Here is a 282121-nt window from a genome sequence, read left to right on the forward strand (position 1 = left end):
TCGCAAAAAAAGTAAGGTTAACCCCTTTGGATTTTTAGCGAAAATTTTGACGACTTCGAAAAGTGCTGCGATTAATCCTTTAGGGCACTATTCCGACGTAATTTTGCGAGAGAAATCGATTGAGCGCAGTCCCAATACGCTGCGAGCAACGGATCAAAAGTTACAGCCACAAAACTGCAGATTTTCATCGTCATTTCTCTGCTGTTGGTCCTACGCTTTTTTAAATGTGTTTTTTGAGTTCCTGGGGTTCCAATTACTCGAGAAACGGTCATGCGAATAGATTCGGAGACCAAAAATTTTCGACTCAAAAATCGCAAAAAAAGTAAGGTTAACCCCTTTGGATTTTTAGCGAAAATTTTGACGACTTTGAAAAGTGCTGCGATTAATTCTTTAGGGCACTATTCCGACGCAATTTTGCGAGAGAAATCGATTAAGCGCAGTCCCAATACGCTGCGAGCAACGGATCAAAAGTTACAGCCAAAAAACTGCAGATTTTCATCGTCATTTTTCTGCTGTTGGTCCTACGCTTTTCTAAATGTGTTTTTTGAGTTCCTGGGGTTCCAATTGGCCTAGGAACGGTCGTACAAATCAATTCGGAGACCAAAAATTTTCGACTCCAAAAATCGTAAAAAAAAGTAAGGTTAACCCCTTTGGATTTTTGGCGAAAATTTCGACGACTTTGAAAAATGCTGCAATTAATTCTTTAGGGTACTATTCCGACGTAATTTTGCGAGAGAAATCGATTGAGCGCAGTCCCAATACGCTGCGAGCAACGGATCAAAAGTTACAGCCAAAAAACTGCAGATTTTCATCGTCATTTCTCTGCTGTTGGTCCAACGCTTTTTTAAATGTGTTTTTTGAGTTCCTGGGGTTCCAATTACTCGAGAAACGGTCATGCGAATAGATTCGGAGACCAAAAATTTTCGACTCAAAAATCGCAAAAAAAGTAAGGTTAACCCCTTTGGATTTTTAGCGAAAATTTCGACGACTTTGAAAAGTGCTGCGATTAATTCTTTAGGGCACTATTCCGACGTAATTTTGCGAGAGAAATCGATTGAGCGCAGTCTCAATACGCTGCGAGCAACGGATCAAAAGTTACAGCCAAAAAACTGCAGATTTTCATCGTCATTTCTCTGCTGTTGGTCCTACGCTTTTCTAAATGTGTTTTTTGAGTTCCTGTGGTTCCAATTGGCCTAGGAACGGTCGTACAAATCAATTCGGAGACCAAAAATTTTCGACTCCAAAAATCGCAAAAAAAGTAAGGTTAACCCCTTTGGATTTTTAGCGAAAATTTCGACGACTTTGAAAAGTGCTGCGATTAATTCTTTAGGGCACTATTCCGACGTAATTTTGCGAGAGAAATCGATTGAGCGCAGTCTCAATACGCTGCGAGCAACGGATCAAAAGTTACAGCCAAAAAACTGCAGATTTTCATCGTCATTTCTCTGCTGTTGGTCCTACGCTTTTCTAAATGTGTTTTTTGAGTTCCTGTGGTTCCAATTGGCCTAGGAACGGTCGTACAAATCAATTCGGAGACCAAAAATTTTCGACTCCAAAAATCGTAAAAAAAAGTAAGGTTAACCCCTTTGGATTTCTGGCGAAAATTTCGACGACTTTAAAAAATGCTGCAATTAATTCTTTAGGGCACTATTCCGACGTAATTTTGCGAGAGAAATCGATTGAGCGCAGTTCCAATACGCTGCGAGCAACGGATCAAAAGTTACAGCCAAAAAACTGCAGATTTTCATCGTCATTTCTCTGCTGTTGGTCCTACGCTTTTTTAAATGTGTTTTTTGAGTTCCTGGGGTTCCAATTACTCGAGAAACGGTCATACAAATAGATTCGGAGACCGAAAATTTTCGACTCCAAAAATCGCAAAAAAAGTAAGGTTAACCCCTTTGGATTTTTAGCGAAAATTTCGACGACTTTGAAAAGTGCTGCGATTAATTCTTTAGGGCACTATTCCGACGTAATTTTGCGAGAGAAATCGATTGAGCGCAGTCCCAATACGCTGCGAGCAACGGATCAAAAGTTACAGCCAAAAAACTGCAGATTTTCATCGTCATTTCTCTGCTGTTGGTCCTACGCTTTTCTCAATGTGTTTTTTGAGTCCCTGGGGTTCCAATTGGCCTAGGAACGGTCGTACAAATCAATTCGGAGACCAAAAATTTTCAACTCCAAAAATCGTAAAAAAAAGTAAGGTTAACCCCTTTGGATTTTTGGCAAAAATTTCGACGACTTTGAAAAATGCTGCAATTGATTCTTTGGGGCACTATTCCGACGTAATTTTGCGAGAGAAATCGATTGAGCGCAGTCCCAATACGCTGCGAGCAACGGATCAAAAGTTACAGCCAAAAAACTGCAGATTTTCATCGTCATTTCTCTGCTGTTGGTCCTACGCTTTTTTAAATGTGTTTTTTGAGTTCCTGGGGTTCCAATTACTCGAGAAACGGTCATACAAATAGATTCGGAGACCGAAAATTTTCGACTCCAAAAATCGCAAAAAAAGTAAGGTTAACCGCTTTGGATTTTTAGCGAAAATTTCGACGACTTTGAAAAGTGCTGCGATTAATTCTTTAGGGCACTATTCCGACGTAATTTTGCGAGAGAAATCGATTGAGCGCAGTCCCAATACGCTGCGAGCAACGGATCAAAAGTTACAGCCAAAAAACTGCAGATTTTCATCGTCATTTCTCTGCTGTTGGTCCTACGCTTTTCTAAATGTGTTTTTTGAGTTCCTGTGGTTCCAATTGACCTAGGAACGGTCGTACAAATCAATTCGGAGACCAAAAATTTTTGACTCCAAAAATCGTAAAAAAAAGTAAGGTTAACCCCTTTGGATTTTTGGCGAAAATTTCGACGACTTTGAAAAATGCTGCAATTAATTCTTTAGGGCACTATTCCGACGTAATTTTGCGAGAGAAATCGATTGAGCGCAGTCCCAATACGCTGCGAGCAACGGATCAAAAGTTACAGCCAAAAAACTGCAGATTTTCATCGTCATTTCTCTGCTGTTGGTCCTACGCTTTTTTAAATGTGTTTTTTGAGTTCCTGGGGTTCCAATTACTCGAGAAACGGTCATACAAATAGATTCGGAGACCGAAAATTTTCGACTCCAAAAATCGCAAAAAAAGTAAGGTTAACCCCTTTGGATTTTTAGCGAAAATTTTGACGACTTTGAAAAGTGCTGCGATTAATTCTTTAGGGCACTATTTCGACGTAATTTTGCGAGAGAAATCGATTAAGCGCAGTCCCAATACGCTGCGAGCAACGGATCAAAAGTTACAGCCAAAAAACTGCAGATTTTCATCGTCATTTCTCTGCTGTTGGTCCAACGCTTTTTTAAATGTGTTTTTTGAGTTCCTGGGGTTCCAATTACTCGAGAAACGGTCATGCGAATAGATTCAGAGACCAAAAATTTTCGACTCAAAAATCGCAAAAAAAGTAAGGTTAACCCCTTTGGATTTTTAGCGAAAATTTTGACGACTTTGAAAAGTGCTGCGATTATTTCTTTAGGGCACTATTCCGACGTAATTTTGCGAGAGAAATCGATTAAGCGCAGTCCCAATACGCTGCGAACAACGGATCAAAAGTTACAGCCAAAAAACTGCAGATTTTCATCGTCATTTCTCTGCTGTTGGTCCTACGCTTTTCTAAATGTGTTTTTTGAGTTCCTGGGGTTCCAATTGGCCTAGGAACGGTCGTACAAATCAATTCGGAGACCAAAAATTTTCGACTCCAAAAATCGTAAAAAAAAGTAAGGTTAACCCCTTTGGATTTTTGGCGAAAATTTCGACGACTTTGAAAAATGCTGCAATTAATTCTTTAGAGCACTATTCCGACGTAATTTTGCGAGAGAAATCGATTGAGCGCAGTCCCAATACGCTGCGAGCAACGGATCAAAAGTTACAGCCAAAAAACTGCAGATTTTCATCGTCATTTCTCTGCTGTTGGTCCTACGCTTTTTTAAATGTGTTTTTTGAGTTCCTGGGGTTCCAATTACTCGAGAAACGGTCATACAAATAGATTCGGAGACCGAAAATTTTCGACTCCAAAAATCGCAAAAAAAGTAAGGTTAACCCCTTTGGATTTTTGGCGAAAATTTCGACGACTTTGAAAAGTGCTGCGATTAATTCTTTAGGGCACTATTCCGACGTAATTTTGCGAGAGAAATCGATTGAGCGCAGTCTCAATACGCTGCGAGCAACGGATCAAAAGTTACAGCCAAAAAACTGCAGATTTTCATCGTCATTTCTCTGCTGTTGGTCCTACGCTTTTCTAAATGTGTTTTTTGAGTTCCTGTGGTTCCAATTGGCCTAGGAACGGTCGTACAAATCAATTCGGAGACCAAAAATTTTTGACTCCAAAAATCGTAAAAAAAAGTAAGGTTAACCCCTTTGGATTTTTGGCGAAAATTTCGACGACTTTGAAAAATGCTGCAATTAATTCTTTAGGGTACTATTCCGACGTAATTTTGCGAGAGAAATCGATTGAGCGCAGTCCCAATACGCTGCGAGCAACGGATCAAAAGTTACAGCCAAAAAACTGCAGATTTTCATCGTCATTTCTCTGCTGTTGGTCCAACGCTTTTTTAAATGTGTTTTTTGAGTTCCTGGGGTTCCAATTACTCGAGAAACGGTCATACAAATAGATTCGGAGACCGAAAATTTTCGACTCCAAAAATCGCAAAAAAAGTAAGGTTAACCCCTTTGGATTTTTGGCGAAAATTTCGACGACTTTGAAAAGTGCTGCGATTAATTCTTTAGGGCACTATTCCGACGTAATTTTGCGAGAGAAATCGATTGAGCGCAGTCTCAATACGCTGCGAGCAACGGATCAAAAGTTACAGCCAAAAAACTGCAGATTTTCATCGTCATTTCTCTGCTGTTGGTCCTACGCTTTTCTAAATGTGTTTTTTGAGTTCCTGTGGTTCCAATTGGCCTAGGAACGGTCGTACAAATCAATTCGGAGACCAAAAATTTTTGACTCCAAAAATCGTAAAAAAAAGTAAGGTTAACCCCTTTGGATTTTTGGCGAAAATTTCGACGACTTTGAAAAATGCTGCAATTAATTCTTTAGGGTACTATTCCGACGTAATTTTGCGAGAGAAATCGATTGAGCGCAGTCCCAATACGCTGCGAGCAACGGATCAAAAGTTACAGCCAAAAAACTGCAGATTTTCATCGTCATTTCTCTGCTGTTGGTCCAACGCTTTTTTAAATGTGTTTTTTGAGTTCCTGGGGTTCCAATTACTCGAGAAACGGTCATGCGAATAGATTCAGAGACCAAAAATTTTCGACTCAAAAATCGCAAAAAAAGTAAGGTTAACCCCTTTGGATTTTTAGCGAAAATTTTGACGACTTTGAAAAGTGCTGCGATTAATTCTTTAGGGCACTATTCCGACGTAATTTTGCGAGAGAAATCGATTAAGCGCAGTCCCAATACGCTGCGAACAACGGATCAAAAGTTACAGCCAAAAAACTGCAGTTTTTCATCGTCATTTCTCTGCTGTTGGTCCTACGCTTTTCTAAATGTGTTTTTTGAGTTCCTGTGGTTCCAATTGGCCTAGGAACGGTCGTACAAATCAATTCGGAGACCAAAAATTTTTGACTCGAAAAATCGTAAAAAAAAGTAAGGTTAACCCCTTTGGATTTTTGGCGAAAATTTCGACGACTTTGAAAAATGCTGCAATTAATTCTTTAGGGCACTATTCCGACGTAATTTTGCGAGAGAAATCGATTGAGCGCAGTCCCAATACGCTGCGAGCAACGGATCAAAAGTTACAGCCAAAAAACTGCAGATTTTCATCGTCATTTCTCTGCTGTTGGTCCTACGCTTTTTTAAATGTGTTTTTTGAGTTCCTGGGGTTCCAATTACTCGAGAAACGGTCATACAAATAGATTCGGAGACCGAAAATTTTCGACTCCAAAAATCGCAAAAAAAGTAAGGTTAACCCCTTTGGATTTTTGGCGAAAATTTCGACGACTTTGAAAAGTGCTGCGATTAATTCTTTAGGGCACTATTCCGACGTAATTTTGCGAGAGAAATCGATTGAGCGCAGTCTCAATACGCTGCGAGCAACGGATCAAAAGTTACAGCCAAAAAACTGCAGATTTTCATCGTCATTTCTCTGCTGTTGGTCCTACGCTTTTCTAAATGTGTTTTTTGAGTTCCTGTGGTTCCAATTGGCCTAGGAACGGTCGTACAAATGAATTCGGAGACCAAAAATTTTTGACTCCAAAAATCGTAAAAAAAAGTAAGGTTAACCCCTTTGGATTTTTGGCGAAAATTTCGACGACTTTGAAAAATGCTGCAATTAATTCTTTAGGGTACTATTCCGACGTAATTTTGCGAGAGAAATCGATTGAGCGCAGTCCCAATACGCTGCGAGCAACGGATCAAAAGTTACAGCCAAAAAACTGCAGATTTTCATCGTCATTTCTCTGCTGTTGGTCCAACGCTTTTTTAAATGTGTTTTTTGAGTTCCTGGGGTTCCAATTACTCGAGAAACGGTCATGCGAATAGATTCGGAGACCAAAAATTTTCGACTCAAAAATCGCAAAAAAAGTAAGGTTAACCCCTTTGGATTTTTAGCGAAAATTTCGACGACTTTGAAAAGTGCTGCGATTAATTCTTTAGGGCACTATTCCGACGTAATTTTGCGAGAGAAATCGATTGAGCGCAGTCTCAATACGCTGCGAGCAACGGATCAAAAGTTACAGCCAAAAAACTGCAGATTTTCATCGTCATTTCTCTGCTGTTGGTCCTACGCTTTTCTAAATGTGTTTTTTGAGTTCCTGTGGTTCCAATTGGCCTAGGAACGGTCGTACAAATCAATTCGGAGACCAAAAATTTTCGACTCCAAAAATCGCAAAAAAAGTAAGGTTAACCCCTTTGGATTTTTAGCGAAAATTTCGACGACTTTGAAAAGTGCTGCGATTAATTCTTTAGGGCACTATTCCGACGTAATTTTGCGAGAGAAATCGATTGAGCGCAGTCTCAATACGCTGCGAGCAACGGATCAAAAGTTACAGCCAAAAAACTGCAGATTTTCATCGTCATTTCTCTGCTGTTGGTCCTACGCTTTTCTAAATGTGTTTTTTGAGTTCCTGTGGTTCCAATTGGCCTAGGAACGGTCGTACAAATCAATTCGGAGACCAAAAATTTTCGACTCCAAAAATCGTAAAAAAAAGTAAGGTTAACCCCTTTGGATTTCTGGCGAAAATTTCGACGACTTTAAAAAATGCTGCAATTAATTCTTTAGGGCACTATTCCGACGTAATTTTGCGAGAGAAATCGATTGAGCGCAGTTCCAATACGCTGCGAGCAACGGATCAAAAGTTACAGCCAAAAAACTGCAGATTTTCATCGTCATTTCTCTGCTGTTGGTCCTACGCTTTTTTAAATGTGTTTTTTGAGTTCCTGGGGTTCCAATTACTCGAGAAACGGTCATACAAATAGATTCGGAGACCGAAAATTTTCGACTCCAAAAATCGCAAAAAAAGTAAGGTTAACCCCTTTGGATTTTTAGCGAAAATTTCGACGACTTTGAAAAGTGCTGCGATTAATTCTTTAGGGCACTATTCCGACGTAATTTTGCGAGAGAAATCGATTGAGCGCAGTCCCAATACGCTGCGAGCAACGGATCAAAAGTTACAGCCAAAAAACTGCAGATTTTCATCGTCATTTCTCTGCTGTTGGTCCTACGCTTTTCTCAATGTGTTTTTTGAGTCCCTGGGGTTCCAATTGGCCTAGGAACGGTCGTACAAATCAATTCGGAGACCAAAAATTTTCAACTCCAAAAATCGTAAAAAAAAGTAAGGTTAACCCCTTTGGATTTTTGGCAAAAATTTCGACGACTTTGAAAAATGCTGCAATTGATTCTTTGGGGCACTATTCCGACGTAATTTTGCGAGAGAAATCGATTGAGCGCAGTCCCAATACGCTGCGAGCAACGGATCAAAAGTTACAGCCAAAAAACTGCAGATTTTCATCGTCATTTCTCTGCTGTTGGTCCTACGCTTTTTTAAATGTGTTTTTTGAGTTCCTGGGGTTCCAATTACTCGAGAAACGGTCATACAAATAGATTCGGAGACCGAAAATTTTCGACTCCAAAAATCGCAAAAAAAGTAAGGTTAACCGCTTTGGATTTTTAGCGAAAATTTCGACGACTTTGAAAAGTGCTGCGATTAATTCTTTAGGGCACTATTCCGACGTAATTTTGCGAGAGAAATCGATTGAGCGCAGTCCCAATACGCTGCGAGCAACGGATCAAAAGTTACAGCCAAAAAACTGCAGATTTTCATCGTCATTTCTCTGCTGTTGGTCCTACGCTTTTCTAAATGTGTTTTTTGAGTTCCTGTGGTTCCAATTGACCTAGGAACGGTCGTACAAATCAATTCGGAGACCAAAAATTTTTGACTCCAAAAATCGTAAAAAAAAGTAAGGTTAACCCCTTTGGATTTTTGGCGAAAATTTCGACGACTTTGAAAAATGCTGCAATTAATTCTTTAGGGCACTATTCCGACGTAATTTTGCGAGAGAAATCGATTGAGCGCAGTCCCAATACGCTGCGAGCAACGGATCAAAAGTTACAGCCAAAAAACTGCAGATTTTCATCGTCATTTCTCTGCTGTTGGTCCTACGCTTTTTTAAATGTGTTTTTTGAGTTCCTGGGGTTCCAATTACTCGAGAAACGGTCATACAAATAGATTCGGAGACCGAAAATTTTCGACTCCAAAAATCGCAAAAAAAGTAAGGTTAACCCCTTTGGATTTTTAGCGAAAATTTTGACGACTTTGAAAAGTGCTGCGATTAATTCTTTAGGGCACTATTTCGACGTAATTTTGCGAGAGAAATCGATTAAGCGCAGTCCCAATACGCTGCGAGCAACGGATCAAAAGTTACAGCCAAAAAACTGCAGATTTTCATCGTCATTTCTCTGCTGTTGGTCCAACGCTTTTTTAAATGTGTTTTTTGAGTTCCTGGGGTTCCAATTACTCGAGAAACGGTCATGCGAATAGATTCAGAGACCAAAAATTTTCGACTCAAAAATCGCAAAAAAAGTAAGGTTAACCCCTTTGGATTTTTAGCGAAAATTTTGACGACTTTGAAAAGTGCTGCGATTATTTCTTTAGGGCACTATTCCGACGTAATTTTGCGAGAGAAATCGATTAAGCGCAGTCCCAATACGCTGCGAACAACGGATCAAAAGTTACAGCCAAAAAACTGCAGATTTTCATCGTCATTTCTCTGCTGTTGGTCCTACGCTTTTCTAAATGTGTTTTTTGAGTTCCTGGGGTTCCAATTGGCCTAGGAACGGTCGTACAAATCAATTCGGAGACCAAAAATTTTCGACTCCAAAAATCGTAAAAAAAAGTAAGGTTAACCCCTTTGGATTTTTGGCGAAAATTTCGACGACTTTGAAAAATGCTGCAATTAATTCTTTAGAGCACTATTCCGACGTAATTTTGCGAGAGAAATCGATTGAGCGCAGTCCCAATACGCTGCGAGCAACGGATCAAAAGTTACAGCCAAAAAACTGCAGATTTTCATCGTCATTTCTCTGCTGTTGGTCCTACGCTTTTTTAAATGTGTTTTTTGAGTTCCTGGGGTTCCAATTACTCGAGAAACGGTCATACAAATAGATTCGGAGACCGAAAATTTTCGACTCCAAAAATCGCAAAAAAAGTAAGGTTAACCCCTTTGGATTTTTGGCGAAAATTTCGACGACTTTGAAAAGTGCTGCGATTAATTCTTTAGGGCACTATTCCGACGTAATTTTGCGAGAGAAATCGATTGAGCGCAGTCTCAATACGCTGCGAGCAACGGATCAAAAGTTACAGCCAAAAAACTGCAGATTTTCATCGTCATTTCTCTGCTGTTGGTCCTACGCTTTTCTAAATGTGTTTTTTGAGTTCCTGTGGTTCCAATTGGCCTAGGAACGGTCGTACAAATCAATTCGGAGACCAAAAATTTTTGACTCCAAAAATCGTAAAAAAAAGTAAGGTTAACCCCTTTGGATTTTTGGCGAAAATTTCGACGACTTTGAAAAATGCTGCAATTAATTCTTTAGGGTACTATTCCGACGTAATTTTGCGAGAGAAATCGATTGAGCGCAGTCCCAATACGCTGCGAGCAACGGATCAAAAGTTACAGCCAAAAAACTGCAGATTTTCATCGTCATTTCTCTGCTGTTGGTCCAACGCTTTTTTAAATGTGTTTTTTGAGTTCCTGGGGTTCCAATTACTCGAGAAACGGTCATGCGAATAGATTCGGAGACCAAAAATTTTCGACTCAAAAATCGCAAAAAAAGTAAGGTTAACCCCTTTGGATTTTTAGCGAAAATTTTGACGACTTTGAAAAGTGCTGCGATTAATTCTTTAGGGCACTATTCCGACGTAATTTTGCGAGAGAAATCGATTAAGCGCAGTCCCAATACGCTGCGAACAACGGATCAAAAGTTACAGCCAAAAAACTGCAGTTTTTCATCGTCATTTCTCTGCTGTTGGTCCTACGCTTTTCTAAATGTGTTTTTTGAGTTCCTGTGGTTCCAATTGGCCTAGGAACGGTCGTACAAATCAATTCGGAGACCAAAAATTTTTGACTCGAAAAATCGTAAAAAAAAGTAAGGTTAACCCCTTTGGATTTTTGGCGAAAATTTCGACGACTTTGAAAAATGCTGCAATTAATTCTTTAGGGCACTATTCCGACGTAATTTTGCGAGAGAAATCGATTGAGCGCAGTCCCAATACGCTGCGAGCAACGGATCAAAAGTTACAGCCAAAAAACTGCAGATTTTCATCGTCATTTCTCTGCTGTTGGTCCTACGCTTTTTTAAATGTGTTTTTTGAGTTCCTGGGGTTCCAATTACTCGAGAAACGGTCATACAAATAGATTCGGAGACCGAAAATTTTCGACTCCAAAAATCGCAAAAAAAGTAAGGTTAACCCCTTTGGATTTTTAGCGAAAATTTCGACGACTTTGAAAAGTGCTGCGATTAATTCTTTAGGGCACTATTCCGACGTAATTTTGCGAGAGAAATCGATTGAGCGCAGTCCCAATACGCTGCGAGCAACGGATCAAAAGTTACAGCCAAAAAACTGCAGATTTTCATCGTCATTTCTCTGCTGTTGGTCCTACGCTTTTCTCAATGTGTTTTTCGAGTTCCTGGGGTTCCAATTGGCCTAGGAACGGTCGTACAAATCAATTCGGAGACCAAAAATTTTCGACTCCAAAAATCGTAAAAAAAAGTAAGGTTAACCCCTTTGGATTTTTGGCGAAAATTTCGACGACTTTGAAAAATGCTGCAATTAATTCTTTAGGGCACTATTCCGACGTAATTTTGCGAGAGAAATCGATTGAGCGCAGTCCCAATACGCTGCGAGCAACGGATCAAAAGTTACAGCCAAAAAACTGCAGATTTTCATCGTTATTTCTCTGCTGTTGGTCCTACGCTTTTCTAAATGTGTTTTTTGAGTTCCTGGGGTTCCAATTACTCGAGAAACGGTCATACGAATAGATTCGGAGACCAAAAATTTTCGACTCAAAAATCGCAAAAAAAGTAAGGTTAACCCCTTTGGATTTTTAGCGAAAATTTTGACGACTTCGAAAAGTGCTGCGATTAATCCTTTAGGGCACTATTCCGACGTAATTTTGCGAGAGAAATCGATTGAGCGCAGTCCCAATACGCTGCGAGCAACGGATTAAAAGTTACAGCCACAAAACTGCAGATTATCATCGTCATTTCTCTGCTGTTGGTCCTACGCTTGTTTAAATGTGTTTTTTGAGTTCCTGGGGTTCCAATTACTCGAGAAACGGTCATGCGAATAGATTCGGAGACCAAAAATTTTCGACTCAAAAATCGCAAAAAAAGTAAGGTTAACCCCTTTGGATTTTTAGCGAAAATTTTGACGACTTTGAAAAGTGCTGCGATTAATTCTTTAGGGCACTATTCCGACGTAATTTTGCGAGAGAAATCGATTAAGCGCAGTCCCAATACGCTGCGAGCAACGGATCAAAAGTTACAGCCAAAAAACTGCAGATTTTCATCGTCATTTTTCTGCTGTTGGTCCTACGCTTTTCTAAATGTGTTTTTTGAGTTCCTGGGGTTCCAATTGGCCTAGGAACGGTCGTACAAATCAATTCGGAGACCAAAAATTTTCGACTCCAAAAATCGTAAAAAAAAGTAAGGTTAACCCCTTTGGATTTTTGGCGAAAATTTCGACGACTTTGAAAAATGCTGCAATTAATTCTTTAGGGCACTATTCCGACGTAATTTTGCGAGAGAAATCGATTGAGCGCAGTCCCAATACGCTGCGAGCAACGGATCAAAAGTTACAGCCAAAAAACTGCAGATTTTCATCGTTATTTCTCTGCTGTTGGTCCTACGCTTTTCTAAATGTGTTTTTTGAGTTCCTGGGGTTCCAATTACTCGAGAAACGGTCATACGAATAGATTCGGAGACCAAAAATTTTCGACTCAAAAATCGCAAAAAAAGTAAGGTTAACCCCTTTGGATTTTTAGCGAAAATTTTGACGACTTCGAAAAGTGCTGCGATTAATCCTTTAGGGCACTATTCCGACGTAATTTTGCGAGAGAAATCGATTGAGCGCAGTCCCAATACGCTGCGAGCAACGGATCAAAAGTTACAGCCACAAAACTGCAGATTTTCATCGTCATTTCTCTGCTGTTGGTCCTACGCTTTTTTAAATGTGTTTTTTGAGTTCCTGGGGTTCCAATTACTCGAGAAACGGTCATGCGAATAGATTCGGAGACCAAAAATTTTCGACTCAAAAATCGCAAAAAAAGTAAGGTTAACCCCTTTGGATTTTTAGCGAAAATTTTGACGACTTTGAAAAGTGCTGCGATTAATTCTTTAGGGCACTATTCCGACGTAATTTTGCGAGAGAAATCGATTAAGCGCAGTCCCAATACGCTGCGAGCAACGGATCAAAAGTTACAGCCAAAAAACTGCAGATTTTCATCGTCATTTTTCTGCTGTTGGTCCTACGCTTTTCTAAATGTGTTTTTTGAGTTCCTGGGGTTCCAATTGGCCTAGGAACGGTCGTACAAATCAATTCGGAGACCAAAAATTTTCGACTCCAAAAATCGTAAAAAAAAGTAAGGTTAACCCCTTTGGATTTTTGGCGAAAATTTCGACGACTTTGAAAAATGCTGCAATTAATTCTTTAGAGCACTATTCCGACGTAATTTTGCGAGAGAAATCGATTGAGCGCAGTCCCAATACGCTGCGAGCAACGGATCAAAAGTTACAGCCAAAAAACTGCAGATTTTCATCGTCATTTCTCTGCTGTTGGTCCTACGCTTTTTTAAATGTGTTTTTTGAGTTCCTGGGGTTCCAATTACTCGAGAAACGGTCATACAAATAGATTCGGAGACCGAAAATTTTCGACTCCAAAAATCGCAAAAAAAGTAAGGTTAACCCCTTTGGATTTTTAGCGAAAATTTCGACGACTTTGAAAAGTGCTGCGATTAATTCTTTAGGGCACTATTCCGACGTAATTTTGCGAGAGAAATCGATTGAGCGCAGTCTCAATACGCTGCGAGCAACGGATCAAAAGTTACAGCCAAAAAACTGCAGATTTTCATCGTCATTTCTCTGCTGTTGGTCCTACGCTTTTCTAAATGTGTTTTTTGAGTTCCTGTGGTTCCAATTGGCCTAGGAACGGTCGTACAAATCAATTCGGAGACCAAAAATTTTCGACTCCAAAAATCGCAAAAAAAGTAAGGTTAACCCCTTTGGATTTTTAGCGAAAATTTCGACGACTTTGAAAAGTGCTGCGATTAATTCTTTAGGGCACTATTCCGACGTAATTTTGCGAGAGAAATCGATTGAGCGCAGTCTCAATACGCTGCGAGCAACGGATCAAAAGTTACAGCCAAAAAACTGCAGATTTTCATCGTCATTTCTCTGCTGTTGGTCCTACGCTTTTCTAAATGTGTTTTTTGAGTTCCTGTGGTTCCAATTGGCCTAGGAACGGTCGTACAAATCAATTCGGAGACCAAAAATTTTCGACTCCAAAAATCGTAAAAAAAAGTAAGGTTAACCCCTTTGGATTTCTGGCGAAAATTTCGACGACTTTAAAAAATGCTGCAATTAATTCTTTAGGGCACTATTCCGACGTAATTTTGCGAGAGAAATCGATTGAGCGCAGTTCCAATACGCTGCGAGCAACGGATCAAAAGTTACAGCCAAAAAACTGCAGATTTTCATCGTCATTTCTCTGCTGTTGGTCCTACGCTTTTTTAAATGTGTTTTTTGAGTTCCTGGGGTTCCAATTACTCGAGAAACGGTCATACAAATAGATTCGGAGACCGAAAATTTTCGACTCCAAAAATCGCAAAAAAAGTAAGGTTAACCCCTTTGGATTTTTAGCGAAAATTTCGACGACTTTGAAAAGTGCTGCGATTAATTCTTTAGGGCACTATTCCGACGTAATTTTGCGAGAGAAATCGATTGAGCGCAGTCCCAATACGCTGCGAGCAACGGATCAAAAGTTACAGCCAAAAAACTGCAGATTTTCATCGTCATTTCTCTGCTGTTGGTCCTACGCTTTTCTCAATGTGTTTTTTGAGTTCCTGGGGTTCCAATTGGCCTAGGAACGGTCGTACAAATCAATTCGGAGACCAAAAATTTTCAACTCCAAAAATCGTAAAAAAAAGTAAGGTTAACCCCTTTGGATTTTTGGCAAAAATTTCGACGACTTTGAAAAATGCTGCAATTGATTCTTTGGGGCACTATTCCGACGTAATTTTGCGAGAGAAATCGATTGAGCGCAGTCCCAATACGCTGCGAGCAACGGATCAAAAGTTACAGCCAAAAAACTGCAGATTTTCATCGTCATTTCTCTGCTGTTGGTCCTACGCTTTTTTAAATGTGTTTTTTGAGTTCCTGGGGTTCCAATTACTCGAAAAACGGTCATACAAATAGATTCGGAGACCAAAAATTTTCGACTCAAAAATCGCAAAAAAGTAAGGTTAACCCCTTCCGATTTTTAGCGAAAATTTCGACGACTTTGAAAAGTGCTGCGATTAATTCTTTAGGGCACTATTCCGACGTAATTTTGCGAGAGAAATCGATTGAGCGCAGTCCCAATACGCTGCGAGCAACGGATCAAAAGTTACAGCCAAAAAACTGCAGATTTTCATCGTCATTTCTCTGCTGTTGGTCCTACGCTTTTCTAAATGTGTTTTTTGAGTTCCTGGGGTTCCAATTACTCGAGAAACGGTCATACAAATAGATTCGGAGACCAAAAGTTTTCGACCCCAAAAATCGCAAAAAAAGTAAGGTTTGGATTTTTGGCAAAAATTTCGATGACTTTGAAAAGTGTTGCAAATAATTCTTTAGGGCACTATTCCTACGTACTTTTGCGAGAGAAATCGCATGAGCGCAGTGCGAATGCGCTGCGAGTAACGGATCAAAAGTTACAGCCAAAAAGCGATGGAATTTTTTTATCATTTTCACAGCTGTTGGTCCCTTGCTGTTCCACATGTTAACTTTACACTTTCAAGGGTCGCAATACGAAAAAATTCTACCATGCCAACAATGGAACATAAGTTACGGCTGAATTGCATGAAATATGCAACGGATTTTGGAAAAAGTGGGGAAAAAAAATCAAAAATTCATACTTTAAAGTTTCTATTTATTCAAAGTGCCTTAATCATACTACAAGTGTTTGCGTGTCAGTGTGTAGTTATTCAATTAAACCGACAAATAGATCTAGAGTGCAAGACACAGGATCACAGAAATATAATTAAACATTTTATAAGAATTCTAATTATTATATGTGCAAATTGGTGCGGAGTGTACATTGTCTTAAGCAGAATATGAACAATACTATATTAGATAGTTATTATCATCGTCCTAAAAATAGCCCAAGTTCTGGCGTTTGTCTGCAGAATACGATATATGGTGTATGATATTGTATTGTCTTTATTTCATGTAACCTGTATTACAATAAATAAAAAACTCATTTTCACTGTATTTTCGTTTACGTATTTCCTGAACTGTCGTTCCTTTCAAGGGTCCAGTTTGTCTAGAAAGGATCATACAAATCGATTCTGCAACGAAAGATTTTTTGCTTAAAAAAGTAAGGCGATCCCCTTCGGTTTTTTGGTGAATATTTGAACGGTCATGGATAATACTGAAATCAATTCCCTGATGCACCATATCTACGTAATTTTGCGTTTCCTATAATTCCGACTACAAAATACGGTACAAATTCACAAGGTGTCCACAAATCACCAATCAGTACGGGGATTTTTGTTGCAAAAAGTTTCCTGACGATAATATAGTTTAGTGTTCCACAAGCAAATTTCAGGCATTGAAATTACTACACAATTTTATCCTCTGGGTAATGTTCTCATTAGGGATTACTGGAAAAGTGCTGATATTCCGGGTGAAAGAGTATCGAATTTGTCGGGAATACATATTCTCAAACTCAAACTAATAGTGCACACGGAGCCTGCCTCAGGTGTAGAATAAGGCGGACAAATATGAGTAATTCATTCTCAAAGCACTTTGAGTAGAAAAATCGGGGTCGGAGTACAAAAATAGCACCAAATTTTTTTTTTTTTTTCACTGTAATACCTGGATTCCTTCGCCGTAAAATTTTTGTGGTCGGTCCAGTTTTTTGTAATCCTAAGTTGACTATACATATTTTGAAAAGGTTTGGAGAACCAAAATCAGGGCTTAGGCACAAAATTAGCACCAAAATAACACTAGATGATAGTTGTGCTATTGTCAAAGAAAAAAGAAAAAATGCTATAGTTATTCTAAGTTTATAGACATATAGTTCTTTTCTACCGTATAGGATACAACTGGTTAAGTTTCTACGCAAGCGCGTACTTATCGGCCGGTGGAAATGCGAAGTGATTCCGAAATTATCTGCAGTGCTGCCAGCGAATATGAGAACGCAGCCCTGGGCTCTGGGTACGTTTAATTTTAGTCTCAGTGTTAGCACATGGTTAGCACTGAATATCGGAGCGCTGTTGAGAAGACCAATGACAACTTTTATATGACAAGAAAGTGCTCGGATAGTCGTTCGCTACTCAGTCACTAGGCTCAGTCACTGCTTCAGTCCTCAACGCAGCTTGACAGAGTCGGGAGAGTGTGAAAAACGTCGTCTGCTTTGGAATTGATAGCACTGTTAGAATTTAAAAAATTTATACTACTATACAATATGCCGAACATAATCAATGACATCAAACTGGACTTTAAGGATGTTTTGTTACGTCCAAAAAGAAGCACTCTCAAAAGCAGATCGGACGTAAGTCTTTTTTCGCTGGTATAACTTCACCTAGAATAGTTACCACTGAAATATGAGCTAATTTTGATACATCCAACTATACGACAATTACCTTGAAAAATTCTGCAGCGTCAACATTTTCGCACGGCTGATACTCGATAGAATATCGCAACCCAAGCGAATTACAACTCATAAAGAATTGAGAAATCTTCTAAATAAGTAATTCGGCAATAAGTTTTATTACATTTCTATTAGAAAAAATGTCCAACTTGTCAATTTCGTCAGTTTTTGTACTGCCTCTGTTTCATTAATGCCTGCAAACCAAAAATAATATCAAGTACAATGTCCGATATGGTACGGAATGTATGAAATAGAGTCAAGGGTAGTTAACTCGATTCTAAAGCAAGAATCGTGTCATGGAAATGCGTAGTGAAAATATTGAATAAACTTCAATAATGTTTATCAGTATTGAACAACAATAAAAAGTTAAAGAATGGCAACCTGAAACGATGTTAGGTAGTATTGATTAAACAAATAACCAAGCGCTTCAACCACGTTTGACATTGAAAAATGTCTATTCTCCTTGCAAAGTATGAGATCTATTGACTAATTTTATATTAATCAATTCAATACAGGTTGATCTGTACAGAGAGATGAAATTCCGCAATTCTAAACGCACGTATAAGGGTATTCCCGTGATGGCATCTAATATGGACACCATTGGCACTTTTGAGATGGCCAAAGCGCTGTCACAGGTTTGAAAGAAGAAAAATAAAATGAAAGACTTCGTTGCTAAACAGGACGAGTAAAAATATAGGGAAAATTGTTCATAAACTTGGCTTGCTGAACAGCTTCAATGCTCTAAAAATTGTCTCAGTCTTAAGAATAATTCGCCGAGTGTTTCGCGTAGTGCTTGGTGCAATTATTGGCAACCTTGTAATAGATAAACGCTAAATAGAACGCTGATTGTAGTTTAAAATGTAAAAACACTAGCGATAGTTTAGTCTACTTACAGCCGACAATTTAACTAGCAATTGCTAGTTGAAGCTGAAAATTAAATTGCATAAACATTCTATCGCTATCGCAACACTTGTAATGAAATGCTATTTGTCATTCGGTGTCTTTTTGCGGCCTTGATCAATCAATTTCGTTCATACGTCGTAACTCCGTTTGAAAACTCGGTTACATAGTTGAAGGTAAAATGTAAGCAAATTTTACTAATAACAAAGTTAAAAATTTATTCAATTTCATTTTCTAGCACGGAATATTTACAACAGTTCACAAATACTACACAGCTGAGGAATGGAAAGATTTTGCAGCTCGTAATCCAGGTTGTATCAGCAATATCGCCGTTAGTTCAGGAACAGGACAAGAAGATTTTGAGCGGCTCTCAAGTATCATAAATTCCGTCCCAGAACTTTCTTTCATTTGCTTAGATGTTGCTAATGGGTATTCTCAGCACTTTGTTGAGTTCGTGAGGAAAGTCCGATTCGCCTATCCGAATCACACAATAATTGTGAGTCGGTAATTTTCATAGATTGCATGGAATGTAACAACATTTATCAATAATTTGTTTCGTTTACTCGTCAAGATTTCTTTTTTTGTTGTTCTTACTATCAGTACTAACATCATAACAATCTTTTACCTCAATAACATTCAGTATTTCACAGTACTTCATTACTAGCTAGAGTTGCAAAAATTGCATGTATTGCTTAAAATCATTTATCATACGCGCTATGACTGGTTTCAAAAAACCTTCACGTCAGGAGAACAAGCAAATAATCGCAAGGAGTTGTACAGGATGATGCATACAACTGAAATGGTTTTTTGACAACTACCGCTATTATCATCGTCAGACATCAAATTGTATTATAAACTATTAAATTTAATGTCCAGAAGATTATTTTGGCCATTGTTCTTCTGAATTCATTCATTATCACTCCCAAGTATGTAGAAATACGGGTTACGAATATTCGAAAACATATGCTTTCACAAATTAGAATAATGTCAGAATGTGTATTTTTTAACTTAATATTCGCAAGTCAGATCGTTCTCAAGAGACAGTTCTCAATAGATAAGAAATGTCTCGTTCGCAGAAGTAGACAATAACATCTGACACATTAAAAAAAAAAATTAAGCACATTGTCTTAACTTGAATAGTTCGCACTCCATATCACGTATTAATAGAGACACGCATTCCTCGTTATTTGCTTTTTTATGAATTCTTATCTCTGAACCGGAATATATTTACATCGAGTTATCTGCCGATCAATACTACACGAGGATAAAAATTCAGAACCTCTTTGCGGTGAGAATAACTCGTAGGCAAATTGAACCAGAGCTGACAAACAAAATTGTTTTTATAATCCGTAATTAGCCCTGAACTGCACAGAATAAGGAAATTGAAAAATAATCATCATAAACAAAATGGCACTGTTCAGAAGGACTTAAATTTTTTGGTGAAATTTCACTGCTTTTTTACGAAAAAAAAAACATAGAAGCGGTACAATCGCCATGCTAGTTCATGCGAAGAAACACTAATGCTAAATATGTAAGATCAGTTTGAAATCATTCCAGTGATTGAGGGAGGTTTTTATATTGTTGAGCCAAAAAATGTTTGATTTTTTAATAATTTCTTATGCAAAAATATTTGATGTTGAATATTGATATTTGTTATGTTTACTTATCGGTCTTTATTGAAGATGATAATATTTTCCAAAGCTTGACAAAACATGGTCATGGTCACAAACGTCTTCGTAAGTTATACCAGAATAAAAAAGAAATACTGAAAAATAAAAAAAAAAGTAAGCAATGGAAGGGGAAGTTTGGTCTTTTGCCAAAAATGTTTGCAATTATTGGTTCATAAAATAAAAGCGTTTGAGTATGTTTGGTTAATTCTTGTTCAACTAATGACGTTTGTTGTACAAACACCTGCATGCCAAATTTCATAACGATTGATCATCTAGGGCGTGGAGGAGCACTTCCACAAGCGAAGAATATTATCGCCGGGGCATCAACATACGTGGCTCCTCCCACTTCCAGTACCATGTTTTGTCAAACTCATAAAAAATCGCACATTTTTCGTCCCAGAAAAATAAAAACCTCCCTTAATCATTGCGTTATCCACACTACCAGGTTAAAAAAAACTGTTTTGAGACGAACTGTTTGAAAGCATATGAACATCAGGTTTTACATAGATAACGAAATGAATTCGACATCCCTTTCATTTCTCGCAGTTGTTCAAAATTTCTAAACCTGGTAGGATTCTAAATGCAACATGTTTCAACAGGCTGGCAATGTTGTAACTGGAGAAATGGTGGAAGAGTTAATACTCTCGGGGGCTGACGTGATCAAAGTGGGAATTGGGCCAGGCTCTGTGTGCACAACACGTATGAAAACCGGAGTTGGTTATCCTCAATTAAGTGCGGTTATCGAGTGTGCAGATGCAGCCCATGGTTTGAACGGGCATATCATTTCCGTAAGTCCGAGTGTGTGTTTCCTTGGAAGATCAATCGGTCACACAGGTTGAATGAAACGAGTTAAGAGAAGGAAACAAAGTGTTCAAAGAACTCCATTACCGTAATATTATTTGCTCCAATGACAATGTAAATACGAATGAAAGATAGCTACTAAGTAATAGTAATGAATCAGAGTTAATTGGAAGGTCACAAGATAAGATAGCAACAATTTGAAGAAAGGTGTATTAGTTACAACGTTCAAAACGATTGTTCAGCATGTTTTCTCATTTTCTCAGATTCGTTTCAATTACAAAGTCGAGATGTTGAATTTATCCGTCTTCACTAATATTGGCACAAATAAAATTCTTGAAAGTTTTTCAAACAGGTTTGTCTTTATGCAGCCATAGCTTTAAAAATGCGACTACAACATTGCAATACGGTTTCAGGATGGCGGATGCACGTGTCCGGGAGATTTGGCCAAAGCATTCGGCGCTGGTGCTGATTTTGTAATGGCTGGGGGAATGTTCGCAGGACATGATCAATGCGGTGGAGAAACAATAGAGAAGGACGGGAAACGTTTCAAGCTCTTCTACGGCATGGCTTCCTCTACCGCGATGCAAAAACACGCCGGTGGAGTCGCGGAGTATAGGTAATACTGACATCATTGACCTTGTAAGTAGAAAAAAGCGTCAGAAATTTCGCAGAAATATATATATATATATATTTCTTGTATTGGCATTATTTTCATTATCCAATCAACTGGAATACTTTTTTCCAGTTTCCATGCCAAAACTGGTACAAGCAAATTATTCACCAAAATACATGACAATTTGTTTCTGGGGGTTTTTGATGTTGCTGATTCCATTCACGTACAGTCGACTCTGCGGCACTCTGCGACTTTGCCAGATCCCCATAGTTTTTAACAACGTTGTTTCGAGATACTTATAATAATTTTTTTTCTACAACGAATCCTAAAGTAGAAACAATCAAAACTAAAAAATGAAAGAAAAAAAAAAATGTAAAAAAAAGTTTTTACAAATAGAAAAATTTCTCGTGTTGCGCAAAATATTTTTTCGGTACCATTCGCAGAGTCTGTAAAAGTTGAAAAAAAAGATTAATGGAAGAATTATTTTCTCCAATTTCTTATAGAACTCTATTTCGTAGGCGAAAGTTATGAAATACCGAAAGTGGAATATACACGCCATAGCCTAAAAATTATTACAGTAGCTAAATCTACAGCTACGTGCAATTAATTTTTTAAACATTTTTTTTTTAAATGTCTAATCAACAACTTCCACTTAGTTTCAGAGAGGGATCTTATACGATTTTTTACTTATTGCTTTCTTCGTCAGGACTTTTTAGAACGTGACAAAAAAAAAAAAAAATACGACTATATTATTCATTTACTACATGACATAAATTCTACTTACTTTCTAGAGAAGAATCATTTTGCAGAATCCAAATCGGTCAACTTTTCACTATTATGTATATCCGCCTTTGAAATTGATGAATTTTTCGATGCGTAACAAACTGACGATGCAACACGCTCGACGCTCATGGATGAAATGTATTTCTAAGCCGAGTACCGACCTTTGGCCCATACATTTGTATGGTAAACTATGCCTCTGCGCTTTTTTAACGGTTGTAATCGGCCCAAATCCACGGTCCGTGGTCCAAATACATACTAGATGTACCACTGTAACTATTCCATCAGCTAAATGTCCCTAGAAGGTAACTTTTTTTCAACTTTTGGCCAGCTTCTAGGGAGTTGGGGCCACTATGCGACGGTCGATACAAGACTTGAAATCACGTGAGATTTAAAAATCGCGGTAACAAAGGGCCACAAAATAATCCATTCTGACGTATAAGGTATTTTAAAAAATTCCGAAATGTTTCCGAAAAGAACTCACATTCTTTGGGAACTTAATTTTACATATTAGTCTTTAAATTTCTGACAATTTCCGACTTCAGATTCAGAAACAGTTCAAAATCCAATTTGTCTGAAATGTTGGTAAAATCCAATTCTGGATATATCTGTAAAACGATATTTTCAATAAAACTTGAAGTATAAATAATTTTCCGAAATTTTCAAGAAATACCATGGATTTTCCATAAATATGCCACAAATAATTTTGTGCATGAAAATTGAAATATTCCCACAAAATTCTCACAGATTGTTAGAATTCAAATACAGAGTAAATTCGTTTAAATTTATGAAAGATTCTGAAAGTAATTGTCGTCAAGAATTCAAGTCGATAATCAACTTTCTTTCAACGCAGATCGTCGGAGGGTAAAACCGTCGAAATTCCGTACAGAGGAGACGTAGAAAAGACCGTCTTGGACATTTTGGGAGGACTACGTTCGGCATGCACTTACACCGGAGCAGCTCGTCTGCAAGAACTTCCCCGAAGAGCAACGTTCATACGTTGTACTCAGCAATTGAACACCGTTTACGGTCCACCGAATTGAATTATAGCAAAAATTAATACTAAATTGTGAAAAATACACACATACATATATATATATATGGCTGTGTGTACGTATATGTATGTATATACATATAATATATATGAATTAATTATTGTATAGCAACATTGTAGTCAAAAATTGAAACTATTTGCTGGCAAATGATATATTTGTAATATAAAGTTAATATATACCGCGGCCTACTCGTTTCATGCGTCCCTTGATGCAGAGAGAGACCGATTTTTATTTATTTACAATCGAATGCACAATAATAAGACTGCATAATTTTTAATTTCATTGCAATAATGCGAGTTTTCAAAAATTAAACGCAATCATTCGCATCCACGCATCGCACAGCAGTAATATATCGATTATCAATTAAAAGTACGTACTTTTACTTTCGCCAATATCGCTAATACATAGTTTATTTTTCTTTATTAAAATGTCTAAATGTCACTTGGCATCCAATGAGTGATATTTGCTATTCATCGTATCAAATGAGTACCATCTAATGTCTATAAAGCTACAATATTGTAAACAACATAATTCTCTTGATATGTTTGAATAAAATACGAATCACTGTAATTAATGATTATTTTAATTTTGTGCCACAATTATAGTCCAATCTTATTAACAAGCAAAGTCGATAAATTATACATACACATATGTATAATCTCTTAAATGTATAAAAATTAGATGTTACATCTTAAAACAATCGCTAGAAGCTAAGATATTATGGGAATATCGACACGTGTAAGTTTGCATTTCCAAACTACAATTAACAAACGCAAATTTATGTATGAGCAAGTAATTTATTTATTGAAAGACAAAATAAAAACAAGATTCTCAGCAACAGTTTCAGTCCATCCAGTAAAGTTATATAATTCTTAATTCAACATGCTTGCGTGATAACAGGGAAACTGCTCGGTTTTTGGAAATGGCTGTAAGTGTAGAATATGTCGCTAGGGACTAAAACCAGATAATGCAGAAACATAAAACAAAGTTGATAATAAAATATGGACAGTTTCAAATCACATGAATTAGAAACATGAATTTAATCTTGTTGATTGTCACAGCTGTGGCAGTCAGCAGGTTTAACGAAGGCACCCTGGACAATTCCTAATCATGAAAAACATGAAACCAGCAGTAATAAAACTCGAGATCATGCCCAATGCTCACTTTAAGCACAACAAACATCTTGGAGAATCCAATCTTAAAATCTACAAAAAAAAGAAACGCATACAAGTATTCATGAACATAAATACACATATGAAATCGACTAAACACAAAGTTTATACCCACATAAAATAATACTTCACAGTTACAATGGATCTGTAAACTTTTTAGCATTCAATTCAATGGTCACAATAATTTATGAGGTGAATATGCTATTATTTCTTACTTACCCTCGTTTGATCTCTCAGTAAAGATGACGCACAGAGAGCGATGATGCCAGCCTTCGCCAATCATGGACAGCTATGATTCACGATTATGAAGATGTAAAAATTTCATTTTACTTATAATGGAGTGAGATATAGATTTAGAAATAAAATGTGAACACCATACAACATGTTTTCTATTTAAACAATGATTAGAATGAATCTACAATATTCATATGCTGCGATTATTCAAATTCAAAGAATCCCAAATATTATTGTAATGATTACTAGGCACTTTTCACCAGGGAAGATTAGTATTTTTAGTTCATTTGTTAAAATTTTTTTAGTCAAATTGCGAATAGCTAAAAATGCAGATGCATGCCGGCTATATACAAAGCTAATTGATTAATGATACAAGTAGAATAAAAAAAAAAAATCAACCAAGGAATTACAAATTTCATAAAGGCCAGTTAATTCATCTTTATGAAATGTATCATTGAGTTCAACGCAGTAGTCGATGATGATTAATATCACATGGGACAATATTGAATCAGGTGGTAGTAGAAACGTTATTGAACGTAAAAGAGATAGTAAAACTAACATATTAATCTACATATTCACATCAATCGTAGCTTAATAATAGAGGTAAACATACACATATAAATCATTACATACAGAATGGAAATATTGTGGCCTTACAACTGTACCTTAAACTCCGAGATTCATTTCTTACTGGAAGAAAAACTGATCCAGCAGCAGGAATCGTTTAGTTTGAAACGTTCCTTTTAGCGAATGACGAGTAGGAACCAGACGCCTTGATTTAACTCAACTTTGTCACATTATTGAAATTGGGGTGTAGCCGATTGCATTTGTTACAAACACTCGATATTCAGATAATCAACATGTTGAATAATTGGTGAACCAATAAAAATAATTTGCCTGTCGAATGACTTTAATTTATGTAATAGTTTTGCATTCTATGGGTGAATAAGAATATTGTTCATCATGGGAATATTGGGTTCAGGTATAAGACCACAACAATATTATGATGCATAATATCAAGTATTCACATCGAAGAATACCTCACAAAATTCATAAAACCGTTTCATATGGACAATCATGGATAAAGGTATAACATTCCCAAATTAACATCTCCTCTCCCAAATTAAGCAATAAAACAAACAAGGTTTTCTGACGAAGGATCCAACTCTGTTTTGCGGACATGTGAACAGCTAAAGGATATCAATATTGAAGAATATTCAATACCTGTAAGGAGGCTGAAGTTACAAGGATTACAGTCAAATAACGATTATCGCAAATAAACATATGAAAATACATGTTCAACCGATTTCATTGAGTATAATAATACCTTGTCAAGAATAGATTTGAATATATCATATAAGACAACCAACAGGCAACAGTAATTATGTCAAAAACAGGTTCACGATCATGGCTAGAAAATCCAGTAGTGCGTGGCTCCTGGTTCCTATCAACGCATCATCATCATGCCAAGTAAAACATAATAGTGATTCGCTTCTTGTCATGGCGGTGTCACTCTTTATCTGCCTTTGGGGACCTAAAAATGGTACTGGTATCGTTGACAATTTAAAGCAAAAAAATAAGTCACAGTTGTATTTACTGATTATAATGATACCATAGTGTGCACTAAACAAGATAATGTAATTCATTTGCATATACATAGATATAAGTATCGATTAAACTATTATCGGCAATACAAGTAAATTGTCAAACATTTTACATCCCTAAATGATGAATGATCAAAACATGTCAACATGGGGTCTATAATGTCAATGTTTTTGTATACATATATATATACTCAACGAAACGAATGTTGTCATTTGTTACTTTTAGTAAAAATAATCCAGCAACGAGCATTTCTATCGGATTGATTTAGTTTCGTAACAACGCTTTTTTTATAGTGCAGTTATATAACTAACAATAAGAGTTACACAGTATAGGCATTCGAAATTAAAAATTCGACGATATTATAGAGTTTAGTTGAGCTCTGGTTCTTCCATTTTTTGTTCTTTCATCTGCTGCATCATCCCCTAGTGATTTCAATTCATTTTACAGTTATGTATTACATGGGGAAATAAATACATATCATAGAAAATGAAACACAGAAGGAGAGCACGTGGAAATTATAAATTTACCCTACTGACTTCGTTCAATAATGAATTTCAGATTGCCTTATTACCTATAATTAGAACGTAAATCGCGTATCCTAGAATAACAATATATGAAACGAAGAAGCATTTCGGACAATATTTGTAATATACTGTGTGTGTTTTTATATATTGTAATCCAATATATATATATATATATGTACGATATAAATAAGACATAGTCAGTGCTATTGGATCGCATGAGTTAAGGTGTAATTTTTCAATATAGCCAATTTTATATCAGTAATTATTGATTACGCGAGTGAAGAAGATATGGGCAGCGTTAACCATGTCCCAGTGGAAAGCTATCTGAAATCTATATCTGAAATGAACAAATCATTACAATACATGATACAATTGATGAAAGTCATTGCTACACAATTAATTTCAAAAGTGTGCACATTTTGTCATACGTAATTGTATCATTTTCTTTTCACGTATACAGACCCTTCATTCTTGAATATATCGAGTCTTCCTGAAGTTGTTCGCCATGTATTAATACTCTTTAATCCATTTCGCAGAATTTCCAGCACCAAAATTTGAATGACTTCATGTTTACGAGATTGAAATCGATTGTTACAATTTAATTTCATTCAATCATACACTCGGAAAAAAATATTACAAGGCGAAGCACAATTAGTATTGCCAGCAAACAACTTAGATTGGTTAAATAGATTCATTGCTGTTCACAAATTCGTGATGATGATCGAATAGTAATATTAGTAACGAAAATTTTAACTTTTTACGTAGTAAAGGAATTGTAGAATCTCGTCAAAAACGGAAGTCAGACGATGGAATGGATTGTTTTAAACATTGGCGGTGGGATGATGTAAACACGACCTTTCTCTGAACAATCTTAGGAAAATAATGGAGCTTTTGGTGCGATAGGAAATCGGGTGTCCGTAATACCAGCAACCAAGGGTATGAGTAATGTGTAATAATAATTACCATGAGTAGCGGTGAGCGATAACAGGAATTCTTCATGATGCAAGCTGTTAGATTTACCATTTTCAAAGAATTGTATCATGAATTAGTGTATTATGAGCGTAAGTAAGGAAGCTTTTATGCATTTACTTGATGGTACCAAGACTTTGTACACCTGACTTCTTGTCAAATATTTTGAAATGCAGATGAAGAGGCGCGTAGCTGCTCACTATACTGCCAATTAAGGGTTAATCGGCCGATATTACAAGTTAGGAAAAAAGAAAGACTGTTTAGAATATCTTCAGCAATGTTTTTGCACCGATGATAGTGGAAACGAATGAAGCAACATCCCGGCTATATAACAGAAATGAATTTCTACTAAGATATAACCAAATGGAGAAAAGATTGTACAATAATAACGTTGTAAATGATTAAACTCTCGTTTTCACGATTCAACTTGCATGTTTTTAAACATAATTGAATCACCCGAGATCTCAAGAGGACGTCTGAAATTTTTTTTGGTTTATAAATACTCATCTCCAAAGTAGATAAGAATAGATTCGTGCAAGGACTAAAAAAACAGATGTTCGTAAAATCTTTCAGATAATATATGGGGACCTGGTAAGCGACCAAAACATTAGATCCGAATCAAAAACACCAGCGTTTAATCATTTTGACCCTTGTAAGTATAAAACATTTCCTCAGATTATTGATATATTAGTTAATGTTATTTGGTTTTGCTCAGATTTATTTCTAGCATACAGTCAGAATGTTATTTTATTCGCGTTTATCATCATTGCGACAATGCACATTGCTGTACATTTTTTAAACAGTTTTTCCTCGTCTTCTACCTTCTGATTAATCTTTAATGGTAAAGCGAGCCTGTGCTTGAAATTTCAGACCTGATTAAGTTTTGGTCTCCGAACAAGAGTGTTATCTTTGGCAGCTTTGCTCGCTTTACCAGAGGACAAATGCTCAGAAAAGAACAAGTCCGATAACGTTGATTGATTAATAAAAAAAAAAAGGTCAAACTGCGTATACTATAGATAATTGTTTTTTTATTTGTTATTGGAAAGTTGACTATTCTATAATAGGTGCTGACTCGACTATATTATGCAGTAATTATCCCGGTATCAAGCTCTCGCCAATTACCACAGAACTTTACACGTGTAAAAAAGTGTAAACGTCGCAAATACGGATAAAGTAAACGAAAAAAAATTTAAACATCAGATATTTATGCAAATAACAGTAGAAAGTTTGAGCCAAATTAACTGGCTAGTTTTTTCACTTTGTTTTTAATCCAGTCGACAAACAGAAGAGATAAGACCTTGTTCGCGAACAACTTGAGTTTACTTGAGTTTACTTGAGTTGGCTGGACTTGCGAGGAAGAGGGAGTAATTACGTATAATTCGATCATAATATAGTCCATCATGCCCTATTATTCTTTTCTTTTAATTAATATTTCTTATATACTATTTACTATATTTAATGTATTTTGGGAAAATACATGATGTACAACTTCAGATTGACTCTGCATACTATCATAAACATTATTAGAGTAATAACGAGGAGTTTGCACGTTGTTTTTCTTGTTTTATTCCTGTCTATTTTTATGCGGCTTTAAACAAGCAAAACTGCATTTGTTTGCGTTTCTCTTACTTTTTATATCTGCTTTTAATCATTATTATCATCTACTTAAATATAATAAATGAGGAAAAACAAACGGGTACGAACTAAATGAACGCACCAAATTATGCCAATCTCATAATGATTCGTAATATGTATGATGTTGCTATTAAGGTATGGTAGGAGCTTACATAAATGATATCCAGAAAGTAGTTGCAAGTTATTTTTTTAAAATAAGAAAAAAGAAAATAACAAAATTAAACCATTGGTTGGAAGTCACATATTGGCAAATATGACTTGTGATTATGTTCATCTACTCCCTGGGAGTAGCCATCATCACTTTAATACCTTCCCTGACATTGAACTGGAGACAGATGTATTCTTGGTTCTATCGGCATGTCGTAGATCCGACTTTTTGCACTTTGCAGTTGTACGATGAACACAAATTTCATCAGTTCCTGCAAGCGATGTACACACGTTGGCGCTGTAATAGATAAACGAAGTACATACAAACAGTTAGAAACGCCTTACGTTTATAGCCATGAAATTAAGAGAGTGATGCGACGTGAAGTGACAACTGCAACAATAAAAATAAAAACAAACCGTGGGAGATCAGGGTAATATAATATAATAGTACACAAACGATTGACCAAAAAAGTGCGATAAATCATCTCGATAGAAAAAATATTTGCAATACATGTATAAATATGTAATATTACCACTGATAATATCTTTCAACCACAAATCATCATGTTTTCAATTTTATCAATAATAATATTATTAATAGCAACAGTATTAACAATAGTAATAAGAATAATAATAATGATAATAATAATAGTATGTTTTAAAAGTCCACAACAATGGTTTAACTTAGTAGGAAAAATAATTGCAGATACTTTCTGGGTAAACAGTGTATGTAAAATTGTATACATGAATGAACCATTAATGAATGAAAGAAATGAAAATTTCAATTTCACACTGATAATAAAACCCCTAAAAAGTTTTCTTTCAATTAAGCAGTTGCAAATGATACACACCTTTGTTTTTAACATTTGCGAAATAAACATACGATGAACCACACATCTGCAATATGAATTATACAAAGAAACAACATATTGAAACAAAACTATGCGAGCAAAAATTATTCAATATATGAGCACATAATCAACAATATTTTAAACGAGCATATATGTATATTCGATTTCACGTATATAATATACATTTATATACTTATGCAATATATGAAAAGAACGATATATGCAACAAGTTAGTCAATTCATACGTCATTGTGGTGAACATAATAAAAATGCGGACTTTCATGAAAAAATTAAAAAAAAAACCTACTCCTATTATACATATAATACCTATTGAGATAAATATGGAGAAAAATTAAGGAGACCAAAAGAGACATGCATCATTTTCTATGTTATATATACACATAATGAATATATGTACATATTAACGCAAATATCAACGTCAATGTATACGAATAGCCATTTCTACTTACGTATTGTTCATTGATTTCATTTTCCATCCGTCGCTTATTAATTATCAGAGCTCGGCTGGGAGTAGGGATAATTCTGATACCCAGCTGGGAAGGGGGGAGCCTGCTGGCCCGATTGCGGTTGGCTGGCGGAACCTGTGCTGCCAGCATAATATCCGGCCGGAGCAGATCCTGGTCCCATTCCTGGATAGCTTCCGTAACTTTGGGGAAAAGAGGTCGGTGTTCCAGTCGGCGGGCCGGCGGATTGCCCCTGTAAAGCTTGTTGCATTTGGGGTTGCGCTAATTGATTTCCCTGCAAACCCAGCTGAAATACACATCCAGACTTAAGTACCTCAACATGGTACCTTTCTAAACTTAGGTCAAATTGATTGGCACAATTTGCGCCAGAATATTTCGAATACCATACGTAAACAGTATTATACGGTAAAATTCTGCGACTCCTTATTGCATGTAATTATTCAGGGTGGCCATTCAACTTGGTTTTGAAAATGCCTGTTTTTTCCCGACTTTTTTGCCTCGACATATCAACTATCCCAACACTTTTTGTGCCTTGCAGGAAACGTTGGAATTGAATAGTTTATTAACAGAAAACAGAAGGTCGTAAAAAGTAGTATCCGAATGGAAAGTTATGAAAGAAAAATTTTCTAAAACACAAAATCTTCAGCAATAGTACATATTTATGCCAATGTCAGTGAACATGATTGAAAACACGTTGATACTATGTAACTGAAATGAATATCAACCAACGGACAAGAGTTTATACAAATAGAATCTTTAGAAGAATAGACTGAAGTGTTTATGCAACCGATTTTAAAGTTTTTAAGGTGCGTGATTTTGCGTGATGACTATTAAAACATGTTAATCGGATGAACAATGCCAGAGTTGAACGTTCCAATTACAAAACCTCCGCAGATTGTTGACGACTTAGCTTAGGTTCTATAAATTTGCTCAGATTAATTTCCGTTACATAGTAAAGAGGTTCTTTCATAAGTGTCTATCATCGGCGCAAATAACATTAATGAAGTTTTTACAAACGGTGTCGCTTCTTTTTTCAACTTTTGATTCAACCCACCCATTCATACTCAAGCGTGCATATTCATATCGTTATCCATACCATCATCATCATCTACATAAAAAAATTACTGATAACAAGCGAACGCAACCAACGAAAAATTCATAAACAGCAATGTTTAAATCATTAGGATCAGTTGAAAAATTTAAAGACCTCATTGAACACTATCTCACAAGTATTTGTTAAGATCTCCTGACATTTACCAGACCTTTCCATTCCAATCAAAATCCTCCGACTTTTCCCGATTTTCCAAATTTTCCAGACGAGTGGCCACCCTCGATAATTGATTACGATTTTACCTTGCCAGCTTTCATTTGTGCCTCTATTGCTTCAGCTTCCTTAATCTTCCCAATACTTCTGTAATATTCTGCCCACTGGGCACTGTAGTCCGCTTGACCTCCATTCTGCGCTGCAGTTTGTGGCTGTTGCTGTTGCTGCTGTGGAACAGCTCCAGCAGTTCCAGCTGGAGTTGGATTGGCTTGACTCGGAGTATTTCCTGCAAGAATTAACACAATCGTTGAGCCTAATTGGCAGTAACATCGACAATAAATCGTGCTCCAGAAGTCGCGGATAATCACCTGGCTGTGGTTGAGCCTGATCAGGTTTTCCTTGTTTCGCCTGTTGTTCGATCATGTCAGCTTCTCTGTGCATGCCGAGTGATCTATAATATTCTGCCCATTGTGCACTGTAATCTGGTTGTCCTGTTTGTGGGTTAACATGTACTCCACCAGGAGCTGCACCAGGGCCAGCTAAAATAATGAAACGCTCTATGAACTCACTATGGAGTGATAAATCATTTTAAAATATTTGTGTGAATTACCTGTGTCACTGGATTGAGCTTGGTTTGGCCAAGATTGATATCCTGATCCAGAATTCCAGTTTGGATTGTATCCAATAGCTCCCTGCCCTCCTGTAAAGGGGGCTCCGCCTGGACTCTGGAATTTTTTTTATCATGAAGAGTTACATTCATCGAAGGTTATTACAGAGGGAAAATAGCACATTTGATTTATTCAATCAGGAATCAACAGCTGTTAGGATCAGTTATCACGTGGATGTAGAGGTATGACATTAACACAATAGAATGAAAATCACACATCATTGAAAACGTATATGAAACTCCAGTTGTATAACGCATTTTATAAAATACCATAGAATTACCATACTAAAGTCGCGATTTCTTTTCCCATACCTTAAGACACCGTCTACAGATAGAGCTGACTCGAAACTCCATAGAAATTATATCGGAGAAGCAATGGTTGACAAATGGGAAACGGATTTTCAGTTGATTTGTTATGAAGAAAAAATCTACATACCAATCCAAGTTTTTCACTGAATATTCTTTTCGCATGTTCGACCTGTTCAGGATTTCCGCGTATTATGAAAATCTTTTCATTTTCGTTACTCTGATTCCGCCGATCGAGTTCACAGTGTGCTCCAGTTTGTTGATTGATTTGTTTGATAGTTTCTCCACCTGAAAAAAAAATACATTCGTAATAGTTGCGCAGTTTTGAATTGATTCAGGCAAAAACCATCATCCCGTAATGAAGGTGGCTTTTTACCTTTGCCAATGATGATTCCACATTTAGTCGATGGAACAGTGAATGTTGTTTCAACTTTATCTTGCATCGGACCACCTTGGCGTCTGTCCCACCCGCCGCCACCAAATTCGTTAGAATTACGACCACTACCAAAACCATTACCACGTGGTCCTCCTGCTCCTCTGCCTCCACCAGCCATGGGATTCCGCCCGTCATCTCGTCTCTAATAAACATAAAGATTGTTTAAAATTTTGTACAGGCTTATATCCTAATAACCAAGACTTAAATTATCTACATAAACGGTTCGTACAAGCTCTAAAACGCCATTGAGATTTAATCAATAATACCATGTATTTGAAACATTTAAAAACACTTACAATTTGCGAAATAAGTTTCCGCACGTTTTTCTGTATATTAAGGATGCAATAAGGAATTCAGCTCGGATCCCCCGTTAACTTACAAACTAGAATAAGGTTTTACCATTACACTGTCAATTAATTCTTGAATGCGTTGTCGTGCTTGTTCCACTGCTTGATGTTTACCGGAAAGCAAACACTTTCGGTCACCTGGACCATCTTCTCTACCTTGTTGGAATTGTACACGGGCCCCTGTCTCTGCTTGAATTTTCTTTATCATGTCACCACCTTTTCCAATGACAACACCAACTGCAGCTCGTGGTACAAGAACCTGAGGACAGTAATTCGTCCACATTATAGCATCCACTTCATCACTTTTCTCAGTGTTTTATTGTTGCCAAGCGAAAAACAGTAGCTTACCTCAACACCGTCGCCACTTTGAGAGCCATGGCTGAACCCATTGTCAGTATTATTGTAATTTGTTCCCCCTCTTTCAGAACCTCCTCTTTGTGATCCTCTATGGAACATTTGCATCTCTTTCTCAGCTATTAGCTCGTACACTAGCTGTTTAGCGTATTCAACTTTTTGTGGATCTCCCGTTATTCTAAAATATTTTCAATGAAAACTGAGTCATGTTAACACACCTTAAAACAATGTGGGAATCCACTGTCAGCTTAAAAAGTACATTAACTGCGTTTCAAAGATATCACGCTGAACGGTACAAGTTGCAAAATTATTGAATAATTTAACTGAGTGCATAAGACATTCTGTCTTTGATATCAATTTCACCTGAGTGGTTTTTCTTGTTCTTGAGAAGGGCCTTCTTGAATAACGACCATCTTAGCCCCGGACTTCTCTTGTAGTTGCTTAATCGTTTCTCCCCCTTTGCCAATGATCAAACCAACTTTAGGACCAGGTATCATTATTTCAACCAACCTGGGATGGCCAACAAGTGCGCTGTTACCGCTACCAATATTCATGTCACCAATGCCCTCCGTTCTGCTTCTTTGATTAACAATGGAGAGGACTAACTCTTTAGCACGACTGAAATGTTATTTCGGTGAGACGTGCGTCGTCGATTCTTTATTATTCAAATGTTAAATGAAAGAATATAGATGTACAAATACGCATGTTCCGGGATATTCATATTGCGTAAATATTATATATAATATAATTTAGAGTTTTTGCAAATTTCACATTGGATTGAAAAATATTGAACAGTGAAACTGTAACCAATAATTACGCTTAGATCAAAGCAAACATCATTGCGGAAATTTAAAGACTGTTTATTTCACTTGTCAATTGAGAGTAACAATCAAAAAATCTACCTAAGGCTAATCGCATGTGAACTTGAGATTGAAAGATTTGTGAGAATCAATACTTCAGTAATCTACTGAAAGATTACCTGATTACGATACAATTAGAAAAACTATCCATTTTCTGACTGTTATTCGGAACAGGTTAAACTTGACACCAACCTTCGTCATAACAATAGAGTACGGTATTATTAGAAGGCGAAAAGAATGAAAAAAATGACACTCAAATCACTTGTACAGACAAGCTTGGCAAACCGAATTTCTTCGACAAACGTCTCAATTATATTCTATACATAGGGATTGAATGTACATATATTTGTGTATATATAAGTATATGAGACATACAGTGCCAGCTTTACCAATTTCAAGTCCTTACTACTTCTGATTGAGTTTGTATTTTCTAACAGAACTGTTCAAGTTCTAAAACGCGTTTATTCAATATTTTTGATTTGGATAAGTTGTTTCTCTTAAATTCTATTACGAAAGCGTGAAACTAAAACCCTATTTTGCTCTTTGGAAAAAGAAGAAAGAATCTCAAAAGTACTGTGTCAGATAACGATATACGTATATATATGTATATACAAACACACAGAATATATATTTTAATAAGTGCACCTGACAGTGATAAAAAAAACAACAAAAAAAAACAAAAAGACTCCAAGTCATGGACAGTTGTTTTTTACCAACAAGATTTCACCCAAAGTTTCGAGACAATGTAAATTTAGTTTGAAACACTCTAAGTTTCCAAAGTATTTGCTACAATTATTTGAATAAAAATTATTGCTGCGATTTCTAGATGATAAAAATACAATATTCAATTTGGTAGTTTGACTTTGCAACGAATCGTAATTTTGGGTATCAAAAAATGCTGTCAATTTCGTTGGTGTTGATTTGAAAATTCGAAGCTGTAAAGGTTCGAAAATGAAAAAAAATCGACAATAACTGTTATATTGAGGGTATAAAGAAATAAAAAGTAAGTTACTTGACGGCTTCCCTGGACCCTGTGAGAGTACAAACACGTTCTGGCAATCCGCCACTCTCTGGTGCCATTTGTATCTTGCACCCAGTTTCACTTTGCAATCTAGTTATTTGTTCTCCGCCTCTGCCAATTACTGGAAAATAATAAACGAATATGACGGTCAATTTACAGATAGAAAAGTAATCAAAAGCTAGATAGATTAAAAAATTTTCAACGAATTTATGACACCAAATGCACAGTTATGGGAAAGGAAAAACACCAGGGGACGTTTGTATTTCGAATATTCAGTAGATATCATCAAAGTTCAACAGGACCAAGTTTTTGTACCAAACACAATGGTTTCTTCTTCGACCACCTAAAGCATCACTCGAAAATTGACAGTCTTTGAACTATGCCTTTCGGATCATTCGTTGGTTGCGTAAAGAGTCTGGCCACGATGTTTTATGGGGGAAGACGAATAGTTGTTTGACCATGGTCTTACTAGGAAAGAGAGGCGGATGACGTTTATACTTACTTAGTCCAACCATTTTGTCTGGGACTCTAATATCCTCATTACAGATACCTCCCATTCCAGCCATAACTGCGGGAGGTGAAGTCGACTGCACAGCTACTCTGGCAGCTACGGCCGCCTGAGCCGCAGCTTCACTGATAGAAGTACCAGTGGGTGGGCCCCCCCGTAGCCCAATCATGGGATCTGCTACTAAAGCCGCCACTTTTTTTGCTTCTGGCTCTGAAGAAGTTAAAGAGATCGTATTCGCATAAAACAATATTCAAAAACTTATGATTCGACAGTTAGTGAATAGTGTTAGCGTGCATTTTCAATAAATTGATTCCATAGCAGCAGCTCAGAACCTCAAGAAGGATAAGGGTTTAAAAATTACGATGATCGTACGATAGTAGGATCATAACATTGAATTTTCAAAAGGCCAGAAATCTAATATATAAAATTTTAGAATGTAGGCCGAACTGAAATGTAAATAGGTTGAAGTAAACGACGACTCTACACTTTACCTTTCTATAATTTGACTTTTGACATTCTAAAATTCAATGAATTAGATCATCGGTTCGTTAAAAATTCAATATTATGATACTTTCTTTGTGTAGTTATTCTATTCTTGGAACCTCACTCCTCAAGATGATTGTTAAGTGGTTCTGAAACCATCCACACCTGAGCTCAGTTTTAAACCATTCGAAAGTCTTACCATCTACTTAAGATCAAAGTACTGGATAATAAGATAAAACAGAGTCATCGAATCGTGTGACTTATGTTCGTAAAATACATATATGTAATTGTGTATGTAAATATTCTACGTAAATTTGATTGATTATAAGTAATCGGGTATTGTTGTATATTTTATCAACATACCAAATTTCAACCTTGTGAAAATTAGTGTATCTATCAGTTACAGGAAAGGAAACAGACAAAGATGAACTAAAAACAAAAACAAAGTATGTATGCTAGTACCTGAGGTGTGAAGAGATTGATTTGCCTCACCTGGACAATCTTCAAGAGGACGTTTTAACTTTGGTTCCGTATTACTTTGGGAACCGGCAGGATTTATTTTAGCTGCAATCTGTAAACAGAAATAATGACACTCTGATTACCAACATTACCATAAAAACTTACATCCTTCAAATTCAGATTTCACCATTGAACAGACGTACTCATTCCGATTAAATATCACTCACCTTGAAAGAAGACTTGAGGAGGAAAGTATTTTTCGTCTCACAAGTCTTCTTCGGCGTGATAAAAACAAAAAAAAAAAAAAAACACTGACAATGGATCGGATGGAAAGATATTTAATTTCAACACATATTCAAACTATTTCAACAAGTATGTGCTACATTGAATCAATAAGATGCGACTTTTTGTGACGAATGCGAAAAACCAATATTTGCCTTTGCCTTTGAGTGCACGATCACCCTTGAAAATTCGGGAAAACTGGCTCAATAATATATTATTTTACGCCGGCCTATTCGTTGCTAGGTGGGAAAAAAGGCACTTTGTGCCTACTTTGCATGCACAAAAAGGTGTACTTTCGGTGCAGGAGGGACAAAAATTAATTTTGAGTAGCAAAATCCCGAGTTTGTCCAAAAATGCATTGTTACAATTACATTACCAACTTCAACCTCATAGAAATTGGTAGCCGAAATTGTAGGAATGTAATGACCATTCCAAGTTTCCAAAACTGACCAGATTACTGTCTTTTGCCAATTGCAACAACGTTTCTATACTGAACTGTTTAATTCAGAATGACAAAGACTTCGTTAATGGTGTTTGGGTTTGGGAACGAAGACATCCACAAGGTAGAAGAGACAAACAAATTTATAAATGCAGGATGAATTTTGGCTGTTCATCTGAATAACGATATCTAGATTATTAAGGAGTCGAAAGAAATTATGGCTGCTCAAGTAATTGGTACTTTTCGAAATAAACAGCGTGAGTAATAAGAGTGAAGCTCTATTATTGAGAACACAACATAAGTAGTTCGGATTGTAAGCGTGAGTCTCGAATGAAACTATGGGTAACGAAACGATGGTCAACGGCGTGGGATTCTGTAGCACCAATTAAAATCAACATTTCACAATATAGTACTATACATACAATATATTAGCTAGTTAATAAACATGAAGTTTACTTTTTTATTCGACATGATTATTTCAGCAGACATATCGCAAAATCACATTTATCTGAACATTGATTGGGGAAAAACTGTGAAATGAGCAATTTCGGTAAGAACTCACGATGACGTGTGTACAGCTTAATCGGAAATGTTAAAGAATGATATAGCGGAATTACATTGATATCAAATGAGTAATTTTCTGGCAACAACATATGAATTTTAATGCTGAAGCGTAATTGAAAAGGGTAGCGAGTATATTCGAAGAGAATTAGATGGTTGCTAAAAAAAAAAAAATTGCGTCGAAGTAATGATCTTGCGTTATCTACAGAATAAACATGGATTCAGAGGCTCGTAAAATGCGTGTGAAGCATCTGCGAGGGAAAACGTGCGTGTAGTTGCAGTTATCCCAATTCCCAAGCGAGCAATTGCGGGCGAAGCCGAAATGGAGGTCGGACGCGAGTAAGAACAGTTATCGTGTAAAATGAATACTCGGTATTAATTTGACGTACTTACCTGTTTGGCACGTTGCAGGGCAGCTGCAAACGCGGAACTTTGACTGAAATTTTGTGGCGGAGCGACCGCTGAATAATCACTCATGATGAACCATGAAGGGGAAGGACGATGAAAGGCTCGTTATTTCTCCCTGGCCGTGTCTCGCGTAGGCAGAAGAACTTCAGTTACGGTAGTTTTTATTTAGTTGTAGGATGTAAACTCGATACGCGACTGCACGAAAACCGACGCTACTTTCGTGCTATTTTATTTCACACAGGAATAGATGGGGCAGCTAATGAAATCCACAATTAACACCACAGCGCGCAAGCGTCAGCAACGGATCATGACCCACCATTGATGAGAAACGCTAACAGACTACCCAGCCACCTAAGAAAACCGTACATCCGGTGTGTTTCTCATTCTTGCCGCCTGTGGCGGGATCAGCAGGCAATTCATTTCCATCCAGCTTAGGGTGCGTTCCGATATTAGCTCTCAGTGTTGTCAAAAATCTTTTATCTTTTTTGCGTTGCCGAGTTTGTGGGTATGTCTGTCTCTTAGAGCGCTGACAGCTAATTTTGGAACGCACCCTATACACATGGAGATGACCTGAGTTGCGTTCTGAAACTTTACTCGAGTTACTCAGGTATCATTGTTTCTCTGTTGATCTCATGCATTTGACACAGATACAATGACAACTGAGTCCACTCGAGTAGGATTTCAGAACGCGGCTATGGAGGTAGCATATGAGTAGCATCCCACGACCATTGATTAGAAAGTATATGAGGGGGCTTCCACGCCAACTCAGGGTGCGTTCCTAAATTAGCTGGCAGCGCTAAAAACTCCCTAGGACAGAGGCGAAGCTATTCACGAATTCGGGAGCGCCAGAGATAAAAGATTGTTGACAGCACCGGGGGCTAATATCGGTACGCACCCTCAGAAATGGTTGAGCGTAACATGTTTTTGTTACATCCAGGATTATTCCTATGTTAGTACAGCCCCTGAATATCTGGTTTCCCGAAAAATTACAACAAATTTTTAAGTCGTCGTTTACACCCATTAAATTTAAAAACCCATTTCAAAAACAGCCAAATGAATTTTTCTTTAAAACAAGAAACAATACTTTACTTTTCCCAAGTAAAACATTTTTCACACAGGATTCCGAGTGAAAGGACGTTTTTTTCCATTCTTCTTCTAATTGAAACAAGTCCTCAGTGTGTTTTAGGACTAGAGAAAGAATTTAAAAATTATTAATCAAAGCGGAGATGCGACATACGTCTTGCAGATACTGCTATCGCGCTTATAAAAGATTCAAAATATGCAGGTGAATATGCGATACACGGGATGTCGCGGCTTTTGAATTTCACAATGACGACGGTATGTTGCCGCCGTTATGCTCGCGATAGTTGTTGGTTTTTGAAGAAATTCTTTTAACGGCTTGGCCAATAACTTGGTAGATACATTGTTGATAATACGCGAAACGGGTATTACCCGTTAAAATAAAAAAATAAGGTGTGCCCCTCCGGCGGACACAATTTCGCCCTGTCCTGTGCCAACCGTATGGAAGCCATCTTGAAAATATACGACGCCTGCGTCATATCTTTGTTTACGTCAAATGCTTGCACAATTAAATTTCAACAATGCCGAATTGTTGTATTAAAACGTGTAAAAATTGGAGTGGAAATACGAAAAACAAACACATTTCGTTTCATGTATTTCCAAAAAAAAATGAATTACGAAAAAAGTGGATCGACACCTGTGGGTGCGAGAAGATCAACATTGCAAACGGTAATTGTTGAACAATTATTGCTGTTAACTCTGTGCTACTCAGAATTTCAATATATTTCTAATATTGTTTAAATTATATAGCTCGTGTTTGCTCAATTCATTTCGAGGAAAGTTGTTTCGACATAAGGTCGGAATTTTTACACGAAAATTATGCTTTATCAACTAGAAGGAGGTTACGTGGAGATGCATTCCCTACTAAATTTTTATCGGAATCGACTGAGATCAAGTAAGTTACACTGAATAGAAATCTAGAGTCATAAGATAAATGAGATTAATAACATATTCAATGAAACAGAACATATAGTTAACCATACCGTTATTATGTTTCCTTTTTCAACAAACATAGTAAACGTAGAACAGCTGATGTGCAGAATGTTTCCAGTGTCTGGAAGGATTCAGCAAAAAAAAGAAGAGTGTCCCTGGAATTTGTCACAATCAACAAAGAGAATTATGCCTCTACGTCAACATCTCATGCTAGCTCAACTGCCAATAACAACAAAAACAATAATAATAATAACAATAACAAAAATAATAGTACATTGGAAGAAACTTGTTCATCTCCAAGCACTTCGACAAGGAGTACAAATTTTTTGGAAAGTGATGAGACCCATGAAATTTCAGCTGAACCTACATATGTAACATCAGAATATGCACAACATGCATCACAGAAAGGTATCAGGTATGGAATCTGATAAATTTTCCTAATTTTTCCCAACATTTATATACGTATTCAAATCCAGAGGTTGAGATTATTAGGATCAGATGAGAAAATGATAAGTCTACAATTGTTTTCGTAAATGTGTAATGTTTTAGTGTTATACAACAAGAATGATACCACTTATTTGGTTTAGTTACTTTCTTATCTCAAGAAAAGAGTTATTTTACATGTATTTTGCATTGAGGATTTTAATTCCATGGTTGTCTAGAAGCTATGATTTTAAACACGAAGAGAAACGTGTCGATATTTACAAGCGTGTTTACTGATGGTGTATTAATTAAGACTATTTGCAAAACGCCCCATTTTCAATGTGAAATACCACAAACGCTTTTGTGTTGCAACATTAGTTTTGAATAATTTACTTCATTTCTTATAATTGAATTTGATATTTACAACTCTAAAAAACTTTAACTACTCTGATTAATATCGACATTATTTTCTTTATCAAATCTCAATAAAAATTTATCATATACCGGGTAATGAATATCGAAAAATGTAGTTGATATATTCAAATTTCTATTTCTCTAGATCTGTTGGAGTGCGAACTTCGGGCTGTAAAAACAGTAAATGTAAACATCTGAAAAGGTTAGTATCATATGTTCGTGAAGTGGTTCTTTATAAACCTTCATGATATTCAACTTCTTAATTTTACTTTTTTTCCAGCTATCAAAGTTGCATCGAAGAGAATATTAAGCTACAAGAAGAAATAAGAAAATTAAATCGCCAACTCTGTAACCAGTCAAAAGGTATTGAAGAACAAGTGAGAGAGAAAATTTATCAATTGCTCGATCCAATCTTCACTCCTGGGCAGATCAAAAGACTTTTGCGTCCAAATCAAACAAAAGTAATGTGGTCACTTGAAGATATAGCGTCGGCTATCGAATTTCGTTCCGTCAGTTCGAAAGCATACAAGTATTTGCTGAAGAAAAATTTTCCTCTACCTGGGTTGTCAACATTGAGGAAATGGGCAGCTAAAGGTGATCTGAATGAAGAAGTACTTAACGTTCATGAAGAAATAAGTACATGATCTTTCTAGTCAAGCAAAACTTTTTTTCACAGTGTTATTGTGTGACGTCTGTAATATAGACAAGTGTATATATGTGTGACAAAAGTGAAGAGCGAAGTATTGTAGAATGAACCATACCATCCGTTGATAGAATCAACCATCAGTTGATTCATCCACTCGTTCAGGACACCTGTACATGTACAATTCAGAAAATATATAATTATACCTATATCAGAATACCGCATATAATCACCCTGTATTCTTTATACATAATCCATCGCATATCTGTTCTCTAACTAATGTTAAAACATACAGCATATTGAAATAGATGGGAAGTTTGAAAAGAGCGTCGGTCTGCACAAAATGTAATGATAGATCAGGGAAAAAAGAAAATTTCATACCTACCTTTTCCTATATAAATGTAAAGTATTTATTAATCAATATAAATAATTATCTTCATTCTTATTAGCAAACGAGTTGTTTTTCAACGATAGAAATAATAACTATATACGGTTATCCTTCATCCACACATATTATATACTTATAGAAAATATAAAATTTTTTATATTCTTTAAATTTCAATGGATTCAATTCCGTGTTAATATTCTTAGAAATATATTATTAATACATATTTTCAATACTTGATGGTTATACTTTGTTGAATATTTTAATAAAAGTACCATGAGTAAACAGGGTGAAAACTATTTGTGAATAATTCGACATTTTAAAAATTGCATTAAATCATCAAGAATGCGATTGGTTGAAAATCCAAGATGGCCTTCATACGGTCGGGGCATGCGATTCATTCTTAGAAAGAGGTGCGCAGAGCATACCTTATTTTTTATTTTCTTACTATGTATATGGTCTAAACATCATGCTTTCCGTTGTCAGTGCGACCTGTGAGCACTGATCCGCCGCTTGTTTGAAAATTATTTATGGCTATAATAACGAACGAAATGCTGTGTTCTGAAATTCTTCAGAAACCACATTCGAAAGAATTTTTTCACAGGACCATGTCTTTAGTTTCCTAGATGACCATCAAATTTGAACATTCTTCATCGATTTTGCAAATTTGACTAACAAGGTGACGGCAAGGCTGAGGGGTACTCAAATTGGGATCGAATTTTGTGTGTAATTAATTCGCTATAGGAGTACCTATTTCTTAAAGCCGCAGAGCGCCGTGCTCCGCCATTGTCGAAAAAAAAATGTCCTCAAATTTAGGTCACTCTTTACTATAACTATTATCAATTTTTTTTACTACAATTTCGTAATAATTTATCATCTAATTTTTTACATTCCTAAATTTTTTTTCACTTTTAATCAAAGAAAACGAATTAGTTTTTACTTTTAAACAATTGAAACTTATTGATATAAATATAAGGTGTGATCTAAACTCGGAAATTTTTTGGAATGCGCGTTACAGTTTTCACAAATAAGTATTCCTTTCGAGTACTAATTACACGCAAAACCCTATCCCAATTTAAATACCATACAGTATTGCTGTCTCATTGTAATAAAAAAATGTTTCTCCGAGGAATTTTAGGGTAGCTAACATAGCATAAAAACATGACCAAACTCAGCAGTCAGGATTATGAATATTGCAGGACGCGTATAAAAAATCTGGGTCTTTACTCCCGTCCATTGCGACCTCGTTCTTGCATTATAAGAAGAAACAATTTCGACATTTCATTAGTTTTAGAGCATATCTTCTAGCCTTAGTACTTTAATAGATTGTTCTCTATTGGATTAGCTTGTTGTATAAATATTTAGTTTGTGATACGCATTATTTTTAGAGGACTTACCCAGCTAAACTGTAACAAAGTATTATGTTCCATGAATTTTTATGGCTTCATTTTATCCAAATCCTATTCTCCTTGTCTCCAACGAGATGAACCTGCACATACTAACCCTGATTTTCGGTTTCTACACCTTTTTTCCATTTCAGTTTAACGTCTTGAGATACAGTGCATATATGTAATGGGCATGTTTTGAATGTGAATCCTGTGGCACTGTAATAATTTCTGATGAAATTCTCCGGAAATTTTGAGCCTGTATATAAAATTAAAAAATATGTACAGTAAACTTTATTGGGAATAATTTCCGATGTATGATTCCGTAAACACCATTTAACTATCCTGGTTTCGAACCAGCTCACTTACAGCTTCCACTTAGACTCTATATGAGTGGCATTCATGCGGGGAGACAGATTAAATTACATAATTAATTGCGTATTTTGCTCAACAACACTGTCCTATGTCCTAATTTCTCTACTACGATTTTATCCTATAACTTTTGTTCTAAAGTGTAGTAATTGGCTGGAGTGCCTAATCAATGAGATACAAAGGGTTAAAGTTCACGCCAACTAACGGGCTCGCTTCGGTCACTGACATCGTTAGCTTCATTCACGGGGTGTTCCAAGTTCTAATGAAACAACATTCCTACCGTCTCAACAGATTCAACTCCAAAAGGCTCGGTAGATGAAAAAAGTGTTCTGCCATATGAATGTGTGAAACAACTTTTTAGGGATCAGTAAATATATCAGGCAAAGCCTCCTATAGTAAGAGATCTTGGCGAAAGCATTAAATTACCGATACTATGTCCGGAGGTCGTTAACATATGGATTGTAAGTGAGTTCTTAATCGAATCAATTAGCGGAGGATCAATCGCATGCGTTCGTCAATTAGCTTATTTGCTATACATTGATACAAAGTTTATCATTCTTTACTCCGCGGCTATATATTATATCTCATAACTTGATGCGTTCCCGGCTTGTATGACGAGATCAAACATTCTAGAGTTTTGTATGAAAATTTATAATTATTTGTACAAGTCCGGTCAACGTGATAACATACACTCTTCGATTCAATCGATAAATTCATTCATATTTTAGAATAAAATCGCCTTGCTTCACTGGGTATAACTGTCCGAAATGGTTGAATCTAAGCGAGAGATTCACAATTGTAGCTTCACAATATGAAGCTACTAAAAGCAATCTAAGTCATAAGTTGATTTATTTTGATAAAGCAGAGTCGTTGTTCTGTAACAGCTGGAATGGGTTTTCATCAAACAATCAATCTAAATGCGACTATGTGTAATCATTGCGTACCAGATTCAGGCTGCCAATCCTGGCGAACAAATTATATCTGACCATAAGAGAAACCATGAGTTCAGTGCGAAATTTTAGTTCCTTTACCAGTAGGACATTCATTTTAAAAAGAGACTAGTAAATTTACCAGGATTTGATATAAAATTTTCAAAGGCAACCCGAAACTGGAATGCTACGGGGAGTAAGAACTAATTCCAGGAATGTTGTTTCAACCCTGACCTGAATTTGAACTACAGTTTATTTCGAAAATCAGAAGGAAGCTTTCACAAATTTAAACTGGGATTAAGAACGAATGGAGTTCATATTACAAAACAGGAAAGATAAATGTGGACGATTTCATTAATGTTTGGTGAAAAATCTTGGTTGACATGAAGGTTTAAATATGCAATAGCTTCGCAAAGGAGACCTATGAAAAATAATAATAAAATCGTTGCTATTATACGTCCAGGTACGAAAATCTATGAGATGAACGTTTACAAATTCCGCAAAATATGATAAACTGTATGACAAAATATTGTGGCAGTTTGGTGACCACGAGGCATGGAATTGATCTATCGTTGTCGATAGATTGTATATGTAAGGAATAAAGTAATCTCACCCTATATATGATGAGAAATCCATCTGTTATCTGAATCAGTAGCAGTAGATGCGGAATTGTAATTAAAGCCACGTGTGGAATGCGTCTAGAATCACCCAGAATTCATTGCCTAGCCATCGTCACGTTAATGGCGAAGACGTCGAGGGTCTCAATATGATGGCGAGTGGGGGAAGACGCCGTCCGAGTAGTCATCGAGCTTTGAACAAAATCTAGGTCCTAGTTTCAGTAGAGGGTTTGTGACACGGAAATAAGCGTCGCGAACGTGCTCGGATTGCAGATTCGAAGACGGGCCGAATTTAAGTTCGAATCCGAGCGTTTGCAACGTAACGCAACGCCAGTTTTTCGCGCCAACCCGACACTCGTCGACGAGGAAGTCCTTTTTGGTGGTGCAGGACAATGATTTCAACATTGGTGAATTAGTTAGGAGCATGCGAGTCGACTACCTGTCGCAGCCATGGACGTTGCTGTTCTGCGTCCGGATAGCGATCTTTCTCTCCATCATGTGTCTCATCTCGAAACCGGCGGCAACCGTTATCACCCTTCAGGACATAGGTGAGTGCGTTCTTCCCCTATTTTCGGAACCACATTTTCATACTTGAATTCTTACAAATACAGTGACTATCATCCGGACATTTGAAGGAAATACGATTTACTATTGACCGTTACTAGCTAATACAACATTCCTTCTTTGATATAACTATGTAGAAAAAACACATATTTCACAATAGTTCAAGTGAGATAAGTGAGGCTGTAGTCGCACTTTTCACGCCTTGTATGTACAAAGTGACACTCGAATTCTATTCTTTATGACATTTGAAAGGGATTGGAACTCTAGACTTGATGGATGTCACCGGGATCCTGCAGGAACCTGCAGGAGTTAATGTATCCATAGGACGATGTGATTGGAGCAAGGGAGCATACGACATTTCAGCAGCGGAACTTCTAACAGTTAACACTGCAACGCTATTTCCAAATGAATTTCCTCAAGATTTTTCAATTCTCGTAGTAGCCAAGCAAAAACCAGGTGAATATAATAGAGGATATGCATTTGGAAATTTTGTAACCCTTTTTAACCGATTTCTCTTTAAATCGATAGGAAGCCCTACTTCCGCCATACTTACGATTTACAGTGAACTCGGCGACGAGCAACTCATGTTGTCTCTAGGAGACGACGTAACCCTTCGTTACGGTAATCTCGATGTCGAGACTGTTTCATTTGGCGTAAATGTTTCGAATGGAGAATGGCATCGTCTTGGATTCAGTATCAAAGGGGACGCCGTCACTTTGATTTTTGATTGTAGTCTTCAGATAACAAAAGAGTTACGTAGAAATCTTTCCATACCCATTAGTACATCTGGAATCATTATTGTTGGCCAACAATTGACAAACACAAATGTGTATACGGTAAGTACAAGCATTGCAGCCTCACGAGGGTGAAGCTTTTCACAAACGATGAGCGCATAGTAATTTTTCAGGGAGAGATTGAGCTTTTGAAGCTTGCTCCAAATCCAGATGCAGCCTACGAAATCTGTACAGTTTTTGCCCTGAATTGCGGATTCCAACATCGCCGTCAACCGGGTCGAACAATTTCGCACGACAGTCATATTCCCGATCGTATTTCTGGATTCTCCAGCTCTTCGGACTATCAGTCTAGATTTCACGGAAGTTCTCCTGTCGAAGAATTTCCGACTTCTAATCAGCAGTTCAGTCAATCTAGTGACACTGACGGTAGTAGCTTGGAGATATCTCCAAGTCAATTATACGGAGTCAACAGTGAACAGAACAATATGACGGAAAGGAGAGGATCGGCTATTTTACCAGCAGGAAGTTTCGGCCGACGAAATTCATCCGCATCTTATGATCGATCAATTAATCAAGAATACGAGGCGGAAACAGATGAAGACGATGACTACATTTATGCACCCACAGGGTCTAACACCGTAGGCGAGCCCCCAACTACAGTATCATCGCCAAATGATACGTTCGTGAGTTACATCAATGTTGCTAATACTTTCTCCACTCGATCTCCAAAAGGTATAACACTTCTTCTTTCAATCCAAGTAGACCGAAGTTGAGAAATCGACAACAGAAGAATACGATACCACCTATGGCGAGAGTAGAAATTCTGGTAGAACACCGCAATATTCACCGACCGAAAAATTCGACGTCTATGGTTACTACACCATTCCTGGACCACCAGGTCCTCGTGGTTATCCAGGGCCAGTTGGCGCACCTGGATTACCAGGGAAGAAGGGCGAACCTGGAAGAGACGGTCTTTTCGGGATGCAAGGTGCACCAGGACCTCCAGGACACGTTTTCATGATACCAATGAACCAACAAGGAAACGAAAAGGGGCCAGATTCGCAGCCCGAAGCCTTCCGGCAGATGTTGTCCCAGCACATGATGTCCATGCGTGGCACTGAAGGCCCGATGGGACTGACTGGTATCCCAGGGCCCGAGGGACCACCTGGTTCTCAGGGGCAAAAAGGTGAACCAGGATATATTGGAGAACCAGGGCTGCGAGGCGAAAGAGGCTTGCCTGGATCCCCCGGGAGGGAAGGACGACGCGGGCGTCCTGGACGGGACGGCGATAGAGGTCTTACTGGTCCCCCAGGAATGAGAGGAGAACAAGGTTTGCAAGGTCTACCTGGCCTTCCTGGAGATAAAGGTGAGAGAGGCTTCCAGGGTGGTAAGGGGGATCAAGGACTTCCAGGGCACGAAGGAATGCAGGGAGAGGATGGTACACCAGGCTTGCCAGGCTTACCTGGAGAATTGGTGAGTTATAGGTTATTATTTTACCAAGTTAAGTAATATAGTGACTTCCCTTAAACCGGGCAAAAGTCAATCCAGAATCGAAAGTCCGGTTTCTGAGATTCAACGACAATTTGTTTTCATGCTTGAAATCAAGGGTCCCAGAGGGTTTATCGGTCCGCGTGGATTTCCTGGACTGCCAGGGAACCCTGGGATTCCTGGTAGTGAAGGATCACCTGGGGCCAAAGGTAATACTGGCCCTGCTGGTCAGCCTGGACCACCAGGTCAGTCTGGACCGATGGGACCAGTAGGGGCTCCTGGTCCACAAGGAGTAATGGGGCCCACTGGACTAGTGGTAAGTGTACTAAAAACCATGACTCATGATGAAAAATAATGAGGTTCCTGTTTTGTATAGGGTCCTCATGGAAAATCCGGAATGCCTGGACTACCAGGAGCAGATGGTCCCCCTGGCCATCCTGGAAATCCAGGCATGCCAGGTCCCAAGGGCGAGCAAGGTCCTCAAGGTCCGCAAGGACCAGTAGGATTCCCGGGTAACCGAGGAGTAAAAGGTGACGAAGGCAAGAGAGGCGCAGTCGGCGATCGAGGGGACAAGGGAGAACGCGGTATGGAAGGTGAAAAGGGAGACTTAGGTACGAAAGGTGAGCCAGGACAATCTGGACCTCAAGGTATACCTGGCCTCGAGGGTCTCGAAGGTCCTAAAGGGTTTGAAGGACCACGAGGCGAAACAGGACAGCCTGGACCTCCCGGCGAAAAGGGTAAAATTGGAATACCCGGATTCGCTGGTTATCCTGGTAATGCTGGAGAGAAGGGGGACAAAGGGCAGGCGGGTAGGTCTGGACCAGCTGGAGATAAGGGTGAAAGGGTGAGTTTGTTAAAAGTTATAATATAAAATGTGTTTCCAGTTAATCAGAAATATCTCCAACGCTGCTAATTAATTTTCGTTACGAAGGTTGGCAATTTGATTTCACTGGTATAATGATTTCTTTTTGACACAGGGGAACACCGGAACGTCAGGCGAGCGGGGAGAAATGGGCCCCAGAGTAAGTTGATAAATGTTCAATACAGAATTTTATTGAGTTCAATTCCTGGGTTATTTGTGATACGACTGTCCCTATTTTCGCATAAGGGATTCCGTGGTGCTCGCGGTCGGCGGGGGTCTGAGGGATTACCTGGTCCCAAAGGGGATACCGGTCAACCAGGACCACCGGGAGTCCAGGGAGAATCTGGTCCTCCAGGTATGGAAGGACCCCGTGGATTCATTGGGCTTCCGGGTCAACAAGGTCTTAATGGCAAAGTTGGGATTCCTGGGGCACCTGGAGAACGTGGGTCTGCCGGAAAGTCCGGGCCACCGGGACCACCTGGTGCCCCCGGTGTTGTTGGGCCATCCGGCCCTTCTGGAGAACCTGGGCCGCCTGGAGAACCTGGAATTCCTGGAAGTCCAGGTTTACCAGGAGAGTCCGGAATGCCTGGCGAACAAGGCAAAGAAGGCCCACCTGGACCAATGGGGCCTACAGGGAAAGAAGGACCTCCAGGTCAAAGTGGACTACCTGGTTTTCCCGGGGAAAGGGGAATGAATGGCTTACCGGTGATTATATTTCAATAAATTCAATGGATACCATAGTTCAGAAGTAAATATCGATCCAATAATAATTTTCCTTCAAATCAATTAGAACTTTCTATTTTTTGTAATGAATCTCGATATCAATTTGTTAACAGGGTATACCAGGCTTGAAAGGAGAAATGGGACCTCTCGGACCACCTGGTACAACTGGTGATAAAGGTGCACAAGGTGAGCCTGGTAAAGATGGCCCACCTGGGTCAGAAGGACGGCAAGGTCCGAAAGGTCCACCTGGAGCAGTTGGCGTCAAAGGTGAAATGGTAGGTCTAGTGACTGTGAAGAGCATACAGTAGTTAAAAACAATAGATTTCATTATGACGATTTAATTGTTTAGGGCGAACCTGGTTTACCAGGACCAACTGGTCGAGATGGTTTACCAGGATTACGAGGTCTACCTGGCCCTCCCGGACCCGTTGGAGTTCCTGGTGAGGATGGAGATAAAGGAGATATTGGTCCTCCTGGTGAAAAAGGGTTCAAAGGTTCGCAAGGAGAAAGTGTGAGTTCACATATACATTTATTTTGGATTGCTAAACGTTTTAATGTGTTATAGTAAGCAATCGGACTCAGGGTCCGTCCATGGACGACTAACAACAAACAAAAAAAATGTCACCTAAATCTGCGTTGAAACATTGAGGATCATTCCTTGCAATTTTACGCTCAATTTGGATCAAATACAACTAAGCAACTAATTGTATTATATGTCCTTGAACTAGGGTCCAGCAGGTCCGCCTGGTATACAAGGAATGAGAGGGGAGCCTGGACCGGTGGGACCTTCCGGCGAAAAAGGACCTCCAGGAGAAATCGGAAGGCAAGGAAGTAAAGGCGAAGAAGGTCCTATGGGCGTTCCTGGCCCAGCAGGACCAATCGGATTGCAGGGTTTACCTGGACCAACAGGTATGAAAGGAGATATAGGAGACGATGGGCCCACAGGTCCAGTAGGGCCAGCTGGAACTCCTGGAGAACAAGGATCAAGAGGGCCGAAAGGAATTGAGGGTATTCAAGGACCTCCTGGTCTTGAGGGTCGCCAAGGCGACAAGGGAGAGTCGGGGACTCCTGGAGCTCCGGGCCCCCCCGGTATTGATGGAAAACCGGTAATATATTACACCAATATCACTAACCCTTGTTGCGAACATCCACCATTAAAAGTTCCAATCAAAAACGGAAACACTTGCATTCGAACGATAGAGCAAAAGTTATAAACTTATCTTAAAATATCTTAAAACTAAATATCTAACTTAAATTAATATCAAAAAACATTTCTTCCGGGTACGTTTATAGGGTGAACGAGGCGCGGTAGGGCCGAAGGGTGAAGAAGGCAAGGCTGGCCCAGCTGGACCACCAGGAGGACATGGAATCAATGGGCCTGAAGGCCCGAAAGGAAATGCAGGTGCACCAGGATTCCCAGGGCCACCAGGTGAGCCTGGCATAATGGGGCCAAAAGGAGAGCCTGGTAAAGACGGAGAGGAGGGTCGTCCTGGAGAAGCTGGAGCAACAGGTGAAATGGGATCACCCGGAAAAGAGGGAGAGCCAGGACCACCAGGCAAACCGGTAAGGTACAATTTTCGTCAATTGATTGGAAATGACAAGTCATGATCATGTTCGTCATTTGAAGGGTCCCGAAGGGCCAGCGGGAATGCAAGGCAACACAGGATTGCCGGGTGAAAAAGGAGATCTCGGACCACCAGGAGCCCCTGGTTTACAAGGACGGATTGGGCCACAAGGTGAGCCAGGGCCACAAGGGTCATCTGGACCTAGAGGACTGCCAGGTGCAGCCGGGGAGAATGGACCGCCAGGTTTGTCGGGAGCAGCCGGTCAGCCTGGTAAAATAGGAGCATCTGGTCCCAGGGGACCAAAAGGTGACCGCGGACGCCGAGGACCAAAAGGTCATCGTGGCGAACTCGGGCATATTGGAATTAAGGGGGACCAAGGTGAAAAGGGGGAAAGAGGTGCGAAAGGGCCGGTGGGACCGGAAGGTGCGAAGGGCGCTGTAGGTCCTCAAGGTTTGATGGGACCAAAAGGCAACGATGGTCCCCAAGGTTTGCCTGGCTTGGAAGGTCCTCCTGGATTAAAAGGCATGATGGGTGGGGATGGTATGAAAGGAGATGCAGGCCCACCAGGTCCCCCAGGACCGCCAGGACCCCCTGCAGAGCAACTAATGATTCCACCGGAGCTCTTTTTGCGAAGGGATGAATTGACGAGTCGAAAGCGACGAGACGTCGAACCAAAGTTAGTATCGACTCATTTTTTAAAACTATTTTTGGCAATCTAGCTTTGTTGTCACTGTGTGTTTTTCGGTAGGAATGACAAGGATGACGTCCAGGATAACATAAATAATCACAGCGAGGAAGAACTGGGGCCGAAATTTATCGATATGTACAGTTCGATATACACTATGCGGCAAGAATTAGATCGCATACGTAAACCAATGGGTACCAGAGAAAATCCAGTGAGGACATGCAAGGATCTGTTTTATGGACACCCTCAATTTTCAGATGGTATAGTTTGTATTAAAAAAAATAATTAGCATTCACCAGTAATGACATTATTGTTGAGACAAACCTTTTTTACAAATGTAAATAAGTTTGAAAACTCAAGAAAGCTAAGATAGCCGTTGTCACTCAAAAACACTCTTGATACTCAGGTTGGTATTGGATTGATCCAAATATCGGAATGCCGGATGATGCTGTATACGTTTACTGCAATATATCAGCTTCAGGCGAAACTTGTGTGTTTCCCGATATGCACAGCAGTCAAATGCCAAACATTCCATGGAGAAAGGAAAACGAACACGGCGACTGGTACTCAAATCTTCGCGGAGGTTTCAGAGTAAGATATAAATTAGTACTAACATTGTCAAAAACAGCATTGAATCAACAAATTATATCGAATACTCATCACTTTTCATCACCTTTCACAGATAACTTACGAGAGCATTGGCGTCGTCCAAATGAATTTTCTACGACTACTGAGCCAAGAAGCATATCAGAATTTCACCTACACATGCATAAACAGCGCTGGATGGTACAGTGTACCTGGATATAATCACGACTTAGCTCTGAAACTTCTTGGTGAAAATGAGGATAAGTTTTCCTACGGTGGAACACGTCCCAGCGTAATAGTTGACGGGTGTAAAACTCGCAAGAGTAAAAGTGAAACAGTGTTTGTAGTAGCAACTAAAAAACTAAAACAACTTCCGATAATTGATTTCTATCCAATTGATTACGGTTTACCTCATCAAGCCTTTGGTTTTTCAGTAGGCCCGGTATGTTTCAAATAACCACGAATATCGTCAAATGATACTAGGTATCACATGTTACTCACATATTACTAGAAAATTCCTAACTAGAGTAGCTGCATATCACAGATAAATGAATGGCTAACTAAACAGGATATGCCAATTAATATGTATTAGGTATGATGTGTATGCTTTTCTTCTGGTGTAAACTTTTAATACCAAATCAGTACTCAAAAACTCAGTGAATCGATCGGCATTAACTGATCTATATAAAATATAGGTTTACTTCGAAACCATTAGCATGAAGCTTGGCAGGAACATGAATGTGTAGATAAAACTATCATAATTGATTATTGAACACTTAAGGTCATAAAAATTCTTCCCGGATCCAACGATATACACCTTAACATTAATAGAATTATTGTGTTTTATGCAACTAGTACTTTCATCTGTAGATTAAATGTCGTGTAAGATATATCTGCTTGAGGTAAAGTCAAACTTATTTTCATTGAGACAATTCATACGACGTATGCTTCATCTTAAGCAATGATTTGGTAAATGTATTTTTCTGTCAGGCTAATCTCTAGCCAATTACATGGCAAAATCATCTTTATGGGTTGATGAAGATTCCTAAGATGCGCATAGTAATTGATTGACGTTCATTTTTACGAGTATGCTCGGCATCTTTAATCCTGAATCTCCTAAACATTAAACTCACCGAGAGAGAGAGAGAAAAATTTGAGATGTTGGGCTACCGTGTACTGAAGTGATGAGATTTTATGTACATAAGAGTGAATAACTGGTATTTAATAGTTTGTATGTACAGTGATTAAAATAGATATACTTAAGTTATAAGAGGTGCAAATTAATGTAAGAATTCTAAATGACAGTAATATTTTTTATTATACGCATGTAGTCTACCTTGTAGTTTGTCCGTGCTACTATATACACTCAGCTGTATCAGAAAATGCGATGTTTAGACATAATTGTACAGTACAGGTCTTATGAATATAATATAATTTATAGTGACGCATTCAGCAACTGAAGTAAATGTTATAACCTTCTTACCCGAAATTTTTTCCATGCTGTATTCAGCATATCAAATGCTTAGTTTTCATTAGCGTTTCGGTTTTCTATCGGTATTGGAAATTGACATGCTAACGAAACTACGAAAACATGGCTGAGTATTGTGCGCAACGAAAAGTTCATCAGTTTATCTACAATCAGTGCTCATTTGTTTGACTGCCATAATGTTTTTTTAAATTTTTACTTGCCACTTTATTTGAATGAATCTCAATAATGATATATTTAGGTGCTCACTAAAACTAGTTTCTTTTTTGACTACCAGATGTCGCGACCAAAGTGATCAGTTCCCAATTACAACGATTGAAAGCCTTTTATTGACATCATTGATTCCAATCAAAAAATTTCCGAGAAATTTGACAAGCGTTTTGGCATTATTTAAAAGGTTTAAGGAAATTCATGAAAATAGATTCATTTAACTACAAAAACTGAAAATTCGAATTTTTGAGAATTGACATTTTTCACATATTTTATCCAGAAAATTGTTTTAAATACACTTCGACAGAGCTTTCCATTGCGTTAGGCATAAAAATATGGTTAAAAACACAAAAAAAATTCTTTTGAAGAATTGGTTGAATCGGGGATCTTCAGCTTTTTTTGTATAAAAACGCTTTATGCAAATTGATTAGACGCGTACATCTGAGTACTAAATTTTCCAGCCACTATCACGGTGTAAAAAACTATTTTTAAAAGAGGACCCAAAAAGTCCAATCATTTACATCCTTTTCTTTATCAATTTTTCTAACCTTTTAATTCGTCCAGCCTCATGCTCTGGACTATCTTGAGTAACGTTCGTGGTATCTCCCAACAACAAGCTGCTTCCACTATGCCTAAATTGGTCCACTAATTGCATCTGTTCTGTTCTTCGTAGTCCCTGAGAAAGAAACGATTAGTTACTGTAATTTCTATAAATCGCCGACACCATTTCAAATTGCTGTGGGTCCCAGAAACTATTGAGCAAAAGTTAGTTAATACCTTCATATCGAGTATTTTCTGAAATTCTGCGGTTGGTAAATCAGGAAGCAGTTTCCTACACTGGTCCGCAAAGGCACTCGGAGATTCTGCAGGAGACATTACAACCTTCAATATCATCTCAGCTTTAGTCATACCCTTGACAACTACCTGTAATTAATAAAATTAAACATTTCAGCAAATGAGTAATTCTGTTTTCAAGATTGGTAAATTCGTTTTTATGAAATGGCTTCAGAAATAACTTTTTCTCGTCAAGTGAGGTGGATAAAGATTTTAAAAAAAAAATCACGAACCGCTGAAATATTCATGAAAAAATACCAAGGCTCGCAGAAAATTCAATGAGAACAATATCTCGAGCTCTAGTAATGATTTCGCATTCAGATGGTACACACCTTTGTGTATGTGGCAGGTGCTTTTCTTTGTATTTGATAACCAGTTGATGGTAAATCGAGTAGTGCTGTCTTGAGCATGTGAACATCTAGTAACAACTGTTCTGCCCCAACTGTGTTCAAAGGCTTACATTTATACAGCTGCTGCACTACTTTAGGAATGAATGAACTAGAAAGAAATAATCACATTGAATAATAGAACTTGAAGAGATAGAGAGAAAGAGGGATACAATGAGTAGTTCACCTCGCGAATTTAACACAAAGTTGTGTAAAATATTTTCTACAAGATGATAATCTTTCTCGAATAGAGGGAATATTCTGCCTAAGATGTGAAACGATAGTGCTGACGTAGGCACTTTGGTCTCCAACACTTTCAATGTGTATCCATTGTACCTGTAACAAAAATAATTATTCCATCTTATTGTATTAATAGCAGTATCTGAAATCTATTGCGATTGGGAACTATTCAAAACTGATATGAAACAACTTCTGATGAAATTACATCATTAAACGTAGCTTTGGAAATATTCACCTTGCTCATTGCAGTCAATGCGGATTCACAAGCAGACTCCAGATCTTGTACTAACAGCTGAATACAGTTGGATATAACACTTGAAAACAAAAGTACCAAGTTTTGTTTTATTGCAAATGGTAAAAAGTAATAGAACTGTTACGAATTTTTGCATTAAACGAAAATATACCTGTGAAATATATCTTGTTCCTGTGACAAATTAATCTTCTCCGAAAACTGTGCATCTGTCTTTTCTCTCAGCTTTTCTTCTAGTTGTTGGGTTGTCTCGAGACAATATTCCGCTGTTGTCAGAATACTGATGGGATAGATGTGCTATATTTATTTGAACAAGCACTTGTGCTTGAACTTACAAAAGCAACAAATATTCAGGTACTGTTAATTGATAATAAGGAATTCAACTTTACCAGCAAATCCGAGATTGTTCCTCCTTACTAAATCTAGTAGCTTCACCTTCTTTCAGAAAGCTTTGGAAATTTTGTATAAGACCGGCTGTTGACAGGTCTCGAAGATCGCGTGTTATGTTACTCATACTGGTCCCAATACTAGCACCACTGCCAATTCTACAAAAGAATACATGCCATTTCTCAGGAAAAAGAAAATATGCTTGAAAACAAATGTTTTATCATGGATTTTCAATTTAGGTAAGCTTTTAACAAATACCCATTCTTTTAAGTTGCCAAGTTTCTCAAAGATCATTTATGTCACTTACTTTGGTAAATTATTCTGCAACAGTTTCAATGCATATTCTCGAAGATACTTTTGGAAAATGGAAGTCAGATTAAGCATGATAAAGCCTGTACTAAGTTGTGTACATTGTATCATACACTTTTTGTAAAACACAAAAAGATCTGCACATGAAGATAACACACTACTCGGCCCCTCCACTCCATCGAGCTCTTTTGCTCCGGGAGGTTGCAATTTACAATCATTTAAAAATTTGTCCATCAAGTCTGCCAAATTTCTATCCAGACTTTCTATATAAATATTCAGGTATGGTTCAAAACACTTTCCAATTAAACGAGTGAACAAAGATGTGTTAGATTTTTCTGGCTCTCCTTGCTCGGTATACCCTTCCTCAAAGGGGTTTTTAGCCTCTTCATTTTCTTCGAAAGGATTTGTGGTTTTTTTTTCAGAGAGTGTGTCAGAATTTTCCAGCGTAAGTCCGGCAAACCTTTTAGCTAATAAATTTTCAAAACTTGTAGTCCTCTGTATTGCGTAAAGAAGAAGTTTGACATCAATTTCATGTCGCCTTCGCTCCATAAGTTTGCTCAAGTCTTCTCGCGTCATATGACAGAACTGCACAGCAATCCTTTCAGAGACTTCCCAGTTTTGAGGAAATATTGAACCAAACTTGCTCTCAAATTCTAATAAATGTTTTTTTATCCAAGCATATCGTCTGTCAATTTTATCCAACCAAGCTGAATCTTGATTCTCATCGAACAAGTGAGAGTACTCTTGTAATTGCATGGCAATAAACCAGCTCAGCAGATCTTTCCTTAACAAATCGAATATAATAAATATTAAACTCTTAATGGCTTAGAAAATAATCATTTCATTATCATGAAAGTGATGAAAATGACTGAATGATAATCAATAAAATTTAGCTTACTTCACTCTAGGATCTAAGACTGACATAACAAGACACCCTTCGCTTAGTTGAGCAAAGTGTTTGGGATTCTGACCAGAAAATGCTTCTCGAAAATCGGCAGTTATTTGTTCAGCCAACTCGACTTGAATCTGTTTCACCTACATTGGTAAATTAGTTTTGATCAATTAATTCTGGTCTAAATTATAACTAGAATATAATGTTTAATAATCAACTATGAATTAGTGAACTAAAAAAGATAAAACATTGGAGACGAAACATATAATTGAAGTTAAAATTAAGTCTTACCTGATCAGAAAGCTGTTTAATTTGAGGAATATCCATGTAATTACTAAAATGTTGCATAACTTCCATAATAGCTTGAAGAGGCATGACTATCTCCCCATATTGTTTTTTCTGCGTTAGAGCTCTGAAAATATCATACATCTTACTCCAATATAGTCTTAGGGCCTTGGGTAAATTATTTATACAAAACAGAAATTCTACGCACTTCAAACTATCTACACCTCCGACCAACATGTGTAAATGATTCAAAGCAGTGATAGATGATGTTAAATTCCTCTTAGCAAAGTCCAGTTGTTTTATATCTCGAGTAATTTCCTTAACAGTTTCTTCAGATTGCTCTGCCTTATCCTTTATGTCCTTAATATGGACGAATAACTGTCTGATCACTTTATGAGCATCTTCCAACGCAACACGGCCATCCTGCCCGACATTAGTTTGCCCCCTGACAACTGATCGAATTTCCTGATCAATGGAACAAATTTTGAATTCCATTTTACTTATCACATCATCTATGTTGGATAACGATTGCTCAGTGGGAAACAAGGAATTTATGTAATCCACAGCATTGAAGTTTGGCTGATCCAAGGGATCGGTACTCGGTAAAACCTGAAAGACAATTTACATGTGAAATAACCCCGCCTCACTTCGGCACATACTGTATTCATTTTCATGACATTGCTTGTTGATAGTTGCAATAGTTGAGTCGAAAAGAAAGAGAAATACCAATGTCAGAGAATAGGGCATATTATTCATGTTTTCGGCATCAGTGCTATTAGTCGTCATGAAAATTTAACCTAAAACCTAACCTGTTCGATAACGGTTTGAACATCAGAAGGATATATGTACGTTGTGGATTGTAATTCCTCAAATTCATCGTCTTGCCGGGATGCCATTTTTTTTTTTTTAATTGTCACACAGGACAAAAAATTTTCGCGGTTTCTATTGGAATGAATTACTAATTGGTAGCATCTGTCAAACCGCGATAAGTCACAGACTTCTGGAATTACAGGGCGCAGCCATGACTATACCTGACTAACGTCATTCAAGTATACTTGTTAAGGTCCCGTTAAGTTGCGATAGGTCTGGCACTTAGGACGGAACTTGGACGGAACGTTCGATTATGTCTGTTGAAACAGTTTTGAAAACAGCTTTTCGACCAATCACAATTGTTATTTGGCAGGAAAACGTTCTACAACCGTTAGCTAACTGTGGCCACGTTTAAGCGCGAAATTCATTCGATTCCATTAGCCATAAGCATAATGCGGAAGCATTCCGCATGCAGTATGCGAAAATTCGTATTTCCTATTCCTAGGTAATAGCTAAAAAATCTCTAGTACCGTATATATCAATCTCAATCAATATCAATCAGATATGTGTCATTTATTCAGAAAACAAGATATTTATTCATAAATTTACAAGCATATACCACATGTTCGTAGGATGTAGCATACTAAGCATTCTAAGACTGCATCTTGACAATAAAATACGCAGAATAGAATATCTTTCGACTTCATAGTAGAAAACTGTGTATAGTTTGCTAAAAATTTCGACTTTGATTATGAAAGCTATTCTGCGTCATTTTTTCCCGTGCTGTTCGGAATTTTTCGTCTCAACCTAGATCTTCTTGTCTTTAAACTGATTATCAAACTACCTGTGGTCCAAGATTACACTTGACGGATACTTGTTTTGCTTCAAACAATGCTCCACTGTTGCAAAGACGGCTAAGAGTCTTCTATCCATAGCATTCAAGTGAGCATCTGTGATCAGAGGAGAAACACCAGCTAATCTTGCTTCATGCTCCAAAAGTTGTCTTAAGGATTTGCTCAAAGCACCACTACTTAGTAGTTTTAGTCGATTCCACGTTGTATTATGAATGCTATAAAATGCCAATAATCAAATTTTTATTCTCAATATTGGTAAAACTTGATCAAAGGTATGGAATTATTACGCAGATGACTTACAGGCAGCACTGATACAGAGGTGCTAATATGTCAAAATGATCGACATCTGGATCCCCCAAACTTTTTCCATTATCAATAAGCAGAACCGCCGGATTATGAATGTTAGCTTCAATGAGCTCATAGTGATGACGATCCCCATTATCCATGAGAAAATCAAATATTGCTGTATCCACTAAATCTAGCAATCTGCTAGAAGATTTAACTGAATAGGTTTTTGTCCTCTTGACCTGAACATGGAAATTGAAAACATTTGTTGATAAACGACAATCTTTCATATATGCTTTTCAAAAGAATCAATGAAACACAAAGGAGACTCCCAGAGGAGGACTAGCCTTATCACAATAGTTGTCATCCATCTCCCATGCAGCAGCTTTGTTTCTTTTGTAAGTTCGTTGCCAAGGATGACGATGTTTGGAAAGTTGGAAGTCATTTGGCAACCATAGAATCAGTGCACCTTCTAACAAATCATCTGTGCCACAAATTGGATCTTCAGGTGAACAGTAATGACATACTCCATAGAAACAAATATTGTTCCCTTCCTGGTACATGGTATTGAGTAACTCGGTTGATGCCTGTTTTCTTATCTCCTCACCAAGTTTCACTGGATAAATAGAATAACAAAGATGCAACTGCGCCTTTCTGTCTTTTGAAAAGTGCTGGAAATAAAATTCACTTACATTTTCGTATGACACAAATAGGGACCCGTCTGAAAGACAATAGAGAAGACAAGTGGAAAGCAACAACTTCCGCATTGTGCCTGTCCTTTCCATGATATACTGGACCTTTTATTAGTGTATCTCTGGTATACCACATTGGCTTGAACAATGCTTTGATTCCATGATTTAGAGTAAGCATCAGTTTTAGTTGAGTTCCCATTAATGCATTTTCTGCCTTTGTGATTTTGGAAGTTCTTAGAGCATGTAAAATGGTCCCAAGTTCAGGAGCTATAGGTGGAATTATGTGATCGGCGTCTGGCCACTATAAAATTATAAATTTTGTGCAATGGTCAGCGAAAGAATATTTTATATACATCCTTAATCAGCGATTGCTTGCATCAAAAGATTTTATACACTGTGCATCAAAAGAGTTTCGTGGTATTCAAATGTAAGCCGTACAATCTGAATATTTAAATACACACATAGCAGCTCACAAGCAAAATACTAACATTACTTTGAGGTATAATCCAAATGTCCTCCTGTACATTTGGCATTATCTTCAGCTCTGCTAATAATCGATCCAAAAGTAAAATATGGTTGGCATTTGGCGTGAAGTACATGGACGACAGCGTTTTAATTTCTGCTTTAATTCTCTTTTCTGCATTAATTGACGAGTTACGGACATTGGAAACCTTTTTAATTTTCATCTTTGTAACAGTGGGTCCCTCTTCGTGTGATTTGTTAATATCAGAGTCTTCTGGATATTTAGTATTATGCTTATGAGGAGAGTCTTCAATTATCATTCGTACAAAATATACGTTTACTGTCAAAACAAGCAGCAAAAGCCCACCGAGAGCAATGAGAGCGCAGCGTCGACCAATCATCTGTAGGTGAAAAAGAAAATACTTCAAGGCTGTATGAATTTATTGTAGATCATAACCTCAAAATTCTCACAGCATTCTAAATCAAATTAAGACATTTCCATAGAACACGAAGTAAAAGTATTACCTTATAATAATTAATCACAACTTTATCGTTATCTATAAAAGCGTATTGGCTTCATCATTCAAGAATTCAACTTAACAAACTCATAATATCCACAAGATTTTTGGCGGCACTTGGGTGCCGCCATTTTTTTATTAGGGAAGTTTTAATTAATATATTGCAACCCATTTAAAAAGATTCAAATCCATATTGTTTCTATCCCATTTCCATCTTCTTCTTTCTTCGCTTTTTAATTTTTTACGATATTATCCAAATAACCCAAATAGCAGATAAGTCATACGCGCTTTGGCCTTCGGTTATGTACACAGTGTCATGTCTGTAATGTAGCATTTTACTCAAGTTCGCTGCGCGACCATACAATCCATAGTTAGAATTGTAGACCAACAGTTGGAACGGGTTCAGCCACTGATATATATATATACATATATCAGTGGGTTCAGCCCACTGAACAATATAGAGTTCAGTGGTTCAGCCGGCTACAATCTACATCTACGCTACCTACACTCTACTATGGGTGCGTTCCGAAATTAGCTGGCAGCGCTAAAAACTCCCTAGGATAGAGGTAGAGCTACTCACGAACTCGGAAGCGCAAAAGACATAAAAGATTATTGACAGCACCGAGAGCCAATATCGGAACGCACTCTATAACTACTACTAGATTGCATCCTCATTCATGGTATGATCCCGAAGCACACCTAGCCTCAAGAAGAGAGTCACCCCCACCACCGGAGTTTCCGGAAGGTCCGTAGTTAGACGAACGAGCAATGGAAGATCTGGCTATCTATCATGTAACTTTTCATATTTCAAATTTTCACATTTTCCACCATCTAAGCATTCTGATTGGTTGACTAAACTTTGCAAACTAATCAGAACGCTTGGCTGGTGGGAAATGTGAGAATGTGAAATGTGAAAAGTTACATGATAGATAGCCTGTACATGGAGGAATTTTCCGTCGGAATAAAAATGGCGGTCATGCAAAGACGTTCCTTTGTATGCTGTCTATCTGCGGACATTAATTGTGAATTAGTAATAATAATAGGTAACATGTAGTAATGGTAAAATGCATAACTACTGCCCCTACCACTGCACTACCACTGCACTATGTCGATTGTGAATGATATACTTAACGCTGGTTTTTCACGGGTAGCAAAATGCCGCGGTAGCGGGCAGCTGCCGCCACCAACACATTTTTACGAGCAGTTTTACCCACTGAATTCTATACATACAGAGTTCAGTGGTTTTACCACAGAGTTTTTCACTATCACTTCGCGCTGCCCGCTACCGCGGCATTTTGCTGCCCGTGAAAACTCAGCCTTAGCTGAGCCTTCCATTTTTATACAACACAACTACCTGAACGGCATCTGTTTTATCTATGATCGAAGGCGTTGACGTTCTCGTTTCCGCAAAAGCGTGATTAGAAAGAATGAGGTAAAATAGTTTGAGTTGCTATTCATAAACATTGTGGATATAATTTGTAAGCAGATTGTTTAAATTAGCGTCGGTAAAGTTCACGGTTGATTCTTCAAGCCGCAGGAATATTATTCTTTTATAAACTACAAACCTCCCGTGGAATCTGTAGAGTAGCATGCAAACTCAAGAAGCAGAGGGGAATGACGGTAAGTAATTTGGTTCCTTTCCTTTTGCTTACTACAGTATTACAAGAATTAGTTGATAAATCATGACCTACCTAAACATTCTCAGTTCAGATACTCCATGTACACAAGCTGTAATGATATGATTTGCTCCTTAACCTCTATCGAAGCTCATCTCCATATTAAACCTCCATTACTATACAATTTTCGAGTAAAAGTTGGAAATCCTAATCTTTCTGATCATTTTAGGATCTCCATGGAACAATTCGAGCGGATGTGAAGAAGATCGAAAAGGAAATCCAAAAGAGAAAAAGTCCAACGTTTTGCCACTATGGGGCAACGAAAGGTCTATGAACTTGAATCCCCTGATATTGACAAACATACAGTCGTCGCATTACTTCAAAGTAAACTTATACGAGTTGAAAACCTACCATGAAGTTATCGACGAAATTTATTACAAAGTAATGCATCTGGAACCATGGGAAAAAGGAAGTCGAAAGACGGCAGGCCAGACCGGCATGTGTGGAGGCGTGAGTATGTTTTTAGGGCCAATTGAAACGATGTTTGCATTTCGATTATTTTATTTTTGCACATCCAAATTTGATAAACTCACTTAAGGTTGTCCAAATTTAGCAGCTTATACAGGTCAAAGGCGTTGCAGCAGAAGGGACAGTATCGACGGCTTACTGTCTTCCATACAAACTATTCACTTACTTTAGATTAACTAAATGTTACAAACTGACTTAAGGGTGTGCAAATTTAGCGGTTTATGCAGGTCAGAGGCGTTGGAGCAGGAGGTATAGTATCGACGGCTTACTGTCTTCTGTACAAATTATTCACGCTACGATTAACGAGGAAACAATTGAACGGGCTCATCAATCATCCAGACTCCCCATATATTCGTGCCCTTGGTTTTATGTATATCAGGTATGAAAAAAAAAAACAATTAGTTTTGGAATATTTCGTTTTCACTGATAAAAAACTTCTGAGGTCACTTATCAATTTACTGGTAATAATATGTTCAGATACACCCAACCACCGGCTGATCTGTTTAGTTGGTACGACGAGTACTTGGAAGATGCCGAGGAAATTGACGTCAAAGCAGGAGGTGGTCAAGTTATGAAAATGGGTGATATATTGAAACAGTTTTTAACCAAGCTTGAATGGTTCTCAACACTTTTCCCACGGATACCTGTGCCAATTCAAAAAGACTTGGAACAAAAGCTTGGGGAGAGGTTTCCACAACAAACTGTGAACACACGTAACGCTAAGCCACCAATAACACTGAATAATCATGGAAAGTACAACAGTAATAATAGTAATAGGAAAGATAACAGCAGAGGTGGATGTACAACAGTACGAAATCAGCAACCTAGACACATACCAGATAATGAGGCACAGTGGGGAGAGGCTGAAAGAGCGAGCCACTGGCGAGCCAGGTGCGTCTACGTGGTATGACTACAATCACGTTATTAAGTATTATAATTACTTCGAATTCTTGTTGTAAAAAATAAGCATTTCTTTCATCGGCTATTACCCATGTTTTATTTTAGTTCTACTAAATGTGTCCTTTTGATGAAATTCAGTTGAATATTCCCTTCATATTTTACATTGCATTTGAGATTGGTGACCGCTATCTCTCCTTCCAAACAAGCACTCGTACAACTTTGTCATTTAGAATTTTTGGTCAGACTATAAAACATCTTTAGAGATTAAGCGATTACGATCAATTCTTAGGAAAAGAGAACAAAATTTCAACAGTTTTTTCTTTTTCCTAACTTTCGATTTACACCTAACTGTGAATTCATCGTTAAGATACTTTTTCTGACTCTGAATATGGAACTTACATCGCTCGAAAACTGTTCGCTTTGTTATTTTGCACACAAATTAACCTATGGCTACTTCCTTGATGGAATTACTGTTTCAGGTCTAATGAAGAACGCCGAGAGGACCGTAAAGATAGGTATCGTGATAAAGAAAGGGAAAGAGAGCGAGAGCGGGAGCGACCCAGAGAGCGAGAAAGAGATAGAGAACGCGAAAGACACAATAGGCGTTCTACCAGTAGGGACCGATCTTTCCGAAAAGAAAAGGACCAAAGGAGTCGCAGCAGGGATCGACATCACAAAGAAAGAAGTCGTGACCGTCACAGGCACAGGGATAGGTAATACCTGTACATTTTAATTCTGAGTCAAACCGTTCATGTTGAAAACTAAAGTGTTATTGAAATTCTATTGCACATGTGGCATATCTTTTAATCTTTTTCAAAAAGTCGATCTGAAATTTTAGGCGGAGTTCACCTTATGATTACGCCAGCGAGCTTGCTAGGGAAAAAGAAAGGCAACGAAGAGATTAATGTTACAAGCCCTTATTGGATTTAATATAAACTTGTTTGTACGAATTTAATGGTTATGAGAATTATAACCGAGCCACTTCTACAATAATCTTACTGTAGCCACTGAGTTCGGGAGTTATACTCTGTTTATTCAACTTTCTCCGCAGGATAATTGGCAAAAATAAATTGTATTATCGAACCGTGGAGAATATTTCAGTCTTGCATATTGTTATTCACATATGCAGATGATGTTCCAGCGAAACCTAACGGATTATTCTGTAACTGTGAAGTTTGGAGCTTTCAAAGTTACAGGTTGAATCCCGAATAAAAAATTACATATCTAACGAAGATGTGCTAGATAACTGCTAAAAATTTGAATATTTCCGCTTTAGAATCTACACCAGCCAACCAACCATCAAAAAACTGAATAAGTTATCTGATTATTGATCACTCTTGACCAAGTTTAGTACCTGAATTTTGTTGAAATTTTCGTATCTAAAAATTCGCTATCATTTTTGTTTCCATTAATTCATTAATTCGAAGCTAGAAACGCGTCTGAACTAAAAATATTTCCAAACACTGCAGTGTGTTCGGAGTGTAATTTCGAACCCAGCTCCTACTAACCACTGTACCAACAAAAATGGTATTAGCCTAAATTAGTTGTAATATATCCACAATGTAGTTCGACTTGTTTTGTATGAAATAAAATTGACGGAAGTAATGAATTTTAATATTCTGCCTGACCTCGTTTCTTTGAAATAAGAATGAAGTTGAATATTTAAACTGCGCATAAAGAACATTGCGCAGAAGGGTGTAACCGCCAAACCGATTACGGACATGCGCAAGCCAATGTTCGTACAGCAATTCCGTTAGATCTTCGTCGTAATTGGTTAAAAATCGTTCCGAGCCAGTTTTCGACCAATAGAGTAGCCGGTAAAATAGGGAATCTATGCACCGATCAGAACCAGCAGCTGAAAAATGCAATTACTGAAAAGCGGAGCCCATCTTGCCCTTGGATGCGCAAAGTATCAAAAAATGGTCCAAAACGAACAAGGCTAATTGTTTGAGGAAAATGGCGTGATAGCGGAGTAAACGTCACTATACGATGGTATATGGTGGTGAAATTATCAGGAAAAAGTAATAAAAACTAGTAGAACAAGTAAACGTCATTAAAATTTTTGTCAGAATGTTAACAACAATGACATTGAGGAAACAATGATGAGTCGTAAATGAGGCAATCGACCTGCAGTGACTGTGACAAGAAGTTACAATGGGGAATAACACTTCTGACGTGAAACTCTAAGGAGTGGTACATACATTACCTCTCGGTCAATTAGCAGGACTGCTAAGACAAAATGAATTCCAGTGACGGCGGTGCAGATCCAAGTAACGGATGGCACGAGTGTGCCAGTTGGCTGACGAGGTGCGGCGCACTGCGGAGCGACCACAAGGCCAACTGGCCCAGTGCAACAGCGTTCGACCTGGCTTACACTCTGAGGGACGGCGTGCTCCTGTGCAATTTGCTCAATGCAGTCGACCCGGGTTGCGTGGACATGAAAGATGTGAATCAGAAACCTCAACTGGCCCAATTCCTTTGCCTTCGTAACATCAAGATATTCTTATCAGCCTGTTCCTCGGTCTTTGGACTCTCCGAATCAGAATTGTTCGAACCTTCTATGCTGTTCGATTTGTCTAACTTTCATCGTGTCTTGTGTACTCTTTCCGCACTGTCCGTCTGCCCTCGATTACAACGTAAAGGGATCGAGTGAGTATTGAAATACTTTGCAGTTAAGCTAAGCTAATTCTTGCAATTTTTTATTACAGAGGTTTCTCTATTGGACGTGACAGATCTCAGGAAGATATTTACAAGGACTTGCAAAGTGCAGGTGTAGGGTGAGTAGAAGCTTGTTCATAATCTTAATCAATATCTAAACTAGACTAGAAGGGCTCATTTTGAATCCATTTCAAACCGTACGGATGTAACTTTAAGTCGTGTTCACTATTGAATAAAATTAGGTGACTGAGAGTAAACTGAGTGGATTATTTGTCACTTAAGTTCACCACTTTACCCCTGTCTGCATCAACCTGTGTGCATCATTTGAAATGGATCCAGTCGGGTATAAATGAAGTGGATGACAGAGCCGAAAAACATTGTGTGTCTAAGAATTTGTTTCAATGATATTGTACGACAGAACTTCATTCAAAGGCATTGTATTTCAGAATATGTTTCAACAACATCGTATCCCAAGTTGAAACTTCGTTTACATAATTTTCTTAGGCTGTACCACCGACAATTGCATGTGATTTTTGAAAAAAATATTAGTATGGTATGATTAATTTCAAATGTTGTTGTGATTTTGTTATATACCGAAAAATATTACCTACTTGTAACAAATTCCAATACTTTGAGCTTCAAAATTTTAAAGTTCACTTGAACATGATGTGTGTCAGGTAACTAAAATCCAGAGACAGCCAGTAACAATATCTTTTCAATTGTCATGCATCGCACAGTGATGTAGCTTCGATAATGTACGTGACATCTTAATTTGAGATGCAATGTTGAACCAAATTCTACGAATCAATGTTTTGGAATGAATTCTGTGTGTGATGTTGTTGAATCGAACTCTGAGTTACGATGTTATTCTGCTCATATATCTGAGAGAAAAAATAGCTTCTTGGTAATCATTGTTCATGGGTTTAGCCCCACAGCAGCGGTAGTGGCCTTTACCATAAAACCTAGAGGGGTGGACCTAGGTGAGTCCCAAGTTTATCAGGAACTTCTGTGCTTTTCAACCACCCCTCAGCACGACTGGCCTTCCACAGAGGAGGTATATGTCGTTTTACTCGTTTTAAAAGAGTGTTGCTATGAAAAAGAAAAATCTCCACAGCCAAATCTGCCTTAGAGATTTTATTTTCAACCCTTATTTTTTTATCAGACTGTAGTTCGTTCTACCATGCATTCTATCATCAATTCACATTCCGCGTTCAAATATTAGAATATAAACATATGTAGTTTAAACTTTGGTTTGAGTATTATGTAAAATAACGTCATTGCAATTAAGCCTAAATTTGAAAATTGGATTCCAATCCGTACTACATGTGAACTAAAGTATGCAAAATTTAAATTTCTGTTTTTTACATATTTTATACACTGCTACCCGACACTCTTCCTTTGATTGCATTTCTAAACATCCATTAGTCAGGTTTGTGTATCAGCAGAAATGAGTTGTTGCATTAAAAAAGTTTATTCGTCGAATAAATTTTTATTAATCTCATTGCGAGATAGTCGTACATCGGGTATTCATCACAGCCATTATCATATTCATAATCAAGGAAGATTTGTTCAAGAAAAGAAAAAGAAAGTGCTGGAATTATAAACAAATGTTGAGGTATCGATGCTTTATTTTAAATCACTTCAAAGTGATTAAGAATCTAGGAGATTCGTTTGATTTCTTTTTTCTTACAATGGTCTCTTTAATGGCGCTATTTGTTGATCGTAATCAATATTGGTGCAATGTAATAAAATTAAATGTTCAATAATGCCAACATGTTGAGAATAAAGTGTATCAGTGAACTTCTGTAAAATAGTTTTCTGAATAAAATGAACCATCGACGAGTCAAAGCAAACAGATCTACTAAATCTTCAACTATTCTAAAACGATTTTTAATCAAGCACCAATATCCAAACTTTTGTTTACAATTCCAATATTTTTTTCTAACAGTTTGACCAATACCCAATGTACAATTGTCTTGTAGTAAAATTAATAAAATAAAATATCGACGTTGGGTCATCCAAGCTCTTTGAATTTTTTGCTCTGATTGAATTCGTAGTATAGTGTTTAATTTAAATTTGCCAGAGGTTTTAGTTGCAATAGTTAGATGCATGGCTATTTGTGTTTTTGTACGCAAGGCGAGAGGACGAGGGTCGACGCCGAAGGTTTAGAAGGCGCGAGGGTAACGAGGCGGGTGTTGGGGGGGATAGCCGAGATCCTGTAGAGGAAGAAGATGGCTACGGTGTTTTCTGCAGCCATGCTCAAAGCGAAGAAATTTACCAGGACCTCTGTAGTTTACACATCCCTACCACTACCACACAGGTTTTTATTTGTTTCTTATTAGCCCAACCTTCGATTGAAAGTTTGTGCATTCCCATGACAGAATTCAAAACAGAGTCCAATTCCGAATTTACTCGAATCTGGAACTGTTCCAAGTATTGCAATCACCTGAAGTCATATAAATTTAGTTCCTGCTTGGAAAATTACTGCCCACCGTTTAACCAGGGTATTTAAATTCAAGTGCAGGATTAGTGGTTGGTAGGATATTTAAAGCCTTAAAAATACTGAATACAAATAGAGAATCTAGCACAATAGATGTAGTTTTTATTTATTCAGCTGCGAATAGCGACCTTTTTTTGCATGCTGAGAATATATCTTGATGTAAATTTATTTCTGTCATATCGAATTGCTATGAACCCCTCAACTTCTGCGCCTTTACCTTATGTGCTCTGATTAATACATTGATGTGAGTGTTTAGGGTGTGCCAGCATCTGGAGGTGAAAAGCGTGACTACGTTGTTCAAGAGCTGGTCGAAACTGAACGCAACTATTCTGAAGTATTGGCAAACTTGCTGAGACATTTCGCTCGCCCTTTGTCTCCACTTCTTCGCCCTGAAGATTCAGCTTGTATTTTCTTTGGGATAGAAGAACTATCAAAAATTCACACAGGTTTTCACAGCCAGTTACGCATTGCTCGAAACGGGGCAGACCTAGCAAGAATATTTTTAGATTGGCGGGAAAAGTTTCTACTTTATGGTGATTACTGTGCCAACCTCACCTTAGCCCAAATTACAGTGCGAGATGTTTGTCGCAATGAACTCATCAATGAAGTAGTAATCGTAAGTTACTACGTCTACCATGTAAAATCAGTGAACTTATTGTCTGGATGCTAAAGTTTGTGATAATTTTTTTTTTTTTTTGTACAGAGATGCCAGGAAGAAGCTAATAACGGAAGATTCAAACTCCTCGACATATTGTCCGTTCCGATGCAAAGGATATTGAAATACCACTTATTGTTACAAAAATTAGTAGAAGAAACTCCTCGTGAATGGATCGAAGACCGTCGACAACTAGAGAAAGCTAGAGAAGCTATGGTAGATGTAGCACAATACATAAACGAAGTAAAGCGTGATTCGGACACACTGGATCTCATTAGAGATATTCAAGCTTCAATCGTAGGTTGGGATGTTACAGAGGATACACAGCTCAAGAATTACGGGCGTTTGCTCAAAGATGGAGAGCTGAAGGTACGCTTTTTACGTTCGTTGAATTAACTATACAGATATAAAAAAATTCGCAAACCTCAGCGTTTAGTTCAATTGCATCACAAAAGGCAGGATTCGAGACGGATCAAACTATTCAAGTCAGGGTTTGAAATAACAAGACAGTCATTTCGCGGGTAATTTACAAAACTACAACTTGCTCAGATGTAAAAACCCTCGCGGAGTAGAAGTAAAAGCCCAAGCTAAATAATGATAGCAAATTTATAGGAATCGTGCGAAGGATACTTTTAATAGTAAAGGAAATAGCATTTCGATCAATGTGTATACACCCGCCTAAGCCTGCAACGCGGCCCGGACATTTTGGGGCGCCCATCACGATGCAGAGTGTTAACACGAAGTCGCAAAAGGGTGAACCCCAGAGGCGATCGTGAGATTGCCCTACCTAAGACAGCGTGTGTCTCACCCAGCTGATGCACCCTGACTAACTGAACCAGATAGCCGAATAATTTGGGACTGGCTCTAATATGATAGCCTGATACATGAGATGGCTGTAATAGAGAGCAGGCCAAATATAAGGAGACCCAATTGAGGGTAAAGTGACTTACGGAATACGCGCCAAGACACGCTCGTCCGCACTCGTTCACTGCCGAAACTGATCTGCTAAAATCCGCGCGCTCGCGATTATAACGGCGTAAAGTGGCGCCTACCTGCCCTCTGGTTTTAAATTTTAAAACTAGAAACAAATCAAGAGGCGCTAGACCTTAAGCCTCGCCTTAAGCTATACTGAGCATGCAAGGCGCAAACATTCACTTTGAGGATGAATTAGCCAAACTGTAACATCCTCAAACGTTACGAGAACGGAAAAAACTGTTCGACAAATCTCCAGCAATGCAATTCGCACTAATAATGGTGAACATAAAAATATTAAATTCAGGAAAACACCAGATTTGACTAATTTTTAATGTTCCAATTGTATAACTTTTTCTCAAATTGTTGATGTTGATCTGAGCTTGTCTCATGCGAATTTTATCAGATTCATTTCTCATACAAAGTCGGAATGTTGTTTAACTCGTATTCACTATCATTGGCGCAAATAACATTGCTGCAGATTTTTTAAACGTTTTTTCGCTCTTCTTTACTTTTATTCAAGTGGTAGAGCCATTGATCCTTAACGATATCCAATTGCTGTTCATAGGTAAAAGCTCACAACGACCAACGGGTGAAGGCACGATGGGCATTTGTTTTTGAGCAAGTGGTACTGATTTGCAAAGCAGAAAGAGGAGATCAATACTGCTACAAGGAAACATTGCGCTTGGATGACTACAGATTGGAAGATCATATGGAAAGACGGACTATGGGTCGTGATTCTCGATGGTCTTATCAATGGCTGCTGGTTCACAAACAAGCCTACACTGCCTATACCTTGTACGCTAGAACTGATGATCAAAAGAAAGCATGGATCAAAGCATTACGAGAAGCAATGGACAACATTAATCCAGCCGCATGCAAATCCACAGATCATAAATTCAAACTAACCACATTTGATACTGCACGATATTGTCAGCACTGTGGGAAGTTTCTGAAGGGCCGAATATTTCAGGTACTGAACGTTTGCTGAAATAAGTCTAATTTCTTTCGAGCTAAAACAAGGTAAAAAATTTTTGCCGATTAATTTTAAAATATGATGAGTCACACGATAAAACTGTTCACAGGGATACAGATGCACATCTTGCCGTTTCTCAGTGCATAAGCAATGTATTATGTATTCGGGTCGTTGCACGCCTGTGCCACCACCGCTACCATGTGAACTTGCCTTGTCTCCGAAACTGTGGTTTGTGGGTGAAATGGGCAGGGACACAGCAACTTTAAAGCTGGAACATCGTGAAGATGGTACCTACATGTTAAGAATACGACGTGCAGGCCAGCCTCGTCTTGGAAATGAAACTAGCTATGCGCTTAGCATTAAGTGAGTATTAATTACATATTAAACAGTGTACAGTAATAAATAAATACTAATCCTTCTATTTCAGGGCATATGGAAGGGTGAAGCATATAAGGGTGTTTAAACGTGAAGCAGATGGTGCTGTGCATTACTATCTAAGCGAATCGCGGTTTTTTAAAAGTGTTGTCGAACTAATAGAGTACTACGAGCGAGCTTCACTGGCAGAAAACTTTGAGGATTTGGATCAGCGGCTGCTCTGGCCATTTAGGCGAGTTTTAGCCAAGGCGCTGTTTGACTTTAGAGGAGAAGAACCAAATCAATTGAGTCTACGTCGAGGCTGCCGAGTAGTTGTGCTTAGTAAGGAAGGAGATGCCAGGGGTTGGTGGAAAGGTAAAATAGGCGATCAAGTTGGATTCTTCCCTAAAGAATACGTTGCCGAAGAATGAATTCCAGATGTTCAAATTAATTTCATAGATGATCGATGTCTGAATTCTCAGTGTAACAGTATAGCATGTAAAACATTCAGTTCAACGTTACCCAGATAACAATAAGTGGCTATCGGTTTACTGCTATGAAAAAAATTGTATTTGGATTAGATTCGTCCATCTACACACAGCGTTAAAAACGCACGAAAATACGGATTCGGTGATACCTGGATCACTTGTATAGTAGTTAGAATGAGACTTCTGATAGCACAGCTCAAATCACTTATTTAGTGAATCGTTCTTGAAAAAACAAGGATTCATCGGCATCCGCTATGATCATTATCAGTGCACATATCTGCTTACCATGATTTTAAATTATTTGTAGACAATGTGTTGTTACACTTAGAGTAGGACTGTACTGTTCAATGAATTCTCACAAAAAATTCAAATGTTATCTGGGTATATGCACAGACATATAGATATGATAAGACTGTTAAAAAATACTTTCCTCATAGGTGTTTAAATATTTTTTCAATCAGGACACACAACTAATTACTAATAAAGTTTCAGCAAAATTCCAGTCATCTTCTACAATTAAGCACTTATCTGTATCGGTGTAAGCTTTTTGCTAGTATATATCAAAATAGGGTAATAAAACAATAGGTGTAAATGAGATGCCATTTTACTAGAAATGCAAGTTATTTTAAGTTTACTATCACGTTAAACGTGTCCAAGATTCTGACTAACAACGAGAGAATTTTATTTAGAGAGTTACTGTTTATTAAGGATAACAGTTCTACCATTTTATCTATTTATGTATAATATTTATAATAATAATTGATTGACTAATTTATATGTCGATAGAACGTCTAATTTTATGCAATATGTGTATTCTATGAATTTTTTGCAAACAGTCACAACTGTGAATCAGATTCACATTGTTTAAAAAAGGGAAAAAACGTAATAGGAAATTGTAAATCATTAGCAATTTTAGTAAGAAAGTAAACCCCACTTTTTTTTATGCAACAAAATGTTCGATTTTATACTTATAAAGCATTGTCAAAGTTCTATTTTTGCATACGTAGAATAGCTTCTGTCTCTGCAGATGTTATTTCATTACACTGAGGTTTCGATATATTTTAATATTATAAAAAAAAAAAAATTTTAAATAGCTGTATATATATAGGTATATATGTATATGTATATATATATGTATACATGTATGTACAATTATCTGTATGTGTACCTACTATCATTATAACTACTATCGTGTATACATAAAATATTTTTATTGTCTGAGAAGTATTCTCAAAATGTGCCAATAAATACTAATAAACTTTCTGTTTACCAATGCGTTATTCAATATTCTGTATTTGTATAAGTACCTGTTACATGACAGTAACACAAACTGGTTTATATAGGATTCACATGTTGAGATGGGTTAAGGAATCACATTCGTAAACCAAGCTAAGTACAGCTTAATTTGTTGGTGGTTTGTTTATTATTAACACTTAACACCTTCGATATATTATTAAAATTGAGTTATTATTACGCTTCATTATTTTTCACTATAATAGTCTTACAAAATATAAAAATACCATACCGATAGCGTATCCTCAAACATTCGATGTATGACAGTGAAATCATATTTTGATTTCAAACATAGCTCTATTACTTGTATGGAAAAAAATATTAGTATCATACTATTCGAGAATTAACATTTTATCGAAATTATTTCACGAATAAGAAAGATTATTAATCTTCGACAGCATACACATATTTGTTGAGACAAAATATTTGCGAACTATCATAGTTTGAAATTTCTTCGCGAACGGAACTTTTGTTTTATAGTGGAAACTTTTTGATCAAGTCTTTTACAACCAGCGTTTGAATAAAGCTTATGCGGAGATGGTCCGAAGGTGACATGTGTCATAGCTTCTTTTATCATCTCAGGATCTGGGTCAACGTCTCTTTTAAGAAAGGCATCAATTATACAATTTTTTACATGAATTTCCTCAAGTGGTAAAAACGGAATATAATGATCAATGAGACTAGTTTCGATTGTATCGCTTTTGTGAAAACCGCCCTTTTCATTGAACGCACCAATAGCAAGTAACGATTCAAAGTCTTGTAAAGTGGTCTCGTCTCGTTTTTTTCCAGCTTGCCACAACTCTATCAGGTGCTGTGCCATTGCAGAACCTCCGGTGTTGGACAAAAATATGAATATAGCTTCGGTTGGGTCTACATTTTGGATCTTTGGATTATAGTCCAAAAATGGCACAAGTATGTTAAGCGTCTCTTCTGGTATTTTATCGACTTCGTCAAATATGAAGATTGAGCGTTTGCACACCTGAAGATGCTTCGTTATTTCCTCTCGAAGGGTCCGCTATGATAAATTACGTTTCAGGTATTATTGTTGAATATTAATTATATCTCCCTTGAAGACAGAATTCGGATCAAGTTTGTAATTTATTTGAATAATTTCTGTGACCAATGTAACTTGTATAACTGACTATCGAAGTACAATTACGAACCTGATATACAGTAACGTTTCCATCGGAAGGAAAATGAAGGCGTCCTTTATAAAAATGAACGTATTTACTGTCGGCACCATTTTTATACAGTGCGTCAACGATGAAATTTGCCATGTAGTTTTTACCACTTCCAGGTAAACCGTGAAAACTCATAGCCAATGCCTTCTTTGGATTTGTAACTTCGAAATGACCTTTCAATGCGTGCAGCACAGTTTCATGTGCCAAATGTTGCCCGTAGAGTTTATTCTTCAGTGTAGTATCAAGCACTGCAAAGGAAACAACGGAATTTTATCTTTTTCATTCGATTGGTCTTAAATTCTGGATCGTCGAGCAGTTAATTTTTATTACTCATGAGAATAGTTCTGTGTTGCAACAGAGAAGAAAGACCAGATGTGACTCAATGAATTTGATTGCTCGATTGCGGCACAAGGATATGAACAGTCCGATTCTTATCGAAGTCTGGTATATATAGTAACCATTTGCGCAACTTGAATTTATTTAGAAAAAAAAAAAAAAAAAGAAAAGAGACGCAAAGAAGGAAATCTGCCAAATGAACAAAAGATACTCACAAGTAAAATCAGCTGGAATGTACTCATCTGTGCAGCACTCCTTGAAACGGCACAATGACATATAACCTAAGCCTGCTATTCCACTGGCAATACCACCTACTGCGACAGGGATTAGTGGGAAAAAACACTCCCCGAAATGAAAGCATAATAAACAAATACTGATTTTCAAAAACGTTCTAATATTCATTGTCACTTTGATATTAGGTCCACATAATCCGTATACGTCGGTTATTTACATCAGATGAGTTATGGTAATTTTTTTTTAAATGAGGAAGTTCTATCCCCCCCATAAAAAAGTACACATGTGATGAGTAATGAAAATATTAAAAACGACTGTTTGTAGTGAGTAGAACAAATTTATCCTATTTACGACTGTTTAAAACAAGTTTGTCCTGTACATGTCTCCCAGAGACTCAAGCCGGCAAAATTGTTTTTAGAACCTATTTATATAGAGAATTGGCCTGTCATTTTTGCAGCAGTGCTGACAGCAGTTTTGTGTCTCTCATCCTCAACAGCGTTTTCGGTGAGCTCTATCTCACTACTAGGGATTTTTTTGCACTTGCAGCTGATCCTTTTGAAGTACACACCTGATTTGTACGAACAGGTTTGAAACTTCGTTTGGAGCAAAGATCTAATCCTCTTTGGATTAGAGCCTTAGGCAGAAAATCAAAGTACAAAGAGTCGAAAATTTTTATCATATTAAAATGGTTGAAATGCCATAATATTCGAAATAATATATCACTGAAACACATAGAGAGCCAGATGAAATAAATATTTAGTTGATAATTTGAATGATAATTCAGACTCAAAAACGAGATATTTTCATTATATTGTGTTTTCTACTACTTAATTCGCAATGGTTCGATCATACGAGTATAATTACTTCGGTCAACACTTCGCGAGAAAGTGAGATTTTTTTTACAACAAAAAAGGGGGTGATAAACGAATTTTTTTCAAACACCCAGTATACAGGAAGCATAATCAACAAAATTATGTAGCGAAAATATCAATGAAAATTTTTAATATGCTTCCCACATGCAAAACATAAAGCTAGAATGGAAAGCGGAAAGTCCTTGTCTGCCCGTTTCCGAATTGGCCTAAAACGCGCTAATTCATGCATGCTAGACATGAACAACGCGTTTTCAAAGGGGTCGAAAAAAATGTACTATTTCTTCACTCCAAGCATTCCAATTTCATTCAATTCCTCATTTCTGATCAAAGAGACTACAAATTAAGCTTCACAATAGTAAAAAATTACGTTTCTCACCTTTTGCGAAAATTTTTACATGCCTACAATTTCAAAGGGGAAAGATTAATATTGATTGGCAGCAATTCGTAAATATATATTTCACTTTATTCCTGCCAATTAAATATCAATATTAAGTCATCAACCATAACAAACACCAAGAGTGTACACATTAGAATGGTCCAAGAGAAAAAGAATTTTTTCTTTAGTTAGCGTAAAAATATCGTTCTAGATGATGAAAAGCAAATTCTGTGAAAGTTTGAGCTCTGAATATTAATATTAAGAGGTGCCTCATCGCAATGTCTGATTTCCCATTGAAATAACACGGGATTTTTTTTTGTTCATTTGGCAATTTTATTGCGTTCTAACGAATGAGCAAGTTGTAGAAATCAATACATATTCTTATAGGAAATTGAACTATCTACAAAAAAGGTCATATGTGATTTTTTGCCAAGTTGACTCGTTTAAAAGTTGTTCAAGGTTAAAGTTCAACTTCAAATGGTATACGATGACTTCCAGAATTTTTTTATATTTTATCACGAAATAATGGCTCAAAAACATAAAACATCATATTTTTACCCACCCTTATTTTTATAACATAAGCAACATAGCAAAATTTATCGTATTCATCGACTGTTCGTGAATACCAATGTAAATGCATGCGTAGGGAATTTCACCTGTCCAATCAACCTTTCCATGGCATTCACGATATTTTCATTTTTATTTTCTACTCGCAGTACGAACTCAGGTAACACTTTATGTTTTTCATAAGATTTTATGGAACATCCGTGTCCAATTACTGAATTATAGATGTTGAATATCCTCAACTTTCCTTTTTCAAACTTGCATTTTTTTGTGTCGACAACAGAAAGAACAAACAAAAAAGTCGTTTTTAATTGAATCCATGGATAGGTCACGTTGAACTAGGGTTCCTTGAAATAAATTCAGAAGTTTTTTTTTACAATAGGCAAAAAATAAAACTCTACTACTTAAACCTATACATCAGGGTGTATCACATTTTGAAAAAATTTGATTTTTCTACGGGTGCACGCAGAAACTGCTTGTATCTGACCTAAAAAGAAACCTCGAAAAGATTCAGCAATGAAACACCAGTTTTGGGGTGTGTGAAAACGATTTTTCGAGAAACATCTTTTTGAGGCTTCTGCTAGACCAGACGTAAGGATTTCTTGCATGTGCTCGTAGAAAAATCTGAAATTTTTGAAAAGCGAATCGACTTACAGTACACATATATATATAACGTATTCATATAACCGAGACACACGGATAAAATTCATTTTTCGCATGTCCCGTGGATAAGTATCATTTAATTTATAAAAATACAGATATATCATCAATTTTCGAAAAATATGCATTTGTATTTTAACAGCTAATTCCCTGTTTATTTTATAAACGTGAATGGATTTAATTTCTTGTGCGCAAATAACTATGTGGTACGTTACCAATTACCAACGGTAATAACAATAACAACAACAATAATAGTAATAACAGTGTTATCTACATTTTTAAGTGCAATGAAAACAATGAATGGCTCGTAATAAAGAGATTATTTAACTAAATAGCGTTATTCACAAATATTTCGAAGAACTACTTGAATGCGAATTTGATCATTCAATTGAATCTTATTCAAATCAGCTCCTTCTTTGTGCAAATGTGACTGAAACTGATATACACATATCACTGAGTTCAATGCAAAGTTTGACTGTTTCTATTCCTTTTCCGATTTGCGTTTTTTTTTTTTGTTCCGTGCGTTTATTAAAAACTGTTGCGTTCTAATAAGAGTTTAAACATTTTACAATATTTCATTGCACAAGGTAAGGGCTGTCAAGAGCTCCTGCACCTGCAACAATCCCTCCTTCATCTGCACTCGCTGGTTTTGTTCGCAGAACATGGCCGACTTGTTTGTTAATTTTTACTTCGTTTGAATCCCTGCAATTCAAATTCCTTATCAAAATTAAATCATTTATAGCCTCATAACAATTATTCTGCTCTAATTATTTTGCAAAAAGTTTTCTTCACTGCTTCATTTCTTTCCATTCATACACACCCAAGAATAACTCCGTAAATCCCAAGTTCAGACACAAGGTTTTGCATTTTAAGCTCATCTCTATTCCCTGGGCGAATTAAATAATTTTCCTGCATAGGTGGATGGATGCGATCCATAAGTATCCATGCTGTACGTTCTTTAGAATCTCTCATAGCTTTCAGTTGTGTGAGCACATCTTCCCCGTATATATTATTTCCTCCCCCCTCTCGTTGCGGCTTCAACACAAATCTTCCTGGTTCTTTCAGAGCCATTGCTACTGCCTTTTCTCCTTCCCCGTTTTCGTCCTATTGAATACAAATATTCATAGATTTCGTTGGATTCATTTTTCAGTGAAGTTTGAGCGAAAGATAGCGGCGTTACTTACGAAATCTAATGAATAAAGTCCAGTGAATATAGTTCTTATCTTTTCCACTATACTCCTATCTTCGAAATATCTTTCAATAGTACCTTTTACAGCTAATGCCTGTTGAACCTGTAAGTCAAAAACTCGAACAATCAAACGAAAGTTCAACTTGTATCTATAATATTGGCGAAAGAGCAGGTCAGAGTGGAGCACAATTGTATTACATTGAAAAAGAAATAGTAATTACGGAGCGAATGAGTTTGTCAAGCAAACCTACTTGTAAAACTGATATTCTAAATCATATACAATGTACCTTTTTTGTTCCAGCTAGATGATATTGGATTGAAGGACATTTAATGGCTGACGATCTTTCTATCATCAATCGAGTAGACCACTCATGTTCTGTAGGATATTGTGCTGGTTCATAACCGGAACGAAAATACACTACAGCTACTGTAAAATTTCCACTAGAAGAAAAGAACATCACATAGTAAAAAGAGAGTAGACTGAATCTAAGCAGCGATGAGTAATCAACTCAAATACTCTAGTGTCATGGATTTACGAAAATAATTACTTACATAATTAACTCTTGATTTTGATTAAGGTGTCCTTGAGCAGCTACTTGTCCTAAAGATTTTCGAATAACTTTGATAAACGGATTCTTCTCGCGAATTTCAAATTCATGAAACCTTTGGTCACATATATTAATCGTTATGTCTTCAACGATGAATAATATAACTGCTCTGTAAAGATTAAAAAGTCACATATGGAGATAATTTTTTGTAATCATTTTTAAAGTCTGGAATATTTCAACTGAAAATTTGGAACTCTGTTAAGTGATGCAATAATACTTTTGACAAATCTTGTCATACTTTTATCATCACAATTTATACCTACTGTTTATTATTGTATAATTTCCACGCCTCAATCAAACCTTCGCAAAGACCAGGAAGTGCATTGTTTTCAGGAATCTAAAAATAGTAAGAATTAGCTGTACCCTTAATTTCAGAATTTTTCAGTTGTTGTCTCATGATACGCCGAATGAATCGAACAACACTTACATTTTTCAATTTTTCTTCACATTCCAATTCTTTCAAAATATATCTGCAAAGTTTGTACAAAAATATTAGCTTCAATAATGTACAGATTCTTCAACGATTAAACAATATCTTATTTCCTCCCAAGTATCATACTTTCCCCTTCCCCTGTAAACATCAGGTATTCGGTGGACCATACCTGTGATAACGTGTGATAGTAGTTGCTATGCCAGCAAAGCTTGAAGCTATAGTATTCATTTCAACTTGCATTATATTGGTTTCATGTAGATTATGCAGCAAGTAATCTGAACGCAGTAATCCTAAACTGATACTCTGTAATAAGGTCAATAAATTGTTAATTCTTTTTTGTCCTACACGCTGCATATGCAAAATAAAAGGTGCTTGCCATTGTAACCGCTACTAAGATCTATAATACATTTAGGTGTGTCAAGCATATGATCTGTTATTACCTGCTTGAAGCCTTCGGCATGCACAATTTCATAGATACCAAACAATCGGGCTGTGAAATCGTCAACTTCAACTGTGCTGAAAAATAGTTACAAACAATAATGAAAGGTACCAAAATATACTCGACTATGTATTACTTATGCTATTTGAATTACACTGGATAACTGAAATCATATAAAAATTGCTGTTTATTTTCTATAAAATTTTACACAGTTTATCTAATTGTAAAAAGTATATACCTTACTAAAGTACAATGCATAAATTTGGCTGAATGCTTACCTTTTCAAGGTTTCTGTGATGAAGTTATGATCATGGGCGACCCGGTGCGTCAATTCATTAAGTATTGTTTGTACATTTTGGGCTTTTTCAAATTCCTTACGTGGAAAAGAGGATGGCAATAATATAAAGGGAGCAAAACACACCTCGTCCTTATTCAAATGCTCTCTGCATCTCATGCAAGCTCCTGAAATATATAATAATATTAGTGAAACACATGTAATGAAGATTGAAATGTTGAAGTATTCATGCAAAATACGAAGAAAGAATGTAATAAATTGACCGATAGTGTAATGAAAATAATTAAGTATAACTTGACATGTTTCACTGAAATCAGTAAAACCGGCTATATTACTTACCATGCATAAGCAACCAATCTTTGGCCTTATCGGTAACTTCATCTAGCTCTTTGATAGATAGAGGAAGTTTCGCACAAGTTTCTAATGGTAATAGATTCATAGTATCATTCATCCACACAAGTTACGGTGTGAAAAATATCAAATATTCAATAGAAGTCTAGGACTTGATAAGCGGCCGTATGTATAACGTGAGTATTTGCACAGCAGATATCTAACACTTGTCAGCAAAGTTCATAATCACTATTGTTGAGGTTATCTAACCGAAACCCAATTCCGGTAGATAACGATAGAGTAAAATTGTCGATTCCTTTGATGAAAATGAATCTTTTTGCAATTCGCAAGCAACACGAATTCTCCACAACTGTAATTACTTTTTTTTATTTTATCCCACTCGCAATTTCACTGACAACGTCAACGAAGAATTAGTATTTGATAAGGTATATTCGATTTATTCTACACTCTCCATCGGCCGGAATGTCGGATTCTCGAATTTTGACTATACACTTGTGTATGTCATTGGATCTGTTATCTGATTGGCCCCAAATAAGGATAAAGTAGGGAATTTCTTTCAAAAAGCACAATGTGATTGGCAGGCATGGCGATTGTCACACCGTCACAACTTCCATACATCGTATTGTGTGACGCCAACTGCCAAGGCGTTGAAAACAGTATTCGACCGAGTGTCAACGATAATAATAAATGAGGCGATGGACGAGTTCATAGTGACGCGAAGTGCGACTTTGAAAAGGAATGCCAACAAGGATTTTATTTCTGTGTCATACACGGCGCCAAAGAAGAATCGCAAGTCAAGTGAGGTTAAACCGAACACAGACAAACGTGCTAAGAATGATCTGAATGTAGTCGTTCCGACGAATAATGCGAAGGGGACCCGTCAAAGTGATGTCAAACGGCAACAAGACATACAGATGAAAAGGGCAAGGTTTGATGTAATCAAATTTGGAATGTCTGGTTTCGATGGAGCAAAGGGAGAAGAGGCAAAAATAGCTCTGGCGGTGAAACTGGGTGCTAAGCCACCAAAAAAGAAGGGAAAGAACTATAAGGAACTGAAGCTAGAGAGGCAAAAATTAAAGGAACGAGCACAGAAAGAGGAGCACATGTCAGGACTTGGGAAGAATGTGGCTAAACAACGTTTCGTTAAGAAATCTAGAAGACGGGATGGTCTTTTGAACAGTTACGGAGTAGTTACAAAGACTCGAGCCACCATCACAAATAACAAAAGACATTTTTAAGAAATCGGTTCATGTTATTGTTGTCTTGTTTTTTTTATTGTTTCATTACATCGTTCATTGCTATTTCTAACAAATATAGTATCACGTGTATACTATTTCAAGTACAACGAGTAATAAAATAATATTTTAATCTGGTTATATATATATACGTACGGATCCTTTCAGCGAAACCATTGCAAAAGATTCTTTCCAAGATTCCACTATTTATCTGTATAGCAGAATCTATATGTGTGTGTGTGTGTGTGTATATATTTTATGAAACCAGTTTTCAGTTCCACAACGGAATGATTCGGTACCTAGAAAACTGGTTCATTTAACTGCGTATCAATCAAAGGCAGCTGCAGTTGGTGCTACCTCGAGCAACATTTGTAGAAAAGCATTTACACCTTCTGCAAAAATTGAATTTTCGGTTACCATTATGTAGATGTGTACCGATAAAATCACGCAATTTCAAAATCATTGATTGCTCCAATTACTAATTGTAAGCTTACTAGATTATGTTATATGTGAGAGATTCTTACCCATAAATTTCGGAACGTAACCATACTTGACAAATGGTAGGTAAAATAGCATTCCAGCGGCTATAAAAGTAGCGGCGTACAAATATTCAATTTGCGGTTTATCAATGATTGGGGCGACTATCAGGTACGCAGAGATACCGAGTACCAGTATTGGTATCGGCAAGGGGCATTTGTATGGACGTGGATGATCAGGCCTGGTTTTCCGCATGACCAGTAATGCTACCATTGACCCGCCGTAGAATATCCAGGCAGTAAAGGAGAAAAAGTCAATCAGGGAGTCTATACTGCCAGACAAAACCATCGCACCTGTAAAGTTGCAAATAAGTCGTTTGAGATCCACTCGGAATATGTTTGAAACATATGCATTATGGTGGTTCGATCCAAAACGAAGTTGAAGTTAGGAACGTTAACGTAATGAAACAATAGGGAGAAAATCACTATTTTTCAGTTTTTGTAATGACTAAACGAGTTAAGTTTTCATACTTCGCTAAATTTGCGAAATGAGAACTCTACCCTAATATGTTTCGATAGAATAACGTTACTGACTTCAACCTCATGATCCAAAGTGTCTGACTTATGGCAAACGGTTTTTATGTATTGTCTTTATTCAAACGTACCTGCAACAAGAGAGTGAAAAATAAGACCTGGAGCCGGAGTAAAACGTCGGACATGAACATAGCTCAGGCAATCAAGTAGATGACCTTCTCTAGATGCGGCAAAGCAAAGTCGTCCTGCAGCAAATAAAGTCCCATTGGCTGACCCGAAAGTACTTACGGCGACAGATAACGGCATTAGCCACGCCATGACGCCCAAAATTCGATTACCAAACGTCTGTAACACCGTCAGGTATATTAGGACTTGTGCGAAATTAATTATCGCATAACTTATTGCAGGAAGTTAGATAAAAGTCAACATACCACAGCAACGGCTTCGCTCTCAATCATTTCAGACGGTGACATGACTGCTAAGTAAGAGATGTTGATGAGGGCGTAACAGAGTGTGACTAAAGGAATGCCGATCATGATCGATCGTGGCAAATTCCTCGAAGGGTCCTTAATCTCCTCCGTGACATAATTGAGATTGTTCCAACCATCGTACGCCCAGAGTCCAGTATAGAATGCAGTCGCAAGCCTTCCAAAGTTGACTGTTGTTTCGGCAGTATCGAAAGCCCCTCTAAGGTGCTGAGTATTGCCCTGTATCAGCTTGTACGATCCGCCAGCGATGACTACAAGAATGGCGATCAGTTTAGCAGCCGTAAAGGCGTTTTGAACACCGGTGGCAAGATTAACGCTGTAGCAATTAACGAGGAGAATGACAACGATGGCCAAGAGAGCAACTAGCTTGACGACTTCCTCCGGGGGATTACACTCGGCGACAAAAGCCTCCACCGCGTACTGGGCGAATGATAAACAAATAATTGCCATCTGAGAGGGTTTTAGAACAAGGGTCGATACCCATGAGAAGAGGAAAGCCGGGGGCGCCCCGAAGGCGTCCATGAAGTACGCGTACTCCGCCCCCGAGCTGGTATTCATCGTCCCCAGCTCGGCGTAAGCTAAAGCCCCACAGAGACTTAGAATACCGCATGCTGTCCACACCAGGAAGCTCACGCCGATGCTACCGGTCCTCACCAGGAGACCCGACGGCGAAACGAAAATCCCCGAACCAATCATAGTGCCGACGATTAGAGCCACCCCACTGACGAGTCCCACCCGTCTCTTGAGGTGAACAGCGTTGTTCTCCGCTGCGTCCGCCCCCTCCACCCCTCCGCCCCCTCCACCCCCGTCTTCGTCATCCCCCATACCACTCCCCGTGCCTTGTTGCTGTTGTTGCTGTTGTTGTTGGAGCTGCGGCCTCCCTTCCCACCCGTTGCCGATTCTTGACCCCCCCATTTCTGCTCCTCCTTCCGGCCATGATCTTCCGTTTCCCTGTTGCTGCAACTGTTGCTGTGTTGTATTGCCCGTCTGCGGATCATGCCCTGCTGCAGCTGCAATCATAGATATGACACCGCGTCAGATTAATGTGTGCTTAAGTAAATCGAAGCTGCCGATTTTTATACGGTGTTTATCGGTTTCTCGAATAATTCGTTCCTCACTGATGATTCGGGGAAGCCATTCAGTTGTGCATGGTTGCCGATATCAAGTATTTGTCATACCTCGCTGGCTTCTTCATATGTATTACGGCTTCATCGTATTAGAAATGAATAATTGAGAAACGATCGACCGATTTTAACATCGTTATAACTTTCAGAAAATGCGCTAAAGCGAATTCCTCACTTCAATGTGAGGTGATGATGTAGTCACGATTGATTCTCTATCGATAAGCCAAAGCTCTGCATAGCTCTACCAATTGTTCCAATTGTATCCGATTTAATTTTAATCGGTTTCTATCTCCTGTCGTGAATTTCACAATTTGAAATGTAAGTGTGTCATATTAATTTAAATGTTCTATACTATATACCTCGCACGTGTGCTGCGTATTGATCATATACTTATATTACCTCATGTGTGCCGTGTGCAATCGTATATGATCATTTTTATTCACTAAAATTACACTAATCGATATAACGTTGACACATTTAAACGTAAAATTTTAGTAGGAAATATCATTTTCATATTTGGAATTTGGGTATCGCACTGTCAGGATTGCAAATTAATGAATACCGAAAGCACGGGGGAAAAATCCGATCGAAATGAGATTTGATTTGATTGGAATTTGAAGTAGTTGGTAGGATTCCAAACTGTACTGTATATGTGTTCTCAAACAAGATGCTCCACCTCTCAGAAGCTGTTGCAAAATCGAATAATCCCCAATGTTTCAAGTTTCAGCACAATACTCGTTAACCACTGAAATACGTATAGGACATACAATATTCACATGCGTATTCATATCACCGTAATAAAAAAGTAGTAAATGTTATAGTACTCGAATATTGACGACGGCATGCAGTTAACACGTTGAACAGCTTGTTTCGCATCCCTTCGCAGTCTGAACTGATCACTGGACAACAATGAGACCGCGACGAACATGCATAAGAAGGTTGCCAGTTATATATATTATACATATTATTAAGTCGTTGAAGTGACGAAAATAGCTTGTGGACCCTGGCCAGGTTATACCTCGTGACCAGGCTCTCTCATTTCCATCCCTTCTCATTTTCTCGAAACGCCGGCGGAATCGAAACGTGAAACTCAAGGTCGAGTTCCACCCTAAGGTGACCTTTCGCTAACCGACCGATCGATTCCGTATAAGTCCGCGCGTCCATGCTGATTTGACCGAAGGGTTTCTCCAGACTGTTATCAGCACCAATTTCGACATCCATCGCAACTTTGTTAACGTTTTGTTCCCGCGTTAAAAAACCGCCGATTATTTACGACCTATGAAATCTCGAATGTCACATGTTGGCGGGCGTGCCAAATTTTAACGATGCAACTATTCATCGTTACGACTTTCTCAAGATGAACCATCAAGATCACGATGAAAAATACCTTTGACGTTTAACGGGTTCATATATTTTAACGTGTTAAAAGTTTCTCGTGTCAGACATATGGGATACAAATCAATATTTAAATACCGTCTCGACATAGAAGTATGTAGTCATGATTGAACATCTGCTCCTCATGCACTTAAATCAATGGAACTTACTTTAAATGTTGCACTCTAAATTTCTTGACCCGATTTCATTCAACAACTGCGTTATATAAAAATAACAATTTTGATACTCGGGCAAGTGTTATTATAGCTGCTCTTTTTTGTAAATACAATTTTTATCACCTAAAGCGGTTACTACCAACGCACGTCGTTGTCGTTATTAATTTGTTTCGAATGGATCCGATTGCGTAAATTTTATTCATTTCTCATTTGGTTCGAAACAGCAATACCGGGGTAAAAATTAATTGCGCGGAGAAATATGCTGCGCGAAAGAAATGCGGAATCGTCCGAAGCGTATTTTTGGATCGAGAAGTCACACATACCAAATTACGAGACTTTGTAAACTGGCATCTGTCCGAAAGCTCTTAATAGTGTCGCAAGTCACTACTGTTTTGTCTACGCGGGATCGTTTAAACGCACATCAAATTTTCTTTCCTGATTGAATCGATTGGTCTTTAAAGCATTACATCTCGATTACATCCACCGTTATACTGGTAAAAGGCAATTGTTAACGCTTTCCATGAGCTTCGAGCTATTAATGATAGAAAAGTCTTCGCTGGACGATTTACGTTCGAATTAACGCTATTATAAGTCTAATGGAGACTCATTCTATACTTTCACACTCGATGTCGTGCACCGGATATTTGGTCCTGAATCCCGATTACTTCTGGACTTATTTTTTGTCTAGACGATATGTAACTTATTGTATTACACGTAACTCCGTCATGCAATGTCCTCAAATGCCGCTGGGTCATATTACTCACTCGCGCAATTGGCAAGTGTGCTGTAGTACACGTGAACCTCCTCAAGAGCGGTGATACAGAGATTGTAACAGCACACTGGATAAAATACGATATCGAGCTACGCCGATTATTTTAGTATACGTACAACATGTGAATAAGTCAAGTTTAATGCGGATCCGAAATAGCCTGTGATCAACTAATTGTCAATCATAAACGTTACCATCAACTACTGTCTTTATTAACTCATTTACAATTTCGTGCTCTTGCATTTTTTCTAGGGGATATCCCATCGAAATAGTTGTATGTCGGTACCCTTATCCTTGACAGCGTGTGTTTATTGCCGGTAAAACAACCACCGTTGTGCATATTTAGGAAAAGGTACCACTTGAGTACTTTACATAACAAACGAGCCTAGCACTACGTTCATGTTGAAAGGATATAATAAGGAAACGATGGGCACGTGTTCGATTTGGGAACATGTAAAAGCTCAACTGATGATAACCGCCACGGTGAAACCAGAACAGACAACAGTACATAGTGGTAGTTGCGTGGAAGGGATGAAATAGCTGGAGTTAATAAAAATTTGTAAAAAAATTTTTTTACCTCGTTTAAAGGGCGCGACATACATGACTCCAGAAGGGACGATGAGGAAGGGCGGATCGTGAAACCGCCTCTCATGACACTTCGACGGCTTTTCAAAACTACCACTTCCTTCGCTTGCCTGCCTGTCTTACTGCCGAAACTTTCCTTTGAGCTTTCCCCGTCTTCTCGGCACGACGAAATGCGCAGCTGACGTGGGGCGCGATTCTTTGATTCACAGCACAAGTGTGATAAGCGGTAGTACGAACGTGCCTGAAGCCCGTCGAGTACTGTCAGTGGCCCGAGCAAGTCCAAGCAAGTCTGACTTGATGGACTGGGGTGGACTGGGGCGTGCGACCCGCGGCACGCCGGCGCTCGACGTCGCTCGATAGAATTTCCGTCACCAGAGTCGATCCGCCGCCAACCCCGCTGCTCCCGCCTAGCCATTCAAGTCGTCGCGATATCCTCGTGTGATGTACACAATACTGTACTCGCCAAACCGGCCATTCGTCGATTAATGCAATCAATTAGCGGCCTGCTGCATATACGTTTATAAACGCGTGAAGCCAATCCTCTACTTACGAAACCTTGTTAAATTCTATTTGCGAATCGTATATAAATTAACAATTGTGAGCACTGCTATTTTACAGTACCTATTGACTGAAAGGTTTTTTTTTTTTTTTGGTCAATAGTTTATACGTCTCGTCTTTTATCGGTACATCTATCGTGACGCAGTTTATTACTCCGATCATACTATAAATGTTATACGGATGTATGTTCGCCTTTCGTACGTTGTACATGATACGTACTTACACTTCACGGACACAAAATAATTTATTCCATATACGAGAAATCGCTTATGCAGGTCTTCCGAAGGACGGGGAGTATCAAAGTTCAGTTGTCAATTATGATTATTCAAGACAGTGTGCAATGACGTCCACTATAGTCAGTTTTGAGTTACTAATTTCCATATTGAAAGTTATTGAAAATTTTAACGATTTATACGTCAGGCATAAATTATACTCTATGAATTTGAAATTAACTGTTCCAAGCTGTACAGGTGCATTTGATTTTTCATTATTTTCTTACCAAGTTATACCTGCGAGAGTCACACTTATTTAGTTACATTGATTTTAGGAACAGGAAGATCGCCATGTCGTCAGATAGAGTATCACTATATAAAATAAGTTTATAGCCCATCATAAACGCAATACATGATACAAGGTTAATTTTATAAATTCAATTATAAACGATTCCACTGTAATAGTACATACAATAACATAAATTCAACTAGTCTGAAATAGACGTGATTATTTTGAATACATACGAGCACATCAGCCACTTACAATTTGTATATAATTATCAGATGCCAAAGAGTGTACTGCAGGCACCCAAGCCGATCTCTTGAATAACAATTCCTCCATTAACAACAGTTACTTAAAAAGTACCAAAGAGCACAGGAATGGTCCTTTTTAGTACGGATTGATGAAGTAGCGATACACAAGAGTTGCTAACACTCCAAGCGCTACAGGAATTAGCCACGAACGCCAGGAACCACTGTAATTTCAAATTCAATCCATTGAGTACAAGTCTTTGTGCGTATCGATAGAATTTTAAAAGATTGCTGTTTAAAGGTATCGAAATGAATCTGAGTTACCAGAAGTAACATCTACAATTTTGAATTTCCTTAAAATCATGAAATTTTTAGACATGTACCTAGATTCATCATCTTCACTCTTTCCATTCGACCAATCTGTGGTCTTCTTTTCCTCTGATTTTGTTCTGTCCTCCTGAAAGTTAATGGAAAATTATTGAGCCTGTTTAGTCTAACAGTGAGAAGCTCGGAGGAACACAATAATATGAGAAAAAATAAAATAGAATGGTCAGTGATGATAATTTGGGAAACACAAGCGATCTATCTAATTCAAGGGAATTGTTGCAGTGTACATACAAGTCGATTAACAAAAATCCTGACACTCACTTCGATAAGTTCTCCTATTTTGAATGGTTCCATCATTTGTCTAGCATCACTAGAATGCCCGACATCTTCAAAGGGTTCAGAACCATCAATTCCAGCTTGTTCTAAGAGCACCTCTTCGCCACCAGGGTGCTGAATTTTCCATAGAACATTATATGATTATTGTATTCATTCAATAATAGCAACAAGTAGTCTGCTGCATGCAGCGAACAGGTGACAGACAGTCACGATTGTTGATGCGGTATATTGAATGTAGTGTAAATTGGTACCTCGTTGAGAAAGGCGGTTACATCGTAAACTTTATTATGGATAATGATCCAAGTGTCTTCGCTGTGATTGTGCTTGGCAACTTCCGCCCTCGAGTAAAGCTTCATGGGAGTCGTCGTCGAACCTTCGGTCGCCATTTTACTTAGCACGCAAGTTCGGATGACTTTCTTTCCTTTGAAATTGAATTGGAACTAAGTCGGAAACGGTTTTCGCCTCGTTGACGATTTACTTGATTAGTTGCTGAAACTTTACCCCAAATTACCAATTAAAACACTTTTCAGAAGATCCTAATTTATGCACTGTCACTTGATCGACTTTCCGTCGCTTCATCGGCGTCCGCCAGCGACAATCAGTTTAACACCATAATCATGATGTAGGTTTTGTCGTCCTGTACTCCCACCACGCCGACAGACACCGGCAGTAATGTCCAGTGATTGCACACCACGTTACTCACACTACGCCGACTGGACTACGCGCTGCCCTGCTGGCAGTAACTGCAGGGTCAGGGAGTCAGCTCAAAGCTGCTGTAGCGTTGCTGTAGCTCAAGTTGTAGAAAATGTGAGTGATTCAGCTAGAACCGCTAGAACCTAGCGAGCGGATCTGCAGTCTTTACTCTACTACGCTCCGCCAGATGTCTCACAATTCAGAAATTGACCTTCTCTAGTTTTCTTTTTTAGATCTTCTCACATTCGATTTGGGCCACGGGCCTCAAGTTCCTTCGTTGGACCCACCGTGTGAAAATGACAGGCGTATAACTTGTCGTTCATGAGGATCAAGCTGAAACATTTGCCGCGTGACGTCACTGTTGCATTTCCCTAGTTTTCCAGGCTTTCCATTGGTTAAGAACTGGGGAAAACAGTGCACTATAGTCTTCCACATTCAAAGCATAGTTTATAAGTTATACAACAATAATGAATTCCGAAACTGTTAAATGAAATTCACAAAAAGTGTAGAATTGAGTTTTAAAATATTTACGGTAAATTAGTTTTAATTTTACATATAAGTATGTATGTGTATATATTTAACAAGAATTAGTCTAATAATAAAAAATACATAAAATGGGAAAGGACTGATCTTACAAAAAATAAGTTCTAGAGAGTAAATATTTTACAGGAAATATTACATGGTTTTGTTTTTACAGAAATATTGTTCTACAGAATCGAGTCTTACGGAATAAAATGGACGTCTCGACCGATTTGCAGAATTCAGTCCTACAGAAACGAATTCTGGCGGGAGAGGATCGTTTCTACAGAAAAAGTATTGAAATAAAAGTTCAGAATTATTCGTCCGAAAACTGCATTTGAGTAATTTCTGGCATTTTTTAAGGCGTCTGGCCGCCCTGGCCGCTCGGAAAAGGGGTTATTTTTGAAAAATTCATAAATTCGAAAGTATCAATAGAAATCTTTTTATTTTTTAACATAGTATTTTGTTTCATATTTTCGAGTCTATCAATTTTTCAAAAATATACCCCTTTTCCGAGCGGCCAGGGTGGCCAGAGGCCTCAAAAGGTACAATAAGCTAGAATAAATTAGCCTTCACTTTTTGTCGAAACGAACTCTGTAAAAGCGAGTGCTCAAAACTATCTTTATGTCGTATGTAAATTGAAGTATAGTTAAAAACCAAGTCGAAATCAAAATCGTCCCATTGTTCTGTCTCAGATGTAATTAATTGTTGATGTTCGTTTCTCAATTCTTATCGTAATTGGGTTGACTGGCTTCAGCATGACGTCTGCTTTCAGTTTGATATCCTGTATCGGTTGTACATTATCTTTTTTGATGATGTATCTGCGTAGAACCGTCGCGAGGAGTGTCTTCATTGCCATCATGGCATACTTAGTACCTGAAATCACGATCGAATCATCTATCATTCCCGACCATTATCGATGGCACTTTCGAATCCGTAATCTTAAAATATACCTAGACAATTTCGCGGCCCGGCACTGAATGGCAAGTAACAGTAAGGATGTCGTTTAGCAACTTCTTCGGGTAGAAACCTGTCAGGATCAAATTTCAGTGGATCAGGCCAAAACTCTTCGTTTCTGTGAGTATACAAGATTGCAAGAACAACTGAACTTCCTGCTGGTAGCGTGTGTTCACCTAAAACCAACAATGCAATTGCAGTCTGAACATTTGTAAAGTCAAGATAATTCAGAGTTAAACCACACCTATATCCAAATCTTCTGTTACTGCGCGAACAAGAACGGGCCCGATGGGGAATAGCCGCATAGTTTCTTTTATAACACGTTCCATGTACTCCATGCGTGGTAAATCTTCGTGTGTCACGGTTCGTTCGTCGTTATCATCATTTCCGAAAATCTCAGAGAGTTCTTCGTACACCTTGTTCTGCAAAAGACATCGATGATCGTTACATTGTCATGGAAAAGTTTCGGAAACTGTAAAAAATCTCAATACACACCTGTACGTTTGGATGAGAAGCCAGCATCAATATCACGAAACAATTTATTATCGCTGTTGTATCGTTTCCCTGGAAAACCAAAATTCGCACATTACATCGGTGAAAAATTGCTGAAATCGTAGAACGAATAACACAATCAAGCACACGCAGATGGTGTTGAACATAATGAAATACCCACAGCAATCATCATTGTATCAACTTCTTCACGAAGTTCGTCATCCGTAAATATCTCCTCATTATGAGTTAACTCCATGAGAAGGTCTAGGAAGGCTTTTCTACGATATTCCCCGTTGCCTGTAGACAAAAAATGGAATATGGATTACAAAATGACAAGACCATCATAGTTTGTGATGACGATAATGCAGCTGTCTGCAGTTGTTAAATGTTGTGACTTACGCGCCCCTTTTTCCGGCTTATCATTGACTTTGAAATATGCTTCCTTTTTTTTCTTTATCACCTGATAAACAAGACAAACAACAAATAAGTATACCGTAGTGTACAACAACTGAAGTATTCATAGACGCGCTTCATACCTCGTTGGTAAGACTGTGCAAATACTTGACGCATTCTTTCTGAGTTTTGCCAAGTTGTGTTCGCTCAAAGATGAAATCTGGATGCAGCCAGACGTGGAATATTCTTCTGAATATGCCCTTCGAGACACTGAAATAATTGAGCAGCACATACAATATAGTTGGGAAATTCCAGAGGAAGGTTGAAGGAGGGAATAATATAGAACTGATTATTCTTCACACCTTTTTACAGCTTCAACGTAGCGGCAACCGGACTCAGTTTGTGCTCTCACCGACACCCCCATGGCAGTTTCTGTAGTTAAACGCGCGATTCTTTAAATGTAAAGCTACATGCGAATGGATAATGAATCGGAAGTCGAGCAATTGCAACTTACCACAAATAATGTCCAACGTACAGAGTGACACGTAATCAAATACGTCGAACTCGTCCCCGTCCAGTTCGACCTCCATTCGCTGAACCAATATTTTCGACTGGATCGCGAAGACTTCGACGAACGATTCCAAGATTCGGGAGTTAAAGGTCGGCATTATGAGCTTCCGCTTGACCCGCCATTTCGACGCTGAATCCCAAAATTTGCAAATTATTATTGTTCTCGATTTCGAGTAAGAAAAATAACGAGACCGAATGATCAACGCTACTGCACGATTTGCCCTCCGCAAAATATCCTCATATTTATGTATTCCTGACGCGTACAAGAGACTCGATTGAGTCTATGGAGTAATTTGATAACTTGTACGTAAGGCACGTTGCGTCAAGCTATCAAGTATAATAACGTCAACTTACCGGGGGCGGTAAATAATCCCGTCCCTAACCATGGTCGGATAAATTTGTACAGGTCTTCTTTCTCGATAGTCTTTTGGCTAAGAAAGATTGTCTGGAAGAAATGATAAATCCGTTATCATAGTACGACGATATCGATTATCGAAGCCAATCACTTGTTATACCTTCATTTGCTCAGGATTAGTAACGCCTAAGAACAATCTGTGCCCAAACCAGACTCGAAATGGGGAAGGATACAAATCCCCGAGCTCCATAATCTTCCTCAAGATGTCTACAGTAGTTTGATTAAAATTCAAAATGTGAAAATTCAAATCGTTCGAAAGAGACGAATATAATCGAACACATTTTTATTACCTTCGTTACTTCCGACGAATATGAGGGTATTGCCGAAAATCGGCAGTACCGGAGGTCCGCTGAATTTTGAGGCCTGTTTGTACAATCTTAGTCTTCGCAGATGGTAGATTAAAATACTAATTATTCCGCAGAGTATTGCGGACGTTACGATAAGCCCGCTAATGCTAACAACTGCTGTCATTCTGAAATTTGACGGCGATTTTCAGGTTTGTCAGAGTTACACATGTAATACAATTAATTCATTCGGTTAGTATATACAGCAGGTCAAGGATGATATTTTGAAACTAAATTTATTCCATCAACTCTTGAGCTTATCAAAATTTCGCGCGTACAAATCTGGAACTAATGGCCCCGATCACCTTGGCTCAGAGTACGTATAAGAACTAGGTTTTGACGATATCGCGTTGACCCTGTGATGTTGGTTTCACCTTGGTGTCATACGTGCGCATAATTCTTAATAACTGCGTTTATGTTGTAACACAGATCTAATCCTAACTGCAACAAAGCGTATCACAAAAGTGTATTTTTTTTTTTTTTACCAATTGACTAGTTGATCTGATCGGAAGTCTGATCGGTTGCAGTAATCCATGCTTGCCAAAGAATTTTCAGCGTAAAAGTTTATCCCGAATTTCAATAAAACCTACAGTGAAATGATAATTCTATGTGTTTCAAAGTACAGACTTTTTGTAAATAATATGACCTGGAGATCATTTCAGTGATTCAGGGAAACCAGAAATAATTGTTTCAATTGATTAAGTTATATTAATTTGTGTAAGCTTAACAGTCTTATTCAAAAGACTAGTAACTAGTTCAAGAAGGTGAATGAGAAAAAAAAATATATGAATATGAGCACATGAATAAATATTGCATAGAAAAAATAAAAAAACGAAACAGAGATAGTAAAATACAAAAACAACCGAAAATCCCGAATTAGATACTTGGTGAATATCAATGGAAACATGTGAAATGTGTAACGAAGCGCACTTGAAGCAAGTGATCGCAAAGTGGAATTGAAGTATAATTTATCGGGTGCTTTACCTGTCAGAACGTGTAGGAATAAAAGTTCGAATTTTTTATTCCATCAAAATTTTTATGGGTGATTACAGCTAATAAGTTTAGCTTCCACAATTTTTTTCGATCTTTTCCGTCCATGTATCCTTGAGATATGAATTTTCAAATTTTTTTTCTTTCAAAAATTCATAACTTCTCGAAAAATTGACCAAATGAGGTATTTTTATGTTTTTATTTCTTTGAAAATTCATTTTTATAACTTCACTTTAAGAAAAAAACTTACAAAAAACGTGGTTATTATCAATTCGAATTGGAATAAGAAAAAAAAAAATTGAACGACACGTGACCCCATGATAAATTCTACGGTATAATTTATTAAAAAGAAAGCAATGTTATGTTTAAAAATAAACATGAAAAAAAAAAGTTTCCAACTTCTCGAATTCATGAAGTTTGAAGTTTAAATGAAAACATCAGACTACAATTGACATTAACTATGTTTTTGTATAAAAAATAAATAAATAAAAATCCACCTCGTTTGGTCAATTTTTCAAGAAGTTTTGAATGTTAAAAAAAAAAAAAAAACAGACTTTAAAAATTCATAACTCAAGAATATGTGAACAAAGAAAATTGTGAAAGATCGTTTTATTAGGTGTAAACACCCATAAAAATTTGAATAGAATCAAAAATTCGAATTTTTATTCCTGCACGGACTAACGGAGAAAGCCCTATAAGGATATATAAGAAAAAGAGAAAATCTGCGGTAATATTTTCGGACGTACCTTCTCCTCTTCTTTAAGCACTATAATTCTATAGAACAATACCGTATGGTGGTTCGTGATTGACTGACCATCCCGAAGTTAGTTAACAATAAGTGGGGTTCCTCCTCGTTGGATTCACAAACCCATATGACTTAAAATTCACCTTGAATATTGTCTATGTAAAAAAATTTTATCTTAATTTGTTTCAAAAAAGTTACCGTTCTGACCGTGATTGACTAATCATCCCGAAGTTAATTAACAATAATTGGGATTCCTCTTCGTTGGATTGACAAACGTATATGATTTTGAATTCACCTTGAATATTGTCCAGGTAAAAAAATTTTACCTTCATTTATTTCAAAGAAGTCACCGTTCTTCTACGAAATAATTCATTACTATTAACTTAATTTTTCTTATTTGCATATGAAACACTCAGGAGCTCGATTTTTCTTCAATTCATGTAAGGTGAACATTCTATACAAGGAAAGGTTCGATGCTTGAAATATTTTTTTTTCTGTAGAAGATTATTATTCATTGTATAACAGGAATCATAAAAATTTTATCAAAATACAATTTGAGCACAATATTTAACAAGTAATATAATATAATAAACAACAAACTGCTCATCACAGCAGATATATAATAAAATACTGTAATACGTACGACACAAACGCACATAGAACTTGCAATTAAACTGCAAAAATTAACATTCTCATTTCATTACTTTCGAATTAAAAATTATCGTATTAAACGTACATCCGGCAGATAATTTCCGTCTTCACTTCCGCTAGTGTAATCTTCTTTTTCATTCAACGATAACGTATTTTTTCCATTTATTTCTCCATTTAGATACTGAAAGAGAATTTTTAACATCTGGTTAACTTCGTGTTCCGTGAATATCGCATTTAATTAGTACCGAGAGTCAACTAGAAACTAGATGGCATTATTTTTAAATAGAGTGTTAAAATTTAATAGCAGATTTGAAATTCAAGCACAGTTCTTTTCGTCTTGGTATTATTAGCCCGTAATGACCACGTTAGTATTTTAGTCGCGTATTGAATCCAACTTGTAATTCTGCCCGACATAGGGCAGCTCGTTTATAAAGAAATCGTTTTCCAAATCGGAGGGATTCTGGAAATTTCATATGAATATAATAGTCGTTCGCACTTTACTTTCCGCATAATAATTTTAGGCTTGGAATATTATTTTACCATTGGTCAATTCTCAAAAATGACGTCCCGAGAGCCTTGAGCATGACTCATCTCCGCTTCGTTTGGAACCCTGCGCGCATTTATAAGCACCATATTATGAAGAGGTGAGTAGTCTATTCAACAATAGCTGTTACAAATGCAAAATAAGTATTTCGAGGAAGCTGAAGAACTATTCTACGCTGCTGGAATAGCTGACTAATCGGTAAGTCACAGAATCATGTGTTTTTTTTTTCATATCGAAACTTTAAACGCGATTATCTCAAATCTTCTGATCGATCTGTTTATCTTTAATGAGTTTAAAACCGGTCTATACGATTACTCAAAAACTATTTTACCGATCAAGCTGACATTTGGCACGCATTTTTACGATACTTACATCCAATTGAATAAACATGTTTTTAGCTTGGTCAAAGCTTGAACTCTTTCCGAAATAATCAACTTTTTTGTTTTCAACACCTTCCCATCAGACAATTACAATTATTTCCTTCAGATAATTATAATTACTTCGTGCAGACTGTTTCAGATAATCCTACGAGGTGCTGGAGTGATTTTTTTTCTAGCAGCTAAAATTGTCGCAAAAACTAGAATTATGTAATAAAGAGCACCTATGACCCTAAGAATATGCATACATTGATTACCCTCGAAAAAAAATCATGAAAATCGACTAAGATTTTGCGTTCTATAAGGATTGTCTCCCTCAAGCATCATGTGCCGTGCTTTTAATGCTCGAAAGTGTCTGATAATGTCCCCGATTGAACAGGCGTAATTGCTACTACTCACTTTAGAACGGATGTCGACGACTGGGTTGACGTATTCATGTTCCCCTGGCGCGACAGTGATTGCAGTTGGAGGAAGTGAGGATGCTGGCGCGCATCCAAATCCAGGATTTTGAAAGTGTACGCTGTAGATTACACAGGCATTAGATGCCGGTTTTAATCTAAGAAGCAAAATGCATTGTAGAGACAAATTCAACTCACCTTAAGTCGCATTTATCGGCTTCGTACTTCTTTCTTTGGTAGTAATAGTAGATGCCTAGTAAAGCCAGGCATACAAAGATCGTTGCCATGACTCCAGTGACGTAACCACCATCACCTTTTGAGTTGCTGGATCCGAATTCAGGCGAAGGTATTTTGATTGTACTGTTGCACTTTTTGTTCGGCAACACGACACTTCCATCTGGACACAAACATCCGATATCTTCATTGTTCGTGACACAGAGATAGCTGCATTTGTGTCCCTGGCAATTGTTCTTCACTGTGAATTAAACAATCATTTAGCAAAGATTCAAAATTTCCATCATAACTTTACACTGTACCTGATGGTTGACGCGATTCTTGCAGCATTGTGAACTGTTCCTCGGTGTGAGAGAAGCTGATCGGAATTTTCTTGCAAGTTTCGTTTCCGGCAAACAGAGAACAGCTCGTCATTTGACCGGTGCCTGGGGTCAGCCAGAAAAGTGAATCCTCGAATAAGTTTAAGCCGACAGGACGGTGAACCTGACAGAATAACGAGTACATGATACAAATCTTTTGAAATTTGAAACATTGATAGACCAGACAGTTCTATTTGCCCGATTTCTCACGTTAGTAGAAAACATGACGCGTCGGTCATTTCCATTCAGGTCCGAGCTTTCTATCAGTTGAAAGTGTTGATCAGCCCAGTACAAACGAGCCCTTGAATGGTCCACGGTGAGTCCGCTAACGATTCCCACGTTCTTCGAAACTACGGAAGTCGGATCTTCGCCAGTCATTTGCGACCGATATATTTCGCTGACTGGATTGTTGAAGGACCACGAATCCGTTTGGCCCCAAAAGATGAAGCTGTGGGCATGAAAAATTGAAGGATTATCACCTCACCAAGAGAACTAAATATGTGAAGAAGTTGAAGATTTGTTAACTGATTACCGTTGATCGAACGATATTGAAAAGGAATTAAAAAGAAAAGACATAGTAACAGCAAAAACGTTTACGTCTATTTACCAACTTACCCGTGTTTCGGATCTGTAACTATGGTGTTTACCGCAGTCGCAGATTTCACAGAGACAACATGCGCACATTTTCGCTCTCCCAAATGACAGACCTGAAATTTCGATGAATCGAAAGAAAAAAGAAGTAAATTGACCGAAGAAGAAATCACAAAGTGTGTATTATTGCATGTGAGTACCTTAATCGCATGGGGTTTCTCACTGTCGTAAAAATACACGTTATCAGTGGCCCAATCGACGGAAAGTGTTCGCGGTTTTCCAATCTTGGTCACGTTTTTGATCTCCATCGTTTCCAGGGACAATTGAAAAATCGTTCCAGTTATTTCTGGAATCATTTTTAATGAAGCTTTTAAACGGTTTCTTACGAAACTTTACAAGTTCTCAAGTTATCAATACGATATAGTGTCCACATCCTACCGGTGCTCCAATATACCGTCTTCTTGGCAATGTTCAAGTCGATGCCGTTTCTCCCAATGCCAATTCCAGGCTCGCTATAAATCACCTTGACCGAGTTAAGGGAATGCGAAACTTTCCTGATGTCGTCTTTTGTCGCTATTATCAGTTCCATCGGAGATCCTGTGAGAAATTCAATTTCCTTAATCGTTCATTGCTCCTTGCTTCTTCCGTCAACTTCTACAATTATTAAAGTGAAAAGTAAAACGGGTTTGCATTCAATTACCGGCTACTTTGCAAGTCCGACCATCGGAACGTAGCAAGAATCCAGAGAAACAGGAGCAGGCAAAAGAGCCAATTTCATTGCGGCAAGCCTGCGAGCACATGCCGAGTTTACACTCGTCGATATCTTCGCAAGAGAAACCATCGCTCTTCAGCTTGTATCCTTTAGCACAGCTACAAATCGGTCCAGCAGGTGTCTTGTTGCAAATTCCATCACAGCGATTACCGGAAGTGCATGCAGTCTCTGAGTAAATATGAAAACAAGAAGTTGTCGTGAAAATTTTTTATCTCTTCAAATTGAAAGAAACAAGATTGTTGGAAAAAATCGTCCTAGATCCCTATAAACTAACCACATTTTCCACTCTCGTCGCTCTGGTCGTAGCAATCGGCGACCCCGTTGCAAACGTTGGAATAAGGGATGCACGCCCCAGTCAGACACTTGTATTCTTCGCAGTGAGTTGGTTCCGTGATGGGTGCTACAGTGACGTCGCAGTATTGCTCGTCAGACTTGTCGCCGCAGTCATCTACGCGATCGCAAACCCAAGCACGAGGAATGCACTTGCCCTTTGCGCAGGTAAACTCGTCGTATTGACAATCGGTGCAGAGAAGTTCGTCGTCTTTCATTGGGCAGTCATCCACCTTGTCGCACCTGCGAAAAGTCAATTCCAGGTTCAGTTGCTTACTCGATTGCATCATGAACAGTTTGAAAAGTGGTTTTCTTTGTCTACAATGTTTAACTCTTTCTTTCTTTTTTGCATGTAATATTTAAAAAAAAAAAATGACAAAAACAAAAAGGCAAACAAGGATAAACTATAGTGGCTTCTGCGACTGAAAGGGTTAACGCTTGCCAATTCGAGATCATGCTCACTTAGCGTCCAATGGAATGCACTTATTCGTTCCATGACATTGGTATTCTTCTGCTGTGCAAGCGGCCTCCGACGTTTTTCCATCCACGGGGCATGTCCGTTCATCGGATCCGTCACCGCAATCGTCGACCAGGTTACAGACAAGCATAGTGTCGATGCATCGAGCATTATGGCAGGTGAACATGCTTGGACTGCAAGTAGCCGTTTTGCACTGGCCGTACTCGTCGGAACCGTCTTCACAGTCGACCTGTGACGAAATTGAAACACGTGGGAAGTTGAAGCAATTAATGAAGCGCGATATATGATATGTGAATTGGCAATAAAATCGTCTACCTGTCCATCACATTCCCAAGACTTCGGAATGCATCCACCACTCTTGCAAGTAAACGCGGTTTGGGGATCACAAGTGTGAGATCCGCAATTCTCTTCGTCAGATCCGTCACTGCAATCGTTTTTCCCGTCGCAAATAGAGTACCTCGAGATGCAGAAACCGCGTTGACACTGGAATTCGTCTGCGAAATTTTTGTATGGAGATTTAGAATTGGCAATTAAATCGTTAATGGCTACGATTTTGACTTTTCGTAAATAGTATTCAATATTTAGATCATCCCACCTTCTTCGCATGTCTTTGCGTCGCAGAATTCCTCATCAGAACGATCCAAGCAATCGTAATTTGAGTCGCAAAGTTTACTGTTGTGAATGCAATTTCCATTTGTGCATGCAAAATGATCGGGACCGCAAGTTGCAGGCTTGAGACATTCGACTTCATCTTCACCTCCTGGACAATCTCTCACTCCGTTGCACCTGAAATCATTTGGAATACCGAGAGTCATACTCTTCACTAATCACTGCAAATGATCTGGGATTTTTTACTCCGCAAACGTCGACCGATGTGTTGAAACTCGTGTTTTTCAACTCAAAAATACTCATCACAATCAATCAAGAATTACCTTTTTATCTTGTCAATGCAGCTTCCATCAGACGTACATTTCATTTCGTAGACTTTGCAGTGATTGCGAGAAATACTACAAGTAATATTATCACTCTTTAACGTCATTTCAGACGGGCAGCCACAAGTCTGTAACATAAAAAAAATCGCATGATTATACACCTCTAGATATCTACAAAACTTTTGATTACGTTTCACGAAGAAATCTTGGGATGAGTATGCAGAGAATTCTGATTACTCAATGAGTACTGGATTTAAATACCGGAATAATTAACTTCGTCTAGACTCTATGAGCACAGAAAAAAAAAACTGATAGGTTCCTCTTATCGCAGGTAATTTCCATATTTTACGTACGCGCTGTGAGTTGGAAGCAACAAGACAAAAGTGTGTGCATCCGCCATTTTCCTTGAGACATGGGTGCTGAGTTGATCCATGATTGCCGATCATCGCAACCAAGTACATTTTTTCCAAATTGTCAGGAACACCTGCGTTAAGAAAAAGTGTTCATTTTTTTTCTTCATATGTATTATACCTAATCAGAATATTAATAGCGCAATCTTACCGAGACTGATCTTTTTCTCTCCTTGAATGCTGTTCATTTTGTCTGCCCAGTACAATCGCTTTGATCCGTAAGAGGTCCAGAATATATCATTGCCCAGGATAGCTATACTCACTGGAGAGATCAGTTCCGACCTGAACCGATGTCTGTCCGTACCTTAAGTAGCAAATCAGTGCAATCATATGCAATGTAAAAATGTAATGAATCGTAGAAATATTATATCTCATGGGAAAAATTCTTCCACTGTGGATAAATTACCTTCGTAGGATGTACTTTCTATTATCCCTGTGCTCTGATCAGCCCAAAAAATTCGCTCTAGGTGTGCATCGTACACAATCGAAACGGACGGTCCGATTAATCCAGTTTCGATTACGTGCGTCGTGCTGCCACGGCCGTTCATCTGCATTTTGTCGATGTGAATGTCGTTGCCCGACTTCAAAACGACGTACATCAGGCTGCAACGTGAATGGTTTTAAAACAATACATGATCAAATGATACTGTCTAAAGCAGAAAGTCTCTAGTAGTATTGATTTACCCGCGTTCAGGAATGACAGCTAGATCCAAGGGAACGGCCTCCAGTCGTTCTGGGTTTAGAACCATCCTGTCGCCAGTGTGAGTGTTGTAGACTTCGATGTTCCTGAAGAGAGTATCACACCAGTAGAGGTTCCTTCCGAAATAATCGAAGTCCATACCACCAACTGCGCCTATCTTAGTGGTAACGAGATTTGAAATTTGACCGGTCTTCGTATCGTATCGAAATATTACGTTCTTCAGTTTATCGCTCGCCAGAATCGTACCTGTGCAATTTGAGGCCCAATTGAACGACGGTAAGAGTATGCAAATGTGAATAACGGAGAAGAGAATTGAGGATAAGGAAAGGCGAACGGCCAACAATAATATGAGAAAAGATTCTCACTGAAACATAGAAATATGGATCATTGATGCTCTGCAATGAGACTTTCATTGTATCTTCAATTCAACTTACCAGTTTCTGGATCATAAGTCAGGGCATTGATGTCTTGGCGTAAGATATCCGCCTGAAGTTTCGGTCTTCCCAATACTTGATGATGGACTTCTATGAAAAATTGTCCAGCTCCAACCATTATCTTCTTCTCTTTTTCAGTGACTGAAAATTCATGAATAGAGTATATGAAACACTAGAAAGTATTTTTTACAGACTTGATGATGCGAATTTAGAATATTTCTGTGAAAAATTGTTATGCTGAAAACTTGAAGAATTTAATTATTACTCTTCAAAATTGAAAGATGAATCTAAATGAATATTCAGCATTGAAAAACCATATCGTTGCCAAACCTCTGCAGCTATGTTTATCGATTCCTAATTCCTTGTCAGCCGGGCATGCACAAGAATAAGTAGAATTCGGCGCCAATAAGCATATGTGTGAACAGAACCCGTGAAAGCAGGGATTTTGAATCTGAAAAATAACAGTTTACGTAGTTTCGGGTTTTTCGTAAATTTGAGTCACTAGTCTCGTCGTGATTATGCAGAGTTATTTGTGCAATGCGTTCTACAGAAACTCCTAATTATAGGCAAATCGGGGTACAAGTCCAATCCTCCGGTGAAACTTGGAGCTGCTCAGAGTGGATATGTACCCTGATATGCCTATAATTAGGAGTACCTTATGGGGCGCATCGCGGAAATAACGCGGTATAATACGTACATCGGGCCTCAGAGTTGAGTGATAAATGTGTATTCCGTAGATCGGTTTCTTTTCTTTTGCAACAATAGTGTGTTCCTTTCCCGTGAATTTGTTGCAAGATTGAATGCTGTTAGTTTTCCAGTCGCTCCAGTACAATTTGTTCTCGAAAATCGCTACCGAGTAGGGATGCTTTGCCACCGCGTGCAGGACGATCTGTGGATTAAGCAAAGGATTTCTTATCGTTTCAATCACTACGTGCAAAAATGAAAAAAGCTCAACGAGGGAAAATCTTCTACTTACTCTGCGATCACTTCCGTCTAGTTTTACGGATTCGATGGTGCCTAATTTGGCGTCAACCCAATACAATCTGTGATTTAGATAATCGATTGTCAAGCCATTTGGCCAAGCAATATTGTTCGTTATAAATGGCATAACGTTTTTTCCATCCATCTGTGCTTTCGAGATCTGCGCTTTTGTGCCCCAGTCGCTCCAAAACATTAGTCTGTGAATTTGAATAAACTTATTTTATATCTATTCCTTCTATGTGCATCATGAGACCCCTAATTATTAGCAATTCAGGGCACAAGTCCACTCTGAGTCGACCCCACGGTGCGCATCCATGAAAGCGCGCGGTATTTAAAATCTTTGCAATCCAATTTCCGAAAATAAAAAAGCAGAGCAAAAAGTTTTCCAAGAAGTTGCAGATTTTTGTTTCAAATCTAACGAGATCAAAAGCTCTATCTTAAAGTCTCACCCTTGCGAAGGTAGCAGACCAATTCCTCTTGGTTTCTCCGCGTATTCACCAACGATAACTGTACACGTGGATCCGTCGTTGGTACAGACTGCGATATGTTTCATTTGACCGTCCGTAAAGTACAGGTTGCTAGTCACCCAATCGATCGCTATATCTTCCGGAGCACCCAGACCTGTAACATGGAGCGTTTTTTACTTTACTGAACAACCAATCAGCTCAGAAATTAATGATCAAATCGAAGAACTATAAACTTTTGGCATTTCACTGGTTCATCATTTCTTATCTTCAGTGTGCCTCTTCAAAGTCCCTTTGACGTTCATAACTAAGTTCACGTGTTCACCTGCAGTTATAATGACTTCTTTTTGCGATCCGTCCTCTTTGCTTCGAATAATTGCTTCGTCCCCGAGCTGAACGTCAGACCAGTAAATATAATCCGTGTCTAGTGACACGCCGACGACGTGCTGCAGCTTTCGGGCAACGTAGAACATCACCCTCGAGGTGAGATAGAGTCCACGGATGTCGGTCTTCGAGGAATAAACCATGAGAGCTTCTCCTCCTGTTGGGCAATTAGAAGTAGTCAGTAAATTTGTATCAGTGGCAAAATCAGGAATTTGGAAAGAGGTTCAGTGATCGTTCTCTGGAACAAAATTTCACCGGTTGCTTTGCAGCTTCGGTTGTCGTTCTGCAATGAATATCCTGATTCGCAGCTGCAGTTGTAGGAGCCCTCGAGATTCTGGCATCTTTGATCGCAAGATCCATGGATGCTGCATTCATCGATATCTGGAAGTGATTTTCATTCGTAAGAGCAGGAGTTCGCATGAGTAATGAAAAACTATCAGGATCATGCTCACCCATGCAAATTTTACCCCTGAGCAGTTCGTATCCGGGCTTACAAGAGCAAACGGCACCCTTTGGCGTCTGATGGCACACTTGGTTGCAAGTTCCATTAGCGCATTGTTGGTCGGCTGATCGTGAAATCAATGAACAATTTTATTTCCCTTTTTCAGTCTTTGAAGACGGAAAAGATACACGAACCAAAACTACAAGACACTTAAGGATTATCATAATAACATGAAGTTCTTCACGTCGTATGTTGAACGTAAAAATCACAGACGACTGATCATTCAAAAGTATAATTATGAATGTTTGAAAATTTCCGTATCTGTTTAGAATATAAATTTCTTTTCTTTATACCATTTTTGCATCCATTGACATCTTCGTCGGTGCCATCGGGACAATGCTGCTTACCGTCGCAAACGTTATTCAAACGAATGCAGGCGTTGTTACCACACAAAAAGTAGCCCTTCTCTGTTGTACACTCTTCGGGTGTCAGATCGTGGACTGTTAATTGGTGTGAGAAAAAGAACTGAATGATTGCGCAGCCCATTTTTGAGCACTTAACATCTTGCTGATTCTTGTACCGGTCCATGGAAATGCTTTGTTCTTCAGCCGTATGATAACGTATTATAAAGCAGATGACGTTACTCACCACATTCCGTTTCGTCGCTGTTATCAGAACAATCATTGATACCATCGCATTTCCATTCCTTCATTATGCAGAAACCATTTTTGCACTTGAATCCATCGCATGGTAGCTGAAAGCATGTGATGGTATTAAATTAATTAGCGAATGTAATGATGCAAGTTGGTACTGTTATCCCGAAAAGTGAAAGATTTTGCTTTTGTTGATCGAGTATCCCTACAAAAAAGCAACGTCATATCTAATTCCCTCACATCTTTAGTGCAGCCAAGTATCTCATCGCTCGAATCCAGGCAGTCTTGATGCCCATTGCACACGAATTCTTTCGGAATGCACATATTATCCAAGCAGCGAAATTCTTCCGGGCCGCATTTGACATCTGACTTAAACTGCAGAAACACAATTGTAAAATGCATTAATTAATCTAAAGTTAAAAAATAACCGCTTTGAGTGATTACGTATTTAAATTGTACAATAAGAGGATCGTAAAAATTTAACGTTGACTAAATTTTTTTTTATTCAAGTGTAACTTGTGTGATACGCACCACGAATCCAGTGCAGTTTTTTTCATCCGTGAAATCTCCACAGTCATCTTCACCGTCGCATACGAAAAAATGGCTAAGGCATCCACCATTGTCGCATCTCAGCCAATCGGGTGCCTCGCATTTTGTTTCTGAAAATGATTTATTTCACTAAAACTGTATTTTCCGCGAATGAAGTTATTTTTCTTCTTTGTGTATGAATTTTTTTTTTTTCATATTCACCGATTATACCCAAGAAAATTGCTTTTTCAAGAGTGAGTAGCAAATATCAGAAGATAAAATATGATTTCTACATTTGCACGCGTGTTTGAGCAAAACAAGTGCGTGAAAAGCTTGGTCAATCGAACTTTTGAACTTTTGAACAACTATTGCGCGGCAATGATTCAAGTGCAGGTGCAAAGATCAGTCTTTTTTTCTGGTCGAGGTATTTATACATACGATTTTTTAATCTTGTAGCTGGTTAATAAAGCGAATTTTTATCCGAACATCCTACGAATTGTTGTATTCCGTTTCTCTATTATAAACATGCTGATTTTAGAAAAATATATGCTTGTATTAAAATCAAAACAGCATGATATACCAACGAATGAAGTTTGAAATGTAGAAACAATATCATCTTCTGCCGTTATCCGTAAACAGAGGACGATGGCTGAACGATATTATTCCACGCGTATTAAGTATGTATATAAACATGCACAATTCATGCAGAAAATTATATGATATTTATACTATAATTAATTAATGTGTGTAGACAATAAGCAAAATTATGCTATTTATGAGTCTCTTGTTATATTTCTCCTTTAATTAATTTATCACTAAACCTAGAGTTTTTACAAAAATTGGAAAATTTCGTATTATTTCGTACAAAATTGTATATATATGTATCATGTGTTGCTAAAAATAATAAAAATTTATACATTTGGCCTTTTGCATTGTTTTGGAGAACAAGAAGATAGATATGAAACAAAAGTATAAAATTCTTGACGTGAATTTGTCCTTACAATTTGTAACTTCCTTACTTTAAGGTAGCAGTAGAAGATATAAAAACGAACTTACCGCTAATCCGGCTGCCATTGGTGAAGTGAAAAATCACAAGAGCAAGAACGATGTATCGCATCTGTAGATAGTACAACATGATTAATAAATAAAACTTTTCACTGTGATAAAGAGGTGAAGATAAACGAGGAAGGGAATTGGCAGAACGAACAAGCTTGACCTGTCTTTCCAGTACAACGATCAGGAGTGGAGGATAATTGACACTGAAATAGTGACTCAAGTTGCGATTATCGCGAGCGAGCAAGTGTATAAACGCTTTACGTTGAGACAGGAAATATTTCCTGTTAAACGATTAATCAGTTAAAGAGTCAGACATTCAACCAACACTCAAAACGTTACATGCGCCGTAGTCTCAAGCAGCGTGACTCCGGATTCAGATTCGGAATTATCGAGCAAAAATTAGCGCATAATCTGCTTAATAGTTCTTGCTAACAATGGCGGGAAATCGTGAGAAAATCTTCTCCATAGTCACGAGCATATAACGTATAAAAATATTTGAACGGTTATTCTTCGACTTATTATTCAAACCTGAGCATCTTTCCTAAAAGAAAACGTTTTCTCACAAAGAAGATCCTCGTTTAACCTCGAGCGAAACGGTTCAAGGCAGACAAACGATCATAAAAAGTAAGTTTTATCGACCGTGCAGATGAACTTGAACTTGAACTTTCTATTGGACGATGCATGTAATGCTTCATGCAATTTGGAGCTTGGAGTAACCAGTTTTGAGCATGAAGTAACGAACTTGGGTTGGACCTGCTCATTACTTACTGCGCCGATAGCATGAAGTTTTTCAAAAGCAAAAGTTTTGTTTCAGATGATACGTGTCTTCACGAATAGAAAAATTGTTTGAACTTAATGAGCGTCTACTTACCGCCTGTGAGTACTCAGTTGACGACGATGAAGCGAGGAGGAGAAGAAAAACTGGACAAACAAATAAAGAACTGTTGAAATATTGACTGGCTAGCGGCGTGCACGTTACTGTCCAATTCATAACTCGACGACTGGAAGAAGGGAGCGACGAAGCGGGGAAAAGGGAGGGATAATCAAACTTATGAAAACATTAAAGGTCGCATCGAACGATTCGATACTTGGTACTTACCAAACACGTGTCAGATTATATTTCTACACAACCAAATCACGTAAGTAAACACCTTTGTCATCATCTCTTTGTGCGCAACGTTTCGAATAGGATAAGTATGAGGATGGAAACAGTACATGTCAACTCAAATTCGAGCACACCTATATACGCGATGGAACGAATGTAGCGATGGTGGCTGTTCAATGCTCGACGATATTGTAAAGACGAGAGAAAATAATAATATGTAAAATTTTGTTGTAATGTAACTTTGTTTTTATTGTTCTTTGCTGCTAAACGGCTAAACAGTTCTTCACTCATATATGAAAATAAAATTATTTACCTACCTGCCTGCGGCAGCACAGTTGTCGAAAAAAAATGATCGCATGCTCACGTATTTTCGAATCTCTTAACGACTTCCGTTTGTTCACATGAATCAATAAAAGGATTTTGATTTAACCAAACGCTACAGTCACTGGTGGTGAAATGAATATTAAGTAAATATTAAAAAATCGTATTTACTTGAACTAAATAATAAGCAATTGACAAATTCAAGTTGAATAAATATTCAATCCACTTGAGTGTATTGTTTAGTTGATCAAAAAATCTTGGTCGACGGAATATTCAAATTGATTTAACTATTTGATGATTCAATTAATCCAACCAAGGCTTGTGCTCCAGGCAACATTGTATGTTTTTGTAGCAAGAAATATTTGGTTGAATTTGGTCCAACTATTGTTTTGAATGCATTGAGTAAAAAAATAATAAATAAATAGTTTAATAATCGAGTACTGACATTTTTTACACATGCACCACAAATTAAGATAAAATAAACTAACATAATGCAAACAACCTATAATTAACCTTATTATGTGACTTATTATGTTCTAGACGGTCAATACGCTTCAGATAAATCAGAGACAATAAAGTCAATAAAACTGCATGATACGCTCGACTTTTACGATTTGTACGGTAAAATAAATTCTCTACTCAATGTATGAGTACAATTGATGCACTTTTTACCATTTGAATTAACATTGAAATTAATATTTGAAATAAAGATATATTTGTGTCCTTAAAAATAACTCTGACATCATTATAATATGATAGGGAAGTCTGATGGTTTTTTGTATTCCTGATTTTATTAGTTTAAGGAAAATATAATTACCTACACGTTTTCTTTTTTCTATATTTGAAAGAAAGTTGAAGCTGCATGATTTAACTCAGCCACATGGCAGCTGATCAAAAATTACAAAAATACTAAAATAATTTTTTTATCGAATTCATTTATCATGCATTTTACGAGAAAAGAGGAAGTTGAGATGAACGTAAACATCTTACTGACGGAAAATTTTGTTGAAATTTCATAAATGTGCTGTAACGCTGTCTAAATTATTACACAAGTTTTAGATCAAGATTTGTAAAGCGTTTTATTCCATCTTTTAAAATCGTTCTTCTTGGGGATTTAAAACGCTTTAAATTATTATAATACTCCTAAGTGATTATTTACTTGTTGTTGAAAAATAAAAATTGATTAAACAACCGTTGCATTGATCTTAGTAAATTTAGTAATAAGATGTACTTCTTATTTGAATCAAACCAATCATTAATCGAACTAAACAAATCAGGGAAAACGAGTCAAGATTGCTGTTCGTGTAGCAATTAAGGCAATATGGTCTTCAGTGTAATCTGACTGATGAAGTGAAAAATTGCAAGATGAAAAACAATGTTCCGCGTATCTGTGACATAACATATAAAATGATTAAAAATAAACTGTTTGATTCCACAAAAGAGCAGATGAAAAAGGATTTATCGATACCTACTCCTATTTCTGTATGGTAAATCCCCCCGTAAAACCGAGTGAAATACCGTTCAAGGATTATCTGAAATAAACTGAATTGAATTCTGGTTTAGAAAAAAAATTTAAACGTGCAACTAAACTTGCACTATCTGTTCAGACATGTATGGATCGATTTGAAATTGGGGTAACTGCAGTACTGAGTATCATATAGTTTAGTCATAAATTTGCACTTGGTTTCTACCAGCTACGATACTTTAATCTACTCATTAATTATACGCTGACGGTGGCATAAAATCAACGCTATTATAAGTGTTTTTCGAATGCTGAAGGTGTGAATTTAGTTTATTTCTGGCAACGTATTCCGCATTACCGTATAAATATAAACATAGTTTAAATTTGACGGACGTTTACTTACCCCTCAAAGGTACTTAGTACATGACGGTGAAGTGAGGGAGAGAAAAAGTGGACAAACAAATCAGGAAATATTGACTGGCTCCGGCTCACCGGTTCGAAAAAGGCGGTGGAGAACCTAGAAAATGGGAAGCAGAAATAGCAAATTTATAAAAAGAACACGTTGCACTTTTTGGGGGTTGGGTTAGGCATCGAAAGGGTGCGCACAGTGGCTGGAATGCCAAATTCGCGGAAAAGTTGCAATAACTATTCAGATTTTTGTCTGAATGCAATAAAAATCAGCTCTCGAAAATTTTTCTTTCCGCAGTTTCCAAATATAAACTCAAAACTCCAAAATTACGTTACTCAAATCTTACAATTAATGCGATTTTCTTGAAAATGGGTAGATGAAGACTTTGAAGATTGACAGTTTCGAATCAGAAATTCGAATTTGCAAACTCAAAATGGCGAAGCCAACATGGCGCTGACTATACATTGGAAATTATCCAATCTGAATAAAAATCAGTATACATTCGGGATTTTCAAATTGCTGATTTCATATCGAAAATTAAAGTTTTCAAATCAAAAATGATAAATTCAAAATAGGGTCCACAGAGGGCCGAGCTTTAATAATAACTCGAATTTATTTGCGGCTGTTTTACGTATGTAGAATAAATGCAATGAAACTATAATAGCAACAGTGTGTATCTTCAACGCCTATCGATCTTGTATGAGATGAAAAGAAATAATAATACGTATTTTGTTAAGATATTGTTCATGTTATTTTTACTTTTTTGTTTATTTATTTTTTTTCTTTATTCTTTGCTTCTTTTGTCTTTTATTTATAGGTCTGTAATAAAGGATGAACGTATGGAATATTTATAACAAGTTTATAGCTTACTCGTGTAATAACATTCAATTTGATATAACGTTAGCTATTACTAAAACGATCAAGTCAGACTATTTTCTCTTCTCTGGGAAATTCGATACTTCCGACACGCTTCTGGGCAATGACGTTCTAAATATCGCCTTTGCGAGAATGCCTTGAAGCATACTCCACACCGCCATTGCCATTGATGGTGATTTCGGGTCCGTTGATGAGCCCTCAAGTTCGATCTGCGCAGAGAAATTCAGCACTGGATATTGTAAAATCTGTTCTACATAAATCGAAAGAAACACTTTTCGCAGTTCACTTTTCACGGAGTGAATATTGTGTTGAAGCAATACTTTAAAGCTCAATAATTGTAAATTTATACGATTTACCGATGTGATTGAATTTTGAATTTGTTACGCACCGATCGGCAAATGACTTTTGGCAAACCGGACACTCGAACGGCCTTTCACCGGTGTGAAGTCGAAGATGACCTTTCAGTACCCAAGGTCGATCAAAGCTCTTTCGGCAATACGGGCAGTAGTGTAAGGCTTTGATGCGTTTCCAAGTTTCCGTGTTTCCGACTTCCGAGTACGGCGCCCTCTCTTCTTCATAAAATTTTATCGCTTTGATCAAAGTGTTACTAGCCGGCAATCGCATTGTGGGAGATAAATCTGCCGACTCGGCGTCGACGGACTTTTCGTCCGACGGTTGGTTATCATTTTTACCGCATTTCCCGCCCTCAACGTTCATTCGTGCGTCGTTGATTTTTACATTTTCGCATCTTTCGATCAGCTCTTTGTCGGCGTCGAATAGATTCTTTCTTGCGTTTAAGTCACACGCGTAATTCGTTATCGTCGGTGCGCCTGCAACGGCTGCTGACGTTGAAAATACGTCGGCTGATTGGCAGGAATCTGTTAACTGCAGGCCTAGTTCTTCCGGAATTGATGTGTTCCACAACATGCTGTTGTCTTTTTTAAAGCTGTATCGAGTTACGATTGAAAGTTTCGGACAAGTCCACATATTGCTTACAGACTTTGTAGACACTTCTTTGCTCTGATTTTTTCGTCTGGTATCAGATACCGTCGGCAACCATGATACGGAAAGTTCATTCTCTACGAAAAATTGTAGAAAATAAGTATTATTGAAAACGCAATGAAAAGACAAACCAATCGGTGATGCTAAGCGTCGTTTGAATTGTTTTTTGCACAATATAATATAGAACATATAGCGAACGGTCGATTGCACAGTGACATTGTTGCTGAAAAAACTGTGGTGATATAACCTATAATCAAGAAAACGCAATCCGCCCCAAAAAAGGGTTGTAGGGTTGAGTTGGAAACTTATTTGCACATATCGCATAATTTCTTCCCTAGAAATTGATCTCCACTTAACCTGGAAAATGTCGCACCTACTCTCTAAAAATGGTTAGCGGAATTCCTAAGCTGTTCAAAAGATTTTTGTTACGTTGATCTTGTGCGTCACGATTTACGTTAGAGAAACGTTTCGATTACAATCCTCAAGTAGAACATGATCGGCGACCAAAATTTGCAACCGTGTGTACAATTTTTCAAAATGAAAGATGAAAATAATATTGAATGATACATACCGTCATGAAAATTACTTGTTTTCTGATATCTTGTCATCGATTTAATCAGGCAGTGTGGCATGTTGCTTATGTTTGTTTATTATTCGTTTACAATATCAAGAAACTTATTGAAAAATCGCAATTATGTTACGCACACTATTTTATATTGAATAGTAAACCTGAAAACGTATATGAACAAGTGATCCACTAGTGGCGTGTTTCAAAATATTCTTCTTCAAAGCCATAGATAAATTGATCCAAGACCACATTCAGAGGATTGCGAAAAAGAAACAAAAGACAATCTGTACCCGGGAGTGTAACGATGAGACATTGATTGACGTGTGCATTTGTTACTGTCAATCCCGTCAGGCTTAGTAAACTCAGAGTTTGAGACAATTAGTCTACAAAATGGCAACCTTTATAATAAGAGCCACGATACGTATGTTTTTAGTACGATGATGTGAATTCCGAATTACCTATAAGCGTGCATAAGCGCGTGATAGTTGCATCACAAGGAGTACAAGATACACTTTTCCGGGCTTGTTTGAAAATAGGTTGGTACTTGCCAACGATAAAAATCCCCTAGAAGTGAGACAGAGCAGCGGAGACTAAACTACTTTTACCGCCTAGTGAATACTGATCTACTTCGCCTGCTTCGGAGAAATTTGATTCATTTGACTCGATACAATAGATCAATCGATGTTTCTCGGATCTTGAAACTTTTAAATGAGCACATGATACACTTATTTACACCTTTCATATGTTAAGAATACTTTACTTTGCAAGCTAAAGTAACGGTTTGAGAAATGATTTTATAATTACAACGTTTAAAATGCTTGAATTCTGATGTTTTAATCCGATTCTAGTGTCACATTGAGCTCATACTCGTGGTCCCGATCCCTACAAACTGTCTGAAAAATATTCATGAATTCTTATACTACAGCAAAGTTATAATGTGGATACGTAATTGTTAACAGACATTCACTCACTGTAATCTATGTACTGTTAATTGTACCGTGCTAACATAAATCTATAATAAATCTGTAATCTTTGAAGATCTCTACGGTAAAAAAAATGATCTCAAAGAAATTATAGAATCGAATCAAAGACACACAAGTGTAAATGCTTACCAGTTGATATCTTAAAGCTTGTGCTGCTCGAATTTGTCGTGTTCACTGTCGGATTTGTAAACGGTTCTCCCTCTATTCTTACGTTTTGATTCAGACGGTCCACCGGCCGATTCATCCTTTAACCCTAGAATGGTACACTTATTGTTTTTACCGCCTAACTACAAACAAACGTACTCCAGTGTAACATTCTAGTGTTGAGATATTTGTTTACTTCTTCTTGAATTTTTGTTGAATTGGTAACTAACGCAGAACGATTATAATCACGTTCTTAAGCTGCAGTTTTTGCATCGAACGAAATAAGTTCATACATACCCATAAAACGTGTTCCCCAGGCTCGTGGTAGTCGCGAATCGCCGCGTAGAAAGACGAGGATTGGCTGTTTCTTGTGTAGCCCTTACGAAATTAGCGTGAGCGCGGCCATTGAGAGACGTTATGTGGTGTCGCGGGGTAGTCAGTCACTCTGTTGTTACTGGTTTCGTGGAACGCCACGCACCGAGCGCCACAAGGCAACCGCTTGTGTTCCGAAAGTGTTTTTATTCTTTTCACGGCACACATCGTGTTACATTCAAAGATAATAATTATTGGCCCGCAATTGACGCAGTGCGTTCATTGTTAAAGTTATTGTAAAAACAATATACCAGTAGCGTCGTGATACAATCCCGTGTAATATATATCCGAAAGTAGAAGGTTATTGTGCCACGGAAGGGAGCCAGGCCGCACAGCCGAGATTATAAAAAGTTGACATTGGAACGGCCATTTTGGCGTGTTGTTTCCGAATCGAGTGCTGTGTTTCAGCATCGATATCCATCAGTTTGAAGGTAAGATGCACCTTCTCTCATCTCATTTTATGCACCGTACTACAGAGTTTGAGCAACATTTCTGACTTAAGTTCGTGATACTACTTGATCGACCTCGTCTATTATTTATTTCGCTTTATAAATCAAAGTTCAAAGAACTCTGCACCAGTTACGGTACAATGGATCCAGCTTGGTACAAGATTTTCGCCCGCGATATTCTATTCCGTATTGTTTGTACTTGGGGAAATTTTTCTCACCCTTCTGATATGCATCTACGCGAATATTTCATCACGATAATACTTGTACACCTCTCATCTCGCTTGGTTGGATTAAATATTTGAAGAATTCTGAGTGAAAAGAGCGAAAGAAAAGAAACCTTCGGTTAGCATGGCATAAAGCCTCGTTTATGCACCCGTTTGGCACTGCGGTGTCCCAGTAAATTCACAATGGAGGATGTATGTGCCAGTTTTGTTGATACACCATACACATCGGTATACTCATCGGTTTTTGTTTGCTCAGATAGCTGGCCCGTAGCCATATGATTTTTTGATTTTTTTTCCTTTTTTTTTTTACCGAAAAAAGCACACTCGGTTTATTTTCAAACGTAGTAAAATAACGGCAATCGAATGAAGTAAGCAGAGTATATTAAAACAATCATGTACTTGTTATTTACAATCTAAAAAACAAATTCAAAATTTATATTAAAATTATGAAAATCATTCAATTGTATTTTACATTTTCAAGCATGTAAAATTCCAGTTACATTTCAAACCGACTCATCGATCTTTGTACTCAACGGAGCTTGACAATATAAACACATTTTTTCAGTAAGAACGTATGTATACCTTGAATTGAACACGTATTCACAGCTTGTGTATTTCTTGTTCAGTTTGGAAATTTTTTTTCCTACCTCGAAGTAGAGCTTAGCGTTATACACACCTCGGCGTTTCTTTTTTTTTTTTTTTGTTTTTTTTTGCTATACATTCAGACATTTATGATCACGTTCTTTTGTAATACAAGAATCTCACATGTTTGGAAATGTCTTTCTTTTCTTATCTCCTGCACATTCCCTTCCTTTTATCTTTGTCTTTCTTTATTTTTATTATGAGCTGCTTTATTTTTTTTGTTTTAGTTTCTTGTGTAATTATCTATTTGTTTTGGTAATAAGACTAAAATTTATTTTAACCTCGTATCGAATAGTTTCAGCTAGTTTACAGATATTTATAGAATTGAAGTTTACACTTGGTTTTATAATCAATTACTTGTACTCTATATTTTTCTCATTGATTGTGAATATTATTACTTTCAAGCCATCGGTAACTGCTCGTCCTTATGATAACGCCTTCTGCAGATAGCAGCAATGTTTTGATAAAATTAGTAGAATATACGGTTATTTCATGGTTCGCAAGGTTTATTGTCCTATCTATTGTCATTAATTTCCGACTTTCATATCGTTGAATTTCATTATAAAGTTAACAGTCCGTATTACAGGATAACTCCTAAATTTAAGTAACAGCGATGAAAATAGTAAGAAAACAAAGATGTGAAGTTCTAAAGCTTAGGGTCCAGTTTATGCAAACAAAGCATTTTATGATTACATTTTTTCAGGAAATTTGAGACACTCTAAAGCCTGCGATATGATGACCGAAACTCATATTAATTCTAATCACATGCTGAATTCCGGCTTGGGTCCGAAAGGTGATCTAGAGAAGATGGACGATATAGGTTGGAAAGCAAAACTGAAAATTCCGCCCAAAGACAAACGCATCAAAACAAGTGTAAGTTAAACACAACTAAATTTCAAGAACGTACCTTTTGTACAGACACTTAGATTGGTTCTAAGGAAAAATTTAATCCTAAACTAATGTGACCAGGCACAACTTGTAATGCAAACCAAAGTTATAAGACTTTTATTGTATATCATAGGATGTTACGGACACACGTGGCAACGAATTCGAAGAATTCTGCTTAAAGCGTGAATTGTTGATGGGAATTTTTGAGAAGGGGTGGGAAAAGCCGTCCCCAATACAAGAAGCAAGTATCCCCATAGCTCTTTCTGGCAAAGATGTACTTGCACGAGCTAAAAATGGCACAGGCAAGACTGGTGCATATTCAATCCCTGTATTAGAACAGGTAGGAAAAACTAAACAAAGAAACAGATGAAAAGTTGTTGAAAATTCTCTTTCTAAATTATTACATCTTGCAGGTGGATCCACGTAAAGATGTTATTCAAGCATTAGTGATAGTTCCTACTAGAGAATTGGCACTGCAGACATCACAGATATGCATTGAACTTGCAAAACACATGGACGTCAAGGTCATGGTTACCACTGGAGGAACTAATCTGCGCGACGACATTATGAGGATTTACCAAAAGGGTTAGAGTTTGTTGAATAGTTCATAATAGTTTGGAAATTTATTGAGGATCAAGGCTTGTTCATTTTTTCGATTAGAAGTTGAGACAGAATTTTTTCATAAGCAGTTATGTTTTGTACATTATTCAAACTCGATATATTGGATTTCCTTTGTTAACTCTAGATGAATTTCCTTCCTAAGCTTCCTAATTCATATGCACTTATCGAAATGTATTTTTTCAGTGCAAGTAATCATTGCGACACCGGGACGTATCCTCGATCTTATGGATAAAAATGTTGCAAATATGGATCACTGTAGAATCCTCGTATTGGATGAAGCTGACAAGCTTCTATCTCAAGACTTTAAAGGGATGCTGGATCATGTTATATCCAGGTATAAACTGTTGCAAATTCAGTTCAATCGCATTTTGGTTTTTCTGGATTTGAGTAGAAACGAAAAATCTACAAAATTCTTTATGTTTTTGTTCATAGATTACCACAAGAACGTCAGATTCTATTATACTCTGCTACATTTCCCCTGACAGTAAAGCAATTCATGGAAAAGCATCTAAGGGATCCATATGAAATTAATCTGATGGAAGAGTTGACATTGAAAGGAGTGACACAATATTATGCTTTTGTACAGGAACGTCAAAAAGTTCACTGCCTTAATACGCTATTTTCTAAGGTAAAACTCCTAAATATCAAAACTTATGTGGCAGAAAGTTATATTTGAAATTCGTATTCCTCCATTTTTTATGTAATTGTCTCTTTTCCGCACTTTCCAACTATGGCTGTTGGTAATATCCTCAATCCGAAATAGCTGTAAATTAGATGACTGAATTTTTATGAAGTTGACGTAATGTAACGCAACATTAATGAAGAAATTATTTTTTTGCAACGTTATAATGATTTTCAAAGGGTAAAATTTTCAAAGTATGAGCACGATTTGCTTAAGTATGGTTTACTGAATTTCACACAGTCCTAAAGGTGCGAGACAGCGATTATTTACTGAACTGCATCGGTACAATAGCATTATCAATTTCAGCCTTGTGGATTTTTCGTGATCCAAGTATCTGTTTTCTGAAAACTGCTACGAAATTTAATCCGACGTTTAATATCCGGGCACTCTAATATCGTATGTAAGCAAACGAAATTCGTTCATATTTTTGAGACACCCCAAAATTCTGATTTTCTTGAATTTCTCTGTTCTATTCCAACCAACATAAAAAATTCTCTGCTCATCAAACTTCTCTGTACCAAAAAAATTCAGGAGAAAGTTTCTCAGCATGATTAGTCAGGCAAATTATTTATAGATTATTTCTATTTGTCTATTATTTAGTCGCTTCATACTAACATGAGCCGAAGGTTACGCAACACTATTACTGATGTTTTTTACTTGTATTTTATACTTGTTTTGACCTTTGTTGAATTTCGAATCGTCGTTATTTTCGATTGTATAAGAAAAAGATGTGTGGAAAATTTCATTCTAATTCTCAAGAATTAAGTAAAAAAATGGGCCAGCGAGAGACTCGGGGCTCGAAATAAAAATCTGAAACAATTAGAGATTAGTTTTGTTTTTTAATATTTAAAGCCAATGTAAAACCATTCAACACTGGAAATCCACAAAAAAAAAAAACCGTTCAACGACGTGTGTATACTCTTTTTTTTTTTAAGGGAAAATTTAACCAATGATTATTTTCCTTTGGAAAATTTCAAAGAGTTATCAAATCATTTCCATGAAATATGTATTTTGTTATCATTTTGTTCTGGAATTTACAAGATATTCACCCGTGAGGTTTTACGTATTTTTCGAGTTACCATCCGAAAACTTTATTCATTTTCGATAACCGTTTCGTGTATTGACTGGTTGTGTTAAAAACATCAGACTTTCGACCAATCCTAGTGAACTAATTATATCGTTTTTATTTTCAAGTTACAAATTACACAGAGCATAATATTCTGCAATTCAACACAACGCGTTGAATTACTCGCTAAGAAAATAACAGATCTCGGCTACTGCTGTTATTACATACATGCGAAAATGGCCCAGGCACACCGAAATCGAGTCTTTCATGATTTCCGCGCTGGACTCTGCCGGAACCTGGTGAGTAACCCAAACACACAACGTAGATAAAATATAGTCTAAATATTAAGGAGGATCATTTTTTCCATTTACAACGGATTCACTACTGTAATTGAAATCAAATTCTATTTCTTTCAATATGGAAAAGCTATTTTTATTACTCTGTATAATTTTTGAAATGCTTGCAAGATCTGCATTTTTATGATTTATTTATTGTTTATGCCAAAATAGTGTCATGTTGAAAGTATTTGCGCATTATGTACTAAACGTGTACAAACCTTTCAACCCGTAAATGTGATTATTAATTATTTTCACAATTATATGGACAATTTTTATCAGTTTTTACTGCGTTTCAGTTAAAAGTACATTTTTTTTTGCTCTTACGAAAAGTATTTTCATTAAGAGATTATTTAAGGATGTGTTGAACTTACACTCAGCTCAGATATATTTCGAACCATAAGTGCAACCAAATCTCTTCAAGTTAATTACAATTCGACAGGTTTCGTTGGTCTCTAAAAAATTTTGACAAATTGAATTGCAATTATAAACGCCTTGTTAATTACAACAAAACAGAGAAATCGCAGCATTATACTGTTTTTTCATACCAAAAAATCTATGTGTAGTTCACCTGATTAGATGAACAATGATTTATTTTCTTCATAAATCGTCAGAAATATTTTCTAGCGAAAAAATTAACAAATTGAAAAAATTTAATTGTTAAACCATTACAATTGATGATGGATGACACATTATGATTTATTAATAAATGCATTAATGTGGCTTCTAACTCGGACGATCTATAGGAAATTCAGTCACGAATAGAACAAGCTATTGTTAGTCAGAATATGGATTTCCTCGGAATAATGATGGCATAATTATTTTTAACTCTCTCAAGTGATTAATATCATGATATCTTGACGTTTATATTTAGATTTTTAAAATTTTTTCTCATATCATAGGGCCGTTTTCAAGTTAACTAAACTTCAGGGTTGAAAACAATTAGCTTAAGACTTTCTAAGCCTTTGGTTTATCTTACTTTTATTTCAAGCACTTTTTTTTACCTAGCAAATGAATTCTTAAGTTTAAAACTAATAGTAACTTCAAGTACTAAGATTGACGATCGTTTAGGTATGTGATTTTCTGTTGTCCTGACGATTAAGTAAATGTGACGTACTTTTGCACCGCTACATCAAGTATAAAAAGTAGTATAATAACTGCTCGTCAAGCTAAACTAACGATAGTGAAAAATCTAAAAATGCATAATTCTTATAGGTTTGTAGTGATCTGTTCACGCGTGGAATTGACGTGCAAGCTGTGAATGTTGTAATAAACTTTGACTTTCCGAAGATGGCGGAAACGTATTTGCATCGTATTGGACGTTCAGGTAGATTTGGACACTTAGGTATTGCGATCAACCTCATAACTTACGAAGATCGCTTTGCCTTGCACCGCATAGAACAAGAGCTTGGAACCGAGATAAAGCCAATTCCAAAGGTGATTGATCCAAGCTTGTACGTCGCACGATTGGAAGAGAATAGCATTATGGAAGAAGGAAACATATCCAAGTAGTTTGGAAAATGTTTAAGATATGAACAAAATTGAGAGAAAAAAACATAAAGAAATACACGAAAATGCTCAAAGCATCTTCTAAGAGTGGAAAAAGTGATTTTTTCGGTGCAGAGGAAGGGTATATATATACATATATATATATATATATATATACACACTTATATATATATATGATACTATACATATGTATATATGCTTTGAACTCACGATTATATGTGAAAAGTTACTTAAGTCTGAAGATAATAGTCGACTAATGCCTAGCAGTGTAAAGAAAAAGACAAAAACAGTGCTATGAACATTGATTTAGATAAAAAGTGATTTCGAGAGTTATGAAGTGGAGATTAACAAAAAATTGAAAAAATAAAAACAAACAAACAAACAAACAAACAACAACAGAACAGAATTACAACCATCATCATTATCATTTAGGCGAAGGGATGAGAATAAGTTCACTTGTAAATATTCAACTGAGCATGTAATAATAATGATAATCGCCTGCTTTGTTCAGTAAACTCAGTGATTGATGTGTTGCGAGTGCGAGTGTGATGTCATTCTTTGTACATAATTACATACATATACATGTACATATATATAAAATAATGTAAACCAGAGTCAAGCCATCATCAGAAGCACAATATAATTGGAAAAGAAATTGAAAATAATAACTGAATGAGAGAGATTGAACGTAATTATTGATCATTGCATTTTAACGTGAATGTAAATATGAATGATGATACTAAAAGTTGAAAAAAAAAAAATTGAAAAAAAAAAAATAATAATACCCTGTGTAATTTTAATAGAAAATTTTTATACAATGGCTCTTCATAAGTTCAAACGTTATTTTTCTCATCGTAAGGAAAAGAAAACAATAATAATAATAATGAAATGAAATGAAATGATATGATATGAAGACGAAAGGGCATTTTGTGATAAGAAATACATCGTATCGAATGATATTTCTACTCTTCATCTGCTGCATAAGCCCATTTCCATGTACACTATATAACTCACACGTGTTTCATTGTATTTTGATTCTGATGGCATACAACGATTTTCAAAAAAAAAAAAAAAAAAAAATGTGTTTAACAATGAAAATATTACTAGTTGATTGTGGCTTGATTTTGTTGCCTAATTATGTCATACAACTCTGAAATTCAAATCACTTTTCAAGCAAATTGTTTATTTTATGTTCACACAGTAATTACATCGTGATTATTCTTTTTTTTTTTTTTTTTTTTTTTTTTTTTCCTTTTTTTCTTTTCTTTTACTTTAGTTGAACGCGATTCGATTTTGTATAATATTGTGATTGAGAATCAGAAGTTGTAAAATTGACTAGTTTTATACAATTATTTTTATAAATAACTGGCTGGTGGAATTTCCTTCAAATTATTGTCTTCTTCCATTTCTTTCACGTGGGATTTTATCCTCAACGGAGAAGAATAGAAATTTATCTGATTCGCATTTCGTGCAGTTCATCACACAAATACTACCTACCTACGTTTCATAATGTCGTTACTGAATATTCGGGAAATAAGGAGTAATTCAATATATATATATATATAAATTGATATATATACATGCATATATACTTATATAATATAAATATATGTATATGTATTGTATCACGAACCACCAGCCTATGACTTAGATTTATAAAACGAACTTCATACACCATAGGCAATAGTTAAATATTTCATAATTAATGAATGACACAAATTAGGTATGAAATATTTATACTCTAAAAAGGAATGGTTTACAATACTCGTTATTTTGTACAATTTAGTTCCAAGTTTTCTGGCTTTCATTATTTAAAAAAGGTAACCTGACTGACCCAAACTTTGCCGTCAACTGTTTGGAATATTGTTCTTATATTGCTGTCGATTACCCCGTAAATTCCATTTGTTTTGGCCAATAAACTGTACAACATTAGCATGTTCGTTATACGCAAGTGTATATCTATAATGTGCCTGAATGCAAAGATTTATTCAAAATATATTAATGGCTATGTAAAAAAAAAAAAAAACAAACAAACAAACAAAAAAAAAAAATTTTCATCTCACGTTCGGAGATTTCAACGTTATAAATAATATTTTGCTTGGTTCTCCAAGAGAATAATCACGACCAAAGATACAAAATCTATTAACGAACGGTGTAGTGAATTTTTGCCAAATATAATTCTGAGTGAATGTTAATCACGTTGATAAACTTCGATTGAATGAATACTGCGCAGTGGCATTGAAATTATTGTTTGAGGAATTTTCAATTTGAACTAGGCGAAGAATTTGTACATATATAATTAATATACATAGGTAGTATGCTCCCAGGAAAATGTGGCGGCGCAGAACTTTGATTCCGAACAACTACACTTGCGTATGATTGTTATTATTATTAATATTTTTTTTTTTTTTTTTTTTTTAATTATTATTTTCTTTTTCTTAATTATTATTCTTTGTCTCGTCGATCAATTAAAAATATTTAAAGCGTATCAATGAATCGATTTTTCTTAAGCTGTTATATTTTGATCCAATTTCGAACAATTATCAGGTGAACTTATATATTTCATCTTATCGTGGATCAAATTTGACATTTTGTGTTTTTTGTGCCAAGCGTACCGTAGAAATTGATATTCAATTTTACGTGTCACAATCCTTCGAATCGTTGCAAGGAAAGAGGGAAGAGACGGAAAAAAAAAAAAACAAACAAACAAACAAACATACATACGGCTAATTTTACTGTATAAAAGCAACTTTTGAAAATTTATTCGTTCATCACGCACGTATTATAAATAATTCTTGACTTTTATGTTACACATATATATTCATTTATCAATCGTAGGGTTACTCTCCTCGTTTATTTATTTATTTACTTGATTAATTGTACGAAATTCAAACGGGTTTCGGGTCTTAATATGTGCAGCGATAGCCGAACAATGAAAAATGAAAAATGAAAAATGAAAAATGAAAAATATCAGTATCAGAGTTACGAAAAATTATAAATTCTATAATCCCCCAAGTATTGTAAACCAATCTTAAATTAAATATTGGGCAAAGTTAATTGCCTTGTCACCGCGGTGTTGCCAAATCATTGACATCGCTGTAAAATTTGAATGTTTTTAAAGCATTCTAAGGTATCCATATACCACCATCATATGGATGTTGTTGAAACAAAGAAGCAAAACAAAACAAAAAACAAAAAAAGAAAGAAAAAAACAAAAAAAAAAACAAGTAATAAAGTGATTGGATTCCGAATGAATCACGGAACCTAATCCAAAAGCCAAGCATCTGCCATAATTATGTACTGATGAAAAATTATGTATTATGGCAGTTGTTCGTCGTTTGAAAAACTTGAAAGTTTTTCACAATTCTTTTTTTTCTGATCAAGAACTTGAAGAAAAAAAAAAAAAACAATCAAAACTAAATTTTCAGAGAGAGATCATCCCCATCTTCTCTCTTTTATACCGATTTCTTCGAAGAAAAAGATGAAAAAAAACACACACACACACACACACACACATACAAAAGATACAAATGTGGTTTCAAATTTTTGAAAACATTTGTCAAGTTTTTCCAAATTTATTTCCAGTAAACAGCTCAGAGATCTAAAAATATCTCTTAGATTCAAACAGCTTTATTAATTCAACTATTTCACTCTCTGGGTACGAGTATTATCTGTATATTATGGTTGAAATCGTACGCAGTTATATGAAAACAAACAAGAAAGAAAAACAAAAAAATTATGAAAATTTTCTATACAAACATTATAGCTGCGTGTGGCAACCGTCAATTTATTTTTATTTTTTATTTTTTTTTTCCCATTCTCCTGTAATCTCAGTTTATTGATATTGTATTACATGAGTGATCGATCAGTGTAAGTCGATATATCTCTAGAACGGCAATCGTCAATAGTTCATGAAATTTTTTTCTTCTTTATTTTGATTATTTAATGTTAAATAATCTTGAAAAGCAACTGGATTAAATCAAATTTACAACTTCCTGTAGTGCGTATGAACTTTCGATGTCTAATTTTTATTAGAAATTTTTTTTCCACACCCTTCTACGTTGAAAATTAAAAACCGCATTAAGAAGTTTATAAGAAAAAGTAAAGAACGAATGATATACCGGGGAAAAAAAAATTTTGCGCCGCATATCCTATGAATTCATTTTGAATTCGATGATCTTTTTTTCTTCTTTTTTTTTTTCCGGTATCGTCGAAGTACATAAATTTTTATGAATTTTTGCAACTTGTTTTTTTTTTTTTTTTTTTTTTTTCTCCTTGTCACTGTATATCACGAATTTGTCATGTATTGTATATTTACCGTTATAAATTTATTTCGAGTATGATGTTTGAAAAGAAATTTTTTTTTTTTTTTTTATATATATATATATAAAAATTCGATTCCTCGCTAGAGGTAACAGAAAATTTCCTGAAATAGTAGGGGAGGAATTCGTCTACCGTAGTTACAATTTTTTCTCGCAGAGGTGAAGATCTCTTCTACAATAGTTCTTAAAGAACCCCCCCCCCCCCCCCCCCCCCAATTTACTCCCCCATTAATGATAAACAAATAAAAAATAAAAACAATACACAAAAAAGAAACGTGGAATTCAAACAATCGTTTTCGCTTGGGCTGTAAATGTTTTTCTGTCCTTCATGACATTTTTCATTTAAATTTTTATCTCTAACGTGTCATGGGAAAATATTTAAACTTTACTGGAAAGTGATGAAAAAAAAAAAAAAAAAAAAAAAAAAACTTAGTTATCGTGTACAAGTCCCCGAAGCATTACTGATACTTCGAGTCTCCACAATCTGTTGCTCGCACATTTAGGTAAAAAAAAAAAAAATTTCACAGAATGAGAAATAAACTTCAGAACAATTTGTACCGTTTAACACTTTACTGTATTCAATATTGAAACAATTTGGATTTGTGAAAGCTATATGCGATCTGCATGAAATTATATTAACAACGCTGGTGGCTGATTAATATTCTGTATTGAAAAGTAAATTCAGTTTTATTACTTATGTCTTAATTAGTCTTTAACTAGAAAATCCTAATCTTATAAATTTAGAAAAAAACACGTAACATACAAACCGAGCAACAGATTAGATTATATGCGCCACGTTTATTACCAAATCGAAGTTGAGGAGACAAGAAAAGTTCAAATTCAAGAAACTGCAAATACTTTTTGAAATAACTTGGAAACGAGTTCCTGCAATATCAATTCATAGATTTTCACCGCAAGACTTGAACAAGGCGCAGATAAATTTTTTAAAATAAAATGAAAAATTGAAAAAAAAAAACAAACAAAAAACAAATTTAATGTCACATAACAGGTTTGTATCGCGCGTTGGAATATGTTATTCAACCTCTGTTTTTTTTTTTTATTTTGTAAACTTAAGATCGAAAAAAATCGATACAAACTTTGTCCTTGTCGCACTAAAGATTTAATTTTTTCAAATTTAGCATCGCAATTGTGAGTTGCAGTCTGTGATATAATTATTATAATAAATGTAAACTGTAAAGCATATGATGATTGATATCTAACAATAAGATTTAAAAGAAAAACAATCCATTCTTAAAATAGAGTTTATTTTAAACATTATCTTGAACAATTTATACTTATTCACTTTTGGAGAAAGATTTTCTTTAATTATTAATTTTTTCATCTTTTTTTTTTTTTCTCTTTTAATTTCTGTTTTATTTGTATCACGGGCTGCAACTCGTATTTAAACTTTTCTGTAGTAATTTAAAAGACTTTTACCAGTCCATTTGATGTATGATCATCACTTACATAGTACATACATATTATAAATACAACTACATGCATTTTATAGTTATTTTCTCTCCTGAGGAAACTCCAGGCTTGTTCTCTTTTAAATCTGTCAAGCAGAGACAAAAAAAAAAAGCCGTCCTATAAAATTGAATGTTTGTTTTTCTACAGTATAATATGTATTCATTTCTGAAATTGTAAAGGTAGGTTCGTGTTGTATATTTTCTAAAAAAAAAAAAAAAAATAAATAAATAAATAAATAAATAAAAAATAAACCATTTACCGATTTTTATTTGTTAATAATTATTTACGTTGAAACACGAACCATACCTATATTATGTGTATGAGTAAAATGCATGTCAAAATTTTGATTCATCATGAAGGAATATGAAATTGCGATGCGTTCGTTCCTCAATAAATTTCAGATTCAGTATAACATTGGTTATTATGTGTCATACTTTATTTTGCGTACTTATTTCCCGTATCGATGAAAATATTATCTTTCCATTCCAATCCCTCGCATTTCCCACGGTAAATAAAGTTACCTGGCTGATATATATATATATATATACATATATATACATATGTTGAACGTACGAGCAAATGATATCGACGAATACGTTAAAAAATTTCCAATCTCTGGCACTTTCCTTCGAATGAATGTATACAAATATTTCAACGTTTTTCTTACTTTCTAAAACTTATTGCAAGTTCGGGATAATGCTATTTCAAGTTTAAAGTTTCATGTTGGGTTGCACATTGCCGAAAAACAAATTTGTTTTTCACAGACTGAATGCGCAGACGTTTAAACGTTATAAATGTGCAAACGCTCAAAATAGCATAGAGTTTCATCGAGTTTTTGAATTTCAAATTTTCTTCTCTTCGAAGGACTTTTCTGTGTATTACAGTATACATGTATACATACATGAAGGCAGCAATTTAGAACTTGTGAAGAAAAAACTTACTAAATTGCAGAAAATTGTATAACCGACAATCGCAGTGAGAGCTGTGCCTCAAGTAACTAACTCCTCGGTGTCTGAAATCTTGTCCAATTTTATCGGCAAATCAGAAAAGAGAAGACACTCGATAGCGAATATTGTTGAAAATTTGACTTTAGCCGCGCTTCACGCGTCGCTCTGAACATAGGCACACTGGATTCTGCTCAACGTAGGGCGGTTACGTTCAAAGCAAAAATCACCGACGTTAAATCCACAGTAAAAAACATCGCGTGAGCTACGCAGAAAATGAAATGTTTTTCTCACAGCAAATAGATATGAATATTCACTCGCCTGGTTCATAGATAATAATATATTGAAAATACCGCAGTATTGTCGAGCGTGTAAGATTTTTACCTTCGGCATTTATTCATTGCTTTACAAATCGCCATTTCATTGGAAAATCTGGAAGATAATCGGCAAGTCGATATTGTTTCCATCAAGCTCGTGTTACAGGCGCGGATACCATCGGACTGCTTATTTTTCGATACAAACATCGTTCGCCCTTGTAGACAATAACGGACGATAGTCGATAGATTATCGGAAAAAACGTCCTCCCTTTTTCCCCCCTCCTCTTCCGCGATTCGGCGCGTCTGGCCGTGGCCGAAACGAGGATTGAATTCAATTTTGGTACACAACAGTTCCGAGGGTTCGGTGTTTTACGCGTTTTGGTTATATGATTGAAGAAATACGATGACAGAAAGTCGGAGAGAACTGGGAATATAAATAGCGTTCAACGCATTCTTAACTGGCACTTTAATCTTTACGATCCGCAGGAGGCGAGGCTAGGCTACCTCGTCAGACGTATACAGCCTCCCTGATTTCGGATGGTCGCAGCGCCAAAAAACTACCATAAATATTTCCAAACCAACTGCGAGTCTGCAGGCTATTACAGGTGTTATAGCGTCGGAAAAAAATATATACCGTCGAGGGACAAGTTGAGCCAAACACGAATATATATATATATATATATATATACGAGGTGAAAGAAGAGAGAGAGAATGAAGGAGAAGGGGGGGGGGGGGGGCGATGAGAGAGCAGTAAGCGGCACCCGCGACGTCTTGTTATGATTAAGGGTGGAATTTAATGAAAGTACGACAATAGATGATAATATATAATTTTTCCTTCGCGTCCGCAGGTATGTGTGCATGTATTTACACACATGGAGCCTGACATTACGTTTTATATATGAGGGCACGTTGAGGGCCGTTGTAGGGAAAACCCTTCAGCCGAGTTGATTGTTGTTTGTGAAAATTAAAGCACGGAAATAGCGTGTTTGTGTCACGTTTCCGATTTTATATGTATACCTATCCTTATCGAAGCATAGATCTATTGAGGTATAATAATCAAGGCTCTGAGCTGGGTAGTTTGCAGACACACAAATGCCTCGAGGAAAAATAATACAGCCAGCCGCATTGAAGAGTTCGTTTCATGTGTATGCGGTCGTGAGAATTCTGACACACATGTAGAGGATATAGTTTCACCATTTATTATTGAAGTACACATGGCGATATGCACGTGACAATGGGAGAAACGTGTTCAATAATTCATCAAAATGGTGCGAAATGCGGTCAATTTAATCGAGTGTGCATTCATGTGTATACAATAATCCATCCGGTTCAGTAACAAATATTTACCTATTTATGTATATATAGATTGTTTTTCGAAAACCTTTTCGGATATTTGATTTGTAATTACTGTACAGTCTTTAACTATTTTCTCTTTCTACTGTAACTGAAAAATATACTTCTGGATATAAAATAAAGATAAGTTTTGTAGCCGTAAGAAGAAAATCCAATATAAAGTATATTCTTTTGGATTATACGGTCACGCATATTATTTATTTATTTTTTTTTAGTTACTATCGCAGTGATTTAATGTCGATGCGACAATAAATTGAATGCAACAAAAAATGAGACGTTTGCAACTGCAGTAACAATGAGAAGTCATTTGTAGCACACTTTCTTGTGATTCCGGCATTACTTCAACCCGCTGAGGTGCAACTTGGTGTCGAATCACCCATTACCACCTTACTAGCGTTGTCCTTAAACTGTGACTTCTTTCACATTAAGTTAAGTGTCACGGTATTTTCTTAAATCAAAATATCAACTGCAGTCTTAACAGTCATATTTTCGAAACTCTGACGAAATCATTTTACTTGTACTTGCGAGACGGAACATTATTATTTTAATACGTTTTATTACCAAAAGAATTTATGGGTGGTTCACATCCAGGGTGGACTCGAAGAGAATTAAAAATATGGTGGACCTCAAAGAGTTAACCCTTTTTTAACGATATTTATTTTGGATAAAGTTCCGAAAAGCCCATTTTTGGAATTTCGTATACCTATGTATTTTGACTTGCTGATCACGAATATGATGGTGAAAATATCCGCAAATTTGATTTTCAAGATCAAAATTCACAAAAACCGATTCTTAAAAAGTTTTTCTATCTTATTTCGAGAAGTGTTGATCTAAGATTAAAAATGTTTTTCACACGAGTTGCAGCCTATAAAAAGACTGATCTCTTATGTTTCATCCAGATTATTTTGTCTGAAATCATTTTTTCAAACTCCAACTTGCCCGGGATAATGTGTGTAAGTATACAATATCGAAACTAATGGACTCTTGGCAAAACATACTTATTTCAGCATTATCCCATTTTTTTCGAAAAAAAAAATAAAACGATTTGTGACAAAAACTGTAAAGATCAGTCTTTTTATAGGCCACAAGTATAGGGGGAAACATTTTTCTCGAAGATGAACACTTATAGAAATAAAATAGAAAAACTTTTTGGAAATCAGTTTCTGTGAGTTTTGACTTTGAAAATCAAAATAAATGGGTACGCAAAATTTCAGATTGAACGGAGTTACGGGCTTTTCAAAACTCCAAATTTATCAGAATTTTCTAGTAACTTCAATAAATGAATTTTTTTATCAATGAAAAAAGATTTAATTCGACAATAAATAAAATCAGAAGTATCAATTAATAAGAATCACATGGAATCGCCATCCGTTTATAGTAGTATACGGCGATGGTGGCTGGATTTTTTTTTATACTCGACGGCGTTGAGATTTCATTGAAAAGGGGAAAGATGTTCTCCTCGTCTACAGGAGAACGGGGTTATTGTCGGTCTGTAAAAGACCGCAGAGCGGCGAGGGTGAGAAATTTGCCTAATTCACGGAAATCAGAAGATATTTTGTGAAATCCGTGGGAACGATCGAGGTTCTTCCTCGTTGGAGTATCTCGAAAATCAGTCCGACTTTCTCTCAGTCGCCGCACACGAATCGTTCCCCGCATTTGAGTGGTGCCATCAACCGGAAGCGGTGGAATCAAAGGTTATTGATTCAGGCACTGAATTAGGTCTAAAAGGCCTTTCAACGTAGATTTCTTCATAAATGCACCGTCCCTCCGCCGCTGTACAGACCCGTCGTTCCTCTCCTTGCCCTTCCCATCGTCGTTCGAACACCGCTATGCCATGAGCTAGCTGACAGATAAACCCATCAAGGCTCGGGTTGCCTTGGCATCGCCTGAGAAACAAATCCAGGTATTGTATACAGGCGTGCATATATCCCGAAGAATTAACAGCTGTACACACCGAATTTCCACACAAGCGCATTCATTGCACAGACTATAGCGCTCGTGTAGTAATCAGGCTGGAATAACACCTGAACGTGGATCTCGTCCATGTGCCCTGTAGGCACATGGGGTACATACACCTGTATAAACTATATAGCAGTGCATTTAACCACTTTGTGAAATAACCGTATATTTTAATGTGACGTAGCATTCGATACGTTGGAAAGATGCGCGCGCCTCTCCTCCCCTACCCCGTAGGGGTGGCCAGACCCGCGACAGCATCGGGCAGGGGTTGGTTGCCCAGTGGCGGGGGTGATTTCGGTAGGGAGCGCGCAGTGTTCGCGAGTACAGGGGAAATCGGCTGGTATAGCTGCGAGAAGGGTGCGCCCTACTTCGAGTCAAGGAACGAACGCTTGGGCAGCGCGTTGTTTGTTTAAAAAGAAAAGAAATCTTTTCGCGACTAGTGCGAGTTGTGTCTCATATCGAGACAAGTTTTTAGTGAAAGTGTTAAGCGGAGACTTGTCATAGTTGTAATTTAGATACGTTATTCATGTAGTCACTGTGGGAGGTAAGACTCCAACGACGTTACGACGCTTGTTGTGATGATTTTCTCTCGTGTGTGGGACGTTTTATTATCATCTCGGAAACAGCGTCGTCACACGAGACGTTGGTGTGTATGGGGTTTGATTAGTCTTACCGTGGAGTGAAATAGGTTTTGTGCACACACGGTATAAATATATCAGATAGACAAACGTAGGCGGACGACGGACCCTTGGGAACGAGACAATTCGCGAAGAGTTATATTGTATGTACGGCGATACGTGCGACGATACTTCTCTTGGTTCTTCTCGAGTGTTTTATTCGGGGGTAAAGTGCTCGCCGGAATCATGGCTGCTCAATAATATAATGGAAGGAATTCTATATCGTTCTTCTGAAATGTGACTGTCGGTGATTCGACTCGTACCGTACCGGGAGTCGGAAGGGATTTAAAATATAAGTTGAGTGAAAATGACTATCGCGAAAAGAATATTGGGCGCGGGGTTTGGTCGTGTAGTTGATGTAAAAGAAATGCCGCGGCTGGGTTAACGGTATGAAATTATCGCCGCGGGTCAACTGCGCGATAAAATAACTACAGTCATCATGAACTTTCTACAGATAATTTATTACGTCGCAGCAATGTTCGTCGTTGGATCACTGGGGGAGAAGTGTTCGGACGATTGTTCTTGCAAATGGAAGAACGGAAAGCAGACGGTAGAATGCACGGATCGCTCCCTAACCACCATTCCCGGGTGGATCGATTCTGAGACTCAAGTACTGGACATGAGTGGAAATAAAATTAAGGTCCTACCAAAGCACATTTTCAAACGACTAGGACTTACGAATCTGCAGCGGTTATACTTACGCGGCTGTCACATTGATCGGATCGACAGCGAAGCTTTGGCCGGCTTGACTAATCTCGTCGAGTTAGACTTGAGCAACAATTTGCTCACGTCAATACCAAACACGAGTTTCGCCGACACGCAATTTCTGCGGGATTTAATACTATCCCATAATCCGATAGAAAAAGTACCGGCGAACGCTTTGAAGTACACCCCGAATCTCGTCAAGCTCGACATATCAAACTGCAAGATAAACGAGGTTAATTCGAAGGCCTTCGAGGGCCTGGGACTACTGGAAAGCCTGAAACTGAACAACAACAAATTGGTCAACCTTCACCCGAGCATGTTCGAGTCGCTCGAGAAGCTGACCAGTATCGCCCTGCACGAGAATCCTTGGAAGTGCGACTGTCACTTGAGGGACATAAAAATCTGGCTCCTAAAACGGAACATTCCAACGCTCGTCGCGCCGGCATGTCGCGGGGGTCCAGATCAACTGCTTGACAAAATGTTCTCGGAACTATCAGTCGACGATTTCGCCTGCCGTCCAGTTCTCCTAGTCGTGACTCCGTACGCCGAGGCGACGATCGGGGAAAACGCGAGCATAATTTGCCGGGTAAGCGCTGTACCACCGGCTCAAATAAAGTGGTACTGGAACGGCAGGATGCTCGCGAACCATTCGGCGTTCAGCAGTTTCCAGAAGATACTGATATTCGAGGAGGGCCAATCGCGGAAGAAGAGCACCCTGGTCCTGACAAACGCCCAGGAGTCGGACTCGAGTGAGTTTTACTGCGTCGCCGAGAACCGGGCCGGCATCGTGGAGGCCAATTTTACCCTTCACGTGTCGCTGAGAACGGCAGGAATGTCGACCCTGGGCTCGGGGCAAATAGCTGGGATCTCCGCGGCCCTCGTTGTGTTAATTCTTTTCATCCTGTTGATCATCCTCGTGTTATTCATCCGTCTGAGGAGGATGCCTCTGAAGGAAATCAAGTCCTCCGGAGGCGCGCAGGACGGCGTTGTAGCTGGCAACGGCGTCGCCGAAGGTGGTGGGTCGTCGTCACGGAGAAAAGCCGACAATGACGAGGCGACCTCGTTCGCCACGTTCGCCGAGGCGAAGCCGCCGGTTTCTCTGAACCTGAACTACGTCCAGAAGCCGTACGCCTTCTCCGAGGACGATTACACCTTCGCTCGTTACACCGAGAGCCACGCGGCTTCCGGTCCCGGGCCGTGCTACTCGTCGACGACGTCGTTGATGCTCGTCGAGAATCCCGACCTGATTCGGGATACGCGACGCGGTTCGGCCGACGAGGCGAAGCCCTTCGCGCCTGGTGGCTACAGCATAGAAGTCAAGAACAACAAGCTCCTCTACTCCAACTGCATATGGGAGTCGAAGGAGGAGATTCCCGTCGGCGGATACGTCGTCAAGGACATGCAATCGGCGATGACGGCTTCCGTAGACGCGGCGCAAGTCGCCTCGTCCGTTCCTCCGGGCGCTAAGCAGATTCGCGTTTGGCAAAAAGGCGTCCCGGTTTTGCCACCCGTTTCCGCCCTGAAGCGGGTCCTCGGATCAACACGGAGTTCACCCGACGAAGGATACCAGGAAGGCACAGGCACCGACGTCTAGGTACCGCTTCTTCATTACTGCGATGCCCGACACAGATACTTGGAGTTACGCAGACGGCACCAGGATGACTTATACGATTAATCAATGCCAAAGGACATTATTCATTCGTTATTTTGGCCATCGGTTTTTTCGTGCCGGACGAGCAGTAGTGAACTTGATGAAAGTGGTACTTGAGACGTTGCGTTATACGGCCTTCGGCGAGGCTCAATTTTCTTGTGCGGTGCAGGCGTTTCTCATGGCCGCTGCTGTACCGAGGGTGATCAGAGATGCTGTGGGCTAAGGAGCTCTCGCAGTCTTTAGTGAGACGTAGAGAAAGGCAGGACAATGTCATTGTTTCAGTGGTCTTATAGCACAATATTGACGGGTAATTTCTATACGGCAATGCCAAATATACAATTTATAAGTAAAGACTGTAAATGTTCCAAAAAATGTATAGTTAGCGAGGGTAAATTATTAAAGTCACATGTTGGTATATATAAATGGATTTTCTATATGGTCATATTTAATTAAAAAAAAAAAAACACTAGACTAATCATCATAGTCTTTTATACACTTCCTCTCTCGTTCATCTATACACGCATAAAAATCTCATCACTTTCTTGGACATTCCAGCATCTGGATAATTCGTGTCACCCTATTGACTTTACTTCGATGCACACGTCTCTTGTCTGGGGTCAAATCTGGTCTTGGGTGAATTCGTCCTATGATTGGAAGTTACGGTGTGTTAGTAATGAGAAAGTTATTCTTTTTATACGAAGTTTAGTCTTTCGCGTATGCCTACTTGTGTCTACGCTTTGTGCCATTGTGTCGTGCAAGCTCACTCAGCCTGTGCAAACAAACGATCATTCTGGTATTTGTGTTGTACTCCTGTTTACCGAACTCCTTCCCTTCGTTTCATTTCTTTCCCCAGAAAGTATAACCTGCCGTTTAGTTATCGAGTTACATTAAACATCCGTTTGCTTTCACACATTTTCGAACTTTGATCACAAGTTTTTTCACGAGTAGAACAACATTTCGAATTGAAAAGTATACTTAGCCTCATGTATTTGTATTAAAACATTCTCAAACTCGAAACTAATAAATTAAAGTGTCATCTAAATTCTCTATTCCGATCGTTTATGCAAAGCTTTTCTCAAGCTTACAGACGTCAACCAGGCTACAAATGCTACAGCGAAATGTGAAGCTTACGAATTGATTGTCTTGTCCAGATTTCTGGTGCCCAGAAAAACCGCTAGTGAAGTCCTACTGCGTGTATTTTTATTCGCAATTGAACAATCCATCGAATCAGTGCAGAGTGCATTTTATTGCCACGCTCTCTTGTACTTTTAAGTCCTTATCGCTTCGGGTTCTGGTTTGAAGTGAGAGCCAAGCACCAATGGATATGCAATGACGAGGATCTCGTGCCCGATTCTCAATTCGAATACACTCGAGCGTATTGAATTGAATATCTGGATTTCAATCCTCATTGCAGAGCCAACATATCAATCGATTACCAATTTTTCGCTCGCATTGGCCCAGCCTGAAATTTCGCCCCTTCCGTTTGAGGGAGTGTCTTGTTAAGCCATAACACTTGAAATTCCGGTTCACCCCTCTCAGTCTTGCATTTTTTCTCGTCTATTTCTCTCGCGATCAATTGGCTAGAATGATTGAGAGACTGTAGTGATTGACGCACGGCTGGGCATGTACACCAGCCCTCGCACGTCCCTCCCCCTTCCCTCCCCCCCCACCCATCGTGACAAACTGGCGGCATACACAAACCTGACGGAAAACACATCACTGTCCTGGATAGGAATGGTGCCGTTCTCAAGCACTTGACGTATTCATGATGTGCCAATGAAGCGCTACTTCGGACCTTCGAAATTTCCGTGAAAAATTGGGGATTCTGATACATTTTTTATATACCAAATTACAGGGTGTCCAGTACCCACGAAATCCTGAAAATATCCCTAAATTTATGACTCCTTGGAAAAGTGGAGAAATTGTTCTTTTTTTTTTGGACATTCTTATTTATTTGCTCTTCGTTATAGTTCAATTTTGCATTAGTTTCGAAAGATTTCAAGAGGTTTAACGAATTCAGACATTCTAAGCTTGTTCCGAAGTAATTAGAGTCCTTATTACGCCTAACATTTTTTAGCTATCCCAGGCGATTATTTTCTCTTCATAACTTGAGGGAGCTTTGAAAAAATGCAATCAGTTCTAAAAGCCTATTACGCTTGCTTGATGCGCTTACATTAAATTCAAACACTTTTGTTTAAATCTAAGTCATATTGTTATCTATAAAACTTTGGTTCGAGATAAATAGATTATTGAAAATTATATTCTGGAGGCTTCTAGTCCTGGAAATTCTATACGCTGATGTTACTGGACATCAACTCGCAACAGAAGCGAGTCAGATTTTTCTGTAAATATTTCTAATTGTTGGGAGCTGCACGTAAGTTGTAGCTTTCGCGCTTATTATACCTACCTTACTTGAAAATACTCAAGTTTTAACCAAGAGAGTCGGGGAGGAGATTACAGAAGGCATATAATAATACGAGTGGCTAATTGCAAGTGTAAGGGTGTTGTTTGTTGAGCGTTAAAAACATACGAACACGCTAATCGGGGGCGCTTTACCCCATTGCGCGTAATGAAGTTTTTCTAATTATTAATCTTGTTACGAGCATCAAACACGTCCGTGAGTGTGAATATATTTTTTATTAACGCGTTTTATATAGCCGACACGTGGGTAATTTAATTAAAGCCGCGCACTTGCGAAAGTGAGTACTATTCGCCGAGTTTTGAATACTTATATGTAATTTAACACGTTGGAGAAGACGTGAAATCTTTTTCATTGCTTGTCAATTGTTTCCGCTATTAAAACGTGCAGATTTGCTAAATTTTTCTATGCTTTACTGTATCTGCGTGCAGAATTTTAAGCCCCTTATACCCCCTAACTTCAATTCCAGCCGAATTCTTACATATTGAAAATTTTACTATATGAAATACTAACTAAACATTACTCATTGAAAACCCAAATTTATTTACGGCGAATTGAAATTTGAAAAAAAAAAAAATAAAGAAAGCTTTTACGGCTTTTTCTCGATTAATCTCGAACTGCAAAAATTTATATGAGGAAACAGGATCCAAGTCGTGAAGTAAAGTTATTTGAAACAATAGCTCTAAAAATTGAATAAACCGATTTTAAGTATCAATACTATAAATCTGTCTAGTTTTAATTTTCGAAAATTTTCATCGATTGATGGTGAATTATCTCTGATCTCTGGATGATAAGGCTAGAAACGTTCTTTCATCGTACCAATTGGATGGGATTATGAATATTGGCGGTGACTGTGGATGAAGCATTTGTGCGAATTACGTTTTATGGCGGCTATAACAAGAGAACATACGAATAAAAAGCCTTTGCTATTCTACATAACACCGTTAATTTCTGAGATTATACATATTTTATTCATCGCCGTTTATCAAGGCCAATCAATCTAACATTACGATCAATCATGAACCTGTCTACGTTATAAATTATTAACTGCAACCGACAGCATCGAATGCATATTTAACGATCGCATTATACGAAAAGAAATTTCCTTTTAGTAGCTTACGATGAGATATAATCGATTGAATAAAAGGTGTGGAGTTTCCATAGTTGGAAATCATTCCCGTCAGAATCAATTATACATATTTGTAGAGCAATAAAAACTGTAACGTGGAAGAAAGAAAAAAAATTAACCAAACTGAAATAATACATTTGGCAAGCGATTTTCTGTCTAGTGAACGCGAATTTAGGCTTATACATTTTTCTTACAAGCGACATATTTTCTTGAACGTCTATCGTTACCCTGGATCGCTCAGTCCTACAAATCGTGCATAATATTTTCTGTACACGTGAAAATCGTTTCTACGACGGGCTCAATATCGGCGCATTATTTCACAAGTACTGTCATGTCTAACAAATGTTCCGAATCACTGGTTCAGTAGATCCTAGCAGACAGCACGACATTGTCCAGGGTCAAAGCTATTTGATATTTTCTCAAAGATATTTATCACTTCGAGCACTAGGAGCGGAGATAATATCAAAACGCATTTCGTCGCATGCAGTCGTCTTACCACGAGTGAACTACTTTGTAACTTGGATTATTATACTTTCGATTATTCGTGTAATAGAAATCTCGGTCACAACAAATGCGTGAAAAGAAAAGGTTGTTGATAAGTTAGTCCATTTTAGCAAGCTGTTTCAATATACAAGCGTGTCAAGCTACTCGTCGCTTCTTGAAATTGAAATGGAGTTACGTTGGGTGTCCTGAAGTCATGACAGGACTTCAAGTAGTTATACTGCTAGTGAGTACCGACCATGAGAAGTATTCATGACGCTCAGACGCGTTAATTAGGTTTGTCTGTCGACAGGTTTCAACCGAGGAGCCATTCACTTGAATGTAAAATGAACGATTTCTACTTTATCATGTGATTTTGGTCCATTTTCAATATATCATGCAGTTTCCTACGTCCCCCTGATTTCTACCAATTTTCAAGTACTCGAGGCGATTTTCAATTACTTACAATGCTAGGAAATCATTTGGTCCGGAAACCAGCAAAAGTACATGATGAGATAAATATCAATAGAATATTAATAAATTCAAATCATTTGCCGTTAATCGTCAGCCTCACAACGATATCCGTGATTTCCGATGCCTTCCACACGATCTCTTCAACGCCAATTGAAAGTGATTAGCAGTGTTGCCCAATGATTTTAGTTATCTAGATTTATCCCTGGCAATTTCAAAGAATATTTCAGTCACTGAGATTCCTTTGATTTACAATTTTACTTCTGACTGTTAAATTTATGATTTCCTTCGGTGAATGGCCTCTCGGGTTCAACAATTTTCATACTAGATAATAAAAATTCCGACACAGTCCGATAGCATTTCGAGGTGATAATAATTGCGATGATTGCGTTATACGAAATCATACAGATGTAGGTCAGGGTGGTAAAATCGATGATAAGGACGATCCGGCGAGCCAGATAAAGAGAAAGAAACACCGCATTCGGTTCAGAATATGCGTACACCCTTATGTAGCTCGACGGTCTGCGGCGAGCTGAGTTTCATACACGCATAAGCATCCGAATACACACGTATGTATGTAGGAAATCATAGGTGTAGATGGCAACGTGTTAGAGCTCCGACGGACGACCATATACCCGAAATTACTTGAGCCGGGTTATGCGCCATTTCTATAACTACTGACGATGAGGGTAGTTTAAGCCACGCAAGCACCAGCCGTTCGTGCATGCCGTCGACCAGAAGGCTCAACGTGGGGTTTGTACGCGTGTCGATCCGAGACCGTTGCAGCAGCAGCAGCAGCAGCCTTGCGGGGAGGAAGAGGATCAGCCGTGCCAAAGTGGAAGAAGCGAGGAACTGAAAAATGTTCGGCAAGAGACGTTGGTCAATTTATAACCGAGGAACGGATCCCTGCAGGGCGTAAGTACATACATACGTCGCGAAAGAGCAGCCTCGCCGGCCTTCGGGCGTGGCGGAAACACCCGAAGTTCTCCGAACGTGGGAATCGATAATATTCGAACGTGTTCCGTGCAGCGAAGGCGTTGCGAGTGCAGAATTGGCCGCCCGGTGGCGCTGGCGTCGCGCAAGATTTTAGGTTGCGCAAAACGAACGACTACGAGGTGGATACGCGGTCTAACCGCGAGTAACGCGGTGTTGCTTTACGCCCCGAAACGCTCCTAGATTCTCTCGGGAATACACGAGAGGGTACAGCGAAAAGAGAGAAAGAAGAGGGTGAGAAAGGAGGGTACAGTCAATGGCGTCGAAGACCGTCTAGTCTGCGAGCCACGTGACGCGCGCAGGCGTCTAGGGATTGTTGTTACCTCGACAAAGTCTTCTTTGTCAACGTCCTTCGTCCATCCGTCCATCCGTCGTTCGCAAATGGCGGACGCGTTGCTGCACCCGATCGAACGAGCAACGAACTTTATCGCTTCCGTTCTAATACTTAGCGCTCGACGCCGGTATGCCCCGAGGGCTCGTTTTTAACCTCGACTGCACGAGGAAACTACGAAAAAAAAAAAGTTTACACCGCCTATGTATTTAAGGTTTCGTTCATTTTGCTCTTCCGTTTTTCACCCTTAGACTATTTTTCCCAACACGCTTTTCCGCGTACGGAAGCCGCAGCAACAGTTTTGCATTCAAATTTATGGCCTGAAAGAATTTATGGCCAGTTTCGAACCGGCGGCGTAAAGTTGGCTTTCAGTCCATTCCACGACAAACAATACACACATACATGCACACGCAGATACCTATTATACGTGATATTTGATGCTGATGGTATACGTATATACATCGATGAAATTTTCAATATTATCGTCGTATTCCTGTATATTATATACTATTAGTAATGGCGACGGTATTGAGGTAACGAGCTATCATGATAGTGCTGCTCTTATATAATAACACGTATATTTTTACGTCAATTTTGTCTGCCGTTGTCGGTATAAATGTATGATATACTGGGAAAAAGCAAACCTGTGTATATATATATACAAAAATAATTTCAACTGTGTGGTCCGGAAAAAAATTGATTCTTTTTTAACACGAGATCACGCACACTTTATTTGAGATCGATGTAAATAGTACGTTACCATTATAATAGAACGAACTCGAACTGTATTTTTTCTTCCTTGGATATTCCAAGGGTCAAAGTGAAGTAGTGGTTTACAATCGAATTCGAGCACCGTTTACTGTAATGCAAATTGAATAGAAAGGTCGAAGAAAAGACGCGGAGGATCTAATTGGTCATGAATAACGCATTACAAGTACAATTCAAGAATATAAAAAGTTTGAATTCTTTTCCGAAAGCTATATGAACGGGCGCGCAGAAAAGGCAGTAAAAAAAAAAAAAATCTGAGAAGCCTGAAAGCCATAATAATGTATTGTGAGTTGAGGTAATATATAACCATTCACGGATGAATTAAGAGGGTTCGAATCGATATTAAGATATAGACATGCTTGTACATGTAGAGTTGACAATTTACGATCTCCAGAAGCGAGATTCATTTAGACAAGCGGAGGAAATGTTCTTCTCGACCCCTTTTAAAAAGACAGAGATAGAGAGCTGAATAAAGTAATATCGAGGCGGAGGTTAGCAAAACTCCTTCCGGCTGTCAAGTTCAATCCAATTGGGTAGCGGAGCCTCGAGCTCTTCTCCTGACTCAATCACTCACTTGTCCTACTCCAACCCTTTTGTGTGCTTTGTCAAGAGCAACGATGTAACTTCAACATAAGATGCCAGCGATTTGGGACCGCCGGAAATACACCGCTGAGGTCCATTTGAGCGAATCTTACCATCACTTTTCTCAATCCATGCATACCTGTAAACACACACGGGAATAATATGCAGAGCAGTGTATGTGTACCTACGTGAAAAAGTTTCCGACAAAGGTAAAGTACGGATTTCTCTTTGGCATGAGGAGCGTTAGCGAACAGTTTTATTAAACCCGTGGGAACAAAGACTGGGAGAAAATAACCAAATACAGCTCGGTGACTCGGGCTGAGCTGCAGGGTAGTTTCTTACCCAAGGCAAAGATCTGCCAAGGACAGGAACGGGCCGAGGCCAAAGAGAACAAGAAAGCTGAGCTGCGAAGTAGGGACTCTGCACTATGATATACCTATATATGGGGTGAGAAAGAGAGTAAGAAAAAGACGTCGAGGGCCGAGGGAAAGAGGGAAAGTCGAGGGAGAATTCGGCGTCTGAAGGTTTTTCCGATATTTCTTGGCCAAGTTCTCCTGTCGTGAATTGGCCAATTCTCAATTATTAATGCTGCGTTAAATCGCGATAAAGGAGGACGACCCATGGCACTGACTTTCCTCTGCTTTAGAGACAGAGGTTTGGGGTATTGCTGCCCGTCGAAGTAGGTATAGTTGTCACGATTAAGACTCCCTCTTTAAAGTACCATCACTCGTCGTCAGCATTATGATACATCGTTCCACGCCTGTAGTTTTTTGTGGCACACCTCTTTTATGTCACACATTCAATTTGAGACATTGTTACACTGCGTGTACACGAAATGATGTATAATCTATTCCGTCCCCATCTTCCTTCTCTTTAAGTTTTCTACGTTGTTGAAAATTTATTCTTATATACCGACCAACGATTCACCGATAAAAGTGAAAGACGTTATGTTTTTCTTCCGGTTGATCAAACGCCTAAGCGAGGAAAGATTTCAGGATTTTCCTTGAATGCTGGTTGTACATGGTGTATACCTATAGGTATGTGGGTTATACATAAATGGATTAAATGTGGAAGGATATACGTGCCCTTGCATTTTTATTGATCCACTAAAGGTAAGTGCTGAAATTTTATAGTTCACAAGAGGGCGGAAAGCGGCTGGTAAGATTTGGTAAATTTATTACCTCCATTATTTTTCACCTCGAGCTTCGTATAATACGGATTGTTTTAACATCCCGAAGTAAAACAATCGCCAAATCAATTTTATCCCCCGGTCCCGACTCGACTCGTAGCTTACCGAACTTTGGTAAAAAAAAAAAAAGAAAAAAAAAATAAAGTAAGGAGAGAAGTATAAAAAGAGGGTACAGGAAGAGAAAGAGAAGGAGGTCTGTAGAAGTTCCGTTCGAATTAAAGTAAATTCCTTCGATCTTGGGACCGAAGCTCGCTCGTTGGCTTGTGACCCGTCAGCAGGATTTCGCTCTCGTTCCTCGCCCCTTCCGTCGATCGTAAAATTAATTTTGGAAAGCCAGTTGAAGTGAGCAGGTCGTAAGCCGAAGCTTAGGCAAGAATTTCCATGATCCACTGAAGCCAATCGGGAGAGCTGTAATACGTATACCTATCCTGCACCTACCCATCTTCCATCTTCGCTGACGCCATGCCGCCGTTAAGAAAGCGCGACCAATAGTCGTGACGAATACAGGAGAAGAGATGCACTCTGTGCCAGGCGGTAACCTGTTTCCCTTGATCCCACGACTGATCTAAGATTTGATCCCAAGAATCGTTTCGTTCAACTTTAGAGTTGGCGTGCAGAAGCGATGAGGGTCTGATCATCATCGTCATTTCCATTTCGGCAAGTCTCGTGAAATTCGAGAAGTAATCATAGAGATAAAGTAATAGTAACGAGAAGTAGACCAAATTCCTCTTGTACGATCGTATATGATTGAGCAAGGTAATGATAAACATATAGAGCGAGACTAGGTTTCGCGTTTTTTCACGTAGCACGAAATTGAGGTTAGGATCGTGCAACGTTAGATTTTTTTATAACAGCGCATGCGCGGAGTACAGAAAATGCCATTTTTTACTTCTATGGTTTGATTCCGAAATTAGCTCCCAGTCTGTCGATAATCTTTTGTTGATTTCAAATTCATCAATAAACAGCGGCCATTTTGATTCTGTACGAAATTGGGATTTGCCTGTCGAATTTCGTAAAAAAAAAGAAACGTTTTCCTCGATATCGTGAATGCACAATGGTCGGAGGTCATTTGACGCCAAACACTTTTTTTATCGGAGAAACAATTTTCATATCAAATATATGACGAATACTTTCTCATTTTCAAGAATTGAGCCCACCAATATTACTTGTCGTGTATAGATACGTGTATTGCAAAACGAAATCGGTATCATTGCTTCTTGTGGTAAAAGATTCGCTACGTTTCACAATAAACTAAAGGCGAGCCTAGTTCAGTTTCAATACAATAATGCGAAGGGTTATCAGGCATCGCGAAGCAGTCGCGAGCAATTTCTGTTCCATTTTATTATACTTACTCGCCATGGCATTACAAGGGTAGAGGGAAAAACACGGGCTCGATAATCGCTCGGATAAGTATCTCCAGCCTTTGCTTACATAAAGATTGTATGTATAAACTTAAGCTTGCACGTTTACCTTTTCCTTTTTTCCCCTTTCGTCGATCACATGAATTTATAATTTTCTTATAGCAAAAAATACTGTAACAAGAATCCCTGCACATGTTCATCGAACTTTAATTTCTTGTCCATCGTAGATAATCGGAAAGTTTTTAGCGGGACGATCAAGTGTTTCTGAAGAGCAGGTTAAGGATTTTACGGCTTGTCTGATAAACCATTTTTTTTTATTGATGTTCGACGATTCATTGACTTCGCTAATTGCGGAAGTAAAGCCACCCTGCTTCCTAATTAGTGAAACGTGGCAACGGTTTCAGTAGGATAGGTAGACAGGCATGATGCTCTGAAACCCTGTCAGAATGGTTCAATAGTTTCTAAAAACATATAATTAATAGGTATATATATATATATATAATTAGTTATCTACATGTATAAGCATTACACCACTCTGATGGAATAATTACAAAAATTTCAAACACTTCATCATATTAATTGGGTGGAAAATTTTAATCTTCGTCGTGTAATTCCAATGTACGATAATACTTGGAATATCACCTAAAATATTCACACAATGTCACTGTCTCACTTTGGACATTCATCATGCTGTTACTGCGTTTCCATCGCGGTAAAAAACTTTTGGCGATCTTGATTTTCGCCACTGAGACTGCGGCGCCTGTGCAAGAAAAAAGTATGTCTGAGCCGATTGACTTAAGTGTCTCGGAGAAAAGGTCTTCAATTAACTATAACAATAGGTAAGACGGTTTTTCTATGAGAGACAAAAAATGAAGAGAATTACTCGCCTTACAACAATGTCTTACCTCTGGTCTGAGCAGTTTGTTGATGCAAGATATTCTGCTATTCATTATTTCAATCTCGAGACGCTCTTTCCATAACTGTTGAAAGCATCGGAGAAACAGTTTATTGTTAATAGTAATTTGTTTCGAATTCTTAATGTAATCGGTGGTTCGTTCTACTTAAACGTAAAACTAAAACGTACCGTTTTCTTGGCCTTTTCTTGAAACACGTCAGTTTGCTTCAACTGAAATTAATTTTATCAATATTTAGTGTGTGTATTCACACCTTAGGTAAACGTCTTTCGACAAATGCATGCTGAGTGTAGAACTCACGTGTTTGTGAATGCAGTTATAAGCTGGCCTTATATCCAATACACTCTCTTTTCTAGGCAATTTCTGTAAAAGTTTGAATATTCAAAATATGAAGACACGGTTATTTTTACTCTTGTTATTTTTTTCCCCATTTTTGTTAAATTACTCACGTTACCAGTATCCTCTTGTAACTCTTGGAAAAGATTCTCATTCCTACGCATCGTACGTAAGCTCTGAAAACAATTATTGCATTAGGTACCATTAAGGTTATCGACGCTTTCCAACTTCCAGATTCTGAAGGAAAACCCCGAACCATGAGAATAGGAAGTTATACGGAGAGCCGCACGTGTCGAAATCTCCGGTTAATCAGACTGCGTGATTTTCGACTTGTATGGAGTTTATCGTATAATCAAGCTATTACCTCTGTAGACAATGACTAATTAGCGCGTTATGAAATACATTCGAATTCCCAAACGTCTCTGTAATTATTTCCGGCCGTGCTGCCCTTTCTTCGGATCCGTCAGAGGAAATAGCCTGAGAAAGAGTGACGGGGGCGAGAAGAGAGATAGAGACGAGAAGGGGGATGAGAGGAAATGGAAAGGGAAAGGGACGGGACGGGATGGGATGGGATGGGAAGGGAAGAGCAGAGCTTTTCTCCACCGTAAACTTCAATTCAAAGTAACTGTTATCTGATAATTATAAAGTTGCATCGTTACTTAGGGCGAACCAGTACCTCCACAATAGATGCCAAAACATTCGAAAAGTTTCACTTCAAACGTGAGTAATTAGCATACTGGGTAACCGTAATCCGTAACGCAACGTTAACGGGCGAGAGGAAAACTAAAAAGAAATAAAAAAAATTCGAAAGTACGAAGAAATTAGAAAACACTATATATTCTTTTGAAATTATTCTCAGATTCGCCTCGACGTTTCAATTTGTTTGAATATCGTTTATATAGATTTGAAAATCAGTACTCACGATCATTGCCGAAGCGATTAAGAGAGCGGCAAACATGCATATGATAAACGTTATCATTCCACATGGAGGATTCAGGTGAAAAAGATAGCGAAGATCGTTGTCTCGGGATTTCAGCTGATATGACTGTAAAACAGGAAATCATTACAAGAATGGCCGTTCAAAACAACAGTAGGAATTAAGAAGAAAAGACCAAGTGCTAAATCGTGACAGGGTGAAAGAGGTGTGGAGTTATCATGGAAATGAACTGGCTTGGTTTGAAATTCATAGGAGTCTCGATTTAATCTTCGTCGGATCGTGACGCAATGCGACTCGATGTGAATTACTTGGTCGCAACACGAGAAAGTGGTTGCTGTGGGGTGGCGATATGAATGTAAGTGTTACACCTTGTGTTATCGAGTGTCGTAAAACGTGGAACGAGAAACGTCGATTTCTTGGAAGAAGGTTGCAGGCCCTTTTCGGAAATCACGCTTGACCCTTTTCCCAACCCTCAAAGATTCTTATCCTTCCCCGAAATAACGTGTTTGCATTGCGAAATGCTTCGAAAGCACGTCTCACGTGACCACCGCACCGTGTGTCTCTCGAGCTTTTACAAGAAGGCTTCTGCAGCAAACTTCGCACCCTTTTGTCACCGCCATTTATCGGACAGGTTTATTACGCTAACGGGGGTATTTTTACAGTGTTCACACTCCCTAGATCACTCCTGAGATAATATTACGCCAACCCACCCGACACGGTTATTCGCATTTATCTATTCATATTAGAAGATTAAAACTAACGGCGAAAGCTCGAGTTGCAAATCGAGATTAACACGAACCCTTAACCCATGGTGGCAATGGCCATGGGCTGCCGTTAACCTTCGTTAAGGAAAGATAACGCGCTTTTTTATCTGATACGGCAAATGGACACGAGTTTTCTAAACACGGCTATTTTCCGCGGCATTTATTAGATCGCACATCTGCCTACTGATATAATCACTTTGTTTATTTTCTTCGTGACACGTAGTTTTTTATTTTATTTTATCTTTTCCATACTGCACCAATTTTACCAGAGAATCCAAGCTGTACGGTGACGAATAGCAAAACGTAATCCCTGTCGCATCCATTTTTTCATCACTTTTACTCTTTAATCACTTACGAATTTTTATCTATCGCTCACGAATTCACGATCTATTCTTTTCCATGACGAATGCCAAAACGCAACACTTCAATTGTCCGTACACCTATATCTACGGATAATTCCGCTCACAGTTTTTACCGCGCACGCAAACTTTCAACTTTCATTCATTCGTCCATTAGTAACGTGCCATTAGGGGTTCGCATAATGGTTGCGGAAATTCAGTTTCATTTCAAGAGTATATAATCATTTCCAAGCAGAAGGCACGAATAACCAATGGGGTGAAACTTTCGGCAGACGGTCATTCTTCACCCTGTGCGCCTTGGTGCTACTCGATCAAAGCTTCAGCGATTTTCAAATTTTATCGATAATAAATATTAAATTTGAAACGACATTTGTAACCGAAACCTTTTAGAAAACGATGCTGATTTAATACTCCAAAGATAAAAATTTTAACACAATAATCGCGAATAAAAATGTGCGACAAACGATTATGCTCGTGCCGGCAAAAGTCAGCGATGTCTAACGTCGATCCAGAAATACTCAGGAAGCTGGAAGAGGGTTATAAATTATTAACGAACAGCGACAGCCCGTCGCTCCTCAAGAAATATCTGACACGCGAGGTGTTTGATAAGCTTAAAAAGCGCAAAACATCCTACGGATCTACCCTCTTGCACGTCATTCAGTCCGGTGTAGAAAATTTGGACTCTGGAATCGGGATCTATGCTCCGGATCCCGAGGCCTATACCGTGTTCGCCGAATTGTTTGATCCAATAATTGAGGATTACCACGGAGGCTTCGGTCCAGAGGACATCCACCCCCTTCCAGACTGGGGCAAGCCCGTTGACATGGGGAACTTGGATCCTTCGGGAAACTATGTGATATCGACCAGGGTACGCACAGGACGATCCCTCGACGGCTATCCGTTTAATCCGAGCATGAGCGAGACTCATTACTACGAGATTGAAAATAAGGTATGCGAAAAATATTTGGATAAACTCTTGAGTATCCAATTATGCACTTTGTGTCTATAAGTACCGTCTGAAGCTTTGGCTCTGACAAGTTTGACCAACAATAATAGAAATGGGAAGAATTATGTAAATATACTGTTGTTGAGAGGATACTTGAGCCTAAGAGAAGTGTTGATGCGCTAAATAATTCGTTTCTCATTACGGTTTGAGGACTGTTCGCGTGTTTCTTGACGTAAATAAATAGTCCTTGAGTGAAAAGGTTCGGAATGTTTAGCCTGATTTCATGTTAAACGCTCGTTCCAAGGTGACAGATGCTTTCGGTAAATTGGAAGATGACTTGAAGGGGCAGTATTATCCGTTGGTAGGAATGGAGAAGGACGTGCAGAAGAAGTTAATCGACGATCATTTCCTCTTCAAGGAAGGCGATCGATTCCTGCAGTCGGCCGAGGCCTGTAAATACTGGCCAACGGGTGAGGCACCCTCAAGTCTTTTATGCATGTATATCTAATAACTCGCGAGTCCGTCTGAACAGTTTTAACTTCGCTGTCAGACCGAGGCAGGAATAGACTTGACGTTAATTTGCTTCTGCTGCGCGAACGTCTAGACTGCAGTGATTACGCGAGAATAACCATTATGAATGGAAACGGGGGCAGCTTCAGTCGCCGGAATAGATCTGAATAGATCAGCGGCTGAACCCCGGATGTATAATGTACATCTCTACAGTAAATGACTAATTTTTACAGGCTAAAAAGCCTTCGAATAGTGATTCAGCCGTATTTACTACTGACACCATAATATCTGACTTATTGCCGGGAGTAACTGACGTCATTTAATCGGAGACTGATGAAAATGGCGCGTTTGAAGCCCATAGTTGATCACATGTTGAAAAGTAGTCGAAACAAGTACAAAAAAATTTCGATGATTGCCAGATTTTTTTGAATGACGTTACGTTTAATTTATATTGATATCTATAGTTTTTGCTTTCACTTTGTCTTTATCTAGACGTTTTTCAATTTTGTGAACATAATGTTGTTACAGCTTCGACTTAAGGCTTACTGACAGTGGTTATATGTTGACATAGCTGACTTTGGTAGTATAACTATAAGAGTTCTAGACATAGATTCCTACTACCGACGCTTACCGATATTTTTTCCGTCGGTAAGTGTCGATAGTAGGAATCTAGAACTCTTATAGCGATACTATTGACTTTCTATCAATTAGAAGTAAAATTTTTCACGTGATATCGTTATGCCGTCTTTGATTAGTCAAACGATAGTCGCCATCTCGAGGAGTTTACTACTTGATAAAGTTGTCTCGTAGAACTTTTTTAACTAGAATCATAATTGAGTCTTGTAAATAAGTTTGAAGGAACTTGAACATTGATCTTTTTTAGGTCGGGGAATATACTTGAACAAGTCGAAGACTTTTCTGGTTTGGTGCAACGAAGAGGACCACCTGCGAATAATTTCTATGCAAGAAGGTGGTGATTTGGCAGAAGTATACGCTCGGTTAGTACGAGCCGTTACGGCGCTCGAGCGAAACCTAAAGTTTAGTTGGAACGAGAGGATCGGATACCTCAACTTTTGCCCAACGAATTTGGGGAGCGCAGTGCGAGCTTCGGTGCACGTGAAGCTGCCAAAGTTGTCGGCGAACCTTGACCGATTTGAGGAAATCGCAGGGATGTACAACCTCCAGGTAAGGGGAACCAGAGGCGAGCACTGCGAGGGAGAAGGCGGCGTCTACGATGTCAGCAACAAGCGGAGGATGGGATTGACCGAGTACGAAGCTCTGATAGAAATGAGAAACGGCGTCCTCGAGATGATCAGGCTCGAAAAGGAAGCCTGATCTCACGGATCATGCGCGTCTCAGACTCATCATTTATACCCACCCTCCATGAATGTATCAAGTCAAAGGACTCCCGCTACTTCCTTATTCATTTCTCCATTCACCAGGGTTCCCTGAGCACGACACAATGCTCTTCAAGTACGAACAAAAAAATGTAAAGAAAAAAAAAATAAATAAATAAAAAAAAAAAGAAATAGAAAAACCGTTGAACAAATGCTTTGATTATGCTACCCGTGCATCGTACTAGAATCCTGATGTTTTTTTATTTTTTTGAAACCGATACGCAATAATAATCCTGACGAAGGTGCTCCATCTCTATACATTTAATACCGTCTTCCATATTAAATTACATCTCAGAGTGAAACAGCTTTCTTGGGCGCGTAGACTTGATGTATAATTGACTGAAGCTGCAAACTGCCAGACGCTCTTCGTTCGGAAGTTTGAATGTAATTTCCGAAGCGGGGAGTTTCAAAGTCGCCTCGTCTGACGAAAGTGAACACAGGAAATTCGGGGAGTATTCTTCTGTAGTTTCCCCCACCGGATTTATTTGATAGAACGTCCATATATTACCGAGAATGGCAATTGTGGTGGTGCTTGCATTCATTCATTCATTTTTTTTTTTTTTTTCTTCAAGTCACATTATTTAAATTTATCCCGGAAATAAAATGTCCACATTTTTTTCTCTCGACCGGAACATAACCGTGAAACTTTCACATAGGATTCTCTCCTTGAACAGAAATATCGTTCTTTCAGAGCAACGATATAATTGATGAAATGAAGTCGGTAGCCGTATTTAACTACTTTCATACAATTTCTTTTATTTTTGTCGAAACGACTCAAGTTTTCCACGGAGTGCTGATAATTTTTCACCAGAAGGGGAGTGTAACTTGGGGTAAAATAAAAAAAAAAATAAAAAACAAATTTGGCTCTTACTACTTGAAAAGTTTTCCGATAAATGTTGTCTAAATTGCTCCTCTGTCTCAATGCGAAGCATCCCAAGGGTGCTTTGCAATTTTGATTTGACTTTACAAACCTTCTCGCCGTATAATCGAACACGCGTACGTGATATCGCGCCAACGATTTTTTGGGGAAAAATATTCTAACTCATCCCTTCAACGTGGTTCTCTAGTCAATCCAAAGCCCTTGGCTGTATATGAGACTTGGATTGTTGTTAACAGCAATGAAGTCAACCTCCTTGTTGAATATCAGATCAGATTATCAGCCAAAAACTGGAGAGCCAGCTTTATAAAAATTGGATTTTTAACATAGCGCTTATGGTCACAACTATTTCATAAAATTCATGGACCTTGACAAAAGACGAGATAATGGTTGCTGCAATATGTGCAAAAGTAAAAAATGTCGTAAATACTCAAATGAAATTTGAGTATCGTGAATCGTATTTGCACATAACCTGCATTCACTTATTAGTAATAATTACAATCTATTATACATTGAGATATATGAAAGTAATGAAACTATATACTCGATATTACCTGTCTCTACCGATAACGAAAGTCAAATGAAAAACTATGAAGAGCACTCTGTTAATAAAATTACAATAAACCACCATCCAAAATTTTCAACATTTAGGAATTTTTGTTTCGTGCATTTTTCCAATAACTTCAATGTAAATTATAAACTTTTTAAAAAGGATGTTCTATTGACTCCGGAGTCAGTAAACAACCATATTGATGTAAATATAGCAATATTTTTTCAAAAACAGTCTTAAGAAGTCGAAAAAAAAATTATTGGTACAAGTATCAGTCCCATATACTAATTGAAACAAAGATAATAGTTTTACTCACGCAATTTGTTATATACTCAAAATAATTATCTTAAGGGGTTGTCCTGGTTCATTTCTCGTTGACGTTTACATCTCCAAATATCGAAGTCCGCGTATCTCAAACGCGAAACAGTTCACAACAGCCCAATTCTATACGCAATTCCTAACAAAAACATTCCAACGTATTTTTATTTGACACAGAAACAGAGAAAAATGGTATGAATTCTACGAATTTCCTATTGCGATTTCGTCAAATAAAATAAATTCGATTATTTCTATTCAGAATTCCCTATAGAATAAAGCTGTTGCGCCCTTTTTCACGTTTGCGATACCTGGACTTCAATATTTCGAGACATACACGTCAACGTCAAAATGGACCAGGACACCCCTTCAGCATAATTTCCCACGACTCCCTATCAGTTAATAGTCCCTGGAAGAATCAATGAAACCGACTCCAATACAGACCAGACAAAGAATTAAAATTAAACTTCTCGCGTCATTCCAGTATAGCTATATATATATACTGCATAATACATCATAGTTTCAGGCTAGTCGCGACGACTTCATTGAATAATTTGCCAATGGCACGTCAATAAGTAGCAAATCTCCAGCCCGTCTTGTCAGCATGAAAAGGTTAATTTTCACGTACATCGAATGGAGTCCTATTCTACGCCACGAACTGTCCCACTGGGAGGAATCCTTGGGATGGACGGTGAACTCGTAAAGTGGCTCGGCCAAGGTCCGGTCCATTGGTCGGTAATTGCAGATAAACACCTCTACGCGTTCTCCAGGGTCCAGTGGGGTCGGGCTTGCTTGCCTTACACGGAGGTCTTCACGGGCTGTAAACGATCCTGGAAGGACCTCCTGGCGACGGCCGAATGTCCTCGTTGAAGTCGTCGAAGACCGTGCGTGTCGCCCGGGTTCTCATTGGTACGGGCATCCGTTTCTTCAAAATGAACGGGCATGGCCTACAATTCGCATTCGAACAACAGGTAGTAGCGTCGAGAGAGAGAGAGAGAGAGAGAGAGAGAAAGTCCCCGAGGCGGATTCCCAGGACTCTGTAGCCACAACATTACGTACGAGATAAGGTGCTCGTGGATTTTCCGCACAACGTTATCTCCACTTCCAACCCCGGAAATTGCGTCCAATCGAAGTGAATTTAGGATTTAATCACTCTGACTTTGAATCCGGCAAGTTGACCATTCCGAACTTATACAGTCAGATGAAAGACTCGTCGGTGTCTTTTAGGGGGTTTCGATCTTGGGTGAAGTCGATGATAAAGTTCTCAAAAAAATTTCTCCTTTATTGGTTTTAACGAGGATAAATTGTTGTTGAACTTTTGTAAATTTTAGGGAGTTTATTGACGTGTAATTTGATTCAAAACTCTTTGTGCAGCAATCGGAAAAGATTTATCTTCAAAAGAATTTTTACACGCGATATTTTGAAACTTTTATAACTTTTATAACTTTTACAAAAGTTTAAAATTTTTTTTTTTTAAATTGTGGTTTTATTATATTCTTCGTATCTGTTAGGATTTTTTTGATAATTTTATTATCATGTCTTAAAACTAGTGATTAATTTTACTCTGATTAGCCCGTCAGTTGAAATGACTTTCTCGAGTGAAAAATGTTGATTTCTTGATCGAAGAAAAGTTCTATCTTTTTAAATAAAATTCTTCTTCTAAATCCATTGAGTTATAAAAACAAAGTTTCTTCATGGGCGATGAATCTTCTCAAACTAACACGAAAAAACAAAACCGGAAGCAATCGTCCATGCAGTTGGTATTTTGAATCTATCGAAATGTCGATGGTTTTCCACGGTTGGTACATGAACAATCCCCATATCGAGTAACGCCAATTCCATCGTTATGCCTGCGGGATGGGTAAATTTCATTTCTCAGTATAAACGAGAAATGATTAGGGCTTAAGAAGTAGGAATGGAATAAATTTGCAATACGATTAACCGAGACCTCGTCTCACCCTTCTCTTTTATCTACTTTAACCTCTCGCCAGTTGATTGCTATCATTTCTACAGTATCCCGTGCTCAAAGAGTAAGCCAAGTCGGAACAAATGGTGTTTTGTCAAATGTCAACTTTCCCATGGATTAATTGGCCGAAACTATTCCAATGGGAAATCAATCAGCATGTTGAACGACCGTCTCGTTTTTCTGTGTACCTGAAAAAATTGAAGTGGAAAATCAATTAACGGTATAATATAATCACAGGAATGTTTGTCCTCACTCTGATATCGACGTAACAGCTTATCGCATGACTCATTGTACGACACATTAAGATTAAACCTGTGAACGATGGTTGAATAATTACTGAAGCGATGAAAAATTGAGCAGACAGTGGCGCGTTTCGTGTAATCACATGCCGTAATCAATAAATCGAATAAGCCAAATCTTGGCTTTAGCTTTATTTATTTATTACTCGTCGAGACTCGGACTTGAGTTGTCAGAAGTAAAATAGTCGGGAATTGCGTTGATTCATTTTGTCAGAACGATGTTCTATACGTGATCGAATAATTACAACCCAACAAGCATACGTGGTTACACGTAACACTCACTCGATTAAAAGTCGAAACCGATGCTTGAAATAAAACGAACATTGATCGGTTTACGTGTGATCAGTGCTTCGTTCTGGGTGTAATTTAACACGGTCGAGTATTGAGTGGAACGATTAAACGGGCGAGGATAAAAAGTAGAATAAAGCAAACAAGACGGATGTAATGATTTTTCGATAAAACCGTTGTGATTTTAAAATTAACAACATCGTTTGTAATGTCTTGTGAAAATATCTAACCCGATCAGAAATCGGGATTAAAATTTATTTTCTCACAACTAACGGGTATAATTAAATAACATCATATTAATTAGTTGGATTTTCATCGTTTTTATACTTATTATAAAACTGGTGTACATTATAATTGACCTTATGACAAAATTCTGAAAATAGAGGTACAAATAATCGTCATAAATATTTCAACGAACACATGAACGTCGCTCAAATCTATCGCCACATACGAAGTTGGTATTTGGCTCGCGTTCTTAGTTCCATTGGGCCCCATACAAGGACCCCATAAGAACTAAGGATGGGAGATCAGCAATTAGTTAGCGCGACTTTGACTTTTTAGAACCCATAAGACCTCTGCGTTGGGCTTAAAATGTACTTTCAACAAAATTTTACTCGACAATTTGTTGTTAAAAACATCCTAGTAGTGCGGCAGGTGTGAATCTGAAATTTGTAGAGCACATATTGTGCAATTTACACGAAACGTACCTATGGGGGCGCGTTACGTTCTATGTATAGTGTATTATACATATGTGAACGGAGTCGGAGAAATTGTCGGGTGTTTCAATCGATAGTTCAGAGGTAGTTCAATGGTAGTTGGCCGCAGTGAAACTTGTATATATGTATGCAGATATTCAGGAACAGTGACTATCCACGCTACATGTATGTACACCTAATTACAGTAGCAGTATAGTTTTAAATTGAAAATCAATCTTGTACCTCCATATCCAGCTAGCTACCTGCCACCTAAAATGGGCGATTTTTAAACGTGTAAAAGCTACGCGAAGTGCTTCGATTTTGATACGGACTTCGAAGTGGTTCGTGGAAACGTTCGCGTCTGGCCAACAAATTAACAACAATTCAGTAACTTTTTATTCGTTAAAAATGGTCAACTAAAAAATCACACGAATATTTGAGCCCATATTTTACGACCCAATTAGCAATTGGTATTCCCTGGTCGGAAGCGAACCTTCTCTCTATATCCCGGGGGTGTCATCATCATCTCGGGAGATCTTTGATCCCTGAAATCCGCGATTCGAGAGGAATCCTCCCGTGAAATCCGGGTGATTTTGGAGGGAAAACGATCCTAGGTTACGGACTTTCCGGGGAATTTTCCTTCCAGGCTAGAATTGTGTTCATGTCTGTGATTCCTCGCGTGCTCCAGGGTTCCAATGGATCTGGTGAAGACTCCGGGGATGCAGCAGGAGCCTCTGCTCCAGCCGATTTCTCCCTCCTCTTACCGTGTCCCTCCACGTCCTTCGGTGCCACTCTGAGAAACACAAACCACAAATCGCATGGCGAATAATCGACCCTCGACGAGTTGAAAATAAGATCAATTTCAACGGGGTCTAATGATGAACGAAAACGTTTGGTAACAATGGAATCAGTTCACGTGTCATCAAAGCTTCTAAATTGCATCCCCTTCGAAATTCAAAACTACCGAATTATTTACCGAGATTGAGGTTTAAATGTCAGGGAAATTTAACACCACGTGACTTTGATCGTAGAGAAATTCTGAAATGATTCTCAATTATTAGTTTTCATAGGTGAAATGAATACCTGTTCTTCGCCGTTTTGACAGTCCTTCGTTTGTGTCCCTTGGCCGTGTGTCCGTTGACACCGTTAATCGTCGACGGAGTCTTTGACGAGGTGGAAATATTCTGAATGTCATTTTGTATCTCTGTAGGTTTTTCTTCCGGTTCGTTGAGTAGCCGACGATAGCCAGCGGTCAAGTCACCTGTAGGTGAGGACGAGGAGCTGTCTTCATCTCCGTGGTGAGAATATTTTCTACTGGCTGCGAGTCTGCTGCTGGCAGATCGGATCCGCCGCAGTCGTGATTCCGTGCCAAGAAGAATGTTATCTGGATGGTAACCGATGAGCTTAGATCGCGCGAGGATAAAAGAAACGACGCCATCTTTGTTTTACCGAACATTGTCCGCAAGTATATAGCATCGAAATTAATAGCCTCGCAAAGATTTCAAGGGAGTCTGAAAGGCAGGGGGTGAAAGAGAGATTTTTTTCACATTATTCCTGAAGAACCATCGAGCACTTGATTCGTACTGAGTGTTCCGGTTCAATACCTTCGATAATAACGTCGGGTTCTCTTTCCACGGTGATGGATTTCTTGTACAGTATGTTGCAAGTTGTGCTATACGATCTCAATTTTACGATGCGTATTCGGGTGATAAAATTAGGGTGGATTTGGCGGCGAAAACGCAAGTAAAGAGAGAAAAAAAAAAAGCAAAGTCATACCTCCAAGAATGTCGTTATCGCTTGATTCGATCAGGAATTGTTTTTTCGTATTAACAGTGGAGGATGGTAGAAGCTTGGTAATTGATCGGCGTTGATGATCCTGAAGTGCCTGGACGTCCCCAACTTCGGATATAAGTTGAGCAGTTTTTGCAATGTTTAATAAGATTGCGTCATCACAAGTCGGATTTTCAGCTGTGATAACGAGATCGAGCAGTGGATCCGGATTTTCGTTCACCATCACTGGTGGCTTTGAATTCGGAGTCTCGTTATCCTCCAATCGTACCCCGAATAGATCTACAACTGAACCGTAAGAAACGGTCAAATTACGCGGGAAGAGAGACCCCGATAGTCTTAACCCTAACGGAATTCTTATGTAACTCACGGGTGTCTGTAATAAACGGCTTTCGGTCGGAATTGCCAGCGATGATTGCTTTTTTTTCAATCAATTCCGAAATCCCTGGAGATTTTCCGATTACACCTTGCGCGTTCTGGGTCACCTGCTGCTGCTGCTGTTGCTGTTGCTGTTGTTGTTGCTGCGGTTTTTGTTGCGTTTTTGGTAATTTTGCTCCCCCGATCGGATTCGCCGTCGTTGGTATGCCTTGGGTAGCTTTGGTTATATCCAGATCATGGGCGAATGCCATCACGTCAAGAGCAGCTGACAAAGCGTCACCGAATCCACCAGTTAACGCCGTAACTCCCACGGGTTCGGTTGATGCAGTACTGAGAAATGAAGTACGTTCGTACTTTCATATACTCATCATGCGGAAAAACTTGTAGGTTAGTTTCTTAAGGTGCTTATAAAGACGCGTTGTACACCTCGAAAACGCGGGGATGCAAAACTCCTATATCGCTGAAGCGATTAGAGTTAAACTTGGGCAGTTAATGCCTTATTTTGGCAAAAAGTGGAGCGTCTTTTTACTTTTTCAAAATTTTGAAAAAAAATTTACAGATTGGTTACCACCCACAGAAATTGGCCAAATTTTCGCAGTTGCACTGAATGGATCGAACTATCCGGTATGATGCCACTCGGCGGTGATAAAACCCACATTTTGAGCCCGGTCGCATGAGATTTGATGGTGAAATGACGAAATGGCAACTGATCTGGTTTTCGCTTATGAAGTACACCGAAATCTCATTTGGCGACATTTGTTACTGGCATTACGCGGGTAATGTTTGCGTGTAATGTCGGTAAGAAAGTACCCACAAATGTCACCAAAATGAGATTTTGGTGTTCTTCGTAATCGAAAACCAGATCAGCTGCCATTTCGTCACTTCACTATCAAATCTCATGGGACTGGGCTCAAAATGTGTGTTTCATCACCGCCGAGTGGCATCGTACCGGATAGTTCGATCCATTCAGTGCAACTGTGAAAATTTGGCCACTTTCTGTGGGTGGTAACCAATCTGTAAAATTTTTTCCCAAATTTAAAAAAAAGTAAAAAGTCGCTCCACTTTTTGCCAAAATAAGGCATTAATTGCCCAAGTTTCACTCTGATCGCTTGCGCGGTATAGGAGTTTTGCTTCCCCGCGTTTTCGAAGTGTACCACGCTTCTTTATGAGCACCTTAATGATGAACTAAGTGAAGTGTAACTTTCCAAAGTGCAGGAAACAGTACCTCGTTGGAACTCGTACAGGCGTTGAGAATGAAGTTCTTCCCCACATGATGATGCGAAGGTCTTCCCCAGTTATACCGCGTTTTCGTAACTCGTTTATAGTCACTTTTCCAACATGCTGCGTAACGCGCATCGCAAGGTGTATTATATACATATATGATATCGGCGATCGGTGTATTCAAACTGAGTCATAATAAATTCGCTTACCTTCCAGTTTATGACTGCACCTTTTCTCTGTTTTGCTCGCGTCTTGGATTTACTCTTTATAACCATAACGCCCCGTTGCTCGGAGGCAGGATTATTCGGGTCATCACCCGGGCCGAGCTTGATGCTGTACTCTTGCAGATAATTATGCGCTTCCTTTTGCGAAACGGCACGTTCTAAAGATACAACTATCTTAGCCCACTGAAACAGTAATTGTTGGATTTAAAACTCCCTCAAAAGAGATTTTCCGATTTTCGTGTCATAGACAGCGTTGACCTTTCATTAGCAAAAGATGTTCGTTAATTGTTTCTACATGCAACGTCTTATTTGATTGAACGTTACTGTGTGAATATAACAAATTTTGCGAGTATGGTGTCGCGAAATAAAACTTAAGACTTCTCTTTCAAGTATCCGAAAGAGCTGTCAGCTTGAAGAAGTATTTTAAAATTGACGATCCATCTTAGCGTGAAGATTATTTATCGTTTGACAGGAACCTGCTTCATCCATTCCTTCTCGCTCTGCTCAATGACGTGAGCATAAGTGTTCCCCATCATGGCTATCAACATGTTGAGTAATAGTATGGGTACCAGAACCATGAAAATTGCAAATACCGTCTTGCTCAGATTCGGGTACGTCGTGAGTCCCAGCTCCGTGTACTGGAATTCATATTAAATGTTAACTATCTCACAAGGTTCACCGCAATCGTAATACCCCAGAGTTTTGCATGCGGTTAAATATGCTTCCCGTCTTGCGCACGTAATATGGATATTCTAATTTCTTAAGTACAGAGATGTTACGTCTTACTCACGCTGTAGTCTCCGAGGGTAATCTGAAACAGTGCCATCCAAGTGGAAGCATAGGAGTCGTAGAGGGAATGTCTGTCCCTAGGGAACCCCTTGTAAAGAAAGAAGAAAGACTGGGAAAATCCAAGAAGCACAACGGTGTATATCATTCCGAACGTCAACATGTCACCGGTTATCATGCTGTAGACCATCGTTACGAAAGGACCGGTTAGCCGTACAGCCCTGCAAATTTTAACTCTATGTAATGGCCTTTAAGTATCTACAAGCAAGTCTACGCCAGTAGACTTCCAGACAATTTCCAGTTCTTGGGGCTTTTGCAAGTATTGGTAATTGGACGATGAAGATGTTCATGTGCAATGATTGAAGATTGTCTAAATCTTCTTACCCTGCGAAAAACATGAGGAGAAACCATGAGCCAGGAACAGCCACAATCAAAATCGCATCTTCGGCCCAACGGTTTTCAGCAAGTCGGCACGGGATGCAGGTGAGAATCAACAGATTGCTCACCAAGAATATGAGTTTTGCGGGCTCGTGACTCTGCGATATAAGAGAAAAATTAATTCTGCTTTAAACAGACCGAGGTTCAGGTCAATTCTTACATGGAACAAGAGTGCGGAATGCGGTATGACGCTCAGATTGCGATAATGCCGTGCAGTTAATTCTATTCAAAGCACACGCTTCAGCGATTGCAATTCAAGTTCCGCGGTACCCGTGCTCAAATTGTTTCTTTGCCTCTTTATTGGCACCCACGCACACTGAATTTCAACGAAGTTGACAAGACGCGTTGATTTCCAATTCACCTCGTGCCTTCGCGAGATTATACAGGATAAGTCTATAGTCTTTGTATCAGATTGTTTAATTACGATCGCATGTTCTTTTTCCGATTCTTTTTCACTCCTCTTTATTACTGTATATATTTATATAAAAACAAAGGCAAGTAAACTTGCTTGGTATGGATTTCGTCATTTTCCAGAATCGCCTTTTCCTATCGGACCTTGTTATTGTCAAACACAGTAACGTAACTGAACTGTAATTGGATAACAAGTTAATTAGTCAGTATAAAGGAGCACTTTGAGGGTTTGAAATAAAGAGCGCGATAATTTATCCGGGATATAAGTATTTCGCTCAATCCAAAGACAATAATATCGTCGTAAGACTCATTCTCCAGGCAAAATCACTTTGCTCGAGGTATGCGTCACGTATTCGTATCTGACTATACGTTGTACCTAGCTTTGCACTTAGGCAACGCATGAGCTGACGAGTAGAACTATACTTATGCAGGCACAACTTTGGAAGGTAGAAAATAATGAGCATCAGAGCCGCGTACCAGTTGCCTGAGGAAGGACAGAAGTCCGATGTTGATAACCTCGCCGCCCAACTGTACGAGAATGTAGCTGAGGACTCCAAGAACTGTGATGGCTTCCGCAATGGTTCTTGCCACGTCTGTTGGGTCTTCCGGCCAGGCCAGGAGGTCCGATTCCGCGTATTCGGGTCGCAAGTAGACCGCCAATGACAACGACACCAAATGGAAAATTAGGATAACCAGTCGTTTTAGAAATTGAAGCTGTTAAAAACATAACGAAAAGATTTTTGCACGTCTGTTCCGGATGATAAGATCTCGGCTTCAAAGGGCCACTTTTGCCGCTGAACAATATTCCGTCATATTTTACTGCTTAGATGGTTCGTTGTACACTGCCATGTGCTTTTGGTATGTAATTATGATGTTTGTGTATTTTCAGCTGATGATACAACGAGTGTGCTTGTGACAGGCCGGGTTTTAGTATTTGCTTACAGCAATATTCATCGAAAGATGTATTGCAGACTTCACTAAAGCAAGAGCAGATTCGATTTCAAAAGTGGCTCCATTGAAAGAGATTTTTTTCTCATGTCTACCGTACAAATAAATCGAAATCTCACGCGGGCAAAAGTTTTCCACTTTTCTTCAAGCAGACGTTGAATTATACCGCCATCGAGCATGTCCAAGTGTTCCTCTTTGGTACCGTTCAGGATTATGAATAGTGCCGAGTTCCAGTCTGAAAGGAGAATTTTTTAATTTGTGTCGGTATAAGAAATCGCCGGAGGCTCTGCGCTGCAGTGAGCTTGGCGAATTGAGGCGCAGAAGCAGCGTCTTATCTACCCTACGTCTCTGAGGCAAATTGGAACGGAAAGAAAATTTTCCATTTTCGCGAAATTGCTGCACCGGAGAAAGAACGCCTTGAGCCAGATCGATGCAACGAAATTAACTTGCATGGATATCTCAAAGAAATTGTTATGGAAGGTAGGAACGATGGAAATAATCCACGACTCGTATGAGAAAACTGGGATGAGAATAGTAACCGTATATCGGGATCTGGAAGATAAGCACTCTTCTGCGAATGGTCAAGTACACAGGCGTTAATTTCGGATATTAGCAACGTAACACGAATGAAATGTATACGTAAGTATGTACACTAGGGTGGCGCAAAAGAAACCGACTATTTTTTTTTTTGAGTCTCGTGTGACAAAATGTTAGTTTTTGATGTTTTAAGAGCCCACTCCAAAGGATAGTTCAAAAAAAAAATTTGAGAGGTCGCTCCACATTTTTTAAAACGTCAGAAATCGTCAAAAATCGATTTTTTTTTTTGATTTTTTTTCCCGTTACGGTATAATTTTATAGACAAAAAAAAAATAAGTTTCCGAAAGTTTCAGTTCAAAATTTGAATTTTGAAAGGTCGCTCAAAATTTTTTTTCAATTTTTTGCTGCATTTCTTTAGATCTTTTCGAGCGACCTTTTAATATTCATATTAAAATTTCATAAATTTTTTTTCTTTAATTTAGTAAGAAAGAATCGATAACAATACACCACGACATGAATTAAAAATCAAACAAAATACTGAAAATATAATTTTTTTAATTTAATTTTTGACATTTTTAAAAATTTGGAGCGACCTCTTAAAATTTTTTTTTTTTTTGAGCTGTCCTTTGGAGTGGGCTCTTAAAACATCAAAAACTAACATTTGGTCACACGAGAATCGAAAAAAAAAAAAAGTAGTCGGTTTTTTTTGCGCCACCCTAATGTACACATAGTGTAGCGGGTAACAATTACCGTAAAACGGTTGAAATGGTCTTTGCTTTATTTGTTTTCAGATTGGTCAAACGAGCGAAGATGGCGTGTCCTCACGGGCTGTGAACCGAGCTTAGTGTAATTGGCCTCACTTGACTAGCCCACCGTTATTCGATTAACGAGTGGATTCGCGTCAATAGATCTGTAATGAGCTGGGCTTGTACACTCCGTGTCACCGTTTGTCGTGCTGGTACACTTGTCAGCGTCTGTCAGAATTTGCCCGAATCAATTCATCGACATGGCATTATCGCAATACTCGTGCAAGGTACGAGGGTTGAAAATTTTTACGTGTTCCAGCCGCAGCTTGTTGAGCACAATCTATAGATTTGGCACTTTAGATTATTGATTTTCGAGGCTGATTGCTGTGTCGCGACATGCGCCCTTCTGGTTTCTGGTGCAATGTACACAGTGACCCAAGCCGGAAAGAGGGTGGTTGGGCAGGAGGAACGCTTTGATATATTGCGCAGCATAAAGGGATCAACGAAACTGACATTCTCAGCCTTGTGTTATTTATTATGAGACTTCTCCTAGAATATGTAAGCCAAAATTCTCGGGCCATTTACCCATTTTAAAAAGAGTTACGCGAGTCTCGCCAAGGAGAAACGAGACTAAGCTACTGATTTTAACTCGAGAAAATTTTGTCGCGAGCTCAAACGCTCGTCGTAATATTCCCCCGCGTAATCAAAATCCTCTCATTCGTTGTATGCACGATGATTTTCGGCAAGAACCACAATTAACTACAGCGCTCGCAGTGGCGGAATTCGGAAATTTTTCGAGGATGACGGATAGTCCAATTCTTTTCAATGACTCCGAAAAAGTTGCGTCTTAAAGACTTTATGCCCCAATTTCGATCTTGACGGTGTAAAGCATCACTTTACGCAACGAAAACAGCCACCAAAAATGGACTTGTTCATGTCTCCACTGTAAAAATACTTTTAAATCGGTCACGTGACTCTGTTCTCACATCAACTTAATATATTTTCATTGCGCAGTTAAAACGTAAGTAGAGAGCGAGTTCAGTAATTTTTTGGTCACTCACTAACCTAACCTAAGTGAAGTGACTCTTTTCACTTTTTTTTGAGTTACCCTACCGACATAACCTAACATCTTTCGCCACAAGCGACGACACTTGTTTCTTCGCGCAGACAACAAATGGGGACCGCGAGTGCGAAAAAAAGATAAAAAGCTGAAGAAGACCCCGAATCGATTGTCGAAAATAGTGGGGTCCAGTCCAGTCTAGGTACCATAAACCCACATAATGACTGCGCCTGTACGGAGTAGCCGAAAATTGGTGCGCAGCTCGAATCAATCCTCGTCAACGTACTTGTCCTGCCGTCGGGTAAGAGGGTGTCCAGAGCATTGAGCGGATAGGCGGAGCACGTGATGTTGCTGTAGCGCCAGAATTCTCGGGCCGAGAGCTCCAGCATTTCCCGAAAGACTTCGGCACGCCCCAGCTGGCAGGCCAGGGTGAGAGGCGTTAGCCCAGCAGAATTGGCGATTCCGTTACGAGCCGGCAGTTTCGGGTGCCTCAACGCGTAGCCGAACATGTCCTGGAAGATGACGTTAGTTCAATCATCTGCTGGCCGAAAGCAATCGACGCCGCCCTGGCGAACCGTCGTCGTGCCATGCCGGCCAGCGGTAGCTGGAAAAGATCTACGAGACAATGTCGGCTGGCGTGTTCTCTTGATTAAGTCCGGCCGTGACCAACCGTTACGCCGGGCTCCTTCGCCTGTCATAAACTATGGCACAGCTGCCGTTGTTGGATATCAAAATACCGACGTTCGTTATTTCAGGGAAATGCGCAGTGCACCCAGCCAAGTATGACCTCGACCTTTTCCTAAATTCATTCCCACCATTATAGGGGTGAAGTGTATAGGGGTGGACGAATAGTGATCGAATCGAATCGAATCGAATATCAAAGCAATTGGGATTCGTGTCAATTAATGGAACAGTTTTGGTATTCAAATCCTTCAGCTCAGATCTCAAATCTTCCATTTTTTTCTGTCTTTGGAATATATACACAGTCGAAGGAAAGGCACGAATTTTGAAATTCTTTTTGACGGGTAATTGAATGTAATTTGTAGAAATTATTGATTAAATTACAATTTGAAGATCAATAAATTGGTACAATTGACAAATTTTGGAAATGAAAAAAACTGCAGTAAAAGTCGACTTTGAAAAAGAAAAGGAAAATCGTGTGTTTAAAAATTCGAATGGATTATTCGAATATCTCGTTACAAGTTTGTTAAATAAAAATTGAATTCCCGAAGGTAAATTATTCGCACACTCCGAGTAAAATACTTTTGAAAGCAATAGACGAAAATTTCGAAAATCGAAGAGGGTTAGGCTTCACATTTTTCTTTTCAACTTTCCCATTTGTTTGGTTCACGAATGCTCAACGGTTCTGATGATATATGACTTTGAATTTTGTACAGTTCGAGAAGTTCTAGTGCACTTTACTCGTAAGAACAATAGTTTCTGAGAAATTGATGTTAAAATAGAAGGTGTCACAAAACTTTTGCTTGCCACACCCTTTTCGTTTTTATCTGGTTACAGCCCTGTTTTACACCGCCTTAAAATGGTTGATTTGAATAAATTTTTCTCGCTGGTAAGATACGTAAGTGTACAAATTAATGGATTAAGTAGAAACTTGTCTTGATTACTGGTCGATTCGGTACGGAATAATCCATAGACATTGATATTGAGATATCGTAACGTTCCAGAAAAGGTCAATCGCAAGAATGAAATGTATTATTTCAATACAAACATCGCGTGTTTACCATTGTCGAACGAAATATGTCAACATTGACACAAATGCAATACCTACTTTATTTTCTTTCTTTATATACTAAGTAAGACACGTTCTCCGAAATGCTTTGACATTCCGATATTGTGTTCACAAACAAGCCTTCATGCAGTGTCGAATAAGATAAACTACACCATTGTAATTCATGGGGGAAGCTAAGTTACAAAATTCCAAAGTAATTAATAGTTTGCTGACATTACGATATTTCTGAAGACGTATACATTAGGGTGGCGCAAAAAAAAAACGAATATTTTTTTTTTCGAGTCTCGTGTGACAAAATGTTAATTTTTGATGTTTTAAGAGCCCACTCCAGAGGACAGCTAAAAAAAAAAAATTTTTAAGAGATCGCTCCAAATTTTTAAAAATGTCAAAAATCGTCAAAAAATTAAATTAAAAAAATTATATTTTCAGTATTTTGTTCGATTTTTAATTCATGTCGTGGTGTATTGTAATCGATTCTTTCTTACTAAATTAAAGAAAAAAAATTTCTGAAATTTTAATATGAATATTAAAAGGTCGCTCGAAAAGATCTGCAGAAATGCATTAAAAAATTGAAAAAAAATTATGAGTGACCTTTCAAAATTCAAATTTTGAACTGAAACTTTCGGAAACTTATTTTTTTTTTGTCTATAAAATTATACCGTAACGGAAAAAAAATTAAAAAAAAAAAAATTGATTTTCGACGATTTCTGACGTTTTAAAAAATGTGAAGCTATCTCTTAAAATGTTTTTTCTGAACTGTCCTTTGGAGTGGGCTCTTGAAACATCAAAAACTAACATTTGGTCACACGAGGCTCAAAAAAAAAAAAAATAGTCGGTTTTTTTGCGCCACCCTAGTATACATATATGGTAATACGATTCGTAATGCTATACTCAATACGTAGTGATATCTGTAATACCGTATATTCATTTTATCATTATTATCTGATCCGATAACAGCGTGAAGAAAAATTCGAGATGTAATATTTCACTGAGAAGAAAATTCGCGTCGACTATCGTTAGACTCACTTCGAAATTCTCTCAGTAAATTTTTTCTCAATAAAATAGTGAAGCTCTTTGATGAAACAAGGGCTGCACGGTGTACATGTATACCTGATTACTTGCGAATCTCTCTTTTTTATTGTTCAAAAGTCTGTACAAATCGTCAGCTATGCATCTCCTTCAACTGTGCAGCATTGAAAATAAATTCGAATGTTGCACAGTGAACGGACACAGGAAACTGTGACTGTCCAATTCAGAGTAAAATCCATATTTTTCGAGACTCAATCATGCGCCAATAATTGATAAAACGACCCCCCATTCGCATATAACGGGTACAGAAAAAAAAGGGAAAAAATCGTTCAAAAAGCAGAAACAAAACACTTTGTAGAAAAAAAAACATAAAACATCGGAGCATTAAATTGTGGGTGCGCCGATCTGTTCGAAAGGGGTTGTCGCGAGGCACGTGTATGGATATGAAAATTTTGGACGAAGATAAAAATAAAAAAATCCCTGGCTTGATCCCTTGGATTAAAGGTTTGTTCGAAAAAAATCAAACAGCCACACTTTCCGAGGTGGATTCTGGCCGATTTAAGGCTATCAGTGTCGTCTGCTACCATCTATTCAACCTGCGTAGCAGACGACACCGGTGGCCTTGAATCGCTCAGAATCCAGCTTCGGAGGTGTACAAAGTCAACAATATTGCTGGAGTATTTTCCTCGAAGTTTGAATCGATCATGTTAATATTATATGAGACTAACACTGTATGTGAGGTTGAGTATAAAAATTTCATAAAAACGTGCATATGACAGATATATTCTAATAACATCTGACAAGTCTTAGAAATCGTAATTCAAAGAGACAAGAGAAAAAAATTGAAGCAAAATTACAAGTGTACTGATATCCAAAATCTTACAAGTTACTTGCAGCTTGACATTTTTCGATTCAAAGCAAGATCGGTTTCCATATTTATCCATACATCGATTTTAATCTCAATCAATTGGTCTACAGGCTAGCAATTTTACTTTCAGACTGAATGTCAGTTACAAATCATAATTTAATAGTGACCGTCAATTTTTGTACGTAACACTGTGCCCGTGATATTTCTAATGGGATACATAGATTACGATCGTAACCCTTACCGTAGAAATTTCTAGTTATGATTACTATACAGTCTTGAACTATTTTCATTTTCTATCACAGTCGAAAAATATGCATAGTTCTGAGTACAAAATGAATAAGAGTTTCGTAAGTGTAACCAGAAAGTCTAATATGTATTACTATTCGTTTTCATTATGATCACTCGCATGTAAACATTGCAATAATTTGATATTCGTGCAGCAATAAATTGATGTCGAGGCCATACTTAGTTGAAAGAGTTTAATAAACTAAACAAACAGACTAGACATTGCAATAACCAGAAATTTTAATATTGCCAATTATAATCACACTAGATAGTAACTTCCATCACATTTCCTCGGAATTCTAACAATATTGAAAACGTTACTGCAACGATATCCATAAAACCACGTTATCGTAATCTGAATACAGCCAGCCGGCAGCCTGCCCCAAGCGTAATAAAATATAAAGAACTTGGTCGTAAAAAAAGAAAAAATTATTCAAGAATTGAAAATTAGCTTTTACTTTTAATCGCGTATGGATGTAAATTGTATATACCTATTACTTACCAATTCGTCGCAAACGACGACCATGTGTAAAATCATATTGCCAAAAGAGTCCTGCTCGTCAGGATGAGCTCCGGAGTCAAGGAGCAGATTGTAAACCCCTTCGTTCGCGCAGCAGGCCGCCCACGCCAAAGGATACTCTCCGAGGTAAGCGAGTCCTTCGTAATCGGTGGTGCGAGCTGGTCTCAACCTCTGCTGGTCTTTCGGCAGGAAGAAGCTGCCCGTAGCTCTTTGGGAGACGGCGGCACCAGCTTCGACGAGGTCCTGGACCAGCTCGTTGTTGTTGTAGGCGATAGCTAGATGGAGAGCACTGGCCCCGAGGTACTCCTCGCCCTCGACGACGTCGATGGCCAGCTTAGGGAAACACTTGAGCAAAATGCGGGCGACACGGGTGTGCGTCCGGGTGTCGCAAATGATTAGGACGTGGAGGAGGGTCTCCCCGAGGGAGCCGCGGTACTGCATCTGCCAGCATGCGTCGTGGTCCTTCCACTGGGCGAGGGGGTCGAACTTGGAAAGCGAGGCCTCGATGGGCAGGATGACTTCCTCCAGGTCTCGGAACTTCCATCTCAGGTACTCTGCCCTGTTTATCACCTGGCCCTTCCCCTCGGCGTACATCAGGACGCTGAACTGTTCCCGGACAACCCTCTCGACTTCCAGCTGACCCCCGCTGTTATAGGCCTCGATAAGCTCGCCCCCCTTCTTGTAATTCGCCAGCCGATAGAGCAGGCACTGATCCTGGTTACTGGCCTGACTGATCACTCGGTCCAGGATTGAACCAGCGTTGACCTGGCTTGCCCGTCCGCGACACGAGCACACGCCGCCCATTCAAACATCCTTGTGAAAAGTACTCGGTCTTCGTTCACCTCCACCTTATCAGAATGCGCGAGGTTCGGCTTCCCCGGAAATTCCGGGGACCGGGAATCATCCTGTGATATTCACCGGGTTTAACCGACTGTGAGTTTTCGAACCTCGTGCATGTTCCCAGGAGTTGTTAGGCAATGACTGCGCTACGACGTCGCTCGAACTCCCTGTAATCTATAACCAGTACCTGGTGCCAGCAGACACTGCGAGGTCACCGGGTCAATTTTCCTCTAATTGCAACGGTTATCCGTGGTTCCCCACCATTTGGTACCACTTTAGAAGTCCGAGTTTGCGTCGGATTCCGCGTCACGCCGCCCCTCGCATGCCTGGCCAAACGACTAAGTGATTTTTCACCGCTCCTTCAACGCTTCTCCGTGGAATTCCCCGAGGTACTACCGCTGCCGAGGAAGCTCTGACCTGGGGGACCTTCTTCGGGGATTCGTATTGAATGTTGCCACGGGTTACCCGTAAACAAGGCGATACCGGGATTGGCTATCGGGCCTTCTGTCTGACGCTCAACGCAACAATCGCATCCCCCCACCTTTCATGGGTGAAAAATTTGGCAGTAAGAAAATTGACGACGTCCGGAATGACGCGAGGACGAACCCCATTAGTCGTTTCCCATGCAGTGTATTTCGACCTAACACCACATGCACGAGAATCCGAATCACCAAGTCTTTTCGTTAGCGGGTCTGAGGATCAATAATGATGTATATATTTATGCTGGCTCGTCGTTGAGGCGGTTTAAACGATATCGCGTTATATCGTGCGGCATTTGAAATTGACGTTGAAATTCAAGTTGAGGAAGAGGGAGAAAAAGATGAATAAGTGATCCGGTATGATTTCTATACATATATCTCTCGAGATAAACGTGGAACCAGCTATGATCTTGCACTATATACCTATATTGTATTCCACTATTCTAAAGACTGCCGCCTTCCAGCTCGTCTCCTCTAATTGTCTCGAACCCTCACTGAAGTAGCCTCCACTTAGCTTCGCAGGACTGAGTTCAATCGAGCTGCTTAACTTGGTGAAATCGAGTTTCGACAAGAGCACGAACGTAGCAATTGCTGCTTTTCCACAAATTGTACTGGTCATTGTATAGATTGAGAATACTTACAATGAATACCTGAATATGTATATCAACGTTTCAGTCAATTTACGCAAATAGCGAATATGATACCCATTATATCTTGTAATGTCCGCCATTTGTCAGAGTCGAGGAATTTACGATCATGATTATAATTCATTCGAAGACGCGATATATACGATAGCAGATAATTAGCATTCGTGTGTGAGTGTCGAACTAATGCGTGCGTTGAAATAAAAGACATCGCCTGTCACCGACAGAAAAAAAAAAAACAATGTTTTATGTATAGTTTGTACATACATTATACATAAACAGAGTGAATTGTTTACGACTGAATGGTTTAACGCGCATGCGCTAAAATTCGAGAGGAAGTGCGGTTATTTTGTCAGGGTAACCAACATTCATAAATTCAGATATAACCTCAAAATTTTGGTGACCCTGACAAAAGAACTGCTCTTGTTCTTGAATTTTGGTGCATTCGCATTAAAACATTCAGTCGTGGACTATACGTATATGCGGTTGAAGTCGACAAAAGTGACACCGTATAAATTGATACGAAGAAATCGATGACTCGGTTCCAGTTTTTGATTAATGCCGGTGACGATGTGTCAGCATATAAGAGTGCGAAAGTATTAGTTGATTTCAAGTAAGAGGGCAAAAGTAGGTAGGTACATACATACAACGCATTACAAACTGACGTAATACTCATCAGAGTGTCAATATTCCTCGCAGTGCCGAACCAGGGCCAAATGAATTGTACGAACTTCGCATGTGGATTAACTAATTGTAAAGCTAAGAAGCCAAGCTGAGCCGAGTCTGGAGACGGAAGGAAGGCAGGCCGGGATACCAAAATGCCGACTCAAGTGGCCGAGAGACGTGCGTTGCATATCCATCGTCGAATGGTGTTCTTTGTCGCTGCGGCTTGCCTGTATTTTCAAACCGGTTTGGCTCTAGGAGTTGCTTTCATAGACTTGTTGTTCTTCAAGTGCGCTCTGCATCCACCGTCTCGATAACCGAGAAGATGAAGAACAGGAAGCGGTGCATCACGTGCAAGCAATGCACACAGCGCAGCTTAACTTGGCAACCATGCAGCTGTGGCAGTGCACGAGGTATTCGAAAAATTTTAGCGCATGCATGATCGGCTCGATAACTTTGGATCGTTGACCGCTTTGGTGTCTAGCGTAGTCGTGCAACTTCGGCATTTTGCGGGTGATGCTCTACGACTCTACCTGAAGACACTTGAAGCTTGCCGCAAATCTGCCCTCGAGGCATAATCGATCAGGAGTAAAGTTTTAGTTGCGGTGTATAAAGCGAACTTCTTTTTTTTTTTTTTTTTTTTTTGTTATCGTTTTGTACACGGAGAGCCTCGAGCAAAGTTATATATGCCTTGTACATTATAACCAGCTTCAATTTACTGGCAGACATTTCGTTTGATTAATTTTTTTTTTTTCATCAAGTAACGCTCATACGCCGAGTCCAATTTCTAGTTATGGTTACTGTAAACTTATTAACTATTTTTGTTTTTTTTTTCCAAACTGGGAAATGTAGTTTTAAGTACAAAATGGGATCACTATGATCATTAGGAAAGGATTTTCGTATTCCGAACTGATCACAGAATTCAATTATCTAAAGTTGTGTCACACTTCTTTGTATGATAATCTGTCGTCTGGAAATTTTGTTTCACAATTGAGTAAACATGCATTTATCGTTGGATATAAGTGGCGATGTTTTTCCGTTTCGGGTATTTCAAGTTTTATCATAATTGAGCGGGTCGAATTTTATCTGTAAAATTACTTTTCGAAGAATCTATTCTATAATAATGTTGACATACACAGAGCGGAAATTAGGTCTAATTATAATAATCTCAACTAAATATGTATATTTAATTGATACAAGGAAATATTTTTTGACACAAGTTTCACGGTTTCGAGTATTCGAGAATAATAATAACTTACCTAAGATATTATATCGTTATCTGGTGAAAAGGGTCACTGGTATACGCTTTGCGCGGATCATCCGACAATATATTACACACGATAGCAAATGTATTCTACATTTGAACGAACAAGAGCCCATAAACTCCACCGATGATTACTCTTCGATATTATTATAGCACAAAGGTCATTACAATACTCGTTCTCAATCAAGTTTGATCGTTCATGTGGTTTATTAGCATGCTGATATTGGGTGTCGATTCTGACACGCTGTTACTGCCATGTATAATGTAAAAATGATTGAGCAATAATAAATTTGACGAAATACCTAAAATGAAGTTTGAAAAATCGATAAAAAAAGGGCTCTGTTTCACATCGCCAAAAACGAAAATGGTCTATAAAACTTAGTCTGCAGGTTGAAGTATAATATGAGCAAGCCTTCACCAGCCTCCAAGTTTGTAAATTATTTTGAAACCGGTGTTTCTGAAAGTATATGAATAACTCAGTTGCGCGCTTGGAAATTATGCTCCAATTAAATATTAATTATTCTCCACTTAGACTTATCATGACGTTAACAAATTCTATTAAACTCAATCTCGCCCGGCTTTTTCCAGGAATTTAACAACGAAAAAACTCTCCGCTTGTTCAATTGTATATATATATACACTATCGTATCAATTCTATATAAACGACGTGGCATAATGTGGGATCGACATTGAAACTGTCTGCGTCAACAGAAAACTGGAATTGAAAAATTACAGTTATAGTCCCACCGATATTTAAATTCACAATACGTATGGATTATTTATACAGGGAGTCACGTGTCACTGCCGACCAACAAAATCATCTACTCCTCCGCTCTGCAATTTGGATCAGATTAAATATTTGCTAGTTAAATTATGTTGAATCGGTTTTAACCGTATTTTCATATCGTTACAACCTTAATACGTACCGTTTATAATCCTCGTCGAGGCGAATTTTCCATGGAGTGCGGAAATCTTGGCGGTTGAAAATTCGCGATAATCGTACTCAAATAACAATCTGTGATATTTATTATACGCTGCACGTGTAAAATGACAGGGCTTATTTATTCACGGAGTAATCTTACACTTTATCGATTAGAGTGGGTCCATCCCCTGTATACATATATACATGTATATATACCTATATGTATATAAATATAACTTGTTGAAGGCGAATTGTAAAATTGACTTGCCTGTCACGTGTTTTCGACTAACTCCTAACTCAACGATCCTCTTTCCTCTTGGAGTATAATTTAGCCCCAGGATAACTTGACTTTGCAAGACTTAATTTTACGACTTGCGTTATCGTCCGTTTAAAGGACCCTTCGAAGGTAACGAACCATCTTTTTAAGAACGCACGTAACGCGATAACTAACTTGGTAACCTTTCAATTAAGGTGGCCTAGCTCCCCGGCAATTGGTCTTTCGCTGGTGTAATTATCTTCTTCCACAGGATTAAAGATCTCGCAATTATTCCGGTCACTCTGTTGTGGAGAGAGGCTACGCCAGCTGCAAAGCGATCGCCCCCACTCGCCAGGCTTCGGCATTTTTTCATACTTTTTCTCCTTACAATCGCCGGCGATATTATGTGCCTACCTGGCATTGCGAAAGTGTAATAGGCGAAAGGACTCGCATGGGTCCTGCGGCCGAGTGGCCCACAAGGCCCAGCGCACAAGCGGCGCACTGTATATACAGATCACCTAGAAAATTCAAATACCGATGACAGCTAAATTTCTGGTTGTACAATAACATTGTTCTGCAAAAGAAAACTTTTTTCTTCACCTTCTTATTACTATGTATAATTATCATAGATTTGATGCTCCTGAATCAAAATATATGTAGTAAGAAAAAGTTTTTTCTTTTTTTTTAAAGGGCTTTATTATTTATAGTTTCAAGAACATTTAGAATTTTTTTTCATCGAAATTAATAACAAAATGACGGCATGGCGCATGTCGTTTGTTACGTGAGTCCGTTATGCCGCCATTTTGTCATTAATTTCAATGAAAATTTTTGAAAATTATCCTGAAACTATAAATAATAAAGCCCTTGAACTCGAACTGCTTTAAGCGTATTCATTTTCTCAAAAAAAAAAAAAACACTTCTAACAATGATAAATTTCTATTGCAGAGAAAAATCAAACAAAATTCTGTCAACGAAATATATTAGCTTGTGAGAATTAAGAATGCAAATTGCTTCGAGTAAACATAAGCTTTCTGTACTAAAATTTCGTCGCTTCATTATCATTTTTCCGAGTGTATATTTGTTACTAACAACGTTCATTTCAAAACTCGCAGAAAGTTGCATATATAATTAACGTTGTATGCCTCATTCAAGTGATGTAAGTGCGAATTTTACAGAAAAGGCTCATGAATTCATAAGCTTCATAAATATATTCTAGGCTCAATATAATGAGTAGAACTAAGTTACATTGGCACGTTTTCTTTCTATTCAACTTTACTTACACAAGCCGTTTCCGAGTATTAATCATCGTGTGTTGGCAGAGTGATAATTTTCAAAACCGCAGGTTTCATAATCCAACTCTGTCCGCATATTGAAAGAATTCGTATAGCTTGAGTAAATTGAGTATATAAAATACTAATTTTATAAGAATGACCCAAGATGGTTGAAAGAAAAAAAAAAGAATAAATAAACGTAATTAGTTTAACGACCATGAGCCGGATGATGAATTGCCGTTTTGTTTGCAGGTTATTAAACCGCCAAACAACGGAAATAAAGGAAAATGTCGATTGACCCAACAAATGAATAACGCGCGTCTTTGTCTCTTCAACTGCAGGGTACTTCACCCTGCAATAATATAGTTCAACGAATATAGCGTTATACAAAGCAACCAAACATTCGAAAAAAATGAAAAAATTTTTCCTCGCATGCCGACAATAATTTTAACCTTATATTATCGCTTCCTGCAGTCCACGCATCAGGTATCCCGTACAATAGACGTTATACACAGGTGAAAAGTTACATGCCCACACGATATAACGACTAATTACACGTTCTACGTGACGGACAATTTCTCGAATGAATTATCTGTTTGCTCGTTTTCCATGAATCATGAAACGGGGAAGCGAGTTTAGCTGCATTAATCAAAGCGAAGGGGGGAGAGGACAAGGTCACACCGCGTCGAGAATCTGCTAGAACATTAAACGCCCGCAAGTTGGCCACACATTGATGGATGTAGAACATAACCTATAGGTACGACTATCCCCCCCCCTCCCCCCAAACTCTTCGCAAGCTCCAAATAATAATCGCTATCTCCGTGATGATTATCGTTGTTCTCCGAGTAAGTAGCGACGTTGAATAAGTTGAACTGTATCTCCCAACTGCCGTCAAGCTTTGAGCGTAAGGCAACCTTTGTCCGTTTGCTTGTGTGTTCCTATTTGGTGTATAAACGTTGCGTGCACTCGAGTCGTTGCCGAGATACACGTAAGCGTGAGGGACGGTCGCCGTGTTGAAACGTCGCGATTGGTCGGCCGTCGGTTGCCTTCTGGCATATAGTAACTAGCGGGAAAAATTCAGCTGCAGAACATTACCGGGATTTGAGTGAGTCAGTTGAGTGACCTTGATTGAGAGTTGTGCTTCGCGTTAGCGATCCTTCGTTATACTTGGCTTTTTCGTTCCTACATATTTTTTGAATTGATCGTTCTTACTCGTTCAGCGCACAAGTTTTTACGGGATTAGTCGACATGAAGAGCGCGTTTAGCCTACTGATCTTCGCTTCGGCTCTGTTCGCCGTCGCCTTCGCTTATCCAGGTATTAATTTCATTATTTTATTATCAACGAGCAGTTGCATGTAATTGATTCTTTATAAAGTTTTGCTATTTTTCACTTTATTTCATTTCCTTTATTCGTTCTGATATTCTTTATTGTCTGATGAAATGAAGGTACAAAAGTTTGAGATTCGGCCTCTCTGAAATCGATGTTTAAAATTTTGTGCCGTAGAAGTCCCTAACAGTGCATTATATGTTTATTGGTATGTGTGTGTGTAAGAGTTGAAATATAATTTTCAATCTAGCTTTTAACCGTTTTCGAGAAGTGAAATATTTTCCGCATGGGATTGTAGACGGTGAAGTTTAATAAATCTGCAATGCTACACATCCAGACAAGTTCAACCGGTTTTAAAATTGCAAGATTTTTTATGCGTCACCGGTATCACGTGATCACTTGCAATAATCCGGCTTACTGCGCAATATAGAGAATATACTTCGTATGCCTATAATGTGTATAATATGCACATCCGTTTATATGAATATACTTCATACGTCGTCGACGTGTGACAAATCCAAACAGAAAATTCGCATTATTTCGATATACCGTAACAAATACGAGAACGAAACAATTGGTGATTAACGAGGCAGTGAAAACAATCAACGCCTTCTAGAATGTGCTCCATTTTTCAAAATCGTTCGAATTGTTACCCGCATTCTGAGTCACGAGGTTGAAATTGGTAACGTAAACGTGATAAAAGATCGACAAAAATCATTATTTCGTAACTTGACAATCACTTTGACGGTATTGAGTGTTTCTAACTGTGAAATTTGTTCCTAACAATGTAGAATAACGATTTTTGTCCAACATATTGTTACAAAATCGTGACCAACTTCAATCTCTCATTTTATCGTACTAAATGCGAAAACCTAGAATACCTACAGATTTACGGGTCTGCCCTAGTCGATTTCGACGTTGTCGTACATACCTGGAATTATCCCCGTTCTACATGCAATCCTGAACAAAACCCTTCCAACACATTTTCATTTAATCAAAAAATAAAGAAATGTGAAGATTTCCACGAACAGGGCTGTTATACCCTTTTTTGCGTTTGAAATAGGCGGATTTGAATAATTCGTTATACGTATATACGACAGCGTCGAAATCGACTATGGCTCCCGCTTAACCTCAAATATTCTGGATACACTCCTCTTAAATAAATATGGAATCGGAGAAGAACATAGAATACTTATATTCACTTATACTATAATGCGTTGAACTGTCTCGACTCATGAGTTACGTACGTGCATCGATCCGCATGTGCAATGCATGAACGTATTAAGTTCTGGATCATTCGGTAGTCATAAGCGTACGTGTCATGGAAGAGACGATATACTCGTATCTGCGTCGTTAAGTTTGAGCCAGCGTTATACATGGACAGCATATGGGGATTGAGGTTCATGTACAAACATACATCGACAGGCACATGTAGGATAGATACGCGGTTATGTCTAGCGTGAAATTCAATTGTTACCTGCGTATACGCGCGTTATCCGGTCGTTCTGTTTAATCGAATGTAATCCCAAAACGGAAACACCTTTTCAACAGGTGCGGTTTTGTCGTCGCCGGTTTCTGAAAATGTATGTTACACATACGTTTCAAAGCTGCCCAAATGTTTTGCCTATCCCTATACTTTATCCATCCCGCCAAACACTATGTACGTCCTATCGACACAAATTTTATGTAGACAATGCTATAAAATATATATCCATGCATGTCGAAGCTTTACGGTTATATCCGTGAGAGGTTTTTCGCGTAGAAGAATTACATGGGTAGGTTTTTTTTTTTGTTCTTTTGTTTGATAGTATAAATTATTCAACAACCGTTTGCAAAAGCGAATACCTATACCGTCTAAAACGAAATGCTGAAAACTTTTTATCTGTATCAACTTTAAAAATACTTACATACAAACGAGCTCCGTTATCTCTCGGTGTGTTTATAACTGTGCTATACTTTTACACGTATTTATTTTTAGACTTACGACAATTTTCGAGTTTTACAATTTCATGTTACGAAAACAGTCAGCTCACATAAACATGTTAACTAAGTATGTAACAAATATTTTTAAAGTATTTCAAAGGTAGTGTGAACCTTCGCTTATTTATATATAACTCTTATAATAATACGAACAGATATTGAATTTTCCTGTAACGTATCAAGAATTCATCCTGCAAACTTACTTCCATAACATTAAAAGAAGAGTCAAGAGATGCACGGTGGTGCTGCGCAGTTGGCGTTTTGTTTTCTTATTTTTCTCCAACTAGAAGTTTACTACCGGTATTCGCAGTCTCGCTGTGCGATGTATTATTCTGAACTTTGTTAAGCAAGCTGAGCACGGCGAAAAGTTATTTTTCAAAAAAAATGTATGCCGTTTTTTAATGAAAAGTTATGCAAATATTCAAAAATAAGAATAATATAATGAATATGTAATCGGTCCAAGGTGTCTGGTATAAAACAAAGTTTATAATATCATCTTTCAGTTTGTCGAATTAGGCATATATTCCGCTCTATATCTGAAACATAAAATATTCACCGCCTATGCAGATAAAAACCAAACAGTTTTCTGCAGTACCTTTTATTTCATAACCATATTTTTTTATTTATACATGCATAGATTTTTTATGCCCCTCCTCTGTTTATTTATCCATAGCGGTTTCACCCCGGCATGGCACGTATCAATTCCGGAGACCCGAAAAGAGCCCCAGCCTTTCGTTCGATATCCATCGACCATTAATGTGAGAGGTTTGGGCGCATTGTGCGCCACCACGTTTCTCTGTATAAGAACCGGGTTCCAGAATGTGAACGTTGACTTTTCCGGCTAACCGTAATGTACTCGGGGCTTGTGATTATTGCCCACGTAGCTGCATGTGAAGGAGGGCTCACCTCCACCACTTTCGTGCAGTCATAAGAGAAGGTTGACCTTAGACGAGGGGCTCGAATGCCAATGGCGACCATTCAGGCTCGTGCGATCGCCACACTTCTCTTAACCTTTGGATTATTCAGGTACGAACGCACGCATTCGCTCTGTGCGAAACGCTGATGCGCACGTATATTCAAATTGCGTAATCCCCTATACGCTGTGCTAGTTTGATATTTCATGCAACCGCCCGACGAGCCGCGGTTATTCCAACTCGTTACGTTGGCTTAAGCCTTAAACGTATTACGAACAAAACTTGAGCACGCCCATAAGCGTGTATGTAGGTAGATGTCAGTTCCCAATTACTCCGCAGTTTCGTAAGAGCGAGATGGTCTTTGATGACGATGATGAAAAGGAAAGAGAGCAAATTTAAACACCTGCATCACCTCGTCGTTCGATTTCACTTTCGGGTATTCTTTTTCCTCTCTTTTGACCGATTCGAAAAAAATACAGTTAGTCGTATAAATCAATTTCTAAAATACTACGATAACTTCTGGAACGATTTTCTTGTCACATTTTTAAAAGTATCGATTTTTGGCCAACCAACCTCGGTTCTTGTAATAAGCTTTTCATTCAGTCGCCATAATCGGTGCTCGTCCGAGTGGCAACAGACCGGTTTTCCGGTTCTGCATATATCAGGTTATACTCGATCCTTCTCGATTCATGGACGCGAGAATAAATGCATCGCTGCCTCATTGCCGGCGTCTCATATCTCTTTATGCTTTAAGCCGATTACATGACAACCGCATCGGCCGACGCTTATTGTCGCAGAAGCTGCATCTGGACGAACGTATTTATAGATACTACTGTGCAAGGTGTCTCTTTTCAAAAGGTGCGTCACGCGTTTTCGTGATTGTTCGTGGGAGTTGCAGGCTTCGTTGATAGGCATAATCCTCTCGTTATCCTCACCGCTCTCCGACACCGCGCCGTGTATTATGTATAACTAAAACGAAAATCGCAAGGTCAGGAAGTGTTTCAATATTAACATAATCGCATTATCGGTCTCGAGTTTCACCCCCGTTAGATAAATGGGTATATTACGGTTTATGTGCGAACCCTTATATACCCCTGCCTTACTTTCGCACGATACTGTAGAGCCGTATAGTAGCTGCCTCTTACTCAGCTTCAAATTACACTCTGAGACTCTCGCGAGTATATATGCCTTAGAATAAATTGATGCCGATTTTGTGAACTGAAGAACCGGCGTCTTGCCTCTTCGGCTACCAACTCCCACTGACGCTGATTACTTCGGATTGTAGCTCGCTGATGACATCAAACGACGTCGTCGCACGGTGTGTTGGAAGTGTTCAATTCTCTTCAATTTCAAAGCGACAAAGAGACGTAGACGTATACAAGAAAATGAACAAATTACAGTCGAAGCAGCTTTTGTGTACCCGAGTAGATGGGGAAGAGGAATGACTGGAGAGAAAACGAGAAAACAATTGCATTCTTTCAAACGGCAATAGGTATTACCTCAAGCAGCTGCAGACCATAGACTTTTCACTTTAGGTGCCCATCGTGTTTCAACGAAACAATCAATTCGTCAAAGGTCTTTTTTGCGAGATTGGTATGAAACTATGTGGAGAAGTATGCGATGCGTGACACCGTCAAGTAGCTCCTCGAGAATCTGGTTTCCACGCAGTCTAAAACGTATCACCGTCCTCCAAAGGGACAAGAGGGTGAATCGCATGGACATCGCGATCAATAGTCATCGTTACTTTGAATTTCTCATTTTATTCATGTCTGTATTTTTTTTTTTTTATTACAGGTGCACGCTCCGCAAGTCCTGAAAGTGATGAAAAGTCCGAACAGGTTCTTCCGATTATCATCGTGCCCGAGGATTTGGATGATTGCTGCGGTAGCCGTTTCTTCAGCTCATTTTCTGACAATCCTTTGGATGGTTTTTTAACAAGAATGCAAAGTAAGTATTACACTTGTGTTAAAACACGCGTAATAACTCGTTTACTCGAATCGAATTTATGTCGTACACACTCGCTTGTAAGTTCAATAGCCTTTTCTGCAAAGCAAGTGAAAAAGTTTCAAAGAAATATCTCTTGAATTTTTCATTGAATTAGATTTTCCTCTGTAATAGAAACCGCTTTCCGGTTTTTCAATTCCCATATACTCACGGGTTTCGGATTCAAATTTAGTCATCTTGACAAAGCTGAGGGTAAATCATAACAATTTCAAAGGAATCTTGCCCACCAACCGCTGTTTTTCACACAAGTCCGTTCAATCACGGGACAACAACTTATAGCTTTTCTGCCGAATAACGATTTCGTTTCTTTCTTTTCCCCCACCGATCGCTTTTTTCCAAAGCTTAACAGCATACCTTTAGAAACATTTAATTTACGAACCAGCAAAGCTGAGAATAAAACTGAAGCTGCTGATACATTTTTATTTTCGCAACTGGGGTAGGGGAAAAAAGACTTTACGTCCCTACATTATCTGCGAATGATGGCGCTATTTGTATCCTGAAACAACTGTATAAACGACAAATAAAACTACGCAGGGTGGATTCACTAGTTCAACTCGAACGTACGACCACCGTGGGATGGCGGTACTCGTTGCCCTTTGCGAACTCTTGTTGACATCCCGATGTTTTTCACCACCTCTCCCTTGTGCCGTAAACTTTTAGGTCGCCACAGACCGCAGTGGGGCGTTTGGGATCGATATTACCATACAGTCAGAAACGATTAATGAATGCATCGTGTTTGGGATAAAGTTTCACGTAGGCGTAGCTATCCCCCACGTACGCTGTTTTGAACATACAGCAAGGCGGTTCATATATATATGTCCAGGTCACTTCTCAAGGCTGACGTGTTCGGCAAATCAAGTGAATTCATTAAATCCTTTCCTTTTCTTTTAAGCCTGTGTCTGTGTCCGTAGTTTTTCGTTCTTCTCATTGCCGGTGATACCAATGTCAAATCTCGCGTTAAGATGAATGCTTGAGTATAATTAGGCTGTTTTTTTTTTTTTTGCGAATACGAAGAAATAAAAGGAGAGAATCTCGACGAAATGTTATACAGTATAGTAATACGGCTTGTGAAATCGTTAATAAACGAGGCTGAAGTGTCGCGTGACTTCGAGTCTGACGAACAAACACGTCGAGCTGTTTATCTAGCACTCAAATATACGTCAACATATATATTTTCTGAACTAGATTACACTGCAGGGTTGTTAGGATGTGATTACACAGATTACATTATTCGGGTATTCTTTACTTATTGTTGAAAACACCTTGCAGCAGCAAATTTTTCTACGTAAATAAATATGGACTAGTTGTAGGTACGCATAAAAGCAATTCTTCAAAGTAAATGCGGCCGTTTCTTTTCTACGAATAACTTCACTATGAACCTTGCCTCGAAGGTTAACTGAAATAAACAATCTTGTTATTAATTCAACGAGTTAAATTAAGGCTCCGTTATTTCCTCGCGATTTCCGCGTCGCTCCATTATATATGTATATATCCATGTATATATATAAAAACCCGAGGGGTTTGTAGGTGTATAATTGTCCCGTCTTATTAGCAAACAGACGCGCGTCGGTCGCCCCTGCAGCACCCTCCACGTCTCCCCGACATATTTATCAAATTTATTAAATGGCCCGGAAGCGCGACGGCGCACGGGGTGGAAAAAAATGTCAAATTGCCAGCCGACGGATATACAGCAGCAGAACCAGACCGAGCCAAGCCTCGGCGGAATCTCCAACGAGTGACGCGAACATATTGTACGCCTTGTGCTTACTCGCACAATCGCGAAAATCGAGCTTGTGTGGTTATGCACGTCGTGATTCGCGACGACCTCTTTCTTTCCACCGCCTCAGGCCGTCCTGGCAATCAACGCGCATGACCGGATATGAGTGAGCCATTTCACTCAAATGAGGGACCTATGAAACATGGCATTTTTTTTCTTTTTTTGAAAGTATAGCTACTTTTTCAAATTGTATGAAAAAACATGCAGTCGTATTTTGCTATTCACAATAATCTCTTGATTTTAATCATTCGAAAGATACGCTAAAACTCATAAATACATCCTTGTCCGAACTTTTGTATTTTAGGGTCTACTAATTTTAAAAGCTTTAATTTTTGGCTAGTTTAAAACTTTTTTATACTATTCGGGATAAAAAATTTCATACGTTTTGTCAGTAATTACATTTACGATATTGATCTTTTAAAAATTTTCTCAATATGTATTCACTCGTTCTTACATTACGTCAAAACCATTCGGCTAACATTAACAGATTAGGTAAAAGTACACTTTAACTATTTGGAAACTAAGCAAAGGTCAAGTTTTTAACATGAGTAGATAGTCAAAAATACAAATATTGAAATTCTAATTGACATACAAAGACCGAAATACGTCTGTTTTTTTTTCTTTCATAGAACCTAGAAAATAAGTGAAAATAAAACTGAAGGCATTGAGCTAAATTATTCACCAAAAACGTCTCAGTTAATTGACGTGGAATGACTCATACCCAGCAGCACGGTGCAACGCTGCACGGGAGAGTGGCGCAGCGAATAAAAATTAAGGACATCGTCTGAACACGCTTGGAGGTGACAAGGTCATTACAATGAAATCAACGAGCGGAATCGTTTCTACCGTCGCTCAGCTTCCCCCAGGCAGAGCTATCTTCCGCATCGCGTTGCTGAACTGCCCTGCACAATTTCATCGACGCTATTATACGTGCCCAGTTTCACCGCTGCACTACTGTACCTTTTTGGCCAAAGGACTGTGCGGATTTGGCTCGAATTTCCTGCGGTTGAACCAGCTTTTTGCGCCCTCTGATGCCATGCACCAACCAGTTGATTCCATGTTATTGCACCCTCGTAGGCCGTGCAACATGCAGACGATTGTCCGCCCCTTGTTGTATTGTTCGGTCACGTTAGGCAGCCTCTCTGCTTTCGGTTATTTATGAGTGCATCCACGGCCCATTTTTTTACCCCGGCGAGATTCGAATCGTAATAACTCTGTTCGTTTATTATTACGTATAAAAATTAGTTTCGATATTTTATTTCGCCGATCTTGGAAATCACATTAAAGTGGAATATCTAACGATTCTTTTGTAATCTTCAAGTGCTGTCATCTACACTTTCAAAATACTGTACTAATCAGGGCAGCGATTAACATAACCTCAAAAACAGATTTATACGTGATGTACTCTGATGTGGCATGTTTGGCAATTTATTCTCTTTGCTCAACAAGACACAAGACTTATACGACTTCCGAAAAGACAATTCTTTATTAGCTGAAACCCGAAAAGAAGGTTTTTTGAGGTTATGTTACTCGTTTCACTAGTTCGTACTGTATTTTGAAAAAAAGCGTAGATACCAGCACTTGAATATTACAAAAGACTAAGCAGATATTATAACTTCGGATGGTTTTCAAGATCGGTGAAAAAATCAAGAATTTTATTTGTACACCTACACACCTACACCTACTACTAGAACATATACTGCAGAATCGAGATTAGGAAAGAATGACTCAAGGTTAACGAAGCACGTCATATTTGGTAGTAACAGTTTTGTAACTAGTCTGTTCAATTTGAATCCAGGTCAAATATATGCATCGAGTAAAGATAAAGCACGAAAAAAAAGGTGCCCACTAAATGGCGTGGTGTAAGAAAGATGATATATTTGTGTCTCATGCAATAAACTCATTGTAACATAAGAAGTTGACGTTGTTATACGAGAGTTGAAATTATTATACACCTCATCCACATTGTGTAAGTGCGTGGTATCACGTAATTGTTACATACCATCGTCAGAAGTTATATGTAAGGGTTTTTCCTGCACGTAAGAAAAAGCATACATGCAGGAGTCTGCATTCCCCCCTGAAAGGATGGTCGCTTGGGATTAAAAAAGTTTTCTGCTTTATATGAGAGAAGATCGCGTGTGTGTTTGGTCGAGTATCACGTAGGTCTATACATACATTTCCACATACATCCAGGCTTATATAGCACGTATTATAAACGTATAACACGCGGGTAATACGCAACTCAAAGGCTGGTTATACACAAAATTCCGCCTCACGGACGAACAATCTTTTCAGCTGGTTTTATTAATGAGAAAAATATACGATCCGGTCTTTGATCTCCCAAAAAAAAATTGTCCAGAATTCATCGAACAAACCTGCCATCATGGTTGATGCAAAAACCGACTTTTAGAATCAGCTGTGAATGTGGTGCCTGCATCAATTGCTCCAGCGGATGTAGTGTAGTCCTACCTATAGGTATATGGATTTTACAGTGGCAGAAAACCCCGGATGAAAAGAAGGGAATTGATGGTGTGACGAGCGTTGAAAAAGATGTATGGAGCAGCGACAGCAGCAGGCTGTGTGCAGGCAACCCTGTAGCGTGAAGAAAGGACACGGAAATGATTTTTAAATTTACTCACCGTTTTCTCCTCGCTTGACCGTTTTCCGACGTAAAGACAGATATCTCCATCCTTCAACTTCCTCCTGCAGTGTTATTATGTAGTTACATGGCGAGAGGAAAAAAAAAAAAAAAAAAAAAATTTAAAAGACTCCAGTTTATTTTCTTTCACGGTGTGTACAACCTTAAACCCGTTCTGGAAGATGTGAATTTATTTTATAATAAGCCATTTGCGAATACAGACTTCTGAAATATTGAGCTACTATTACGAGCCTGGAATTCGCTTCGGGTCTTGCTTCTGCTGCTGGGTTGTGACACCGTATCTTGCATGACGGCTTGACACGAACTAATGGTATTAGGAAATTCGAGGAAATGCTTGATTTAAGTCGTGTACACCTCTCTCTGGGCAATTCCCGTGTGCACTTACCCTTGCGTACTGAACCGCCAGCAAATGTCTGTCTGTAAATCTTTTCAAGTTCTACGAACATGATGATAATGGAGTACGGATAACGTTAATAGAAAGTCTAATTTCAACAGATATATTATCAACGCATTGCTATAGATATACATATATATATATATATATATATATATATATAAATATATATCAATTTACAGACATGATGAAGACATTGAGGGAGCAAGTGGCAGCCTCCCTTCCAGGATTTTCAAATTCCGACGACTTGTACGATCTTCCCAAGATTCCCGAGGGTGCAAACACCACCTCAACTACAAAGGTAAGTCAAAAAATGCTCTCTCTTGGTTCTCTGCTTTGTGAATCAATATATAAAATACGGAATATAGTATAAATTCTCAGAAAGAATCGATCATTATTATCGGACAAAAAAAAAATAAATACTGTCTGCTCGTATGACCTGGTAATTTCTTCAGAAGTAAATACCAGTTTTCAGTCTCAATTTACGTCAGATACAAAATAATTCCTGGAATTATTTTGGTAACCGAAAACGTAGTGAAATATGCGTTGTAGTCGTCATTGGGTTTACACCTGAGTGCTTTCATGACTCGATCAATGACGCGCAGATTTTCGTCGAACTGCACAGAGACCCGCATACTTGGTGTTCGTATTGATTTCTTGTAACTGATCACATTTCTTCCATATATATTTGAATCCGCAGGTGATCAACGGTCACGTTGTAACCGTTAACGAAACCACGTACAGCGACGGTGACGAAAACGGCAGTACAGTTCTACGGGTTCGCGTTGTCGACATAAAACCGGCAAACGACGAAGACACAGAGATTCTGGACACGGAAAATGTCGCAACATCTGCCCCGAAACCTGCCAATGAAGAACCGACTTCTCCCTCATCTTCACCTACGGACCGCAGTGTTGAATCCGTCGAAGATTTCTCCAACAATGAGATTCCCGAACGGCTGGTCGCAGTCTAGTAAGCTGGCCGAGAGAGAATGAGTGAGAAAATGTGTTTAATGAAACGAGGAAAACCATATATAATGTATATTTGATACATAGTGCAGTCTGTATTATACTTTATAGGTGTAGATTCGTTGCATTCGCTTAATGTCGGGTTTGTTAACATGTTATGAACCAAAAACGAATTAGAAATATATGTTATAAGTGTGTTGTTGTATGTTATATACATATTATTATACCTACAATATAAGGCCGGTGATTGGGGAGAATATTTTACCGGCTTCTTCCTATATTGGTAGGTGAAATATATACTATATTTTATACAGCGTGTTGTTTATTAAATGTATCGATGTATTTGCTTGGGACTGCTGACGAGTGTTGGTATTTTGTTTTAACTTGTCCCCGACATCCTTCTTCAATATTATGAGTATATAGGTATAATATTATCGTCGGCGATGATGATTAATGGCCCTGGCTGAAAAAATTTTCTTCAAATAATTTTTCCGATGAATTTGGTAACTGGTAAATGTTTTTATAAATTTTGCATACATATTAGAAATACAATGACCAAAGTGCTGTTGGCGCAACTTGTTAAGTTCGGCACTGATTTAATTGTAACGCAGTTTGCACCGGAAAAATTTCCATCATTGCGTGGCAGACGAGAAGCGATGACAATCTTGTGGGCTTGACAATAAAGAGTTTGCCGGTATGTTCAACGGGTGTTGAATTTAGGATTTCGGATAAAGATGTCAACAACGAGTCAGCGATTTTCCACAACGGGAGTATTCCGCCAGATTAACTTTCAAATATCCTGCCGACGCGCTGCCTACCCTCAGCCTCCTACCCCTATGAAAATTTCCCAGACACAGCACGGATGATTTCGTCTTGTTGCTTGAAAATTATGCGTCATTGCAGTTCGCAAAAATACCAAACGCAGTGAATGTTAATTTGCAATCTAACGTTGATCGAAACAGCCGTGAATATATCAATTTGCAACACTACAATCTGAATTTGTATGATTGAAAGGTTGCGCCATTTATTATACGAGGAACTCGGCCATGTACCGTGATGTAAGTATATTCTACGTATACATGATGCAATTTAATGTGTTCATAAAACAGCATTCTCGTTTGCAGTATTTTTATTCACTCAAGAGACTTCGTCAATCAATTTGTAGCGTAAACATAAAACAGAAAAGAAAAACAACACACGCATATTACGGTGTGCGTTTAATTGTTTTTCAAATACGCCAATCGAGTACTTGCATTGTGAATCTTGACAATTCTCTCGACTGCAAGCTTAGGAATTCTAAGTTGATGCATATGCAAACGCGTGAAGTCAAACTGCTTTTACGATATTTATTAAAGTGGGCAAAACTGATTATTTATTTTCAGTAGACCCGGCTGAAATTGAATGAACAAGATACAAAGCCTTTTGTTTAGTGAAACAAAAGAAATCTAATTTCATTCAGCTGGCGAAGTTTGATACGCGAACTGAAGATGCGGACAATCCAATAAATTTAAAAGAGGCCACTTCTCCGAGTATTATTAATTACATTCCATACAACACTGTACACCTGAAGTATCCACGGCTGATTGAAAAAAAAGTGACATCGTTTCCAGGAATAACGATACATTATACAAATATTTCCTCGAAGAGTCTCTGCAATGACATGAGAGCGAATCGATAATGGATTTCAACGTCGCAGTGTTACATCCCCGCTGTATCAATACTACGAAGAAATCTCGTTAGGTCGTCGAATATTTTGGCTCACGAGTCTTTGATGTAGAAATATGTACTGAGAATACACGGATATTTGAGTTCTGAGGTATTAAGCGACGGTGAATACGGAAATTTGATGGGAATGTGACGTGTGCATTCAACGTCACGTGGCTGATAGAACGAGCAACGGAACGAGTAGTTATTAAGTGCAATAAAGACGTTTTCGAGGAATACGTAAAGTGGGGCATGAATCAAGTGAATCATAAGGTTTATTCTTGTACATTGTTCCTATTTCCAGTTCGGGTTGTCTCCAACGTAGAACGTAGTATTGTAGTTATCCCATCTAAACGAAATATTAAGCTGCCAAATGTAAACGCGAGTATGGTAAAAATGATGCTAAGATAATTAGCTTGAATTACGTAATATGCGTAACGGCATCCGCACCTGATCTACATTCCTTACACGTCAGGTTTCAGGTGAAGACTAAAGTTTTTTAATCAAATTTATGATCATTAATTTTCGCCCCGGTGTTATTACTAATCGATTGAGTAATTCTGCCTTGATACTTTAGACATTTCAATTACTAATATGGGTCATAATACAAGCTATATTTTTAAACAGTAGACTATCGCTTATCGCAAATTTTGTATTCAAGCGCATTGTGCGTTTGTCGAAATAAAAAATTTCGTCTTTTGTAGCAGCAAAGCAAATCACGCCATGGTATATTTCTTACATTAGTTTCTATTCGCGGGGAATGGGTTTCTAAGCATGAATGCAGGCCATATTTACACCGTATCGATTCGGTACGAGGAACCATGTCAAGATAAACCAATCATGTGGTAGGTTCACAAGAAATTCCCTACATTCTCCTCACTCTTTGAATTGATTCGTTCCTGCGATTTTTTATGCAAGTTAACGTTAGCCATAAGCCAAAATACTGAAACCATGGAAAATTACGAGAACCGAAGCCAGGTTATCATGCATGGAAAATTAGATGCGGAAAGATTTGAGCGAATCTGGTAACCTACAGTGTAATTTTCATTGGCGGAATCTCTCTGCGACGCGTGCGCCGTACATGGAAACTTACCGTAATAAAGGCAAGTAAACTGGTTGATAATTCGACGAGGTGTCTTTTGTCAAAAGGGATATAAAGATGTGAATAAACTCTTGCTACTATCGAATAGCGAATTTCGGGCGTCAGTCTGCACCCGTGGGTAACAAAAGCGAATAAATATAGCCTAGCATGGCCTCAGCATCTAGCACAAGTGCTCGAAGCCTGTTCGTTGATTCCAAAATGAGGTTAGCAGACCGGGTGCAAGTTAACGTCAATAACATAGCTTCGTTAGCGAGGCAAATACAACGAGGATCACGCAGTAGTGAGGTAAAGTTGGATAACTTTTTCAAGTACCGTCGTGATATTATTACGCACTAGTATTGTAAATATATATGATAAGAAAGATCTGTTGACATAGATTTTAATGCATTCTTCGAGGAACTTTGCTCTACAAGAACATGGATTGGAGAATTCAGAAGCAAATTTGAAAAAGCTTCTCCTCATCACGACTCACCTCGAATTTCAACTAGATGCTATCGACAGGAGTTCCACAAAGCTGGAAGAAGTCACTGAACAAGTACGCGCCATGCAAAGATGAAGTATTTCACCATGGAATTCAAACGTGCTTAATTCAGAAATCATTATAATCTATAGGTAGAGGGCATATTTCATCATTAGACCTATATAACTCTTCTTTGGGGCAAATTCAAGCTGAGTCCAGCTATAATGTTCACAAAAATGTGGCAATTCAGTCTCTGAATTGGTCATTTGGGTGTGGAATTACCAACTAAGTACTAAAAAAACTTGAGAATAATACAAAAAATGTATAGAAAACGGAATAACTTCTGTAAATTTAAAACGAAATTGATTGGTACGAGATTCTGGTTATTGTAATGATGAGCTTTATTGTGAATGTTGAATTACAAGATATTAAACATAAACATACGATGAACTTATAATTATAACACTAATACATCAGAAGACAGTTTTAAAACTGAGCTCTAATATAATAGATCAAAGGCCAAGAGGCGACTAGAGTTCATTCCGCGAATCGTAGCTGTATTATGTGAAGTTTAAACGTCCCGCATCCATTTTGTGGCGAATCTATAAAGGTTCCGTGAACCAATCACAATTCCGAGTTGAGGAGCCAATTAGAATTAAGACATGCAACGTCAGCGCCACGCGGATGAAATTCGAGGTAAGATTCACAACGACCAGAGGTCTGCGCAACGCGTTGTTTCCTTTCTCAAGCGGCGGATTCTCTATGCCGGTATAGACAAAAAAAACTCCTCTTGCCTTCTCTTTTCCGGTCGCTCTGTAGTGCGTGTCAGGTAACGGAATTTATTGCGATATCGAATCTAGGCTCATCCGTGTGTAAATCTGAACAATTTGATAGTTCAGCACTGAAATAACGTGCAGAATTCCTCGCTGTGTTGTTATTTTGTAATATTTTCGTGAATCGCACCTCGCCATACGACAAATTAAATCCTAACCTCTCTCGGAACTCGTTGTCAACAATACAACTCGCGATGTTATTTCTAATTTTCGTCTGTCCCAGTCTTATTCTAATTCGAGTTATAATCTTGCTAGTTTTTATTAGTAGACACAGATTTTTCCCTGTTTCTCTCCGAGTAAAAATTTGAAATTATCAATGCAATGTGTATGCCTTAACCTGTGTTTATTATTTCTAAATGTTGATAATGTTTTTCTCATCACAGCTGCAGGATGAAGCAGATCGTCACCAACCAAACAGTGAAAATCCCTGAGGGATTGACTGTCTCCGTGAAGTCACGGACAGTCACGGTCAAGGGACCACGAGGTGTCTTGAAACGATCTTTCAAACACTTGGCACTTGACATTCACGTAAGTATTACTGACAGCAATTTCATGTCTGAGTTTCAAAGTTTGAGAGAGTTTCTTCGAATTCAGCTGCTGTACAAAGTTGAATTTACATACTTTCTATTATTTTTGAACAGTTCATGATGATTTGTGGATTCCCCTTCATTTTATTTGATAAATGATAAATCCATACTGATACTTGTTATCCGTAAATGCAAAATTGGATTCATGGTTGTAATTTCCTTTGTTATTATATTATTGCGTTCTCGATATCTTAGATGGTAAACCCGAGGCTATTGAAAGTCGAGAAATGGTTTGGAACTAAAAAGGAGTTGGCTGCTGTGCGCACTGTCTGTTCGCACATTGAAAACTTGTTGAAGGGTGTGACCAAGGGGTACCAGTATAAAATGCGTGCAGTATATGCCCATTTCCCCATAAACTGCGTCACAACTGAAAACAACACTGTGATTGAAATTCGTAATTTCCTCGGTGAGAAATTCATTCGACGAGTTAAGATGGCTAACGGTGTCACTGTAGCTAACTCGGCCAAACAAAAGGACGAACTAATCCTGGAAGGCAATTCTTTGGAAGATGTTTCCAGATCTGGTGAGTCGAAAGTCGTCATGAGATTCCAGCAATATTACTTACTCAAGCTTGTAAAATTCACCTAATTTACAACCTGATCATATTATTTTTTAGCTGCACTAATCCAGCAATCCACGACCGTGAAAAATAAGGATATCAGAAAATTCTTGGACGGTCTGTATGTTTCTGAGAAAACCACAGTTGTACAAGATGCCGAATAAAAACTTTTGACACACTGAATTTTTGTGTAATAATTAAAATTTATATGTGAAATAAAACTGGTCGAAAAGCTTCTCGGAATCAGTCATAAAGCGTTTACCCTTACCAGATCGAACACTTGGCTCTATTTGTAGAATCTTTAGTTGAATGAACTGTAAATTCCTCGTTGAAAATTGGCTATCGGTGGATTATCAGGTTCAACAATACTGGTGATTTGTATGCTGCCTGAAGTCTTATGTCATCTTAGCACCATCCAGTTGAAAGTGAGTCAGTTTTAGTTTTTCATAATAAATTTGTTAGCAACTAGAACTGCGTACATTTATAATGACCATGTATCCTCGAAGCTTATCTGATTGCAATTTCTTTGCAGTTTATAGCATTTCTAAATTGACAAAAACTCCATTATCGCAGCTGATTCTGAAGCCGAATGAAATTAGTATGGCATTATCACTAATTATTTCAGATAGCAGTGAATTAATGCAGAGGCAATTCAATAAACTGGATGTTTTCAGGACAATGTGGATCGTTCATGAGGAAAATTTATTCTTTTCTATGTGCGTAAGGTAGAGTTTCTCAAACTGATCTAGTAGCATTTATTCATTTCCGTAAAAAACTGCGGTTTCAAAAGTTATAAGATATTGAATTTTACTGTTTTTGATCCGATCTTAAATATATAAGGTGTCTACTGCGCTTTGAATAAACAAAAACTGCGAAATCTTATTTGTAATGCCATAAATGTCTTCAATTCCAAGAGACTGACCATGCAGTCTTCAGAAATTTACTCTGTATTTAAACTGCTGTATAGATTTTTCGATTTAACAACTCAACAACTTATCCTATTCTTACAAAATCATAAACAATAAAATTAAGGTTCTGGAATTTTTTAATGAATTCTTCTGGATTCTAAATTCTTGATTGTAGTAGACACTCTGATTTATAAAGTACGTATGAATGTACTTTAAAATGTGTGACATCGCGTACTCCTCTTTTCAGTGGCTTCGACTTTGTCTTATCAAACAAGCAAACATACTACGAAACAGCTTTGTTACCAAACTACGTGAATATTCTTACGAAAGGTGTTTCATTAATTAGAAGCCCCTGAAAGTCAAACATAATTGTGACGATTCACAGAGTCCTCGCTTCAACGACGCTTCACATAGTCTTTTCTCTCTAAAGAGTGACTTAGGATGTCACATGAAATCTTACTAATGTCGGGCAATTTCGAGATTAATGCGAATAACAATCTATTGATTAACAGCTCTTTATTACCGGAAATAAAAATGCCAAATAAGTTTAATCCATCAAATTTCCGCATCGACTCTGAAGTCAATTTCCTCTTGCGAAGTACTTGTAAGTAGCAAGAATAAGTTCAGTTCCATCTGTCTTTGGGTGATTGGAATCGAATGTTTTATTCATGCTTACTTAAGTATCGTCGAAAATCCTAGAAAATTGAGACCATAACTAATCTCAATACTATTTGTTCATGTGGTTAAATATACGTTGAATTATTGATTAGTCTGTGCACTTGCAAGTGTAATAACAGATTCAAAATAATTATCTTTCTATCGTTGGCATGTGGCTAATTGGCTGGAGTTCACAATGAAAAAAGCCCGCCGCGGCGGTTCAGCTTTCATTCTGAAGGGGAAAATTGGAATCTGTATGTGGGGAGAACGGTAATTAGGACAGTGAATAACATATTTTACATAACCGGTGAAAAGGACTTGAGAAGACTCGTCCTCGGGTCGGAATCTTCGCTCTGAAGTTGAGAGCGGCGTGTAAAGCGCGGTTGTGCTCTCCAAAATTATGTCAGGAGAGCAGAATGTAGTACCCATGTCGGCAAAGACTGAAGGGTTACCGTACTCTCGGGTCTTTCGGTGAAAGTAAAAAAAAAAAAAAAATTAAATTAAACTTGCTGCGGCACTAGTCAAATTAGATTCCGTAAAACGAAATGGAAGAGATCTTGACGCTGGCGCGCCATGGACGTACAGGAAAGACATCCACTTGAAAAAATTTGTGGCATTCCAACGGAGCTCGAACTCGAGATCGTATAGATTCCGGCAAGTTCTTCGGTCTGTTTGAGAAATTTCTTCATGAATCCGTCGCCAACGCTGCAAACATCCTAAAATTATAGTTTGTCGTGTCGCGTCGCTTCGTTTGAGATGATTAATGTTTTTTTTTTTTTTTTTTTTTTTTTTTTACTTCCGACCTAACATTTTTTATCGAACATGTCGAAATAAAAATTCCACGAAAGTTACAGCCTTCAAAATTAACGTTAAGTAGTTTCCCGTAGAGTGAAAGGATTTGACATGTGAAATATACACGTAAATTAAGATATTTTTTTTTCAAAATTCTATATCTTTATGGCGTTTTATGATATCGCATCGAACCAGATCGCAATCTACTCAGAATTAAACGATCTACCAAAGTGCCCATTGAGACGTAAGTCTAGCTTACACTGGTGAGTTGGTGCAGGTCACTAAAGTTGATTATTACCCAAAATTCTAATTTTTTCAAATTAAATTTTCTACGAAAAAAGTTCTTGCAATAAAAATTTGATAATCCTTGAAAAATTCGTACCACAAATAAGTTTAAGCTCAATATCTCAAGAAAAATCAAACTTAGCAATTCGGCCGAAAGGCCGACCTTTTTTTGTAAGAAATTTACTTTACTACAATTTTTTCCTGTACATGTTTTCGGTAAGTTTAGTTATTTATGAAATGATCGAAAAAAAACGAGAATTTTGGGACCGAACAACTTTAGTGACCTGAAAAAAAACCGATTGTGGCGATTACGGTTAGTTAGCTTGATAAAATTCGGTTAGTTTACGATTTGAATTAGGATTACGATTACGTTTTGTTTTTAGTGAATTTGTGTTGAGGATTATACTTTGTTAATGTGGAATTACGCTTATGATTACAGAATAGTTTAAAGAATTCATGGTGACGATTTTGCTTTGATTAATGGAATTACGATTACGATTACGGTTTGGATTGCGTTTGGTTCGATTAGATTAATGATGTTTGAATGATAATGATGATTGGGTTGAATTTAGTAGAGTTGAGGAATTACGATTAGGTGGTTTTATTACTTTTACTTCGAGTTAGTCGGTTGCGTTAGTAGCGCGGTTTTTCCGCCGTTAAATTACATTAATTAAGTTCTGACGATCTGAACAAGGATCATCGACGGCGGCAAATTATTGTCAATCTTGTTTCCACGGGACATTCCACGTCAATTCAACTAGGGTCTGACTTTAACTTTCCTGAATTTAGTCCGCGATTTTTTATTGGTCACAAAATGCATGTACCTGTGCAATGCATAGTTTGATCTCATTTCTTTCGCCTCAAAAATGAAGATAATCATTCTTATTCTTCGAAAATTATATCTTTCTGAGTGAAAGAACAATTTTGAAGTTTAGTAATAGCGAAATTAAGCCGCTACATTATTATGCTACAAAGCCGCTAATAATTCCAGCAAAATCTTCTCTATTTCCGAAATTGATATTATTGAACAAAGAAAAATGTCGCATAATCCATGCGTGGAATCCCATTGATATAAAATTTATTTTTACTTTCTCATCTCACTTCTGCTACTTCCGCTACTTCTAGATCTACATATATCAAGACAGTAGAAGTCATCGGACATAAAATTGAAGATCTTGACAGTACGGAGAACGGCCTTTTAGTGGTTTTTATTTACTTAAAAACGTAACTCATCCTTTAATACTTGATATCAAGATTCACCGATTTTTTCACACGTCCGTCAATTTCGATAATGGGACGACATTTCTTATCCAAAACTATATACAAAAAAAAAAAAAGAAATCAGTGGCTTTGTAACATATATGTATCGTCGGTCTACAATTTCACTTGTGGTCCCCTTAAATTGATCCGACTTCGCTGGTTTGGACAGGACAATTGGATAGAACAATTTTTGTGGTGAAACCGGATATTTGACATGAGATTGAGTGTCAGATTGACACTAACCTATAGTCTATAGAAGTCTACATTTTTCTGAAAAGTGTATTTTTAACAAATCTCCTGTATATCAGCCACTTTAAGTTGACAGCTGAAAGTGTGTAGTTTTTTTTTTTTTTTTTTTGTCTTATGATTATATGGACTGAATTACTTTTCCTTATTCGCATAATACAGAATAATCAGGTTTGAGTTAAATATGGCTTGATTTTTTCAATTTTTACAAACTTAAGCATCTAGAAAAACCGTTCGCAACCTGGGCATAAAAATTATTTTACAATTTATTGTCTGATGTTATTATATAAGCATTAACAATTATCCAATAATTCAATCCATCCAATCCTCGACTGAGTCATTGCCCCGCGGATTTTCAATTCTGTAAGACCGAATGTGAGTAAAATAATTTTTATTGTGTCAAGAAACGTAGTGCGTATAAATTTCGAATATAATCGAGATGTTTCTAGCAATCAAGTTTGATAGAGAAATCACGTTAGGCCGAATCAGGATGACCTAAATAATGCCTTCTAGAGATTCGTCGTTATACGTTGTACAACGCAAAAAGCTGATTATTAAAAATACGGAGATTAGGCTGACCGCTTCTCATCCATGATTGTTTTATTCATTGCTAGTATCGAATACTTTGCACATTCCTCAAACCGGTAAATTAAACCGGTGATCGTACAACCTTCACTTCGATTAAGATAGCGTCAACTATAGGTATTTATGCGTCACGTGATTTGGTTATTCTGCAATTAGAAAACCGGTTTTCAACTAAACAGTCACCACATGTTCTCGATAGTTCTTTTTCACAAGTTCAACACTTTTCTCGCCATACTTGGACAATTCTCCAAATTTTTTTTCAATATTTTTCCTATTGTGTGTACCTTTTACGCGAAAATCCCGAGTCGCGTACTCTGCACAAATCACCAGCATTGATTCTTCGGCTTTGCTCGATAACTCGTCCCTCTGCCATTCCAGTTTGCAAAGTAAACTATAAAGGTTTGTGCCTCTAATAGCCAAGTATTTGCCTTTCTCCTTGCGAAACCGTGAGACTTAACCAGTTGAAATATGTCACAGATCAATGTCGTAAGCTACAGATCCATATTTATACGTGTGCACTTATTCTCCCTTAGGTCTTTGGCATCAATAACAGTATATCACTTCCTCTCTAATCTCTAAACATGACGTTGGGCGTTACACAATTAGAGAACAATAGTAGTTTCACCAGGGAAATAAATATTTGATATTCTAAAAGTATAAGTCAATTTGTGTTTCTTATCATATTTTTTTTTTTTTTTGACTCTCAAGTATATATTTTCGTACGAGGTCGAAGAAGTTCAAAGAGTCGTGACATTTCTTTGTTTCATGATCATTCATGTTCACTGATCATATAGCAAGTGAAAAACAAGTATAATGATATGCTGCAGGACGTAGAAGTTGATATTGCTGCTTTCCTTGGAATCCTGTAGATTGGAATACGCAAGGTTCAAATTTACATCAGTTGCCTGCACAGTTTCAGAACTGAGAGAATACAGATAGGCGGATTTACGCGTATGATTTACAGTGCACTTGAGAGTGACTCACGAATCGGTTGGACTTCGACGCGTGTGTACCAGTTGTGCTATTGTTTGTCATTTTATTATCTTCAGTCCTTGTGCCACGTGATTGATAAGTTGAAGAGCGATATAACGAAGCCCAGCTGGAGCTCAGCTCGATTGTATTAAAAAATCGTATTTCATCTGTAACAGTTATTTATATCAATCATGTGTAAGATATAAGGTTGAAGAAAAACCTGCACAAACGATATTCCCCGAAAATTATGTATAGTTCAACATTTCGTCGGATTTCTAAGCGATTGATCTTGGTTGATGATGTAATGGTGAAAAAAAAAAAAAAAAAAAAATGTCGATGTGTAAGAAATGGGATTCAAGTCTTCTCATGGAAGGTCGACGTTGTGTTGAATTGTCGGGATACGTTAGAAACCAACTACCGAAGTTGGTTGGTCAATAGTTACTGCTTCTTACTAATTCTATTACGACGTATAGTCGCAAATTGTACATTTAATGAATTATTACATTCGTAAGCTACGAATATCTCTTTGAAAATTCTGCAATTATAAGCAGAAGGTTGAATATTAAAGCTTTATTTCGAATCGCTTGACAGTGATTAAGAATCTAGTAGATTTGTTAGATGATACTTTACGATATATTCTAATTTCACTCAGAAATCAGTTTCCTGAAAATTCATTAAAACACTTTTTTGTTCATCATATTTGTATCGTTAAATATTTAATCTTAGAACATTGCACCCATATTGATTATGATGAACAAATGGCAATATTGAATCGTTTACCGAAGATCAAGAATATATGTTTCAGCGATCTTGTGAAAAATAATCTTCCAAATAAAATGAACGAACGTACTAGATTTGAAAAGGTTTAGAATGAATTTCAAGTGAACCATCGAGATACTGTTTTTGAATATTTAAATACATCTTCATAACTAAACATGGGAACATAATAATTTCACAAGTACTGAATATACGTCACTCTTGTAACTCTCGTAATACAAAATGAACAAAACTGATCGATTTTTGATCAAGCAACCTCCTCAAGGAATCAATTATTCATATTCCCGAGGATGAACCTAATCAGATCGGTACAAATTCCGATGCCGATAAAGGCAAAATGTCGATCAACTGTCGACGACGAGGCTCCCGCACCCCGTTATTGTCGACGCTCTCGGGTTACCGTCTTGTATTGTAATCGCGACGCTTCTTCTACAGCATGTCCGTTCTGAGATCACTCTGCCGATGACCACCGGCCAGTAAACGTCGCCTGAGAACGATATCGCGCTACGATTATCGCCCTCATCAAAGAGACTGAACATTGTAGACACCTGGATTATGGAAGTGTTAGTGCACGAGGCGTCCAGAGCGCCAAATTCGTACAAAGGCATCGAAACAAGACCGAGTGCAGAAAACGGTGCAATGGATTCACAGAGGTTTCCCCAAAAGCAGCCAGTGGACATGATATTCGAGGATATTTCCTACACCGTATCTCTCGGTTTCGGTAGAGGTGAGTGTAAAGCTTTTCTTTTCTTTTCTTATTGCCTTGTCCTTGACTCGTATAAATCATTTATAATTGGTGTACAGCAATTTTCTCTGTATGTATATATAAAGAACCAGTCAGCATTTAATTATCAAATATGCACACTTGCAGAGTACACAGTTTCAGCTTTGTTCATAAAGCCTTTGTGTCTCTGACAGTTTTCATCCACTATGTATAAAACGCTCTTTTTTACCGCCAAAACACAAAAGTCTTCTTTCTACGCGGGAATAATTTGCAACGCAAGACTCAGCGCTGTGTATTGACAGAAACGTAGTACCGCAATCTTGAAGAGCATTAATAGTATATTAAATTCTCTAACAAGGAGGCAAACTTGAGCTTTTAGAGCCGAGCGTAAGTTTGCGATATGATTTATAGGTTATTGCAATATAACCTACAATAGAATGGTAGAATATCGGAAATCCGCGAGGCGAAAAGACCATGACTTCTTTGTTGCCCACGATTCTTTGTATAAGTTACGCCTTTTTTCGCGAAGCATGAATTTGAGGTTAGGCTCGCGTAATGTCAGATTTATTCACGACGGCGCATGCGCGCAGTACAGAAAAAACCACTTTTACCTTCTAGGACTTAAACGTGGGTTTTTCAATACTCTGCGCATACGAATTTACAGAGTCATTCGACTGTCATAGAAACGGGTACTTCGTGTACGGAGAACACGCGTGAAACACGCTCGGGTCATAAAAAACTTTTTTCTCGTTACTTTTAGGCGAATTCATTGCACCCAAATATGAGTTTTAGAGACAAAGAACTGGCCCGAAAAAAAGCCATAAACTAATTCACATCTATGTCATTCAATTTAACTTTACAAGAATGGACGTGCAAATTAAATTGTTTCCTGTGGCAGTTGCACCTGTTGTTTTGCATGGTGCGATATCAACCCGGAACCTTATGCGATGTGCGTAAATTGATACACCCAGAGTTACGTAAGAAATGTGAGAAAATAAAACTGTAGAGCCATGGCCGTACTATGACGTATATTAATTGAATAAGTTTTTCGATGTCGTTTAGCAACTTTGTGCTAAAAACTGTCGAATAATTTTTAAGTGTACAATAAAACTTGGTTGTTTCATTCTGTGAAAATGCTGAGATTGTTCCAAGGCCACTGATCATGCACTTCTTGTTAGATTCCGACATACAGACACACAGATACGAACGAGGGAGTAAAATGCAGATGGCATCGAATGACTAATCCTAATTGAAGTGATACAAAACCACCTTTGTACGTTGCTCAATGTCCATCGCGGATAAGATTGTATCAACTTATGTCTTATCAGAAAAATTTTATAACACGAGTACAGAGAGGAGAGTGCAACGTTCCCAGCTGCACAGAACAAATATATAACACATCTGCACTTTGACAATGCATGCATTGTTTTAATCCCCGGGTGTTTGGAACTTGACGTTACGCACTTGCAATGCTCTGGCAGTTGGATTTTTTTTTTTTTTTTTTTTTTTTTGTTTTTAGCAGCATTGATGAAAACATAAGAAGCCTTCAACCGAATTAGTATCTTTTTTTACACCGATGAACTCTTTTTTAAAACGACACGTGGATCTCTTTGTGGGTTTCGCTATCAACCATGCCCATAAAACATTATACCTACAGCGGTTCAAAGTCCGATTCGTTATTTTATACAATAACTCAACGTCGAAGGCATGAAAGCACAAGGTCTGTCACTACAAACGAAAACATTCGTGATTAATCTGCTGACCGTATTATACCATGTGTTATACACACATGCATGCATACATTCATACATAAATACACAACCGAGTGAGTAAACAAGAGTGGAGTGGGAAAGAAAAAAAAATAAACACGTATGACGAATAAATAACGAAAACTGAAGAGAAATGAATAATAACGCTGTACCGCAGGATTTTTATGTTACTTTATAATTAATTATATACGCCTGAAATTAATAATCATTACTTTGCCATCGTTTTTCCCGTGTTTCACTGTCGGAAGACAACATATTGCGGTGTTGTACTATCACAACTGATCGGAGTTGGAAAAGACTGAAATTGTGATACAAGTAGAGTATGACGATGATGCTGCGCGTATTGTTAGTTGGCAACTTCTTCGGTTTTTATTGCGGTTATCACGACTTTTGAAAACGAGAAATAAACGAATGTATACACACGCGTATCGACGTTGTTTATTTCGATTTAGTTTGTAAACTTGATACTCAAACAAAAGTCCATTGACCTTTGAACCTTTTTCGAAAAACTTATGCGCACTTCGTCGCTGTACAGATTTAACTATTTATCAGTAACGGCCCAATTATTGTTATTTTTATACTTCCAAAAATAATGGCATATCTTTCCAATTTCGTACTCTCGAATGATATGCTTCGTTGAAGTTGAATAGTGAGTTGAAGAGTTATGGTTTGAGGACTCCGTATGTCTATGCTGCACGAGCTGGAACTCTGCAATCTCAATGACTTCTGCCCTTGGCAGTAGAAAAGGTCCGTGACCCGCCCACGAGCAAGATAATCATCGATCTTGCAATAATGCTGCTGCAAACTAATGCCCAAGAAGTCACATCGTCGAGTTGCAACAAAGTACACATCGAAGCAATCTTGCAAAGTGATGTAAACTAACCTCCTTGACATAAAAATTTCTTTTGTATCCGGACCAAAAAAAAAAATCATCGCAGATGTTGAGGGATCGCGAGATTGATTGATATGTTTGTGTAAATACGATTCTCAACTGAGGGTATAAATTAACATCGGTTTTCGTGACTGTTTATTGACGCTCAAGATTTTTTTTGTCACTTTCAAATATCTTGCGTGGTTTCCAAATTTCACCATCCTCATTGTTTGTTGTCAGTATCCAGCTTGGAATGTCTAATTTCAGTAATCAACTAATTAACAACTATCTACATGCATTAATTAGTATTTCAAATGACATCACCAGATTCGGCTAATTACTTGATACGTAGTATGCAACTGCAGTATAATCGGTTGCAAATGAAAACACAGACGGTTGCATGTGCAGATGATAATTTTAATTAAAAGTTAACGCATGCAGCGCTAATTATGTACAACAATTTTACCGATATCGTTAATCGATGGAAATATTCTTTTTTTTTTTTTTCTGTCTCTGATTTTGACAGGCGAAAAGGAAATATTGCACAGGGTTAACGGACGATTACCCGCTGGAGAGTTAATCGCAATCATGGGACCTTCCGGTGCAGGGAAGTCGACCCTTCTCGACGTCCTTTCCGGGTATCGCATCACCGGGGTCGAAGGTACGGTTTTCGTCAACGGGCGAGTTCGCAACCTGAACGTCTTCCGCAGGTAGTTAAAGTGAACAATAATTATAAAAGATATTTGAAAGGTACATGTACTGTGCTTCGAGCTAAGTTTTATACAAGAACGCAGTGCTGAAGGATTTTTCCGTTATGTTATTAAATCTTTGTGAAATGGAAAATGAATATATGAATACGGGAAGATATAAAATTGTAAACCTGTTTCGTCGAGGCAATCATCTATAATGTAAAATTTTCTTTTGGACGTCGCGGTTTTAACTTCCTCGAAACAGCTTTTATGATCAGTTTATACTTAGTCAAAGGTTACAAGGACGTCCTGACCTTTCAACTAAATTAGTTCACATTGAGAATGAAGGAAAAATCACTTTTATTAGAAAGTATCGATTATCAACGATTCAAGTCGATCACGTCAAGGCTGCAGAGTCATATCTACACACCACGTGATTTCATTTCACTGAGTGTACAGGGCTTGACGGAATGACCCAATTCTTTTGCAGCCAGGTATAATACTCGAAATCACATATTTTCCTTTGACAGGTCGAGTGCATACATAACGCAAGACGACAGGCTCCAGCCTCTCTTGACTGTTATTGAGAACATCAGGATAGCAGCGAATTTGAAGATCAGCACGGGCACACCGATATACGAGAAGGAGGCTATCGTAAGTGATTGAGGCGTAAATATCTGTGATCTCAATTCGACGATATGTCATGTAAATAAGATAAGCCTAGCCACGGACTTCGTGTGGTCCATGAGAATTGTCGTAGCACAATGACGACATCATACATCCGATTCTGGGTCATACCAGAAGTTCCTTTTGACCATCAATCGTCACTTTCTCAGGATCTTTTTTTTTTTTTTTTTTGTTGTTGTTATTGTTGTCGTTTTTTACCTACTTTGGATACTTTCATAATAATCTATTGCATGGAAATAATGCGTCTATAGATAACCCCAGAAGTACGCACATCCATAGCGAGTGAAAAATTTTGTCAACAAAAGTTGCATAACGGTATAAATAATGCAGAGTTGTCTTTGTGCAAGAACGCCGTTTATTAGCTGAGGCATACTTGTGTCAATCGTGGGATACGTTGATAAACGTTCCTGTCATGCTAACGTTGAGTGCGCTTGTTGAACTATGTCTATCAGCCTACACCATACACAAAGGTGTATAAAGTTCAATCGTTCCTGCCACGCATAATTGCGGGTCGAAAAAAACATTTACCATATCGCTTCGCTAGTAGCTCAACTATTGCATTGCGCACAATTATGTGCAATTAACCCTTGACTGCCGAGGAGGAATCTGCCGATGATGTTTTACCACTTGCATGTGGTCGTGGATTCTTATTGCAATTACATCTACTCGTCAAGATGACTTTGCAATTTAACGGTTTTGGATTAAATGGAATGCATTTATATTCTAATAAGGTTCGCGTAAGGAATATAATGCGGGATTACGAATTGGTTCAAAATACCTTATCTCAAAATCGACAATTATCGGGTTGATTAATTATAGATGTTTACGCTGACGGTAATGCCTTAGTAATATCATTAGCTCTCGTTTGATAGAACTTTGTGTAATTACTCTGATCGTGCGGTGTTATTGCGAAGTTTGAGTCAGCCACGCAAGTAAGTTTGAAATGCCATGTCGCGCACCTGATTATGATCGATGTCGATTCCGCGGGGCCTCAAGGCTGTATCGTCCTATCGCTAACTGCATTTGGGTCAGGTGTTTTTCACGGTTATTTTCCTCTTTCCATTTTTTGCAAACCAAAGGTCACTTTGCCATGAGTGATGCGCAGTAAACGAGCCAGAAGGATAATCTTATCCGACGACTTTCAGATCGAGGAAATACTAACCAAACTTGGTTTGTACACACACATGCATACAAGGGCTGGAAGGCTCAGTGGTGGTCAGAAAAAGAGACTTTCCATTGCCTTGGAATTGGTCAACAATCCTCTCGTTATGTTCCTGGATGAGCCTACAACGTGAGTTCTTTTTTCTGTAACAAACTTCGATTCACGGTAGAAAACGAAAACAAGATATTATTCTCAGATGTGATTTTCTTTTGCTTAACCTTCGTTCTTTTCTGTAGCGGATTGGACAGCTCGTCCTGTACACAAGTCGTGAAGTTGCTGCAGCTTTTGGCGCGACAAGGACGAACGATAGTTTGTACCATTCATCAGCCGAGTGCTTCACTCTTCCAACTCTTTGACCAGGTGACCGATATTATCAATCATTCGAATGTTTTTTATTTCGTTGTTTCGTTTCAATGTGAGGTTGCCGAACCGCTAACTTTTGAATTCCAGAATTAATTACAAAAATAAAACGTACCGTCATGTGTAACCTGCTGCGGTTACGACCGGTTTTAATTTTTCGGAATCTGATTCATGACACAGGTATATGTTCTGGCCAGAGGAGAGTGCTTGTACCAAGGTGCAGCGAGTCAGATGGTACCCTTCCTAGAAAGTGTCAAGCTACCATGCCCAGTTTATCACAACCCGGCTGATTATGGTACAACTTTTCATTCAATCAAAATTAATTTTCGTCTTGATATACAGGATGTTAATTCGTTTATTTTAAACTCATTATTAGAACAAGTTTAGGTTTAAGGTTTTTGCCGAGGAAATAGTTTCACGGCTGACGTGAGATGTTGAAATATTAACTTAAATATTAATTCTAAGACGGATTTACTTCGGGAGACTGGTTTTCCGGAAATTCATCTCGTTCATTAATTTTTTTACAAAATAGTTTTATTTCGAGCATGTATTCAATTGTTGTATTTGTAAGGTACCGAGAACTCTTGAGAAATGCAAAAGTAGAGAACACTGGGATTATAGACAAAAGCTTAGATGCCGATGCTTTATTTCGTTTCACTACAAAATCGTGAAAATCGAGTAGATTTAGTTGATTTCAGTCTACGATGACTAATTGCATTCGGAACTTTTCTTCTTATCATGTTGGCATGGTTGAATATTCTATTTCACAACCTTGCATTTGGTGATTTTGGAGAAAATAGTTTTCTGTATAAAATGAGCCACCGTGGAGTGAAATTTGCGAAACATCTATTTTGTTTTTACCATTTTCAAGCGATTTGAAATGAAACATCAATACCAGCTAAGCTCTTATTTATAATGCCCATATTTATCGCTTTCGTATTGCAGAATTTATCTTTGTAGCTTTTGAATATGAAAATTGTGCAAATACTCAACGTACGACTATCTCGTAATGAAATGAAAAAGTATAGATTTCCAGCCGACCATCAGCCTGAAATTCAATTTCTCGTTTAAAATCGTTACCATGATGTTTCGTATTTTGTCGCAGTGATTGAATTGGCCTGTGCGGAATACGGCGAGGATAAGATCGACGCTTTGGTTTGGGCAACGCAAAACGGCAAGAGTCTCCAGTGGTTCACAAATCCAGATGCTATATTAGACACGGCGGCACTGCGAGGTAGAATCATCACGGCTTTCATGCGATTGCACTGTTTTCATTACGGATATTCCATGGTTTTTTACTCAGGTCAAAATTTCAACATTCCGTTTCATGTTTCAGTCAAACATCCCCTGAAGAATTCTGGAATTTATGAGAAAATGTCGGGACAAGAAACGTCGCAATATAATCAAATAAAAGTCCTCCTGAAGAGAGGGTTCTTGAAAACTAAAAGAGACACTGTGAGTTGTAAAACGAATACCAAATTATCATTTGCTCTGTTTAGTCCGGTATTCACGTCATTTTTCACACACTGCGAAAATTTAACTTTCAGACTCTGACCCACCTCCGAATAGCTGTGAACATCTTTACCGGCGTAATGCTGGGAACTTTGTTCATTCGTGCCGGTAACGAAGGTTCCAGAGTTTTGGATAACTACAATTTACTATTTGCTATTCTGATGCACCACATGATGACCACCATGATGTTGACCATTCTTACATGTGAGTGATGAGTAATAGCAGATCGACTGTTTTTTCTCAATTAATATTAATCGATACCATTCTGAGGCTCTTTTTATTTACTCGAATGGTAACATACCTGTCTAAAGAGATTCCGAAGTAGTATTTGGTTTGATTCGATGAAAATATCGTGATCGTATAAAACGTTTTCCAGTTCCAAACGAGATGAACATCCTGAAGAAAGAGCACTTCAATCGATGGTACAGTTTGAGGTCTTATTACATATCCGTGACCCTAGTGGATATTCCAGTCTCTGTATTCTGCTGCCTGCTGTTCTCGGCCATTGTCTATTTGATGTCAGCACAACCTCTAGAAATAACTAGGTTCTCAATGTTCGTCGCAATCAGTTTGCTAGTCGCGTTTGTCGCGCAGAGTATCGGGCTCATGATCGGAGCCGTTTTTGGAGTTGTGGTGAGTCACCTACTGCTGTCAACTAGTTATACATAAAATGGTGCATATTACCTCTGATGAGCAGGAACTGTCCTTAAATTCAGAGGCCCCGCTAATGCACGATCAATTGTTTTACAGAATGGCACCTTTATGGGCCCAACGCTCTCTGTACCAATGATGATGTTTGCCGGGTTTGGCGTCACTCTTCGTGATTTACCCGCTTACCTAAAATGGGGCAGCTACATCAGTTATCTGCGATATGGTCTTGAAGGGTAAGTTGATGGTGATACTTTTTGTGGTGACTGTATAGGTTCCACCGTTCGATGCTGACGAATCCTGGTTTTAGATTCAGATCGCATCTTGGCGGCAAAGGTGACACAACTCAAAAATCGAAATCTTTCAGTAGAACCAAATAAATATGAGTGGAAGCTTTGCATTTTTAAGGAAGTCATCTATTGTTGTATAAAGTAAACCGTTTACGGTGAAAAGTTTTTTCACGGCTTCTTAAATCATTTGGATAAAGATCGAATTCATTCGGTTTCACTAAGGGCCTTTACGTGATAGGAACGAAGTCCTGCTACAGAAATGTTACTTTTCAAGCCTACAAATCCGAACTTTGCAAATCCAAATATGGTCTCAATTTAAAAATGCCAATTTTCGAGTCCTGTCACCGTTGTCGCCAAGGTGTGAGATCCTTAGTCGAATTGAACAAATTCGTAGATACGCACAAGCAAGCTCCTAATTATAGGCAATTCGGGGTACACTCCACTTGAGCAGCTTCGAGTTTCGCAATAGCCACGTGCTAACAAATGAACGTCGGAGTTGCTTAGACTGCACCTTATGGCGCGCAGCCGCGAAAACGCGTAAAAGTACTTACCTACGGAGGTAAATAAAGAATACAGTTTTTATCGACTTTGTTTTGTCTGACGTCATACGACACAATACGGTAGAGGGAAGCATTTTCAAATAGTTTGCAGCCCGACTTGCTCGTATCAGCTAGACTCGGTAGTCCATTCGAAATAACCGAAATTTATATGAAGTGACTTGATATTCAGAACCACTTTAGCTTTTTACTACGTCAGCCATGGTAGGACAATTTTGAGTTCATCCTGTTCACAGTATGGCTCGAAAGCAGCTGCTGTCTCGAAAGATGGAAAAATTTTATTCGATTTCATAGGTACGTCGGTGCTATCTATGGACTGAATAGGAAAACACTGGCATGTGGCATCGACGAGCTGTACTGTCACTTTAAATATCCGAGGAAGTTCCTGATGGAAATCGCCATGGCTGCGGATCAGTTTTGGTTCGATATTTGCGCCTTGAGTTTGATTCTAATCTTCACACGTCTTTCGGCTCTTCTTCTCCTCAGGTGGAAGCTGATGGCATCTCGATAGACGTCCACTTCTGCGTTGACTGTTCGTCACGTAAAAGTCAAATGTTAAGATAAGAATATCAGATATTTATTGTGTGGGTGTATAATATGTGTTGCGTGTATCGGTAAGTCGTAATTGACTTTAGGAATATACTCAAAAAACGCACAGCGTTTTGTTAAATCTGTAATCGTTTTTGGTTGGCTCCAGTACTGTCAATGGACTGCATTAGGTTGTTGCATGATGTTTGCTCCGGTTTTCAAAGAGAATATCGATGGATTCTAGTTTTTGAATTTACCGAATCACCAATACTCTCCGGATTTTTTCCCCACCATTTTATCCGTCGGACGTTAAAGCGCACTTTTTGCAACCATGACAGGGTGAAAGTAACTGTATCTATAAGAAACTAAGATAACTTATCAATGCAATTTTTTTTAGTCTATAAATAGTTTTCGGTACTGCCTAAGCAGGACTGCAATTTATCCCTAAGCTGCGTCCGAAAGAAGAAGCATCCGGTAATGTTTATCTTGCTTAATTCTGATCGCTGCTTTTATATATCACTATATAGAAATGTGTATATCGCTACGTGAGATGATGTAATTTAATTTTTTTAAATTATTCTACGATTGACTTCCAAAGATTAGCCACGCTGCTGTGCCAGGAGCCAGTTAGTTAGTTATTCGTCATAAATATTCTCAATTATAGCCATGATTAAAAATTACTCAATCGGTAAAGTAAAATTTCCCCAGAATTCATGTGACAGGATTTCTTGAAAGGTACGAGACAAAGGCGATGAATTTTTCCTGGCCACGTATTATTTCAGAGCGTTTTATGTATGGATTTTTGGAAGCTAATGTGTCATTTGATTCGAAATATTATATATTTTTTTTTAAAATAGATATATTTTTATACCCTCATGCGATTTAGATTACAGGTCAACTATGTGAGCGAGTTAATTTTACTCATATACATGTATAATAAAGGTATGTATATATGTATACATATATATCTGCGATAGGTAATAACTGAAGATATAATTTTAATGTGAATAATAAAACGATATTAATTTTTCGCACGCTGTCTACTAATTTCCTACATTATTTAAACTCTCTGTTTATCTGTCACCTGTAGGTCTGTATAGCCGGAACCTCGTCTTCCGTTTTCTCTTCTCCTTTCAGCTCGCAGAAACAGGTTTTAACAGCTACCGAGAGAATTTCTTCGAGATTTAAAAAAACGCTTCGAAGTTCTTTTAATTTTTACGTTGTAGGTGGAGAAATTACGGATTATTTTTTTAGTCAAATAGATCTCCGCCTACGATAATCATAGGTTAATAAACTGGTTTCAGTTACTATTCACCGACGATTGAACGAGCGTTAATAATATTATTATCATCATATTTACTCACATTTGACATCATGAACCGACTAAGAGGCTCAATTGAACCACCGTAGATTGAGTTACCCAATGCAATCACCACCAAATATTGCGGTCCTCACACTCGTTAAAGTGTTATTTGCGAAAGCGTAAAGAAACTCGTATACTGTAAATTTACTTTCATTTATGACATAGTAATTGGCTCTCTTGATTCATCTGACTCGAAAATTGAGGAGGGATTCTGTGCAGGTCATTGACAGCGATATCGTCTCTGATACTCGTTATAGTATTCCGCAAAAATTTTAGACGTAAGAACTGACTGAAATAAGATTGTCTTGAGTATAAGTATTAGTTGATAAACTGCTATTATCCAGAGTAGAGTAACGATAGTTTGATCTTTGAAATAATCTTATCAATAAATATTTACGTTGCTCATCGCATACTGAAAATTCAACGATAATTTATTATTAAAAATGTTACGAAAATATCTTAAATTTCATTACCTTGACCGTTTTATATGAACTCTCAATTGCACGCACGTAGATCCAAAATCAACACCTAGTATAAGAATGTCGATATAAAGATTAGGTAACGTTATGCAAATTCACATTTCTATTCCTTCACTTTAACCATTTTCACATCTTGAAATTTAGCCGCGGGTATCGCCATGAGTGTTGTGCTTCAAGAATATTCTTTTAGGTTTTCATACATCCATGTGCAAAGTGCCTTGAAGCAAAGACTTGAAAGTCTACGGGAACCTTTTTTAATCGCAAGATACTTAATTTTTATTTAATGTATTTTACTTTTCATTTCAATTGGCGTTCTAATTTCGTTTCTTCGATTTTTGCATATAGAACATGAACTTGAGGTATAAAGAAATGATTAGAGTATAACAAGCAAAATGGCCGGAATTCAGTTCACGCGAAAAAAAAGAAAGAAAACTCGTTTTAGATTTAACAAGGTTGATTCACTATCGATCAATGTCAAGCCCGACGGAACCAGTTTAGATTCTCAAGTTTGAATGTCTCGGTCTTGATTTGACCCATTGAGGTTCGTTGAGTAAATTTACTTACCCATGAAGGTAAAATATCTGCTTTTACGGTTTTTTCGAACTCATTAGAACTTTGTTGTTTACCCATATTAGAAAAAATGGGGCGAAAATAGTATCAAAACAATTATAAAATGGTTAAAATCACTCATGTTCGAACACTTATCTACGTTTTTGTACTACAATAAAATCTGATAACTGCAAGAGTAGTTTGAGAAAAGAATTTGGCTATTTGCTTCAGAGTCTGACTCTTTATATTAGTCATATAATTCTAAAGACGTAGTCAGCTATAATCGACTAACTAAATTAAACTAAAGTTGAGAAATGAAAAAAATTGTAAAAACAAAAATTTACTTTCAATTTTTTACCCTGTATTACTTTTCTTTTCTTTTTTTTTTTTCATCCACAACCAAGCGATAATCATCATTATTTTACTTTCCCGCGGAGTTTGCAAATCGTACTTTTTTTACTTTTTACTTTCTACTTTCTTAAATAATACGCGTTTTCCGCAAAAATCGCCCGATGCTTTCGTACGTATAAAGACGATCTACTTTTACTGTAAAGATTTAATCGAGTTCACGCAACAGTTTTGCGCGGTGTGTTCGTTGACCTATATAACACGATATGCACTCTCTATCTGCATTGTAGATGCCGGAATTCTCTTTCTTCCTCTTCAGAGGTGTACGTACGGCATTCTCTCGACACCGAGTAGCGGTAAGTTATATTCTCAAGTTTCTTCCTCACGTCTCTCTACAGAGTTGGCACAATGTTCCGAGACTCTACCGGGGAAGTATCTCAGGATGTCGATCGTCAAAAATCGTTTTAAAATCGTGTGACTAATTCATCTTGCAATAAATCTTTCACAGTATAAGTGAAAACGAACGGTTTATTATCAATAAAAATTGAAATTAATTAACACGATTACCATCGTACCAGGTAAATAATTAATATCCTCTTTTTTTATTTTCTTCGATTAATTATTGGGCTTGGAAATAAGACCCGGACGAGCCTCTGGGACTCAACGGTACATGCTTAACTTCCGTCTTCCTGTCCACTTGCTGGTGCTCACTGACGTGTTCGATCTAGACCGACCAGGATCGAATTAACGGGACTCCGTAATAGGAGGGATCAATTAATTCGCGTCCTTCTTCCCGGTTAACGGTAGTTAGTGGGCGTGTTTCTAGACAACGAAATTTGTTGGTGCAAAATTATTTTTCTTTAAATTTTTTTTTTTTTTTAATCTACGGCAATAGTTGTTCGTTATTTTTATGCACAGCAAGAGTTGCTTCCGTTTAGCAAATACTTTTGCTGCAACCATTGCTGTTTTTTGATTGTTATCTCATTTCCTTTTCATGATGTTTTGAAAGTTAAATATGGCCTCGATCTTGACTCTTGACTGCTGTTATCTCAATAAGTGTGTATTCTAAGTATGTAGCTTGATAAAACTTGACGAAGAATTTTTCTGAATGTACCGAAGAGAACACGAGTTGGATTTTTTATGGATGGGGGTCAAAACTTGGAAGAATCGATATTGCAAATGTGCGATGGATCGAAGTTTCAAACATGCGAAAATGAAATGAGAAAAATTGAAATCTTGATTTTTGAAAGTGCCACTGATTAGAATGACTTCTACTAAAGTGACACTTTAAAAAATCAAGATTTCGAACAATTCAATTTTCGTTAGTTTATTTTCGCATGTTTGCAATTTTGACTCTTCTGACGTTTGACCCCCACCCCTTTTCTACGATTCTGTTACGCTCTACTTTTCACTGATACAAGAAGTTTAAGTTCAACCTGATCGTAAGTATATAATGTATATATTCAGATCAAAGTTGGAAAACTTAAGGTGACGGTGAGACTATCCTTAGCAGACAAACAAGGTAACAAAAATGATTTAATAAGCATGTTTATGTAGGTGCGTCAATATCGGGATTTTCCTATAATACAACGCGGCCGAAATGTGGGGTAACACTTAAAGAAAGAAAATTTTGATATTTTTGTTGAAAATATTCACTCAAAATAGACAGAACTGCGGCTGTTTATACATGTCGGTTTCTTTAAGCGTGGAAAAAACTTTCCGAATCGAAGGAAAATTTATCGCTCAACACTTCTATGGTACAAGGTCCGCGAGAATGGTACTTACAATAAGTAAGGTGCTTACAAGCATGGTGTTGCGGCAATGTTTTCTCTTAGGAAACGCGTAAGAGAACAACTTTCGGAATCCAAGTTGCTTAGAATTCAGGCACCGAATAAAGATAAAAATAAAGATAATAAAAAATCCGAAAACCTATAATACGAAAACGTGGTTGATTATTGTGTCGTAGACAAACATGTTATCGAATTGTTGAACCGCGTGCATTGTTCCAAGGTGTTTATACTTGTCGAAAGTACGTTATGTAAACTTGTAGGTGACCGGCTATGCGTCTGCTGCATTATCACGTGATGAAGTCATTTTTGTCACGTCTTTCAGTTTTGATAAATCTGTAATTCTCAAAGCCAAAACGGTGACAGTTAATTTGTTCTTGAAGTAATGATGATATCCTTTGACAACGAATTGCGGATATAACTGCAACATAACGCAGGTGAAAAAAAAATCCACCAGACTATAGAATGTCTTACAAAGTCGATTTTGAAGCAAAGTGTAAAAATTACAAAACAAAGTTTTGACCAGTGAAGTATTTAAATATCACGTCATTTCGTGAAACTATAGCGCGGTTTGTTAGGCTGTCAATTGCAAAATTTCGATATTTATAATATCGAGAAACTTATTCAAAAGTGATTGTATGAAAAATCTCACTCGGAAGATATAATAAATTACTTTAGTAATTAACATAAAATGCTGAGGTGATTTGACCTAACGAGAATGATAATTAAAAACGGATTTAATTATTTTATGTGATCCAAGAGTGTCTCGTATTGTTTAATTTAAATAACTCACGAGTTTTGACTTTTTGATCTCAGATGAACCGTTTTAAATTCAATTAAAGAAATTTTTTTTTTTTCCTTATCAAAATCAATAAACCCTTCTCGAATTGACTGTTTGGTTAGCTGCGCTAACCAATCTTCAAACAAGTTAATATAACTATACGGACAGCATTTATATCGCATTGAAATTTGGGTAAACATTTTGGTACTCTGATAAATTTTGTCAATTAAATTCATTGGCTGTAGCCGATAGAGTGACTCTTAGAATAAAGTTATAATTACACGAATGTAATTCTGTACTTCCAACATCATCAGCCACTGAATTTTCCAGTTATAAATCTGGTCCCGATAGATGTGTCTAATTATAAGTCAATTACGAAGGTGTCACAGGTGTGCCAAGTTGATATAAACGCCTGTTCGCTGGTTTTATTGCTAAATGCATAGTGCAATAATCATGCGATTTTATCACAGACGACGATACGAGCTGTCCGTCAACTTTCCACGGTCGGAAACACGAGATACGAAGCCCATGGTCACTATCCGCGATTACTGTTGATATCTTTCTCCTCCCCACTATATGCGATCTACTTCTCGCGATGAAAAGCGAGTGTGATGAGCAGAGAGTAGGCATTAAAGTATCGGGAGACAGGAGATCGCAAAATCGTTTGGAAAGTCTCTGTGATTTTCCCTTGTTTGTTCCAAGAGCTTATTGTCAGAATTGTCGATTGTATTTACTTCAGTCCGCGTTTCAGGCGACTCTCGACGCCACCGTAGAGGGAGAAATTTGAGCAGCATGTTCATTCCTCGATTGGTCAATGGTGCAAACTTTTCTAGTGCCGCAGTTCGAATTGAGAAGTGAAACCGAGAAGTTGTAGATTCTCGGTGTCGATCAAGTTTCTCAAGTCTCTACTCCGTCATCACGGTTCCATTAACGATTCGTAACTTATTTCAAGCATAATTTGTAATTACAAGTGTAATGTAATAGTTTCATTGAATGCTTGTTATGGAACAACGATTTTATACACTCTTAATACCGTAAGTACAGACTTCAATCTTACTCTTACTTATCCATCACACATGTCATTCCGATCAACTTTCTTTTCTCAACACTGAACAAGTCTCGATGTATTCAACCGCTCATTTCTCTTCAATGGAAAATCATTTTTAACGTAACAAATGACATTTTTTTTCGCCGATAATGGAGAAAAGGTGTTCGTAACTAGTGCGTTGTTGATATTATTAAACTATCCATCTTAGGCTGCTCAAAACCGTGACTTTAGGACATTGCACTTCGGAAAATGATTAATTGGTTCGTTTATTTCACCAGATATTACTGTTACAGTTATAACCGCAGTTTGTAGTATTAACTGATTGAGAGAAATTATAGATTTATTTTTTGTATCATTGTCGCTCTCAATCTGTAGGTCATTTGCTCTACGATCAATTCTTCACTGAAATCATCTAGATTTGTCTTTTGGTTCCAAATTCTGTGTTCCGTAATGGATCCCGGGCAAAATTTTACTGGCAAATAGAAAGGTTATAAAAAAGATAACAAAAAACTATCGAAATTTTTTATTCCACTGGGAAAATTTGATCGAGCAATAATCTTGAGGTGTGTTGCATCACCTGGACTGATCATTAAGAACGCACGAAACAACATCACTGCATGGCTTCTGCAATGTATTCGTTTATGTACAACGACCTTGCTGATAATCGCCATAATTATTGACAGTCTAAAGCGTTGAATGTACGCATCTTTCCGTAGTATTTTATTTTATCATGATGTTTTTGTACTCAAAAATAGATCTGATGCAGCGTGAATCGATTGAGGTATCTTAAGTAATTACGTTACAATTGACCATCGTAGCGTGTTCATCACGTTATCGCGAATGTAATAAAAAAATTCTGAGTCACTATTACGCACAGGATTAAAATTCTGCACGGATCCTCGCACTTGACAATTCCTAGCTCGTATTTTAATCGTGCAAGAGCCGCTTATCTACGTCACACGTCACGGTATCTCGACTCTCATTGTGAATTAATCCTCGTGACCTGTGCAAATGTCTGTCGCATACTATTGGATGATGATGATCATCACGATGGTTAGTCAATTATCATCTCTGTCAAAGGAAAAAACAACTATGATATAAAGCAAAGTACTATTATTTGCTTAGGGAACACGTCAGGCTTAATTATCATTCCACGTGGGTACCCCACATCAAGTCCAATCATTTGTTGTGTATTCCAGTATCAATAACTGCGGAGTAATCATCGTCATCACCGTAACATTTGTGAGAAATAAATTCTAGCGTATGTTTTTAATTTACAATTACAACGATAATGTCGAAGAATTTTTTACTCGAAATTCTTGCAGGCATTCTTTATGGAATATTCAACATCCATTTTGAGTATTCAGGATATGTCTTCCGTCCTTGTGTGTGTGTATATATATAATAAGTTCGTGAGCTAATAAGAATAAGTACTCAACAAAGCCTGGTTACAAGTTAGCGAGAATGAATGCTTCGCATTGTTCGTAAAAAGTGATAAAAAGGACACTGTCAGATCGCATTCCTTGTACCTCGTAGAATAATTTGCTCGTTGCAAGTTATCAAATATCGTTCACAAATGTTTTCTTTTATCTTTGTCTGCGTTATTTATTACTGTTTGACTAATAAAAACAACTACCGATGTTTTTTTTCTCTATGTATAAGTAAAAATACAGCCAAAACCATCCGGTTGTAACGCAGTAATACACGCGGTTCGTTAATTGTCAACAGTTACAAGCATGCAATATCGGTTTGAACCAAGGCTGCTTTACTGATTACCACGTCTGATTACAAGCGTTGATCAATTGTATACGTATAATGGAAAAAGTGGCGAGTGAACAATGAAAACAAACTGTTGATCAAAACGAAGGTCGGCTAAAATCCATAAACTATGTCCAAAAGAATAACGTGTCTACCTATTGCGGTTGTTCGTTGAAGTGTGAATCTATAAACGATCCTTGCAAAACAGCTGCATGTAGACTAAAAACAAATTGTATTAAAATGAAACCTAGCCGAGTATGATTTCGCGTCACAATACGCCTTTGAATTTCCTCGTTGGGAGTCCGATGTGTTCGATGATGGTATGTGTAGCGGATGCAGAATATAACACAAGCCTGTATTGTTCAGCGTTCAACCAGTATGTATAATTCAACTGGTTTAAACATTTTTTTAATACGCTATCATGGCTTGCTAAAGCGTGAAAACACGACGTCGACATTTTAGAATTGTACAAGTTTCGTGTAACATGTTTTTCGCACTCGGATTTGAGCTGCGATCTATCGATCTGAACTTTATTACCTACGGGATGTGGAAATGGAATAAGAACAGATCGATTTAGCTGCGGGTTGAAGGCTATTTGAATTTCACACACTGACGACCGTCTGTCGTACTTAAACGGAACTTGCGCACTGGCTCCCGGAGTCGAGGAACCCAACCTAAGCTCGTGTGACAGGAACGATATATTTGTAACGTGAGCTTGTGATGGTGGTGCTTTTAACGGAGTTACCAGGCGTCGGTTCGAAGTGTGTCCACATGTCATAACCAACGAGAACTGATTTTTTAGTGGTGATGAAAATCGGATAATCAAGCCTTTTAATCTAGTCGAAGAATTAGGTGAGCTAAGCGTTTGATGATACATTTTTCCACCCACAGTCGCCATGTTGGTCTTGAGTCTAACTGCAGGGCCGGCAACTCGTCATTTTTTGGGGTATGGAGTTCGTTGTAGAAGCAAAGACGAAAGGGATTGTGCATTTAGTTTATCACAGTTATACGGTATTTTGATTAACGTTATTTATTTTCTTGAGTGAAATTTATTTCAATAAAAAAAAAGAAGTTTTTTCGTTTGATTTCATTCAAGTTTTCGCCCCCACCAATTAGGTATGTTTAATTTGACAAATATGTTTCGCTACCTTTCCATGGTATGCATGGATTACTACTCACTGACCTTACCGAAGTCATTGTTGGTGGGTTGGAGATTCGTGAAAATTTATGCGGGCAGTTTTTAGCATATTTCACCTTGACCGTAGTTGACGTACGCCACATGGCCTAGACGCTTAGAGATAAAAGCGACGGTCTTGATTGGGTTTCGAGAGAATCGTGGCTTTCATTCTTGTATTTTTTCTCTTTAACTATAAACAATGCTGTTCTTATTCCTTCTTTTTAACTTCGGGATTTCATCTCATTAAATTCTGGTTTAATTAGTTCATATTCGAGGGATAATGAATCCTTGACACTTTAGTTCCCGATGATCAAGTACTTACAATTGATATGAGATCAGACTGACAGTTAGACCTTGGATATTTATGTCCCATGAACAGTTAATGAAAAGCAATTACTCGAGCTAAAAGATAAAGTTTATCAGACACTGCAGAGGGAATGACTTATATGGTACACAAGATATCTCTTGGAAGTTTTTCTTATTGTTAGTACTCACATCGTTGTACCAGTTCATCGATTTCAGTCAGTCAAGGACGCTGGATGGAGTCACATGATTCGAGAAATAAATTTTCCTCATTCACATTGAAACAGGTCTTTGTATCATCTGTTACATTTCTTTAAGCGAAATCTCTAAACCATGAAATGTGTTTTCGGAAGTACAGAAAACCACGAATTATAGGCTAGCAGTACGTTAACATTTCGACAAATGAATTAGACTAAACGGCAGCAAGATAAGTCTACTGAGTTATATTGATGGCAATGTGGCAAGTTTTAAAAACGAAAATTAGTTATAACTTTTCCGATGGACGCTGGAAAAAAGAGATTCTCAGATACGGATGAAGCTAGTAACGTTACTGTAACGATGCATGTTTGAGAAAAATCGGTACTTTACATTTTGAGGAGTGTTCGAGTTTCAGTAAATCGTTGCAAACAAAATATACTTCAATTTTGAAAAGTCAACTTCTTCAAAATCATTTTTAAATTATCTAATAATGATGATTTTTTCGCCTAAGATTTCGTTACGGTATAACGTTATACTAACTTCAGCAGCTTGATATTGTCAGACGATTCATCTCATGCGATCCAGAAGGTTTCGAACAATGCGAATAATCGTTGTGGTTTCTTTTCATTTGTCTGTAAAATCAAGTTTTTTTCATGCTGAGAAGAAAGTTGTTCCAACTGCACATTGACTCAGAATCAGAGTTGACGATGCACAAAGGAGCTGGCACGAGGGTCTACAATTCACTCATAGATCACGTGACAAACGATTACAACGATTCCAAGTGATATCACGTGATTTTTCAACTGTTTTTTCGTAACTTTGGGCCAGCGTGGAAACTTGTCTCGCTTGAGTGAGCTTGCACTTTGAATGTTTAAACACTGTTTTCATAGAGACTCGTTTATCCGAAGGATACATTTATTGTTAGTTGTGCTTAGTGTGTTTAAAATATTTATCAATACCATTTTTTTTTTTTTTTTCTGCGTTGTGTTGAATACTGATATTTACACTTCAGTGTTATTGAACCACCAAACATCAAGGCTGGTGCGTGATATTTGAAGGATTCATTGATACTTTCAACTTGTAATTACTCGAGAAGAAATGTTTTTATATGAGTAGATAAATTTATATGAAATTATATTTCAAATTTGACCTAGTAAAATTAGATGAGTTTGAATTTGAAATGAATTTATCCAACTTCATAAAATTTTCTAGAATCATACAAATGTTTGATATAATTTTACACGATTTCTTAAATTTGGATAAAACATAAGACTATATAAAAATGTAATAAATTATGTAAAATTATATTCGTATAATTTCATATAATTTTATTTTCTCAAATTTGAGATATGAGTTCATTTATTTAAATTTGTCCGATGATATGAGAATGTTTTTTCCCAGGGACGTACATGAATCATTTTTACCATTGTGGTTTTGCGGTTTTTCATGTTCCAGGTACAGGAAGATCGAGTGAACAATTGTTACCACTGGATATAAAATCCTTTCACACAGTGTCGCGAGATAATAAGAAAAGTACAGTATCAGAGAAGGACACACTGTCTGCTGAAAGAGCAATGCTTGCTCAAAGCAAATCGTCACAGCATTGTGTTGCAAACGGTGAAGAGTAGACAAAAGAAAATTTTACCAAAGTGACCAAGTTTTTTATAAATCTCAATTCGACGAATATAATCGAACAGTATGGCGAGCGTAACTTTGACACAGTGTTCGCCAGCAAAATCGACGCTGAGTTGTTGCCAAGGCGAGGATGGAAGTAACGAGAATGTGCGGGTTCAGCATACGAGTAATAACAATTATCTCCTCCAGGAGAAACATTCATTCCCGAAACGACCAGAAGTTGATTTGGCATTCAAGAACGTCAGATACCAAGTCAAAGAGTGGAGTATTCGGAACGTGATTCCAGGTAAGAAAATAAGTCATTCTGATCCTGATAAGTTCCAAGTTTCATCTCATGCCTGAGTCTTGTTGTTTATGCACACTGCAGCCTTACGTCACTTTTACATACATTTTAAAACGAGCAACGAAATGTGACGTAATTGAAATTATAATTCAATCACACGATCACTGCTCCTCCAGCGATTTTTAGTCCATTTCATTAGTTATTTCGTTTTTGAGAAGCTGGAAATTTGGTAGCATAAAATTTCAGCAATATTCGAAAATATTGACTCGTTGAGCTCAACGATTGGTTAATTTTTACAGTCTAGATCAGCGGAAATGGAATATTTTATCTTTGGCTGCTGTTCAAAAGAAATACGTTTCACCTTCTTGTTTCTCCGTATTTTTGCTAATCGTTTTTTTCCTCATTACGTCAGTGGACTCCTTTGCCAAAGAATCGATGTATTATTCATTTTTTGTCAAGGAAATGGGACGTTACGTAGATGTTAACACGGGTGTGATTTACATGCACGGAGGCGATATGAAAATGAAGTTAGTAACGTTACTTTAACGATTAATGTTTAGGAAACATCGTTATTTCCGAAATATCTTAAATTTAGTAAACTTTTACAAACAAAGGATAATTTCATTTCGAAAGGTCAATTCCTTGAAAGTTAATCTAAAATCAAGGAATAATGATTTTTTTCCTGATGTTTCGTTGCGTTAACGTTACCAACTTCAACGTCACAAGGAAAGTTCATACGAACTGTTCATATACTTTTATACAAGACCGATTATCCTTCAGCAAAAATTTTCCAATAATGTACTTTTACTTAGAAAGCTCCACTGCTGATTTTATCTTTCTATGAATGACTACAAGTTTATTTATTAGTAATGTAAATCGCAACCAATTTAGTAGGATGATCAAAAACGAGGAATCTGTGAGAAACTAAAGTTTTGTGTTGTAGATATAAATCGAATTCGGTGAAGTTCTCATAATACCTATACAGTGCGCGATATACCTGAGGCTCTATGAATTAGGTCATTGAAATTGAAACGAGGTTCACGATCAGTTCTTTGCCCCGTTATTAAATATCAGCCAAAAAGATCTACACAGGTGTTCTATAACTCGAAACAACAAATTTTCACCTTCACATATATCGTCATTTATTTACACGAACAGTTCGTCAAAACTATTGCCTCCGTAACGTTTCCGATGTTATTGAGTTTGGAAAATATCCAGAAAGTGTAAAGTAATAAACAAAAAACACCGAACACCCGGTTATAATTACCTGTGTACACCTGATTCTGCGATAATGATGTTGACGTTGCGTCGAGAGAATCTCGTAAATTATTCCAACCGGATAAATGCAACGTAAACATTGTTTCTTGGAATTAAAAATTCACTGTCAAATTGACAAAATACGCGATTCAATCGTCTTTGAATCACCAGAGGTTATTGGAATCGCCGAACTACCATCGGCACAAATTACTTTATTCGTATTTTGTATTGATACAACAAAGCAACACTCGATCATACTTGTATGCAAAGCTGAGTTCACACTTGGTTTATTTGTTGACTTTACGTTTAACACGTTAATTCTAAAATACGTATTATATTCAACGGCAGAATTTCAACAGGTACAAAGTTCAACAACCAGATACTAATTATCAATTTCGATACTATAAATTCCGATAAATGAAACAGGATAGAGTTTTATTCTCTCTCTAGCATCTCATTAATGATTGTCTCAATAATGTAGTTTTTTCCACAACCGATTGTACGAATAACCTTTGTAGCTCTCAATTAGCAGACGCTAAAAATTGTCAATAAGGATCTGAAATGCCGTTCAACCTCAACACATACACATATATATATATATATATATATATATATATATATATATTGTCAAAAATCGTAAAAAATTAAATTAAAAAAATTACATTTTCAGTATTTTGTTTGATTTTTAATTCATGTCGTGGTGTATTGTTATCGATTCTTTCTTACTAAATTGGTGAAAAAAAATGTATGAAATCTTAATACGAATATTAAAAGGTCGCTCGAAAAGATCTGAAGAAATAGACCAAATGATTGAAAAAAAATTATGAGCGACCTTTCAAAATTCAAATATTGAACTGAAACTTTTGGAAACTTATTTTTTTTTTCGTCTATAAAATTATACCGTAACGAGAAAAAAATTAAAAAAAAAAAAAAATCGATTCTGACGATTTCTGAAGTTTTAAAAACTACGAAGCGACCTCTTGAAAACTTTTTTTTTAACTGTCCTTTAGAGTGGGCTCTTAAAACATCAAAAACTAACATTTTGTCACACGGGACTCGAAAAAAAAAAAATATTCGGTTTTTTTGCGCAACCTTAATATACTTATTTTTGCCGATATTCCAGACCACTCGGTGTGTCCCATCGACACTTGGTGCTTCGGCTTCCACAAAATAACGGTATCGGTTGTGTACGCTAGCCACAGAAGATATCTGGTCATTCACATGTCACACCACGTGCTCTGAAAATTCACGGCAAACGGCATTGCGCCAGTTTGCGTCACTCGCTAGGAGATTGACCGTAGAATATAGTTAGCCTTGAATAACAAGCTCCAGACTGCATAGCTTCGACGACTACATGGATCACACCAATAAGCATGTAATTGCTAAACAAGCACGATGTCAAGAACTTGCGTACAAACTGACATTGAATCTATCATAACAAGCTTCACAGACTTCTTCCGTTTGCAATGTGTCGGACGATTTTTCGTCCGTTCGTAAGACGAGATGACCCCTGGAGTTAAAGCGCTGACTAATTTGTATATGCAACATTGAATTTGTCGCGTAATATATCCACGAGTATGATGTTTGTCGCGTCGACTTTGATCCGTTCAGGTTCCAATTAATCGACAACATAAAGCACAGCTCATGTTTTCTGAAATTTTTCCATCCAACATCTGTTGTCTTATCACCTCCAAGAGTTACGCTGAGGTTTCTTATAACGTAATGGCCAAGATGTCATTCTCATTATCGTTTGAGGGAAATACGATTTCTGCATTACACGTTATTTTCCATTGCCGTTTCTCATCGCGCAAAAACACTTTAACCAGTCAACCGCGCAACAACTGCATGACCATTGCGCGTGTAATTCAGATCCAAACTCTCTTGCGTAAGATGAAAGAGAAACCAGAATCGCAAGAGTAAAAAATGTTGATCCCGACGTCAGGCTTCCATTCAGGGCTAAATAGTTTTTCATTATCATAAGAGATAATCGTTACTGTCATTTTTTATCATCAGGACGAACTGAATCAGCATGTTTAGTCTAAAGGTAAACACATTCACGCTTTTTTTCCTCATCCTCATCCATATGTGCAATTGCTTGCAGCAACGAAAGAGATCCTTCACGGTGTCAGCGGTGAATTCAGAGCCGGTGAATTGGCTGCAATAATGGGACCATCGGGTGCTGGAAAATCAACATTGTTAAACGTGCTTGCCGGCTTCAAGTGAGTATTGACTTGAACACCGATAATCAGTTACTTGGGATAATATGTGTTTGGATTATTTAATGGAGGATTTATGATGCTCAATTAGAAGCGAATCGCTGAATGTCACGTACGAGTTCAAAGGCTATCGGTTCTTGTTTGAAACTAATTTAAGTCGCGATTGCTTCATCCAAGTTTTTCATAATTAGCTTTCGGACGTACATCCTGCATGCTTCTGCAGAGGTTTGTCCGGAACCGAGTTGCGATTAGCGAGGCATTGTGAATTACTACGGATTGCATGTTTACGGGCAGGTAATTCTCCTGGGACAGGAAGTTGTAACGTGGCCTGGTGATGTAACGAAGGCATGTTATCATCTGCATGTCACTTTTGTATCCTCCGGGCTTCGGGCATAGAATTAGGAACACTCAGAGTGATGTTTTAATGATCAATTGTACCTTTCGGAGATCTCAACCGTAAACGTCCACAGATAATCGACACACTGCTGTCGCAAAGAGCGATGATTTACTGCCTACTTGTCCGCTTTCTACTAGCCGTCTTATGATGTACTGTTGCTTGTCCTAGTTAAACGCCGTCGCCGAATAATGCCGGCTCAAATCGTACCGGGGAAAGTGCTATTAACAATAAGAAATGGCAAACGCACGGGTTGCGAATTTTTTAAGTCGTAATCGTCCAACATGGCTTCTACATTCCGTTCCAAGTTTCGCTTTAAGGTGCTTATAAAGATCCGTTGTACACCTCGAAAACGCGGGGATGCAAAACTCCTATACCGCTCAAGCGATCAGAGTGAAACTTGGGCAGTTAATGCTTTATTTTGGCAAAAAGTGGAGCGACTTTTTACTTTTTCAAAATTTGGAAAAAAATTTTACAGATTGGTTACCACCCACAGAAATTGCTCAAATTTTCACAGTTGCACTGAATGGATCGAACTATCCGGTATGATGCCACTCGGCGGTGATAAAACACACGTTTTGAACCCAGTCCCATGAGATTTGATAGTGAAGTGACTAAATGGCAACTGATCTGGTTTTCGATTACGAAGAACACCGAAATCTAATTTTGGTGACATTTGTCGGTAATTTTTACCGACATTACACGCATACATTACCGACATGCGTGTATTGTCGGTAACAAATGACGCCAAAATGAGATTTCGGTGTACTTCGTAAGCGAAAACCAGATCAGCTGCCATTTCGTCATTTCACCATCAAATCTCATGGGACTGGGCTCAAAATATGTATTTTATCACCGCCGAGTGGCATCATACCGGATAGTTCGATCCATTTAGTGCAACTGTGAAAATTTGGCCAATTTCTGTGGGTGGTAACCAATCTGTAAAATTTTTATCAAAATTTTGAAAAAGTAAAAAGTTGCTCCACTTTTTGCCAAAATAAGGCATTAACTGTCCAAGTTTCACTCTGATCGCTTCAGCGGTATAGGAGTTTTGCATCCCCGCGTTTTCGAGGTGTACAACGCGTCTTTATAAGCACCTTAAGGTGCGATTTTTCAGCAAATTTCCATGTTTGTTCGACTCATCACACTTTTTAGTCCCTCGTTTATTTATTCGAAATTAAACTCTTCATTGTGACACTGATTTTTACTCAAATCACGTTTATGTTCAGCGTCTATGGTGCGGCGGGTGAAATTTTGGTCAACGGAAGGGTGCGGGTCGCTCACAGTGAAAGGTGGAGACGAACTTCCTGCTACATCCAACAGGATTCGCATCTTCGGGCAGGTTTAACGGCTGGAGAGGCGATGACCCTAGCAGCGCACCTCAAACTGGGCTACACAATTAGCTCGGCTTACAAACACACGCAGGTAGTTCCATTTTCCTCATCGAAAAGTCGATCGCTCGATTCTTCCATGTCTAGTAGTCACAGTAACCCTCAAACCGAATCCAAGCAAACTCTTCAATCTCATTTTAATTCCAGGTATTAGAGCTTCTCGAAATGCTGGGCTTGAGCCACTGCTACGAAACACTTTGCGGTCGTCTGTCTGGTGGGCAGAAAAAGAGGCTTGACATAGCCCTTGAACTTCTCAGTAATCCCTCGGTTATCTTTCTTGACGAGCCTACAACAGGTAAAGAAACAATTTTGCAAATTTAATTCTTGCCTAATAAATTGTCCATGTAATTATAAGCTACATGCTTCTTTCATCTCGTTGTGAAAGTCGACAAGTGATATTGAAACTTGATACTTCCATACGAGAACACCTCTACCTACAGAGAAAACAAAATTATTTTAATCATCATAGAAATCTAGGAAATCTGTTTCATTTTTATCAATCAAATCCTTGGATTCGCAGGTCTCGACTCGGCATCGTGTAGCCAGTGCATTGCACTTTTGCGAAGGTTGGCCAAAATCGAGAGGCGCACAGTAGTTTGCACGATTCACCAGCCGAGCGCGTTACAGTTTGAAATGTTCGATTCTCTCTACGCTCTCTCGGCTGGCCAGTGTATTTACAGAGGACCGGTGCAATATTTGGTACCTCATCTCTCCTCCATTGGAGCACAGTGTCCGTCTTATCACAACCCCGCCGATTTCCGTAAGTTTCATTCTTCATACCTTCGACTAGAAGTTTCTGGATAACCGTTACTTGACCCGATCACGTTTGCTGATAATACCTAACTTGTGTTGGGAAATGCAGTACCGCGATGACTTCGTTGTGGAAATTCATTGTTTGTTAACGGAATTTACCGGACGTCGATAAGAAATTATCTACACTTAAAAAAAGGCAATGTTTTTTGCCTCCGTTAACAGCTAGTTAAAGTTCGTATTATGTAACACTGTGAGCAAAATACAGTTGAACAAGACTACGTTCACGTACCTCTTCGAGCAATTAAAAAGTAACAGGATTCGAATTACTTGTATTGAAATTTCTATTTACGCCACACTACGTGTGAGCAATAGTTACACACATTTTAATTTATGTTTCAAGTACCCCGTTGTTACAGCCTTTGCCTTTCATCTTTATGACTCAAGTGTTGTATGCCAATCTCCTGTCATGACTACGCGCGATTTCTCTCTACAATAGAACACTAGCTGGGACGCAATACATTTCACAAATATTTCTGCGTTGATGAATTTTTATTATAAACTAACGGATGCCCGCAAGCATTTTCGAAAGAAAATAACCGGTTCGAAAAGAATTTTTGACTGATCGTTTGAAGAAAGGGCAAAATAATACGAACAACTCGCGATTGGGGATTTTAATAATGGAATCACCTTTAAAGATATTTAATTACGTTATGATTTTTACGTTTTGCAACCTTGACCTCATCGTTCGTTTGAATGTGAAGTAGATGAAAGGTTGAGATAAAGTGTAGCGAAGAATTTCTCGTTTGCTTTCAGTGATGGAAGTAGCGATCGGCGAGTATGGTATTGCGGTAGACAGTTTAGCGATGGCAGTGAACGAGTCGTCCTGGAATTTCAAAAAGCCAGCAATCACGGACTCTAAGCCTAATGCTGGAAGTGAGTATAACGAGCAATATTCGTGGTAGTTTCTAGTTTTTAACGTCGTAGTTCGACTGCTAACGTCTTTACTACTCGCAGTTGTTCTAGAACCAATTCCCAAGGAACCACCACCCCCGGCTGGCTTTCTCGCCCAGTGTTTTCTCCTCTACAGACGTAAACTGCTCTGCCTCAAGAGGGATTATACTTTACTGGTAGTGCGATTGCTCTGTCATCTATTCATCGGTGTGATATTTGGTTACCTCTACAGAGGCAGCGGTTATCGTGCCAACGGTGTCCTCGCCAACTACGCATACCTCTATGGATCATTATTGTTGATCGTTTACACGGGGAAGATGGCTGTTACCCTAGCTTGTGAGTATACCGGAAGCTACGAATCGATAAACTCTTTGAGACACTTGAACTTAATTATGCTTTGGGGTTCCAGTTCCATTGGAGATGCAGATTCTCACGAGGGAGCACTTCAACCGATGGTATCGACTGGCTCCGTATTATCTCAGTACCTTGATGTTCGAGGTACCTTTTCAGGCCGCGTGTGCTGCCACTTATTTGGCGGTCAGTTACTGGCTTACAGGCCAACCGATCGAGTCGCATCGAATTTTGTCCTTTTTAATCGTCAGCATAGCTGCCAGCCTCACTGCTCAGGCCTGGGGCTTCTTCATTGGAGCAACGACGCCAGTTAGGGTATAGATGGATTAACAAATTCTTCGATTAATCTCGTCTTTCACGAGTGCAAATTCAAGTGTCCTTGTTTTTTTTTTGTTTTTTTTGCAGAAAAAGATTTCTCCACTTTCAAATCCTTGTCTTGATTCAGCCTCTTCCTTTCACTCGCTCTTTCAAGTGCCATTGCACCACTCGACTCTTCAAGCAAGCAATGTCAGAAGTGACTGGATATATTCTTGTGTTTCAGATTGCTGTGTTCGCTGGGCCCATAATTGCGGTGCTCTTTTCGGTATTCGGATTCTGCATACGCTACATGGACACGCCGTCTTACTTCCGTTGGCTCTTTCACATATCCTACTTCAGAGCCGGATTTCACAGTCTCTTGTACACTGTTTACGGATTCGGAAGGAAAGATTTGAGCTGCGACGACATTTACTGCCATTATAAAAAACCCAACATATTTCTCAGTGAAATGGAAATCAGCGACACGAACGTTGTCAACAATTTTGTTCTGATCGTCGTAATTGGCGTGTTGATGCACTTGCTTACCGCTAGTGCTTTGTGGTGCAAGTTAAATCGGAGATAAGAACTGTTATGCACATAATACATGGCTTTGATATCAGTCGACACTTCACAGCAACTCTTCTACTCTACGTTGTTACATTTTTGACGAGGTGAGCTTTTGAAATTTGAAATCATCTCGAACGGATTAAGCGGCAACTCGATACAGGGTAGTAGTCCAGTCGTAGATTACGAAGGAATGTCTGTATAATGTAGAATGTGCAAGTATTTTTATAATGGACGCTGTGATAGTACATCAATTTCTGATACCACACCGGTTAAAAAATTTTTTTTTGCCAAGGTTTGAGGTCTAATTTGATTGGAACGATTGTGCCGAGACATCAGACATTTAACTGGAATATCATTGTATTGTTTTCTTTCACGTATTATCGTTGAGATTTTGCAGCAAGTAGAGAGAGAGAGAGAGAGAGAGCTGTCTCACTAATTGACAAATGATTGTAATTATCGATGCAGCGTTGATTACATATTATATGAATATTATTGATTATGACACAGATCGATAGGTTAACAATAAGATAGGAGTTGTGGAAACCGCTCAAGTGCTTTAAAAACTATTTCTTATCTTATAGTTCTATCGTAAGCGTAACGTTACCGTGCATAGATTACCATCCATAAGTTGGAAATTTTTTTCACAAGGTAGAAAAGCGAGAAATTTTACAGGGTGAAGCGTTCCTCGATTTGTAGGCATATATGTTGTGATAGCGAGATAATTTTATGATAATTCAAAATTCAAGCGGAGGCGTTGATTTATGTATTTTTGTATTGTTCGCACCTTATCAAAATATAATGAAATTAAATTATTAGAAAAATCTTAGTTGGGAAATCTTTTACATTATAATGAAAAAAATGAACTCGTTGGAAAAAAGACTTACGCATCTACATGACGCACAAGACTTTCGTTTGACGATATTGTAATGTATTCGACTGCTTTCCTCAGTGAGTAAGTCCTCAGTTATGTATTCAAAGCACATCGTTTTCTCTCGAATGAATACGCATGCACAAAAATGTTGTTCAGATTGTAAACGAATCTCATTGGCATGCTTACGTCTCGTTTACTTAAAAATTGACGGAAAGTGAAATTGAACATCTGAAAGTCAAACGGTATGTGCAGGTGTAATGATTCAGTCATTCGCAGCGTGAGTTAGCAATTTTTTGCGATAATTTGCAGCAAACCGGAAATACGAGGGAGATAAAAATAGATATTAACGGACGAATTAATTACCATTTAAAAGTGAGAGCTACTGTTTCGCTAAGGTCAAGACCACTCGAAACTGTGACGCTTGGTGCTGTTTAATTATGCTTTAAAGTAAAACTTTTCAGAAACAGTTAACAGAGCGCAGCACCGTGTTACTTATAGATCTTTTAGACTTGATCGAGAGCCTGGTCGATAAGCTAGTAACCGTCATTTCAATGGATCGGCGCGGTCGATAAGTATCGTACCGTTATTAGCAGCGGTAGGTAATCGAAACTTTATCAACATCAAAATTTCGATCGTATTAAGTTTCGTCAAGTGAAAGTAAACGTGTCGTTGCAATGACCAACCAGTGATCAGAAACTGCCATTCCATCACTTTTTTTATCCCATTCAATTTTTCAACATTTCAATTTCAATTTGCGAGCGAACTGATTGAACGCTGATCGACTAATCCGTCGTTGTTCGTTTCGAATGTGGAACTGTAACGTTGCATCTTAACGCCATAGATAGTGATTCACAAAAATAAAAATACCGATAATACTTAGTCAATAATTGCATTGTTTTACGCTGAGGATAAATCAAAGTTATTTGTTTCTTTGGTGAAGTAACAAAGACTTTGATGTGTCAGTTTTACTTGGATCACCTTGTACTGAATATATTCAAAAAACAAAACGACATTTTCGGTCTGTGATATTGCTTTTGAAAGCATATAGCTATAGAAATGTGAGAACACGCGTTTCGGTCACAAACAAATTTAAATGTAAACGAATGGCGATAGAAATTAAATTCAAAATAGCATGAATTTCTAGGATTTCCAATTTTAAATTAGGCCAAGTCTAAACTCATCAATGGTCGAAAATAGTGACAAAATCCAACAAAAGTTGCTTAAGATTACTTCTAGGAAAAAAGTAACTTGAGGTGGATTTAGTGATTAATGATTATTGATGAATGATTAGTAATTTTGCAACAGTTTTCTGAAAGATGTATTTTTATTTTTTCTTGTCGTGCATTTACTCGACAGTCAACTGAGAAAACTGCGCAAAGCAGTTGGCTGCAGCGAGTCAGAGATTTTGATTTAATTGTAATTATTGATGTCGGTTGGTAAAATTTTTTTCCTCATAACAATCTAAGAGATAAAGATGTCTCAATTTTTTTCGAAAAGAAATGTAAAATTATATAACTCCATGATACGTGTACAGAGCATTTCTCAAAGTAGTTTGTTTGCTCATCTGTCATGAAAGGTTGAAAAAACCGCTCTGTTCACAACATGTAGTGATCAGTTATCAAGACTCAGTTTCATTATCATTTCGTCATATTTTTGAATGCTATCATCCGTCGGAGATGTCTGTAGCACGTAATCAAACACAGTTACGTGTACCGACACTCGTGCTGTAATATAACCCGGGGAAAAAAAAAACTTTATTTTGAGTTTATATTTAAATAAATAAATTTTGATTCTAAACATCGAATGATAACAAAAGTCATTGGTCACTTATGAAGTTTGCTTTTGCTTATTCACGCTGATAAATAAGTCCTTAAGTTTTTTGTCGATAGCTATAATACGGGTGCATATCCAGAAGAACAAGGAAAACTTTTTCACCGAGACATGATGAACTTTGAACGACGTTTTTAGGTCCAGTATGATGAGAGTATTATGGGAGATTACGTTTGGGGTTAGATACAAAAAAGTTCAACCAAACATAAAAGTACGAAAAATATTAATTTTTGATACTTTGTTTATCAATTCTTTTACACTTGTAGATTATTATTAATTATATTATTTTTGAATAAGTGATTTAAATGTGAAACTAAAGTTTGTTTCATTGTTATTTAGAATAAATATTTGAAGAAATAGGTGAATTTTCTTAAAATCAGAAATATTGTTCCAGTTTCTACAAAAGCAAACTTTATCTATTAAAACAATTATTTCTTTTAATAGTTTCGTGGAAGAAATAAAAATTTCATATCTAGAATCCAGACTCAAAATTTGTATTGACCGGCGACAATCAGCTTCAAACAATGGGTAAAACCAAATTTTGCATGTATAACAAAATCGTTCTTCGGATACTGGACAATGTTCCCTTCCTTGAAGTATTGAAATCTGCTTTTCCAATATCTCGCCTGCGATGAATGGGAAACAAAGTAAGACATGTAAGATTCGTTTGCCGTTCTATTTTATATCGCCGAGTACAAAAGAGAAGGACAATTTATGAATACGCATAAGGTAAACGTTCGTCTGATGAACTTTCACAACCACTGTACTGAATTGATAAGGTTTTACTAACGACAATGGCAATTGTAGTAACAAAATAGGTTGAGCTTAGTGCAGCCGCACCGCAGACAAGCCGTGGGTACAAAAATAGTCAAAGACAGTAGCGCCATTCCCTTGCAAACATCACCTCAAAGTCACAAGTGTAAGCCAAAGTATCAAGCAGTCGCTTGAATACCGATGCGCAGGTTGCCTCGACCACACATGTGGCATTCACCGCGGTCATTGTGTGGCATGTACAGATGCTACACTACATATTAATAAATGCTTCGTGATTCACGATTTACAACTCAAGGATCGTCGTGGCTCAGAACAGCTGCTCCGAAACGTCATCCGGCACGTGGCTTACCGAGGAACCATATGATGTAGTCGAAAATTCAGTGTTTCGTAAGAGTCGTAAGACTATCCACGTTCAATCAAGTCTTCGGCTAGTCCCGCTGCTTCATCGGCTTGCATTGTGATCTAAATGACAGAAAAACTTTCGTGGATACGTAGGACGTTCTTTGTTCCCTGCGGACATTGCTCACTGTGAGTTACAGACTTCCAAGATCGTCACTCTCGAAAATATTATGTAAATTGAGAGAGAAGGTGCTTTTTCCGAACCACTTTCATTTCACGAGTGGACAAAGCCACCTTGAACACATTCCTTGTGCATATAAGTTCCAAGGAAATTCTATCTCGATGAGGATCGTTGACCTACGTAACAGTTTGCGCTGTCATCGACTTGTGGTGGTTCGTATCACACATGCCAAGGTGCAGAAATGGGTCTACATGCGTAGATTACGGCACACGTGCATGATACCACCGATTTAATATCACCCACCCGGGTGTCTATTATGATTATCAGTAAAGTGGGAAGAAAAGTCAGCCTCAGTGACTACAGTCAGTCAGTTAAGCCGCGCTCACGGTCGCGATCAGACGCGGCAGTGCTGCAAGGAGGGACGGAAGCTTCTCACCATTCGACGTTATAAAGCCATCAGAGATCTCTTGACAGTATCGCCCCTCCCTGCTCGCAATCACGTTTGTACTTAAACACTTTTGAGTCTGACATCCTTCTTCCTTGTCTTTATCTTCGGCCATAATCGAGTGCTCGGTATGATCGTGGCTAGTAGTATCAAGGTGTGAAATTGTGACCATTTTCTTTGTATTCGAGGCATCTGAATCGTTTTTACCTCGATCTATGGTGGGAAAATGCTTTCTAACTTGTTCGAGTGAAGCGATGCTGCACCTGGACGCTGTAGCGAAACGAACACATGCCTGCGGTGCAGCACGCTGAGATTAAACACGTGTTTGTTGGGGTTCAAAAATGACGCAGAACGACTTCAAGAAACCATCCGATGGCCTCGGGGGCCCCAGAAGACCAGCCGCTTTGCGGCTTGACCTGGACATTAAGCCGAAAAATCCCGGTCCAGTCAGCCCAACGTCCCCAAGGATCAGCAGGTCCGTAGACCTAGAATTTACCGACGTCTCCTACGCCGTCAGAACCGGTATTCTTAACAGAGGTATAATCGTCACTCTTAACCCATGTGCCATACTACCTGTTCTTACATAAGTACCCTCTTTGGAGCCGATAAACTTTACGTTAAATTCTATTCCTGGTAGCTCTCAATCCTGGGATTAACAGTAACCATTCCAAACTTCTCAGTGAGTTTCTAGTCCCACCGATTCATGGTCTCTTCCATCTAATCGCTTCTCTCTTCTTTGTTACTCTAAAAAAATTCCGTCCGATTTGCTTGGTTTCGGACGCTTGTAGATTCATGTTCCAATTTGTACAAGTCTATGTTGGACTGTTTAAACAGTCGAACAAACGTGGAAGTCAGCAGTGCAGCTATCGCTTGTGATGCGGAAATTTGACAACAAATAAACGAGAGTATCGACTGTACTAATAAATCAAGTCTGGGCATACAAGTTTATGTTTAATCTGACTAGACGCTTCGTTTGCTTTTGAACATTGGGTCAAACAGCTGAGCAAACTTTGATCACAATTCGGCAAGTAGGGTGTAAAATTTTCACACTTATTAGGGATTGTTTAGACCAAGAAACGAAGTGTTGTATTGACTTTACAGAGCCGTGCGACGGCGTTGCTACGTGTTTCAGGTTCAATTAATCGCTATCTTGTTTTTGGTACCGGCGCAAATGCCAACGTATTTAGCGAAAAACATCGTACGATTTACGTTGAATCCAGGGCGCACGTTTATCAAGTTGTAGCAGACACTTATCAATTTATATAGACCATTCCTTCGTTCATACGAAGTAATGCTATCACGAGAAAAAGGAAACCGTGATAGGGCTGTAAAACTAAAGTTGAAAGTGAAATACACGAGTGTACCACGTGGCTCACAAATTGTTGTATAGGTTATTCATTTTCAGACCTAATTCGTTGCCAGCTTTCACCAATTTTTTTAAACGGTAAATTCATTCTTGTCTCAGTTTTGCACAACACGAATTTTGATTCGGGGTTCTAGATGTGAAATTTTGATTTCTCCCACGTAACTAATGAAAGAAATTTTTTTTTTTTCATAGATAAAGTTTGCTTTTGTAGAAACCAAAACGATATTTCTGATTTTAAGAAAATTCACCTATTTTAGAATCAAAACTTACTTATTTAAATAGAAACTGAAAATAAAAATAAGATAAAAAATTAATCTTATTTGTTGACCTGTGTTATAGCTCATATCTTGAATAAGTTTCATCTATGTTGAGATTAAGTATATATGACACTCTAATCAGACAATTATTTTTATCAAAAATGTCTGCGCGTTGATGAAAACGTTGAAAGTTTTTTTTCTTACCGAGTCAATCTCTGGCTCGATTCTCATACTTTTCGTTGAACTTGAAAAGGCAACGGATCATTGTTGCTTTTTCAAGTTTGGGAAATGCGTAACTTTGCCGAAGATTAAAGGATCGCAGATATTCTCCACAATTAAAAATACTCGCTTGCAGATTACAGGAGAAATTACTTATGTATTTTGTTTGTTGTAACTTAAACTCTCGTTTACGTAATCTAATTTATATTCGTGAGAGAAAAATTTTTCGTTATCTTGATGGAGATGTTTCGGTAATAGCGACCGGTAATACACGTTTTTGTAACCAGTCGAAGAAACTTGACTTTTCTTTGTATAAATCTAACCTGTTTAGCAGTTATGCTAATTTTGCGCTATTGGAAAGCGAGCCTTGGCCATTGTTCGTTAAATACAGCCAAAAATTTTGTCAACACCGATTAATTTACGCAAAATTCTAAGATTAGGCAAGGCGCGCGAAGCAATTAAACCTTTTTTTTTAATTTGATAGTTTGATAGTTTATGGTTTCCGTAAATCTTGATACAACATATCAGGCATATTTGGAGGACATTTTTACGTAATTTCAAAGTTGTAACCAATTCCATCTAGTCGAAATTCTAGAATAAATGACCTTGACATTAAAAAACGATGCAACCAGTATTTTATGATATATATTGCAATATATATAAAGTGCATATGGTATAAAATCATTTTACCATGGAATAACTATTCATGCATCATTACTGAATCGATGAATTCTATTTATAAAACTCCATTATCGAACCCGCGATTGAAACTCGTTGTAATCTATGATGAAACTGCAATAAGAGCTCAAGAGAATTATTTCAAACTAGTGGCACGTTTTGCATTCAATGACTTTCAAATATATTGATATACCTTTAATAAAAGATGTATCCATAATGATATGAAATGTGAGAAGAAGAAAAAATCCGGTTTTAGGCAAAATCTGAGTCAAGGTTTTCGGTGATTTGTATCAACGCGTTTCTTTTTCTTTCTTGGTTTTGCTTCTCTCTCTCTCTCTCTCTATCGTTTTATTGTTTTTTTCTTTTGATTTTGATTTAAACTTCGTTGTTTTTTCTCTATCATTATTAAAATGAATTTAGTCTTAGGTTATTATTAGTTATTCTATATTATTAGTTTTTTTTCTTGTAACTTACGCCTGAGGTCCTTATGGAGTTCTACTCTCTCTCTCTCTCCCTCTCTCTCTCTTATCTAATGCCCATAGATAGATCGCCTTTTTTTTATCTATTCTTGAAATACTTTTTGTACAGAAATTTGTTACGAATTCAATTGATACTATGTTTGCTTGGTTGAGGGACCATTTTGATTCCATAAGCACAGATACTAAGCATGACCCTGTCCAGGTCTCAAGTAGCATGCCTGACAAGGCCACCCAGTCTGGCAAGCCTCACTGGGTCACTAGATCGTGGCGTGAACAGGTATAACCGATTTGTCGCAACCAGGAAATCACGAGAAAAATCGCTCTCAGCACTTACTCTTCGTCTCGTAAGACGATCAAACCAAACTGCATCAGCGAATACTATCGAAACACATTTTACTCGGTCGAGGTAAAGTCAATGATCCAAAAATCGATGCTTTTTACAAATTTTTTTACGTTATAATCGTGCATTGAGTACCTATACATGAATTTTTAAATATTTTTTAGCTTTGTTTAAAAATATAAAAATAGAAAGTATCGCTTTGAAATGATTTAAAAATTTTACTCACAAGACTTCGTTCTACAAAGTTACTGAAACAGATTTTACTTCGTTTTAATAGTCGATTCAATATTTTCATTTGTTGATCGTATTTCATATTGATGCAATGTTTGTAATATTGAATGTTCAAATGTGACATAGGAACAATGGAACGGCTAGATTTTTAACCATTCTAAAGCGATTTAGAATGAAGCATTTTTATCTATTCCAATATTGTTTATTTTTATATTTTTGAATAGATTTCCACAGCCTGCGATTAAAATAATTTTACAAATACTCAACGTACGACTATTTTGTAATAAAATTCTTTTAAAATTTGGTTCTTGGTCAAACCAAGCTTATCAACTCGACGTACTAATTATGACGGAAAAGCGATTACCTTTCTAGGCTTAAATGCAACTGAGAGTGCAACTATTCAATTTGAGGTCGAAATATAATTGCTAAACAAGTATCGTATCTTTTCTATTTAGCAAATCAAAATCCATACGTGATACTTGATGTTGGTGTCTTCTTGTTGTTTGCGTAAGCGGGCGACAAAGATAAGAAAAATATTGATAAACATTTCCGACAATTCTTGACGTATACGATTACAATTAGCTCAATAGATGTTCGGGGTAATAAACGTGCAGACTAATTCAGCTCCATATGATTAGATATACTCTCTAGCAATACAGAAGATGCGATCGTCTGTGTATAATCTTCAGATATTGTCGTATTTTTGCGCAAGTACGTCTTACCTTGAATACTTTTGGCAAAAAGGCGAGACTTGGAGAATAAACAAATATAAAATATGGACCACGTAACCCAGGTTGTGTAATAACTATGCAATTGCATAATAACTCGTAACTTGCTTTTTCTTAGCGAATCTGACAGTCAGCGTGAATCTGCAGATATTTTAATGCTCGTGCATTTCTATTATCTTCAAACACAATCTTTCTATCCTTCTTCGTTAGTTGATAGTTTTCTTTTTTCAAAAATGGTTAAACTAGCGTGAACAAAAAAGTGATGCCAATTGCTATGAATTCATGACGAAGTTTATAACTTTTTAAATAGCTACAGTCATTTGCATCTCATCAAGCGCATCTATCTGTCGACATATTGTATTTTAGTATCCACGAAGCACAGACGTAATTAGATTCTGTATTTAGCATAGTTAAACCTGATAAGATTTTAACGAGGCTTAATTCTGTCCTGTAATTATGCGAAACGAGAGATTATTGCTAATTTATTTACACCAAAACATCAGCGTCGCCGACTGATTGAACGATGAAATTTTATCTCACAACGGAATGAATTTGATTCAGCAGAGAACGCGGTGACAAAATTTTTAATCGAACAAAGGTCAAACCACTTATTGTGGGACCTAGATCAATCCTATCGTTAGTGTAACAACAACTGATAAAATAAAATAATCTTAGTTTTCAATGTTCTTGAATGAAATTATAAGATGACAATTTACGTTCGATGAAATGTTACGTAACAGTGCAACATCTAAGAAAAATGCAATCTTAACAAAAAAATTTCATTATACATTACACAGACGGAAAATATTTCTGTGTGAGTTATCTGACTACGAGTCAAATAATCTGACCAACGGTAGGTATAACCGCGAGACCATATTTTTTTACTATCGCACCAATTACGAGTGAAATATTTTATCGGAAACTACAGTGATCGGAAGCTAAGCGATCAAATCACTACTTTTGTGGAAATGTATCTGAGCAGCTATCCACCAGCGACGATTCTTCATTTTTTATTATTATTGTTTAGATATGACTACGAGTGTGTAACGAGTGGCCATAGAACTGGACTATAATTTATGTTCTATTTTTATAATACAATATCGAGTACATCGCACTCAGTCATCGTGAACGGCGTTGATATCTGCAGTTGGAGTGCAGGCCGAGGATCCTTTGTTCCATCGCAAAGACAGCCAGCCTAGCTTCATGTCGTCACGCGAGTGATACCCTCTCGACTTGTCTAACATTCTATACACAACGTGCATGTGTTTTGCTAATTGTCAAAGAAACCTTCTCACAAAATTGTGCTGAGAAAGGTTTCAGTTTTTTATAGTTAATGGAAAGTATCTAACGGTAGAATGGATAGAGTCACAATAACGGATTAAATGTTGGTGGAATTATAAAAGAAAATTCGTTTAGTGTAATTATAAATGGATTATTTCCGTTAAATAAGGCTTTCGCATCAATTTCTTGTCGAATGAACATAAAATTGTCGTAACAGCTATAAAAAAAAGTAATACCAGTGACGATAATCGAAAAAAAGAATAAGATATTCTTGGTTTTTTGATTACGGCTACAAAACGCAGTTTCGTTTTATAACCAGAAATGTATCGTTCAGTTTTAGTAAGAAATGAAGTTGGTCACGGGCTGTATAGTAATCGCTAATAGAAATTTATCTCGGCGCAATATTTGGTAGCGAAACAATAAATTTTTCTGAGCTATTATAGTACAGCCAGTAATAACGCTCCATTCTCGATTCCCCAGATTAGGAGAATTGATAATTAATCAGCCATAAAATCACATTCCAAATGCTCACATTCGTGATTGTTTTTGTTATTTTTTCCCACAGGAAGGCGGGAACTATTGAAAAACGTCAGCGGAAACTTTAAGGCTGGGGAATTAACAGCAATTATGGGACCTTCGGGTGCTGGCAAATCCACCCTCATGGACGTCCTGGCAGGTTTCACGTAAGTGTAACCACACAATGCAATTGTAATATCACCGTCAATCAAGTCTCGTCACCGATCAATCTGGTGCGATTAATAAAGCTTTGTGATCACTGGGAAGGAAAGTGTGAAAACACCTCTGTCACCCTGGAGTATAACATCGTTGAAATAACAGAGAGTCATTAATTAACTGCGCAATGCAACTGCGTTGGTAAACATCTTCGCGAAAATCCTTGGCCTCGACATTCTGTTCATGGTACCCAATGAATTCATTCCATAAAGAGAAAAGAAATATCCAACTTTTATATTTAACAATGCAATTCTGTCTGGAAAGGTAACCTATAAAATCTTCGAAAACACCATTTCGAAACAGGAATCTTTTGTTAGGTTATGTTTGTCGTTCGATCCGGGAATTATATCCTCGATCCGGTTTGGGGTGCGGTCAAGAGCAACTTTACGAGCATACATTCACGCTTTGAGTAATTTCAAGCTCTAACGGAATACCGCGAGTTTCTCTGGTGCAATCGCGAGTCCCTCTTTTGCGGAGTCCGGAGACCAAGCTCAATGCTCTCTTGAACCAAAGTACGGCTGCACCGGGATTGCACCCGACGCTGATGACGAAGCTAGAGCACCGAGGAAGGCGCCACGTTTCGGTGCTCGTGCACCGAGAAGTAAGCGGCATGACAGGGGCGTAAAGCGTGGTGTGCTTAATGCTTAATACATGGGATGCTTAAACCACCTACGATACGTCCCTTTTTTGGAGGTCAATGCCTTTAGTGAGATGTGTACCAACTGTCTAAATAAATCCCTATATTGTTAGGGAATTATTTTTTTTCTGAACGCTACCCTATTCGGTACTGCCAATCGTGTAGAGTTTTAGTGTGAGTTATTCAAAGTCCCGTTAATTTGTTTCCCACGCAGATTCAACGTCGCAACAATTAATCACCACCGATCTAGGGTATTTTGCTGCTGTTGGTACACGTCTTACTCAAGTCCTGAGAAACTTTTTTTGATAAAGAAGCTACACTCCTGGGCACAACGTGTATACTCATACCACGCTATGGGTGAACAAGGAAATATATATTTCTGAAACCTTTTCTACCACGGTTCACGAATTTTTTCCAAATGAAACAGTAAGACATTCGATTTATGCATTAATACAGTTACAATATTAAATTCGTGCTCATCTGTTGTTCACGAAATGGCTGGTTTAGATTGGCTGAAACGACATGCTGGCATCTGATGATGGCAAACTAATGAAATGCATCGGAAAATAGAGTACGAAAACACAAGAGTGAAACATCACGATCACGAACTCGAATGAAATATTTGGACGTCATTTTTTACCCCACTGTCTTGGGGGCCCCCTCACCTCGGTACCCATCCTAGTTACGCCCCTGGTAAGCGGGTGTCCGGAGTCTCAAGGCCGAGTCGTCGACACGTAATGTTGATCGAAAAAAAAAGTCCCATGGGTCGTTCCGTGCCATTTAATAGGTATACCTGCACTCGAGGTTCACAGCTGCGTGTGGCTTTCACCTCGGTGCATTTTATCTTTCTTTTGTTTTACACAAAAATGGACTGTGTTGTGCACGCTCAATTGTACTGTGCAACGAGGTTACGTGGCGGCAGATATTCTCGGGAAGAAGTTTAGATTGGACATAATATTTGATATTCGAATCGATTTAGACTCTAATGGGTTTCCTAGTTTTTTTCGTATTTCAGAAGTAAGTTCACATAATCGATGTGTCGTTGGGCTAGTTTTTCTTATTTTCAGCCGATTAATGATTGCCATTATTTGTATACAAGTCACTCGTGAATGATAAGTTTTGGATTGAAAACAAGTCGTCCTTAAAAAATGTGCGGCTGGCGCTGCGGAATTTGCATATATGGTTGCTATGTTTGGTTCATTACGAGGTTCATTGCTATCGTAATATACATACACTTAGCCATTTTGTGAATACATTATTTTTTACACTTCGGGCCCGAATTGAAAACCCGTTCGAAACAAGGATATCCAAGGATACATAACTCTAAATTCTTTATTGGTTGATTTATCGTAAGATACGAAAGCATGTTGCTCTATAAATTCCCAGAAATCACCAGAGACAATCCGAGTGTCGAAGACAAGATTCTTGAATATTCTAGAAGAATGCATAATAAAATTCGACGTCTAGCTCCGGAATTTTTCGTAAGGAAACGCACAGTTTTCGAATCGTCCAATATTTTTCACGATTCCACGATCTTTAGTATGGTAAAAATGTGCCAATTCTGTAGATATCCTAGAATACTCGAAGCTTGGCGGTTCTTTTTCGATTATAGAAATCTGCTGAATGGGAAAAAAAAATTGTGGTGGTGAATGAAACCGGTATTACGGGTTCGTAGTTTCTTTCACTAAATTGACTGTCATTCCGCTCATTATACAAACATTGTGTGTAGTAACCACAGCTGTGTTTTTCTTTGGCCATTTGTGTTTTTGCCACCTTATTTGCTGCCTTTTACGCTGCTAATCACAAAACGAATTCTTGTTATACGACAGAGTTAATAAGTAATTGATGATAAGTGAAATCGTTAAATTTTTCGCCGCAGTGACCGCTGCTTTCGTCAAAAGTATAAGTATCTGGTCAATAGTGGTCGTGAAGCTCGAGATGAATTCGATTAGTGTAATTGTAATTTATAATTACTGAGTTTAGCATCCGGACTTTGGTTTGCGATAGTGAGTCTTGGGCTGCTGATATAATACCACGTTTCGTACGCACGCAGTTATAAAATTTACGCGGAACGTTTATTGTTAGTATTATATTTGTTGCATACAATCGGGCAGGAAGTGTAATTCTGCGTATTTGCTCATCAGAGCTGCTTTGGTATTCATTTGAAATGAGTTTTTCCCATAAAATCCTACGACTGCGAAAGATTCTTACTCACTGCTTGCAATCGTTGCTTAGAATGTCTGTTTACACGCTTAACGAGTAGTCTGTGTCATAATTTAAAGACGATTGAAAGTTTAATCAACTGGTTTTGCACTTACTCCCAGATAATTATACTTCAATCTTCAGTCCTTGCAAAAATTTTATTCATAATTGAAAGAAGATATTTTGTATCAATATAGATCGAAACAGGTTATTATCATAACAAGAATTGTTTATAAATGAAAGAACTCATTTTCTAGCTAGAATTTGACAGCTACCAGAACATAGTCGGAAGAAAATTTCCGCAGGTTGAGCTTGTTGAGAGTAAAAGGAAAATAAAAAAAAATGCAACCATCCATAATTGTTTCTCACCAGAACATTTAATCACACTTTTCAAACTGCAGTTGTCCAAATACAACCGAAACTCCCGCGGCAATTGTATAAAATGGCTGTTTCCGTTCATCGCCAAGTTGTTTTTCAGTCTTTTTCCAAGTGACGACAGGCCTTTTAGCTGCACTCCACAAATTAGAAAGTATGCATTTAATAATTGTTGGATTTCAGGACGTCCGCAGTCGCGGGACAAGTAACGGTGAATGGCCAGCCCAGGAACTTGGCCACCTTCCGGAGAACTTCCGCTTACATAATGCAGGAGGACAACATTCAGCCCTTGCTTACCGCCGAGGAGGCCATGCATGTTGCTGCTGAACTCAAGCTCAACCTTTGCAAGCAGGACAAAAACAGGAGGGTAAGTTTCAAAAGTGGAAAGTACTCAAGGTGAACCTCACCCAGTCCATTTGTTGCAGCACATAAAAAAAATTAGATGCCTATTTTTTACGTGTTAATCGCTCGTGTCAGGGGTAAAAAATCACCCTTGAAAATATTCTAACAAATATAGTTTTTAAAGTTTTTGATAAAACTAATTAGACATCATTTACTGTGAACAGAGGATTGGAAGCGCAATATTTTTACCCTCATGGGTTGGATGTCTCATTTTTTTAGGGTAAACTTTAGAGACGACTTTTTCTCTTCTTAAACAGCCGAATTGGCACGGAAAAAAACTTTGCTAGTGTTCTTTTGATGTATCTACTACGAGATTTCACAGAATGATGGAAATCGGTAGGGTACATCTGGGGAACTTTTCTTCTAATCGTGACACTTGCTTCACATGCGGAGACTAATGGAATCGGTCGCGAAAAGGTCTTCGAAAGTTACTTCTAAAGTGAAAAATAGCTATTTATGTGGCATGCCCGTAAACCCCATGTTTTTTTGGCAAGGATAAAGATTTCAGGACGAGCTGAAGGCGAGCCGGAAGCGAGTACTGAAATTATCCGAGCCAAAAAACGGTTTACGGGCATGCCACATACAATATTTTTTACGGTACGGGCTTTGAAAAGCAAATCGAAGAGTGAGGTTATGTCGCGATCTGTTCGACGAAGCTACTTTATTCGGCAGTTTGGGATGCGCACTTCGAACTGCGCATCAAAACTGCGGAATAAAGACTTTATTCCGTAACTTTATTCGCTGCCGTATAAAGCGTCACTTTACGGAACGAAAACTGCCACAAAAAGTGGATTTTTCAATTCCCATACCGTAAAAAATCATTTTTAGTGCCATCCGAATGCCCGGTGGACAATTTTTATACAGCGAGAAACATTCATGAGGTGTAATTGAAATGAAATTATAGGAGGATCAAACTGCGAGATTCTGTGTAGGGCAACGTCCGTCTAATCAGCTACTTCCGTCCCCAATTATCGCATCAGTATCACTACCTATCATCGTGTAGCATCGCCATCATGAATGACTAGGTCTCACATTACTAGATAAGAAATATAGAGTTAATTACAGAGCTCTAGGCATCTTTCAACGCGCCCACATCCCGCCAAAGTCCGGATAACTCCTTGATGTTGAACTTATTGTTTGTTCATTTATTTTTCACAAAGGTGGAAAAAATTCTGGTGGCATTAGGACTCGACGAAGCAAGACATACTCTGTCAGGCCGCCTGAGCGGTGGTCAGAGAAAAAGGCTAGCAATCGCCCTGGAACTGATCAGCAATCCTCCAGTGATGTTTTTCGACGAGCCCACGAGGTGACTTTCTCCAGACAGTGGTTTTAATAACGTGATCGGAGAATTTTAACGCGTGAGCCATCTTACACTGGATATACTTCACTTTTCCAGCGGATTAGACAGCGTCACGTCGAAGCAATGCATTGGGCTCTTGAAAGCATTGGCAAGGGAAGGTCGAACGGTAATTTGTACCATTCATCAGCCGAGTGCACTTCTCTTCGACATGATCGATCATCTTTACGTCGTCGCCGAAGGCCATTGCCTATATACCGGAGGAACGAGCAATATGGTTTCCTACCTGGCAGAACAAGGCCTTTGTTGTCCCGAGTACCACAATCCAGCTGATTTTAGTGAGTAAAGTTTGTAGTAAAGTATTTCTGCGGAAAATAACTGCATGAGAGAAAGGCTGTCAACTTAGCTTAAGGTGGCCAACCTGTATGAAAAGATGACACAGCTCGCGCATGCGCAATCGGATTGCTTAGTTTCACCATTTTCTACCGGTGTAACCGATTTTGAAAAGAAAAATTCAAACCACATAAACATCTTGAAACCTGTTCTATTAATTTTTTTTATCTTCGATCAGTCCTAGAAGTCAGTGCTGGTGATTATGGAAACTTCGTACCCTTGCTGACCAGAGGAATTGAAAACGGAAGAAGCAACAAGTGGAGGTCTCCAGCTATTGGCGGTCTTTCGAAAATTGAAGAAATGATTGCTTCCGGTCTTACGACGCCAGTTCGTGCGCCCAGACTTCCTCCCACTCCTATGCTCCAAATGGACAAACTGGACAAGGACCACCATCAAATTAGCGGAGAGTATGTAACCAGTTTTTGGAAACAATTGTACGTCCTTCTCAAGAGAAATGTCATCAGGCTCTCCAGAGACAAGGTATTGAAAGTATAACGTTCGATTACATCAATATATAACATTTTTCGAGATAGTAATTTGTAGGATCAATACTGTCAATTCAGTGTTGCAACCTTTTAGAGATAAGAGTTGTCAATCAATCAAGACGCGAAAAATTATGATGGCTACTCTCTAATTAGTATGAATATATGATAGGTATCTAACTATAAAGTCTGTTTGTCGTCAAGTTTTTTGAAATTTTTTTCGTTTCCTTCTCTGTTCAGCTGAGCACGAGCTTCGATTTCTCTCAAATCCTTATCAATTCAAGGTTGAAAATTAAAACGATAATTGAATTTTAGTACGTTTCAGTGAATGTAATGTGACGTGTGCTCGGAAATTGATTAGATCATTCAAGTCTGATTTTTTCATAATCCAAAATTGTATTAAATATAAATGTCAGTATTACGTGATCTGCTAAAGCCGGATCTTAGAATAAATTTAGGTTAAAAAGTTCATCATTTGGATGGAATTCATTTTTATCATCAATGACGATTAAACTGAGTCTGATTCGTGTGGTCAATAACATATTATAAAATCAAACGATTTTTTATATCAAGCCTAATTTGTCATTATATAAGTGACAGTTGTTTCTCGTCGTAAATTTTCCACATCGAATTTTAGATTAAATTTTTCGTATTCTATCACGTATTCAGTTCGAATTAAACGTCAATTTGTAGTTACAAGTAGTACAACATCTGCTCTAGTCTCTCTTCGAGATCGTATACTACGGTAGTTATAGATAGTCTTAATGAAGACTTACTGGTTATCTGATAATGAATTCAGCGAATTTAGCCCAGTGAACAAAGCATCTGTTTAAATTACAGTGATAACTATGAATAGGCGTTCTGATATACTTATTGTTGTTCAATCGACGAGAGATTAAGAATTTTTATTCTAATCAGTTTTCGATTTGAAAAGAGACTCCAAGAGAGGCTGATAACGAACTGAATTGCTTGTCAGCAATTGATGTTCGTCAAACAACATTCTTTTGATACTGATCTAGTAACGATAGCAAGAAAATATACTGAAATATTTTAAAATATTTTTCATAAGAATGATACGATGCAACTTATTGATAGTCCACTCACCATAATTTCGTGAAACATTGACGAAAAGCTATTCCTCAGTTTCTGACGTTCACGCGGATATCTATGCACCTATTGATAGCACTTCTCGTTGGCACCCTCTATTTTCAAATTGGCCAGGACGCAGCCTATGTATTCGACAACTTCAATCTGCTTTTCTTCAGCATCATGTTCCTCATGTTCAGTGCGTTCAACTCAACAATTATCACATGTGAGTCTCATCCAAAATTCGAAAGAATTACAACATATGTTTCCGGAACGTATCCATCAGTTCCGTGCTAAAGGGTTTCAAAACGAGCCGTGCATTGGGTTCGATAATTGTTCAAGTTGTTCTGCCACCCGTTGCTAACTGTTATTGTGTTTTCAGTCCCGTCAGAACTTCCGATCGTGATGAGGGAACATTTCAACAGATGGTACAAGCTCCGGTCCTTCTATATAGCGAACAAGTTGGCTGATTTTCCAGTTCAAATTTTTGCTGCATCAACGTTTACCCTCGTAGTTTTTTTCATGAGTGGTCAACTGCCCGAAGTCCGAAGATTGCTACTGTACGTAACGATGTGCATCGTCGTCAGTTTTGTCGCACAAACCGTCGGGCTGATACTCGGCATAGGGATGGATATTCGCGTGAGTCTTTTCTCCTCACTTATTAATTGTCTCAATACTACCTCGGTTGAGAATAGATCTAAGTCCACGCATCCAAGAGAAAACGCTTTGCGAGTGTCTAAGGAGCATTCCGTTGACGTTAAAATCCTACTAGACGAAGATATCATTCCCTTTGCCACCATCCAACTTTTTTTCATCCATTACACATTTTTTCTGTTTATTAGATAAACGAGTTGTGCAAAATCGAATTTAAACCTCAAACTGTCGTCGTTTTGTTGAGAAAACAAAAAGAAACAAAATCGGATTGTGGTAAAGAGAATAAATTATCCAAGAATACGGTCTTCAAATTTCAAGAAAATCGGCTTGCCGTTTTTTTAAATTTAAGAATTGATTTTAGAGTTACAGAATCCCACGATTTACCCCCTTTTGCATCACTCTTCTTGTACGTATTTCCTTAACAGTCAACTGTATGTTGACATTGATTTCAGAACGGTGTGATTTTCGGCCCACTGGTGATATTGCCTTTTATGATATTCAGCGGATTCTTTGTTCACATTAATGACGCTCATCCCTACATGCAGTGGCTCTTTCACATCTCATTCCTCAAGTACGGCTTCGAAGGTGTCATGGTCGCAATTTATGGGTGGGTAGTCGTGAGAAGGCTTTGCTATTGAATACGAGTTGCGGCTTTCAATCAATTTTCACCTTTCTTCTTTCGATTTCATGTTTTTGCAGATACGATCGGCCGAAGTTGGATTGTTCGGCGATCTACTGCCACTACAGATACCCCAGACAACTTTTGACGGAGGTCGATATGACCGAAGCCGAATACTGGAGCAGTATTTCCGTCCTCATCGGGCTTTACTTTGCCCTTGAACTAGTAGCGTACACAGCTCTTCGAATTAGGCTAAAGCACCGATGGTGATGACAGACTATTTGCAGGATAAAAACATCCGTCGTGAGTTAGGACCAAATTTTAAAGTCAAGATTTACTCTTGTCTGATCTCTATCGCATAGCCGGAACGTTAGCAAGTATCCGATTGTAGCATCCTTGGCTGGGAAATTTTCTAATTTGCCAAAATATGTTTCATAGGTTTTCCAAATGTACAGAGTCAAAATGTAGAGAGGTCAAAGTATAGAAGACTAAGATATAGAATTGCCGGAAGTAATAAGAATATAGCAAGGCAGAACATAGATTCATCAGTATCCTATATCGTGAATCTTCCATTTTCTGATGTTTCGACATTCTCCCCCCTACACGGTAAACGAACTGAAATTTCTTTCACCTTCAAGCTTCAAACTTACTTATAACGAAAGTCGCCCTTTTCGCAGCATTTATGCTTACAAAATTAACCCTAGAACGGCGACGGTATTTTTTTATTTTTTTTACTTGTTCCGGTAACGGGGGGCAAAAAAAAATTCCATCTCTCGGGTACATTTTTCAATAAACAATCACTGACCAAAATTTTTTTTCCCATGTTCCAAAGAACTGATAAAACGTGATCAACGTGGCTCGAGCAACGAAAACTTAAGCTGTCCACTTGTGGCGGGAAATTTCGATTTTATTTTTATCCTAGCAGTATTTGTAGTGTGACTCGAAAGAGTGTGCATTTGTAAAGGTCGAATCGGTGTGTCTTAAACCGATGGATCATGTCGATTCTGTATACTTGCCGGTCATGCTCCATCGAGTTTTATAAAAACACACGCGTCGAGCCTTGAATGAAGATAAATGGCGTGATATACCTCTTTTACGAAGTACGTAAATGTAGTCAAGAATGTTAGCATAAATGTACGATTGGCGTATTTGTATGTAGATATACACCATGTGTTCGATCGTTAGTAGTTCGAGTTAACGCTTTTACGAGATACAAGAATCTTTGTTCGGCTGGATTATTTTTTAGGCCGTCTGTCTTTGCATGTGCAAATGTCTGAGCCAAATGATCAAGAATTTTTATTCTATATGTTTTTTTTATTTTTTATTTTTACACCTTAATTTTTCTTCTTATATTATATCTCACATGCACTGAGAAGACGCCAGAAAACTGTCAGGCCAACAAGATCCAGTCATTTCGTGAACGTAGAACAAGCCTAGGACTTAACGCCGCTGTTTTGGAATATTCTCTTAAAACATGCGGTAGGCAAATGAATGTTACGTACTTTCTGCGTGTACTGCGGGACATTCAAACTCAGAAAATCATTTGCTCAACTTCATTTACTTATTATATACGTTGTTACCGTCGAAATATGTACATAAATCTTTGTTTTATAATATATAATATACGTTATTACACTATCGCTCTAGGTTAATTAAAATATAGTGGCTCTCTCTCTCTCTCTCTCTCTCTCTCATTTCGACGTTGGCGCGTTTCTTATCAAAATAAAAATAGTAATAAATCAATAGAAAGCTAGCCCGAAGTTTAGATATCTATCATGTGTAAATAGATTAGCGCTAGCCACTTGGGCCGGACACAAAATACAGATAATTATCAAGTCAATAATTATTGGCCAGTTATAATATCGTAGTTAGAATCTGCACTAGTAGCCATACGAAAATATGCTGTGAGTTTCTCTAACAATGAAACGATCCGTGCGCCTGAGGCAGGCAACCAGAGTTACACCACGTGTTCTTTGTCAGCCTGAACATGAGCTGTAACTCCGGTTGCCTGCTTCAGGCGCACGGATCGTTTTGCTGATCGTAAATTCGTGGTGTTGATATAAAAGGTTATTTCGTGTAGATGTTCTATAAGGAATTTAATGGAGGCTGAATCCACCTGCATTGATGCAATTCAGGGTACATTTCATTGTTCGATATTTGGTTCACGATAAATGATTAAAGATAGTGGAAATGAACGTATTTCGATCGGTAAAAAGTACCTAATTTCAGTTATCGAAATGCAGGTGGGTTTTGTAAAAATGTAAACTGAATTGCATAATTGCAGGTGGTTGCATTCTGTGCTAAATTGATTCTTGAACATCCCCCCCCAAATGATCCATACTCGTAGACAAACTTTGAGGCATTTGAAATGATGAAAAGTTCGTACGTCCATATTATATTAAACTTATCGGGGTGAAATGGATGTTCGTAGATCTTTTGTGATGTTTATATTGTAGAGGATGTGTAGTATACATGATCGTACATGGGTATCAGTACTATTTATCTGTAAACGATCTGGATTACTGAATTTTCACCTTTTAAAATTTTGATGTTTTGTAGTACGTAGTAGAATGTTGAAATTCTGCAAGTTTCAGAACTCTGAACTCTCACGATTTAACAACATCACATTGATGAATATTTTATCGTTAAACAGATTGATTTTTACATTCGAATTTTTATCGTTCATTTGTCGGGGAAATAAATACGATCTAAGATGTTTTCGATGTAAAACGTCTGTTCTCTACACAAAATACCGTTTTTCGATATTCCCCAACTTTTATCTCAAATTTGACATTCGGTGGCAGCTACATAACATTATTTTTATGTTAGTGAAACGTGTTTATTTCATTTAAATTCGAACCGACGTATGTTTGTACAAATTTAATTCAAATAAAATGTAAATATTTTACAAAAAAATTACCAGACATTAAAATATTTCGCTGTAGCAGAACAGTGCTATACTTTAGAAAATAAATATAGTTGAGCCAATAGCTTTAAAAAATATTTTTTTTCCTATGAAAATCAATTTGTCTTTTACGGTTCCTGAGGATCCAGCTTAACGGATTCCGTGATCGTAGAGTTCGGAATTTGGTCCATCGAAAGCATTTCAAATCCTATTTTTCTCGAGGACAATTACGATATGATAAAAACTTGAATATGAAAATCAATCTGTTGAAAGTTAAAAAATTGATCAACATGTTTTCCTTAAGCAGTAAGAGTCAGAGTTCTAAAACCTGCACGATTTTCGCACCTTATTGTTAGTACATTGAAATTTTTGCCTCGGATCGTTTACAGCTAATTGGTGGAATTGACCATGTATGTAAAGCGAATGCCATTGGGTTAATGTGATTATTTCAAATGCAAAGTGGAGGGTAAAGTATTATTGGGTATTAAGTATTATTTACGGATTGTGAGCAGGTCCTTCTGTGATCGGATTTAAACTATCGAGTAGTGATTGTGTAGTTAATTATTCGTTGACTTACGTAGAAAGGAGATCGCGATGAAATGATGGGAAATTAAGAAAATCGTTAATGGTTCAATTCAAACAAATACAAGCATTTTTGTAATCACTACGATTAAACATGTTTAATTAGATACTATAAACAGTCTGGTTTTTTCAGATTAAATGTATCAGTAAATAAATATTGGAATACGAAGTATAAGCTTATCGTCAAGTTAAACATAAAAAAAAAGTTTATTTGTACTTTTGACCGCCTACAGCGAGTCTATGTACAAAAACTTATCTATTGTAGACTGATTGTTACTGAAAGTGATTAATATAATATAAATAATTAATCTTCTTTCTTATATTCACTCGGCTTGGCCAAGTTTTACAGAAGCTGTTCGGTAGGTACTTATATTTTATGCTAATTTCTAAAATGTTGTAATCCGTTTAAAACGAAAGATAAGGCACTGCCAAATGCAATATATACATATCATAATGTAAACATTTTATCACAATAATGCCAAATTCTTCCCCAGATGAAGTAATTATTTATATTTTAGTGATACTTGTTTCTCAAAAATTCTTTCGCAATATTACTAATTAAACATACATTAAAAACAAAATGTGGAAAGTTTTCGTACGTCTATTCGTATCGCCATAAAGTAGCTGAAACAACCGATAAAACTAATACGAAATGGTATCAAAGTGCGAAAGAATTCTCAGAACATCAAACATAGATGTTAAAAAAATTATAATCTGAGGCCTGTCTAGGTGAAGGTCATTATAATTTTTTTTTTGTTTTTACGTGATAAACTGCGTCCACTATAAATCCTCTAAATTTGTAGTAATCGCTGTTCAAGACAAACCTTGATATGCTTCACAATTCATTCGATGTGAGATCAAATGTTCGGGTATTCGAGTTGTTCCAAGAACTGTTGTTTTGGTTACCGGATCACCTACCCTGGAAATTTTATAAAAAATTTTGTAATTTAAAATGTTTCTTAAATTGTCAAAAATGACTTCTATAAACATTATTTGGCATTACTTTGAAATTTCAAAGATTATTGAAAAAAACTTTTTTGCATTCAATAATTATGTGAAATATTAATTTTTCTACTTAAATTACTTACGAGGAAATTTAATCGTATCAAATTTGTTTTATTTTCAAAAGTTTTTTTTTACACCCCCATTTTGCCCGAGAAAAAAAATTCTTTTCTTCTCCCTGACATCTGAAAATTATTTTCATTCTCTTTGGTTACAGTTAAAAAAAAAGAATTTGCCTATTTGAGTCCTCGAAGACTAAGTATTTTCTTAAGTACCCCGTTTTGCCTCATTAATTTCTAGACATTTACTTGAAACGTGGACTAAGAATTTGACTTAGTTTTACTTATTCCTCATAAACCTCAGAAAGTGAAACGAAAACATTCCTTGGTAATGTTCATGCTAATTCCGTTTAAAGTGAGTGTTACATTCGTTCGTTTCTTCATGCATCGTGAAAGTAATGTCCTAGCCGATTTCACTTTGACGCGAATAATGCTTCTATAGCTGACCAACGCACCGCACATCGAGTCTTTCTTTTCGGGCTTTACAGAGGTTGTGAAGAAGAGAAATCCAGCTCAAGTTATCGCGCTGGAATCGTACTGGTCCAGTCCATGCGTGGGTACCAAAGCAAAAGCTCAGCTTGGACGACGGGTGTCCATGGGAAGGGATTCGATGTTGAACTGAGAATGAATCAAGCAACGATTAGACCTATCTTCCCCCACTGCTGACAGAACGGGTCGCGTGGAAATTGGACTCTTCATGCGTGGTAGCAGTCTAACTGTCGTTCCCGGCACTGCGTCCAAGACAAAACGTTCCGTGCAAATCACTGTAGAAGAGTGCGGTGGGCAGTGAAATCCGCGATGGCATAACGGCTCAAGTGCAAAAGATCTTTCATCCATCGTTGTCACGTGGAGATATCCGTGGAAGGAAAAACTTTTCGATCAACTCAAGCTGACAATTCACCGATAAATTTGATAAACGGATTAGACCCAATCCACCACGAAGACTCTGAGGCTTCTTTCGAAAAGGATGACAACCGGTTAACGCGGGAACGAGGAAACGCAGGCAAGGATCATCGATCATCATGAACTCTGTGCAGCCGGTTGAAGGTGGTACCTGTCCGATTTTGAGGCTTGATGACGACGGCAAGTTGCTGGATGTTGAGGCCGGCAACCCGTCGACCTCCAGACTTGTCATCGAATTCGCTAATTTGAGCTACGCGGTTGATTGTGGCACAGGCAAGTCTTCTTATTCCATTATATTCAAATTTTTCGTGATTCTGATTTTCACACGAAAGTATATGCGTATACAAATCTTTCCATGGTTTCGGAAGTCCGTTGATTCAGGCCTCAAAAGTTGACGGAGATCAATTTCCATATGATAAACTCAGAGTTGCGTTGACTGTTGTGTAGAATGCTTCAATACATTACGGTATGATAAAAACGTTTCAGATTTATCTATTGCTCGGCCAGACTTTTTCAATAGAGCGATAAGGCGATGCTGTAGTTACCGATGAAGTCGGAAATGTCGGTAATTGAACCGACAGTTATCGAATCGCTTCAAAATCAAAACAGTATGATTCAAGTTAATCGTGTCAAAGATTATGATGAATATTTGTAGTCAAATTTAAACTGCATAATCAACGTTCCTGGCGATTTAGGTACCGTGTGCAGCTAGAAGAGACAGGTTGTATGATGTCAAGTCATATAATTAGACCGAAATGGTTGCAACCAACCTTTAATATTTTTTATCCAACAAAATCAATACAACCGTTGTATTGATGATAAACAGTGAATTACTGGTACTACTCCACACATCAGGAATAAAGTCTTTGTTAATTATTTTCGAAATTGTTTGATAAAATTCGATAAGATTATGCAACCCAATTTCGAACGCTATTTCGATACCATAAATTAATAACCAAATCGAAAGACACGTACGTCACGACCTTATTGGACTTGGCTCAGATTCCTGATTGCATATTTGGGAGAATTGACCATGTAAAGACGAATGCGATTACACCAACTGTGATCTTGATACTTCATAAAAAAGATACTTTCTGCTCAAGAAGATGTGATTTGTTTAAAGTCAAGGAAATGTCAAATAGCTGGGTATGTCAGTGATACAACAGCGGAGATATTTTAACTTAAGGATCAAATGTATTTCAAGAATAGCTTGAATAAATTATGCGTACGCATCTGCTTACAAATGATACCAAGTTGAGATAAATATTATTAGTCTCTTGTTAGTTTTCGTTTGCTGACTGACAGAATATTTTGTAAAAATCACTTCATGCAATCATGCTATACTAAGTTACGACACGTTTCCACGATGGTTGTGAAGAATATTAGATTTGTTTACGCATAGCCTTTATTGCCACTTCACATATTGTAATATTGATGAAGAATGTAGTATCATTTGCATCGCATATTAAGAATAAAAAGATGCTGGAAGGTTTTAAATTTTGCAAACTTTATATCGAGTAAAGACTCTAGTGTATATAGTGAATTAGCACGTTTCTGTCCCATTGCAATAGATACTTCACACTCGTTTGCGGGAGCTTTCATGAACGAACTTCATCATGACACAAAGGTTCGAATACTTGGAAAGAATGTAGTACGACGTACTTCTTGAAGCATCCTGTAGACTCAGTTCACGGCTTCGGCAAGCGAATCAAGCCTCAGAAAAGTTGACGGCCTTGCGACCGTGTATTATTCGATCTTCAACACGTTATCATATTTCTGAGACGACATTACTCAGTGTTCCATTGTAAACAATTGAGCACCGAAAATCTCCAAAAACGAAAGACAAGCCGTAACTGTCTGTAATACAGATAACAAGACGTGACACTAATGTAAATGATATTAACCAGTTTTTCGTTGACCACGAAGAAGAAACTTATATCGCAGCTGTGGTTTCGATTCACCACATCGTTTTTATAATTTTTCTTTTGTATTTCCAACAGGTTCTCAGAAGCAGAAGGAAATTCTTTGCTCAGTAACCGGACATTTTCGACCTGGTCGTTTAACCGCCATCATCGGGCCTTCAGGTGCTGGGAAGACTACGCTCTTGAGCATAATTTCTGGCCTAAGAGTCCCTAAACTCAAGGGAACGATTACAATTAATGGCGTCGAGAGAAACAGGGAAGTCTTTCGAAGACAGGTTTGCTACATACCGCAGGATTTTGCACTATTGCCCTTGCTTACGGTACGCGAGACTCTCCAAATCGCTGCTGACCTGAAACTTGGATCTCCTCATACGGACGCCTATAGAAGACGTGCGGTAAGAAGACTGAATTTCATATCACGACTAAGAATAAAAAACAAAGTGCGAGTATTCTAACAGCTTTCACATTAACTCTGTGATCGCTGAAACATGTTTTATCGTGCAGTGCCAGCATTGGACAAGTGGGGAAATGCAATGTTCAAATGGTTTCAGTTGACCTCAATTAATTTCACAACAATTCTGCATTCCCTTACAGGTAATCGATATTGCTAGCAAGCTGGGACTTTTACCAAGTTTAGATACAGCTGCAGGTAATCTGAGCGGTGGTGAACGAAAAAGACTGTCCATTGGAGTAGAGTTGATAACTAACCCACCCGTAATGCTGTTAGATGAACCTACGAGCGGATTAGATAGCGCAGCATCAGGCCAGGTTCGTTTTTTTCCGAATAATGCAGTCAAGCACATGCTCAGTAATGGAGGTTATGAATTTATCGCCACAGGTGATTGCCCTGCTGCACTCACTTGCCGAGGCAGGTCGGACTGTGGTTTGCACCGTCCACCAGCCTGGCAGTCACATGATATCCTTGTTCGATGACATCGTCGTCTTGTCTCGGGGACAAATAATGTACTGTGGATCGCGATACGACATTCTCGATACCTTTGCAAAGGCTGGTCATGCTTGTCCTCAGCTCTGCAACCTCGCCGAATTCGGTAAGAGACTTTTTGTGTGGCTTTGACCTTGATCAGTAACTTTCATCGGAAACATGGATTTGATTATTTTACTTCTATGCAGTACTGGAAGTAGTTTCAACACACAAGGAAAATTTGACAAGATTGCGAGAAGTCAGTAAGGAGAAATATGAGGCAACAAGATTTCAACTGGAATCTACTCGTGCTACTCCAGTCAGTAAGTATAGTCAGATCAAAAATGACCAATTCCGAGTCAACCATGTCGATATTCTTCAAAGTCTTCGGCTCATTTTCTCTATTCATTTTGTAGAACACCAAGCATCGAATGGCTCCGGGCTACCGCCAGGTTATTTTAACGAGGATGAGGAGGATGAAATTTCGCCGATGAGGCTTTATCCAGTGTCCCAGTGCAAGCAATTCTTCATCCTTTTCAAAAGAGCGATGATCTGTACACGAAGAGACAATGTAAGGTGATCGAACCTACGTCATTTAAAAGTTTAAACGTTACATCATTTGACGTTATCTTACAGATGTTAACAAGACTCAGAATCGTTGCTCATGTGATGGTCGGACTTCTGGTTGGCATTGTATTCTATGACTTTGGTAGCGACGCTGCCAGATTCCAAAGCAACAACGCTTGCATTTTTACTTGTCTGTTGTTTTTGTTCTTCGGTAACGCCATGCCAGCTGTACAGATGTGTGAGTTTGCAGTATCTTCATGATTAGCAATTTTTGATTGCTCGATTCCGCCACGTTGTGGACGTTAGGAAATTACTATTACACGCATCATCTGTTCTGCAGTTCCAATCGAAGCTGCAGTATTTCTCCGAGAACACATGAACAACTGGTACTCCTTGCAATCGTACTATATAGCAAAAGTTTTAGCAGATATTCAAGTGCAGGTGAGATGAGTTTAAAAGTACTTTCCTAGTCTGTCTTAATTCCACGAATAAACATTTGGCGGTCTCTAGGTCCTCTGTCCAACCTGCTTTCTCATCTTTGCCTATTGGCTAACGGGGCAGCCCCTTGAATTCGACCGGATATGGCGTGTCTGGCTCATCTGTGTTCTGGTGACAATGCTCGCCCAGTCTTTTGGCATTGCTGCTGGAGCTGCTTGCGGCTCACAGGTATATCAATTATCTTCGATAATATTTTAACTGAGAACTGTTAGCATGAACGCATCACAATTCTTACACTCCAACTGAATACTACGTATGATAGTCCCCGTGTTTTTATCCCAGAAACCTACTGTACGTGGGTTAAAAGTGCTATTTCACACTTTATCAGCGTCGCTGGTACTCAGACAGCCGCGAACGTCTCAATTGACGTTAATCAGGGTTATAAATAGAGGAATCGAGCAGCGAAATTTGAAATAGAGGTTCGGCTAAGCTATACTTACGAGCAGTTTATACGATCGAAACGTTTGCAGTCACGAATCTTCAATATAAACCTACTTTTGACATCAGTATACTGCAATCGAACAGTTAACAATCTGTCATGAATTTATGGCCTACAGATTTATTGTGGTAAAAGTGGATAAATGTTTCATATTGTTCAACCAATGATATTTATTTTAGGTAGGCGTTTTCGTTGTACCAGCGTTGAACATCCCGATGTTTTTGTTTGCTGGATTTTTCCTTAGACTTGGGGAAGTTTCGGCCTATCTTCGCCCCATTTGTAGCATCAGCTACTTCCGGTTTGTACATTTTTGTTGCATTGATAGCATTAACCAAGGACGCTGCTCCTTCAACAGCAGGCGTACTAACTCTGGGAAATACGAAAATGTTTGATTTCCAAAATATAATAGTCAAACTTTCAAAACGGAAGTGAGAGAACTTCAAAAGGCTTATTGTTAGTGGCACATTGGAATGTACTTCAAAATTTCATATGAATAATTCAAATCATTTCCTCTCGATTCCATAATGTGAACCGTGGGTTGGTATTTCAGATACGCTTTTGAGGGAGTACTTCAGGCGTTGTACGGGAATTCTCGTAAAAATTTGCCCTGTTCGGAAGTTTTTTGTCCTATTCGTTTACCGGCAAAAATTCTCTCAAATTTGGGTATGCCGACGGCACCATTCTACGTTCTGACTCTGGCTTTGACTCTGTGGATCTTCGCACTGCACATTTCCGTTTATGCAGTACTTCGCTGGAAATTGTATCGTGCCACTAAATAAAATTTGCTAAGCATAAATTTACATAAATTGATCATTTATATTTTAAATAAATATTTTTTATTACTTTGAGAATAAAAAAAAAAAAAATAAAAAAAAATAACTACGATCACCGGAAATAGCTGCAATGACCTTACAGGTAGTGAATGGACGAATGGCTTGGCTAACAGGGGTGACAGCGTAACCGTCGAATTCATGTAGGTATGGAGTTCCATATCTAAGAAATCGCTTACGTGAAATGATTTATAAAAATTGTAGGAAAAAATTGTAACGTATTCAAACTCTCTTCGCACTCGCATCTCATTCTTCGTCTTTCTTACCTGGAAGCTTCTAATTCGTTTCCTCAGAATTCATTCTCTCATTTCCAAAATACTGATCTTGCACTCTGCTTTCTGCACTCATCCACGCTTCATTCTGCTAATTCCAAGTCATTACTCATCTACCTTTTAAATTGTACACTTTGACTCCACCTTCCAAACCAGTAACTTCACAATAAGATCAAAATGATATTTTAATTATGTTCGCCGAACGATGCTTCGCCGGCAGATAGGCAACCGAAGTGACATTTTTACGATGTCAAATACGCCAGATGTAACGTCGATTGCCTATCTGATGGTGACAGACGTTCGCATCCTTAAACTTCTACGAATCTTTCCGTTATAATTGCCATGAATATATTTTAGATATTCCTGTTGAAACTTTAATTTAAAAATGTGTCCATTCATTCATCAAATCGGATATTATAAAATAGATGACACGAATTCCAACCGTCTGTCTTTTTATTGCGATTCTGCTCATTTCCATTTTAGTATAAAAGATAAAAAACTACCAAAATTTGCCGAAAAGTAGAAGAGAAAATTAGAAGTAACAAATAATATGTATAACTGAAGTTGTTTGGCCGGAATGCAGTTTGTTTACTTGTCGGCTTATTTGACCGTTTGACGACATATAATTTAAAAAAGACTCGAAATATTGAATACATACACCGAACAAAGGAATTTTATGAATAATCTGAATATTAGAAAAGTCATTTAGATTTTTTTGTTATCTTCAAATTTTTTAAATTGTATTAGTCTTGTATCACTTACACAAAAATCGGAGTGAGATGGATTGAAATAAAAAGGCAAGCGGTCACGATTAGAATAATTTATTTTTATAAAAAAATTAAAATTTCAAATGACACGATAAAATTGAATTAAAAAAAATTACGCAGACCGTGTTCTTTATTCCTAAGTTTCGACATCAGAACAGACACGTTCGATATCCCTAGGAATTTTGACGAGCCATGGTGTCGGATGAGCACCGCTTGCATTGCTTGTCGCGCGTCGCAGACCGTTTTTTGTTTTCTGTCGGCTCTTGAAATTCCTAGGGATATCGATCATGTCAGAATCTATCCATTTTTCTGTAGATAGATCGATTTTTTAGGTAGTATAGTAACGGTGAAAGTATAATGAAAAATTAGGTTGAATCATAAATCAAAAATATTTGTGTAACCAGGTCGTTTATAACAATTTAAAAACAATGGCGTTAATTAAGAGAAACAAAATACTGGAATATTTTAGGACAGAGTCGTTTAGATTAAGAATAGATAAACTCAAAAAAATTATGAGCTATTGTTCAAAAACTCTAATTAAGGCTTTCTCATTTGTTTACTTGCAAATAGTATCGTTGCGGTAGCACGCAAGGTATGTACATAGAATGTTAGAAAACTGAACTTTTAGAGTATTTGTAGATAAACATAACTGATCTATGATCTCTTTATTAAATATTATTAAATACTCCATGGTCTAAAAAAAAGGTTACCAAGCCGATCTTGATAGTTATAATCAAAAAAAAGTAAGTCCTATGCCTTCGATGAGAGTAAAAAGAATAATCATCTCACGGATCAGGCAAACGCGGGACGTCGGTAAGAAGTGCAATTTCGAAATACGTAGAATCGATGCCGCTTCAGTCGGTAAAGAAAAATTTCGTCGCACTGAAGTCGCCATGAAAGAACAGATTGGCAGCTCTCGCCATCTGTTTAGTTTGTCGCTGCATCGCCAGGTGGCGTCGAGGCTCAGTTTTCGCCGTCAGAGTGGGCTGCGACGTTTGTGAGGCATTTGACCCAACTGCCATGACAGTGTGTCGTCCAACACCAACAAGGTGGTGGGCTTTCGGTGCTGTCCATACGCGTCTCGATTGAATCCGTTTCATTAGGTAATCGTTGTTTCTAGTTAGTGAAATTGATGTGCGGTGGAATCAGTGCGTCTCGTGGTTTAATTAACATGCAAGTAGAATCGGAGCGGGAATCACGGTGAGACGATGTGTGGTTATTTGGTGAACCTTAGAGCGGCTGCAGTGTTGTGACGTCTCGTGGTACGTGTTGGCTGTCAATATCGTCGGCCAAGCGTGAATATCACGTCGAGGCCCCAAGAGGCTGGATCTCCGGGGTTTTAACAGTTGTTTTATTAGAGGCGGTGTATTCAGAGTTTTCGTTTTTAAATAGTAGCTTCGTTTCAAGGTAGTGTGTATTTCGTTTCTCTCAGTCGCCGGCGACTCAGGGATGAGTACTGAATTATTGATTCGCGTTGAAAGAAGAAGAAGAAGAAGCTTTAAGTAAATAATAACACGGTTTTTAACCGGAGAACGTGATCATGTTTAACTTTATGAAAAAGGTTGCGGAAAAAGATGACAAGGAGAAACGCAAGCGAGAAAAGAAGGAACGGAAGGAAATCAAGAAACGCGATCGTGGCAGCATGTCTGCCGAAGAACTTCTCCGTCTCGATGAGGTTCGTAGACGTTTCTATTGTTCCTATTCACCAAACCCCATATTCCTCACCCTTGTTCAAGGATCTTCTCGCACTTTCGTTTCGTCATCAATTTTTATTCCCACGCAACAATTAATTTCCATAGCGTTCAAATAAGATTCTCTAATCCCAACGAAACACCTCCGTTTACAAACTGCATTTTACGCGCTTATACTGCGGGAGATTCTTGTTTACATTTATTCATTTCACTTCATCCTTTCCGAGGCGGTATTCAGGTATCTGCAATGTGAGTGACGGGTAAGTTAAACCCGGACGATTCGCAATCACTTTCCATTTCGCACAACTGGCGTAGTCAATTATTATTGAGTGAATGAAAAGAGCTTCGTTCAGTCGACGAAACCGTTCGTTGAAAGTTACTACTCAATGCAGTTTATTCAATTATCGACTCTCTATCTATCTAACTAACTTCGGGTGTTTACAAATTTGGATGGTTTCAAAGATCTTGTTATTTGTTTCAGGTTCGAAGGTCGTTGAAAATCCGCGGCCGACGTAAGGAAAAGGAGAAACTTCCGAGCGGAATAACGGCTGATTATAGCGCGTCATTTTTTGCACCCTTGGATCGAGATTTGTTGGACAGTATTCATCACCCGACTGGTTCGAGCTGGTCTCGAGGTACAGGTGACGGTTTGACGCAGAGTGATTCCTCCGAGGCTTCGTTAACATCTATAACAGCCGGTGGCAAGACGCTGCCGCCTCTCCCGCCTAAGCCTCCAAAAAGAGGGATTTTAAAAGGTCCGAGACTCAGTATAACCAGCATAACATCGGAAGTGAGCGTGGTTCAGAACGGGAATGAAAATCACCAAGATTCGAACGTCCTTGTGAGAAATACGCTACAAAACGAGGTAATCGCATATCAAAATGTTCCAAACCTGAACAACTCGGCTGTTGGGAAGGAGGAGAGCTTCAGCGAAGAGGAAACTTACAGGAGAAGTCCTCAACATCGGGACAACAAACTGCTTCAAGTTGTGACGAGCGCTAGCCCTTCTGCAGATTCCCTAACAGACACTACAAATTCGAGTTTTGCGACTCCGCCGTTTAGCTTGTCTCCGGTAGGCGAGTCCCAGGGTTTCTCCAGGTGGCGATCGTCGGGTTCGTTCGAGGAACAAGGCGTCGAACTCACCCTACCCGAAATAGTTCCCCTTAAACTACCAGATCCGAGAGAACTTACTATTCAGCGACAACCACCGCCCAGGAATGATTTTGGATTTTCTCTACGACGTGCTATGATTGTGGAACGTGGTGCTAACGGTGTTACACAAATGAGGCCCGTCATCTTTGCGGAGCCTGGTGCTATTGTGCAAAACAACAACGAAACTGGATTACTACCGGGCGATAGATTAATCGAAGTGAACGGTATTAATGTTAACGACAAATCCAGAGAGGAAATCATTGATCTTATCAAAGGATCTACCAACAGCGTCACCGTCAAGGTAAGATCATCTTTTGTGCATATTCAGTTCACCAGAAACGTTGGTGGTTGAATTAAGAGAGTTTGAATCTCGTCTTTCATGGCTGCTTCCATATAATTTATGCCAAGAAAGATGTTGATCTTTTTTATCGACTTCGTTAATTACGCTTAAAGTTTTTTCTTTCCATTATGATTAAATCACTTGGTTACTTACTTTGTACCAAACGTAACTGTCAGGCTCGAAACTTCTCAAATATGAAAGAGCAGAGTCGATATGTGCGGATTCGTGTCAGCCGTGAATGCCTACATTTCCGAGCCTAACATGTGTCGACATGGTGGGATTACCGGTCACGAGTCGAGTGCCAACAGTAACGTTGCAAACCGTTAGCCTTCTACCGACTAACAATACCAATCGTCGTATTCATCGAGTAGGAAATAGTTGCGTTGAAAGTTTTTCTTACTAAATGTACTAAAAAGTTTCGCGAGAAAAACAAAATCCAACGGATTTTTGTGAACGCTGTAAAACGTTATAAAAACGAATTAATCGATTAACCGGTAAATTTAAAAACAGTTTTAACGTCATTCTTTACGCCTCACATCTTCCGATGTAATATAACAATGAAAATTACTCCAGTGTGTATTCCTGGTTAAACGTAGTTCGTAAAAAGTCATTTGCAAATTGTAAAATTCTTTCAGTTATCGTTGTTACTTCGACTTCAACCTTGTCATCATTTCATACTAAATGTATGAATAATTTGGTCAGCGCTATCAACCCGATGACGTATTATCGTCAATAGAGTAGAAAAATATTTCTAGGAAATTTGGATCGATGAAATTTTATCAAAAGCTTGACTTATCGCTTATTTTCAGTTCTGATAATAATAGAATATGAATCAGTGGAATACTCAAGCTCAATTACACCGTCTATAGTGTTTCTTGATAGCTTGATGAGTCTTATTCACCATCTTCAACTCCTTTAAATTAAAGATTTCGGTCAAACTTGATCGATCGAAATTTTCCTTACCTTTAGAATTTTCTTCGAAACGTTATTCCGAATTGAGGTCTGCTTCCCTGGGCCTTAAGTCTCGATTTACCTGCGGTTGGGCTGCTATGACGGGACGAACGAACTGCGACCCTCTAAGCTACCTGAGATTTCAAGGGACCAATAGGGGTTCAGTTTTTGTCCATAATATAATATGCAGGTGGTTGGCCATTTGCGGCGTTGGCAATTTTCATTCCAGTTCACTTCATCTCCGTCCTGCAGGCTGTAGAATTTGATCTTTTCTCTTTTTCTGTGTTTTATTGAATTCAGTTTCTCCTTCCGCCGTGTTTACTACCTTGAGACCATTATTAGCACTCATCTCGTTTACTTTACTGAGTCGTCGCGACGTGGATTGACACCCTCGGTTTACGGTTCGGAGGAAAGAAGACTTTGTAGTAGCACTTGAACATATTGACATTGAAATATGTCCACAAACTACGTCAAAAACCAATATCATACGTATGCTAAGCTGCTCTGCATGGTGTCCGAATAGCTAATTCCGTTATTCATGCCTTTGCACGATTTGCGAAAGGTAAAGGCTATTTGGACGGTTTTCTTTTTTCACTCCATATTCAGGAATTTCTTACGTTCGAAAGTACCGTCGTCGCTTTTCTAAAATAGAATAAATAAAGTTATTGCAATACCATACGGTATCGTAACTACACCAATTATTGTCACTCAAACATTTTATCATACGAACTACGCAATTAGATTATCTTCGACGTGTAATAAAATGCTATTCGTTCTACTATATATATAATAGATTATGTGAAACCGCCCAAGGTCACAATCGTCATAAATACTCTCAAGAAACTATGAAAAATTTTCTTCAATGTATCGAGATATGTGAATTGTCAGTAAGTACGGTACAACGAGTGTGGAGTGTTTCATAGATCCGTATAAATTCTATTTTCAAACTGAGATAATTCACTCGTGGTTTTACAGTCCATGCATGACACCCACCCAGTGACACACGGTTGTGTTAAACCTGATACCAACGTATCTGAAAGAACAAACTCGCGTCTGCTGTTGCTGTATATAAATTTATATTTTATGACGAGTGCAGTTTGCTTCGGATGGTACATACATGTAAATAAATATACGTTGTGACTATACCTGAATTGTATCAACAGAGCAGAGCTCGTCTAAACGAGAAAACGTAAGGCAGGCAGTGATAGAATCCGATTAGCAGTGCGCAGTGCGATAGGCTTATCTCGTTTGAATTTCTTGTCCAAACCACAATCCTCGTTATCTAACCACTATCTCTTACTTCTCTTATCATCGCGGAAAGGTTTTCCGTCCGGGTTTGCAACTCCGATGGAAGATTTTATCGCAGTATACTTTCTGAGATATTCAGTTGGATTAATCCGATCCGGGTATCCTGGGTCGCTGGAGACTCGACCTATTTTTTTTTTTTTCCCTTCATTTCTCGGAATTCAAGTAAGGGAGAAACGCCCATTCCCATTAAAAAACAAAACTTTAGTAGGCTAGGACCCTCTTTTAAATTTAAAACATTTAAGCGTAATTATATATTGATTATTTCTTGAAATTTCAAATTTCCAACTTTTGAAAAATATGCTACTTGACACTATAAATTTGAGGATTTCTTTTATTTTAATCGATTCCGTGATTTTTCCTGTAAGAATAAAATTCTTAAACTTTATTATGCAATTTAGATTTTTCAAATATCTCTATTTGATCAAAAGTTATGAATTTTTTAGTCAATGCCTGCATCGTGATTATGACAAAAAATAAAATAAATGTTTAAATTTCTTTTGCATCGTGTGGATCTTCATAGTATGTTCAGGAATTTTATCAGACTTCTTCATTGCAAATTACGTGTTTTAACATCCCTCGGGTCTCCATCGACCCACGATACCCTGAACAGGGACCGAAAAAAGCGATACCCCAATGGGGTTAAATAGAAAAATTTTAACCAATTTTTTCATTCAGATTACTTTATACTTATTTCACTTCTCAAAGACATTTCTTATGAATTCAGGTAGTTCTCGGATAGTTCAGAGTGTGTTCTTGGACTGAAAATACGTGTTGGTGAATTCTGACATCGCATGTAATCTCAATGGAAGATTAAAATGTTTCCGGAGAATATGGCCGGGGTGAAATATATGTATATACGTTCACGACATCCATTGTCGGCAAGCATTCCTAAAGCTTTTGTTCCACCCGGTACTGTCTGCCGTTTTGTACTATGCAAACAGGCGTTACTCCAAATATCAGAATGAAAGAAACTGTATTTCTTTGGGTTTATATTCAAGCTTGCTCCAGCCAGCGAAAGCTTGAAAGTCTTTTGGTTACTTTGCAATCAGTCACGATGATGCCGAAAATTTTCGTCAATGCTATTACTTTTCGCTAAATAACTATAACAATGGAGTGATTCAGCCAGAGTCAGGCACTCGCTCCCATCGATCTCTGTACTCTTGGCAGTCCTAATTTTCTCTTCCAGCCGGCCACGCCCACACCATGGACACTTCCTAATATCAACCGACTTGGTATAGCTGAAGAAATCAATGCGCATGGTGTCTTAGTTTTACGATTTGTCTTCCAAGCAGACCTTCAATGTTCAATTTCAGTTTCTGACTTTTCACTGAATGAAAATTCAAATTTGGGTTTCGATTAAAATTATGCATGCCGGTGAAGTATCTTGTAATCTTTTGAAATCTCCTGAAATCCCTGAAATCTTTTAAAATCTTGTGAAATCTTTGTAATCTTGAAATCAGGTGCCCCAGATGTAATAAACTATATCCGAAGTGAACTTAAACCCTTATAAAAGAATGGAAATAGGAATGGATATCACAATGTCTCAACCTAAGTCAGCCAGATGGCGTTATTGGCGAGGCAGAATCCATTCGCCAGATGGCTTTCGTCTTTTGCGATTGAATTGCACTCTTTCGAGTACGTACCTCGCGATAGGAATCGGGTGCTGATTAATAACATTCAAGTTCAACATCACATTTTGACGATTAATACTGTACTACATCTGCATTCATATTGCGTATCAAGAATTTCATCTACTTTACTTTTCGAAACGCACTTCTTAGATATTGCTTCTCCGTAGATCGCTCTTAGTTCAAATATATAAAGAAATCCATTGAAACTGAACCCCTGGATCATAAATATATTCAAAACAATAAAATTATCGAATCGGGTTGATCTGCAATCCAGTTTCTTGTGAAATCCGGATTGGTAGACACCATCGAATCACTTTTAATACTTTTCCATCTTTTTTCGTTTACCGGAATATGACAACGGAGTACTTCTAGTACGACACTATTTCAAAATGAATGTCGAGTGGCCCTCGGCTAGCTGCCCCTAAATTATCTCAGCACGCGCGTGCATCCAATAGTGTGGTTATAATGCGGCTGACGCACTTGTGGCAAAAAGAGAGTTAAGGGGGCAGCGTATCGTCGTGTGGATGGCGCCAGGCGTGAAGTGGAGAATCCTGCACAAAGTACACTTCTTGGCACAGGGTGATGCAAATAGTCAAGATTAACGGATTAGCAGATGTGCGAGGAATTAGGCTGCTCGAGTGTGTCGGGCTGGAAGCGATGTGTCACAGCGTTTGATCGGATTCCTGTATGACAATGAAGCTGAAACTATAGTAGCCTGAGTTAGCCAGTAAAACGTGGGAAACTTTTTGCGGTAATAGAAAAATTCGGTTAAGTCGTATTCTCGTAATTAAATTAACGTATTATTCCAATAAAGATTAAAACGTTTGGCTGCCAATTCTCGCTTCTAGCTTCAGCCTCGTTCAGACTCCAAACTTGCGATGTTTCTTAATTCCTAACGAACGAAATCCGAGAAGACACGCGATAAAAGAAGTCAAGAAATTCACAGTTAGAAATGAAATTGTAATCAACGGATTTTGGATGAACGCAAATGTTTTTGAAGCAATGAGAAATCAATTGAGATTAATAAAATTATGGGAAATCATCGCGTGTCATTTAAAATCACTTGCAACGATAGTGCTGAAGACATTGTGCTTTGGTACTCACGGAAGTCGTTGTAAGTCTTACCGAATGGTTTAAATTCTAATGAATTCTATCTTAACTTTAGTTGATTTCGAATTACCAAGTGATGTGCAAGAATATTTCTGCGTTCTAGATTATTTCCAGTGATTTTCAGAGATTTATTGTGATTACCTGCGATTTTATCCAATCCGTAAACCACTGAAAATCTTCTTGAACGGTTTGGAACCATTATAAATCAACAAAATTCACATCAGAAGGTGAAAATTAATGGAAATAATTGGAAATCAGTGTTAATGAATTAGAGCCACTTAATTGATTTCCAAGTGAATGGTCCATTGCCAATGAAAAAACTTGCTGTTTTCTAAGCTCTGTTGCGCTCATTCTTTATGCCTCATAACGATCAACTGCATTTCACGCTCGACATACCAGTCATTTAAAACAACTTCAATTCACTTCGTCAACTGGGATTCTTGCAACGGTATTTAAGCGCTGTTGCAAACAATCTCAAAGGCCGCTATAAGTTCAATAGCCAATTGATTGAGCACGTTAAAAACGGAGCTCTGAAAAAATTACTCTCTCCTCTTTCCTCTCTCTCTCATTCCTGCTTTTGCATTTCTTTTAATTACGATAAACGACTTGCATTATCTGTCGCTTTTATTTCAGTATCATGTTGTTGCTGGGATATTGGCGCCAGAAAGAGATATCGAAAGAAAATGCAATGCATGCTTGATAATATTCGCTTATACTCGAGCATTGTCCAGTTCAGATTATTAAAGTGAAAAAAATTGAGTTCAGAATAGATCTTTGATGGTTTTACCATTCATGCACGGATGTGGCTATTCCTTCCTAAACTTTCATTCAAAGCGCGTTGCCTTTCCACTATTACCGGAAGGTGAATAGAAATAAATTTTATTTTTTACGCAGAGCTCCAGCTTACACTTATACTATATATATATATACTGCAGACGTAGTCGGGACAGGCGTGAAAAAACTCCTTTGAAATGAACTTTAAAAGAAAGATGCACTTTGATACGATCTTTAGTATTTCTCAGTGCCGTGTGGGTATATATATTTATTCAAGACATTTGACAGAGAGAATAAAGAACGCCGCGGTGATGAAAATGTACAGCTTCTTTCAAATCATTTCAAACTTCCACCTCCTCTTGTCACGTGCAACAGGTCAAAGGGCACAGTGAAACGGTAAAAACGAATTGCGGGTATTGTAATATATCGCGTTACTGATGCCAAAAATGCCAAAAAAAAATTATTTTTTTTCACTCCAATCAACTCAAAAGTGTGTATAATGTATAAATCTATGGAAAAGATGGAAACACTTTTTTATTAGTGAGATACGCCCTATTGGCTTGAGGGAGGGATAAAATTCTTAAAGCCAAAGAGGCGTATCGTCTTTTTCAACTTAGGTCAAAACACGAAAAAAATCACCAGACTGGTCAAAATAATGACTCGACAAGTCAATCTATTTGAAAAAATATTTATTCAAATGAAAAGAAAAATTTCGTTTATTCGAATAAATATTTTTTCAAATAGATTGAGCTTTCGAGTGATTGTTTTGACCACTCTTGTGATTTTTTCGTGTTTTGACCTAAGTTGAAAAAAAATAACGATACCTACGCCCTTCTGTCTCTTGAGATTTTTTTTTTTCTTAAAGCCAGAAGAGCGTATCTGAGGAAAAAAATTGAATCATTATTTTGACAACTCGTGTGATTGTTTTCGTGACTTGACTTAATATTGATGATAAGTTGAAAAACAAAGATACGTCCTTTTGGTTTTAAGAATTGTTTTTCTATAGATTTATACATTATGTACACATTTTTAAGTTAATTTAAGAAAAAGAAATTTTTTTTTGATACACCCTTTTGGCGTATTAGTAACGCGATATAATGAAATGTTTGTCCGGACGAGACTAACAATATGCTGGCCTATGCATGCCGTTAGTTAGCCATCCAGGAGGAAATGCACTCGCGTACACTAAGTCCGAGTGAAATAAATTGTAGGCGTTGATTATAGCGGACACGAGCACTCTGCACTCGCATAAGCGTGAGCAAGCAACGGTAAGCCGCGACGCGACTCGCTTAACTTTATCGCTGTATTACAATTGTCATTCTCGTACATAGTTATTCGTCATGATCGTCATCATCATCATCATCATCATCATCATTGTAATCACGATTATCATGCGATCGTCCGCTTATCAATTCTCTCCACGAAATTATTGTATACATACTCGTATCTCTTAGTTTTTTCATTACACTGCATTGTAAGGCGTGAGGGACGTTACGACATGCACGTATGGCATAACTTGACGTGGCGTCCGTTTAACCAGCTTCCGGTTTCCTGCAAACGGTGTTTACAGTTAACACAACCTCATCCCTGTCCTCTAGCAAGCCATTATAAAGGCGTGGATAGTGTGGATACGCATACCTATAACGTGGATTATATATCCTACAACTGCGACCGTTCACACACTTATGCCGAGATCAATTTCTACCTGCAGTTCGTTACTGAATCGTCAAACAGGCCAGAAACAATTTTTTTAATTAATTTGAAAATTTAGAACCAGATAGTGTTAAATTCAAACCAAATTATAGTCTGTAGAAATTCACACTGAAGTTATTTCTCTTACGATTTATTTGTAGTGCGTAATCATTATATTTATTTGTTGAAACGTTTTTTTTTTCTTTTTTTTTTTTTTTTTTTACCATCAAAGTCGAAAAATATAACTTGCAAAAATGAGTTTCATGAGACATGACGCGCATGTCGGTAATGTATGCGTGTAATGTCGGTAAAAAGTTACCGGCATGCGTGAAAGGTCGGTAACAAATGTCGCCAAAATGAGATTTCGGTGTTCTTCGTAATCAAAAACGAGATCAGCTGCTATTTCGTCATTTTACCATCAAATCTCATGGGACTGAGCTCAAAATGTGTGTTTCATCACCGACGAGTGGCATCATACCGTATAGTTCGATCCATTCAGTGCAACTGTGAAAATTTGGCCAATTTCTGTGGGTGGTAACTAATCTGTAAAATTTTTTTCAAAATTTTGAAAAAGTAAAAAGACGCTCCACTTTTTGCCAAAGTAAGGCATTAATTGCCCAAGTTTCACTCTGATCGCTTCAGCGGTATAGAAGTTTTGCATCCCCGCGTTTTCGAGGTGTACAACGCGTCTTTATAACCACCTTAAAAGGCTATTGAAACGATACTCATTTCACTAGATTTTCCTGGTAACTATCTACAACATAATTTGTCTCGTCGTCAGTCTATCCAACACTCGTATCGCGTGCACGCTTCATTACCTGTCTGTTACGTCACCTGTGCAGCTACGTCTATGCCTATGCACAACAAAAGTGAACAGTACATTGGATTCGTCATGTGTGAGGGAACATTGTTGGCCCCATTATTCCGTAGGTGTGGCAAGTTTACAGATAGACGACGTTTCAAGGTCTACTAGAGACCCGGAACATCTTGTACCTTCCCTCCACCTTTATGTAGGTAGGTATGTACTATATATAGTATAGTGTGAAAAATAAAATGAAAAATAAACGAGGCAAGTCAGTGACTAAGCCGGTGCTTTTCTGCAATTCCAACAGTCGAGCTTCATCTTCAGATACTGCTATAGTTGGCGAGTGAGTTAGATCCTTTTTTGAAATAAACCTTTCAAAGACGAAGATCCTATGTACAACGTATAATCTCTTCACAATAACTCACGTGTATAATCTGTTGAACGTATATTTAAGGTAGAAAATTATTTCAGGATCTTCAATAAATTTTCAAAGAGTAAATTGATCACAAAATAATAAGAGACCTTTTTTGAAGAGTGTTTAATTTTCTACAAAAATGTGTCTGAAAATTTTCCGTACTACGACGCATCGTTAGCTATAGTTGTAAAAATCTGAAATAGCAAAAACTATTTTCTTCTATGTTATTCTTATGGAAAATAGAAAAGTGCGATGTGCAACCTCCTAATGTTAATATTAAGAGTTCAATTTTCAAAAGGTCTATTTTTATACTTGAATGGAACTTCTGAACCCGTTTGCAAGAATTTCTTTTTCTTTTTTTGTTTCAACACCCTGATATAGGTATATTGAATCCCTGAACGGTTAGAACACTTCGGTTATTTATACGAATCATTTTTGACCCGTCCAAGTTTATATACACGTTCGTGAGTCAGCTGAGCTATACTCGGGACTGCAGACACGCATGAGTTTGTGCACGCACATGCGTGTACAAGATACATATATAAATATATATGTATATATACGATTTACACGTGCGCAGTGATACGTCTGTTTACGTATATATAGCATATAGCGATTCGTGGCAATGAACCATGGGGTGCTGGCTGGCTTTATGAGGACAAAAGTAGCTCTCGATACAGAGTCATTCGCCAAATTCTATTCTGCTTAAAATTCACAAGGTCCAACAGTGTGATCTCAAAGCCACAGTTTGTGTTATTCCAAGGTATCTTGAATTCTATGGAGTGATATCGTTTTCTTGTCAATATATATATATATATATATAACTCTTCGTCGGGCAGACTTTGTGATTGTAAGAATCTCCGTCAGGCGAAGTTTATCAGAGTCAAAGTTTTTTTTTAAGTTAAAGAGAAAACGGAGCACATAAATACGCACAATTAATTATTGTTATGTTCTATCTCGTGATATCCCGATGCGTTTATTAATTCTTTAAACAATAACTCAGTACCCGTCGCAATGGGTTATTCCATGCATGTCACATGACATTCTACCAACCAACCAGATCACCTTTTGACATCTCGCGTCATGAAACTATAACTATTATACACAGCAGAATCACTCGCGATGAATATCACACGCGAAATCATTAATCTATTTTTGTTATATACTTCAGGGTTCGGTTGTGTCAAGGTACATCATACGAATTAAGAATAATTGAGCAATACTAATTTTAACCCATAGGTCAATCTTCAGAATCAATATTAATCAATAATTTTTTCATACAGATTGACAATACGCGCTTTATTATGGAGAGACAACGGACTCTCGAAAATTTTTTGTCAGTACACTTGAAGTATGATATTAGAATGAATTATATTCTTTGTATTGAACTATGAAAGTATAATAAAATGGATATCGTTACACACAACGGGGTTTCAATATCGGTGGAATTATACAAAAATTTGCTACAAGTAACTTTATTCATTTATTTATTTATACGTATAATTGTACTCGTCAATGCTAAATTTTTTGCTTCCTGGAACGATAAATCTGTTGCATTGATTTACCACATTTAATTTGTCAAGTAAGCCTTTACTGTCAAAAATTTTCTCCGCACACAAGAGTTGAGTATTCCCTTAAATAATTGAGCAATAAATGCAGAATTGATAGCCACCACGAAAATGTGAGGAAAAAATCTAACGAACTATCCGAAGATCGATCCCGGAATTCAGTCGATCTTTTCCTAGCATTTTTATGCCAACTAGACCGCTCAACATATTTATATCCGGGGATTGCGTAAGAGATTTTTAAACAATATAAATTTTTCTCACGCACGTTTGGAGCAGGGGGGAGGAATAATGCTTTGGCGCTTGAGAATTGCTTGCAAATCGTTGCAATAAAACCATCCAAGGTTAATCAAGATTGCACGCATAGTTTCCAGTGCAAGTCGCGCATTGTCGTGCGGAATGTGAGCACTTGGCGTAAGTGTAATATCGGTTGATCGTAGATTTCTTCGTACAATATACATATATATATATATATATCTGCAGGCAGTTTTTTCACTCCTAATTTTTTTTTCTTTTAGTTTTTGCCTTTTTTTGCTCTTAGGTCCGATTTTACTGTTATTAGATCAGGGTGGCCACAAATTTTTGGGAAAAAAAATTCCATGACATTTTCCTGGGTTTAGTAACTTACCAAAGCCTAAATCGTTCCTATATTCGGTTAAAATTCAATTCGAATAAATGATAAATATAACATAAAAAAAAATCAGTTTGAGACAATTTATTTTATCGACGAAAAAAAGTAAACTTATTTATTACCTCGGAAAATCATTTCTAATTTCCATGATAGAAAAGTGAGAATTTCAGTTTTTTCCATAACCTAATTAAAAATCTCTTGACAATTCCAGGTTTTTTTTTTTGACCCTTTTATAAATTTCCTGGAAAGGCGATCCTGTAGTTTCATACAGTATTTAAAAAAAAAATCATTTTCCCTTTGGTTGTTTACAATTTTTTTATTGTATTCATTTGACTTATCCCATCGTCTGTAAATTCTTCATGAATTTTTTTGCAGGAATAATTACACTGATCTCCAATAGTTAGTGAAATTACCACGCTTCCGGGAAATAATTGTATTGAGCGAGAATCGATAAGGGATAACGATATTTATCCAATATTGATAAAACAGCGTTTCAGTGGCATGGTGTGTACAAAAAACATACAGTGCGTGGTTATAATTCACGACAAACTGGACAAAATCTATTTTTTCAACTTTCTTCATTATTAAATTCTTAATAAGCTTTATTTTCGTACTGTATCGTCAGTGCCACAGCTAACATTAATTAATTAAAAAATAATTATTTAGCTTGGAGTCAATAAGAAGACCGTAAAATTAGGCGAAGTTATTCGGTTTTCAAAAAAATTCACTTTCGGTACTCTTCGCGCTCGAATCTCGCGAACCCGTTGGTACCTCGCGATGTTGAGGGTTCCCAGCCGCATGGCGGCGCGCTGTGCGCAAACAGGGTCTAGAGGGCGCGCGCGCAGCTCCCGCTTCACGCGCGCGCGCGCGATTCACTCAGAATCGAGCGCTCGAGTAGGTAAGACGTACTGCTAAATCTCCCTATTCTGCCCGTGCGTGCGATTACCGCGTTCTTCCCGCGCTCGGTCGGTTGTCGAGTTCTTTCCATCTCACGTAGTTTTAAGGATCGCGTTTTTTAGGGTTGGTTGTGGGAACGGGGTCCACCTCTTGGTGACCCGAGGTGCCCGTTCCTAGGGAAAGCGTCAACGCGGCGAAACACTTGTCGCCCGAGCACAACAGTGTTGGATCCCCGAGACGTCGGGACCGCTGTTTGCACGTCCGTGAGCCATTTTGGATGCTCCCCGTTACCTCACTTCCACGTAACATTCGGAAGTGCGGCGCGTTGATGAGTTGTACATACTTGGCAGGGTAGATTAAGATTGTTGAATGATCATTCAATTTAGATTAATTCGTTTAATAAGAAACGCGCAAGCCAATTTATTACTCTGTAGCCTGTCGAACTGATTTTTGTTGAATAAATGCAGGACTTGCTTCGGCTTTTCCCTCTAAACCGTGAGGGTTTTTGTGCCGAAGCAAGCGCTCTCTTATCTCTCGCGAAATTGTGAACTTTATTTATTCACCCTCTCACTCACTCATCACATCCCGATTAGCTTTGGAATCGAACTCTAGAAAAATAACCAAACGAGTACGAATAGCAATTTTTTACTTGAAAAACCGAGAAGAGTCAAAGAATTTTACAACAAAAAATAAAAATAAAAAACAAACGCAACAAAGTTTGCAGCGGAATTCATATAACTTGCGATGGAATTTAGAAATTGCTTACTCTATTGTGAGTTTGGAGGTAGTCGACGTAAAATGACGGATACGCTGAGACTTTGTAATTGAAATCGCCCGGCAAGATAGGATGTAGGACTCGTATTACACATTCGTAGAATATGTACAGTAAGAACTCTAGAAAGTACTTCTACGGTGTTTATTTATTCTTAAAAAATAATAATAATTGTACAATTATATCGGTAAGATTTTCATTTGTATTCCATGCTTACCTTAAGTTTAAAAACAACTTTACCAGAAATATTGATCTTATAATGTACAGCCGCATCGTACGAAAAAAAAAAAACATCTTTCTCAAGACTTTGGCAAAAAAAGTGAAATTCTGTACACACACTGAAAAAAATTATATTAGTTGCAGGTATTAAAAAATAATAGTTAAACAGGTATTATTACAACAGTTCACAACGGTTTGAAAATTCTTACGATTAGCATTACTGGAAAGTCTAGTACAAATAACTATTTAGTACGATTACAATTGTAAATATTATATTTTCTGGTTATTGCAACTTTAAATCTGTATAGTGGCGTAAATATTTTCAATCAAATAACGGTTTATCATCAATTTATTGTTGCGTCAACGTTAACGCAACAATCACTAGAATACGAGTGATGACCATAATCAAAGATAATAGTAACACTAGTAGTTACTATATATAGAACTTTCTATTCATAACAAAGAAACTCATTTTAATATTTTATCCAAAATTCCATTTATCGTTTATGTTAAAAAATGGAAACAATTACGCATTGTTTCGTAACTATAATTAGATTTTTTCTCAGAGCAATTTCAGAAGCTTCGGCAATTTTTTGCGGCGGATATACAATATCAAAAATGAAACATTTTTGTGAAGTTAGCTTTCATTTATTCGTATATACTCAATTCGTCAGTTTTTGTGTTCTATCGTAGCTCTTCTCATCGTTTATCCTTCAACCCCTTTTGCCCAGTTCTGACAATCTTGATGAGCCGTGTATACCAGCACATTTAATTTCCGTCTTCCCTGTACAAGCATTCTCACTATCCTTCCACTTTCCTAAGAATTTTCTTCTTTTAACCATATACATTTGAGCTGAGATCCGTCCGCCACGTGATCTCGCGTAGGTGCGTCAGGAATTCCACGTTTCAATTATGATCAATTGTACTAATTGGTGTGCAAAGATTGCGAGCATACGAAACAGTCTGCCAGCCAGAACTCACACACATCTCATTAGACCCACCAAATAAACGTGAAATTCGTATCCTTCACTCGATCATTGTAATTCTACATCTGCTTCACCATCACGATATATTGTCACAAAATCCAATATGTCCGATCATGAGTCACGAGAAATAGTTCCTGATTTTCATACAAGGTTCTGAATCCTCTGAATCAACTACGTAAAATGAACCCTCTGTTTTCACTCACAGTAATAAATCGAATGAACGTCAGCACAAGTGATTCTACATCAATCAATTACTCAGAGCTGCCATGAAATTTATCATTTTCTATTATATTACAGGTGCAACCTGTCGCCGAATTATCCGAGCTGTCACGCCGAGGTGGTAGCGATGGAACTCACGTCGTACTCGCCCCAGCAAATATCCAGGGTGGAACGCTGCGGCGATCAGGAAGTTTACGGTTTCATCAAAATACGGTGAGTTTTTCATGGACAATTTTTCTCATCAATTCTCTGTTCAACATTTTGAGAAAATTTTCAAAATTTGAGATCAATTATGCTTTAGCGTCTAACCTCGATCGAAGATGTCGAATTTTTGAAATGATAACCTGGAAAATCTTAAGTATTTTCCTGAAATATTGATCTATCACGTTGAACCTGTGCCCTTAAAAACGGACCGATCAGTTCCACTTGCATAATCTTAATCGGGTTGGATCAGGTTATAGTGAGATACTCACAGGCACCAAGTCTGGCGACGTAGTAAAGAACGCCTCTTGAGAAGCATGTGACCTTTTGATAGGAACTCGAAAGTTCCTTCAACCACTGTCTGAGTTCGTTTCTAAGATATTAAAGGTACTGCGAGGTATCAGGGAAATAAAAGAGACAGGCATCGTGACGTTCGGAATAGAAACCCTTGAAGTGAATCCAGTGAACCTTAGAATGAGGATTGAGGACTAGCTTTACTTCGGTTCAATGACATCCCTCAAACTTGGCGATATAACAATTTCGACTAGTTGGTCTTAACGTTAATCTGATTGTTTTTCCCCAATATTTAGTACTTCTTATCCTTTAAACTATTGTAGCGGCACAAGATGTCTCGTCTTAGTTGGTTCGTTCAACTGTCACAGAAATCGTTAATGTCAGAATAACAATAGTCACCGATTTGTCGGAGAAAGTTAGAACGCTTGTTCTAACCTGTAATTTACTGTTTTGTCAGAGGCAAGAACGCTTAAGTACAACAGATATGTTTTGTAAATATTTGAATTTGAAAGTTCGAGTTGGGTTAACTCCGGATGGTTCGTTGGTTTGGTTTCGTATATATAGGCTTGCAGTAGATATACGAATCAAAGATTTGCAATCAGATTGTGGAGTTTCCTGCGTCTTATACATAGTCGGGGGAAACCATATCCGTACGTTGTGCGGAAGTCGTACCTGTGAACGTCATATATCGAGTGACTGACTGACACTGATCGTTGTTTAACATTCCTGAATGTATCCAAGCCTGAACAGTACCCAGATACAACACATTGCAGGTGCATGTGCTTGATTAGTTAGGATCAGTTACACGCTGCTGTATTTAAGAGTACATGCTTATGGTTCCTATAACCTCAAATTATACTGAACTGTGAATTTATCTCTCTCAGATGAATTTATATAGCGGTGGCAATTGCATGAGTCACGATTCGAGCCGTGCGTAACTCTAAAACGGCAAATACCGCAAACAGAATTATTTTTCCCTCACAAAACGACAGACTTTGAGTAACACGTATCGCAAACAAACAAGTCCAGTCTTTATTTACTTAGCTGCAAGCAAGCTGCATCTTGTAAAGAATCATATGTAATCTACATACGTGCATAGAGAATTGGTGAATTGGTAATATATGTTGGTATACCGTCGAAAGTACTCGTAGTACACAGCTAAACGAACGTCATGAGATTAAAATATTTGGACGGTGATAAATGTCAAAGAGAAATCATAACTCTCTGGCAATGAGTCATGGTTCGATTGTGCGTCTGTCGTGTAGAACTATCATGATTGCATCGTTGGATACTAAATTCAGGTAGTTACTATAGATCAGCTAATGCATATCTTCTTCACAGTTTAAACTTCTCATTTAACGTAGCAAAGTAATAGTGTAAGTATTTTACGTAATGACGCCGAGTATCGTTACGTCAGAAGAATGCCTTACGAGAATTCGTGCATAGTTGTGTCGAAGAGTTGTTGTAGAAAGTTGAATGGAGGATCAGCAGCACTCGAAATAACCAACGTGACATGCTTGCTCAGAACTTTTATCGGCTGCGTTCTCTACATCGGCCGGTAATTCAGTCATCGTGCTTCGTCGGTATTCGAAGATGTTAATGTCACCTTACCTACTGGTGGAAATACGAACCATCAGTCGGTAAGCGGTTACCATCAAATACACACCGCTTATAGTTTCGTTGTTTTTCTTTGTTTCTTCTTCGTAACAGGAAAACAGTCCTTGCGGCATCCCTATAAGTAGATAATCGCTACACGAATTCTGATTCTGAGAAACGTAATGCGATTATCGGCACCTGATAGCTCCTTCGGTTCAGATATCGAATGGTTCAGGGGAGGTATATGGGCTAATATGGGTCAGCCATAGTACGGCTTCCGTACTTTTCGTGAAACTTGATGCCAACCTAGAACTGCAAAGTGTAAAATCTTGATTCGATTTTTTTTTTTTTTCTTTATTTCTGCTTTCTTATACCGCAACAAATGAATACCAATGTTTTTCACAAAGTTGATACTAATTTTCTCACCATCCCAATACCGCAATATGTGCACTAGGGTGGCGCAAAAAAAAAAAAAACCGACTTTTTTTTTCTTTTTTTTTTCGAGTCTCGCGTGACAAAATGTCAGTTTTTGATGTTTTAAGAGCTCACTCCAAAGGACAGTTCAAAAAAAAAAAAAAATTTTAAGAGGTCGCTCCAAATTTTTTTAAATGTTAAAAATCGTCAAACAATTAAATTTTAAAAAATTATATTTTCAGTATTTTGTTTGATTTTTAATTCATGTCGTGGTGTATTGTTATCGATTCTTTCTTACTAAAATAAAGAAGAAAAATTCATGAAATTTTAATATGGATATTAAAAGGTCGCTCGAAAAGATGTAAAGAAATGCACCAGAAAATTGAAAAAAAATTATGAGCGACCTTTCAAAATTCAAATTTTGAACTGAAACTTTCGGAAACTTATTTTTTTTTTTTTTGTCTATAATATCATACCGTTACTAGAAAAAAATTAAACAAAAAAAAAATCTATTTTTTACTATTTCTTACGTTTTAAAAAATGTGGAGCGACCACTTAGAATTTTTTTTTTTTTGAACTGTCCTTTGGAGTGGGCTCTTAAAACATCAAAAAGTAAAATTTTGTCACACGAGACTCGAAAAAAAAAAAAAAAAAAAAACAGTCGGTTTTTTTGCGCCACCCTAATGTGTACCTACATTTTTTTTTTTCATACGAAGGTTTAACAAGTCTTCTTTTACTTCCGGTTTTTGTGCACGTTTCATATTTGGCAGCGTTCGTACGGAGAATAATGTTGGTCATTGAATTTACGTACGGGTTACATTGCGTAAAAAATACTGCAGGCGGAGAGTTCCACGCACGTGCAGCAGCGCACCGTATAGATCCGACTGGCGACTGCTATATGTGGAAACGTAATGCGTCCGTGTCGGCCATGTTGCCTTCTTTGGTTATGAGTGTTTTTATGTTTATCTACCGTATCAGTTCCTTATACCTTATTCTATCATTCAATTCGCATGACTAAACACGCTAGTATATGAATGTCTCCGTGTTGGTTAAATTTTATTTTAAAGAACGCGACTTTTCGACATTTTATGAATTCGAATTTGGCAATTCTGGTCCACTGAGTATACGACCTGCAGTCGATGCTAATCTCTGAATCAGCAAAGATATACTGTAGAAATGGCTTGCAATACACCCGCCAACTTCACATTCATCCTTTTGGGGTCCGGTTTCACTTTTTTTCTCTGAGGTCACGTGGGTGGGTTTCCTCCGTAAATAATACAGACTTTATCGAGTCTCGGTTTAACCCATGGGAATTGACGAGTCGTTTATGAGTCGCTTGTATATTTATGTTAGTAGATAACGTCTCTGATCGTTAATTATATTACCACATGGCCCGCATAGATTCAACAGTCAATGTATAAATCAAAGCGTCAAATTGAGTCCGCGTATAATACACGTAACTAGCTGAGATGGATTACCCTGTACGTTTTTTTTTTTTTTTTTTCTTTCTTATTTTTTTTCGCCACTTTCGAAAAGTGTGACACGTGTGTCACATCATGGCTCTGGAATTAAATATCGTTCCGCGAATTGTACGAGGTGCGTACGAAAGCTCGGCAATGAGGCTGGGAGTGGCTATAAAAACTAATC

At 37.9% G+C, this 282121-nt stretch overlaps 29 protein-coding genes across 55 annotated transcripts in view; 17 read left to right on the forward strand and 12 right to left on the reverse strand.

Moving 5' to 3' along the window:
- Positions 1–17088: 17088 nt before the first annotated feature.
- On the forward strand, positions 17089–27137 carry LOC124404586 (GMP reductase 1-like). Of its 3 annotated transcripts, XM_046878851.1 has the most exons (7): positions 17091–17291; positions 17906–18025; positions 18529–18786; positions 20560–20748; positions 21175–21377; positions 23008–23234; positions 26892–27137. In XM_046878851.1, the coding sequence occupies exons 1-6, from the start codon at positions 17205–17207 to the stop codon at positions 23195–23197; spliced, it is 1047 nt and encodes a 348-aa protein (XP_046734807.1). In that variant the 5' UTR covers positions 17091–17204; the 3' UTR covers positions 23198–23234; positions 26892–27137. The 3 variants fall into 3 exon arrangements, with proteins under 3 accessions (XP_046734808.1, XP_046734807.1, XP_046734806.1); XM_046878850.1 differs by lacking the exon at positions 26892–27137 and having other exon boundaries at positions 23008–23779; XM_046878852.1 differs by lacking the exons at positions 20560–20748; positions 26892–27137 and having other exon boundaries at positions 17089–17291; positions 23008–23779.
- Positions 24063–39541, reverse strand: LOC124404584 (far upstream element-binding protein 1). 6 transcript variants are annotated; one of them, XR_006929021.1, is made up of 15 exons: positions 39212–39541; positions 37540–37648; positions 36589–36804; positions 36078–36207; positions 34569–34823; positions 34200–34383; positions 33910–34110; positions 33445–33646; positions 33199–33356; positions 32706–32820; positions 32464–32634; positions 32185–32381; positions 30817–31117; positions 24601–24670; positions 24063–24163 (listed from the first exon to the last, which is right to left on the reverse strand). XR_006929021.1 is itself a non-coding variant. In XM_046878844.1 (14 exons), exons 1-13 carry the CDS (start codon positions 39293–39295, stop codon positions 30854–30856), a joined length of 2286 nt encoding a protein of 761 aa, XP_046734800.1. In that variant the 5' UTR covers positions 39296–39541; the 3' UTR covers positions 24063–24163; positions 30817–30853. The 6 variants fall into 6 exon arrangements, 5 of the variants coding, with proteins under 5 accessions (XP_046734800.1, XP_046734799.1, XP_046734798.1 ...); XM_046878844.1 differs by lacking the exon at positions 24601–24670; XM_046878843.1 differs by having other exon boundaries at positions 24063–24670.
- A 1148-nt stretch (positions 39542–40689) lies between these two features.
- On the forward strand, positions 40690–42729 carry LOC124404587 (myosin-G heavy chain-like). Its single transcript, XM_046878853.1, has 5 exons — positions 40690–40975; positions 41057–41201; positions 41322–41654; positions 42222–42278; positions 42357–42729. The coding sequence occupies exons 1-5, from the start codon at positions 40828–40830 to the stop codon at positions 42718–42720; spliced, it is 1047 nt and encodes a 348-aa protein (XP_046734809.1). The 5' UTR covers positions 40690–40827; the 3' UTR covers positions 42721–42729.
- A 3920-nt stretch (positions 42730–46649) lies between these two features.
- LOC124404582 (collagen alpha-1(XI) chain-like) lies at positions 46650–55218 on the forward strand. 2 transcript variants are annotated; one of them, XM_046878837.1, is made up of 17 exons: positions 46650–46955; positions 47224–47427; positions 47500–47807; positions 47879–48388; positions 48468–49178; positions 49312–49509; positions 49570–50037; positions 50171–50215; positions 50302–50760; positions 50892–51053; positions 51128–51289; positions 51507–51884; positions 52072–52341; positions 52406–53019; positions 53092–53288; positions 53435–53619; positions 53711–55218. In XM_046878837.1, the coding sequence occupies exons 1-17, from the start codon at positions 46832–46834 to the stop codon at positions 54068–54070; spliced, it is 5355 nt and encodes a 1784-aa protein (XP_046734793.1). In that variant the 5' UTR covers positions 46650–46831; the 3' UTR covers positions 54071–55218. The 2 variants fall into 2 exon arrangements, with proteins under 2 accessions (XP_046734793.1, XP_046734794.1); XM_046878838.1 differs by having other exon boundaries at positions 47239–47427.
- LOC124404583 (vacuolar protein sorting-associated protein 53 homolog) lies at positions 54909–59922 on the reverse strand. 3 transcript variants are annotated; one of them, XR_006929020.1, is made up of 13 exons: positions 59702–59922; positions 59101–59501; positions 58899–59019; positions 58614–58750; positions 57714–58499; positions 57409–57564; positions 57174–57299; positions 57005–57083; positions 56717–56865; positions 56476–56641; positions 56087–56233; positions 55759–55985; positions 54909–55185 (listed from the first exon to the last, which is right to left on the reverse strand). XR_006929020.1 is itself a non-coding variant. In XM_046878840.1 (13 exons), the coding sequence occupies exons 1-13, from the start codon at positions 59786–59788 to the stop codon at positions 55136–55138; spliced, it is 2541 nt and encodes an 846-aa protein (XP_046734796.1). In that variant the 5' UTR covers positions 59789–59922; the 3' UTR covers positions 54909–55135. The 3 variants fall into 3 exon arrangements, 2 of the variants coding, with proteins under 2 accessions (XP_046734796.1, XP_046734797.1); XM_046878840.1 differs by having other exon boundaries at positions 55850–55985; XM_046878841.1 differs by lacking the exon at positions 59702–59922 and having other exon boundaries at positions 55850–55985; positions 59283–59420.
- A 392-nt stretch (positions 59923–60314) lies between these two features.
- LOC124404585 (glycosaminoglycan xylosylkinase) lies at positions 60315–62700 on the reverse strand. Of its 2 annotated transcripts, none has more exons than XM_046878847.1 (6): positions 62549–62700; positions 62022–62398; positions 61534–61834; positions 61189–61457; positions 60857–61083; positions 60315–60771 (listed from the first exon to the last, which is right to left on the reverse strand). In XM_046878847.1, the coding sequence occupies exons 2-6, from the start codon at positions 62394–62396 to the stop codon at positions 60543–60545; spliced, it is 1401 nt and encodes a 466-aa protein (XP_046734803.1). In that variant the 5' UTR covers positions 62397–62398; positions 62549–62700; the 3' UTR covers positions 60315–60542. The 2 variants fall into 2 exon arrangements, with proteins under 2 accessions (XP_046734803.1, XP_046734805.1); XM_046878849.1 differs by having other exon boundaries at positions 62022–62396; positions 62521–62693.
- A 1161-nt stretch (positions 62701–63861) lies between these two features.
- LOC124404239 (pre-mRNA-splicing factor 38B) lies at positions 63862–67166 on the forward strand. Of its 2 annotated transcripts, XM_046878216.1 has the most exons (6): positions 63863–64133; positions 64359–64639; positions 64885–65036; positions 65135–65548; positions 66037–66270; positions 66396–67166. In XM_046878216.1, exons 1-6 carry the CDS (start codon positions 64103–64105, stop codon positions 66460–66462), a joined length of 1179 nt encoding a protein of 392 aa, XP_046734172.1. In that variant the 5' UTR covers positions 63863–64102; the 3' UTR covers positions 66463–67166. The 2 variants fall into 2 exon arrangements, with proteins under 2 accessions (XP_046734173.1, XP_046734172.1); XM_046878217.1 differs by lacking the exon at positions 66396–67166 and having other exon boundaries at positions 63862–64133; positions 65135–65561; positions 66037–66174.
- A 205-nt stretch (positions 67167–67371) lies between these two features.
- On the forward strand, positions 67372–74375 carry LOC124404616 (protein vav). 2 transcript variants are annotated; one of them, XM_046878933.1, is made up of 8 exons: positions 67372–68206; positions 68266–68334; positions 69143–69269; positions 70972–71331; positions 71419–71739; positions 72911–73315; positions 73428–73681; positions 73746–74375. In XM_046878933.1, the coding sequence occupies exons 1-8, from the start codon at positions 67797–67799 to the stop codon at positions 74101–74103; spliced, it is 2304 nt and encodes a 767-aa protein (XP_046734889.1). In that variant the 5' UTR covers positions 67372–67796; the 3' UTR covers positions 74104–74375. The 2 variants fall into 2 exon arrangements, with proteins under 2 accessions (XP_046734889.1, XP_046734888.1); XM_046878932.1 differs by lacking the exon at positions 69143–69269 and adding an exon at positions 70352–70535 and having other exon boundaries at positions 67376–68206.
- A 247-nt stretch (positions 74376–74622) lies between these two features.
- Positions 74623–90043, reverse strand: LOC124404617 (b(0,+)-type amino acid transporter 1). Of its 5 annotated transcripts, XR_006929024.1 has the most exons (7): positions 87673–87803; positions 85668–86734; positions 85368–85581; positions 84751–85056; positions 84480–84618; positions 75855–75866; positions 74623–75302 (listed from the first exon to the last, which is right to left on the reverse strand). XR_006929024.1 is itself a non-coding variant. In XM_046878935.1 (5 exons), exons 1-5 carry the CDS (start codon positions 89767–89769, stop codon positions 84554–84556), a joined length of 1677 nt encoding a protein of 558 aa, XP_046734891.1. In that variant the 5' UTR covers positions 89770–90043; the 3' UTR covers positions 84244–84553. The 5 variants fall into 5 exon arrangements, 3 of the variants coding, with proteins under 3 accessions (XP_046734891.1, XP_046734892.1, XP_046734890.1); XR_006929023.1 differs by lacking the exon at positions 75855–75866 and having other exon boundaries at positions 74623–75309; positions 84481–84618; XM_046878935.1 differs by lacking the exons at positions 74623–75302; positions 75855–75866; positions 87673–87803 and adding an exon at positions 89745–90043 and having other exon boundaries at positions 84244–84618.
- Positions 75873–77428, reverse strand: LOC124404619 (torsin-1A-like). Its single transcript, XM_046878938.1, has 3 exons — positions 77186–77428; positions 76617–76882; positions 75873–76468 (listed from the first exon to the last, which is right to left on the reverse strand). Exons 1-3 carry the CDS (start codon positions 77370–77372, stop codon positions 75890–75892), a joined length of 1032 nt encoding a protein of 343 aa, XP_046734894.1. The 5' UTR covers positions 77373–77428; the 3' UTR covers positions 75873–75889.
- Positions 79830–83411, reverse strand: LOC124404618 (glutathione synthetase-like). Its single transcript, XM_046878937.1, has 11 exons — positions 82980–83411; positions 82624–82807; positions 82347–82422; positions 82076–82209; positions 81901–81943; positions 81737–81810; positions 81418–81582; positions 81153–81306; positions 80861–80968; positions 80497–80780; positions 79830–80378 (listed from the first exon to the last, which is right to left on the reverse strand). The coding sequence occupies exons 1-11, from the start codon at positions 83089–83091 to the stop codon at positions 80252–80254; spliced, it is 1461 nt and encodes a 486-aa protein (XP_046734893.1). The 5' UTR covers positions 83092–83411; the 3' UTR covers positions 79830–80251.
- Positions 83608–84367, forward strand: LOC124404620 (uncharacterized protein C1orf131). The gene has a single exon (XM_046878941.1). It carries the CDS (start codon positions 83687–83689, stop codon positions 84227–84229), a length of 543 nt encoding a protein of 180 aa, XP_046734897.1. The 5' UTR covers positions 83608–83686; the 3' UTR covers positions 84230–84367.
- Positions 90044–90881: 838 nt separating the features above from the next.
- LOC124404621 (cytochrome b5) lies at positions 90882–92394 on the reverse strand. 3 transcript variants are annotated; one of them, XM_046878943.1, is made up of 5 exons: positions 92218–92394; positions 91968–92137; positions 91702–91830; positions 91437–91510; positions 90882–91277 (listed from the first exon to the last, which is right to left on the reverse strand). In XM_046878943.1, the coding sequence occupies exons 2-5, from the start codon at positions 92100–92102 to the stop codon at positions 91193–91195; spliced, it is 423 nt and encodes a 140-aa protein (XP_046734899.1). In that variant the 5' UTR covers positions 92103–92137; positions 92218–92394; the 3' UTR covers positions 90882–91192. The 3 variants fall into 3 exon arrangements, with proteins under 3 accessions (XP_046734899.1, XP_046734898.1, XP_046734900.1); XM_046878942.1 differs by having other exon boundaries at positions 91968–92156; XM_046878944.1 differs by lacking the exon at positions 91437–91510 and having other exon boundaries at positions 91968–92394.
- A 1148-nt stretch (positions 92395–93542) lies between these two features.
- On the reverse strand, positions 93543–97936 carry LOC124404622 (cytochrome P450 4C1-like). Its single transcript, XM_046878945.1, has 13 exons — positions 97836–97936; positions 96046–96227; positions 95856–95962; positions 95695–95785; positions 95285–95470; positions 95133–95202; positions 94914–95040; positions 94777–94837; positions 94559–94674; positions 94381–94449; positions 94130–94307; positions 93877–94061; positions 93543–93799 (listed from the first exon to the last, which is right to left on the reverse strand). Exons 2-13 carry the CDS (start codon positions 96224–96226, stop codon positions 93620–93622), a joined length of 1551 nt encoding a protein of 516 aa, XP_046734901.1. The 5' UTR covers position 96227; positions 97836–97936; the 3' UTR covers positions 93543–93619.
- Positions 97937–98341: 405 nt separating this feature from the next.
- On the reverse strand, positions 98342–110538 carry LOC124404307 (vitellogenin receptor). The gene is made up of 32 exons (XM_046878339.1): positions 110424–110538; positions 109553–109613; positions 108500–108627; positions 108209–108343; positions 107964–108069; positions 107669–107815; positions 107326–107439; positions 107129–107254; positions 106815–107030; positions 106475–106646; positions 106021–106222; positions 105742–105933; positions 105375–105495; positions 105045–105185; positions 104595–104856; positions 104317–104513; positions 104062–104214; positions 103854–103984; positions 103501–103628; positions 103164–103354; positions 102884–103062; positions 102553–102797; positions 102035–102333; positions 101689–101928; positions 101427–101585; positions 101189–101334; positions 101013–101104; positions 100608–100845; positions 100341–100521; positions 100003–100279; positions 99806–99926; positions 98342–98666 (listed from the first exon to the last, which is right to left on the reverse strand). The coding sequence occupies exons 2-32, from the start codon at positions 109611–109613 to the stop codon at positions 98553–98555; spliced, it is 5214 nt and encodes a 1737-aa protein (XP_046734295.1). The 5' UTR covers positions 110424–110538; the 3' UTR covers positions 98342–98552.
- Positions 110539–113625: 3087 nt separating this feature from the next.
- LOC124416812 (zinc finger protein 341-like) lies at positions 113626–116795 on the reverse strand. Of its 2 annotated transcripts, XM_046898162.1 has the most exons (4): positions 116720–116795; positions 116408–116531; positions 114114–114804; positions 113626–113934 (listed from the first exon to the last, which is right to left on the reverse strand). In XM_046898162.1, exons 2-4 carry the CDS (start codon positions 116520–116522, stop codon positions 113769–113771), a joined length of 972 nt encoding a protein of 323 aa, XP_046754118.1. In that variant the 5' UTR covers positions 116523–116531; positions 116720–116795; the 3' UTR covers positions 113626–113768. The 2 variants fall into 2 exon arrangements, with proteins under 2 accessions (XP_046754118.1, XP_046754119.1); XM_046898163.1 differs by lacking the exons at positions 116408–116531; positions 116720–116795 and adding an exon at positions 115299–115661.
- Positions 116796–116845: 50 nt separating this feature from the next.
- On the forward strand, positions 116846–123567 carry LOC124416813 (ATP-dependent RNA helicase me31b). Its single transcript, XM_046898164.1, has 8 exons — positions 116846–117225; positions 118813–118982; positions 119131–119337; positions 119411–119582; positions 119802–119952; positions 120051–120246; positions 121495–121665; positions 122917–123567. The coding sequence occupies exons 2-8, from the start codon at positions 118842–118844 to the stop codon at positions 123211–123213; spliced, it is 1335 nt and encodes a 444-aa protein (XP_046754120.1). The 5' UTR covers positions 116846–117225; positions 118813–118841; the 3' UTR covers positions 123214–123567.
- A 10691-nt stretch (positions 123568–134258) lies between these two features.
- Positions 134259–137044, forward strand: LOC124404136 (leucine-rich repeat, immunoglobulin-like domain and transmembrane domain-containing protein 2). The gene has a single exon (XM_046878033.1). The coding sequence runs from the start codon at positions 134692–134694 to the stop codon at positions 136549–136551; it is 1860 nt and encodes a 619-aa protein (XP_046733989.1). The 5' UTR covers positions 134259–134691; the 3' UTR covers positions 136552–137044.
- A 9972-nt stretch (positions 137045–147016) lies between these two features.
- On the reverse strand, positions 147017–147955 carry LOC124404138. The gene is made up of 6 exons (XM_046878035.1): positions 147946–147955; positions 147695–147757; positions 147546–147608; positions 147416–147457; positions 147237–147311; positions 147017–147091 (listed from the first exon to the last, which is right to left on the reverse strand). The coding sequence occupies exons 2-6, from the start codon at positions 147743–147745 to the stop codon at positions 147017–147019; spliced, it is 306 nt and encodes a 101-aa protein (XP_046733991.1). The 5' UTR covers positions 147746–147757; positions 147946–147955.
- Positions 147956–150092: 2137 nt separating this feature from the next.
- On the forward strand, positions 150093–152432 carry LOC124404137 (arginine kinase-like). Its single transcript, XM_046878034.1, has 3 exons — positions 150093–150590; positions 150892–151057; positions 151981–152432. The coding sequence occupies exons 1-3, from the start codon at positions 150093–150095 to the stop codon at positions 152430–152432; spliced, it is 1116 nt and encodes a 371-aa protein (XP_046733990.1).
- A 4804-nt stretch (positions 152433–157236) lies between these two features.
- Positions 157237–171898, reverse strand: LOC124404286. Its single transcript, XM_046878309.1, has 13 exons — positions 170456–171898; positions 166308–166533; positions 163798–163913; positions 163208–163444; positions 162266–162417; positions 161886–162102; positions 161572–161733; positions 161081–161278; positions 160876–160991; positions 159643–159980; positions 159261–159560; positions 158568–158868; positions 157237–158277 (listed from the first exon to the last, which is right to left on the reverse strand). The coding sequence occupies exons 1-13, from the start codon at positions 171275–171277 to the stop codon at positions 158100–158102; spliced, it is 3363 nt and encodes a 1120-aa protein (XP_046734265.1). The 5' UTR covers positions 171278–171898; the 3' UTR covers positions 157237–158099.
- Positions 171899–177822: 5924 nt separating this feature from the next.
- LOC124404291 (icarapin-like) lies at positions 177823–189146 on the forward strand. 3 transcript variants are annotated; one of them, XM_046878317.1, is made up of 5 exons: positions 177823–177981; positions 178033–178127; positions 182828–182980; positions 188050–188168; positions 188568–189146. In XM_046878317.1, the coding sequence occupies exons 2-5, from the start codon at positions 178061–178063 to the stop codon at positions 188838–188840; spliced, it is 612 nt and encodes a 203-aa protein (XP_046734273.1). In that variant the 5' UTR covers positions 177823–177981; positions 178033–178060; the 3' UTR covers positions 188841–189146. The 3 variants fall into 3 exon arrangements, with proteins under 3 accessions (XP_046734273.1, XP_046734272.1, XP_046734274.1); XM_046878318.1 differs by having other exon boundaries at positions 177827–177958; XM_046878316.1 differs by having other exon boundaries at positions 177823–178127.
- A 2496-nt stretch (positions 189147–191642) lies between these two features.
- Positions 191643–192393, forward strand: LOC124404292 (BLOC-1-related complex subunit 7). The gene is made up of 2 exons (XM_046878319.1): positions 191643–191926; positions 192018–192393. Exons 1-2 carry the CDS (start codon positions 191789–191791, stop codon positions 192195–192197), a joined length of 318 nt encoding a protein of 105 aa, XP_046734275.1. The 5' UTR covers positions 191643–191788; the 3' UTR covers positions 192198–192393.
- Positions 192394–192787: 394 nt separating this feature from the next.
- On the forward strand, positions 192788–194263 carry LOC124404290 (60S ribosomal protein L9). The gene is made up of 4 exons (XM_046878315.1): positions 192788–192930; positions 193318–193462; positions 193717–194044; positions 194138–194263. The coding sequence occupies exons 2-4, from the start codon at positions 193325–193327 to the stop codon at positions 194242–194244; spliced, it is 573 nt and encodes a 190-aa protein (XP_046734271.1). The 5' UTR covers positions 192788–192930; positions 193318–193324; the 3' UTR covers positions 194245–194263.
- Positions 194264–200979: 6716 nt separating this feature from the next.
- LOC124404289 (ATP-binding cassette sub-family G member 1) lies at positions 200980–211100 on the forward strand. Its single transcript, XM_046878314.1, has 12 exons — positions 200980–201289; positions 204453–204636; positions 205146–205269; positions 206448–206593; positions 206701–206824; positions 207005–207119; positions 207930–208058; positions 208161–208279; positions 208372–208540; positions 208713–208969; positions 209087–209220; positions 210126–211100. Exons 1-12 carry the CDS (start codon positions 201118–201120, stop codon positions 210340–210342), a joined length of 1890 nt encoding a protein of 629 aa, XP_046734270.1. The 5' UTR covers positions 200980–201117; the 3' UTR covers positions 210343–211100.
- Positions 211101–221615: 10515 nt separating this feature from the next.
- Positions 221616–231065, forward strand: LOC124404288 (ATP-binding cassette sub-family G member 1). The gene is made up of 9 exons (XM_046878313.1): positions 221616–222071; positions 225427–225544; positions 227165–227360; positions 227474–227621; positions 227847–228086; positions 228893–229012; positions 229094–229366; positions 229440–229696; positions 229923–231065. The coding sequence occupies exons 1-9, from the start codon at positions 221849–221851 to the stop codon at positions 230259–230261; spliced, it is 1914 nt and encodes a 637-aa protein (XP_046734269.1). The 5' UTR covers positions 221616–221848; the 3' UTR covers positions 230262–231065.
- Positions 231066–234630: 3565 nt separating this feature from the next.
- On the forward strand, positions 234631–249893 carry LOC124404287 (ATP-binding cassette subfamily G member 4-like). Of its 2 annotated transcripts, XM_046878311.1 has the most exons (11): positions 234631–234713; positions 234874–235222; positions 240830–240947; positions 244394–244577; positions 245773–245918; positions 246009–246247; positions 246481–246782; positions 247928–248096; positions 248253–248509; positions 248977–249131; positions 249224–249893. In XM_046878311.1, the coding sequence occupies exons 2-11, from the start codon at positions 235027–235029 to the stop codon at positions 249411–249413; spliced, it is 1956 nt and encodes a 651-aa protein (XP_046734267.1). In that variant the 5' UTR covers positions 234631–234713; positions 234874–235026; the 3' UTR covers positions 249414–249893. The 2 variants fall into 2 exon arrangements, with proteins under 2 accessions (XP_046734267.1, XP_046734266.1); XM_046878310.1 differs by lacking the exon at positions 234631–234713 and having other exon boundaries at positions 234776–235222.
- Positions 249894–254397: 4504 nt separating this feature from the next.
- On the forward strand, positions 254398–259738 carry LOC124404304 (ATP-binding cassette sub-family G member 1-like). Of its 4 annotated transcripts, XM_046878332.1 has the most exons (11): positions 254403–254867; positions 256595–256911; positions 257111–257284; positions 257355–257565; positions 257648–257761; positions 257855–258009; positions 258075–258243; positions 258346–258446; positions 258516–258671; positions 259122–259240; positions 259493–259738. In XM_046878332.1, exons 1-11 carry the CDS (start codon positions 254714–254716, stop codon positions 259719–259721), a joined length of 1899 nt encoding a protein of 632 aa, XP_046734288.1. In that variant the 5' UTR covers positions 254403–254713; the 3' UTR covers positions 259722–259738. The 4 variants fall into 4 exon arrangements, with proteins under 4 accessions (XP_046734289.1, XP_046734290.1, XP_046734291.1 ...); XM_046878333.1 differs by lacking the exons at positions 259122–259240; positions 259493–259738 and adding an exon at positions 258786–259012 and having other exon boundaries at positions 254398–254867; XM_046878334.1 differs by lacking the exons at positions 259122–259240; positions 259493–259738 and adding an exon at positions 258832–259012 and having other exon boundaries at positions 254400–254867.
- A 2104-nt stretch (positions 259739–261842) lies between these two features.
- Positions 261843–282121, forward strand: part of LOC124404813 (unconventional myosin-XVIIIa) — a 78976-nt gene continuing 58697 nt past the window's right edge. Inside the window, exons 1-3 of the mRNA XM_046879216.1 lie at positions 261843–262486; positions 262984–263955; positions 278048–278182. Of these exons, the coding sequence (XP_046735172.1) occupies positions 262352–262486; positions 262984–263955; positions 278048–278182 (1242 nt within the window). The 5' untranslated portion in view covers positions 261843–262351. The remainder of the gene's footprint in view (positions 262487–262983; positions 263956–278047; positions 278183–282121) is intronic.

The sequence above is a fragment of the Diprion similis genome, chromosome 3 (assembly GCF_021155765.1).
Source record: "Diprion similis isolate iyDipSimi1 chromosome 3, iyDipSimi1.1, whole genome shotgun sequence".
NCBI classification, from domain to species: domain Eukaryota; kingdom Metazoa; phylum Arthropoda; class Insecta; order Hymenoptera; family Diprionidae; genus Diprion; species Diprion similis.

Coding starts and splice junctions, on each gene's coding strand:
- LOC124404587 (XM_046878853.1), top strand. CDS start 40,828: ATGCCGAATTGTTGTATTAAAACGTGTAAAAATTGGAGTGGAAATACG. Junction 41,202..41,321: donor TCGGAATCGACTGAGATCAA/GTAAGTTACACT, acceptor CAACAAACATAG/TAAACGTAGAACAGCTGATG. Junction 42,279..42,356: donor AAATGTAAACATCTGAAAAG/GTTAGTATCATA, acceptor CTTTTTTTCCAG/CTATCAAAGTTGCATCGAAG.
- LOC124404286 (XM_046878309.1), bottom strand. CDS start 171,277: ATGGGCGGCGTGTGCTCGTGTCGCGGACGGGCAAGCCAGGTCAACGCT. Junction 162,418..163,207: donor TGTCCTTCCTCAGGCAACTG/GTACGCGGCTCT, acceptor CTTATATCGCAG/AGTCACGAGCCCGCAAAACT. Junction 158,869..159,260: donor CGATAACGACATTCTTGGAG/GTATGACTTTGC, acceptor GTTACCATCCAG/ATAACATTCTTCTTGGCACG.
- LOC124416813 (XM_046898164.1), top strand. CDS start 118,842: ATGATGACCGAAACTCATATTAATTCTAATCACATGCTGAATTCCGGC. Junction 119,338..119,410: donor CAATCCCTGTATTAGAACAG/GTAGGAAAAACT, acceptor TACATCTTGCAG/GTGGATCCACGTAAAGATGT. Junction 119,583..119,801: donor TATGAGGATTTACCAAAAGG/GTTAGAGTTTGT, acceptor GTATTTTTTCAG/TGCAAGTAATCATTGCGACA.
- LOC124404586 (XM_046878851.1), top strand. CDS start 17,205: ATGCCGAACATAATCAATGACATCAAACTGGACTTTAAGGATGTTTTG. Junction 17,292..17,905: donor CTCTCAAAAGCAGATCGGAC/GTAAGTCTTTTT, acceptor AATTCAATACAG/GTTGATCTGTACAGAGAGAT. Junction 20,749..21,174: donor TGAACGGGCATATCATTTCC/GTAAGTCCGAGT, acceptor ATACGGTTTCAG/GATGGCGGATGCACGTGTCC.
- LOC124404621 (XM_046878943.1), bottom strand. CDS start 92,102: ATGGCGACCGAAGGTTCGACGACGACTCCCATGAAGCTTTACTCGAGG. Junction 91,831..91,967: donor TAACCGCCTTTCTCAACGAG/GTACCAATTTAC, acceptor TGGAAAATTCAG/CACCCTGGTGGCGAAGAGGT. Junction 91,278..91,436: donor AGTGAAGATGATGAATCTAG/GTACATGTCTAA, acceptor TTGAAATTACAG/TGGTTCCTGGCGTTCGTGGC.
- LOC124404582 (XM_046878837.1), top strand. CDS start 46,832: ATGCGAGTCGACTACCTGTCGCAGCCATGGACGTTGCTGTTCTGCGTC. Junction 49,179..49,311: donor CAGGCTTACCTGGAGAATTG/GTGAGTTATAGG, acceptor CTTGAAATCAAG/GGTCCCAGAGGGTTTATCGG. Junction 49,510..49,569: donor TGGGGCCCACTGGACTAGTG/GTAAGTGTACTA, acceptor TGTTTTGTATAG/GGTCCTCATGGAAAATCCGG.
- LOC124404583 (XM_046878840.1), bottom strand. CDS start 59,788: ATGGCATCCCGGCAAGACGATGAATTTGAGGAATTACAATCCACAACG. Junction 59,020..59,100: donor GGAGGTGTAGATAGTTTGAA/GTGCGTAGAATT, acceptor TGATATTTTCAG/AGCTCTAACGCAGAAAAAAC. Junction 57,300..57,408: donor GAACAATCTCGGATTTGCTG/GTAAAGTTGAAT, acceptor CTATCCCATCAG/TATTCTGACAACAGCGGAAT.
- LOC124404617 (XM_046878934.1), bottom strand. CDS start 87,724: ATGCGAAACAAGCTGTTCAACGTGTTAACTGCATGCCGTCGTCAATAT. Junction 86,735..87,672: donor ATGCCGTCGTCAATATTCGA/GTACTATAACAT, acceptor CTATGATTGCAG/CTGCAGCAGGGCATGATCCG. Junction 85,057..85,367: donor TTTTCACTCTCTTGTTGCAG/GTACGTTTGAAT, acceptor GCAACTTTACAG/GTGCGATGGTTTTGTCTGGC.
- LOC124404584 (XM_046878844.1), bottom strand. CDS start 39,295: ATGAGTGATTATTCAGCGGTCGCTCCGCCACAAAATTTCAGTCAAAGT. Junction 37,649..39,211: donor CCCTGCAACGTGCCAAACAG/GTAAGTACGTCA, acceptor TTCTGTTTACAG/ATTGCAGCTAAAATAAATCC. Junction 31,118..32,184: donor CACAAATGAAAGCTGGCAAG/GTAAAATCGTAA, acceptor TGTGTATTTCAG/CTGGGTTTGCAGGGAAATCA.
- LOC124404239 (XM_046878216.1), top strand. CDS start 64,103: ATGCAAACTCAAGAAGCAGAGGGGAATGACG. Junction 64,134..64,358: donor AGAAGCAGAGGGGAATGACG/GTAAGTAATTTG, acceptor TGATCATTTTAG/GATCTCCATGGAACAATTCG. Junction 65,549..66,036: donor GCGAGCCACTGGCGAGCCAG/GTGCGTCTACGT, acceptor TTACTGTTTCAG/GTCTAATGAAGAACGCCGAG.
- LOC124404137 (XM_046878034.1), top strand. CDS start 150,093: ATGTGCGACAAACGATTATGCTCGTGCCGGCAAAAGTCAGCGATGTCT. Junction 150,591..150,891: donor ACTACGAGATTGAAAATAAG/GTATGCGAAAAA, acceptor GCTCGTTCCAAG/GTGACAGATGCTTTCGGTAA. Junction 151,058..151,980: donor CTGTAAATACTGGCCAACGG/GTGAGGCACCCT, acceptor GATCTTTTTTAG/GTCGGGGAATATACTTGAAC.
- LOC124404307 (XM_046878339.1), bottom strand. CDS start 109,613: ATGCGATACATCGTTCTTGCTCTTGTGATTTTTCACTTCACCAATGGC. Junction 105,496..105,741: donor ACTCAACTCTGAGGCCCGAT/GTACGTATTATA, acceptor GTTATTTTTCAG/ATTCAAAATCCCTGCTTTCA. Junction 99,927..100,002: donor GCCGATAAATGCGACTTAAG/GTGAGTTGAATT, acceptor TGTAATCTACAG/CGTACACTTTCAAAATCCTG.
- LOC124404619 (XM_046878938.1), bottom strand. CDS start 77,372: ATGAATATTAGAACGTTTTTGAAAATCAGTATTTGTTTATTATGCTTT. Junction 76,883..77,185: donor CATTCCAGCTGATTTTACTT/GTGAGTATCTTT, acceptor TTTCCTTTGCAG/TGCTTGATACTACACTGAAG. Junction 76,469..76,616: donor GAAACGTTACTGTATATCAG/GTTCGTAATTGT, acceptor AATTTATCATAG/CGGACCCTTCGAGAGGAAAT.
- LOC124404620 (XM_046878941.1), top strand. CDS start 83,687: ATGGACGAGTTCATAGTGACGCGAAGTGCGACTTTGAAAAGGAATGCC.
- LOC124404287 (XM_046878311.1), top strand. CDS start 235,027: ATGACGCAGAACGACTTCAAGAAACCATCCGATGGCCTCGGGGGCCCC. Junction 248,510..248,976: donor GCATAGGGATGGATATTCGC/GTGAGTCTTTTC, acceptor CATTGATTTCAG/AACGGTGTGATTTTCGGCCC. Junction 249,132..249,223: donor GTCATGGTCGCAATTTATGG/GTGGGTAGTCGT, acceptor ATGTTTTTGCAG/ATACGATCGGCCGAAGTTGG.
- LOC124404585 (XM_046878847.1), bottom strand. CDS start 62,396: ATGATTGGTCGACGCTGCGCTCTCATTGCTCTCGGTGGGCTTTTGCTG. Junction 61,458..61,533: donor TATTTGTGTCATACGAAAAT/GTAAGTGAATTT, acceptor CTATTTATCCAG/TGAAACTTGGTGAGGAGATA. Junction 60,772..60,856: donor CCTCTGTATCAGTGCTGCCT/GTAAGTCATCTG, acceptor GGCATTTTATAG/CATTCATAATACAACGTGGA.
- LOC124404292 (XM_046878319.1), top strand. CDS start 191,789: ATGGCCTCAGCATCTAGCACAAGTGCTCGAAGCCTGTTCGTTGATTCC. Junction 191,927..192,017: donor GAGGATCACGCAGTAGTGAG/GTAAAGTTGGAT, acceptor CTGTTGACATAG/ATTTTAATGCATTCTTCGAG.
- LOC124404289 (XM_046878314.1), top strand. CDS start 201,118: ATGGAAGTGTTAGTGCACGAGGCGTCCAGAGCGCCAAATTCGTACAAA. Junction 205,270..206,447: donor TATACGAGAAGGAGGCTATC/GTAAGTGATTGA, acceptor GACGACTTTCAG/ATCGAGGAAATACTAACCAA. Junction 207,120..207,929: donor TCACAACCCGGCTGATTATG/GTACAACTTTTC, acceptor ATTTTGTCGCAG/TGATTGAATTGGCCTGTGCG.
- LOC124404291 (XM_046878316.1), top strand. CDS start 178,061: ATGAAGAGCGCGTTTAGCCTACTGATCTTCGCTTCGGCTCTGTTCGCC. Junction 182,981..188,049: donor TTTTTTAACAAGAATGCAAA/GTAAGTATTACA, acceptor ATCAATTTACAG/ACATGATGAAGACATTGAGG. Junction 188,169..188,567: donor ACACCACCTCAACTACAAAG/GTAAGTCAAAAA, acceptor TTGAATCCGCAG/GTGATCAACGGTCACGTTGT.
- LOC124404618 (XM_046878937.1), bottom strand. CDS start 83,091: ATGAATGATACTATGAATCTATTACCATTAGAAACTTGTGCGAAACTT. Junction 81,944..82,075: donor ACTATCACACGTTATCACAG/GTATGGTCCACC, acceptor CAAACTTTGCAG/ATATATTTTGAAAGAATTGG. Junction 81,307..81,417: donor CAAAATCAAGAGTTAATTAT/GTAAGTAATTAT, acceptor CTTTTCTTCTAG/TGGAAATTTTACAGTAGCTG.
- LOC124404622 (XM_046878945.1), bottom strand. CDS start 96,226: ATGACAGCAGTTGTTAGCATTAGCGGGCTTATCGTAACGTCCGCAATA. Junction 95,471..95,694: donor GGGATTATTTACCGCCCCCG/GTAAGTTGACGT, acceptor TTTGGGATTCAG/CGTCGAAATGGCGGGTCAAG. Junction 95,203..95,284: donor TACGTTGGACATTATTTGTG/GTAAGTTGCAAT, acceptor GTTTAACTACAG/AAACTGCCATGGGGGTGTCG.
- LOC124416812 (XM_046898162.1), bottom strand. CDS start 116,522: ATGAATCGGCCGGTGGACCGTCTGAATCAAAACGTAAGAATAGAGGGA. Junction 114,805..116,407: donor AAGCTTTAAGATATCAACTG/GTAAGCATTTAC, acceptor AATTTTTCGTAG/AGAATGAACTTTCCGTATCA. Junction 113,935..114,113: donor CAAAAGTCATTTGCCGATCG/GTGCGTAACAAA, acceptor TTCTCTGCGCAG/ATCGAACTTGAGGGCTCATC.
- LOC124404304 (XM_046878332.1), top strand. CDS start 254,714: ATGAACTCTGTGCAGCCGGTTGAAGGTGGTACCTGTCCGATTTTGAGG. Junction 257,285..257,354: donor ATAGCGCAGCATCAGGCCAG/GTTCGTTTTTTT, acceptor TTATCGCCACAG/GTGATTGCCCTGCTGCACTC. Junction 258,244..258,345: donor CATGCCAGCTGTACAGATGT/GTGAGTTTGCAG, acceptor TCTGTTCTGCAG/TTCCAATCGAAGCTGCAGTA.
- LOC124404136 (XM_046878033.1), top strand. CDS start 134,692: ATGAACTTTCTACAGATAATTTATTACGTCGCAGCAATGTTCGTCGTT.
- LOC124404290 (XM_046878315.1), top strand. CDS start 193,325: ATGAAGCAGATCGTCACCAACCAAACAGTGAAAATCCCTGAGGGATTG. Junction 193,463..193,716: donor ACTTGGCACTTGACATTCAC/GTAAGTATTACT, acceptor TCGATATCTTAG/ATGGTAAACCCGAGGCTATT. Junction 194,045..194,137: donor GGAAGATGTTTCCAGATCTG/GTGAGTCGAAAG, acceptor ATTATTTTTTAG/CTGCACTAATCCAGCAATCC.
- LOC124404288 (XM_046878313.1), top strand. CDS start 221,849: ATGGCGAGCGTAACTTTGACACAGTGTTCGCCAGCAAAATCGACGCTG. Junction 229,013..229,093: donor CTCTAAGCCTAATGCTGGAA/GTGAGTATAACG, acceptor TACTACTCGCAG/TTGTTCTAGAACCAATTCCC. Junction 229,697..229,922: donor GAGCAACGACGCCAGTTAGG/GTATAGATGGAT, acceptor CTTGTGTTTCAG/ATTGCTGTGTTCGCTGGGCC.
- LOC124404616 (XM_046878932.1), top strand. CDS start 67,797: ATGAATTCCAGTGACGGCGGTGCAGATCCAAGTAACGGATGGCACGAG. Junction 68,335..70,351: donor TTGCAAAGTGCAGGTGTAGG/GTGAGTAGAAGC, acceptor TTTGTACGCAAG/GCGAGAGGACGAGGGTCGAC. Junction 73,682..73,745: donor AGCTATGCGCTTAGCATTAA/GTGAGTATTAAT, acceptor CTTCTATTTCAG/GGCATATGGAAGGGTGAAGC.
- LOC124404138 (XM_046878035.1), bottom strand. CDS start 147,745: ATGCGTAGGAATGAGAATCTTTTCCAAGAGTTACAAGAGGATACTGGT. Junction 147,458..147,545: donor ATAACTGCATTCACAAACAC/GTGAGTTCTACA, acceptor AATTAATTTCAG/TTGAAGCAAACTGACGTGTT. Junction 147,312..147,415: donor AAGAAAAGGCCAAGAAAACG/GTACGTTTTAGT, acceptor TGCTTTCAACAG/TTATGGAAAGAGCGTCTCGA.